This window comes from Mustela erminea, chromosome 16 (genome assembly GCF_009829155.1).
Source record: "Mustela erminea isolate mMusErm1 chromosome 16, mMusErm1.Pri, whole genome shotgun sequence".
Lineage (NCBI taxonomy): Eukaryota > Metazoa > Chordata > Mammalia > Carnivora > Mustelidae > Mustela > Mustela erminea.
In genome coordinates this window covers 23,122,786-23,358,941 of record NC_045629.1, presented here as the reverse complement: position 1 = coordinate 23,358,941, position 236,156 = coordinate 23,122,786, and the positions used below count along the sequence as shown (strand labels likewise).

Sequence of the window (236,156 nt, the reverse complement as noted above, 5' to 3'; positions counted from 1 at the left end):
GATTTCTGGCAGAGAATAAATTCATAAATAAAGAGAAATATGCATATTAACAGAAATATAGGGATAGCTTATTTTTAACTTTTGTAAGTTATTTATCAAAGTAAATTTTATAAATTTTAATTAGGAACAAATTAAATGAAAAAACATGAAACTAGTTATCTTCTTATCCTCATCACCTAGCTCAGTACTGGGAGCTTACTACTGGTTGAATGAATAAATGCATTGATGAATAAATGAATATTTAATTAATGGAAAATCATTACCCAAAAGCTGACTCTTGTATTTTTCCCATATAACATTGTTTTTGTTGATTCAGTTTCTCTACATGTAAATGTATAATGATAATTTGGAATCACCGCATGTTATTAGTACAAATCTGGGAAATCCACTAACACTTCTACAAAAGTCCATTCTCGTGGTTTAAGAAAATACCATGTTTTCAGGAGATTTTGCAAATGACACACTTTTCATTGCCAACAGAGAAACAGTCTTCCCCTTATTTCTCTTTTCTTTTCTTTTGTTCATAAGGCTTTTAGGAAAGAAAAGAGTGATAAAATCATATAGTCTAAGTTCCACTTGGAACATTTTATTAATATGATCCTCTAATTTATTTTGATCTTTCAGAGGCTTAGCAAATATGTAACTTCCATATATTTGTCTTAGAAATAGAACTTTCTCAGATGATTGTATAGTCATTATCAATCTCCACAATAAACAGATGGTAGTTTGAAAAGTTATCAACTTTTCAAAAAATTAATAAAATTGGAAGCAAGATGGATGATTGACCTTCACAAGCAAACTACAAGCCTAGTGCACAAAACACCTGACTTCCACATTTTATGAGACCATGCAATGATGGCTACCATCCCAAACCACAAAGATAAGGAGCAGTATGAAAGTCCCACTAATAGAACAAGGTTTCAGAGAATTCTCTTCCTTCTAGCCATGTCTGGGCTGTTGGCAGTTTGATTCTTTCCTGTGCTACAATATATGTGACTAGATTCTCTCAAACATTGGCATGAAGTCACATTTTATACTCAGTCACTGGGCACCTGGGTGTCTCAGTCAGTTAAGCATCTGCCTTTGGTTCAGGTCATGAGGGTCCTGGGATTGAGCCCCACAGTGGGCTGCCTGTTTAATAGAGATCCTGCTTAGTAGAGATCCTGCTTATCCCTCTCCCTCTGCCTCTCTCCCCCTACTTGTGTTCTTGCTTACTCTGCTCTCTCTCAAATTAATAAATAAATTTTTAAAAAATAATAAACTCGGTTACTAATACTAGTGTCATTACTAGAGTATTCAGATTTTGAACTTGCTGGGAAGGTTTTATTTTCTCTATAGTTAACCTGACACATTTGTAACATCTGATCAATGCAAAATATTAATAAAAGTTATCATAACTTCATCAAGATCAAAAGCTTCTGCACAGCAAAGGAAACAGTCAACAAAATAAAGAGGCAACCCACGGAATGGGAGAAGATATTTGCAAATGACAGTACAGACAAAAGGTTGATATCCAGGATCTATAAAGAACTCCTCAAACTCAACACACACAAAACAGACAATCATATTTTAACAATGTTCATATCTTTAAAAAAGATATGAACAGACACTTCTCCAATGAAGACATACAAATGGCTATCAGACACATGAAAAAATGTTCATCATCACTAGCCATCAGGGAGATTCAAATTAAAACCACATTGAGATATCACCTATACCTGTTAGAATGGCCAAAAGTAGCAAGACAGAAAACAACATGTGTTGGAGAGGATGTGGAGAAAGGGGAACCCTCTTATTCTGTTGGTGGAAATGCAAGTTGGTGCAGCCTCTTTGGAGAACAGTGTGGAGATTCCTCAAGAAATTAAAAATAAAACTTCCCTATGACCCTGCAATTGCATTCCTGGGTATTTACCCCAAAGATACAGATGTAGTGAAAAGAAGGGCCATCTGTACCCCAATGTTTATAGCAGCAATGGCCACGGTCGCCAAACTGTGGAAAGAACCAAGATGCCCTTCAGCAGGCGAATGTATATGTGGTCCATATACACTATGGAGTATTATGCCTCCATCAGAAAGGATGAATACCCAACTTTTGCAGCAACATGGATGGGACTGGAAGAGATTATGCTGAGTGAAATAAATCAAGCAGAGAGAGTTAATTATCATATGGTTTCACTTATTTGTAGAGCATAACAAATAACATGGAGGACAAGGGGAGATGGAGAAGAGAAGGGAGTTGAGGGAAATTGGAAGGGGAGGTGAACCATGGGAGACTATGGACTCTGAAAAACAATCTGAGGGTTTTGAAGGGGTGGGGGTGGGAGATTGGGGGAACCAGGTGGTGGGCACTAGAGAGGGCACGGATTGCATGGAGCACTGGGTGTGGTGCAAAAACAATGAATACTGTTATGCTGAAAAGAAATAAAAAATTTAAAAAAAATAAAAATAAAAAAAATAAAAGTTATCATAACTATTTAAAAGGAAAGAAGATGTGCTCTTCTTATCTTTTTCTGTAGGACCTCCATAACTTGGAAAATATACTAGTTAATTCCCATGATAACCTTGCCAAATAGATTGGCACAATTTTCCTCTTTGAAAGAATAAAGAAACCAAAGTTACTATGCCCGAGTAACAGAATTTAGAACTGAAAGAAACTCCAAAAAATTAGCAATCTGAGCTTAATTATATCATGTATCATTTTCATTCCTGCTATATGCCAAGCACTGAACTAGGCAAAGAAAATTGGGGCCCAGCAAAGTTACATGACTTGTCTATGACCATTTGCCTACCTCAAAGCAAAAGTGGTCCTCCAAAGTTTCCACCACTGTTTCTGGACCATACTAGCTTAAGATACAAAAGTAAAATCAGAAAAGTTTTCTCCTCTCTAAGATCTACTCTATCCCACCTAACATGCTGGTGACCTTGCCAGTACCTCCAATATGATATGCAAAACTTGTTACTCTTAAAATATAGTTTTAAAGCTTTTCTTCTCAGATATATTAACCTGCAATGGGTAAGGAAGTATATCAAATATTCTCTTTGGAGAAAAAGAATGCAGACTCAAGATCAAGATGAACATATTTGTCAGCCTAAGGGAAACTCCTGGATACTTGATTTCTTTGTTTTTCTCCCAACTGTAAAACAGAAATAATAAAACAAGGATGTTGTAAGGTTAAAAATATTGCATTTCTAAAAAGCTTCATACTTAGGATGAGTCCCATAAATGAGAACTATCATTCTTATTATTTAAATATCACACTCCAGTTTTAGCAGGGAGTTGTTCTGTCGTTGGAATGCAAAATTTCTTTCCATTATTCCATTGGTCTGAGACAAGGAAATGGTCCAACCAGTCTTTAATCTTTCTAATAAATTGTACTCCCAAGCTCAATGGAAATTCCTTTAGCTAGCTTAAGTGGTTCATCCTCTAATTGCCTGGCTAAAGCTCTACACATATTATCCAAATATGTAACTCTCCAGTGAAAACACCACTGCACCCATAATCAGTTCCATTTCCCATCCCCATATTTTGGCCTTTCCTGTTAACCTCTCTAGTTTTCTTCTCAAGTAGATACAGCAGAAAGCAACCAAGCATTTTGTAGGCGTGGTGCATAGTGGAAAGAATATGAGCATCAGAGACAGACAAGGTTACAATGGCAGTTCCTCCACTGCAGAATTTCAACCCAGATAGGTGAACCCAGGCAGGTATCTTGGTTTCCTGAGTCTGAGTCTCAGTTTTCCTCCTTTACAAAATGGAGATGATAATATATAGTTGACAATGTTGTCAGGATTGATGAGACTATACATGCAAACCCTCAAGCACAAAGGAAAATCTCAGGGAAATAGAAACTATCATTATTTTGAAAAAAGTGTTTTGTCTGTCCCTTCTAAGGTTAAACTGTTGGATCTCATAACTTGGTCAGTTCAAGCTATTTTATAAAGTAAATCAGCAATAGGATCTTATTTTTTGAGCACAGACAACCTTAATACTTTCCTTCGCCCTATGTTTAAATGGACCCTAATCAGATTAATTTTAGAAAATAATGAGCATCAGGTAAATGAATATATACAGTCTCACTTTCAGAAGGACAAGTTTCAATATAAAGAATGCAAAGTGATCTTTTTCCTTCTATTATCCCATTCAATTGAGACCGTAAGTACTCTTATCAATTACAGATATGACATGAATTTTATTAGCCGCTGCTATTCTGCTCTCCCTCTTTAAACTGATTCAAATGGGATGAATATTTTCCTGAAAAACTGTAGTGATTCACCTGGGCCTGCACTTTCTAAAAAACAGAAGAATAAAATAAATTCATTGTTGTAATTACTATTTTTCAGTTTTGAGATAGTGAAATTCATAGTCTTACACTGGAACTCTAAGCTCTAGTTTTATAACACTAGAAAGTAATTATGAACATAATTAAATTTCACAAAAGCAAGCTTAATTAGGATGTAGAAGTCTTGACTGTGACAGAATTTCAGGGTTGATCCCAGCTTCAGAAGGCATCTAACCTCTCTCTTTCCTTAACAAAAAAAAAAAAAAAAAGTCCAGAAGGACTTTTGATCAATACACGTAAAAGATTCTCTCACTTGCCTCTCCAAAAGACAAATTCTTCCTTGGGGAAAATTCTTCACTCCTTTAAGTAAATTCTCTCCACCAGCTAATAAACTAACAAAAGTACTACATCCCCCTTTTGCAGGTAATCAATTTCAAAACCGAGACAAATAGGAGGAGTGAGGCACATTGATACATAACAACTGTCTCATGGAAAAAGTCAATAGAGGAAAATATCAGGTTTCCCTACTTTCTAATTAGAATTACTCACAGAAAACATTATGTTTTCTTGCCTACCTGAAGGCCACTTCTGACCAAAAGGATTGAAGTAAGCCTGGGTGGGTAGTTTTTAATGGATTTCTGTTGAAAGTTTTTTGATAAAACATGGTGCTGGGGTAAAACTTTAGGATCTGGAAAGGTTATTCTGGAGATCATCCACCCTGGGTAATGTGGTATCTAGAGACCCGATAAGGTTAATCCAAATTATCCGGGAGATTACCCCTGAGACAGCAAACGGTTCCATAAACATCACCATTGCTATCCCAAGCGGAGAAATGATATGCTTCACTTTTGTTAGCATTTTCAAGGAGACTAAACCTGAAAATGTCAGTGAAATGAAGACTTGAGTTTATAGGCAAAGCTGTCCCTGGACCTCTGAATTATGAGGCTAGACTTCCAGTAGCTGTCAAGTTATAGGTCAGGCCCTTCTAGGTCAACTTTCACCTCTTTCACAAAACCCATGATGAAATTTCAAAGGCTTTCATGGGAAGTTTTATTAACTTAAGTTAGTTTGAAAGAAAAAGGTAGGCAGGGCAAAATGTGAGAACCCATTATCTTTGTTCATTGTTTTCTGTCGTTTTTGCTGCAATGCTTGTAGGATCACACACGGATAATCAATTATTCTGGGCACACAGTGGGAAGGCAGGGTGAAAAGGCTAAAAGGATTCTTAAAACATTTAGGACAGCTGGCATACAATATTCAAAAACTAAAAAAAGTAACTTATTTTTCCTTTCACGTTTTTAATACTTTTAACTTCCAAGTTATTCAAAATGAAGTTGAAGTGGTTTAAATTTTTTCAGAATTACCACTCATGTTATAAAAGTATGGGAGTGGGGATAAAATACAGATCATAAGCTAAAATCTGTTATTACCTGGCGCATAGTAGGTGCTCAATAAATATTTGTTGGCAAATTCTGTTAAATTTCTGCATTGAAAACAAAACCAAAGAGTTAGTCTGTGTTAGGACTGACGTGTGTAAATTGTGTTATTTCCATACTCAGGTGATTATTTATACATACAAATAGTTGTTTGGAAAATGAGAAGTTTAAAATATATCCAGATATATAAACATAAAAAGATTTTTTTATATGGAGAAAAAAAGAATCACTATGTTGGTGTCATTTAGTGATTTTTGTTTACCTTTCAGTCAATTTCCCTAATTCTAGTTCTAATTTGGGGATTTGGTTCCATGAAGTCCAAAATCGTGGTTGCTCGCTATCATTCATCCTAAACAAAGACCTAACTAAGCCATCTGTGTCTTTACAACTCCACAACCATCAGCCACAACATGCCTTTCCTGTCAGGACCACTGCCATAGTCTCCTAAATGAGAACTCTGGATTCTTGCTGGTCCCTCTAAAATCAGGTCCATTTTTATCGAGGACTTTTGTTTTGTTTTGTTTAAATTCAAGTAGCCAACATACAGTACTAATTAGAGGGTTTTTTTAATACACACATCTGGCTGCATCCCTTTCCGTTGTGCGGGACATGTCAATAGTTATTTATTCACAACCTGTCACAGAGACCACATGGCCTCACATTCATAAAAAGCCACAGATTGAAAGTTTGGCCCTACCTCCAAATGAGGATCTATATATAGTCACAGAGACATAGTGCCAGGATTGAGAGAAGATAGCTCATCATACAACTTTAAAATGGTGTCCTTTTACCAACTCATACCATCTGAGGTATACTTTACACTGATCTTTGGTAAATTCTGTAACTTTCTTGTGAATATAATGCTTATACTGAATTGCATTTTTTATATTTTGAGAGTATAAATATTATAGCCCTAATTATTAGGGGGCTTTGGGGGGCTTTTTTTTTTTTAAGCATTTCTTCATTTCTTTCCATCTACTAGAATCCAAGGCCTAAGCTTCTCTCAATATCTGAGGGGTCCCTTCCCAGGGAACTTGGGATAACATGGGTACTTAATATGGCCCACAAGGCCCTAATTGCTCTGGGCTCCTGTCTAACTTAATTCTATAGCCTCATTATTTCACGACACTCCTTCTTGCCTCTGAACTCTGGCAATTCTCACCTTCTTTGGGCTCTCCAGAACCCAGTCCATGCTCCCTCCTGCCAAAAACTTTTGCATATAGATGCCCCATCTGCAATAATCTCCTTCCTTAACTCCCTGACTCCTCTTCAGTGTTATTCTCTGTTCATCCTTCAGATCTCAGCTCAAGGGCCACCGCCTCCAGGAAGACTTCTTTGGCTTCTCCTAATATACAATTATATATTCTCCAATACCATGTTATTACCCCAATTATAATTATGCTTCTATCTACATGACTCTTAAATTAATATCTGTCTCTCCACCAGACGTTATAAGAGAAGAAATATCTTTTCATCAGGAGCGGGAGGGGGCAGCAATGTGTGTATGCACACATACTTTCTTCACCCAGCACAGTTGGCTGACATTTATTAGAAGCTTAAAATACATTTGTTTAATAAACGAATTTTTTTATTATTCCATGCTGTCTCTTAAAAAGAATCTGAACACTCAGATTGTTTTGTGAGATTAAGAGTTTCTTATGGTTTGCTGGGAGGAGGATGGCTATGGAGAGGGTAGTTGGGTGATGGACATTGAGAAGGATATATAATATGGTGAGTGCTGTGAAATGTGTAAGCCTGATGACTCACAGACCTGTACCCCTGGGGAAAATAACACATTATATGTTAATAAAAAATTAATAATAATAATAAATCTGAACAGATATTAATTATAATCTATGTTTTAAAAAGTGATTATATCCAAAGCCTAATTTATCTAAAATAAACAAAAAACTTCGCAAAAAAAAATAGGTATTATATGAAAACAGTTTGAAACCCATTCAAAAAAATCTCTTTTGCTAGTGACTTTCAGTCTAAAATATAAAACTTTAGGGGCGCCTGGGTGGCTCAGTGGGTTAAGCTGCTGCCTTCGGCTCAGGTCATGATCTCAGGGTCCTGAGATCGAGTCCCGCATCGGGCTCTCTGCTCAGCAGGGAGCCTGCTTCCTTCTCTCTCTCTCTCTCTGCCTGCCTCTCAGTGTACTTGTAATTTCTCTCTGTCAAATAAATAAATAAAATCTTTAAAAAAAAAAAAAAAACAAAAACTTTAACCTCAGGTGCACTAAACAACTAGAAGAAAACAGCACCAGAGATTTAAGAGACTGTGTGGGATTTTATGCCACAAACAAAATGGACTGAGCCAAAACATTCAGTTGACTCAGTTCTCCATGCCTGTTTAAGCATCTGAGTCACGTGGAGGAAAAGGGGAAACATCTATCACTGCTTCTCAGCCATCTAGACATCCCCCAATGAATCACATCAGAGATGTGCTTTGGTTCTACTCCCATCTCACTTATTCATTCATACAGATAGAGGCTAAAGAGAAAAAGTTTCTCCTATACCACAATCAATCATATTGTGTCAGTAAAATGGATAAGTAAAAAAATTATTATATAAATAATATAATTGTGTAATATGTACATCATTATAATATATACATAATACATACACTATAAAAATTTAACTTTCTAAATGTAAAGGAAAAGAACATTTTGAGTATAAAGGAAATAAGAACACTTTGATTGTGGTCACAGGAAAACCTCCCATGCTGATGGAAAAGCCATTAAAGATCAGTAGTTGAAGAACTAACATGTGTACAGTGCTTACTAAAGGCTAGGCCCCCATCTAAATTCCTTTACGTATTTTAACTTACTGAATTCTCACAACAGTCTTACAAAATAACTATTTATTAAATATTCTGATATTTCAAACCCACTTTATACATAAAGAAACTGATGCACAGAGAGGTTAAGTAACTTGCCCAAGATCGCACAAACTAGGGAGCAGAAAAACAAGGATTAAAACCCAGGCTGTATGGCTCCAGATTCTACCCTCCTAAAAACATTATACTGGCTCTCAGTAGTTGTCAGTCATGGACTCCACAATCCTAAATTCACATATCCCTCTAAAACATCCAATATTGTAGTTTTTTCTCCACAAACACTAACTTTTTGAAGCTGCATATAGTCATTTTTCTCAGCATTAGAACTACTATTTAAGATCTGGAAGAAAAACATCTGAGGGAGAGAAGAAAGTTAAAAGAGAGGAAGCTAGAATCAACCCCTCCAGTTTTGTATCATAATCATAATCATAACTAACATTTTTTGGACATTGTGCTAAGTGTTCTAAGAAATTGTTTCATTTAAATGACACATAACACACACAGATCAATGGAATAGAATAGCAAGGCTGGAAATAAATCCATATATATATAGCAAATTAATTTATAACAAAGAAGAAAGGACAGTCATCAATAAATGTTGTCGGGAAAACTGGAGAGCCACATGCAAAAGAATGAAAGCAAACTACTATCTTACACCATAAATAAAAACTAACTCAAAATTGATCAAAGATTTAATCTTAAACATGAAAACATAAAAATCCTACCAAAAAATATAGGCAGTAAGCTCCTTGATACTGATCTTGGCAATGATTTTTTAGATTTGAAATCAAAAGCAAAGCAATAAAAGTAAAAATAAACTAAAAAGTTCTGCACACTAAAGGAAACCACCAACAAACTGAAAGAGCAACCACTAAATGGGAGAAAATATGTGCAAATCATATATCTGATATGGAGTTAATGTCTGAAATACATAAAGAACTCATACAAATCAATAGCAAAAAACCAGTCCAATTTAAAAATGAACAGAAGAGGGGTGCCTGGGTGGCTCAATTGGTTAAGCAGCTGGGTTGGTGGTTAAGCAGCTGCCTTTGGCTCAGGTCATCATTCCAGGGTCCTGGGATCGAGCCCCGCATCGGGCTGCCTGCTCAGCAGAGAGCCTGCTTATCTCTCTCTCTCTCTCTCTCTGCCTGCTGCTCTGCTTACTTGTGCTCCCCATCTCTCTGTCAAATAAATAAATAAATAAATCTTAAAAAAAAAAAAAAAAAAAAGAAAAAGAATGAACAGAAGATCTGAATAGGTCTTTTTCCAGAGAAGACATCCAGATAGCTGACAGGTACATAAAAAGTGCTTAACATCACTCATCATCAGAGAAATGTAAGTCAAAACTACAGTGAGATGTCACCTCACACAAGTTAGAATGGCTATCATCAAAAAGATAAGAAATAACAACTATTGGCAAGGATGTGGAGAAAAGGGAACCCTTGTGTACTTTTGATGGGAATGTAAATTAGAGCAGCCACTGTAGAAAACAGTATGGAGTTTCCTCAAAAAGTTAAAAACAAAATACCATAAGATCCAACAATTCCACTTCTGGGTATTTAACTGAAGAAAATGAAAACAGTAATTTGAAAAGACCTATGCACCGCCATGTTCGTTGCAACATTATTTACCATAGCCAAGATATGGAAACAGCTCAGTGTTCATTGTTAGATGAATGGATAAAGGAGGTGTGTTATATACATACAATGAAATATTACTCAGCCACAAAAAAGAATGTTAAATCTTGCCATTTGCAACAACTTGGATAGAACTTAAGGACATTATGTTTGGTGAAATAAGTTGGACAAGAAAAAGAAAAATCTCACTTGATCCCACTTATGAGTGGAATCTAAAAAAAAAATCCAAAAAACAAAAACAAATAAATGAGTTCATGAATACAGAAAATAGATTGGTAGTTGTAAGAACTGGAGGTGGTGGGGTAAGTGAAGTTGTTGAAGAGGGTTAAAAAGTACAGACTTCCAGTTATTAAAAAAATAAATAATAAATAAACAAATAAATAGGGAATACAATGTACAACATGGTATAGTTAACAATACCATACCATACATTTGCAAGTTGCTTAGACTGTGTATCTTAAGCATTCTCATCAGAAGAAAAATGTGGTAACTCTGTGTGGTGATAGATGTTAACTAGACTTATGATGGTGATCATTTTGCTATAAGCGCAAATATCAAGCCACTATATTGTACACCTGAAGTTAATATAATGTTATATGTCAATTAGATCTAAATTTAATTCATTCATTCATTCATTAAATTGGTAGCCCTATGAGGTAGCTCTATGAGGTAACACTACTTAGTTCCATTTTATAGTTGAAGAAAACTGGGGATCAAGGTATTTGAACACTTTCACAACGTCACACAGCCAAGACCAGAGCCCACAACAAAAGAACCGTTATGTGATCTTCTGATGTTCTAGATTCTACAAAGTCCCCAAAGTCTTATCTGAGTCCAGAACTCAGATATTTATGCACAAACAGCATAAAATGGGTAAAAACAAAGCAGAGTTGAGTTGTAGGGATGAGGGACATAGACTAACTCATTTCCAAAATGTAGGAGAAGGAAAAGGAGAAAACCAAATTATTAGTTTATGTAGAGAAGAAAATATTGCAAATTAAGTTTAGGGAAGGTTTGTGAGGGCTTTTAAAGAATTAAAGATATGATAGTAAAAATTCAAATAATAAATACTTGTGTAAATGTACTTATACATTTATATCATAAACTAAGGTTTGTAAGGGTTTTTAAAGAAGTTAGAGATACGACAGTAAAAATTCAAATAACAAATATTTGTATTAAAAAAGGATTTGGCAATAAAAATTATAATAATAGCAACAATTATGGTAATGCTTACTAAATATCAGACATTATTCTAAGGTCTTACATTTATCAACTTATTTAATCCTCAAAATCACCCCAGAAGATAAATACTGTTACTATTCACATTTTACAGATGAGGCAGCTAAGGCACATAGTGTTTAATTAACTTAACCAATCATACAAAGGCAACTCAGGCAGTTTAAGACAGAACCCAAGCTATATTTACTTCTAAGGTATTCATAGTGGGAGGCCGCATTTATCTGTTATATTAGATGTATGTGTGACTTCATATGCCAAATCCAGGTTACATGCAATCATTTTCATTGTGCTTTTTTAAATAGTATTTCAAGTCTGTATATTTCTCTTTTAAAGGTGAGATTATTCTAATTTTCTGGGAAAGTACACTTTAATATGAAATTTAGTAAAGAATAAATAGCAAACCATGGGCATGCATCCTAACTTTAGTGATTGTTAAAATCCCTGTTATCTATTTTAATCTATAATTTCTTCAGTCTCTATTCTTCCTTCCTTCCTTTTTTCCTTTCTTAGTCCAAAATTCATTAGGCAGACTTCATTAGCACAGTAACAGTGGCCTGCAGGACAATGATATCAAAGCTGTGGAGAAAAGGCAGGCTGAGCAGCTCAGTAATGGCACCTGGTAAAGATGATGTTGGAGCCATGTGGTGAAGAAGCCTGGTTATAGCAGGTAACAACAGCCCACGTGAAGATAGTGTTGGAACAGGGCAGCAGGCGTGGTCTGACAAGATCAGTAGTTGGCTATATAAAAAGGATCAAGCAAATGAGTAAATACATTGGTGATAATGAGAACTAGGTTTCTCAATTACTGAGAAGAACCCCAAGGTACTGGAGTTATTAATATGAACTTATATTCTCAGAATGTATAAATACAGATGCAATGGGATGTGTGTACTTGTGTGTATTACTAAGCTCTGACCTAAGAACAACATCCCAGTTGCAATGAACACATTGAGCAACCTGATCTTGGTTTGTAAATTTCACTTTACACTAAAAGAAGTAGGGCTTCTTGGGGGAATGGCTGAATCCAGGGCCAGGCAAGAAGAGTACAAGGTCAGGCTAAAACATTTTTTGACCCCAAGAAGTAAGGAAATGCTTAAACAATGGGGAAAACATGTCAAAAGGACACAGAAGCCAGCTTAAAGGAGCAACTTAAGGTCAAGTCCAGGCCGATTCAAATGTCAAAATAATAATGACAATTGCAGATTATAAACTATGAATAAAATAGGAATCAATAAGTCTACACTGATATAAGTAAGTAAATGAATAAATAAATGGAGAGAAAAGAAAACTCTGCTTATAACAATAGCTAATAAATGTGGAAGAAATCAGAGAATTAGAAAAAGCACCACTTAGGGGCGCCTGGGTGGCTCAGTTGGGTTGAGCCTCTGCCTTCGGCTCAGTTCGTGATCTCAGGGTCCTGGGATTGAGCCTGGCATCGGGCTCTCTGCTCAGCAGTGAGCCTGCTTCCCCCTCTCTCTGCCTGCCTCTCTGCCTGCTTGTGATCTCTCTCTCTCTGTGTCAAATAAATAAATAAAATCTTTAAAAAAAAAAAAAAGAAAGAAAGAAAGAAAGAAAGAAAAAGCACCACTTAGAAACTATCATACTGATAATTCAAGCATGATAAATCAATGGACAGTAAAACTTGCGGGTGAAAGTGAGGAGACGAATATATATTTGTATGGTTTCAAAGTATTTCCATTAAAAACACTTACTTAAATACAAAAAAAAAAAAAAAAAAAAAGCAACTTCACTATGGAGACTCCTCAAGCAATCAAGTGGTCAGAATTTACACCACCAATGAGGGGACAAATCAACATCTAGTGCCATCCAATTGGAATGGAGCATCACTTCTGTAACATTTTTACCAAAAACTGCATAACCTTATCATAAGGAAAAATTTCAAAAACAGAAGCAGAGGGACAGCCTACAAAATGACTGATCTGTGATCTGAAAAGGATATGAAAATGAAAGGAAGACTAAGGGACTGTTCCAGATTGAAAGACCCTAGGAAGACATGACAGTTGGTTGCAGGGTGTGATCCCGGAGCCTTACACTATAGAAGATACCAGCGGGACAATGGTAAAACCTCAATGGAGGTTGTAAATGAAGAATATACAAGAGTTTTTTTGTGCTATTCCTGCAATTTTTCTGTAAGTTTGATGTTACTGCTAAATAAGTTGTTTCCTAAAATCTCAAATAGATAATAATGTTGAATATGACACAGCTTAAGACTAAATTATAATTTGTACATAAATAGAAAGTTCATAGAAATCTGATTAAGTACTTCAATAGGCAGAAACTTGTATTTTTAATTATATCCTTATTAAAAGCCAAGACATCACCCAGTCCTTTTATACAGTTGGAATATAAGGCCCAGAAAATAAAGAAAAATTGAATGCCATGATTTCATCAGATTCACAGAATATTATCCATAGGTAATGTTTTCTTTTAAAAACATGAGGTTATTCTCTGTTTTGAAATTATTAAAGCGAAAGCCCAGATTCACAGTGCAAATAACACCTCAAGTAATTTCCATAAAGGATAGACAAAATGATACACATTTTTCAGCAACTGACTTACCCCAAGCTCTATGAATTTAGATTCGAAATTTTTTATTCACATAAAAGGCATTTATTCTTTCATTAGAAATGACTACTCCTTTAACACTTGTTTCCTCAAATTTCCTAGGGACTAAAAGAGTGTATAGATCAACTTCTAAATAGATTTGAGAAACAAATGAATTACACAGATACTGTAGTAAACATTTCTCCTTAACCTTCATTCCAGTCCAAAGAATTACTGTTAATCAAGCTTACTGTTAATCAAGCTTAATCTCTTATCCCTTTCCCAGTAGTTTCTTCAAGGATGCATAAGGCTCTCATGGGACTTGGGAGTACCAAAGTGAATCTTCTCTCCTGGATCAAGCTTATCTGCTAACAGCCATGTTATGACCACAAGTAGGAGCCTAAGAATGGAGCAAAAGCTATGAATGACAAAGTAGAGACATAAAAGAATCTCAGTGTCCAATAACAGTGTTTATCTACTGAATTAACTAACCCTGTAAGCTGTTTTACTTCAGGATTTTCTATTATAGAAAATAACAAATATTTTTATATTCAATTTAACTTGATATAGGTTTTCTGTTGCAGCCCAAAGTATTTTAATACATATACATCAATGGAAAAAGCATAAGATCAGAGAAAATCTCCTACAAAGAGGATAAATCTTAAAATATGCACTAAAATAAAAGAAAATATCAGCCATAGGCCTCAAATTACTTAAGAGTTTCCACATCTCAACCGGTTTCCGGAAGGGTACAGTACTGCGTAGGTGGATTTTGTAAGCAAGAGTACAGAGGTCCATAGAAGATAAAGGAGGGGTATGAAGAGAACTAAACCAGCCAACAAAATTCAAAAGCTTTTTTGTTATGGGGAAATCTCCAAGTTTCTTACTTAGATAAAACATCAACAACATATTCTGCCTCAAGGTTTGCTCACAAGTTATGGTAACTCAATGCTTAACATTCCAAAACATGGGTAAGTCAAGCCCAGGAGATCAGAGAGGTGAGTACAGCAAATAGTCCCATCAAGGTCACTGTGGAGAGCCGTTAACGTAAGTTGCTTGTTAAAAATGTGTGCTCCTAAGACCAACCGAGGGACCACATTCAAAGCACCAACCCCAGTAGCCATGTTTGACCTTTAGGGATGACATACACAAAATGCTGAGTTGGAGAATAGTCAGATGGAATGGAGAGATGAGATGATAGCTGACAGATAATGTTAAATGGGTTCTTACTCAACCAAAGCTATCAGGTTTCTCTGAAATGGCATGTGACTTCACTGGGGTATCAGTTTACTTAGGTACTTGCCATAGGTCTGGAAAGAGATTCCATGTAGGGGGATTGCCATCTGCTGGTGGCTCTCTTCTTAGGGACAGATAACCTTGAAATTTGGGGACTGTGCCTTACTTAACCCAGAACACAAATGATCATTCAGCAAGTAATAGTTTCTTTTTCATTGCTAAAATTAGACTGCCTTGTTAGTTAGACAGATACAAAATTCTGAAGTTGAGCAAGGTATTTCAAAAAACAAAAGAGAAAAAAACAATAGACAACAAATGCAATTTTGTCTCTGCTACACTAACAGTTTTTGTCCAAGTGGTACACTAAAATCTTGCAGATAAATTTGTCTTCATGTTTAACCAAGTATTAACAAATTTTTATAAAATGAATGGTGACTCCTATGCTTGGAAAATTAGAAACATAGTACAGTGACTTATCTGACCATATATTTAAAGACCAAGTCTTAAAATCTCCTAAGAGTCCTAATCTCCCAGGGAATATATTTTCCATGTGGCATATAAAAAGAAAAGAGAAACACTAGCTTCCAAGCACAAATCTGCAGAGTCAGCCTCCAAAATAGAGGTTAAAATTCCTATTTTCTTAGTGAAATTCCTTGGAAGCATACTGCTTTATATTGTAAATACAGTTGTACAGGCAAAACTCAGTCCTTCGGGATACAGAATATGGGTTTTAGACTATGAAATTTCCCTCACTATCTGTCCAACATAACCCCAAGTCATGTAAGTGTAAGAAATATGGAATTGGGTCATATTATTTCACCCACATTTTATTCTTCAAAGCAACACTTTTCTCTTTAACAGTATTGCACAACCTCTATATCAGGAAACAGCCCTTCAGAACAGACAAGTTTATGCCATTTTTCTTTAATGTTTAGCAACAGTACAAAAATCAAAATAAAAGTATAAATAACCTCAAAGCAGAAAGAAATCGTGTCACAGGCCACAACAGAGATAAATCTCGAGGATGTTGTGGCGAGGGAAATAAGCCAATCACAAAAAGACAAATACTGCATGATCCCACTTATATGAGATATCTAAAAAGTAGTCAAATTCATAAGAACAGAAAGTAGAAAGGTGGTTGCAAAGGGCTTGGAGGGAAAGGGAATTAGTTTTCAATGGATACAGAGTTTCAGTTTTGCAAGATGAACAAGTTCTGGAGATCTGCTTCACAACATGAATATAATTAACCCACCCGAATTGTATGCTTAAAATGGTTAAGACGGTAAATTTTATGTTACATGTTTTACTTTATCACAATTGAAAAAAAGATAAGCGAACATAGTAGACACTGTAAATATGATCTATAAATGAAGGTTAAGGGGTTTGCCATCACAGTATTTAGTCTAGCAAGACGGAGAATACACAGTTGCTTAATCACATGGATTTGAAAATGTCTCCGAAAGAGCAAACCCTTGACCCGTTTTCTCTACCTCTGCAGAGGACATAATGATGACACGCGCTAAAACCAGAGAACAGCTGCAGAACATAGTGGAAAGAATAACCAAATTTTGAGTAAGAAATTCCACTCTACTTCTAACTCTGTGGCCTTGGACAAATTAAGTATCAGAGAAAGAACACTGTAACTTGGAGGAAACGTGGACTTTGGAAAAAGAAGTGACTGCTTTTGACTTCCAGTTTTGCTTTGTTTCTGTTCACTGAATATATGAATTTGAGCCAATTACTTAGAGTCCTAGAGCCTCAGTTTTCTCACCTGTAATTTTGGGGGTCTGGGTATCTATCTGACAGGGTTGTTATGAGGCTGTGAAGCTGAATTAACAATGACAAAAATGCACTTGGCATGCCTAGAGAATTGTGGGTATTCCGTCAGTATTCACTCCCTGAGTGTCCTGTGGTATGTTTTCTTTTCTATAAAATGGAGGTCGATGATAAGTGCCTAACAAAATAACATCATAAAATACCTGATATGTACTCTTTCTTTGCCTTCTCCGAGCTTCAACTTTGCCATCTATAAAATATTGCGCTAATACTACATAAAAGGGTTATGAGAACAAAGAGAGATAATAAATATACAATTGTTCCATAGTGAACATGGCACTTAGTAAGTACTGAACAAATCTGTTATTATTATTATTATTATTATTGTTCAACAATCATCTCTCGAGGAATATTTTCTATAATCATGCCTGGTCCTAAATCAGCTGGTCTTTTCAGCATTCTTTTAGTCTTCTCTAAAGGAACCAATATTTTTGTGGAACTGTTAGCATCAAACCACTGAACTTTTTTCTCACCAGTAATCTCAAGTTTTCAAGCTTTGACTAGGAAGGCAGATTTTGTGAGGGATCATGAACATGTAAACAAGAGATACTAGTTAAAAACCTCAAGACATTTCATTCAACATCAACATTAGTTGATTATTGTTTTCATCACCTTCACATTAGCTGCTTCTAATTAGTTTAATGTTGAAATAGAGAAACAAAAAGAGAGAATATGCATCCTTCATGGCCTGGAGACCCTAAGAGAACTGTTTCTCTCTTAATTTATAGGAGCCACGAAATCCCAGGGTAACAATAATTCAGTTGGTGTTTTTGTTGCCTCCAAACTGTTATTGAGACCAGCACAACCAGGATTTGACTAATTGTGAAGTTTGCTAAATTTATTTCTCTTGTTCCATTCCTTCATTTTCGGTCTGTTACAAAAAACCTTGTACCTTTGAGCCCCCTTGCAAGGGCTCAGGCTCAATGACCTGCCTCCAGGGCAGCCTTCTATTTTATACCCCACTTCCAAAAGATTTCTCTGTCCTCTGTCTCATCTCTTCAGCATCCTGCTCTGAACACTGAGACTCTGACAAAGTCACAATAATACGATAGCATGTGTTTATATGGTTTCCTACTTCAAAGTTTCTCATTTAAATTCTTACAAATCCCTGGGGTGCCTAGGTGGCTCAGTTGGATAAGCATCCAACTCTTGGTTTCGGCTCAGGTCATGATCTCAGGGTCCTGGGACTGAGCCCCACCTCAGGCTCTGTGCTCAGCATGGAATCAGCTTGTCCCTCTCCCTCTGCTCCTACCATTACTCTCACTCACTCTCTTTGTCTCTGTCTCTCCCCCAAGTAAATAAATGAATAAAAAAAATTTTTTTAAATAAATAAATTCTTACAAATCCTTGTTGAGAACTATGTCTTAACCCCCAAAAGCTATAGTAAGTCATTTATTCACCAAACGATTATTGAGCACTTGCTATTTTCTATGTAATAAACTTGGTACTAACATTATGTACATAAGTGAAATATGTATGCAGTTCAAGAAGCCCACAGTCTAGTAGAGGAAACAAATAAGTGTGCAAATAATTGTAATAAAACTAAATGAGTGGTATCAGAGGTATATACAAGAAGCTATAACAGTAGGTAGTTGGAGGATAATCTTAAATAACCTGTTCCAGATCACACAGCTGTGAGTGGTAGAATCAGGATTTGAACCCAAGTATTCTAACCCAGGCTCCAGAGCCTGTGGGCTTAACCACTATGCAGTAGTGGGAATAGTCTCTAATGAGGCCTATTATTTTGAAATAAAAATCACTAAATAATTTAGAAAATGTACCTGCTTAATTTCATAAAAGAAAACCTTAAAATAAGATGTTAAACCAGTAAGGGAAAAAACATGACACATATTAAGATATCAACTGATCTTTCCTGTATCCCCACTGCCTAACATATTAGTACCTGACATATTAGATATTTTAGATATTAGATATTTAATTAGATATTAGATATTCAATAAATATTTAGTTTTTAAACAATGAAATAATATTTATAAAACCAAATGTACATTTACCTATAACCCAGCAATTCTTGACCACATTATTTACTTAAGGGATACAAAACATATGTCCATAGAAATACTGGTACAAAAATATTTGCAGCAACATTATTTGTAATAATTAAGAACTGGGGAAAAAACCAACTATCCATCAATATTTGGCTTATAATGGTTTAAAAAAACTGTGGTATATTTATTTAGTAATGGAATACTACTAAGAAATAAAAGAGACTACCAAGATGGGCAACAACACTGGTGAATATCTCAAAAACAGTGTGTTGGATAAAAGAAGCCATTACCAAAAAGGTAATGTACTTCTATTTATATGAAGTTCTATAATGGGCAAACTAATCTGATGTGAAGGGAAAAAAAGAACAGTGGTTACCTTTGGGAGGGGACATGGATTAACTGGAAAGGGACTTGAGGGAAACTTCTAGTCTGATAATGCTCCATATCTAAAAGGGGTTTAGGTGACACGGGTGTATTCATGTGTCAAAATTCAGCAAATGCCCCTTAAGATTTCTGTATTTTTGTGTGAAAATTTTACCTGGAACAAGCTAAACAAATATTGAACTCTACTTATCTATTACCATACTGAAATGGTTAAGGGGAAGCATCCTGATGTCTATCTTTTACTTTTTAATGCACCAAACAATAAGATGGATAGATATGACAGGACAAATATAGCAAAATGTTAGTGGTAGAGTCTGTGTGGTGGGTATACAGGTATTCACTGTAAAATTCTTTCAACTTTTTTGTATGTTTAAAGTTTTCCATAATAAAAATATTTTCTTTGAATAAGGATAGAATGAAGCAAAATAAACTAAAACCTTAGAGTTGAAAAGTTTTTGAGATCATCTATTCTAAAATTACATTTAGTGCAAGAATCTCCTCTTCAACCTCCCAAAACACGTGAGTTATGCCAGCTCCAGTTAACATATGGGTAGTGCATGGGAGCTTGCTACAACGCAAGGTAGACTACTGCATCTCTGAACATGGCTAAAGTAGGTAACTTACATTTAGACTATACCTAAGCAGGGCATGCAGGAGGGAGAACATCATTTTCTATAAGAAGTAAAATCCAAAGAAGTAGACACCTGGGATTTTGTGTAGTATCACTCCTCTTCCCAGATCTTTACTCTGTTGGCTGACTGCTTGTGTGCCCATGTCAACTTAATTAACCTATCTGGACTACAGGTTTTTATGTCATTCATTCATTCATTCATTCATTCATTCAGTAAATAATTATTGAGCCCACATTATATATCTTAAAACCCTAATACCTGAATGCTTTAAGGCAAATAGGCAAACTGGATGATGCTGAGATCCTTGTCCATTCTAAAGCCGAATGGTTCTGGATGAATTAACAAGAATTAGCTAATTGCTCTGTTCCATGTGTCTGATCAATTAAAAAAGAAGAGAAAACTTACCTTTTTCTTAGTAGAGGAGTTATATTAGAATGATATGTAACTGTCTTGTTTCTTTTCCCTTTGAAAATAAAGACTAGCTTATCCATTTAAAATTTCTTATATAAATGTCATTTTTAAGAAAGGTCATTTTCCAAGATATGGCCTCTTTTCTAGAAGATTATCTTTGAGCTGCCTCTCCCAATTGGAAGAAGCAAGACTCTTCCTGACTAGGCCATAGCTCCTCCTTGTGGTTGACAGATGTAAGACCCTTAAATTCCAACTGCAGAAACCGTTAATAAAAATTTGATGTGATCATATTAGGATTAACTCTGAGGTGAAAAATACCAGTATGATTTTGTCTTTACTCCATTTCCATAGATGCTCGCTCACTCATTCATCTTATTAACTAGCTCAGCTCAATGAGTGTTATTTGAGAGAAAATCCAGAGTAGTATTTTCAGTCTTGGGATCTTTCTTGAATCTGTGCTGGTTTAAAGTAGCATCTATGTTCTAGTAACTCAAATCTAGTTCTCAACAATAAATTCAGTGTGTTTGCTTTAATCCATGCTAAATCCATACTCTAGCATGGTAAATTATAGACTCTCCATCACTGGGTAACAGGTCCTACCCTACTAACATAATTCTTATCAATGGCTTAAATAATACGTAAAAGGATTTTATCAAATTGTGAATAATTCTAAGATGGAAGACGAGTTAAAATAACAGGTAACCAAATTAATCCAAAAAACAGTTGATAAGCTGAAAAGATCAGACAAAACTAACAAGATAGATTTTTAAGTGAAAACTCTATCTCAAAAATTTTTAAATAAAATATAATTGGGACAAAATATAAGGTCTTGTATTAAAATTTCTTCAGAAAATGAATTGCAACAGGATGCAAAAATCATAATTAGCAGCATCATATGTAAAAATTAATCACCAGTGGGAGCTGTCTATTCAAAAGATAATATGAATTTGGAGTACATTAAAATAGAATATGATGTAGCAGTGAAAATCAATGGGCAGAAACAACATAATTGTATCTCACAAACATAACAGTAAGTTGCAAAAGAATATGTATGTTTTTTATAAAGTTTCAAAATTTTTAACTGCAAAATAATGCCATATGTTGCTTAGGAATATATGAGCATATAATTTTAAAAAAGAGAAAACACATGGTTATTTTGGGTAAGTGAGTTCATTTGAGGGAGGTACACCTGGAGTTTCAACTATGACTTGATAATATGCCATTACCTTTAATTTGGTGGTGAATCTATGGATATCCATTGCATTATTCTTTACATCTCTTTGTAGGTCTTAGGTATTATATAATATTTCTTGTGTTTTAGACTGCATTTAAAGAAAGAAGGTAATTAAAGTCCTCTGTACTATACTAATGAGACCATATATTGACTTCTATGCTTTTTCAGGACACTAAGTGTCCCTGAAAAGATAAAGAAAAAAAAGAAGGAAGTATAGTGAGGGGGAAAGGTACTGTGAAGGTATTCAAATCAAAGCCATAGTGAAAATCATTTTTAAAAACTTGTTTTTTTATTTTTTTTATTTATTCCTATAGCTTTGTAATGTATCTTGAAATCTGGAACTATGATACTTCCAGCTCTATTTTTCTTTCTCAAGATTGCCTTGGCTCTTTGAAGTCTTTTGTGGTTCCATACAAATTTTAACATTATTTGTTCTAGTTTTGTGGAAAATAATATTTTGATAGAGCTTGCACCAAATCTATAGGTTGTTTTGGGTGGTATAGACATTTTAACAATATTAATTCTTCCAATCCAAGAGCATGGAATATCTTTCCATTTATTTGTGTCATCTTAAATTTCTTTCATCAGAGTTTTATAGTTGTCATTGTACAGGTCTTTTCACTTCTTTTGTTTATTCTCTGGTATTTTATTATATTTGGTACAACTGTAAATGGAATTGTTTTCTTAATTTCTCTTTCTGCTACTTCATCATTAGCGTATATAAATACAACCAATTTCTGGCTACTAATTTTATCTCCTGCAACTTTACTGAATTCATTTATTACCTCTAGTAGCTTTTTGGTGGAATCTTCAGGATTTTCTATGTCTAGTAACTTGTCGTCTGCAAATAGTAACAAAAATAGTTGTATTTTTTTAAACATAAAATGGCCTGACCCTGGATATTCTGATATAATGGTCTAAGGTAGGTCCTAGACACATTTTTAAGAACCCTTGCTTCTATTGCACAACCAGAGTTGAGAACAGTGGGCTGGAGTTTGAGGATTATGCCTTCTACAAGACACTTCACATGTCTCACAATTTTTTTACTAATACATCTCAAACCGGAGAGTAACATCTACATATATTTTACATTTTCTTAATTTTTTTTAAGATTGTATTTATTTATTTGACAGAGAGAGAGGGAACACAAGGAGAGGGAGTGGGAGGGAGAAGCATACTTCCTCTGAGCAGGGATCCCGATGCAGGGCTCGATCTCAGGACCCTAGGATCATGACCAGAGCCGAAGGCAGACACTTAACGACTGAACCACCCAAGCACCCCTTACCTTTTATTTCTTTTTTTTTTAAAGATTTTATTTATTTATTTATTTGACAGACAGAGATCACAAGTAGGCAGAGAGGGAGGCAGAGAGAAAGAGGAGGAGCAGGCTCCCTGCTGAGCAGAGAGCCTGATGTGGGACTCAATCCCAGGACCCCAGGATCATGACCTGAGCCAAAGGCAGAGGCTTTAACCCACTGAGCCACCCAGGTGCCCCCCTTACCTTTTATTTCTGATACTTAAGATGTTTTTGGGAAATAACTTGTCCTGTATTATATTAAATTTGAAAATTAATGAGGATCTGACAGAAATCTCGAAACTAATAAATAAACAATAATTTCAATGCAAGCCAAGACATGTCTGTCTCAGTCATTGCTGAGACACTGTTATTTGCCCATTTGCCTGAATTTCATGAAGGTTATAGAAAATAATTGCTATAAATTATAATACTGAGAAATACAACTAATTCAAATTGGTAAAATTCTAAACATTCTTTCCACCATCTCTAAATAGAGGTAAGCTCAATATTTGGGCGTGGGAAGGAATCCTCTATTAATTAGTTACACCTCTCCCCTGAATCTACAAAAGCTTCAGGGAAATTATACAAAGGTGCTTGAAGGAAGACATGACAAACCAATGAGAATTTTTCTATTAAGATTTTTTTTTAAGATTTTATTTATTTATTTATTTGACAGAGATCGCAAGTAGGCAGAGAGGCAGGCAGAGAGAGAGAGGAGGAAGCAGGCTCTCCGAGGAGCAGAAAGCCCGATGCGGGACTCGAGCCCAGAACCCTGGGATCATGACCTGAGCCGAAGGCAGAGGCTTTTAACCCACTGAGCCACCCAGGCGCCCTTTATTAAGATTTTTATTTTAATTCCAGTATAGTTAACATACAGTGTTATATTAGTTTCAAGTATATAATATAGTGATGTAACAAGTCTATACATTAACTAGTGGTCATCATGATGAGTGCATTCCTTAATCCCCATCACCTATTACACCCATCCCCCCACTCACCTCTCCTCTGGTAACCATCAATTTGTTCTTTATAGTTAAGAGTCTATTTCATGGGGACACCTGGCTGGCTTAGTTGGTTAAGTATCTGCCTTCTATTCAGGTCATGATCCCAGGGTCCTGGGATCCATTTCCACATCATGCTCCGTGCTCAGTGGGGAGTCGGCTTCTCTCCCTACCTTTGTCTGCCACTTCCCTGCTTGTGCTCTCTCTCTGTGTCAAATAAATAAAATCTTAAAAAAAAAAAGAGAGAGAGAGAGAGATCCTTTCCTGGTTTGTCTCCCTCTCTTATTTTTCCTTTGTTCGTTTGCTTCTAAAATTCCACATACGAGTGAAACCATATGGTATTTGTTGTTCTCTGACTGACTTATTTAGTTTAGCATTATACTCTCTAGCTCCAACCATGTTGTTGCAAATGGCAAGTTTTCATAATTTTAAGGTCTAATAATATTCCTTTCTATGTATATATATATACCACATCTTCTTTATCCATTCATCTAACCAATGAGAAGCTTTTTACACATTATTGCAAAAGGATTAGTATGGTTCTGAGATTAGAATGATTTTATTCACTCATTTCATAAATATGTAATGAGCAAGCTCTAAGTGTCTGGCCCTGAGCCAGGCACTGGGGATATAGCTGTTTTTAAAGACAGATATTGGTTTCCCCTCATAGGGCTTAACATTCTGGTAGAGAAGGTGGTGGACAGTAAACAAGTAAATAATAACAAAGCCTGGGAAGTGCTATTAAGTTTGTGAGCAGTTCCACTACTTACCAATTCTGTGATCCCAAGCAAGTTATTAACCTATCTCTAAATTTCATTTCTAAAACAGAGAAAAGAGTATACTTTGATCACAGGTTATTTTGAGAACTAAATGAATTAACTGTCTAGCACATACTAACATTTAATAGACGTTAGTAATATTAATGTGAATTCACAGCATTCCAAATTTTTATATTTTTTTAATGTTAAAAACTGCTACAACTAAATTTCCTTTCAGCTCATTCTCTCCTCAACATAATTCCTTTTTAATATCCTATAAGTAAAGATTTCCCCCCCTCAATTAACTTTGGTCTATGTTGTGGGAATTCAGGGCCTTTCATCCTTTTTTACAAATCTTTTCTTCCACTCTAATAATTATTCATGCCTATCTTTGCTAAGTACTTTCCATTTCTCTTTTCTTTCACTTATACCCTTTAAAAGGAAGAAAAAATTCAATGTCCAGGTCTAATGAATGCCCAAACCCTGTTGTTTGTGGAAATTTGAAGACCAAGAAGGTTTGAAAACTGTAGGTCAGTATGTCCTCATCTAGTCTGGAACAATAATGCAAATGTGATACTCTATAAGAATGAGCTCATAGAAGAGTGGGGCAATGTATTCATTTATAGAAAGGAAATTGCACTCAGGATACCTGCTTTCTAGATCAGTGAATAGATGACTATCAAGCTAAAGTAAACCTCTTAAAAGTTAATTTTTATGTGTAAGTCAAGCTGTGCAGAATGACCCTGAGATGGAATTAGGTTTATGGGATGGGAACCAAGAAGTGCATTTACAGCTGCTCAGACACAGGAGAAAAACTGCTTCTAGGATCATAACAGGTGAAAAGAATTTCAATCATCCCTGCCAGGAGTCAGTAGGATGCAGCAGGAAAACACCTGAACTCCAAGCATAGAACAAATATTTACTAGTTGTGAGGTTTTAGGCAAGGGGGTAACCTAAGTTTGTTCATCACCAGTAAAATGGAAAAGGTGATAACAATATTTATAGTATGAACTACTTTGAAAATTAAAGGAGATAATGATTAATATGTAGCATCCTGGGTCTAAACATTTATGACAACCAAACATGGGTTTTATCATTGACAGAGAAAGAAGTATGACTGATTTGGCCAATCAGCACAGATTGCTATGGGAGTAAAAATGCAGAGCCTTCCTGAAAGGTGATTTAAATAGAGAGAGAGAGAGCAGGCTTATAACATGGAGATGAGATGAATGAAAAGAAGTCATTGCAAATAAGACATGATATAGTTCCTGATAAAGGGAAAATGAGAAAGGAGGCACCTGGGTGGCCCAGTCGGTTAAGCATCAGTTTCTTGATTTCAGCTCAGGTCATGATCTCAGGGTCCTGGGATGGAGCCCCACTTCTGGTTCTGCACTCAGTGGGGAGTCTACTTAAGAATTCCCTCCCTTTGCCTTTGTCCTTCCCCCCTCACTCACTTGCACACTTTCTCTCTTTCTCTAAATAAATCTTTGAAAAAGGGGGGAAATAAAAAGGAATCAAAGGATACTTTAATCAAGTTAATGGCCCAGTGTAAATATTTTAAATATAAATACTAGCTCAACAAACATACTTTCCTTCCTTCTAGCAGGGTATCTGGAGCAGCAAGAATTTGAAATGTTCAAACCCAAAGAAGTTATATCCTTAAAAATTTTACTTGATAGACACGTAGTTTTCCAAAAACAAGAAGACAAATGAGTGAAGCACAGATTTGGAATTGAAGGATCTGGGTTCAAGTTCAAACTCTGCTATTTGCTAGTTGTACAACCTAAGAGAAGCTACACACTTACTGAGAATTGGAAAAATAATAAGATAATAATTCCACTTTATTCCACTCCGTAAAGTAGTTGTAGGAGATGAAATTACAGAGTGTATATTAGAAGTGTTTTGTAAACTATAATGTCCTATATCAACAGACACTGGATACCTAATTTGTTTATATAAGTATATGAATATATATATATATATAGGTTTAGATGAATTTATATTTAATAAGAGACTTTTGCTATGAATTTTGATGATAATCTTCATTACAGTAAGAGTAAGTGACTTCCTAAGCTCATACAAAGAAATGATTCCAAGTCCTTGAAGATCATGAGTAAACTACTCTATTAATCAGGACTTAGCCAGAACTAGCAGTTGTTTTCATAAATCTTAAGAATGGTGGCTTTTCAGCGGAAGAAATCACAAAGGAAGAAGATCAAGGGATTTCATTATATAAGCACTTAAAACTTCTGTACATGAAATATAAAATTTAAAAGAAAAAATATTTACAATAAATATGACAAAGGGCTAATGTCCTTAATAAACAAAGGCCTCATAAAAATAAATAAGCAAAACAGGAACTCAAAGTAAAACAGGACAAGGACCTTCTACAAATAGGTAAATAAATTCATTTTTTTAAATTAACCTATTTAATCATCAAAGAAATGAAAAATTAAAGCCATAATGTAGAATCACATTTGAGCATAAATTAAGATTCAAATTACAAATAATAGTGTCTTGGTGAGGTGAAATGGAAACTTTCACAGGTTCTTTGGAAACACAAATCAGGAGAATCTTTTTGGGGAAACAGTAAAAACACATTATCAAGAGGCTTAAAAATAATCAGGCCCTTCGTCCAAAAAGTTATACTTCTTAACACAGAACTAGGTCCTAGAGACCCTATAGAAGTTCTTGGAAATTAAAGTATGTAATAACAAACAACAATAATAGTTGTAGCCAGCAGTTACGTCATGCTAATTGTTTTAAATGCCTTATTTATATTTTCCTATTTAAATATAAACCCTATTATCTCCTTTATATCAAATTAAGAAATTGAGCCAGAGAAAGATTAAGTAATTTGCAAAGGTTACACATTTGGTAAGCAGAGGAGCTAGGATTTAGTTCACACTGGGGCAATAAATTCCATTCCTTTTTTAAAACGATGAACCACAACACAAGCATTTGTGATAATATATGACAAAGAAATACCAGATGTGTCATTTTGTGTGTGTGTCATTTATTTTGTTGGTAAAAGTTATTATGGCTTTCCACAGGAGATTTTCTCTTTCTCTTAACAATGAAAGCAGTTTATTTCTTCTAAATGGTTATAACTGAAAATTCTTGGGGAAGTAATAGGTAGAGATGGAAAAAAAAATGCATATAAAAATCTTAGAATGGGAACTCAGACTTTATTCTCATGACTCTTAATGACCCAACAGATAATATAAGTAGGGATAATTTAATCTTCATGGTCATTATATAGTCTATTCTCCTAAGCACGATTTCCTTCCCCTACCCCCACCAATCCTTATACATTAAATCAAATGGTTAGGTATTCAACCCACGGCCCCAAACCCTGGAAGTCCTTGCCCCACTCCCCATATGGTATTCCCACTACTGGCTTTCTCCTTATATATTCATACGCTGCAATAGGGAGACCAATCATACGATATCACTGTGAACTATGGGATGTATGAATTGATAAACCACACATCTAAAATCCAAAGTTCACTTGGAATTTACTTCTTCATTCATTGAAAATTTTTCATTAACATTTATCTTCTTTGAAAATGTAAAGCTCCTCCATAAAATGAACAGTGTACTGTTTGAAATCCTTAAGAGTACTGAACTTAATCAATTTTTTCAACAAGTGCCATGGAACGAAGGGAAAATGCCAATAGCCAAGGTGAAATAAAAACCTAACTTTGTTCAGCCAATTGTTCCTATGTCATATATCATAAAGTATCTTACATAATGTTCAGCACTCATGTTTTATGACATCGTTAATAATGAAAATCTTGTGCAAAAAACATTATAAAAGGTTAAAGTAATTTTATTTATAAATAACGTGTTCACTGGATTTATAAATAGTAAAATAATCACAAAATTCGATATTTTAACAGATATCTAACTATACTAAAAATGGAAAATTCCATTTAAATTCTAGGTTAACTATAAATTAAGCAACTTTTTTATTTGACTTGCTTAAAACCTTTCCTTTCTTGGTATATTTTCATACATATTAATAATATAAAAATGACCTCCTTTTTTCAAATACATACATTAATAAGCAGTGCTGACATTTCTCTGGACTTCGCTTAAACTGCCAGAGACTTTTGCCAAAAGTCTAATTGCAGTGTATGTGGATGCCAAGGAATGAATTTTTTTGCTTTAAAAGAAGTATCTGTAACTACTGAAGTGACGTGTAAAAATACGCTACAGCCTAGCTGTAATGTCTCACAATACACGTAACAGATTTTTTTCAATATCACAAGCTTTCCATCTTTCCTTCCACCCTTCTAACTAAATGAAGGACATATGAAAAATGCTTATACACAATAGCCTCTCAGACATTAGCTCTCCTCTTTCTACCTGGTCTGGAGTCAGGGAGAAGGATGGAAGTTAAATGAGCACTGGATAATCTCGAGTCTCAGTATCTTGTAACCACGCTCACGAGTCTTGACTGACGTTTGTGTTATACTGTTTTTCTTTCCTGCCTATCAGTTTTCCAAGAACTAAATTTTATAACTATTTATGAAAATAAACAACACAAATCATATATATATATACACACATTCACATATATATGTATATAGAGATAGATTTTAATCATGGAATAAATATTCCATCAAAGAGACTTTTATGTTCCACAGAGGCAGTCTCAAATGACTTTCATGGTATCATGTTAAAAACCAGAACACGGTCCATTTTTACAGTAGATTTACTCAATCACAGTTACTAATCAGATTAGCACCGCTTTTATGTCTAACAAATTTTAAAAGTTGGGGGATCATTAGAGAAGCTACATATTATGAGCCTGTAGCCTGTGTTGTATTTACTTGTTAACCTTTAGGGAAAAAATGGTCTTTGAAAAATAGCTTCAAGGAATTCTTTTTCTTTTTAAACTATACTTAGAATAGGATACAAATGCATCAAAAAAATTTATTTATTTTTAATGTTATAAGCATTTTATTTTAAAAGTAGTTAAATCTTTATTAATGTTAATATATTAAACAGCTAAGCTCCATTTCTACATTGCTAGGACAGCAATGTTACCTGAAGAGTTTCATAAATTAGTTGTAAAAGAAAAAGATCTTCTAATATGGACAATGGAAAGTCTAGAAAATCAACCAGACTGAGCTATTACAATTCTTAAAGGAAGTAGCATAAATCAACATAAAGACTTTATGTGGATAAAACAAAGTAAGTTTCCATGCCTCTAAATTTCTCATAATTTAAATATAAGAACCATTTAGGCCATTTTATCTGACTTAAATTAGTCTAAACTGATATCTTTTATCCAAAAATGGGCAAAATTTATGTTATCTACTTATGTCACTGGAAGAAATTTGTTTAACAATGAAAAAAATAGTAGACAAACCAAAAGAAGTCAGTGTTTGATTTGCTAATAGAACAAAAGCAAATAGATCTTTAACAAAGGTCTGACATATCACAAAACTAATTAGTTAAAATTTCATCTCCTGATTTCTATAGTCCACACATTGGAGGATATACCAAGATCCAGTCAAAATTTGGGAAACCAGAGCACAAATTCAACATCTGAGAGTTTATTATACAAATGCCTTGGCCCAACACACAGTTAATAGCTTTTCCTTAGAAAACAAAGACCCAAAATAAGCTGTAATACAACCTCACTTTTGTCAACAAACATTTATCTACAACTCTGAGGTCTCTGACTCTAATTTTTCCTATTAATTATTTATTCTAAATATATACCCTAATTTAAATCCAATTGCAAAATAAATTATAAATATATGTTATACATAAATATATAATTTATAAATATATGTGTATATATGATATCATCAAAAAATAAACTGGACCATTCTGAAGGAAGTATAATTTGCCTTTAAATTTCTTTGTGGTAAATTCCTTTTTCCAGCATAACCTTTGCAGGAGTAGAGGAAAGAGGAAGGAAGTTGGATAGTTAATAGAGCGTGTCCATAGATCCCACAAATGAATGATCAATTTTCAAAGGATTCTTAAGTTTCCAGGTGTCTGGTAGATTTCCCCATGGCTTATCTATTAAAATTCTAGATGACAGCAATGACATTCACAGACATGGCTGTGCAATGTGTTTGGGAGACAGAGAAGTGACTGAACCCCCATCTAAAGAAGCTCTTCAGGGTGGTCCCATGAAAGAACCACAAGAACCTGGTGTTTCCGGGAGCTGAAGAGAGAACTACTAAGCCAGTCTTCAAGGAAATGTCCTTTTTACTAGAATATGAAGATACTTTTTCCAAGATATGATATCTTCTTAGGATTCTGTGAAAGAATTGTATGAGCTTAAAATGTTCTATTATATCCAGGAAAACTTTGAGGGAAGGCATAAAAGGAGGAAATAAACTTCCCAGGCAATTTAGAGAAGAATTCAGGCTAACAAATTATCAAGATATCTGAGCAGGCTACTTAATGAAATCTGGATGAGAAAATCAACCAAGTCCAATTGAGAACTCCAGCAGAAAGAAGAAACCTGAGATATGATCAGTATGGGACTAGAACAAGGTGGGAGGGGAGGGAGGAAGAGCTACAGACTACAATTTATCATTTACGAAATAACTCAAACAGCACAAAGAGAACTTCTAGAAAAATTTTGTCAAAGATCAGGCTACCATGTTTCAAAGAGTCCACACAAAGGAAAATCCAGAGAATCATGATGAATGTGGAACTTCCTTCAGCTCAAAATAAGATATCCTTGTCACTGAAACTATACTAGACCTTGTAACCTTACTTTAAGGATAGAGAAAGCACAGAAATTTTGCAGGACCTCTGTGATATTATTACTCACATTTCTATTAACACTAGTGAGTATTTGTTGCCCTAATGAGCTTTTGTATTTGAGTTACATCTTTCAAGAAGTGCTTTCATTTAAATTAAGCCCACCAATATCTAAGGCCATATACCACAATTCAAGATTATAAAGTAATTTTTACTATGTAATCATAGCTACTCACTAGATGCTATTTTTTGTCCATCCTAATGTTCTAGAGTATAAATATCTGCCCATGGCTCCTCTCTAGAATTTGAAAGAGAATATATAATGTTATCTTTAAATAGTGTTCAATTTCTTTTGGTTCTTAAATATAGTTGGCAAGATGATACAGTCCCCTAAGATTTTCAAATCAACATAGTCCTCATCTGAGTGTTTTTCACATACCGATTTTGGAGGTCTGTCTGAACTGAAGCAGTACGTTTTACTTAAGGAGGCTGTTATGGTGACACCTGGGTGGCTCAGTCAATTAAAGTGTCTGGCACTTGGTTTTGGCTCAGGTCATGATCTCAGTGCCCTGGGATGGAGCCCCGCATCTGGCTCCTGCTCAGCAGGGAATCTACTTGAGGATTCTCTTTCTCCCTTTCCCTCTCTCTCTCCTGCTGCTCATGCTCAGTGTCCTTCTCTCTCTCTCTCTCTCTCAAATAAATAAATAAATCTTTAAAAAAAAAAAAAAAGGTGTTTGTTATGGACTGAATTGTGTCCCTCACCCCAGATTCCTATGTTAAAGTCCTAACCCCCATTACTTTAGACTGTATTTGGAGATAGGACCTTTAAAGAGGTAGTGAAGGTAAAATGAGGTCATATTATTGGGCCCTAATCCAATGAGGTTGGTCTTTATCAGAAGGAGAGATTAGGACCCAGACAACACACACACAGAGACTAAGGGAGGATCCTGTGAGGGCATAGCCAGAAGGCATCACCTGCAAAGCAAGAAGACAGGCCTCAGAAAAAAAAAATATGCCGACACCTTCATGATGGACTTCTAGCCTCGAGAACAGTGAAGAAACAAACTTCTGCTTTTTAAACAACCCACCCTGTGGTATTTTGATATGGCATCCCTAATAAACTACTATGATTGTAATGAAAAAATTTAAAATACGTTTATTGACTAGGAAATAGAAAACTAAGTAAGAAGTGTCCGTCCTGAATAAAGAACAGAGCTATAAAACCTAATGAAGAGAATAGCAAACATAAGCCTCATTTCCCTAAGTTTTAGATTGAAAACAATAACCTTGTGCTAAAAACAACATACAAGTGTTGTGCTAAAAACAACATACAAGTGTTGTGTACTTACTATGTGCCAGGTACCATATTAACTTTTAAAACAATAGAGGAAAAAATTAATCAAGTGTGCTAAAAACAACATACAAGTGTTGTGTACTTACTATGTGCCAGGTACCATATTAACTTTTAAAACAATAGAGGAAAAAATTAATCAAGTGTTTAGATACTCCTTTTCTAAAAGATACAATGGTTGAAAGTAGTCAGTTTTTTCCTAACTGAAAATGGTCTGTTTTGTATTTCCTTAGTCACTATCTCAGAATCATAGTATATTCAGCTCACTTCTCCCAATATTCTCTATGCACTATTCTATCTAACCTAATCCACTTCTAAAGACATTGTGATCTTTTTTCATTAAAAATTTCTCAAAAGACTACAAATTATTTTGGTAATGTATTCAGTGATTCACAACTCCATGGCAAGAAATCCTTGCTATAGAAACTAGATTTACAGTACTTTGAGAATGGAGACTTTATTTTTACTTTGGCTAAAACAGTTCAATGGACAATGTTTATCTTCAGCATTCCAAGTGCTCTTCCTTCAGCACCACCCCCAGCTCCTTTAATAGAAACTCCTCTCCACTTCATCAAGGACTCAAGAGCTCTTGTACCCCCTTTCTTCCCTAAGACCCATCCCCACTTGATCCCCACCCAAAACTTCTCTCAGAGAGAAGTCTCATACAACCACCTAATTGAGATATGAAAATATTTTTTAAAATACTAAGTATAAATACTTTTCCCCAAGAACAAAAATTTTTTCCAACGATTTTTTCTTATCAGAAATTCTAGTCTCCTGCATACCTTTTTCCAGCAACCATGAGCATTTGAGTTCCAGAGTCCATAAGTTACAAGTCATGCCGAGGAGAGATAAGTAAAAAAAAGAAGGGATTAGTGATTTGGATTGGAAAAGCAGAACAGCAATAGTATTCTCATCAGCTCCTCTTCCAGAGATAAAGGAAGCTGAGGAAAAGTAACTTTGGGCCTTGGAATTGCACTTCTACTTCTGTAAGGAGAGAAAACAGTGAGTTATACAGAAAAGCTGGTGGTATGTTTTTATTCACATTGAAGTGAATATCTGTTTAGTTCTGTCAAATGGGTAAAAAATGTTATACAAAGCTTGGTAAGTGTTAAGGTATGTCTCTAAGGTAAGTCTCTCTAAGGTATGCTGTATTTCTGGAACCACAGTAAAAACCGGAGACTGGAGTCAACAATTTGGGGTCATTAAAGTTCAAAAGGCATTCAAACAGGGCATCAGACACACAAAAAATAGCCCTTTAGTATTTGTGCTATCTTCCATAAGGCAAGTGGATATATTTTTACATCTCACTGAAATAGTGATAAAGGTCCTAAAATTTTTCTAAGAAGCTAGCATTTGAGGAGTGTCTGGGAGGCTAAGTTAGTTGAGCGTCCGACTCTTGATTTCAGCTCAGGTCATGATATCAGGATCCTACAGGGGAGCCCACATTGAGCTCCATGCTCAGCAGGGAGTCCCTGTGGGGATTCTCTCTCCCTCTGCCTCACTCCCCTGCTAGTACATGTGCGTACATGCCTGCATTCTCATTATCTCTCTCTCTCTCTCAAATACATAAATAAATCTTAAAAAAAAAAAAAGAAGAAACAAGCTGTTGATTGATGGAAAGTAATTATAAAGTGTCCATTATTTTTAATATGAAATAGTTAAATGTTACTATCTCTATTTCATTTACTATGTTGTTTTAATTTCTTGACTTTAAGATTATTTACAAGAACTTTTTTTTTTAAGATTTTATTTATTTCTTTATTTGACAGAGAGCGAGATCACAAGTAGGCAGAGAAGCAGGCAGAGATGGGGAAGCAGGCTCCCTGCCGAGCAGAGAGCTGGATGTGGGGCTTGATCCCACGACCCTCGGACCATGACCCGAGTGGAAGGCAGAGACCTAACCCACTGAGCCACCCAGGCCCCCTACAAGTACTTTTATAGAATCCTAAAATCTTCAATCTTTCTAACTCTATTTATCTGATAACGCCTTATATCCTTTAACTGTGAATTTTCCTACCAAAGAATTTTTCAGGAACTTGGTCATCAGCCTGTGTATGTGTGTATGTGTGCATGTATGTTGGAGGCACGGTGAGGACTCTGTTCTTTTACATTTTCAGAGTAGATAAAGTCTTAAATTGGGGTGGGGAGCAGGGATGGAAGAAAACAAGCTATAGCTTGTTTGTTGCCAACAACTAGAGCTAACATTACTGCTCAGAACCAAATTTCACTGAGTACTGAAAGTGTCCATTTCACTCTTCTGGGAAGTTATCAAATTAAAATGATTACCTAACCTATATACCTGGTGTCATAATTTGAACCTATTCCCTTTTTCTTTTCTTAATATAAAGTATTATATTATTTATCATTATTAAATTATTATAAAAATATAACCAGTAAATTATATTTCTAAGTTTTGCGGCAAATGTAAGTAAGTATAGTAGTTTGGGGGAAATTAGCAGATTCAAATATTAAGAAAGAATCTTTTATCTTCTACTTGTATTGCTCATGGCCACAAATATTCCTATTCTTCCCAGACCAACTAAAATAGTGTTGACAAGATCTTCTTCTTTGACAGTTAGGATAAATAAACAACACCTATATAATTAAACCACTAAAATTGTACTGATGAAATTTAGAGGATGAAAATAAGGCTGGTTTTAGTAAAAAAATTGTTGCTTGGGAAAAAATTTTAAATATTATGCCATAAAATGAATTAAACTGATTTTTAATTATAATTAAGCTGATTTTAATTATGTGCATTTTCATATATACATATAGATATATATGTATATATGAAGGTGTTTGCTTTCCTTTACACTTAAGTAATGGTTTAGATCTATTTAGGTCTATTAGATTAATGCATCTAGGATCCCCCTTAATAAATACATGCTAATGACATTCTTTGGGAGGGGGTTCGGGAGAGGATGGTGGGGTTATGGATATCGGGGAGGGTATGTGCTATGGTGAGTGCTGTGAAGTGTGTAAACCTGGCAATTCACAGACCTGTACCCCTGGGGCTAATAATACATTATATCTTTATAAAAAAATTAAAAATTTTTAAAAATAATAAATAAATAAACACATGCTAATGACATTCTTCCAAGTGTATGCTATCTGAAGTTTGTATTTCCATAGGGGCCTTGCTAGAAGAAACATGACAAGAAATAGGGTTTTATATGAACCAGCCTTCTTTTTGAAACCTAACAGGTCACTTCAAAGACTCTGGGCTTTCCTTTCCACTTTCCTTCAAATGGAATCATGGAGCCTGACACCTGTTCTGTCTGGGGGTGGGAGGGGCGGCCAGTGTGGCCCTAGAGGAGTAATTAACTAACGGTTGGAGAATGTTAACATTCTCTTTAAAGAAAGGAGAGGAGAAAAAGCTTTGATAAGGACAAAAGTACTTTACATTTGCAAAGAGCTTTACAGCATACAAAGTATCCTCACATCCCTTATTTGATTTGATTTTTAAAACAACAGTATGAGTTCGGTAAAGCAGCTGTTATGTCTATTTTACATGAAAAAATGAAGGCTCAGAGATGTTAAGTGACTTTCCTAAAGTGCTCACATTTTTAAGTATCAGTGATAATTTGAACTCGTCTTTAAATTCCAGGAGCAACACTCTTTTCATCACCACTCAGAGACTGAATACTAGAATATACTAGAATATAGAATACTAGAATGCTAGTGGACAGCTTCCTGGAAGTATGGTCCTGTCTCAGAGAAAGAATGGCAATTCTTCACATGTTATTAAGATACTACAGACTTCTTATTTTTTTTTAAGATTTTATTTATTTATTTATTTGACAGAGATCACAAGTAGGCAGAGAGACAGACAGAGAGAGAGAGGGGGAAGCAGGCTCCCTGCTGAGCAGAGAGCCCGATGCAGAATTCCATCCCAGGATCTTGACCTGAGCCGAAGGCAGAGGCTTTAACCCACTGAGCCACCCAGATACTAAAGACTTCTAAGAGATATGATTCTTTTGCTCAATTTTCCTAAGATGTCACTAAATCTTTTCTTTCAAGGAAGAAACGTGAAACAATCACTTTATCTCAACTAAGACATCTTATCATTAAGCCAGACTCAGAGAGGAGTAAGAAACAAAGCAGGAGGTGTAAGAAACAAAGCAGGAAATTGATTGCTATGCAATACTAAACAAATGGCTCAAGGGGTGAAAGAACAGATCCAGGCTGCTGTTCATGGGGCAGCCAGCTCTCTTTCTTTGCAGCTAGCTTCCTGGTGTATGTCCGTGCCTGTAAGCAGTGTTATGAAATAGTGTGATTTTAATCAGCTTTGACTATACCTTGCTCTAAAGGTTTACTCAGTGCAGTCCTTAGAGGCACATTACCAGTGGGCCCCATTCCAGGGAAGAAGTCTGTTCTTCATCAGCTTTAGAAAGACAGGAGTGCTTTTGTCTCACCATTCCAGAGCTACCAGAAGCACCTAAGACACAGATGGCCAGCCATGGACCTGGCCATGCCAAACTGCAACCACACTGTAAATAGGCCAGTGTAACTCAATTCTCTAGTAATGACTTAGGAGAGGTGTGTCAAAATGCACAGTCTCTAGGATCACTCAATCCCTAGTTACATTTACAGATATCAAGTTAGTACAAACAAAAATCCCAGACCATCAAATGTATTCTGTAGAACACAGCACAAATATTGTCTAATGGTACCAATATGTATGGCCCAGATTTCGTGGATTTCTTCATTATCTCTGAAACCTTCACATCCATTCATTCAATCATTCGTTTACCAAAGTTCCAGACACTGGTTATATGGGGGTAAAGAATCACTGTTTGATTTGGTTATATTACAATAAATAAAAGTGATAATCGGGGCGCCTGGGTAGCTCAGTGGGTTGAGCCACTGCCTTCGGCTCAGGTCATGATCTCAGGGTCCTGGGATCGAGTCCCGCATCGGGCTCTCTGCTCAGCGGGGAGCCTGCTTCCTTCTCTCTCTCTCTCTCTGCCTGCCTCTCTGCCTGCTTGTGATCTCTCTCTGTCAAATAAATAAATAAAATCTTTAAAAAAAAAAAGTGATAATCACTATACTCATGAACATTTTAGTGTAGATAAGAGATAGTCAATAAATGATTAAATTAGCAAACAAACACAACGTAATTATAAAGGTAAAAAAGATGCTACAAAAGAAAAATTAACAAGGCACTATAATAGGAAATAACAGTGCCTGGATGGGAATGATTTTTAGATAGGGTGACCAGGGAAGAATTTTCTGAGGACTTAAGTTCAATTTTGAAAGATGAAAATGAGCTAATCATGTAAAAAATCACATTAAAAAGCACTCCAAGTGTTGCAGGATTATTGGGTACAATGATTAAGAAAGAATTCTTGAGATATTTTATGGTATAAATTAACAAGTTTATTTAAGTAGCACAGGGATAGCATCCATGGGCAGAAAGAGCTGCACTTTTGCTATATGAAGCTGGTGGTTATATGCTCAGTGCTCAAGGGGGAGGGTGTGCACAGTGACTATTAGATTAAAAATATGTGTTTTTATGAACTTCTCATAAAACCACTTTCACAAGATTTCTCTGGTGCTTATCATCTGTTCAATATTAATATCAGTGACATGTACAGGCAGTCATGACACCCTTTAAGAATATAGCAACCAGGGGACACCTGGGTGGCTCAGTTGGTTAAGCAGCTGCCTTCGGCTCAGGTCATGATCCCAGCGTCCTGGGATTGAGTCCCACATCGGGCTCCTTGCTCAGCAGGGAGCCTGCTTCTCCCTCTGCCTCTGCCTGCCACTCTGTCTGCCTGTGCTCGCTTTCTCCCTCTCTCTCTGATAAATAAATAAAAATCTTAAAAAAAAAAAAAAAAAAGAATATAGCAACCAGGGGGACCTGAGTGGCTCAGTCATTAAGCGTCTGCCTTTGGCTCAGGTCATGATCCCAGAGTCCTGGAATCAAAGCCCACATTGGGCAAAAAGCCTGCTTCTCCCTCTCCTATTCTCCCTGCTTGTGTTCCCTCTCTAACTGGCTCTCTCTCTCTGGCAAGTAAATAAATAAAATCTTAAAAAAAAAAAAAAAAAAGGAATATAGCAACCAGCATGTATTTGATCCTTATCAAAACCCCACAGGCTATAGGTCAACATTTTTCTGCTTTTTCTTTAAATTTTTTTTTATTATGTTATGTTACTCACCATAAAGTACATCATTAGTTTTTGATGTAGTGTTCTGTGGCTTATTGTTTGGGTGTAACACCCAGAGCTCCATGCACTATGTCCCCTCCTTAATACCAATCACAGGTATCCCCCCACAACCCTCCCCTCTAAAACCCTCGGTTTGTTTCCCAGAGTCCATAGTCTCTTATAGTTCCTCTCCCTCTCTGATTTTTTCCCCTTAATTTTTCCCTTCCTTCTCCTAATGTCCTCCATGCTATTCCTTATGCTCCACAAGTAAGTGAAACCATACCATAATTGCCTTTCTCTGCTTGACTTCTTTGACTCAGCATAATCTCCTGCAGTCCCGCCCATGTTGATACAGAAGTTGGATATTTATCCTTTCTGATGGCTGTGTAATACTCCATTGTATATATGGATCACATCTTCTTCATCCATTCGTCTGTTGAAGGGCATCTCCACTTCTTCCACAGTTTGGCTATTGTGGACATTGCTGCTATGATCATTGGGGTGCACGTGGCTGTTCTTTTCACTACATCTATGTCTTTGGGGTAAATACTCAGTAGTGCAATTGCTGTGTCATAGGGTAGCTCTATTTTTCACTCTTTGAGGAAATGCCACACTGTTTTCCAAAGTGGCTGTACCAACTTACATTCCCACCACAGTGTAAGAGGTTTCCTCTTTCTCCACATCCTCTCCAACATTTGTTGTTTCTTGCCTTGTCAATTTTTCCTATTCTAACTTGTGTAAGTGGGTATCTCAATGTGGTTTTGAATTTAAATTTCCCTGATGGCTAATGATGTTGATAATTTTTTCATGTGTCTATTAGCCTTTCACATGTCTTCTTTGGGAAGTGTGTGTTCATGTCTTCTGCCCATTTTTTGACTTATTTGTTTTTTCGGTGTTGAGTTTGAGAAGTTCTTTAAAGATCTTGGATACCAGCCCTTTGTCTGTACTGTCATTTGTGAAAATCTTCTCCCATTCCATGGGTTGCCTCTTTGTTTGGTTGACTGCTTCCTTTGCTGTGCAGAAGACTTTTATCTTGATAAAATCCCAAAAGTTTGTTTCTGCTTATGTTTCCCTTGCCTTTGGAGATGCATCTTGAAAGAAGTTGCTATGGCCAGTGTCAAAGAGGTTACTGTTTGTGTTCTTTTCTAGGATTTTTAATGGATTCTTGTCTCATATTAAGGTCTTTCACCCATTTAGGGTTTTCTTTGTATATGGTGTAAGAGAATTGTTAAGTTTCATCCTTCTGTACAGAGCTGTCCAATTTTCCCAGCACTATTTATTGAAGAGACTTTTTTCCACTGGATATTTTTTTCCTGCTTTGTGGAAGATTAGTTGACCATAGAGTTGAGGGTCCATATCTGGGCTCTCTATTCTGTTCCACTGAACTATGTGTCTGTTTTTGTGCCAGTACCATGCTGGCACATGGTGATCACAGCTTTGTAATATAGCTTGAAATCTGGCAATGTGATGTCCCTAGGTTTGTTTTTCTTTTTCAACATTTCCTTGGCAAGCTGGGGTCTTTTCTGGTTCCATACAAATTTTAGGATTGTTTGTTCCAGTTCTTTGAAAAATGCCATTGATATTTTGATCGGGATGGCACTGAAAGTATAGATTGTTCTGGGAACCATAGACATTTTAACAATGTTTATTCTTCTGATCCATGAACATGGAATGTTTTTCCATCATTTTGGGGTTTTCTTCAATTTCTTTCATAAGTATTCAGTAGTTTCTAGAGTATAGATCCTTTACCTCATTGGTTAAGTTTATTCCAAGTTATCTTATGGTTTTTGGTTTTATTATAAATGGAATAGATTCCCTAATTTCTCTTTCAACATTTACATTGTTAGTAACTGTAAAGCAACTGTTAGTAATTGAAAGCAACTGATTTCTGTGCATTGATTTTGTATCGTGCCACATTAATGAATTGCTGTATGAGTTCTAGTAATTTGGGGATGGAGCCTTTTGGGTTTTCCACATAAAGTATCATGTTATCTGCAAAGAGGGAGAATTTGGCTTCTTATTTGCCAGTTTGAATAGTTTTATTTCTTTTTGTTGTCTGATTGCTGTTGCTAGGACTTCTAGTACTAGCTTGAACAATAGTGGCAAGAGTGGGCATCCTTGTTATGTTTTTTTTTTTTTAAGATTTTATTTATTTATTTGACAGAGAGAAATCACAAGTAGGCAGAGAGGCAGGCAGAGAGAGAGGAAGGGAAGCAGGCTCCCCGCTGAGCAGAGAGCCCGATGTGGGACTCAATCCCAGGACCCTGAGATCATGACCTGAGCCGAAGGCAGTGGCTTAACCCACTGAGCCACCCAGGCGTCCCTCCTTGTTATGTTCTAATCTTAAGGGAAAGCCTCTCAGCTTTTCCCCATCAAGAATGATACTCACTGTAGACTTTTCATAGATGGTTTTTATGACATTGAGGAATGTTCCCTCTATCCCTACACTCTGAAGAGTTTTAGTCAGGAAAGGATGCTGTATTTTCTCAAATATTTTTTTCTGCATCAATTGTGAGTACCATATGGTTCTTGTCTCTTTTCTTATTAATGTGTTCTATCACATTGATTTGCAAATATTGAACCACCCTTGTATCCCAGGGATGAATCTCACCTCGTTGTGATGGATAATCCTTTTAATGTACTGTTGCATTCTATTAGCTAAGATCTTGTTGAGAATTTTGGCATCCATATTCATCAGGGATATTGGTCTGTAATTCTCCTTTTTGATGGGGTCTTTACCTGGTTTGGGGATCAAGGTAATGCTGGCCTCATAGAAAGAGTCTGGAAGTTTTCCTTCTGTTTCTATTTTTTTGAAACAGCTTCAGGAGCATAGGTATTATTTCTTCTTTGAATGTTTGGTAGAATTCCCCACGGAATCCTTCAGGCTCTGGACTCCTGTTTTTTGGAAGGGTTTTGATTACTGCTTCAATTTCATTACTGGTTATTGGTCTATTCAGTTTGTCAATTTCTTCCTGTTTTAGTCTTGGTAGTTTATAGGTTTCCAAGAAGGCATCCATTTCTTCCAGGTTGCTTAATTTATTGGCATATAATTGTTGTCAATATTTTCTAACAATTGTTTCTGTTTCCTTGTTGTTAGTCGTGATCTCTCCCCTTTCATTCATAATTTTATTAATTTGGGTCCTTTCTCTTTTCCTTTGGATAAGTCTGGCCAGTGGTTTATCAATCTTATTAATTCTTTCAAAGAACAAGCTTCTAGTTTTGTTGATCTACTCTATTTCTGGGTTTCTAATTCATTGATCTCCACTCTAATTTTAATTTTTTCTCTTCTCCTGCATGGCTTAGGCTTTATTTGTTGTTCTTTCTCGGTTCTTTAAGGTGCAAACTTAGTTTGCATATTTGGAATTTTTTTTTTTTTTTTTTGAGTGACGCTTTGATGGCAATGTATTTCCTCCTTAGGACCACCTTTGCAGTATCCCATAGGTTTTGGACAAACGTATTTTAATTCTCATTGGTTTCCATAAATTGTTTGAGTTCTTCTTTGATTTCCTGGTTGACCCAAACATTCTTTTTTTTTTTTCTTTTTAAAGATTTTATTTATTTATTTATTTGACAGACAGAGATCACAAGTAGGCAGAGAGGCAGCCAGAGAGAGAGGAGGAAGCAGGCTCCCTGCTGAGCAGAGAGCCTGCCATGAGGCTCAATCCCAGGACTCTAGGATCATGACCTGAGCCAAAGGCAGAGGCTTTAACCCACTGAGCCACCCAGGTGCCGCTGACCCAAACATTCTTAAGTAGGATGGTCTTTAACTTCCAAGTGTTTGAATTTCTTCCAATTTTTTTCTTGTGATTGAGTTCCAGTTTCAGAGTATTGTGGCCTGATAATATGTAGGGAATAATCTCAATCTTTTGGTATCAGTTGAGACCTGATTTGTGACCCAATATGTGGTCTATTCTGGAGAATGTTCCATGTGCATTCAAGAAGGATGAGTATTGTGTTAAGGTAGAACATTCTGCATATAGCTATGGGGCCCATCTGGTCCAGTGTGTCATTCAAAGCTCCTCTTTGTTGATTTTCTGCTTAGATGATCTGTCTATTGCTGAAAGTGGAGTGTTGAGGTCTTCTACAATTAATGTATTATTACCAATATGTCTATTTTGGTTAATAGTTGGCTTACATAGTTGGCTGCTCCCATATTGGGGGCATAGATATTTACAATTGTTAGATCTTCTTGTTGGATAGACCCTTTAAAAATGATATAGTGTCCTTCTGTATCTCTACCTACAGTCTTTAACTTAAAATCTAATTTGTCTGATATGAGAATTGCTACCCTAGCTTTCCTTTAAGGTCTGTCAGCCTGAAAGATGGTTCTCTATCCCTTCACTTTCAGTCTGGATGTATCTTTAGGTTCAAAGTGAATCTCCTGTAGACAGCATATGGATGGGCTCTGTCTTTTTATCCACTTTGCAACCCTGTGCAGTTTCATGGGAGCATTTAGGCCATTCACATTGAGAGTGATTATTGAAAGATATGATTTTATTGTCATCATGTTGCCTGTGAAGTCCTTGTTTCTATAGATTGTCTCTGTAAATTTCTGTTCTATATCACTCTTGGGGTCTTTCTCCTTTTCTAGAATCCCCCCTTAATATTTCTTGCAGGGCTCGCTTGGTAGTCATATATTCTTTCAGTTTCTGCCAGTCTTGGAAGCTTCTTGTCTCTCCATCCATTCTGAATGAAAGCCTTGCTGGATAAAGTATCCTTGGTTACATGTCCTTCTCATTTAGTACCCTGAATACATCTTTCCAGCCCTTTCTGGTTTTCCAGGTCTCTGTGGACAGGTCTGATGTTATTCTGATGTTCCTCCCTCTGTACATAAGAAACCTCTTCTGCCTCGCTGCTTTCAAGATTGTTTCCTTGAATCTAAGATTTGTGAATTGTAATATTATATCCTGTGGTGTCAGTATGTTCTTATTGATCATGGGAAGAGTTCTCTCTGCATCTTGGACAAGAATGCTTGTTTCCTTCCCCAAATTATGAAAGTTCTTAGCTAAGATTTGCTCAAATATATCTTCTGGACTTCTCTCTTTCCACCCCCTCAGGGATCCCAGTAATTCTGATATTAGAATGTTCTATTGAGACACTAATCTCTCTCAGTTTGATCCTTTGGGGTTTAATTTGTTTTTCCCATGCTGCCTCACTTTCCTTCTTTTCTATCATCTTATCCTCTAGCTAGCATTCATTCTTCTGCCTTGTTCACCCAGGCAGTGAGAGTATCCAGTTTAGACTATATTTCACTCATAGGATTTTGAAGTTCAGCCTGATTAAATCTCATTCCTGCCCTTAGAGATTCTGTATTGTCATTATATTTTTCTCAAGCCTAGATATCACCTTCATAATTGTTACTCTGAAACCTATTTCTGACGTCTTGGTTATGTCCATATCCATGAGTTCTGTGGCAGAGGCCACAGTCTCTGTTTCTTTCCTTTGTTGGGAGTTCCTCCTCTTAGTCATTCTGTTGAGGGGTGGTTGAGGAAATGTACAGAGTCCAAAGTGTTGACCACAACCCAAGCAAAATACACCTGTTTTATAGGGACCTTAGGGTTGTCAAACTTTTATTCTTCCAGCCTATCTCCAGTGGGAGGGTACTGTTGCACTGTTACTTGGGCAACCCTGCTTGGGCAGAGTTGCCCTGCCCCCTGTTGGGGGGGGTGGGCTTATTGAAAACCAGTTTTGGGGGGTGGGGGGGCTTTTGTTCGCTGGTGGCCTTCCCTGGCAGCTTTCTGAGTCTCTTCCGAAAGTCAAAGCAGATATGACCATATCCAAAACTCTGCCTCAGAACAAAGAGATCTGCTCATCACTGAGCTCTCCAGCCCACATTATCTCCCTTGTCCATGCTGCTAAAATCTGCAGCCTCCTGGGTTGTGTGCCCCACAGCAGCACCCCCAGCCCTTGCTCTCGGGTTTAGGCATGTCTCTGCCCTTTGTGCTTCTGAAACTGCAAATTGCCTCCAGTTTGCACATGTGCCCCTGTAGCTCCAGGCTACAATCTGGGGAGCTGTCCTAAAGTTCTTTCCCTGCCATTACCAGTGAGTCTGTGCCCAGTCCCCAGCATGCGAGACTTTTGCCTTCCTGAGCAAGTTCATGAAGTCTCCCTCCCCCTTCTGTTTATCTTCTGATATCTGCCCACAGAATCACGGCTTCCCGCTTCATACCTCAAGAACAACCACCAGAGATAATGTTTGTAGAGATCCAGATCTCTACATCTCATGGTGATTTTGTGGGTGTTCAGAGTGGTCTGGTAGATATCCAACTCAGTTCAGGGAACTGGTTGAAATAGGGTCCTCTACTCCTCTACCACCTTTTTTCTAATATATGTTTTTTAAGAGACTGATAAATGCACAGCATGGTGGGGAATGCTGATGTGCAGAAACTTATATGTTTTGATCCTCGAAGTCCAACAGCTTGCTTTTCTCCCTAAATCACAGTCAAGAAATGTCTCCAGTCTTTGCCCTTGTGCTTTTTCTTCACTCACCACTATATCTCCAGTGTTTTCTCTTGGTACTGAATTGTCTTGGAATATGAGAGAGCAATCTCAAGGACCCAGGCCAGTGGCTGTCCAAGTTCCCAGGATGCAGGCGAGGAAGCCTTGGCCACCTCTGCCAACCACGTGACTTCCCTGAGGCCTGGTGCACTGTCCTTGTGACCAGAGGTGGCCCCAGGACTCCTCTGAAGGCAGGGCTGGGCTTGGGGGCAGGTTACACAGGAGCTGGGCTTGAAGCATTTCCTGACATTTAGGCTAGCTGGTCCATTATTTTGTTTCTATCCCTCATAATTTCCTCCTGACCAATTTTTGGTCCTTAGATCTTTAAGGTTGTTGGAGGATGAAGGGCCCATCCTCTTGAACTTCTTCAAGCTGACAGGGGTTGTAAAGATGTCCCTGTAACTAAAAAGTTGGTCACTATCTGTCCGTACAAATAACTATTATGGAAGGCCATTGCTGTAGAGTGCAGAGTGGACATTGGAGTGAATTTGTTTTGAGTCATGAGGATTATCTGTCAGCTGGGCAAAGGAGTCAGGAAGTCCTTGCAAGTATCTCAACAATAGGAGAGAACAAAGTAAAAGAGACAACATATTAAAATTAAAACTATAATAAAAATAAGAAGTATGACAAAGAAATCCTTTAGAATAAACTATAGTCCACCTCCCAACCAGAAATTTAACCAATAATTATGTGTTATGTAGGGCCTTTAAAAGCACCAATTTGGTTATTTATATCGGTAAGTAATCCTGTTATTTTTTTATCATAATCTGGAATGTAGACACAACATTCCATTTTAATAATAGCACATGTTCTTCCTTGTGCTGCTGTTAAGATATATAATGCCATTCTTTTTTGTAGAAAGGCTTTACACATTTGAGTTACTTTAGTGTTTAATAATGTAATGCTATTTGAGTCCTTTAAGGCCCCAACTGTGTATTTATCAAGGGCCTCCATATGCCATATGACCTACTGATAGAAGAGAAATCAATGTCAGATAGATGGTCATACCAACATAATATGGATCCTGTCCATCATTATGTTACATATGGAAGATTAGCTGGACTTATGGTAGTCTTAGTGCCAGAGCCATGCATCCAATTATGACCTATAGTACATGTTTCAATCCAGCCTGGTGGAATCCATGACCACAAATTTGGCCCACATTACCACTGTGTTCCATTAGGTGTTAACCATCTGATGTCTGGTTGCCTTGTCCAGTCAGTAGTAAACCAATCAGGTGCCTATAAAATAATGGTATAGTCACAGGCTTCTGCAGGTAGGTATCCCACTTGGTGAGTATCTCTGGTCTATAAATCAAGGATATGTTTTTTCTCTTTCCAACATAAAAAAAAATCCCTTTGGCTTAGTTGTCCTAGTGTAGGATTAAGCCACATATATCCATTCCATATTTGATATAATCTTTCCTGGGTATATTATAGGAAGGACTACATGGCCAGGGAATTTGTTGTCATGAGCCTATCTGTAGGTTGGCATATTCACTTAAAATTTTGATAGTCCGAGGATAAAAAGAAAAAAAGCTTCTTATGTTCTAGAAAGTCTTGTGAAACATTTGCCATAGGCCAGGAAGGAGCATTCCTTTTAGTAACAGAAATATCCCTATATGTGCTGGTATTGGGGTGACTTCATGTTGGGTTTGGTTAAAGGTGGCCACTGTATGCTTGACTAAAGACTCTATTTGTAATTTTACATCAATAAAGGTGGCTCCCAGGACAAATACGGCTAAGGAATAAAACCATTAAGAAGCCTTCTTTATCTGATGTCTAGCCTTAACAATATCCTAATTATAAGAAATTACTCGCTAGTGGGAGATGACGTGTCCTGCCAGATAAGGGCATCCCCAAGTGCATTTTCCCAATCCAATTTTAAGGAAGGTGAGGCCATCCATTATCTCCACATGTTCATAGTTAACCCTATTGCATGGGGTATACACTGACTGTTAAGGAACAATTTTGTTATCCCAGCCACATAGAATTGATCAAGATGACAGCCGGGTTACACAATTGTTGGAGAGTCCATCCCATTGTCCAGCTGCTTAAATAATCATATGTCCATGGGGTACCTTTTATTGATACCCACAGAGATACAAGCAGAATAATCATGTATATATATATATATATATGAGCTATTATAGCAATCTCTCTGAAGTTTATCTCCAGTTGTATAACTTAGGCAAACAACAAATATTTAAAGACAATCTAATCTAGAATCTAAAATCCATTAGATGCATTAATTGAAACATAATTTCTCTCACTCAATTCATCTTTATTTCTAGAGATAGCCAAATCAAGACTAAATTATTTGTAAAATAAGTCCAATTTCAACAAACCTGGCCTAATTATTTATATAAGCTTAGCAAGAATAGTGTTTGATCACTAAAATCACTTAAAATCTGCTTTGCCAGAACTTTTTTCATAAAGAATCTCTAGATTGAACTTTTAATAACCTCTCAAGGTCAGATCCAAGCCAAATATTTGTCAGACTTGCCTGAAAAACCTATGGACTTTGGTATATTTCTCTTCTTGAAGTCCCCCAAATATCCCAAGGTTTCCTGCACCTGCCATGAAGTAACATTCTTTATTTACCTGGTAAGGCTGGTGAGGACTCTGTAAGCAAGGTATCAGATCAATATTCTCAAGGGGTTTTATTGGCTCCATAAAGTCAACCTTAATTCCTTAAAACTGTCTGGTCATACCTGAGTCTATGCACATCTCTCTCAAATATGACATTCCAGTCGAAACCTTGGTAATATAACCAATGTTTCCAATGGTGTTACAAGGAGAACAGATTCTCACTGAACTTATGAAAATAATTATAATTCCCAGGAAAGAAAGGAATACTCATTGACAGTTTCTGAATTCTGGAAGGTATAGGTAGGCAAAATAGACGTTTCAGTTTGTTCACAAATGAATATTTTATTATATTTCTCTAAGTCATGGATATCTTAAGAGAATGTTTCCCTAAAACTAGAAGGGAAAACATTAAAGAACCAGCAATGTTTACAACAAGAGTCATAAAAAACTATAACCATCTTCCTTAATTCTTCAGTCCTATGTTGTTAATTTTTGTTCTGTTTGAATGAAGTTTTCCCATTAGTTCTGGAAATTCTTACCCAGTTCAGCATTATGATTTTACAGATATCAAAAACCTGTATTTGTCAAAAGTCTATTTTATGAATCTTCTTGAAATGAAACACATACTGCAACATATACTGCTGTTGCTAGGACTTCTAGTCCAGAAAAGTGACTATAGATGACCAAAAAAAAAAAAAAAAAAAAAACCACAGAATGGACATGGTTAAAGATCTGATATGAGAATTCATTATAATGAAAGTGACAAGTGACAAAGATATTCTGGTTATTCATGAGAGACTATGCACTCTGAAAAACAATCTGAGGGTTTTGAAGGGGCGGGGGGTGGGAGGTTGGGGGAACCAGGTAGTGGGTATTAGAGAGGGCATGGATTGCATGGAGCACTGGGTGTGGTGCAAAAACAATGAATACTGTTACGCTGAAAATTAAAAAATAAATAAATAAAAATTTAAGAAAAAAGAAATTCTGGTTATTTCTGTGACACACATTTCAGTAATTTAATGAACTTATACCAGGGCATAGTAAAACTTCAGGAATTTCATATATTTTCTAGAAGAGTTAGAGCATTTCCCCTTACAATACAACCTAAGGCTTATCATTATTGGTTTAACAGTGCTTTCCAAGTAACTTAACATACCAAATAAAACAAACCTAATTAGTCAGAAAGATTTCATTTACCATTTAAATCTTGGGAGGTTTGTTAAAAACCTTAGAAAGTTTTAAAGCACATACCTAAATAGGATTACAGATCAATATAAATTTAGTATTTATATTTAACAAAGGTGACAATAAGGGATTCTACAGGAAGTTATTTGGTTACTAGCAAAACTTAGCTCCTTTAACACTAAGACTTTAACTTTCTTAAGTAATCTAAGACCTGATAAAGACAAACCACAAGAACTTTTGTTTTTCCAGGCAAATAAAGAAAAAAACCTTTGTTTATATTTTCTTTACCAAGAGCAGACTATCAATCCAAGAAAACTTTGCCCTTTTTACAAAGAGAAAAGCAGAATTTCTTGTATCAGTGTACTTTTAAAATCCATTAATTTCAACCTCAGTCCTGACCACACATAAAATTATTTTCCAACATTTCCTTAACAATGGGGTCTCTTCTGGCTCCATATAAATTTTAGGATTGTTTGTTCCAGCTCTTTGAAAAAATGCTGGTGGAATTTTGATAAGGGATGGCATTGAAAGTATAGATTGCTCCAGGCAGTATAGACTTTTTAACAATTTTATTCTTCTGATCCATGAGCATGGAATGGTCTTCCATCTTTTTGTGTCTTCAATTTCTTTCATGAGTGTTCTGTAGTTCCTCAAATACAGATCTTTTACCTCTTTGGTTAGGTTTATTCCCAGGTTATCTTATGGTTCTTGGTGTTACAGTAAATGGAATCGATTTTCTAATTTTCCTTTCTGTATTTTCAGTGTTAGTGTATAAAAAAGCAACTGATTTCTGTACATTGATTTTGTATCCTGCCACATTACTGAATTGCTGTATGAGTTCTAGCAGTTTGGAGGTGGAGTCTTTGGGGTTTTCCATATAGAGTTATCATGTCATATGCAAAGAGAGAGAGTTTGACTTCTTCTTTGCCAATTTGAATACCTTTTATTTCTTTTTGTTGTGTGATTGCTGTTGCTAGGACTTCTAGTACTATGTTAAACAACAGTGGTGAGAATGGACATCCTTGTCATGTTCCTGATCTCAAAGGGACGGCTTATACCAGTTTGAATGGCCAAAATTAACAAGACAGTAAACAACAAGTATTGAAGGGGATGTGGAGAAAGGGGAACCCTCTTACACTATTGGTGGGAATGCAAGTTGGTACAGCCACTTTGGAAAACAGTGTGGAGATTTCCTTAAGAAATTAAAAATAGAACTACCCTATGACCCTGCAATTGAACTACTGGGTATTTACCCCAAAGATACAGATGTAGTGAAAAGAAGGGCCATCTGTACCCAAATGTTCATAGCAGCAATAGCCACAGTTGCCAAATTGTGGAAAGAGCCAAGATGCCCTTCAACAGATGAATGGATAAAGAAGATATGGTCCATATATATAATGGAATATTATGCCTCCATCAGAAAGGATGAATACCCAACTTTTTATCAACATGGATGGGACTGGAGGAGATTATGCTAAGTGAAATAAATCAAGCAGAGAGAGTCAATTATCATATGGTTTCACTTACTTGTGGAGCATAAGGAATAACACAGAGGACATTGGGAATTGGAGAGTAGAAGTGAGTTGGGGGAAATCGGAGGGGGAGACAAACCTGAGAGACTGTGGACTCTGAGAAACAAACTGCGGGTTTTGGAGGGGAGGAGGGTGTGGGGTTGGGTGAACTTGGTGGTGGTTATTAAGAAGGGCACGTATTGCATGGAGCACTGGATGTGGTGTATAAACAATGAATCTTGGAATACTGAAAAAAATTGAAAAAATAAACAAAAAGAATATTATTAAATTTTATGGATAATTTTATTCTTCCTCCAATAAAGGCATTTGAAGGTAAAAAATAAATAAATAAATATTTTCCAAAGATTTCCCTTCAAAGCCACCTTTTTAATTCAGATTTCGTCCTAAGCATTTTCTCTCCAGCCTCATTTTAGAAAAATATTGCCTTATTTTTCTCTCAATAAAATGTATTTCCATTACTTATATATTTCTCAAATATCTCCTATTTTCCTACCTACAGATTTGCTTTCCTTATTTTCATCAGTCTTAATTACACTGAGCTAATTTTAACTCTTAGAAACCTAAGCATCAGTGAAAATTAAGTAGTAACCAATTGTGAACTGTTACACCAGAGCCTTTTAGATCTGAAACTCATGAATACATTTCATAATTTCAGTAAAATGTGTTTTTCCATAGTACAATCTTTCAGTAAAGCATAAAGCATATTTATCAGCACACCCAAATATCCTCAGTTTCTCCACAATAAGAAGCCAAAGCAGGTAAACCTACATTCAGTAACCAGTGCTTTAGTATTTTATCTTATTTGGAAAAGACTTAGATATCCAATGCATTCAATTGAATTTGTTAATTTAGCAAAACTTCAAAGTTCAGGTTACTAAAAATTATGGAAGTTATTTAAAAGTTTTGCTGATAAAACTTTTTATTTATTCAACCTATTAACAATTACCCATGAACACTCTTATGAGACAGACAAATTAACCATAATTTAAGTCTTCTTTTTGCTGACAAATTGAAACAGAGATAATGGGAAATTATTTGACTGATCTTTAGTAAACTTTGGAAGAATGAAAGTTTTATAGTAAATGCTGATAAATCTAAAGACATGTATATCTTAATTAAACTAGCAATCTTAAATTAATTTAAATACTGAATATGTTGCACCTTGTACACTAAAAGTCAATCAATTTGTTCCACACTGTCAATTTTTACCAGAGGCACCTGTGAAGAAATGAAGTAGGAAGTTTAAGCCAAGGGAAGCATTGGACCCTTTCATATTGATTCAGGAGATGCTCCAGCTTGAACCTCATAAGGAGGTGACCCAACAGTTTGGGATGCCCTTTGCTCTGTGATAGTGATGGTAGTAGGAATAGGAGTCACCAGTGCCAGAGGCATGGAGGATGGTATAGGAGCCAGTTTTGCAAGTTGTACCTATGGTAATGCAGAAATAGGAGGAAGGAGAACAGGAGGCAGAAGAGTTGATATGCTGCCAGCAAGGCTGGAGGCAAATAAAAGCCAGAGGGCAAAGAAAGAAGACTCCCAGCCCTAAAATTTGTCAGGTCAAACAGATGAAGAGATACATTTTCTTCCCACCAACAAAAAGTAAAAATAGGCAGTCCATGTCAGGGCAGAAAAGACAGAGAACCTTCCCAAAACAAAAGGAATTTTGGTAGATGCTTTGGAATTCTCCTTCAAGTCCCCATTCCAAGGTAGAACTGACCAGACAATTGGCTCCAATTATTATAGCCTTTAACCAGGAAATGAATGAGGGAGAAAATCCCATATGACAAAAGTCAAGCAAAATTCATCCAGTACTCTCTAGATATATTCCAGATCAAACACACAAAAGAAGGAGCAAACAGAGGACACACATGACTCAGCAAAAATAGCAGGAGGCGGGTACAGGATCTTTGCAGCAACCTGTTTACAAGAGAGTTGGACACCCTAGGGGGAGGGGGAGGTTCTATCTTTTATAGCCCAACAACTTGGGCTGCTTTTTCTCTAAATCCAAATTGACTCCAATGTGCTAGGAGATAACCAAAATTCTCCTCTGCTTCTAAACGGTGTCCCATCAGGAATATTGCTGAAAGTTCCTGAGATTCAGAGTGGCAAGAGGCATCCCTCTTTCCTAACCACTCTGACACTTTGTGCTATGTCCCTTCAGTTCCCCCACTGCATTCTAGACTACAATAGGTGCCAGTGAATGGATTGGCCCAAAGATTGGGGTATTATATTTTGGGGTTGTTGATATGTTTGGTGACCAAAAATAATATCCTTTGTAAGCCTCTTTATCTAGTATTAATGGGGTAGAGTACTGGCCTTTGTTAAGAACAGGCAGCTATTTTACATCATATTAACTATCACATATCTAAGAAGTCCTTTCAATCTGAAAGCAGAACCAAAAACACTAAATAGGCCATGGGTAAGGGCAAATGAGAGACATGAAAAATCTTGAAGTATGGAACTCCTACCTAATCCAGACAACTTTCGTATGAGCTTTATCAATGATCCAGTCTCAAAGGAGTGGTCCCCAGTTGGATGAGTACCCCAACTGGGTAAAAGCTCCAACTGGTCCTTTTGGGAAGCACATGGTCAGACATATCTTAGATTTTATGCTCAGCAAGATATCACACTGGGCTTTTCAGGAGGAAGACTTACATAGGGGTTTTAAGATAGGCGATTGTCCTAATGACATATCTGGCCACCCATTACCTTAGAAGAATACAAATATTAAAAGAACAAGAAAAAGAGGGAGATCCTGATTTCTGAACCAACACCATTACAGCCAAGGTGCTGCCATCTGCCTGGGTGGCAGGAATTTGTCCTTCTCCATATTGTAGCCCCAAGAAAGACATTCTTTCCTGAGCACTTGGGCAAGACAAATCTTGAAGGGTTGTACTATTCAGAACATCTCTGAAAAAAAGAGAAAGAACAGGTAAAAAAGACTGGTAGTAAAGAAGACTTGCCAAATTGCACTGATTCTTTTGGATTCACTCCATTGTCCCTGTCTGAGCCACTAAAAATATTGTGGAATTGTTGAGCTCAATGGTCAACAAAGAATTCTTGAGATGTTTTGTGGTGTGGTCTAGTAAGTTTATTTAAGTAGCATAAGAATAGGACCCATGAGCAGAAAGAGCTGCACTTTTTCTGTACAAAGTTGGTGGTTATATGCTTAGTGCTCAAAGGGGAGGGGATGTGCAGGGAGTAATAGATAATAAATGTTCTCCTTGAATTTCCACTCATAAAACAACTTTTGTAAGATTTCTCTGATGTTTATCATTCAGCCTGATATTAACTATCAGTGAGATGTACAGGCAGTCATGAGACCCTTAAAGAATGTAGAAACTAGCATGCATCTGATCCTTATTAAAATTACTCAGGCTATATAGGTCATCCTTCTGGGCTAAAGGTGTACAGTTTTCTGCTTCTATCCCTCATCACAAGCAGATGACCTGAATAAAAAGCATAAAAGACTATGACACCTAAAACCTGAAAGGAGGGTATAGTGAATACAGTATAATAAGGAAAAATAACATTGAAATTAGAAAGGTAAGTTATCATAGGATAGAATATGTAAGACGTGTAGTCCATAACACAAAGTTTTGATTTTATTTATAAATACAAAGGAAAACTAGTCAAGTGTTTTAAGCTAAGAACATAAACCTATTTACATTTCTAAAACCATTTGTTGTCATTAGTATGTAGAAATCGATTGAAAAGAGATAAAACCAAAAAAACACCAGCTGGATTGTTGCTTATGCAAGAAATGATGATATCATTTATGTGAGAAATGATAGTGGTCTAAGAAAAGGGCAGCAGAGATGGAGAAATGTAAACAGATTCAAGATATATTTTGGCAATTACATATACTAGATTTGGCTACCATATAAAAACTCTTATAAAAACTATGATTTTTAGAGAAAGGAATATATTTTATAATTCCTTGTCCTTGTTTGTTATCCATGGGTAACATATCTACCACTTTACTATACCTTATATTTTCCTAATTGTCTCCCAATTTTCATTTAATAACAACAGCAATATACCAGGTGTATGCTAAGACTTTTACATACACAATATCATTTAATTTCATTTAACAATCATCCCAGGGACGCGTGGGTGGCTCAGTTGGTTAAGCAGCTGCCTTCGGCTCAGGTCATGATCCCAGCGTCCTGGGATCGAGTCCCACATCGGGCTCCTTGCTCCGCAGGGAGCCTGCTTCTCCCTCTGACTCTGCCTTCCACTCTGTCTGCCTGTGCTCACTCTCGCTTGCTCTCTCTCTGACAAATAAATAAATAAAATCTTAAAAAAAAAAACAATCATCCCATTTTGGATCAGCAAATGCAGTCCTAAGAGGGAAATATGTTGCAATACAGGCCTACCTCAAGAAGCAAGAAAAGTCTCATACACACAACCTAACCTTGTACCTAAAGGAGCTAGAAAAGGAACAGCAAATAAAACTTTTAATTATAAAGAACTTATAAAACTCAACACCCAAAAAACAAAGAAACCAGTTAAGAAATGGGCAGCAGACATGAATAGGCACTTTTCCAAAAAAGACATCCAGATAGCCAACAGATACATGAAAAAATGCTCAACATCACTCATCAGCAGGGAAATACAAATCAAAACCATGATGAGATACCACCTCACACCTGTCAGAAGGACTAAAATTAACAACAAAGGAAACAGGTGTTATTGAGGACTCAGGGAAAAGGGAACCCTCTTGCACTGTTGGTGGGAATACCAACTGGTGCAGCCATTCTGGAAAAAAGTATGGAGATTCCTCAAAAAGGTAAAAAGAACAACCCTACAACCCAGCAATTGCACTAACGGGTATTTACCCAAAGGATACAAAAATACAGATTTGAAGGGGTACATACACAATATTTATAGCAGCATTATCAACAACAGTCAAATTATGGAAGGAGCTCAAATGTCCATCGACTTATAAATGGATAAAGAAGATGTGATACACACACACGCACAAACACACACACACAAACACACACACAGGAATATTACTCAGCTATCAAAAAAAGAATGAAATCTTGCCATTTTCAGGGAAATGCACGGAGCTACAGTGTATTCAATAGTGAAGCTGAAATTTAAAACCAGAGAACCTAGATCAAAAATCAGGTCTCCCATGCTTAGGTTTAGTACTATAGTATGTGTAGTCCTCCAAGACCCTGGAGTTAGAAATAATATACTACTGAGAGAAAAACAGATGAAGAGATATGCCTGGTTCACAGGTCTAAAGACTCAATATTGTTAAAATGTAAACTCTCCTCATGTTGCCTGGGTGGTTCAATTGAAGCATCTGCCTTCCGCTCAGGTCATGATCCCATCGAGTTCCCTGTTTGTGGGAAGCCTGCCTTTCCTTCTCCCTCTGCTAATCTCCCCCCCAACTCTTGCTCGTTATCTCTCCCTCTCTCAAATAAATAAATAAAATCTTAAAAAAAAAAAAAAAGATGTAAACTCTTCTCAAATTGATCTATATATTCAACACAATCCCGATAAAAATCTCAGCAAGGCTTTCTTACAGAAATTTACAAACAAATTCTAAATCGCATATAACAATGTTAAAGACCTAAAGAAATGCTAGACCTAGAATAGCCAAACAATTCTGGGGGAAAAAGTGATAATAAAGTTGAACTTACACTACCTATTTCAAAAATTATTAGGAAGCTGTAGTACTCAAAACAGCATGGTACTGGCATAAATATAAGATGAATAGATCAAAGGAAAAGAGTACAGTCCCAGAAATAAACCCACATATAGACAAACTGATTTGTGACAAAGGTGCAAAGACAATATTGTGGAGAAAAGCAGTAATTTCAACAAAGGGTGATGGAACAACTGCATATCCATACAGAAAAAAAAAAAAGAATGTGGATCCATATCTTCAATAAAAAAATTAACTCAAAATGGATCATAGATCTAAATGGAAAACCAGAAACTATAAAACTTCTAGAAGAAACATAGAAGGAAATCCCTGGACCTTGAATTAGAACAGAGGTCAGCAAACTTTTTCTGTAAAGGGCCAAATAGTAAATATTTTAAACTTTGGACCAAGAGGGGAAAAATGAAAATACTGTATAGCTCCTTATATAGCAAGAAAGAAAACAAATTTCCACAAATTTTTTGAAGAAATTCAAAATATAACCATGATAACTGAGGGCAATTTTTTGTAGTACTGGTCTACAATATGGATATGAATAAAGATAGAATAAATAATAGAATCTGGGGTGAGGGGATAATACTTCACTTAACTGGATGTCAACTTTAGTGTTTCCTAAGATCAAAACTGATTGCAGAGTGACGACCACAAAATTGGCAGAGTAAGGACCTCCATAAGTTTGGCCCTCCATAAAAGCAACCAAAAATGAGCCCAAAACCTGTCAAAATTAACTTTTTCAGAACTCTGGAAATTTGTAAAAGGCTTATAGCAATCTGGGAAGCATCTAATCAAGAAAAACAGCTAAATCTCAGTAAGAAATTGAGCTTTGTTTTAATTTGGACTAGTCCCATATCCCAGCCCAGTTAGTCTTAAAAAAAATTCACAGCTCACATTCCCAGTTACAGAAGGAATAGAACAAAATTCATTCTCAAGAACTAATATTTTATCTGTGTGGTGGTTCCCTAGAAGACTCCACTCAAAATGCTTGCATGTATTTGATCTCACTTGAATTTGTCCACCAAGAAATATCACCTTACTCCTGTTAGAATAGTTAAAATAAAAAAGAAATAACATGTGTTGGCAAGAAATATGTAGAAAAAAGGAACCCTTGTGCCCTGTTCGTGGGAATGTAAATTGGTACAGCCACTGTGGAAAACAGTATGGAGTTTCCTCAAAAAAATAAAATAGAAATAATTAATGTAATAATCCCACTATTGGATATTTACCCAAAGAAAATGAAGACACTAATCCAAAAAAGTATGTACACTCCTATGTTTATTGCAACATTATGCAAGATACTTCAGCAACCTAATTGTTTATCAATAAATGAATGTGGTGTGTGTGTGTGTGTGTGTGCACGCATATACACATGGAATAAATACACAGCCTAAAAAAAAAAAAGGATGGAATCAGGCCATTTGAGACAAAATGAATAGACCTAGAGGGTATTATTCAAAGTAACATAAGTCAGACTAATAAAGACAAATACCATATAATTTCACTCATATGTGGAATCTAAAAAACAAAGCAAATGAATAAAAAAAAAACAGAAAGCTGAATCAGACCTATAAATAAAGAGAACAAACTGATGGTTGCCAGAGGGAAAGAGAGGATGAGCAAAAGGGAAGTGGTGTAGGAGATATAAGCTCCCAGTTACAGAATGAATAAGTCATGGTAATAACAGGTACAGCATAGGGAATATAGTCACTGATACTGTAGCAGCAATGAATGATAACAGAAGGGAGCCGCATAACACCTAGAGATGTTGAATAACTGTACTGCATTGTGTGTCAAGTATAGTCAAATTTAAAAAGATTATAGGTATATATACCAAAAGAATTACAAGGGAATTAAAATATGTTAGAAAATAACTATTTTACACAAAAGACAGCATTAATGAAGGAACTGAGGGGGGGAAAGAAATATAAAAAACAAACAGTAAAGTGGAAAGTATAAATTTTAACCTTAACAATAATTATATTATATGTAAATAGATGAAGCTCTGCCTTTAAAAGTCAGAAATTGGCAGACTTGATCTTAAAAACATGACTAAGGGGCATCTGGGTGGTTCAGTCATTTAAGTGTCTAACTCTTGATTTCAGCTTAAGCAATGATCTCAGGATTGTGGAACTGAGCCCCAAGTCAGTCTCCACAGTGGGTATAGAGCCTGCTTAAGATTCTCTCTTTCCAACAATTATCATATGGTCTCTCTGATATGAGGAATTTGAGAGGCACAGCAAGGAGGTGTTGGGGGTAGGGAAGGAAAAAATTAAACAAGATGGGATCAGGAGGGAGAGCCTCTTAATCTCACAAAACAAACCGAAGTTTGCTGGCGGGTAGGGAGGGGTAGGGATAGGGTGGTTGTGTTATGGACATTGGGGAGGGTATGTGCTATGGTGATTACTGTGAAATGTGTAAGCCTGATGATTCACAGACCTGCACCCCTGGGGCAAAGAATACATTATATGTTAATAAAAATAATTTTTTAAAAATCTGTTATACCAAAAAAAAAAAAAAAAGATTCTTTCCCTCTCCTTCTGCCTCTCACCCCTCCCTCTCCCTCTCTGAAAACAAAGAAAGAAAGAAAGAAAGAAAGAATATAACTATATAGTGACTACATGACACTTCAATTCCAAAGATAAAAATATGCTAGAAGTAAAATGATGGAAAAATATATACAAATAAATACAAAAATGCAAATTGTCAGCAAAAGAGAACTAAAGCATCTACACTAATATAAGACAAATTAGACTTTAACGCAAGTATTGTTACTTAAGTCAAAGAAAGACATTTATAATGATAAAAGCATGAATCCATCAAGAAGATACAGCAATTATAAATATATATGCATACGTATGCACCCAATAGCCATCCCAAATTACATGAAATAAAACTGCCTGCATTGAAAAAAGAAATAGACAATTTAATAAGAGTTGGAGACCTCAATATCCCACTTTCAAAAATGGATAGAACTACATAGAAAATCAGCAAAGAAATCACAAGTTGAGCAATATAAACGAACTAGACCTAACAAGCATCTATAAAACAGCAGAATACACATTCTCCAATGCACATGGGACATTCTCCAATATAGATAATATGTTGGAACATATAACAAGTCTCAATAAATTTTAAGAAACTGAAATCAAACAAAGCATACTCTCCAACAATACTCTGAGGAAAAATCCAGAGAAGAAAATTTGAGAAATTTACAATATGTGGGAACTAAATGGTGTACTTATTTTATTATTGTTATGTTAGTCACAATACAGTACTTCATTAGTTTTTAATGTAGTGTTCCATGATTCATTGTCTGCTTACCGGTGCTCATTGAAATTCATGCCCTCCTTAATACCCATCACCAGGCCAATCCCTCCCTCCCTCCCCTCCTATCTGAAACCCTCAGCTTGTTTCCCTGAGTCCATAGTCTCTATGGCTCCTCTTCCTCTCTGATTCCACCAGCCCCCTTCATTTTTCCCTTCCTTCTCCTAATGTCTTCAATGTACTTTTAACCAATGAATTAAGAAAGATATCATAAGGGAATTTTAAATACAGTTTGATATGAAAGTATATGAATATGCAAAATGCCGAAATATATGGAATGCACCAATAGCAGTGTTCAGGAGTAACTTTATAGCTATACATGCCTATTTTTTAAAATTTCATCCAATAATCTAATAATAAAAGTTATAGCTAAAATAATAAAATAGAGACTAGAAAAATAGAGAAAATCAATGAAACCTAAAATTGGGTCTATGAAAAGATAAATAATAGGGGCACCTGGGTGGCTCAGTGGATTAAAGCCTCTGCTTTCGGCTCAGGTCATGATCCCAGGTTCCTGAGATGGAGCCCCGCATCGGGCTCTCTGCTCAGCAGGGAGCCTGCTTCCTCCTCTCTCTCTGCCTGCCTCTCTGCCTACTTGTGATCTCTGTCTGTCAAATAAATAAATAAAATCTTAAAAAAAAAAAAAGAAAAGAAAAGATAAATAATATTGGCAGACTTTTAACAAAGGGAAAAAGAGAAAAGACTCAAAATACTACAATTATGAATACAATGAGAAACATTCCTACTAACCACATAGAGATATAAAGGATTATTGGAGAATATAATGAATACCAACAAATTAGAAAAATAAAATGGAAAAATTCCTAGAAAGACACAAACTACCAAAACTAACTCAAGAAGAAATGAAAAATCTGAATTCACATATAACAAGTAAAGAAATCACAAAATTTCACAAAATATTCCACTAATATCTATGAATTATCAGAAAGATAAATTAAGAAATCAAAAAGAATAAACTACCTAGGGGCGCCTGGGTGGCTCAGTGGGTTAAGCCATACTGCCTTCGGCTCAGGTCATGATCTCAGGGTCCTGGGATCAAGCCCTGCATCGGGCTCTCTGCTCAGCAGGGAGCCTGCTTCCTTCTCTCTCTTTCTGCCTGCTTGTGATCTCTCTCTGTCAAATAAATAAATAAAAATCTAATAAAAAAAAAGAATAAACTACCTAGGAATTAATTTAACCAATGATATAAAAGACCTATACACTAAAAACTATAAGACAGTAATGAAAAAAATTGATGACACAAGTAAATGGAAAGATATTCTATGCTTTTGGAATAGAAAAAGTAATATGTTTAAGTGTCCATACTACCCAAAGCAGGCCAGTTTCAAAGCAATCTGTATCAATATTCCAATGGCTTTTTCACAGAATTAGAACAAATAATTCTAAAATTTATATGGAACCACAAAAGATCACAAATAACTAAAGCAATCTTGAGAAAGAACAAAGCCAAAAGTATTGTACTTTTGATTTTGTATTTTTGATTTTGAACTATACTACAAAGCCATAGTTATCAAAACAGTATGACATTGGCATAAAAACAAACACACACATCAATGAAACAAAAATAGAGAGCTCAGAATCAAATGAACACATATATGGATAATTAATTTACCACCAAGAAACCAAGAACATAAAATGGAGAACGGACAGTCTCTCCAATAAATGGTGTTCGGAAAACTGCACAGCAACATGCAAAAGAATGAAACTAAACTATCTTAAATCATACATTAAAAAAAAAAAACTCAAAATGGGTTAAAGACTTGAATATAAGACCTGAAACCATAAAATTCCCAGAATAAAAGACAAGCAGTAAGCTCCTTGACATTGATTTTAGTGATATTTTCGTGAATCTGATTCCAAAGCCAGGGAAACAAAAGCAAAAATAAACAAATGGAATTACATCAAACCAAAAAGCTTTTGTACACAAAAGAAACCATTATCAAAAAAAGAAAAGAAAATTAAACCTCAAGTAAGTAAGAGAAAACAAATAATTAAGAGTGGATCACAACAAAAGCAAGACAAACAAAAGAGGAAAGTCAATGAAATATAAACTAGTTCTTTGAAAATTCTGATAAAATTTAAAAGAAATTCCAGTTTAAAGAAAAAACTCAATTAGTATCAAAAGAAGGAAAATCATGAAGATTCTACAGACACTTAGAATAAGAGAAAGAAATTTAGTCAAAATTTAGACAAATTGTCAAAATTGGTTATAGAAGAAACAGATATTCTAAATAGATGCCATATCAATTAGAGAAATTGATTTAGAATTAAACCGTTCTCACAAATAAAATTTCAGGCCCAGATGGCTTCACTTATTCAAGGGAATTATTATTATTTCAAATATTTAAGAGACAAATAATATCAGTTCTTTAGAAAGAACTTGGAAAATAAAGGAGGAAAGACCTCTTTTCAACTGATTTTATGAGACAATTCTGAGAGGCAATGACATTATAAGAAAAGAAAATTTAAGATTAATATTTTTCATGTACATAGAGGCAGAAATCTTAATAAAATGTAAGCAAATAAAATCCAGTCATACCTAAAAAATATAATACGTTATGACCAAGTGGGATTTTCCCAAGAATACAAAGTTGGTATAACATGTGAAAAAAAATCAATGAAATTCACATATTAACAGAATAAAGGAGAAAAGACATCTGAGCATCTCAATAAATATAGAAAATGCATTTTATAAACCTCAGTAACCATTCATAATTTTCAAATCTCAGAAAACTGGGATGAGAAGGAAACTTCCTCAACTTGATAAAAGGTATCTACTAAATCTGCCTCTACCGTCATATTTAATAATGACAGTATTTTCCCTCTGAAGATCAGGAACAATGCAAAGATATTGGCTCTAACAACTTCTATTCAACATTCAGTTTGAAGTGTTACTAATGAAATAATGCAAAAAAAAAAAAAAAAGATACAAAAGGCATACAGTTTGAAAAGGAAAAGGTGAAATATCTTAATTTGCAAAATAAATTATTGTGGACATAAAAATGCTAAGAAATCAATGAAGAAAAAGCCATTTGAATTAACATGTGAATTTAGCAAGTTTATAGGATACATGATCAATGTTTAAAAATCGGTTGTACTTATATATCTTAGCATGAACAATTAGAGAAATTGAGAAAATAATGCCACTTGATTAGCATGAAAATTAAATATTTAAGGATAAATTTAATAAAATGTGTAGACTGAATTTATAAAATATTGCTGAGAAAAACCGCAGACCTATACAGATGAGGAAATATTAGGAAACTCAATAGGGTTAAGATATAAATCATCTCTTCCTAAACTGATCCAAAAGATTCAATGCAATCTTTTTTTTTTTTTTTTTTTTTTTTGGATCGTATCTTTTTTTTTTTTTTTTTAAGATTTTATTTATTTATTTGACAGAGAGAAATGACAAGTAGACGGAGAGGCAGGCAGAGAGAGAGGAAGGGAAGCAGGCTCCCCGCTGAGCAGAGAGCCCGATATGGGACTCGATCCCAGGACCCTGAGATCATGACCTGAGCCGAAGGCAGCGGCTTAACCCACTGAGCCACCCAGGCGCCCCTCAATGCAATCTTAATTAAAATCCTAGGAGGCTTCTTTGTAAAGGGGGCCTCTTTGTAAAGGCTGACAGGTTAATTATAATATTTTACACGGAACATTAAAAGATCCAGAACAATGAAACAAATAGTGCTGGAACAACTGGAAAGCCATATGAGAAAAAAAATGAAAATCAATTCTTACCTCACACTACACACAAAAATTACCTGAAATGGCTCATAGACTTAATATGAAAATTATAGAGCTTCTAGAAGAAAACACAGGAGAAATCTTTGAGACTTTGGGATAGGAAAATATTGACTTGCTTTGGTCAATAAAATGTGAATGGATATGAAGTGGCAGATTTAAGTGTCAGGGTATGATATAACGTGTTCCTCTTCCATGTAATCATGAAAGCATCTGTCAAAATGGAATCTCTGTCAACTTATGCAGAGATCCTTTGTGGACATGTAGCATGAATGAGACTTAAATCTTTGCTATGTTAAGCCACTGATAATTTGGGCATTCTTTGCTACTGAAGAATTCCCTAGCCCAGTCTATAATAAATGTTTTGGAAACACAGTTCATATGCTATTTTTCTTAGAAATGTAAGGTCTTATTGGAAGGTTTAATCTAGAAAACTGGCAAATTATCAATTGAGAACTTCAATCAAGCATGGAGGTATGACCTCAATAAACAAATGTGCTATTAAAGGTGACTTGTGTCTATTCTTTGGGCAAAGAAAAATAATTAGAAAGTTATTATTCAAAGATGCCAAGAAAAAGGTATGAAATAATGTCTAATACACCACTACTCTAGATTTTAAATCTCCATACTTCTATTCTACATAAAGATGACTCTGTACTAACAGCCAAGCTCTGCTTTCTTACTAAACCTAACAAAGATTACAAAGAAATGATGAGTCCATTGCAACCAACTGGTTTAAAGTCTAATTAAATAGCTTGACTTCATGCTGGACATTGATTCCAAATATTACAATGACACACTCATTTTGTCCATTCATTGTCTTTGTATGTAGGAAATAAGTCAGTGTTTTGACTCTGAATACTTCCTCTTTTTAACTGAGAAATGGAAGTTAGAAATGGTATGCCAACATTTCACCATGAAGCTATCAATTTCCTTCCCAGAGTCTGATCCACATACATTCCAAAAAATTAACATACAAGATGTAATCCAAGAATTTCTTCTTTTTCCCAAAATGTACAAGTTGAGTCCATTTTACAACAATCAGGATCATCCAATTTTGCATGTGGTGTTTGTTAAGTGCTGCGCTAAAAGAAAACTCAGCCTGGAGGGAAGAAGAAAAAAAGCTGAGTTGCTCTATGGCCATAGCCAGTAGATTGCACTCAGTTAACTTCTTTCTGGCATAATTCATCATGGACAGATCCAATTTGTTAACGCATGTTTTCTGGCTGAATTAGGCCATAGCCCTGTTGCCCTGGCATGCCCTGTATCTGTAGACATGCCAAATAATACTCCTTTTTCAGTTGGGCAACCCAAATTAAAACCCCTCAAAGACATTTATAAACTGTTTGCCTCACCATATCTATTGGCTAGATTTGTTTATAACCTTAGGGAACATTTTTGAGCACTCAGTAATCACAATACTGGGGCCTTCCACAAAGTAACAAGACCTCTCTTATAGTAATTACTATGTAGGTTTATCACAAAAATACATTTGCCTTGGGGCACTTGGGTGGCTCGTTCAGTTAAGCTTCTGCCTTCAGCTCAGGTCATGATCCCAAGGTCCTGGGAAAGAGCCCTGAGTTGGGCTCCCTGCTCAGTGAGGAATCAGTTTCTTCTCCTGCCCCTGCCTGCCCCTGGCTCTGCTCCCCACCCTCATGCTTGCATGCAGGCTCTCTCTCAAATAAATAAAATCTTTAAAAAAAAAATTATCTTACATGCATAAATAACCTTTATTTTAATATTACCATGATCTATTAATTTCCTATCAAACCTATGGATATAGCATTAAGAAAATACTATCAATTCTCAAAACTATTATTTAACTGGAACCAACAATTCTTTAAAATTCTTTAAACTTTCATACCAAACTATCCCCCTTATAACCTGGTTATAAATGGAAAAAATTGAAAAATTTTTCAAGTCTTAAAAAGTTAAGGCTTATAATTCATAAATTAGAAATCAAAGGACTAATTGTTCTGCTCACCTTCTCACAAGATCTCTTTTATTTTTTAAATATTTGTATGAATAAAAAAAGAGTGGCCATAGTATTTCAGTATGATGTTATGTCCAGAAGACATCACAATTCAGAATATTTGCCATACATCAAATGAAACCTTACACAGCATATGTTTTTAAACTCTTTTCAGTGTCATAAATGTTATAGGGTTCCTGGCTTGTTCGCTTAAACACTTCATGGTATTTTATGCTACATCAGATTGCCAAGAAATCTGCTCCCCACTATCCCTGCTTATTATTAAACTGGGCCATTCAAAATCCTTTCAGGGTCAACACAAGTTGAAATCTGAATCATTAGGTTCCTTTATCATGGGATATTATCCCAAGCAAAAAGAGATTAACCTCATTTCCTTTGTGTTCTCTTTCACAACTCTTTTGTTCGATATTAGCAAAATCTACACAGACAGCAAACATGCCTTAAGTATTTACGAAGTTCCAGTTATCATGCTAAACTCTATAAATACAAAAGCTATTAAAACACAGTCCTGGTCTCAAGTTGCTTATAGTCTAATAGAGAGGGGCGCCTAGGTGGCTCAGTTGATTGAGAGACAGCCTTCAGCTCAAGTCATGATCCTGGAGTCCCAGGATCAAGTCCTTCTCAGCCGGGTGGGTGTCTGCTTTTCCCTCTGACCCTCCCTGCTCTCATACTCTCTCTTTCTCTCTCTCTCTCATTCTTTCGTTCTCTCATTCTCTCTCTCTCAAATAAATAAATAAAATATTTAAAAATAAAAAAATAAAAGGTCTTGCAAAAATCTGTCAATATCCAAAATTACTTTTTTGCCAGGTATAAAAGTTTCATGCTACAGCAGGATTGGACCCTCTGCTTTACCCAAATCTCAGAAAAATAGGGCTTGATAAGTTTGAGTGGGTTCTCTGAAGGTCTACACACAGGATACCATTAGTGGACACAACCAAGGAACATTTTAGATACTACTAGCTTACTATTAATAGCCATAGGCCACATTTTCTTTTGAGGTCATCTAACCTTCTTCATTTATAGACTGTCATACAGAAACCAGATTAACTAAAACAGTCACTTGATCTTCATATAGCAAGAATATTTTTTGAAGTATATCAGCAACTTTCCTCTTTCAGATATCCTAAATCATCTACCTTTCTTGAAAACTGGGGTGGTACTAAGATTGTTACAACATTAAAATAGAAATAAAATTTAATAATCACTTGGACCACAAAATAGAATTTTCAAGTCAATGAGGATAAGAAATAGTCCTGAAAGTAAGGCTTTGTATGAGAGAAAAGGATTTTCTAAATTCCTTTATGTTCCTGTGTAACAAATGAAGACACAGATCTGACTGACTTGATCACATATTTTTCTAGAAAAGATGTCCATCCACTCTCACCACTTTTATTCAACATAGTACTGAAAGTCCCAGCCACAGCAATTAGACAACAAAAAGAAATAAAAGACACCCAAATTGGTAAGAAGAAGTAAGCGTTTCACTATCAGCAAGTGACATGAAACTATATGTAGAAAACCCTAAAGAGTCAACCAAATAAACTATTAAAACTAATCAATGAATTCAGTAAAGTTGCGGGATAGAAAATCAAAGTACATAAATCTATGGCACTATTATGAAGCAGCAGAAAGTGAAATTAAGAAAACAATCCTATTTACAATTGCACCAAAAAGCAAAATGCAATAAACTAACCAAAGAAATGTAAGACTTATACTCTGAAAACTATAAAATATTGATTAAAGAAATTCAAGACAATTCAAAGAAATGGAAAGACATGCTAATATATTGGATGATAAATATGATTAACATGTCTACACTACTCAAAACAATCTACAGATTGAATGCAATCCCTATCAAAATACCAACAACATTCTAGTTCAAGACTAGACAAACAATCCTAAAATTTATATGGAACCACAAAAGACCCAAATAGTCAAAGCAATCTTGAAAAGTAAAAATAAAACCTAGAGGTATCACAATTCCAGACATCAAGATATACTAGAAAGCTGTGGTAATCAAAACAGTTTGGCACTGGCATAAAGACAGACACATAGATAAATAAAACACAATAGAAAACCCATAAATAAACCCACAAGTATAAGGTCAATTAATCTTCAACAAAGAGGAAAGAATATGCAATGGGAAAAAGATAGTCTCTTCAACAAATGGTGTTGGGAAAACTGGACAGCTACATGCCAAAGAATGAAACCAGACTACTTTCTTACACCATATACAAAAGTAAATTCAAAATGGATTAAAGACATAAATATGTGACCTGAAATCATAACAATCTTAGAAGACAGTACAGACAATAATCTCTGACACCAGCTGCAGCAACATTTCTCTAGCTATGTCTCCTGAGGCAAGGGAAATAAAAGCAAAAATAAACATCAAAATAAAAAACTTCCATACAGCGAAGGAAACAAGAAAACCCAAAGCAACCTACTGAATGGGAGCAAACATTTGCAAATGACATACCCATTATTTAGTGTCTAAAATGTATAAAGAACTTATACAACTCAATACCTAAAAAACAACCCAATTAAAAATGGTCAGATTTTTAATGGCTCCTGGGTGGCTCAGTGGGTTAGGCCACTGTCTTCGGCTCAGGTCATGATCTCAGGGTTCTGGGATTGAGTCCCGCATCGGGCTCTCTGCTCAAGAGGGAGCCTGCTTCCCTCTCTCTCTCTCTCTGCCTGCCTCTCTGCCTACTTGAGATCTCTGTCTGTAAAATAAATAAATAAAATCTTTTAAAAAGAAATGGTCAGAAGACATAAACAGACATTTCTCCAAAGACATACAAATGGCCAACAGACACGTGAGAAGATACTCAACATCACACATCATTGGGAAAACACAAATCAAAAACACAATGAGCTATCATCTCACATTTGTCAGAATGGCTAAAATCAAAGCCACAAGAAACAACAAGTATTGGTGAAGATGTGGAGTAAAAAGAACTCTTGCACTATTGTTGGGAATGCAAACTAGTACAGTCCCTGAGGAAAACAGTACAGACATTCCCCAAATAGATAAAAATAGAACTACCCCATGATCCAGTAATCACACCACCAAAACTTACAAAAACGCTAATTCAAAGGGATACATGCATCCTTATACTTACTGCAACATTATTTTCAATAGCCAAATTATGGAAGCAGCCCACACATCCATCAACATATGAATGGATAAGGAAGATCTAATATATGTATATATATATACACATACACACACACACATATGCAATCAAATATCATAAAAAAGAATGTCATAAAAAAAAAGAATGAAATCTTGCAATTTGTAATGCATGGATAGAGCTAGACAGTATAATGCTAAGTGAAATAAGTCAGAAAAAGACACCACATGATCTCATTCATATGTGGAATTTAAGAAATAAAACAAACAAGCAGAGGGGAAAATAAGAGAGAGAGGCAAATCAAGAAACACTGTTACCCCAGAGAATAAACTGATGGTTACCAGAGGGGAGGTGGGTGAAGGGATGGGTTAAATAGGTAAGGGGATTAAGGAGTGCACTTGTGATGAGCACTGGGTCATGTATGGAATCATTAAATCACTACATTCGTTTCACACCTGAAACTAATAAAACGCTGCATGTTAACTAACTGGAATTAAAATAAAAACTGGTCAAAATGGTAAATTTTATGTTATGGATATTATATACTATAATAAAAAAGAAGATAGTAACTATTAAACATTAAAACAATGCTTCATATGGTGCTTTGTAACAATGTACTCTACAAAGTGAAGTCTCCAAGGAATACATGCTGTATAAATTACAGATCTTACTTATCAATAAGAATTTTCAACAGAAACAGGCTAAACTGTTAATGAGTAAAAAAGTAAAACAGTTAAACATTTTAAAATAAAGATCAGTAACAATTTCCTCATCAGAAGCCTTAGCAATTTACAAACTAGTTTGGGGGCAGTATACATTTTGTTCTTACTTAGAAGTACATTGAATAAGAACAGATAAAAATACATTATTCTAACAGAATTTGAAATAGTTATAGAATGATACTTGCTATAGATATACTAGTTTCACAACTGAATAAGGATTTTTTAAAACTGTATTCACTCTGTAACAAGCACCTTAACAACTGAATATTAAAACACATTACTTGAAAGTAAAGATATGAAATAATATGATGAAAACAAGCAAGCTAGAACACTAAATCCTCTAAAGAGTTAAAATAAGCTGTAGTCTGTGAACGGTCACCCTCTAGAACCATGTCTTCATAAATTTGATTCATTTATAGAGTGTTTTTGATGATAGGCAATTCTTTGTTGAAAGTTAAGTGCTCTTTTATATGAATAAATAAAGAAGGCTTTGGTTTGAACTAATACATTATTTTGACAAATGTTTATTGGAAACCCAGTTATAGGTTCATAAATCAGGGTTCTTTGTGGTCCATCAGGTGAGCTCACCAATGCCACCAGATGTCATGGTGCATACCAACAGGGTAATTAAAACAACTCCATGGAATGCTGTCCTTCTGCACAATGACTGTAGTCAAAACTGAAAATGCTTTTTCAAGATGTCATGACCATACCTTAAAGGGAAAAAAAAAAACCACATTTGTTTTCTATTTACTTCTAGATTAAAATGACAAGGTCAAAGGGTGCCTGGATGGCTGAGTCAGTTAAACATCTGACTCTTCATTTTGGCTCAGGTCATGGTCTCAGGGTTGTGAGATAAGCGCCATATTGGGCTCTTCACTGAGTGTGGGGGCAAGAAAACTGCTTGAGATTTTCTCTCTCCCTCTCCTTTTGCCCGTCCCTACCTCTCTCCCTTTCTATAAATAAACAGATAGATAGATACGTAGATAAAATGACAAGATCTAGAATGATACATGATCTGTCAGTTGATTTTCAAAATTCTTCACTAGAAAAAAGGAAAAAAATTCATCTGCATGTATCCCATGTCTAAACTATGTCCGTAGTAGAATTGCTTTTTTTTCTTCTTTTCCTTCCCTTCCTTGTCTTCCATCCCTCTTTTAAACACGTGTTATTGGGGCGCCTGGGTGGCTCAGTGGTTTGGGCTGCTGCCTTCGGCTCGGGTCATGATCTCAGGGTCCTGGGATCGAGACCCGCATCGGGCTCTCTGCTCCGCAGGAAGCCTGCTTCCCTCTCTCTCTCTCTCTCTCTCTCTCTCTCTGCCTGCCTCTCTGCCTACTTGTGATCTCTGTCTGTCAAATAAATAAATAAAATCTTTTAATAAATAAATAAATAAACATGTGTTATTTCCTGAAGAAGTGATTCCCATTAATAAGGCCCACTATACAAGGGCCAAGATAGCACAATTCAGCTATATAATGCATGGACCTGAGCTGTATGAAAAATTCCATGATAAAAGTTTACATTCTTCATAGTCAAAAAGAAAACAGTTGGCAAAACAATTCTGACAAAAGCACCAACTCATTTCAACTGAAAATTTAAAAGACTTTTAACTCTAAAGATTTCTCAATGTCCCTATATAGGCCAAATTTACCAACCATGAACAGGGAAGGGAATAAGGTATATAACGACAACACACATTTGTATATTATAACCAAGAGTAAGACATTTTATTGACATTAGATTGTCTATACCTAGTGAAGGATGCCAAAAAGTCTGATCTGAGTCACTAGCATGATAAATAAAATAAAACATAAGAATTCTGTCTCTTAATATCACAAATTTGTTATAATTATCTCTAAGCATCTTAAATCTTGCCTTGTCTCTTAATGACTCAAATTTGCTTTCTACGTAGGGTAAAGTATTTCTTCCTTTATAAAGAGAATGATATATACAATAAAAAGATAACTGAGTATTTTCTGGGATGGAAATAGAAATTTTATGCTTTCTTTGGACTACCTGGGTGGCTCAATTCGTTAGGTGTCATCTGCCTTCAATTCAGGTCACAGTCCCAGGGTCTTGAGATCAAGTTGGGCATCAGGCTCACTGCTCAGCAGGGAATCTCTTCTCCCTCTCTCTTGGCGCCTCTCCCTGCTTGAGCTCTCTCTCTCAAATAAATAAATAAAATCTTAATGAAAAAAAGGGAAATGTTATGCTTTCCCATACAATAGAGCTAAAAAGGGCTTCTGCTCTTGGTTTACACATTACTACTTAGCAGTACAAAATAAAGGGTCTCTGCCTGTCCCAAATAATCACAAGTAAGTAATCCAGGCCAGCACATCAGAGATTTGCCTCTAGACCAGCCAGACAACTCCACATGAAGTACCAATTGAATAAGACCACAAATGCAGAACTCTATTTTATCTACAACTGCACTGCCCAAGTCTGCCAGCTTGACTATTGCTAATAATATAAACAAGGAGGTGAGTGACAACTTAAAATGCTAGCTGTTAAGCTACTCCAAACTTAAACCCAAGAAACCATGTCACCAAGACTAACTTAAAAAGGTCAATGTTTAAATACAATTACTTTGTTGAAAGACAAAAAATGTTACAAATGATAATGATACAAAAATTGTATCATAGGGGGGTGCCTGGGTGGCTCAGTAGGTTAAAGCCTCTGCCTTCGCCTCGGGTCATGATCCCAGGTTCCTGGGATCGAGCCCCGCATCGGGCTCTCTGCTCAGCAGGGAGCCTTCTTCCTCCTCTCTCTCTGCCTGCCTCTCTGCCTACTTGTGATCTCTGTCTGTCAAATAAATAAATAAAAAATCTTAAAAAAAAAATTATATCATAGGAAAAATGTTTAGAAAAAACTAAACTGGGAGCTGAGTCTCTAAGCATCCCAGATATGAAGTTATCTGGACAGCTTCTTATAAAAAAAAAGAGTTCTATTTAAGTGGGTGCCTGAACAGCCCTGAACTCCCATAACGAATTAAGAGGCTTTCTTATTGGCTTGAGTTGAATGAATCTTCATAATATCAGGTTAATGGACAGTTGTCAAGAGCAACAGACTGCTATGAAAGTGCATAACAGCACAAAGAGCTCCACTAACTCACTCCCAGTCAAACTGGACAGAATTACTAAAAAGCAAGCAACTAAAGCCTCTGGAAATGGCCCTATGTGTAAACAGCAAATGAAGAAACATATATTCAACAAAACCTAAGAAACTGCCTATAAGTGAGAGTCTGTGGTTTTGAATCAAGACCATTTCTTCCACCCCACACCCATAACAGTGAGGCACACACTCCACTCAAGACTGCTGCAGCTAGGAACACATGGTTCCTTCTTTCCCCAGTTTTCTCCCAGAGGGAGGAACTTTCTTCTAAAGCTAGCAAGATTTCAGTGTTTCTCATCTTATCCCCAGCTGCCTATAGCTGGAGATAAAGCCCAGGTAAGTGTGGTCAAGAGGTGAGAGCTCCCTTCTTCCACCAAACTTCCACTTGTGGAACTGAGACTCCTACAGCAGGGAGTCACCAGTAGAAAAGTTTGCCATTGTTCCCACTTCTAGCTCCAGAGTCGTAGCCCAGAGATTTTGCCTAAGGAAGAAGCAACCATAAAACAGATAGCTCCTGATCTCTCCACAAAGAAATTGATTTCATTTGTAGCAGAGCTTGGAGAAGTTTAACCTAAGAGCACTCTCTCAAGAATAGTGGAGGCTGTAGTAAAAGGCAATTGGAAGGAGATTTGTATATGTAATAAAGAAACGGCTTGGACTGTGGGCTGGTCAGCAGTTTAGAGAACTGGAGAATAAGACAGCTGGGAGGAGCCCTCCTGGGGTCAGAACAAATACCACACTGATCTCAGAAACTATTCTGTCCAGAGAGCCACAGTTTGATTGGATTCATTTGTAGAGGAATTTATGCCCTAGAACATTTTTTGAGAAAAAAAGACAACCAGGCAGCAATTACTGGAGTTTTAACAGCTGAATATGGTCAGGCAAAGAGTGGTAAAGGGCCCTACCGCTGCTGCTATCAACCCAAAGTGACTGTGGGCACACCTAAAAGTTGTGCCTCCCTGAGGAGCAACATCAGATTCTTAACCTTGGTGGGAGGGAGGAGGGTGGGGGAAGCAGGGAATAGATTGCACTAAAATGATCCAGGCAATCACTAAACAAATATACAAGCAGGTATCAATAACAAGCCCCAGAATGAGGGTACCAATGCCCCGAGTTACTAAAATATATTATGTAAATTGTCCATAAAATTACCATATTGATAATTAAAGATAATAATCAAAATAAGAATAATATTATTATGAATAATAATATTAAATTATCCTTGAATAAGAATAATCTTATTATCTTAATTATTCTAACAGTAATCAAAAATTAAGAAGCATGCAAAGAGACAGAAAAGTATGACACATACTCCCGAAAAAATAAAAGCAGGCAACAGAAACTTCCTGTGACAGCAACAAGAGGTGTGATTTAACAGAAAAATATTTCAAAGTAGTCATTATAAATATGTCCACAGAAATAAAGAACCCATGTTTAAAGAAGTAAAGGAAGGTATATTGACACTGTTGTACCAAATAGAAAAATCAAAAAAGAGATAGAAATTGTTTTTTAAAAGAACCAAATGGAAATTCTGGAGTTAATGCAATAACTGAAATAAAAAATTTACTAGAAGGGCATCAACAGTAGTTTTGAACTGGCAGAAGAAAAAATTGGCAAACTTGAAGACAGATTGATGGATATTATGTAAACTAAAGAACATAGAGGAAAAAGAATGCAGAAAAATAAACAGCCTCAGAGAAAGATGAGACACCATTAAATACAACAATATGCAGACAAAGACAGTATCAGGAGAAAAGAAAGAAAAGATCCATACAAGTGGATTTATCCCAGGAATTCAAGGTTGGTTTAGCATCTGAAACTCAATTAATGTAAAACACCATATCAACAGAACAAAAAACAAGTCACCAATAATCATTTCAATCACAAAATCATCTCAAAAGAATTTGAAAAAAATCCACCTTCCATTCATGATAAAAAACATTAAACAAACCAGGCATAGAAGGGGATTTCTTCAACTTGATAAGATCATCTGTGAAAACCCACAGCTAACATCATAATTTATGGTAAAAGACTGAAAGCTTTCACCCTAAGATGAAGAACAAAACAAAGATGTCTGTTCTCATCACTTCTAATTCAACATTGTACTGTAACTTTTAGCCAAGAGAATTAAATATGAAAAAGAAATAAAAGATATCCAGATTGGAAGGAAATAGGTAAAATAATCTCTACTTGCGGATGATATGACCTTATATATAGAAAATCCTAAGGTACCACTGAAAACTAGTAGAATAAGTGAGCTTAACAAGTTTGTAAGATACAAGATCAATACACAAAAATTAGTTGTATTTCTATACACTGGCAATAAAAGAGTCTGAAAATGAAATCAAAACAATTTCATTCAAAACAGTATCAAGAAAAATAAAACACTTAGGAATAAATTTAACAAAAACAGTGTAAAATTCATACTCTAAAAACTATAAAACCCTGTTGAAAGAAATTAAGGAAGATCAAAGTAAATGAGAAAACATTCCACATTCATGGACTGAAAGACTTAACACTGTTAAGATAGTATTACTCCCAGGGAAAAAAAAAAAAAGATAACATTACTCTCCTAAATAATCTATAGATTTAACATAATCCCTATCAGAATCCCAGCCAACTTCTTTGTATAAATTAACAAACTGATTCTAAAATTTATATGAAATTGCTAAGGATCCAGAATAGTCAAAACAATCCTGAAAAAGAAGAAAGGACTTTTTCTCTCACAGGAAAGGACTCACACTTCTCAATTTCAAAACACACTCCCAGTTTCAAAACTTACTACAAAGTAACAGTAATCATCACAGTGTGGGCCTGGCACAAGGACAGACATATAGACCAAGAGAAAAGAGCTGACAGTCCAGGAATAACCCCATATTTCTGTGGCCAACTGATTTTCAACAAGGGTGCCAAGACCAGTCAATGGGGAAAGAATAGTCTTTTCAAAAAACAGTGCTGGGACAACTGGATGCAAAAGCATGAAGCTAGATTCTTCCCACTATATACAAGAACTAATTCATAATGGATTAAAGACCTAAATAAAGGAACAAAAACTATGAAACTCTTGGGAGGAAACATAGGGGCAAATATTCATGACCTTGGATTTCACAAAAGATTCTTAGACATTTTGCCAAAAATATGAATAGCAAAATAAAAATTGATAATTTATGCATCTTCAAAATTAAAACTCTTGTGCTTCAAAGAACAGCATCAAGAAAGTGAAAAAAATAACCCATGGGATGGGAATAAATATTTGTAAATCATGTATTTGATAAGGGACTTGAATCTACAATGTATAAAGAACACTCACAGATCAGTAAAAAAAGATAACCCAACTAAAAAAGTGAACAGAACTTCTGAATAGACATTTCTCCAAATGTACAGATGGCCATTAATAAATTTATGAAAAGATGCCTGACATCATTAGTCATCAGGGAAATACAAATCAAAACCGTAAGATACCATTTCTTACCCACTAGGTGGCTAGAATCAAAAATTCAGATAACAAGTATTTATGAAGATGTGGAGAAATTGGAACCCCCATATACTACTGATAAGAATATAAAATGGTGCAGCCACTTTGGTGAAGAATGACAGTTCTTCAAACAATTAAACATAACATTACCATATGACCCAGCAATTTCACCTGCAGGTATATACTCAAAAGAAACGAAAACATGTGCACACAGAAACTTGTGCAATGGTTACAGAAGCATTATTTATAATAGCAAAATAGTGGAAACAACCCAAACGTCCATTAATGAACAACCAGATAAACAAAATATGATATTTTCATATAATGGAATATTATTCTGCATTAAAAAAGGAAGTACTAATATATGCTACAACATAAATAAACTTTGAAAACACTGTTAAGTGAAAGAAGCCAGTCACAAGCCACATACTATATAATTTCATTCATATGAAAATCCAGAATAGGGAAATCAACAGACAGAAAGTAGATGAGTGGTTGTTTAGGGCTGGGAGCAGTGGAAAAGAAGAGAGTGGAGGGTTGTATTAGCGTTTTCCAGAGAAACAAAATCAATAGGATATATGTATATATGAAGAAACAGATTTATTTTAAGAAATTAACTCATACAATGTAGAGGCTGAAAAGGCCAAACCTTCAGGGTGCCTAGCAGGCTGAAGACCCAGGATAAACTGATGATGTAGTTCAAGTCTGAAGACCAGAAGTCCTTCCTGCTTAGAGGAAATCAGCCTTTTGTATGCAAGCCTCAAAACATGGGTGGATGAGGCCCACCCATTAGATATAGAGGACTATCTACTCAAAGTCCATATATTTAGAAATTAATATCATCCAAAAACACCTTAATAGAAATATCCATAATAGTGTTTCAACCCAATAGCGGGGCACCTGGGTGGCTCAGTGGGTTAAAGCCTCTACCTTTAGCTCGGGTCAAGTTCCCGGAGTCCTGGGATGGAGCCCCGCATCAGGCTCTCTGCTTGGTGGGAAGCCTGATTCCTCCTCTCTCTCTGCCTGCTTGTGATCTCTGTCAAATGAATAAATTAAAAAAAAAATATGTTCCAACACATTTCGGGGCCCTGTGTGTGGCCCAACCATTTCAACATACAAATTAACCATCACAGGATTGATAGATAAAAGTACAGGGTTTCTTTTTGAAATGATAAAAATATTCTAAAATTGATTGTGGTAACGGTTGAACATGTTATGAGTATACTAAAGGCACTGAACTATACACATTTTAATAGGTAAGTTGTATGCAAATTACACTGCAATAAAACTTTGTTCCATAAAGACAGACTACCACAATAATCTTAATATACTTGGAAAATGCAAACAAATTATTTTATCCACAACTTTTTGAAAAGGATTTTTTAATCCAAAGATTACCACAAAAACACAAATCACTCTCTGAAGGTGACTGTTAAATAAGCAACAGATATTTACCAAGCCCTTTCTCAGCACAGTGCTAAACACATATACAGCACTGAGAAGTAAACCCTGATAGTTTGATTCATTGCCCTCCAAAGGAATCAGAGGATTTTCCTAGTGCTCTGTGGAATGAAATACACTCTATTCCTGTTTTCAGGGAATCAGAAAAAGTAACATACTACACTGCTATTGCAAACTCTATGCAAAGTCCTCTGAGGGTCACAGAAATATAATCCCTAATCTATGCAAATTTATAGTCTACTTAGCAAGACATACTACTAGACAAGAAACAAAAACTATAAGGAAAACTAATGTTTAATCTTAAAACAACCATAGCTAAGAGATTCTGTGGTCCATAAAACAATTAAGAGAAATAGTACTTACCCATAGTTATTTAATGAAATCCTACCATTCATATAAATGTATTGTGATAGGCATGATGGCTTCAAGGTTACATCACGGAGTTTGGAGTGCTGGCCACACAGGCCGTCAGGGCCCATGGTCTCAATGCAGTCCCTGCAGTCCATGGCATCTGGAAATTGTGCTCCTACTGATGGCAAGCAGGTGAAAGGACTGGAGAGGAAGGCTGAAGAGCAGGGACTGGACCCATATAATTTGCTAGACCCAAAGGCAGCTTCAGGCACCAAGGAAGTCCCTAATTTAGTCCCATCTATCACCAAATAAATGGGCTGCATCCACGAAGAGTACACAGTGCCATCATCTGCTTGTGGCTGCACAAAGGTGAGATCTAACAATGCCTTAGCTGTGGAACCCATCACAAGCTGATGCCCCCACAAGTTGGCCCACTGAACCTTTGCACTAACTTACTCAAAATGTAAAGTTTCTTCTTTCCAGTAAAGACCCTTGGCTCCTTCTCCCATTAAAAAAAAAAAAAAAAATGCATGTTCATATGTATACACATACATGAACATATTATGCATATTCCCAAAGGCCAAATAGTGATTTGCAATTTAAGCCTTAATCCTGATCTCATTAATAACTAGTTGTATTTAGCCATATCTATAGATCATATTATCTACATATAAGGAACCATACATACCACACAAGAAAAAAGTAATGAAAAACTAAGATGTTATATGCAAAAGGGTTAAACTTTTTTGTGATATAATTCCAGGTTTTTAATGTGAGTATTCCTATTTTGTACATGTGGAAGCAATTTTACAAAGATATAATGACATCAAAACCAAGTTCAAAATATACTCCATATTGGTAGAAGAATGTCAAAAACAGAAAATTTCAAGAATGGTTACAATCTATAAAACATCATCATATATAGTATTTCACTGATTTTTCAAAATAGCCCAAGAAGATAGTTGTTATTGCATAAATTCTCATTCTACATATGCAGAAACTGAGACTTACAGAGATTAAATGATTTATCAGAGTCACATAGGTAATAATGTCAAGGCAAGGAATCAAACTCAAGTCTTTGGGCTTTCAAATCAAAATTTCTGCAATACAATGAAAATCAATTGCTGATTCAAGACAAAATGTCAAGATACTCAGAAAGATGTCTATGATTCTATAGCTATTATCAAAATTAATTTTTTAAAAGTAATAACAGCCACAATAAAGGCAGCTTTCAAGTTCTATACTAGGTCAGGCACACAGAAAATGTACAACACTGCAGACTACATCTTTTGATTTTTCTCTAATCCTTGTCTACCATCAAAGCAACACATCTAGAAGAAAAAAACTACAAGTCCCCTATACCATGTGGATCTTTATGTTCTACCAATTGAGGTTGAGTATAAACTTAATCCACTAAGTTTATAATATTTTTTAAAAGTACTTAGGTCTTAATTTCATAAAATAAAAGTGTCTTAAAACAATAAATAACACTTAAGTGTAGAACTATCTCCATAACAAACTAAACCTATTATCAAAATGTAGTCTCTTTGGGAAACCACAAACGGTTCCTGTTAACCTCAAAGACTGCTAGGTATATGCGCAAATGCCCACTTAGAGAAGTTCAAATTTAAATTACCATGATCACGAAATGGGTTTTAGCGCTGCATTTTACATGTCCAACCCCCGCAATCATAAGGACAAGCTTTGGTTTATATTACAATTGAGAATGAGTCTCAAGATATTGTACAGGAAATTAATGTTTGGCTTTGGTATTCTCATGGCTTGTAGGAATATTGTAGCTGATAGCATAAACCAGGGAACCTATTAAGCAGCACACCCAGTTTGTCCGTGGTTCCACTGCCCTCTAGTGGCTATTTTGAAACTAGTTATTAACAGCATTAAGCCTTCGAAAAGTCAGCAAGTGCTTCTCAAAGCCTGTAGGCAGAGTAACAACATCTACAACATTTGGGAACTTATTTGTACAGATTTCAAGCCCCACCTAAGTTCTAGTTCAAAAAACTGTAGATGGTGCCCAGAAATCCGTTTTAATCATCCTGCAGGTGATTCTGGATGTGCGGTTAAGTTTGAGAACCACTAGACTAAGGGAAGCATTTTATTCATATCTGAAGTAGACGTGAATGCAGATAGGTGCAAGTGATGATTAATTTTGTGTGTCAACTTGACTGAATGAAGGCATATCAAGATAGCTATTAAAACATTATTTCTTGGGACGCCTGGGTGGCTCAGTTGGTTAAGCGGCTGCCTTCAGCTCAGGTCATGATCCCAGCGTCCTAGGATCGAGTCCCACATCGGGCTCCTTGCTTGGCGGGGAGCCTGTTTCTCCCTCTGCCTCTGCTGCCACTCTGCCTGCCTGTGCTCGCTCTCTCTCTCTGGCAAATAAATAAAATCTTAAAAAAAAAAAAAAAATTATTTCTTGGTGTGTTTATGAGGATGTTTCTTGACGAGATTAGATTTTGCATTGGTGAATTGAGTAAAGCAAATGCCCTCCCCAATGCCGGTGGGTATCATCCAATCTATTGGGCCTAATAGAATAAAAACGCAGAGTAAGGGCAAATTTGTTTATTCTACTTGAGCTAAGACATCCATCTTTTCTTACCCTTAGACATTGGCACCTCTGATTTTAAGCTTTCAAATTCAGATCAGTAATTACATTAGCCACCAAATTCTCAGGCCTTCAGACTTGGACTGAATTACACTGCGGGTGTTAATAGTTCTCTGGCTTGCGACAGTACATCACAGGACTTTTCAACCTCCATAACCACGTGAGCCAATTCCTATAATAAATCCCCTCTTAGATGTATAAGAATCCTAATACAGTATATGTGAGTATTCTTTTATGAGTATTGCTCATAATTATTCTTACGCTTTTTCCAAATTTCAAAAGGCCTTTTATATGCACCAAATACTCTAAGAAAAGATTACATTTATTCGGAGAGACTTAAAATTGCTATAAAGCCATGACTGAATGATACAGAAAACCAAAAAATAAAATGAATAAAAGTAAATTCACTAAATATGAAGTTCATTTTAAAAGCTTGCTGACTAACCAAAACATCCTACTAGTATCCACCTATTGGTTCCTTATCTGTAAAATCAGTGGGAAAATGTTTGTTCAGTGAATGAATGTTCAATCCAGGTTTGTGTGGGGAATTTAATACTTAAGTTCTTCAATAATTGTGTATTATTTTCTACCCATTTTTCCATTACATAAATTGCTACTTCCCATTTTATATACTTATATATACATATGCGTGTGTCTGTGTGTGTGTGTGTGTGTATAAAATTATTCAAACTCTCAGTGACAGAACCTTAGCCACATCCTGAGCTAAGACCAAAAACTACTTAAGCCAGATTTTTTAAAAATTGTGTTTTGGGTAATTCATAATAATTTTTAAATCCTGTATAACTTAGCATCAGCTCTAGGCTGCTGATGGTCACTTAATCTGATCATCAGCATGATTCTACAGAAAGTAAACTAGACTTAAGGTCAGAAAATATGAGATTTGATCTTTTGGCAAGTAACTTGCCAAATGCATGGTTTGCCCAACTAAAGAGTAGTGGAAAAAAATAATATCTATATTGCTGGGGTTTTGTGAGGGTCAAGGAAGTAAGAATAAGGGAAGATTAAATGCTAAATAAAAGAAATTCACACATCATGTTTAAGCAAATACCCAGAAAGAATGGTGTATATTACAGAGTATTGAAACTGTAATTGATGAAAAAAAGCACAAAGCCCTTACAAATAACCACTCTAAACTCTGGACAAAATATAGGAAAAAAATACCTGACAGCACTTGAGAGGGAAAAAGCAGGCAGACATTGAAGAGGTCAAGATTTTTAAGAAAGAATGGTACTGAGTGAGGATAGACCCCAATCAACATACTGGGTACAAAAACACAGAAAACCTACAATCTTAGTGGTTAAGGCCCAGAAGACAGAGTATGGAGTGGCCACAGCAGGTGAAAAGTGAGGGTGAAAATCTGAGGAGAGAGAGAGACAAAAGAGAGCAAGCCTTATTCCATATTAACTCTTCCTAATTCTCTGACTGACACCGAGAGGCAGAATCCAAGGAGCACACTGAAGGCTGAGCAAATAAAGCCTTTTCAAAGTTCAAAGTTCAAGTTAGCAGTCTGTTAAAAGAAAAAAATATATATTCTTCTCGATAACAAACAGGATCAAGAGAGGTCTAAATACACCTTTCATAACTTCCTGGAAATAAGAAAATTAATAGACATATGAAGAAACAGGAAAATGTGGCCTCTGTTCAAGAGAAAAGGCAACCAATGGAGATCAAACTTGAGATGATGCAGATATTGAAATTAACACACAAGGATTTTTAAACACTTATTAAATTATTTACTTAAATGTATTAAATTATTATTAAAATACTTATTGCCATTAAAATAAAGGATATAAAGGAAAATATGCTCAAAATGAATAAAAAGGATACAAATCTTAGCTGAGAAATAAAAACTATTAAAAAAACATGGAAATTCTAGAACATAAACATAAGATCTCTGGAATTTTTAAAAAGCCATTAGATGAGCTTAATAGTAGATTGAAGATGAAGGAAAAAGTCAATGAACTTGAAGACAAATCCAATAATTATTGAAGAACAAAAAAATAAATTGGAAAAAAATGAATGCGCTCCTCAGAGATGTATGGGATAACATCAATAAGTCTAACATATATGTTAACGGAATCCAAGAAGAGAGGTAAAATGCTAGCAAGAATATGTGAAGAATAATAGCTGAAAACTCTCTAAAAGTGGTGAAAGACTAAAATTTATATGTTCAAGAAGATCAGAGAACCCTAATTAGGAAAATACAAAGAGAAACTACAAACATAAACATAGTAGTCAAACTATTGCAAATAAAACAGTAAAGGTAAAAGTCTAAAAACAGCCAGAGAAAAATAACAAATTACAAACAAGAGATAATGACTTCAATGATCACTAACTTCTCATCAGAAATAATGGAGGCCAGAAATTAGTGGAATGATCTTTAAAATGCATAAAGGGGGAAAAAACAGTCAACCCAGAACTTTATATTCAGCAAAAATATCTTATAAGAGTAAAAAATAAAGACATGTTCAGATAAAAGAAAAAAATCTCATCAACAAACCTAAACTACAGAAAATGCTAAGATTTTCTATGCCAAAGGGAAGTGGTAACACATAAACATTTAAATCTTCAGAATGGAATGAAAGCACTTTCATTTTAAGACTTTCATTTTGTCCTTTATAACTCAAAGATTCTGACTGAAGTGCTACTAAGTGAGCCTAACTTCTTTTCCCATCTTCACTCTCTCAACCATATATATATATACATACCACCAAACCTGCAGAGACAGAGAGATATGTAATAAGGGGGCCACACTACAAGGATCTGTTGCCCAAAGTAAACAGCAGATTCCCTAGTTCCTGCAAGGTTTTTCAGTGCTGCCTAACTTTCTCAAAGAGTAGCACAAGAGATAACTTATTCAGTTTATATATTCATAAATATAACCCTTCTGTTATCCAATAATTTGTTTCATTTACTATAAAATGAAAATCACAAACAGTAAACATTCTGGTAGATGGTGAGTTTCTATAAATGCTTCAGTATGTAAACTTTTCAAGGAACAGAACTCTATTATACACTTGTTTTGTAACCACAACAGTACCTAGCAGAGAGCTGAGCAGAGTTAGTGCTTAACATTTACTTATTGTTTTCAAATAGCATTGATAGTTGAAATGCATTGTATCTAGTAAGTTTATCCTTCACATTAAAAGCTACATAGCAGTTTTACATTAAGTTATAAGATTAAATATAGAAATGGAATTGTTTCCTCCTGGTTTAGAGAAAGCTATCATTTGAGGATTCATTCATTAAGACACTACCCAAGGGGAAAAAAGGGTAAGAAACTTAAAAAAATGCAAATTTGATGGGAAAACTTCATTATTTCCAGGAATTCAGCCTAATCCACTTGTCCTTACTATTACTCTAGGACCGAAATTTACTACTTAGCATAAGGAATAATGCAGAAAACCATTAATATATTATTTAGGTACCTAAAGTCCTTTCCCTATTTTTCAATCAGGTTATTTTAGTTTTGTTATTGTTAAATTATAATTCTTTCTGTGTTCTGGATAATAACCCCTTATCAGATACAGACATTTCCTCAAAGAAGATATACAAATGGCTAACATCATTACCATCATTAGTGATGCTTAACATCACTAATAGAGAAATGCGAATTAAAACTACCATGAAATATAACCTCACACCCATTAGGACAGCCTTTATCAAAAATACAAAATATAGAAAGTTTTGGTGAGGATGTGGAGAAACTGGAACACTTGTGTACTATTAGTGGTATTGTAAAATGGTGCAGCCACTATCAAAAACAGTATGGAGTTTCCTCAAAAGATTAAAAATAATTTACTATATGATTGGGCAATCCTCATTTTGAGTATACCACCAAAAGAGAGGAAAGCAGGATCTCAGAGAAATATTTGCAAACCCATGTTCACAATGGCATTATTCACAATAGCCAGGTGGTGGAAGCAATTCAGTGATAGATAAAAATGTGGCAAATATATACAATAGAGTATTGCTCAGGCTTTACAAAAAGGAAATCCTTGGGCGCCTGGGTGGCTCAGTGGGTTAAGCCGCTGCCTTCGGCTCAGGTCATGATCTCAGGGTCCTGGGATCGAGTCCCGCATTGGGCTCTTTGCTCAGCAGGGAGCCTGCTTCCCTCTCTCTCTTTCTGCCTGCCTCTCTGACTACTTGTGATTTCTCTCTGTCAAATAAATAAATAAAATCTTTAAAATATATATATAAAATAAAAAAAGGAAATCCTGTCATGTGCCACAAAATGATTAAACCTGAGGGCAATATGCTAAGTGAAATTAGTCAGTCATGAAAAACAAATATTCTATGATTCCCCTTACATAAGTTATGTAAAGTAATCAAATTTATAGAAACAGAAACAGAACTGTGGTTCCCAGAGGCGGGAGAGGAGGAAACAGAAAGTTATTCAGTAGGAATAGAGTCTCAGTTTTGCAAGATGAAAAAGTTATAGAGATGCACAAGGTGAATGCTAGTTAATGCTGTAACAGTACACTTAAAAATGGTAAACTTAACCAGTCAGTTAAGCATCTGCCTTCAGCTAAGGTCATGGTCCCAGGATCCCAGGATGGAGTCCCACATCAAGCTCACTGCTCAGCAGGGAGTCTGCTTCTCCCTCTGCCTGCTGCTCTCTGACAAATAAATAAAATCTTTACCTCCCCCAAATATAGTAAACTTGATGTTTTGCTTTTTCCCCCTTTCCTTCTTTTCCCTTTTCTTTACTCAATCTGCCCACAACTCAAAATATATGCACTGAATCAACAAAATAGAGGAAAGAAAAATGAGCATTCTGCTCTTCTCCCTTCACAGTTCTCCACAACAAGCATTAGTTTTAGTTCAGAAACAATGAGGGAATGTAGAAGGGCGTGTATTGGAATGAGCACTGAGTATTATACGCAACTAATAAATTGCTGAACACTAAAAAACTTACAATGTAATATATGCTGGCTAACTGAAAATAATAATAAAAAAAGAAAAAAAAAGAAACAATGAGGGAAAAGTCGAAGGGAAGCTCAATTCTAGGCTTCTAATTTGGGGGAACCAGAACATTTCTTCCAATTCAGGCTCAAGCTGGCAACTCTACTAGGTAAGATGGAAATGTATTTGAGTACCCAAGATCTTTAAAACCAAATGAGAAATTAATTTAAATAATAAAATACTACAATGCTCTCTCACAGTCATAGTTAATGTACTGAAAATGATCGCAAATTAAAAGTAAAATAAAAAATAAATGGGCAAAAATAACACATACAATAACATTTTCTTTATTAACCAATGAAACAAAGAAGTAAGAAAACATATCTCACAAATTAATAGCTAGTCCATTATAAAATACTTCATTCTACAATCTTCTTGAGCCGTTTTTCCATCAATTTCATCAGGTTTTGTTTCTTCTTTTCTGTTTGGGTGCAAAGTCCCATAATAAACAATAAGAAAAATAATTCCAAGGACAAGACTAAGAACTATAGTGATACTGATAGGCATAAAATAGTCTGAATTAAAAACAGAGACTGGGGAAACCCAGAACACAACCAATATCCCCACTGTGGCCAGTACCCTTACAATATAGTAGCAAAACATTGGACATCTCGTATTCTGTCCCTTAATATTAAAAAAAGTAAAAATAAGAATGAATCCAACAACAACTCTATATAAAAATTCCATACTTACAGAAGCACAAAACTGAGTTTGCTTTTTAAATGCCCACAATAACCCTAAAAACCAAAGAAATAACAATAGAAATAATGCAATCTTAACATTTAAGAATAAAAGAAGTACAATACTCAGCATCCAAGATAATAATGTAAATAACTTGTAAAAGAGGTAAGTGAATTTGGGACAGGATCCTTTAAGAAGATTTTTATCAGACAAGGATTTTCTTAAAGCTACTTGATAATCAAGAGTTGACCAAGAAATAGCACAGCAAGAGACCATAATGGCTGCATCTACAAAACAAAAAATAAAAAACAGATATACTGTTATAGGAATAATAACAACAAAATTAAATTACTGTATGCCATATATGCTTTATCTGAACACCCACAAACACATCAGGTACTTTATATACTGATCTCATCTACTCCTTTGAAATAGATATTAATATTCCCATATTACATTTGAAAGAAATGATGCTTAGAAAATACACATATTACTTAAGTCATACAACCAGCAAGTTGCAGAAAGCTGAGATTTGAAGCTAACTCTGCCTGATTTCAAAGTTGGTGTACTTAAATGCTATATTAAGACTGCTTTGTAAGATTTTAAATAAATTCACTGTACAAATTTTATTGAGCAACTGGTATAATGGAAACTGCACACTCTGGAAGTCCTCTAAGAGACTACAGTTACAGTCCGAGCTTTGCCAGTCTCTTTGGCTTTGACCTTGAACATATATTTAATTCACCAAGAAACAGCATAATGGGAGTAAGAAGGAAGGGAGAAGGGAGGGAGGTTAAATAGAAAATTTTCATGAAAGTATAATTTCCCATTTTTTAGATGATGAATCAAATAAATAAATATATTCTAAAACTTACAAATTTCTATAGACTTGACATCTTTACCCCTTCTTTTCCCCAACAAATAACAGAAGTTCATTACTGCTTTGAAAAGGATGACACTAGCTAGCCCACTGTCAGAGCTGGGAACTTTTATAAAACTGAAAGCAAAGGCATTAGAGGATTAAAAAGAATTTAAAGCAGAACACAGAATGCTATTCCTTCCCATTTAGTCTCATTGGAGGTCTATATCTTGGGATAAAAAGGCAGACTTTAAGAAATTGACCTACTGAAAAAGTTTATGATGATTTTAAATGCCTTTGTCTACTCTCCTGGTTTTAGCATATCCCACTCTGGACTATACAATTAGCTGGACTTTTTTCTTTCTTCTTTAATTCAAATATTTTTTTTAATTTTTTAAAGATTTTATTTATTTATTTGACAGAGAGAGAGAGATCACAAGTAGGCAGAGCAGCAGGCAGAGAAAGGGGGAAGCAGGCCCCCTGCTGAGCAGAGAGTCCGATGCAGGGCTCAATCCCAGGCCCCTGAGATCATGAGCTGAGCTGAAGGCAGAGTGCTTAACCCACTGAGCCACCCAGGCACCCCTAATTCAAATATATTTTACTTAAAGCTCTGCTTTCTGCTAAATTGTCCTATGCCTTTTTTCTTTTTTTTTCTATGCCTTTTTTCTAATTAGTTTTTAACTTCTACCAAAATAACACATAAATACGTAAAAACTGAATAAACAAAAACAAATTATTACATATATAAAATTTAAAAGTCACTAAGCTCCACTTCTCTTCACCTCTCTGTCATAACCCCCAGAAGAAATTGCTAAAACTCTTCTAGTTTTTCTTCTGACATTTACTGTTGTATTTTTAAATAAAACAAATACTTTAAAACAAAACAAAACAAAAATAAAGAAAAATACTTTATCTGCTTTACACACTACTTCTTGATTTCCTCTTTGGAAAGAAGAAAATTTAGCACATACGTAAGTACACACCTTTCTTGCATTTTCCTCTCCCTCCACCCGCCCAACAGAGTAACATCACAATTTTTGGTAAAAGTCAGTATTTGGTGTTTATCTTATTACAACTACATATGCACTGGTTTGTTTGTTTTACTGCTCAGCCAAGTATTACACTGGTATATTTCCTTTCTTTTAAAACTGTTCACTTTTCCTTTACTTGGTTTTTCCTAAGCTTATATTTCTTAGGAAAATCTTCAAATTCATTAATTAGTAAAACTCCCCTATATACACATTTATTAGTTTATTCCTTTTCTTTCTTTCCTTTTTTTTTTTAAGAATAGCATCCTATTGATCTAAGGTAGCTGTTCTCAAGGCTTGCTTCCCGCCTTCCCAGAACTTCTGTTCACTTCTCTTTGGTGTTAAATTCCTGTTTCCTGTTCTCAAGTCTTCCTTGCTTTATTCTCATGTTTGATCAAGCATTCTCCAGATATTCCCGAGAGAAGTTACACCTAAGGAAAAATTTTTGAGACCATATGTCTCAAAATGTCTTTATTCTACCCTCACATTTGATACACAGTCTTGCTAGAAACAGAATTGAAAGTTTAAAAATGTGGAGCACCTGGGTGGCTCAGTCACATCTGACTCTTGATTTCAGTTCAGGTCAAGATCTCAGGGTCCTGGGATCAAGCCCTCAATCAGGCTCTGTGCTCAGCATGGAGTCTGCTTGTCCTTCTCCCTCTGCTCCTCCCCCAATGTGCTCTCTCTCCACTCTCCCTCTCAGATAGATAGATAGATAGATAGAAGACAGATAAAATCTTTAAAAAAAAAAAAAAGTTAAAAATTGGTTTCAGGGTGCCTGGGTGGCTCAGTCTGTTGAGCATTTGCCTTCCACTTGGGTCAGGGGTTCTGGGATTGAGCTCCACATCAGCATCCCTGCTCAGCAAGGAGAGTGAGTGCATAGCTTCTCCCTTTCCTCTCCCTCTACCCTTCTACTCCCCACCCCATTCATGCACTAATAAATAAAAATCTTTAAAAATTCTTTAAAAATGTTTTCCATTGAAACTTTGAAGTTGTTGCTCTATCTATAAGCTCTTAGTTTCAAGTATTACAGTTAAGAATTTCAATGCCAACCAGTTTCTCTCACATCTTATAGAATGTTATCTTTATCCTTGCTTCTCTGGATGTTATAATGATAGGCTCGGTATGGCCATTTTTATTTACCCTTTCAATCTAATAACCCACTTCCTTCAGTCACTGTGGTTTATTTGGTGGTTTTGCTAGAAATCACAATATGCATATTTAGTATGTCAAAGTTTAAATATTAATGTTTTACTTCATAGAAAGGTTTATAACAAAAGTAATGAGGTTTAAATTTCAGGGACTCACACTTACCCAGGTTCCTTTCAAGCCTAGGAAAACCCTAGCAATGTATTTACTCTGTCATATATTTTCTTTTTTTTTTTTTTTTTTTAAAGATTTTATTTATTCATTAGACACAGAGAGATCACAAGTAGGCAGAGAGGCAGGCAGAGAGAGAGAGAGAGAGGAGGAAGCAGGCTCCCCGTGGAGCAGAGAACCCGATGCGGGACTCGATCCCAGGACCCTGAGATCATGACCTGAGCCGAAGGCAGCGGCTTAACCCACTGAGCCACCCAGGCGCCCCTCTGTCATATATTTTTATAAGATTTGGGAAAATAAGGCATTTTTAACTGTAGTTGATTAAATGCCCTGTCTCTACTCCTACTTTCTCTTATATTTTCTTTTGGTGTATTGAAGTGTGGTCATTTTGGAGATCTAAGGGAAATTGAGTTGAGAATACATTTAGATTAGATTAGAAGGATATGTTTATAAGATCTGTTAAATAATTAAGATCTTACTAAGTGACAGAGCTAAGATTCTCAGGCAGTTTGCCTGATATTAACACTTGACTATATTGCCACCAATGGGCCTCTGATTACTTAACATTAAGGTATAATGGTCTATCTATACTTATCCAGTTGACACTATTAGTTTGACACTATTTCCCATTTCTTACTAATCTACCTGTTCTACTATATTTTTCTGATCATTTAGCTAACCTAACATTAAGTCACACTCTATCCAAACTGAATTCCTTGTCTTTACCAAACCATATCTTTGTTTATGTATTACTCTCAGTCTAAAATGACCTTGTCGAATTATACATATACAGATTATTTTCTTCTTTCTGAGTTTGACATTACTGACACCAGTGAAGAAAACCTAAGACTACCAATATTTACTAAACGAGACATCAATAATAAACTAGTACTGTCACTTCAAACAGTATTGAAAATTAGTTATTTCATCAAAAAAATGTGATATATTCTGAACTTATACCACATTACTAATGAAACTGCCAGTGTTTTTCCAAACTTAGCAATCCAAAAAATATACATGATATGATTAATAATTTGTGAAGCTAAAAGAAGCTTTTCCAAGTTAAAATAAAAAACTTTCAATCAAATATGCTAGAAAACAGAATTTTTCTATTCCCTCTAAAAAAATTGTATTATAAAATTATCAAAAGTCAATCAGTATGCAACCAAAAAAATCAGAATTATTAAAACAATAAAGATATATTACTTTTCTTCCTCTTGTGAAATTTTTCAGCTTTTTTTATATATGTAATTTACTGTAATTTATTTTTTTTAATGTTTACTTTCATACCTTTTATGGACTGAACTGTATTCCCCCAAAATGCATATGATGAAGCCCAAAACCCCAATGTGACTCCATTTTGAAATAGTGTCTTAAAGAGGTAATTAAGGTTAAGTAAGGTCAAAAGGGCAGGGCCCAAGTATGATAGGACTGGTATCCTTATAAGAAGAGGAGGAGACACCAGAGATCGTTCTCCATACACAGAGAAAAGAACATGTACGCAAACAGCAATAAGATGGCCATGTGCAACCCAAAGAGAGAGCCCTCACCAAAAACCAACTCTGCTGACACCTTGATCTTAGACTTCCAATCTCCAGAACTTTAAGAAAATCTATTTCTAATGGTTATGCTGTAGAATTCTGTTATGGCAGTCTACACAGACTAACACAATACTTAATTTTTTATATTATATTCTTTTTCTTAAATAAGGTCTCTCTAAATGTTTAAGTTTTACACTTCAAAAAAACCAGATCCACCTTTGCTTTACCTTTTTTCTGGACTATACAAGGAATTCAAAACACTTTAACTCCATTATCTTCTACCAGACTTACATGTTATCACTATCTTATACTTTCCTTCTATCTTTTTTTTAACCATATGATGTTTTATTTTACAGTCAATCTTCATTTAGATTTACCCACATATTTACTATTTTCTTTCTTCTTTATTCCTTCTTGCATTTTGGAACACTTCTGTTCTATATGAAGTACATTCTTTGGAATTTCCTTTAGTAGTGATATGCTAAGGCATGGATTTCTTTCTACTTAGTTGCTTGTAAGATGAAGGGCTTCCTCAATCTGTGGGCAGTTGACTCTCATCATTTCTGAATTTTTTTCAGCCATTAACTTCTCAAAATTACCGCTGTTCCATTTTTTCTCTCCTCTCCTCTCCTTCACAGACTCTGCTCACATGTATATTAGACCTTGCATCCCACCTTCCATGTTTCTTAATATCTTTTTCATATATTCCATCTCCTTGTCTCTATATAGTATAATCTGAAAATTTCTTCTGATCTAGCATTGAATCACTGTCTATACAGCTATGTCTTATCTGCTAAGTAAATTTCAATTCTTAAATTTCATCATTCTCATAAATTGTACTCTTGTTTTTCAAATACACAAATCATTTTTTATAGTTTCCTATTCCATATTTTTAAGTTCATCACTTACCTCTTTTGACATAGGATGCAGATACTTTGTAAAACTGTTAAATTCCAATATCTAAGAACTTAATAAGCTTTTTTTTCTGCTGTTCTTACTCATGATGCTTTTGTGTGTGTGTGTGTGTGTGTGTGTGTGTGTGTGCTATAAATTACTGTAAACCATTCATTTTCCTTGGAAAACTATCTGTGAAAATTATTTGAGGCCTGAGAGAAAATGAATTCCTCCAGGGAGGATTTATACTTATTTGTGCAAGATGGCTAGGGTCACTGTCAGTCTAGGACCACTCTAAACTATATTCATACCTTAGCTTTCATTAGTTTGTTTTCAGTTTTGTTTTGTTTTGGGGACTAAAAATGAGAATTTTGATTGCAAAATTGTTATACTGTTAAGTTTCCCTGCGCTACTCAATAGCAAGGCAATATTTCTTGCCTGTGTCCTGAAAGTAGATAATGAGGTAGGTAACTTCACACCTTTGCCCTGAGGAGGATGCCTTTTGGAGTACCAGTTTTACAGATTAGATCTTTTTATCAGATGTCCCTCCCTTATGAGGACTGAGCTTTGTCTTCAGTCCACACACTGGAAGCTATCAAAACTGAATCTGCTACTTACAGTTTTGGTAAAAAACAAAACAAAACAAAACAAAACAAAAAACCTCCAGGTTTAAACGCCTTCAGAGTCTTACTTAATCCTGCTGTGTTCCCACTTTCATGTGTATGAAGACTTTTGAAAATATCCAATTGTTTTACATATTTTCAGAGAGAGGATTAATTCAAATAATTTAGGCTTTCAGTGGTAGAGTTTATTTAAATAATCTGTTTTCCATCTGCTTTCCATCTTCTAAACATTTGTTGATACTTAATTGCTATTCTATTCTACATTCTCTTTGTCCCTATGGGTTTATACCATCTTTACTCCTTTACTCTCCTTTTTAGTATAATTTCAGGAGAGTGCAAAGATAAAAGAATATGTTCAGTCTTCTGAAGTACTTCTATATATAACCTGATTTTTTTCACATTTTACTCTTCTTGATTATCAAAACAATATATGAGTAGCAGAGAATTTTTTAATTTAGAAAAGTTTAAAGAAGATGAAATAAAACCTTTCCTAATCCTATTACCCAGAAGCAGCCACAGTTGACATTTTTGCATATTTTGTCCCAGATTCTTTATATAATAATTTCTCTGTATCCTTAAAAGTAGGATAGAAAATTTGGCAATGAAGAGCTTTGCATTGTGGGAACTCTTTCCTTTCTCTCTCCTGGCCATTTTGGCAACTGCTTTGGATGGGGCTGTCCTGCATCTAAGGCAAAAAGATGGCGGCTGCAAAGAAGATGAAAAAGTTGCTGGAGTCAATAAACTCAACATTCCAACTCACTATGAAAAGTGGAGAGTACATGCTGGGGTACAAGTGGACTCTGAAAATGATCAGACATGGCAAAGCGAAACTGGTCATCCTCACCAACAACTGCCTAGCCTTGAGGAAATCTAAAATAGAATACTACTCCATGTTGTCCACAACTGTTGTCCAATACTACAGTGGCAATAATACTGAATTGTGCACAGCATGTGGAAATACTATAGGGTCTGACACTAGCTTTCACTGACCTAGGTGATTCTGGTATCATTAGAAGCATGCCAGAATAGACATAGTAGTAGTAAATTATGCAAAATTTTTCTTTAATAAAACTGACTAGGGGCGCCTGGGTGGCTCAGTGGGTTGAGCCGCTGCCTTCGGCTCAGGTCATGATCTCAGGGTCCTGGGATCGAGTCCCGCATCGGGCTCTCTGCTCAGCAGGGAGCCTGCTTCCTCCTCTCTCTCTCTGCCTGCCTCTCTGCCTACTTGTGATCTCTCTCTGTCAAATAAATAAATAATAAAATCTTTTTTTAAAAAAATAAATAAAAAAAATTAAAAAATAAAACTGACCAAAGTTTGTTTTAAGAAAAAAAAAGTATAATAGAAAATTTCATAAACTTTTTGCCTCAACTTTATTTTAGAATTACTTTCCTATGATATTAAAAGTTATCTATAAATGCTATTTCTTTTTTTTAAAAAGATTTTATTTATTTATTGGACAGAGAGAGATTACAAGTAGACAGAGAGGAAGGCAGAGAGAAAGAGAGAGAGAGGGAAGCAGGCTCCCTGCTGAGCAGAGAGCCCCATGTGGGACTCGATCCCAGGACCCTGAGATCATGACCTGAGGCGAAGGTAGCGGCTTAACCCACTGAGCCACCCAGGCGCCCTATAAATGCTATTTCTAATGGCTACATCATTTTTATACTAACAGTCTATAATTCGATTTCTCATTTTTTGCTATTTTTTTAAAATTTATTTTAGCCTAACAGTATTCATTGTTTTTGCACCACACATTTTTTGCTATTTTTAACTGACACTTCAACTTCTTACTTCAAGAAGAAACTAAAGGACAAGGACAGAACCTTAACATAACTACAGCTGTTACTGGATCCCATTGCTGGTCTGGATGCTATATACTACTTGAAATCATCAGAAAATCTAACATAATATAGGCTGTAGTTCTAAATATTGAACTTCTAGCTTAGGAACTGTATGATAAAGGACTATTAAGTCTAAACCCACAAATTCCTTGAATCACAAGGAAAAAACATCCCATAAGTAGGTTCTCTTTGATATATGACTAACAATCAAAGTAAAGGTAAAAATATTAGAAGGGACTAAAGTTTTATGGGAAATGAGAAACAGAAAGACTGAGGGAATGAACTGATCTCACAGGTGACTCTAGCATAGAAGGAACTCCAGGGAAAATGATAATCTGTTCCTCTGAGCTGAATCCAAGTGTATATAGAACCAGAGTCATTAATGAAAACTGGGGCTATTTAGCAAGTGGGTTTTTTTTTAACATCTCAAATTAGATACGTAAAAAGGTTTAATGAAAACATTAATTGTCCTTTAAAAAATGAACATTTTACCCTAATGAGGAAATCTGCTATAGAAGAGCAATATATTGACTACTTACAAAATTTTCATTGTTTTGTGGCATTTGGACTTTCACCCAGTGATTCCAATTCTGGGAATTTACCCTATGGATATACTTCACACATGTAAAATGATTCCTGAATAAGATTACTCACTGCAGCATTTTTTTACAATAGCAAAATATTAGAAACAACCTAAATTAATATAAATATTGGGCTTGTTAAATAAATCATCCATAATTTGTAATACTATGCAGATAATAAAAATGAATGAGGGAGTTCCTTCTGGACTGATACAGATAGATCTCGAAGACATACTGTTAAGTGCAAAAAGCAAACACAACTTTTATGTTACCATTTCTGTAAAAGAAAAAAGAAGAAAAAAGAATATAGGCTTTTTAAAAATTTTTCTGAAAGAAGCATCAAAAAACTGACAATAATAATTTCCTTTCTTGGCAGACAAAAGAAGTAATGGGAAGAAGGGAGAAGGAGACAATATATCTTCATATACTTTTTGATATTTCCACAGTATACTTTTTTTAAAAAAATGAATAATTCTTAAAATAAAGAAACTATAAGAAAATTTCTAAAACCTCTCAAAGAGTTATGTAGTTGAGGGGTGCCTGGGTAGCTCAGTCACTTAAGCATCTAACTCTTAATTTCAACTCAGGTCAGGATCTCAGGGTTTTAAGATCGAGCCCCACATTGGGCTTTGTGCTGAGCATGGAGCCTGCTTAAAGGTTCTCTTTCTCCCTCTCCCTTTCCACCCCCACCCCACACAAAAATTAAAAAAAAAAAAAATCCTCAGAGGATCCATTTAACACAGGGTGTTAGAAAAGACTTACACTGACTGAAATTTGCTTGACCATGTTCCAGAAAGATGTAGAGCTGCAAAACAAATTGTGGGCAGCCTTCCAGGTAGGTCTCAAATAGTCTGAGCATGCTCAAATCAGTCATTCTATCTATAACCTCTTTATGTGGATCAATTTGTTCTTCTATAAAGTTATCAGTTTTGCTGATATTTTTGAAAGCCACGTGATAACCCTTTTTCAAGGCAAACCAATACCTGTAAACACAAATATTCACCTTCAGTAAAATATTCATTATAACATGTATGTTAATATATATAATAATTCTGGAAAAAGTAATGTACTTAAGTACAGAATATTCTGGGGCGCATGGATGGCTCAGTTGGTTAAGTGCCTGACTTCATTCAACTCCGGTCATGATCTTAGGGTCCTGGGATCAAACCCCACAGCAGGCTCCTCACTCAGAAAGGAATCTGCTTGTTCCTCTGCCCCTCCCCCCCACTCATGCACCCACATACATGGTTTCTCTAATAAAAAAATAAAATTATTTTTAAAATAGTACAGAATTTTCCCACAAACTTTCTCCACTATAAATTTCTTTCAACTCTGAATATCTCATGATGGCTTTATTGCAATTCAAACTCCATAAACTTTGGGGCACATGGGTTGCTCCATCGGTTCAGTGGCTGCCTTTGGCTCAGGTCATGATGCTGGGGTCCTGAGATCAAGCCCCACATTAAGCACCCTGCTCAGCACAGTCTGCTTCTCCCTCTCCCTCTTACTCTGATCCTCCTCCCTGCTCATACATGTGCTTTCCCTCTCAAATGAATTAAAAAGAAAACTTAAAAAAAAAAAAAAAAAAACCATGGGCGCCTGGGTGGCTCAGTTGGTTGAGCAACTGCCTTCGGCTCAGGTCACGGTCCCGGAGTCCCGGGATCAAGTCCCGCATCAGGCTCCCAGCTCCATGGGGAGTCTGCTTCTCCCTCTGACCTTCTCGCTTCTCATGCTCTCTCTCACTGTCTCTCTCTCAAATAAATAAATAAAAATCTTTAAAAAAAAACCATAAACTTTAATTGCATATTTGATAGGCATTGTATGCTAACACTGTTGAGCATACATGATTTCAATTCATATTCATAGTAATTATGTGAGAAGAATAAGTATTATTCCAATTTCACAGATGAGAAAACTAAGAATGAGAATGGTAGAGTGACTAGCTAAAAGTAAAGATCAGACCAAGACTCCAAACCTGATCCTATGATTCCTAGTCTTAACCACTACTTTCTGAAAGACAAACAGCAATTTTCAATTCATGAAATTTTTTTTTAATGTACTTCACGGGGATCACAAGTAGGCAGAGAAGGAGGCAGAGAGTGGGGAGAAGCAGGCTCCCTGCCGAGCAGAGAGTCTGATGCGGGGCTCAATCCCAGGACCCTGGGATAATGACCTGAGCAGAAGGCAGAGGCTTTAACCCACTGAGCCACCCAGCTGTCCCCAATTCACGCAATTTATCTTAACTACAAGACAGATACATGCTCTTAAAAATGTCAAAAGTTGAAGATGAGACTGAACCTAGCAAACAATTACCCGATATCTGCAAGGTGCTAGGTTCTTTGACCATTACCATCCTAGAAAATATGTAATTTCTCAAAGGCTTTTAAAACACCCTTACTCAGGCTCTTTTTTTTTTTAAAGAATTTTAAAATGAACATGAATTAAGAACATACAAGTAAAACTATTAATAAAACATATTGTGATATTTAAGAAATTTGGGTCTAGCAAAAAGGCAAACAGGCTTCTAGCCCAAAGTTTACTGAAACTCTTTACTCCTCAGTTTCCTCATCTATAAAATAATGGCAGTCATATATATCTTGTTTCAGTAGGCCCCTTCTGTCACTGTTTCCCATTTCGTTAAATGGTACTAACATTTACCATATTGCTCAGACCAAAAACATGGAAAAAATTTACAACTTTTTTTTCTCATACCCTAAAAAGCAATTCCTCAGCAGGTTCTCTTGGTTCTGATTCTATCTTCAAATATATTCAAATCTGAGATGTGTTGATGAGAGGAGCAAGATGGAGGGGGAGTAAGAGACCTAAATTTCATCTGGTCCCAGAAATTCAGCCAGATAATTATCAAACCATTCTGAATGCCTAGGAACACAACAGGAGATCAAAAAAATAGCAGTAATTTTATGGACAGAAAAGCAAACACTTTCTGGAAGGTGGGATGTGTGGAGAAGTGAATCTAAGGTGATATACAGGAAGCCAGACTGCTGGGGGGGTGGGGGAGCCTCTGTCAGCTGGCTACCAGCAAGTGATAGAGCTGTGGGAGCACAAAACCAGAACTTTTAGAAGTCTGCTCTGCTGAGGGATGTTGCTCTAGTGGCTAAGTGGGGGGATTGAAATCCTTGCAAGGACAGTGTAGTCTCAGGACCTCTGGGTTACAGAAAGCCTGAGGGTGCCTGAGTGCAGAAGAGCTCCCAGATAACTGAGCAGGGAAGCTGGCTGTAAAGACTGAGCCAAGAAGTGGGTTCTCAGCTCGGCATTGCCATAAATCATGATCCACAGCACAGTCGGGCCACTGCTCTTCAAGCAGAGACCCAAAAAGTGGCAGATCCAGTCAGACTCCCCTTTCTTTCCCGGGAGGAGTGGCATGGGAGGGCACTGCAGGAATCTGCTGGGTTTGGAGACTCCAAATGGGGTCATGTGCCAGAGACAGAAATTCTCAGTCACAGGCCAGGTAAGCACAGAGTATGCCAGAGACCAGGGAGACAAGAGTGACTGACTACTTTTCTCTGAGGGCTCGCTGAGGAGTGGGGCCCTGAGCTTTCAACTCTTCTGGAGACAGAGACTGGGAGGCCACCATTTTCATTCTTGTCCTCTAAAGCTGTACAGAGAGCTCTCAGGGGGAAAAAAAGCTACTAAGGCAAACCCAAGCAGATTACTTAGGCTGGCCCCTGGCAAGGGTGGTGCCATTCCCCCTGGGGCAAAGACATTTGAGAATCACTGCAACAGGCCCCTCCTCCAAAAGATCAGCAAGAACATCCAGCCAAGACCAAGTGTATCAATGAGAACTGCAAAACTCCAGCGCTAGAGGAATACAACACATAGATTTCATGGCTTTTTTCCCATGATTCTTTAGTCTTTCAAAGTTAATTTTTTTTTAATTTTATTTTATTCTTTTCTATTTTTTTAATTTTTCTTTTCTTTTTCAATCAACATCTTATCAATTTCTTTTTAAAAATATTTTTAAATTATCATTTTTGCAGTCAAATTCTATTCTCTCATTGTATTTAACTTTGTGTGTGTGTGTGTATACATATATATAACATATACATATACATATACAAACATATATATTTTTTCCTTTAAAATTTTGGGATGCAGTTTCTTCTCACAGACCAAAGTAAACTCAAAATCTAGTGTGTAGCTTTGTTCTATTCAAGAGCCTGATCATATTCTTTTTATTTTTTTTCCTTTCCTTTCTGGTCTCTTCTGATTTGGTTAGTGTATCATTATTTTTTTCTGGGGTTGTTGTTACTCTTTTAGCATTTTGTTCTCTCATTCACCTATTTTTCTCTGGACAAAATGACAAAATGGAAAAACTCACCTCAAAAAAAAAAAAGAAGAACAAGAGGCAGTACCAACTGCCAGGGACCAAATCAATACAGACACTAGTAAGATGATGGAACTAGAGTTTGGAATGACAATTATAAAGATACTAGCTGGACTTGATAAAAGCATACATGACACTAGAGAATCCCTTTCTGCATAAGTCAAACCAAAAAGGCTATTAGTGAGGTCCAATAAAAAATGGAGGCTCTAACTGCTAGGATAAATGAAGTAGAAGAGAGAATCAGTAATATAAAAGACCAAATGATGGAGAATAAAGAAACTGAGAAAAAGAGAGACAAATAACTACTGGACCACAAGGGGAGAATTCAAGAGTAAGTGATACCATAAGACAAAACAATATTAGAACTGGGATCCCAGAAGAAGAAAGAGAGAGAGGGGCATAAGGTATATTGGAACATATTATGGTGGATAACTTCCCTAATTTGGGGAAGGAAACAGGCATCAAAATCCAGGATGCACAGAGAACCACCCCCCTCAAAATCAATAAAAATAGGTCAACATCCCAACATCTAAGAGTAAAACTTAAAAATTTCAGAGACAAAGAGAAAATCCTAAAAGCAGCTTGGGACAAGGGATCTGTAACCTACAATGGGAGAAACATTAGATTAGCAGCAGACCTGTCCAGAGAGACCTGGAAGGCCAGAAAGGACTGGTATGATATATTCACGGCACTAAATGAGAAAGATATGAAGCCAAGAATACTACATCCAGCTAAGCGGTCATTAAAATAGAAGGAGAGATAAAAAGCTTCCAGGAAAAACAAAAATGAAAAGAATTTGCTATCACCAAACAGGCCTAGAAGAAATATTGAAGGGGGTCCTCTAAGCAAAGAAAGTCTTAAAGTAACATAGACCATTGTCTATGTCTAAAAGTAACATAGACAATATACAGTAACAGTCACCTTACAGGCAATATGATGGCACTAAATTCATATCTTTCCATAGTTACCCTGAATGTAAATGGGCTAAGTGCCCCAATCAAAAGACACAGGTTATCAAATTGAACTTAAAAAAATCACACTCATCAATATGTTGTCTACAAGGGATTTATTTTAGATCCAAAGACACCTCCAGATTTAAAGTGAAGGGATGGAAAACCATTTACTAAGGGCATCAAAATAAAGCCAGGGTGGCAATCCTTTTATCAGACAAATTAGATTTTAAACCAAAGACTATAATAAGAGATTAGGAAGGACACTATATCAGACTTAAAGGGTCTATCCAACAAGATCTAACAATTTTTTTAAATTTTTTTAAAGATTTTATTTATTTATTTGACAGAGAGAGAGATCACAAGTAGGCAGAGAGGCAGGCAGAGGGGGACAGGGAAGCAGGCTCCCTGGCAAGCAGAGAGCCCGATGCAGGCTTCAATCCCAGGACCCTAAGACCATGACCCGAGCTGAAGGCAGAGGCCTAATCCACTGAGCCACCCAGGTGCCCTATTTATTTTTTTAATTTCTTTTCAGTGTTCCAGAATTCATTGTTTATGCACCACACCCAGTGCTCCATGCAATACGTGTCCTCCATAATACCCACCACAAGGCTCACCAAACCTCCCATCCCCCACCCCTCCAAAACCCTCAGATTGTTTTTTAGAGTCCATAGTCTCTCGTGGTTCATCTCCCCCTCCAATTTCCCCCAACTCCCTTCCCCTCTCCATCTCTCCATGTCCTCCGTGTTATTCCTTATGCTCCAAAAATAAGCAAAACCATATGATAACTGACTCTCTCTGCTTGACTTATTTCACTCAGCATAATCTCTTCCAGTCAAGATCTAACAATTTTAAATATTTATGCCCCTAACATGGGAGCAGCCAATAATATAACTCAATAATAACAAAATCAAAGAAATACATTGACAATAATATGGAAATAGTAGGGAATGTTAACACCTCCCCCCCTCACTGAAATAGACAGATTAGCTAAGCAAAAGATCAACAAGGAAATAAGGGCCTTAAATTACACATTGAACCAGATGGACTTCACAGATATATTCAGAACATTCCACCCCAAAGTAAGAGAATACATGTTCTTCTCTAGTGCACATGGAATATTCTGCAGAACAGATCACATCCTGGGTCACAAATCAGGTCCCAACCAGTATCCAAAGACAGGAATCATTCCCTGCATATTTTCATACAATGCTTTGAAACTAGAACCCAATCACAAGAGGAAAGTTGGAAAGAACTCAAATGCATGGAGGCTAAAGAGAATCCTGCTAAAGAATGAATGGGTCAACCAGGAAATTAAAGAATTTTAAAAATTCATGGAAAGAAATGAAAATGAAAACACAGTGCTCACTTCGGCAGCACATATACTAAAATTGGAACGAAAATGAAAACACAACTCTTCAAAATCATTGGGATGCAGCAAAGGCAGTCCTAAGAAGAAAGTATAGAGCAATGAAAGCCTTTCTAAATAAACAAGAAAGGTCTCAAACACACAATGTAACCCTACAACTAAAGGAGCTAGAGAAATAACAGCAAATACAGCCTAAATCCAGCAGGTGAGGAGAAATAGTAAAGATCAGAGCAGAAATCAATGAAATAGAAACCAAAAGAACAGTAGAACAGATCAACGAGGGAGCTCATTCTTGAAAGAATTAATATGATTGATAAATCCCTGGCCAGACTTATCAAAAAGAAATGAGAGATGACCCAAATTAATAAAATCATAAATGAAAGAGGAGAGATCACAACCAACACCGAAGAAATACAATTATAAGAACATATTATGAGCAACTATATGCCAACAAATTAAACAATCTGGAAGAAATGGATGCATCCCTAGAGATGTATAAACTACCAAAACTGAACCAGGAAGAAATTAAAAACCTGAACAGACCCATAATCAGCAAGGAAATTGAAGCAGTAATCAAAAACCCCCAACAACTAGAGCGCAGGGCCAGATGGTTTCCCATGGAATTCTACCAAACATTTAAAGAAGAATTACCTATCCTCCTGAAATTGTTCCAAAAAATAGAAATGGAAGGAAAACTTCCAAACTCATTTTATGAGGCCAGCGTTGCCTTGATCCCAAAACCAAATGAAGACCCCATCAAAAAGGAGAATTACAGACAAATATCCCTGGTGAACATGGATGCAAAAATTCTCACCAAAACACTAGCCAATGCATCCAACAGTACATTAAAAGAATTATTCACCATGAGGGGCGCATGGGTGGCTCAGTGGGTGAAGCCTCTGCCTTCGGCTCAGGTTATGATCTCAGGGTCCTGGAATCGAGCCCCGCATCGGGCTCGCTGCTCAGCAAGGAGCCTGCATCCCCCTCTCTCTCTCTGCCTGCCTCTCTGCCTACTTGTGATCTCTCTGTCAAATAAATAAAATCTTAAAAAAAAAAAATTATTCACCATGACCAGGTGGGATTTATCCCTGCACTGCAAGGTTGGATCAACATCTATAAATCAAAGTGCTACAGTACATTAATAAAAGAAAGAACAAGAACCATATGATACTCTCAATAGATCCAGAAAAAGCATTTGACAAAGTACAGTATCCTCTCTTGATTAAAACTCTCCACAGTGTAAGGATAGAAGGTACATACCTCAATATCATAAAAGCTATCTATGAAAAATCCACAGTGAATATCATTCTTAATAGGGAAAAACTGAGAGCTTTCCCCCAAAAGTCAGGAACACAGCAAGGCTGTCCACTGTCACCACTGCTATTCAACATAGAACTAGAAGTCCTAGTCTCAGCAATCAGACAACAAAAAGAAATAAAAGGCATCTGAGTTGGCAAAGAAGTCAAACTCTCACTCTTCGCAGATGATATGATACTTTATGTGGAAAACCCAAAAGACTCCATTCCATATCTGCTAGAACTCATACAGGAATTCAGTAGTGTGTTAAGATATAAATCAATGCACAGAAATCAGTTGCATTTCTACACACCATCAACGAGACTGAAGAAGAGAAACTAAGGAGTCAATCCCATTTACAACTGCATCCAAAACCATAAGATATCTAGGAATAAATCTAACCAAAGAGGCAAAGAACCTGTGCTCAGAAAACTGTAGAATACTCATGAAAAAAATTGAGGAGGGCACAGAAATCGAAAAAACGTTCCAGGCTCATGGAGTAGGAAAAAAAATATTGTGAATATGTCTATGCTACCTAGAGTAATCTGCACATTTAGTGTGCAATACCTATCAAAATACCATCAATTTTTTCAAAGAAATTGAACAAATAATCCTAAAATTTGTAATAAGAAAAGACCCCAAATAGCCAGAGTAATGTTGAAGAAGAAAAGCAAAGCTGCCGACATCACAATTCCAGACTTAAAGCTCTATTACAAAGCAGTAATCAACAAGGTAGTATGGTTCTAGCACAAAAACAGACACATAGATCAATGGAACAGAGTAGAGAGCTATACCCCTGAAACAAATAATACGTTGTATGTTAATAAAAAATACACACACACATACACACACACACACACACATACATACATTTACATCCAAATATGAACGCATTATATATCATCACCTCCACTGCCTCAATCCTAATTTAAGCAGCCAACGATCTCTGGTCTAGATTACTTCAATAGCTTTATAACTGGTCTCTGATTTTACTCCTGCTCCTTATGCTTCCTATTCTGTACATAGCATCTAGACTGAACCTGTTAAACATAATTCAAACGTCACATTTGAATCCCGTAAAACTTAGAATAAAACCCAAAGTCCTTACCATATTTTTTTAAGATTTTATTTATTTATTTGACAGAGATCACAAGTAGGCAGAGAAGCAGGCAGAGAGAGGGGGGAAGCAGGCTCCCCGCCAAGCGGAGAGCCTGATGCGGGGCTTGATCCCAGGACCCCGGGATCATGCCCTTAGCCAAAGGCAGAGGCTTTAACCCACTGAGCCACCCAGACTCCCCCTTACCATATTTTAAAAGGCCCTTCATAATATGCCTCATACACATTTTACCCCCACTACCTTTCCATTCTATTTTTCTCACACTTCCAATATACCCTTCTTGCTGTTTTTCCCCAACTTAAAGGCTTTTGTCTTTGCTACTCCCTCTGCCTGGAACTCTTCTGGGTCTGATGTGGTAGATGCCAATCCAGGAAGTTCTGCACATGCATGGTACCATCTCCCATGAACACCCATGGGACATCATGCCTGATCTCTACTTCTACAGAGATTCTGAAGAAACTGAAAGAAAAAGAACAGGCTGCTGCTAAAAAGGCTGTAACCAAGGAGGAATTTCAGGGTGAATGGACTGCTTCAGCTCCTGAGTTCACCATCACTCAACCTGAAGTAAATGACTGGTCTAAAGGCATGCAGATGCCCTTGGTGCCAATTTAGAAGTTCCCTACTGAAGACTGAAATGCCCAGCCAGCCACTGAAGACTGGTCTGCAGCTCCCAATGCTCAGGCCACTGAATGGGTAGGAACAACCACTGAGTGGTGTTAAGCTGCTCTTCCACAAACTCTTAAACAAAATGGAAATAAGGCTGACATAAATTAAACAGCTTCTTTTAAAAATGAAAATTTAAGGGGCATCTGTCAGTTGAGCATCTAACTCTTGATTTAAGCCAGGTCATGATCTCAGAGTCCACATGGGGCTCTACGATCAGCGCACTCACTGTCTGCTTGTCCCTCTCCATCCTCACCGCCCCCCAACTGGTATATGCATGGTCTCTCTTGCTCTCTCTCAAATAAATGGGTAATCTTTAAAAAAATAGAAAATTTAAAACAGAAAATTTATAAATTTACTTCTTAACTTCATTCAGGTCTCTACTCAAATGCCACTTTCTCACAGAAGTCTTTCCAGATCACACCACCTAAAGTAGTACTACTCTCCATCATATTCTCTTTATCCTGTGTTTTTTTTTTATCTCCATTTGACATATTTATCTTTACCTCCTTACAAAAATGAAATCTACATGAAAGCAGGGAATTTGTTTTGTTCATTGTTATATTCTAATCAACTAGAACAATAGCTGGTATATAGTAGGTTCTCAAAAAAATATTACTGAATGAATTAGTAAATGAAAGCTCATATTTCTTCCATAAAGAGACAGTATATAGAAAAGAACTTTGAAAAGTTGGAAGTAAAACACAAATATAAGATATTCCTATTGTAAACAAGATACACATATATGGATATACGAAGATTCATCATGTAGCAAACAAGTACATTTCTAGGGTAAGTGGGCAGGGGAATGGGGTAACTGAGTGATTAACTGGGTATTAAGGAGGGCACATAATAAAATGAGCACTGGATGTTGATTGCAACTGATGAATCACTAAATTCTACCCTGGGAACTAATAATACAGTATATGTTTAAAGATGTTATTTTTATTTATTGGACAGACAGAGATCACAAGTATGCAGAGAGGCAGCTGGTGGGGGCTGGGGGGAAGCAGGCTCCCAGCCAAGCAGAGAGCCCGATGTGGGGCTCGATCCCAGAACCCTGGGATCATGACCGGAGCCAAAGGCAGAGGCTTTAACCCACTGAGCCACCCAGGTGCTCCTATAGCATATGTTTAAATTGAATCTAAATAAATTGAATTTAAATAAATTTTTTAAGAAGAAGTAGATTTTTATCACAGTTTTAAATAACATGGTCTATTATATTTATTGTGGGTTAGATGCCAAAGCAGAAAGTCTACAAAAATGATGAAGGTGTGATCTCCACTTCAATGACCTTACAGCCTAATAGGAAAGTCAAGCCTGTAAAGTATCAGCGGCAACACAAGGCAGAAGAAATAACTAAATAGAAATATAAATACTGTGTTGTAAAAGTACAGAAGAGAAAAATGATGAACACTCCCTAGGAGTTATACCTGAGATTTACAGGGAAAGTTGTGTTTGAGTCTTTTCTGAGTATCAGGCACAACAGGCAGCTCCCACATATATATTATACATATATATTATATAATACATAATACAATACGAGATTTCTCTTCCTAAAGTATTTTATAAACCTTTCACAAATATTAACAGGTACATACCCACAGCACAGAGTGAGAGAAGTAGCAAAGCACAGTGGCTAGGAGTACAAATTCTAATAAAGCCAGAATGCCTGAGTTCAAACCTCAGCTCCATTACTTCCTAGCTTAACCTCTCTGCTTCTGAGTGTCCTCATCTGAAAAATGGAAGCATTCATCATATCCACCTCAATGAACTGCAGTGAGGAAAGTTAATACATGTAAAATGCTTAGACCAGTAACTGGTACATGTTAAGTATCATACAGATGACTGTTAAAACAAAAAAACAGAGGTGTTTACAGATGTTCACATCAACATTTCCAGTAACTTTAGGGAGTAATTTTTCCAATTCTGTAGCAATTAATGGAAAATCTATACAAAGTTCTGCTTATCTAAAGGATAACTTCATGGGAAAGGGGAGTATGAATATAATTGTTTAGTCAATAAGATATTGTTTCAGTTTTATGGAACAAATGATTAAGAAGCCAAAGGAAAAAAAACAAAGGGAGCATTTTTATATTTTGTCACAACATATTCTTTTATTGAGATTTTTAAAAAAGCACCAGCTTCTTCCACTATTAATGGATTACTTTATATTAGGCTAATCCTCCTACTGATGACAGTGATAAATCCTAAACAAAATATATAAGAAAACAAAGCACAGAAGAGGAACCAAAAGTAGGAAGAAACCAGAGGGCATTCAACCCTTAAGAAAAGGGCATCATACTGTATAAGGTACACATTTATCTGTCTTTCCTCTGAAAATATCCCATAGCCCAAAGGGCACAAAGCAGATACAGCTCAAGCAGAAAATAAAAATATTACTGGCCCAAAGAATCAAAGGACTGGGTCTGAATCTGCCAGAATGTTTAGAAATTAAAAGGGGGGGAAACTCTCTGGAAAGAGGAAGCCACACAGTAGAGAACCCCCAAATCTGCCTATACTCTCCTCGGATATATGGTTGACCCCTTACTATGTCTGTGTGGAATGAGACTCCAAGAACTGATGAAAAATGGCCAGAAAGAACCAAGCAAAGATTTCAGCAGCTGTCTACCACAATGAAGAGTCTAGAGTTTGAGTTCCACCAAATTAGAGGGGTTTGGTAGATACTTCAGGCATTCCACTGAAACCCCAAAAGAGACATGCTTTAGGAGTAAAGACCATATTTCATGTTTCAGAGATTTTTCCTTAAACTAAGGACAAAATCAAAATACACCTTCCCTAACAAAACCTAAACCAAGCCTCTGTAACACAACAAGGTAATTTGCCATCTGCTTTTTCTTCAATGGAAGATAACAGAAAACAGTCTCTACAAAGTCTCAATCACAATGTCTTCTACACAATGAAAAATAATTTGACAAGCAAATAAACAGGGAAATGTGACTTATACAGAGGAAAATCAGTTAACAGTTAATAGAAGCATACAACAGATGACTCAGATGTTGAAATTAGAAAACTAAAGCACAGAGGTAAAAAAACTGGGGAAAAAAATTCACAGAATCTTGGTAACAAAGATGTACACAAGTCCCAAAAGAAAGGGATGATGGAGCAAAAAAAAAAAAAAAAAAAAAAAAAAAAAAATTACTCGACAAAATACTAGCCAAAAATATTTTCTAAATTTGAGCAAAAACAACATATAAATCCAAAAGTTTCAAAGAACCCAAACAGTAAAAATATAAACAAAATCATACATAGGCCCATCATACTCAAACTGTTGAATATCGAGTATAAAAAGAAAATCTCAAAAACAGAGAAAAAAGATAAACTCCATCCTGGGAAACAAAAAGAATGTTAACTGACTTCTCATCAGAAACAACAAAAGCCAGAAGATAACTGTATCAGTAGTCACACAGAATGTAAATGAATTGATTCAACACATTAACTGAACTAGACTGTCAAATTGGAAAGAAAATCAAGATAAACTTTTCGTGCTTTGCAAGATCTCTCTTTAAACTTTGTTTTTGATCAAATTTCAAACAGTTTGAAAGGAAATTACAAAAAAATAGTTGGTATAGTTATAGTAATATCTCAGACAAAAGAGACTTCAAATCAAGAAATATTACCAGGGTTAAGGAGGGTCATGTCATAACGATGTTAAGAATCGATTCTTCATGAAGACATCTGCATGTACCTAATAATGGAGCTTTAAGATAATTAAGCAAAATTTGTCCAAAATAAAAGGAGAGGGACGCCTGAGTGGCTCAGTTGGCTGGGTGACTGCCTTCAGCTCAGATCATGATCCTGGAAACCCCGGATCGAGTCCCCATCAGGCTTCCTGTTCAGCTGGAAGTCTGCTTCTCCCTCTTCTTGGGCTCTCTCTCTCATTCTCTCCCTCTCAAATAAATAAATAAACTCTTAAATAAGTAAGTAAATAAATTAATAAATAAAATGGAGAAAAAGACAAATCTTAGTTGAGGATCTTAACACTTATCTCTCAGTAACCGAAAGAAAAACAAGGCCAAAAAATATACAAGGCTATAGAAGATTTTAATAACATTATATTTTAATCATCCTAATTTACATGTATAGAACACTACATTGAACAACGGCAAATTATAAAATCTTTTCAAATGCACATGGAATATTCACCAAGTTAGACTATATGCTGGACAAATCTCAATAAATTTAATCTCAATAAATTTACAAATCTCAATAAATTTAAGAAGGATGTAATCATAAAAATTATGTTCTCTGATCAAAACAAAATTAAATGAGAGATCATCAACAATTAGATATCTATGAAAATCCCCAAATATTTAGAATTTGCAGTAAAAGGTCCAGACCCTAAAATTTCATCAATACTGCAACCTAAGAAATTTGAACATTACTAAAAGACCTCTCTCTAAAGAGTTTCAGATAGAAAATAGGTAAGAAAGAGGGTTCAACTGTTTAATGTCCATTTAAGAAACTCTACAAAGAAGAAAGTAGGGATCTGTGGGAGAAGGAGACTCATTCCCATTATAATCTATTTTATACAATTTGAACTTTTTTTACAATGTAAAAGAGCAAAAATAACATCCATATTTTAAATAATTCAAATGTCTTTCATATACCCATCAAAAGGAAAGTTTCCTTTGGCAAAGAAAAAGGTTTTATCACAAATCATACATAAAATGGAAATGCAAAAGTGTCATCTAATTTATATTCTCGAAAAAGAAATGTTCTTCTCCACAGACCCCTGAGCAGTAACAGCATACTTAGTAACAACAGGCACTTATATCTAATAAATAATTCATGTTGATATTCCTTGTCTTTCATCTACCAACAGAAACTCAATTTAGCTAACCTATAGGGAAATGAATCCATAATTTCTCAAGATTTCTATACTTAGTCTGCACAACCCCTGCAATAATTTGGCCCATTTCTACTGTTTTAAGTTTTGCTTCTTTCTCAGTATTTGTCTCAGTATTCTGCCACTTCCTAAACTTACAAAGATAAAGAAAAGGAAAGACAAAAAAGGGAGTGTCTTTATTTATCTACCTGACATTTTTCACTATTAGCAAACCTAATTCAATTTTCTCTTCTTCCTTTTGTCTAATTATTTGAACAGGCAAAATATTCACATGATTCAAAAATCAAAAAGTTATTCATTGAAAAAATTTCGTCCCACTCTTCTGACCCAACTACCTAGTTTTCATCCTCCCCTGTGATCACAAGAATTCACTGTTAGTAGTTTCAAGTGCCCCTCTAGAGTTCGTTTATGCATATGCAAGTAAGGCTATAAACAAGAATATAAGCTTCTCACCACCTTCTTTTACACAGATTGCAACATATCATACCTTCTGTCTGTACCTTTTCTTTTCACCTAAAAATACTTCTTAGTTTCTTCAACAAATGGTGTTGGGATAACTGAATAGCAACATGCAAAAGAATGAAAACAGACCACCTTCTCACACCATACACAAAAACAAATTCAAAATGGATTAAAGATATAAATGTGAGACAGGAATCTATCAAAATTCTAGAGGAGAACACAAGCAGTAACTGCTTTGACATCAGCCAGAGCAACCTCTTTCCAGATGTCTCCAGAGGTAAGGGAAACAAAAGCAAAAATAGACTATTCAGACTTCATCGATAGAAAGTTTCTGCACAGCGAAGAAAACTAGCAACTAAAACTAAAACTATGAAATGGGAGAAGATATTTACAAATAACATATCTGATAAAGGGTTAGTATCCAAAATATATAAGGAACTTACCAAATTCAACATGTTCAAATTCAACAAAATACCAAATTCACAAAAAACAAATAATACAGTTTAAAAATGGGCAAAAGACATGAACAGACATTTTTGCAAAGACATCCATGTCTAACAGACACATGAAAAGATGCTCAACCTCACTTACCATCAGGGAAATCAAAACTACAATGAGGTATCACCTCATTGTATCACACAAGTTAGAATAGCTAAAATTAATAACACAGGAAACAGGTGTTGATGAGGATGAAGAAAGAGGAACCCTCTTACACTGTTGGTGGGAATGCAAACTGGTGCAGCCACTCTGGAAAACAATATGGAGGTTCCTCAAAAAAGGAACTTCTTACAACCCTGCAATTGCACTATTAGGTATTTACCCAAAGGATACAAAAACACTGATTCGAAGGGACACATGCACCCCGATGTCTACAGGAGCACTATCAACAATAGCCAAATTAGGGAAAGAGCTCAAATTCCCAACAACTGAAGAATGGGTAAAGATGTGGCATGAGAGCATGCCCCCACACACAGTGGATATTAGTCATCAAAAAGAATGAAATCTTGTCATTTGCAACAACATGGATAGAGCTAGAGTATTATGCTAAGTGAAATAAGTCAGTCAATGGAAGACAAATACCTTATTATTTCACTCACCTGTGGCGTTTAAGGAACAAAACAAATGAATGTACAGAGGAAAAAAAGAGAGCAAACCAAGAAAGATACACTTAACTATAGAGAACAAACTGATGGTTACTGGAGGAGAGGTGGTCAAGGAGAGGATGGGTTAAACAGGTGATGGGTATTAAGCAGTGCACTTGTGATGAGCACTGGGTGTTGTATATAAATGATGAGTCACTAAATTCTACACCTGAAACTAATATTACATCATATGTTAACTAGCTGAAATTTAAATAAAAACTTGGACAGAAAAAAAAAATACATCTCAGAGATCTTTCCATTTCAGTACATAAAGTCCTTAACATTCTTTGTAATAGCTGTGTATATGCTATTGCGTTGGATGTACCATAAACTCTATGAGCAGACATTTAAACTGTTTCCATTTTCTCACTTTTACAAAAAAAAAAAAAAAAGCCATGACTGAAAAACTGTGTACATATGTTATTTTACATATATGCAAGTATGATAAATTCCCAGAAGAGGAACCTCTGGTCTGAAAATATATGCATTTGACATATAATCAAACTACCTTCCACGGGGATTGTACCAATCTATACTACCATCAACAAAGCATGAGAGACCTGCTTTCCAATGCCTTTCCAAAAGAGTATATTATCACCTGGATTTTTGTCAGTCTGGCAAATGATATTACATCAGTAAAATTTTAATTTTAATTTTTAATTTTAATTTTTTTAAAATTATGAACAAGGCTTAGTTTCTTTCACACAATTTAAGAACCACTTGTATTTCCTTTATGCACTACTTTATTCTCTTCCCACTTTTCTATTGAAAATTCCCTTTTTTTAATTCTATTTCTAATATGTTTCTTTTACTTTTGACTTCAGAAGCTCTTTAAATATTAGACTAGCCTTTGCTGGGTATAAGTTGCAAATGTCCCTGTTAAGGTTGTTTTGCTTTTTGTTTTGCTTTTGTTTTTGTTTACTTGGGGAATTTCTGATTTTGTTTATTGACATGCATTTTTATAGGTCAAATCTATAATTTTTATAGTTTATGGGTTTTGAGTTATGGTTAGAAACTCTTTCCTGATCCCATGGTTATAAAGGAATTCCCCCCATGTTTTCTTATAGTACTTTTGTTTTTTCGTATTAAATATTTGATTCAGTTGAACTTATTTTAGTGTCTGGTATCTTACCTGGAAGTATAATCCATAAAGTGCAATCTTAAATTAGCCCAACTCTAAAGTTAATCAAAACTTTACTATTCTTATGTTACATATACTTGCTATTATTTCCGCTTACTTCCATGCTGGTGTATTTCTACAATCTGTGGTCTTTATATGGCATACAGACAAAAAATTCTTTTCTTATTCTTGTGGTTTGGATTTAAAGGAGTGAGGGAGTAGGGCTACTCTGGAAACAAAAGTCTTCCAATTTATCCTTTTAAATGTTCTGTCTAGAAGTAATCAGAACACATACTTTGTCACTTTAAGACTGGGAGGCTGAAGACAAAAACTGCAACATTTTAAAGTTTTCCCAATACCCAACTCTATGTTTCTATCAAGCTACTACTAAAGATTTCACCTTCATCACAGAATAGGCTTAACCCTTTTCAAGATCATGTACTATGCTAGGGTATGTGCTTAGCCTGACTTTCACATGAAGATCCAATTACAATTTACACAGGCTTTTTTTCCCCCAAAACTACCCAGTTGTTCCAACAGAACTAACTTACAGAGCAAAAAATCATTAAGAATGTAGAATCTCTATAAGACACTACCAACTACATTTACTAAACTTCATTTATAGAATACTACAACAATCAACCAAAGAACACATATATTTCAAGTACATATGAAATTATAAAGATGGACCATATGTTGAGGTATAAGACAAACCAAAATAAATTACAAGAGATTGAAATTGAAATGTTAAAAGTATATTAGCTGTCATAACAGACTTAATTAGAAATCAATATTAAAATATCTATAAAAAGACCTGAAGACCTTAAAATTTTTTTTTAAATACAGCCTAACATTTGGGTATAAGATGAAATCACAAGAAAAGCAAAAAACCGTATTTTGAACTGATAGATAATGTCATATGTGTTTTTACATAACATACTGAAGTGTCTGGAATATAGCTAATTCAAAGATTTGGAAAATTTTTATAACTTAAATGCTTTTATTAGGAAAGAAGAAAGGGTTAATAGTAATAGGTTTTCATAGAAATGAACTAGAGAGAGAAAAAAAACAAAGCCCTCAGTATATAGAAAGAAGAAAATAATAAAGACAAAAGCAAAAATCAATGAAATAAATAAGAGACAAGGAATTAAAAAAAAAAAATAACAACGCCAAAATTTGGTTCTCTGAAAAGACATCAATTGATAAACCTCAAACAAGACTGCTGAAGAGCAGGGAGGAGAAAGAGGGTTAGAGAACACAAAATGTCAATATCAGGAATAGAAAAGGTTACATCACTAAAGATCCTATAGAGATCAAAACTACAATAAGGGGGGGCGCCTGGGTGGCTCAGTGGGTTAAAGCCTCTGCCTTCGGCTCGGGTCATGATCTCAGGGTCCTGGGATCGAGCCCCGCATCGGGCTTTCTGCTCAGCAGGCAGCCTGCCTCCCCCTCTCTCTCTGCCTGCCTCTCTGTCTACTTGTGATTTCTGTCTGTCAAATAAATAAATTTTAAAAAAACCTTAAGAAAAAAAAAACTACAATAAGGGACTATCAGAAACAACTTTATACCAATAAACTGAACAACTCTAATGAAATGAAAAAATTTCCTGAAATATACAACTTACTAATACTGACAAAAAAATCAAATAGAAAATCTGAATGGATCTGTATCAATGATGTCTAATTTATTCTCAAAAATCTACACACAATAACTCCATCTAACACATTTTTTTCAAACAATTGTGGAAGAAATAATACTAGCCTTATACAAACTCCTTCAGAAAATAAAGAAGGAATACTTTTCAACCTGTTTTGAGGCTAGAAAAAAACTAATCTAAAACCTGCCGACACTATTAAAAGAAAATTGTAAAATAATATCCCTTTGAGCATGGACACCAAGTTTCTTAAAAAAATATTTGCAGGGGCACCTGGGTGGCTCAGTGGGTTAAGCCTCTGCCTTCAGCTCAGGTCATGATACCAGGGTCCTGGGATCGAGCCCTGCATTGGGTTCTCTGCTCAGCAGGGAGCCTGCTTCCTCCTCTCTCTCTGCCTGCCTCTCTGCCTACTTGTAATCTCTATCAAATAAATAAATAAATCTTTTAAAAATATATTTGCAAATGGGAATTCAGCAATGTATTAAAAAAAATCATGATCAGTTAGAGTCTGTACCAGGAATGCAATTGGTATAATAGTCTTAAGTCAATCAATGAAAAGTGAATTAATGAAATACCATACAATCATCTCAATAGATACAAGAAAAATATCTGACAAAATTAAACATCAATATATTTTTAAAATGAACCCTCAAGAATATTAAAAGAGAATGAAATCTCTTTAATCTGATAAAGGGCAGCTACAGAAACCCTAGAGGACACCATCGAACTTAGTGGTAAAACATTCAACATTTTATCCCTGAGATCAGGAACAAACCAAAAATATCACTGTCATCACATCTATTCAACAATTTATGGGAAGAACCAGACAGAGAGAATGACACAAGACAAAAAAAATAAAAGGAATAAATATATTTAAAAAGGAAATCAAACTAATCCTATCTGAATGACATGATGAACAACAGAAAATACCAGAAAACAAAAGACTAATAGACTGAGTTTAGCAAGGTCTCAAGAGTCAAATTAGGAAAAAATCAACTGTATTTCTACTCAATGGTAAGAAATAATTGAAAAAAAATGAAATTATAAAGACATTATCAATTACAGTAGCTGGAAAACTGATTCAAACTTCATGTGGAAATACAAAGACCCTAATATAGCCAAAACAATTTTGAAAAAGAACATAATACATGAATTCAAGACCCAAGTCTACATTTCCTAGAAGAAATCCAGTTTCAATTTAAAGATACATACAGAGGCACCTGGGTGGCTTAGTCATTAAGTGTCTGCCTTCAGCTCAGGTCATGATCCCAGGGTCCTGAGATCCAGCCCCACTTCAGGCTCCCTGCTCAGTGGGAAGCCTGCTTGTCCCTCTCCCACTCCCCATTTGTTTTCTCTCTCTTGCTGTCTATCGCTGTCAAATAAATACATTAAATCTTTTTTTTAAAAAAAGATACATACAGATTGAAAGTAAAGATATGTCAATGTCGGGGACTGCCTCTGGCCGGGGAAGTCCCCGCCATTACAAGAAGGTGCTTGGCTCACTGCTAGCAAAGTACGCTGCAAGTATACAATGAACTTTCTGGTGAAGCCCGCCTAAAGGAGGACATAGTTATTGGCTGTATCAAATTTAATCAGCATAGTAACAGGACTCTCATTGGCTCTCCCCATTGCTTGACCCCTTATTGGTCACCCTGCTGTATATAAGCTAAGGAAGTTGATTAAATAAAGGGAAATGAAGCATTAACACCATACCAGGCTCATTGTCGTCCTTGCGGGCCGAGGGCGACAAATGGTGCTGAGACCCGGGAAATATTAAGAAAAATAGAAAAACCTTGCAAGGGAGAAGTCCGCAGGTAAGCGGGGAAGGGACCACGATCAAAGTGGTGGGAATCTTGTACAAGACCGCAATAAGAAGCGGGGCGGCCTTAGAGCCGGGATTTAACAAGTCCGCAATAAGAAGCGGGGCGGCCTTAGAGCCGGGATTTAGTGAATCCACAATAAGAAGCGGGGCGGCCTTAGAGCCGGGATTTAATAAGTCCGCAATAAGAAGCGGGGCGGCCTTAGAGCCGGGATTAAGCAGCGAGTATACACGGAACAGACATTAGGTTGGGATTCTAATTATGGGTTCTGGACTGTCAAAGTCGAGGTTAGAGGGTTCCCTAAAGGACCTTCTAAAGGCCAATGGCACGCCATTAAAAACGAAAACTGCTAGGACAGTCTTGAATACAGTTGAGACAGTGGCGCCTTCGTTTCTGGACGAGGGCTTGCTAAATATCCCCCAATGGGATCAGTTAGGTGAGGATTTTAAGAAGAGGGATAAAAATAAACCATTGCCGCCGGGAACGTTAGTTATATGGACTCTAGTCAGAGGGTGCCTGGGAGGATATAAGCCGAAATGTGATTCAGTTATTCAGGAGGGCGCTGAGGCACTCAAGGAAGTTAAAGAAGAACGCTCATCTCGTGCTTCGGAAAGGAGTAGTTCTAGCGAAGGGGAAGAAGAAATGTCAGGGGAGGAGCTAGAGTGGAAGTTCAAATTAAAACCAGACCCTCCCTGTTCAGCAGTGACCCCTAGTGCTCCGCTTCCTTACAATCCCCTGGCGGGGGAGATAACATGTAAATGTCATCCCTCTGCTAATGAGGACTGGAAGACCGCATGGAGGGGGGCCAATAGCAGCTCGATTTTCCCAGTTCTAGAGGACCAAAATCATCAACGGTATCACCAGCCCTTGGAATTTAAATTAGTTAAACAATTAAAGGAAGCGGTCATGCAGTATGGCCCTCAGGCAGCATTTACTATTTCTCTAGTGGAGTCCATAGCAGGCATGAATTTAATCCCCGAAGACTGGGGAAATTTAGCAAGGGCAGCCCTCTCTGGAGGGCAATATTTGGTCTGGAAGACAGCATGGCAAGAGCATTCCCAGGATGTTGCACGGCCATACACTGGTAAACATGACCAACTGCAATACAACCCTGCCGTATACATGCAGTATACATGCAGATTGCGGCTGCCGCTACCAAAGCATGGAAAACCCTCCAGGGCAGTGGGGACTTGCAGGGTCAACTATCTAAGGTGATACAAGGACCAAATGAAGCATATGCTGATTTTGTTGCAAGATTGATGCAAACAGCTGGGAGAGTATTTGGGGATGTTGACACAGCCATGCCTCTAATTAAACAACTGGCCTATGAGCAAGCCAATAAATGGTGTAAAGAGGCCCTTAGGCCATGGAAGGCTAAAGATTTAAGCACCTACATTAAGGTATGCAGGGATATTAATGACAGTGTTATTCAAGGACAAGTACTTGCTTCAGCCATTACTCAAGGCCTTCAGGGCATTCAGCTATCCCAACGTAAGGGCGCTAAAGGAAATTCTGGGGAATGCTACAAATGTGGAGCTCAGGGGCACTTTAAGCGAGAATGTCCTGACAGCAAGGGTCCCCCAACAGTAAAGCAACCTGGCATATGTCCTAGGTGTGGCAAGGGTACACACTGGGTGAATGAATGTCGCTCAGTAAAAGATATTCAAGGTAATCCACTACCCCCAAGGAATTCAAAAAACAGGAAATGGGGCCCATCACCCCAGGGCCCTCAAATGTATGGGGTGCTTCAACAGGTAGCCCGCACGCATTACCCGCCGAGGAGCCAAGGCGGGCTACAAAAGGAAGCACCGGATTGGACATCCGCGCCACCACCAGACTTGTACTAACCCCCGAGATGGGAACCCAGGTGGTGGAATCGGATTTTAAGGGCCCACTGCCTGTGAATACTGTAGGCCTATTATTAGGGCGTAGCTCCACAGCCCCTGCTGGATTAATAGTACACCCCAGAGTAATTGATGCTGATTATACAGGAATAGTCAAAATACTAGTGTCTTCCCCTCGTGGCATTACAGTTATCAATCCAGGTGATAAAATAGCACAAATTATAGTGTTACCAAGCTGTCATAAACTATTCCCCAACACAGAAAAATCCCGTGGACAGAGGGGTTTTGGCTCCACTGGCCCGCCCCTCGCATGTCTACAATCCTCAAGGACAGGCCATCGTGGAACGTGCCCACTTAACCATCAAACAAACTCTTTTAAAACAAAAAGGGGGAATAGGGGACACGTTCCGGTCCCCTAAAGACAAACTAAATACAATTCTATTTATTTTAAATTTTTTGATGCTTGATAAAAACGGTCAAGCAGCAGCTGAAAGACATTCAGCCCGTATGGATTCTTCCCCCAAGCCCTTAGTTCTTTGGAAGGATATCCTTACAGGACAATGGAAAGGCCCGGATCCTGTATTAATCTGGAGCAGAGGCTCCGTTTGTGTTTTCCCACAGGACAAAGAAGTGCCGATTTGGATTCCAGAGAGATTGGTCCGGAAGGCCCCTGAGAACGAGGATGAGGACAGAGGAAGCCGTGATCCTCCTACTGTCGTGGGGGACTCTGATATTCCTAATTCCCCCGACGGCGACACGTGAATTATGGGCTATTCTGAAGGCTTGGTCCTATCCTTTACCTTTAACTAATTCTTCCTTTATCTTCCCCCAGTTCTTTACTAGCTGATGTACTGAGTGTTGGTTCTATTGTTCCTTTTTCTGCGCTGTTACCCCTGTAAAATTCTCTCAATTTAATAAGGCCAGCAATTCCTCCCAACAGCTCTCTTAGTATTTGCAGGGTACTTGGTCTGACGATTTTCAAAATTTCACATGAATCCTTCTGGCTGAGATAACTTGAGTAAATAGTATGCGTGTGCAACCAGCTTCCCTTCCAGAGCTATTTCAAACATTCAGCAATATGTTCCAGTTCACCAAAAATGGGCTGATACAATTGGTCATCTTGTCCTCCTCCTTATTGGCATTCTGCTTCTATTCAGAAACGTTCACCAGTGGAGAACATAGCAGCGAGAGCAGAGCCGAGCTATAGCACAAGCCCCTATGTCAGTAGAGGCTGGGACATCTCCCCAGATATGGCTAAGCATGCTAGATCGGTAGTCAAAGACGGGTAAGATCAGTAGAGAAACATACCAACCTAAGACAGGACAGAGATCATCGATATCTTGTGTCTGATGACGGGTAAGGATGTTTTCTGCTACTGACGACCTAAGACAGGCACGATCTCTGCCATAAAACAAAAAAGGGGGAGATGTCGGGGACTGCCTCTGGCCGGGGAAGTCCCCGCCATTACAAGAAGGTGCTTGGCTCACTGCTAGCAAAGTACGCTGCAAGTATACAATGAACTTTCTGGTGAAGCCCGCCTAAAGGAGGACATAGTTATTGGCTGTATCAAATTTAATCAGCATAGTAACAGGACTCTCATTGGCTCTCCCCATTGCTTGACCCCTTATTGGTCACCCTGCTGTATATAAGCTAAGGAAGTTGATTAAATAAAGGGAAATGAAGCATTAACACCATACCAGGCTCATTGTCGTCCTTGCGGGCCGAGGGCGACATGTCAAGAGAATGAGAAGACGTGCTACAGACTGGGAGAAAATATTTGTAAAAGACATGTGATAAATGACTGTTATCCAAAATATATAAAGAACACTTCAACTCAATTAAAAAAAAGAATGACCTGATGAAATAAACAGGCAAAAGACCTGAACATACACTTCACCTAAGAAAATATACACATAGCAAGCAAGTATAAAAAAAGATGCTCCACATCATATGTCATTAGGGAAATGCAAATAAAATGAGATACCACTATACACCTATAAGAATGGCTAAAATCCAGAATACTACAACAAATGCTGACAAGAATGTGGAGCAATATGAATTCTCAATCACTGCTGATGGGAGTGTAAAATGGTACAACCACTTTGGGAGACAGTTTGGCATTTTCACACTCTTAACATATGATTCAGGATTCAGCAACCACGCTTCTCTGTATTTATCATATTAGTGAAGATTTATGTCCAAATAAAGCCTACACATGGATATTCACAGTAACTTTATTCATAATCCCAAAACTTGGAAAGAACTAAGATATCCTTCAGTAGGTGGTAAATGGATAAATAACTTGTAATACGTCCACACAAAGGAATATTATTTAGTGCTAAAAGAAATAAGCTATCATGCCATGAAAGGACACAGAAGAATGTTAAAATCTTGCTATTAAGTGACAGAAGCCAATCTGAAAAGGCTACATAGGCTATGATTCTAACTGTATTGTGTCTGGGAAAAAACAAGACTACAAAGACAATAAAAAGATCAGTAGTTGCCAGGGGTTAGGGTCAGTAGGGATGAAGACACAAAGCCCAAAGGATTTTTAGGGCAGTGAAACTATTATATATGATATTGTATGGTAGATATATGTCATTGTACATTTGTCAAAACCCCCAAAATGTACAACTCCAACAATAAACTAATATAAACTATTGTCTTTGGGTGATGATGATGTGACAATATAAGTTCATCAATTGTAACACATGTACCATTCCTGTGAGAAATGTTGCTAGTATGGAAAGCTGTTGGTAGTGGGAGGACAGTTAAGGATATATGAGAACCGTATTTTCTGCTCAATTCTTCTGTGAACCTAAAACTGCTCTAAAAAATAAAGTCTACTTGAAAGAGGAGAAAAGCATACATGACTTCCAAGAGTATTACAAAGCTACAGTAATCAAGGCAGCATGGTTTCTCTCTTCAAAATGACAGGGTTATCTATGTTAAAAAAAAAAAAATCCTAAGGAGTCTACAAAAAAGCTACTAGAACTAGTAAGTTCTACAAAAAAGCTACTAGATTTAGTAAGTGAACTTATCAAAGTCATAGGATAAAATCAATATAAAAAACAAGTATAAAGAACAAAAGTCATGATCATTTCAAAAGGTGCAGAAAAAGCATGCAACAAAGTACAACATCCATTCATGATAAAAACTCTAACAAAGTGGGCATAGAGGGAACACACCTCAACATAATGAAAACTATATATGATAAACCCAAAGCTAACATCACACTCAACAGTAAAAAACTGAAAGCTTTTCCTCTAAGATCAGGAACAAGACAAGACAACTACTCTCATTCACTTTTATTCCACATATTATTAGAAATCCTAGCTACAGCAATCAGACAAGAAAAAAGAAGTAAAGGTCATCAAGATTGGTTAAAAAAAAAAAAAGTAAAACTGTCACTATTTGCAGATGACATGACATTATATACAAAACCCTAAAACTCCACCAAAATATTTTAGAACCAATGAATTCAGTAAAGTTGCAGCATACAAAATCAACATACAGAAATGTGTTGCATTTCTACACACTAACAACAAACTAGCAGGAAGAGTAATTTTTCAAAAATCCCATTTAAAATCACATCAAACAGAATAAAATACCTTAATAAAATTTAGCCAAAGAGATGAACTTAACCTGTACTCTAAAAACTGTAAGATATTGAAGAAAACACAATGGAAAGATACTCTATGCTTTTGGACTGGAAGAACAAATATTGTTAAAATGTCCACATTACCCAAGCAATCTAAAGATTAAATGTAAACCCTATCAAAATACCAACAATATTTTTCACAGAACTAAAACAAATAATCTTAAAATTTGTATGGAAACCACCAAGGCTCCTGAAGAGCCAAAGCATTCTTAAGAAAAAACAAAGTTGGAGGTACCACAATTTAAAAAAAACAAAAACCACACACACATACACAAAACAATAGAACAGATCAATGCAACCAGGAGTTGATTCTTTGAAAGAATTAACAAAATTGATAAATGCATAGCCAGACTTATCAAAAAGAAAAGGTAAATGATCTAAAGAAATAAAATCACAAATGAAAGAGGAGAGATCACAACCAACATCACAGAAATACATAACAGAATTTTATGAGCAATTATATGCTAAAAAACTGGGCAATCTGGAAGAAACAGATAAATTCCTAGAAACATATAAACTACTGAAACTGAAACAGGAAAAAATAGAAAATTTGAATAGACCCATAACCAGCAAAGAAATTGAATCAGCAATCAAAAACTTCCCAAAAAACAAGAGTCCAGGGCTGGATGGCTTCCCAGGGGAATTCTACCACACATTTAAGAATTAATGCCTACTCTTTTCAAGCTGTTCCAAAAGCTAAAAGTGGAAGGAAAACTTCCAAATTCATCCTCTGAGGCCAGCACTACCTTGATTCCAAGACCAGACAAAGACTCCACTAAAAAGGAGAATTACAGACCAGTATCCTGGATGAACATGGATCCAGAAACTCTCAACAGGATACTAGCTAATTGAATCAAACAGCACATTAAAAGGATTATGATCATGATCAAGGGGGATTTATTCCTGGGCTGCAGGGGTGGTTCAATATCCACAAATCAATTAACATATCACACCTCATTAATAAAGGAAAGGATAAGAACCACTGATACTCTCTCAATGGACTCAGAAAAAACATCTGACAAAATACAGCGTCCTTTCTTGATAAAAACCCTCAAAAAAGTAGAGATAGAAGGAACATACCTCAACATCATTAAAGCCATATATGAAAGACCCACAGGTATGGGCACCTGGGTGGTTCACTCAGCTGGGTGTATGCCTTCAGCTCAGGTCATGATCCTGGGGTCTGAGAACTGAGTTCCACATGGGGCTCCTGGCTCAGCAGGGAGTCTGCTTCTCCCTCAGCCCTTCCCCCTGGCTCATGCTCTTTCTCTTTCATTCTCTCTCTCTCTCGCAAATAGATAAATAAAATATTTTTAAGAAAAAAGAAAAGGAATAAAGGAGGAAAGGAAGGAAGAAAGGGAAAAAGAAAGACAGACCCACAGCTAATACCATTCTCAATGAGGAAAAACTTAAGAGCTTTTTTCCTAAGGTCAGGAACATGACAGGGATGTCCACTCTCAACACTGTTGTTCAGTATTGCACTGGAAGTGCAATAAAACTTTCACTCTTTACAGATGACATGATACTCTACACAGAAGACCCAAAAGAATCCAACAAAAAATTGCTAGGACTGATATAGGAATTCAGCAAAGTTGCAGGATATAAAATCAATGTACAAAAGTCTGTCACATTTCCATACACCAATAATGAATCAACAGAAAGAGAAATCGAAGAATCAATCCCAATTACAATTGCACCAAAAACCAGAAGATAGCTAGGAATAAACCTAACCAAAAGAGTAAAAGATCTGTATGCTGAAAACTACAGAATACTTAGGGAAAAAACTGAAGACACAAACAAATGGAAAAACATTCTATGCTCCTGAAATGGAAGAACAAATATTGTTAAAATGTCTTTACTACTGAAAGCAATCTATACATTCAATGTAATCCTGATCAAAATAACACCACCAACACTTTTCACAGAACCTTAAGAAACAAAAATAAAATTTCTTTGGAACCAGAAAAGACTGCATATCACTAAAGTAATATTGAAAAAGAAAAGCAAAGTGGGAAGCATCAAAATTCCAGACTTCCATCTGTATTCCAAAGCTGTAATCATCAAGACAGTATGTTACTAGCAAAGCAGGAGGCATCACAATTCCAGACCTCAAGCTATATTACAAAACTGTGATCATCAAGAGGGTATAGTACAGGCATAAAAACAGACACATAGATCAATGGAACAGAGTAGAGACCTACTCTGGAGCGTCAACTTTATGGACCCTCAACTTTATGGTCAACTAATCATGGACAAAGCGGGAAAGAATGTCCGGTGGAGAAAAGACAGTCTTTTCAACAAATGGTATTAGGAAAACTGGACAGCTACATGCAAAAGAAAGAAACCGGACTACCTCCTTACACCATATACAAAAGTAAATTCAAAATGGATGAAAGACCTAAATATAAGACAGGAAACCATCAAAATCCTAGAGGAGAACACAGGCACCAACCTCTATGACCCTGACTACAGCAATTTCTTCCTAGCACCTATCTGGAGCCAAGGGAAACAAAAGCAAAAATGAGCTATTGAGACCTCATCAAGATAAAAAGTGTCTGCACAATGAAGGAAACAATCAACAAAACTACAAGGAAATCAACATAATGAGAGAAGAGATCTGCAAATGACTTATCTGACAATGGGCCAACATCTAGAATATATGAAGAATTCATCAAAGTCAACACCCAAAAAATAAACAATCTAGTTGAGAAATGGGCAGAAGACATGAACAAACATTTCTCCAAAGAAGACACACAAATCCCCAACAGACACATAAAAAAATGCTCAACATCACTTATCAGTAGGGAAATACAAATCAAAATCACAATGAGATACCATCTCACACTGGTCAGAAAGGCTAAAATTAGTAACTCAGGAAACAACAGATGTTGGCAAGGATGCAGGGAAAGTACTTTCTGCACTGTTGGTGGGAATGCAAACTGTTGCAGCTACTCTGGAAAACAGAAGGTTCCTCAATAAGGTAAAAATGGGAGGAGTCAAGATGGCGGAGAAGTAGCAGGCTGAGACTACATCAGGTAGCAGGAGATCAGCTAGATAGCTTATCAAACCATTCCGAATACCTACAAATCCAACAGGAGAGTGAAGAGAAGAAGAGCAGCAATTTTAGAAACAGAAAATTGACTACTTTCTGAAAGGTAGGACTGGTGGAGAAGTGAATCCAAAGCGATGGGAAGATAGACTGCAGTGGGAGGGGCCGGCTCCCAGCAAGTGGCAGAGCAACGGAGCACAGAATCAGGACTTTTAAAAGTCTACTCCACTGAGGGACATCGCTCTAGAAGCTATACCAGGGTGAAGCCCACGCAGGGACAGCGTATCCCCAGGTCCCACGGGGTCACAGAAAAATCAGGGGTGTCTGAGTGTCGCAGAGCTTGCAGGTATTAGAGTGGGGAAGCCGACTACAGAGACAGAGCCGAGGAGTTAGCTCTCAAGTCCCGGCTACCTTGAACTGTAATCCATAGCACAGGCCACTGCTCTGTGGGTGGGGTCCCCACAAGATCCGGGAAGACCCCTGGGGAAGAGCTCAGGGATCTGCAGGGTTTAGAGACTCCAGGCGAAGCTGTGTGCCAGAGACAGAGATGCTTGGTCACAGGCTGGGTGAGCTTGAAGCACAGCCAGAGGCCAGGGAGATGAGAGTGACTGAGCACTTTTCTCTGAGGGCGCACGAAGGAGTGGGGCCCAAGCTCTCCGCTCCTTCAGGCCAGATATTGGGAGGCCGCCATTTTCATTCCCGTCCTCCGGAACTCTATGGAAAGCACTCAGGGAACAAAAGCTCCCAAAAAACGAACCTGAGCGGATTACTTACCCCGGCCCCTGGTAAGGGTGGTGCAATTGTGCCTGGGGCAAAGACACTTGAGAATCACTACAACAGGCCCCTCCTGCAGAAGATCAACAAGAAATCCAGCCAAGACCAAGTTCACTTACCAAGGAGAACAGCGGAATTCCAGAGGAGGAGAAAGCAAAGCATGGAATTCATGGCTCTCTCCCCATGAATTTTTAGTCTTGCAAAGTTAATTAATTTTTTTAATTTTATTTTTTCTTCTGCTAATTTTTTTAACTTTTACCCTTTCCTCTTTTAACATTTTTTAACTAGCGTATCTTAATACGTTTCATAAAATAAAATCTTTTTTAAACCTTCATTTTTATAGTCATATTTTATCCTTCATTGTATCTAACTTTATCTTTTATTTATACATAGGGTTTTTTCTTCTAAAAAATTTGAAGTACAACTTCTTCTACTAGATCAAAATACACCCTAAATCTAGCACCGGGCTTGTTCTAGTCTCTAGCACGAGCAAATTCTCCCCATTTTCTTTTTCTTTATTCTCCAAACCAACTTACCTTATGAACTCCTTTTTTAGAAATTTAAAAAAAAAATTTTTCATCTTTATGGTCATACTCTATCCCTTCATTGTGTTTATCCTTATATATGTTTTTCATTCTTTAAAATCTTGGGAGGTAGTTTCTTCTAAGAGACCAAAATACTCCCCAAATTAAGAGGGTTACCCTGTTCTAGTCACCAGTCTACTATATATATTTTTTTTCTTTGTTTTTTTTTTTTAATTTTTTTTTCTGAACTTCTTCTTACTCCCTTTCTCCCCCCCACAATTTGGGGTCTCTTCTGATTTGGCTAAAGCACATTTTCTGGGGTCCTTGACACTCTTTTAGTATTTTATTTGCTCCTTCATATACTCTTATCTGGACAAAATGACATGGCGGGAAAACTCACCACAAAAAAAAAGAACAAGAGGCAGTACTGAATGCTAGGGACTTAATAAATACAGACATTGGTAATATGTCAGACCTAGAGTTCAGAATGATGATTCTCAAGGTTCTAGCCGGGCTCAAAAAAGGCATGGAAGATAATAGAGAAATCCCATCCAGAGAAATAAAAGCCCCTTCTGGAGAAATAAAAAAATAAATAAAAAAAATAAAATCTAACCAACTTGAAATCAAAAAAGCTATTAATGAGGTGCAATAAAAAAATGGAGGACCTTACTGCTAGGATAAATGAGGCAGAAGAAAGAATTAGTGATATAGAAGACCAAATGACAGAGAATAAAAAAGCTGAGCAAAAGAGAGACAAACAACTACTGGACCACGAGGGGAGAATTCGAGAAGTAAGTGATACCATAAGACAAAACAACATTAGAATAATTGGGATTCTAGAAGAAGAAGAAAGAGAGAGGGGAGCAGAAGATATACGGAGAGAATTATTTTAGAGAATTTCCCTAATACGGCAAAGGGAACAAGTATCAAAATCCAAGAGGTGCAGAAAACCCCCCTCAAAATCAGTAAGAATAGGTCCACACCCCATCACCTAATAGTAAAATTTACAAGTCTTAGCAACAAAGAGAAAATCCAGAAGAGCCCAGAATAAGAAGTCTGTAAAATACAATGGTAAAAATATTGGATTGGCAGTGGACTTATCCACAGAGACCTGGCAGGCCAGAAAGAACTGGCATGATATATTCAGAGCACTAAATGAGAAAACATGCAGCCAAGAATACTATATCCAGCTAGGCTGTCACTGAAAATAGAAGGAGAGATAAAAAGCTTCCAGGACAAACAAAAACTGAAAAAGTATTTGTAAACACCAAACCAGCTCTACAGGAAATATTGAAAGGGGCCCTCTAAGCAAAGAGAGAGCCTAAAAGTAGTAGATCAGAAAGGAACGGAGACAATATACAGTAACTGCCACCTTACAGGCAACACAATGGCACTAAATTCATACATTTCCATAGTTACGCTGAATGTAAATGGGCTAAATGCCCCAATCAAAAGACACAGGGTATCAGTATGGGTAAAAAAAAAAAAAAAAAAAAAAAAAACCATCAATGTGCTGCCTACAAGAAACTCATTTTAGACCCAAAGACACCTCCAGATTTAAAGCAAGGGGGTGGAAAACGTTTACCATGCTAATGGACATCAGAAGAAAGCTGGGGTGACAATCCTTATATCAGATCAATTAGATTTTAAGCCAAAGACTATAATAAGAGATGAGGAAGGACACTATATCATACTCAAAGGGTCTGTCAAGAAGATCTAATAATTTTAAATATCTATGCCCCTAACATGGGAGCAGCCAACTATATAAACCAATTAATAACAAAATCAAAGAAACATATCTACAATAATACAATAGGGGAATTTAACACTCCCCTCACTGAAATGGACAGGTCATCCAAGCAAAAGATCAACAAGGAAATAAAGGCCTTAAATGACATACTGGACCAGATGGACATCACAGATATATTCAGAACATTCCATCCCAAAACAACAAAATACACATTCTTCTCTAGTGCACATGGAACATTCTCCAGAATAGATCACATCCTGGGTCACAAATCAGGTCTCAACCAGTACCAAAACACTGGGATAATTCCCTGCATATTGTCAGACCACAATGCGCCAAAGCTAGAACTCAATCACAAAGGAAATTTGGAAAGAACCCAAATACATGGAGACTAAACAGCATCCTTCTAAAGAATGAATGGGTCAACCAGGAAATTAAAGAAGAATTGAGAAAATTCATGGAAACAAATGATAATGAAAACACAACGGTTCAAAATCTGTGGGACCAGCAAAGGTAGTCCTGAGAGGAAAATGTATAGCGATACAAGCCTTTCTCAAGAAACAAGAAAGATCTCAAATACACAACCTAAACCTACACCTAAAGGAGCTGGAGAAAGAACAACAAAGGAAGCCAAAACCCAGCAGAAGAAGAGAAATCATAAAGATCAGAGCAGAAAACAATGAAATAGAAATTTTAAAAACACAAACAAACAATAGAGCAAATCAAAGAAACTAGGAGCTGGTTCTTTGAAAGAATTAATAAGATTGATAAACCCCTGGCCAGACTTTATCAAAAAGAAAAGAGAAAGGACCCAAATTAATAAAATCATGAATGAAAGAGGAGAGATCACAACCAACACCAAAGAAATACAAACAATTATAAGAACATATTATGAGCCACTCTACGCCAACAAATTTGACAATCTGGAAGAAATGGATGCATTCCTAGAGACATATAAACTACCACAACTGAACCAGGAAGAAATAGAAAACCTGAACAGACCCATAACCAGTAAGGAGCTTGAAACAGTCATCAAAAATCTCCAAACAAACAAAAGCCCAGGACCAGACAGCTTCCCAGGGGAATTCTACCAAACATTTAAAGAAGAATTAATTCCATTCTCCTGAAACTGTTCCAAAAAATAGAAATGAAAGGAAAACTTCCAAACTCATTTTATGAGGCCAGCATCACCTTGATCCCAAAACCAGACCAGGATCCCATCAAAAAAGAAAATTACAGACCAATACCCTTGATGAACACAGATGTGAAAATTCTCACCAAAATACTAGCCAATAGGATCCAACAGTACATTAAAAAGATTATTCACCACAACCAAGTGGGATTTATTCCAGGGCTGCAAGGTTGGTTCAACATCCGCAAATCAATCAATGTGATACAACACATTAATGAAAGAACAAAAACCATATGACACTCTCAATAGATGCTGAAAAAGCATCTGACAAAGTACAGCATCCCTTCCTGATCGAAACTCTTCAAAGTGTAGGGATAGAGGACATACCTCAATATTATCAAAGCCATCTATGAAAAACCCACCTCAAATATCATTCTCAATGGAGAAAAACTGAGAGCTTTTCTACTAATGTCAGGAACACAGCAGGGATGTCCATTATCACCACTGCTATTCAACATAGTACTAGAAGTCCTAGCCTCAGCAATCAGACAACAAAAAGAAATTAAATGCATCCAAATCGCCACAGAAGAAGTCAAACTATCACTCTTCACAGATGATATGATATTACATGTGGAAAACCCAAAAGACTCCACTCCAAATTTGCTAGAACTTGTACAAAAATTCAGTAAAGTGTCAGGATATAAAATCAATGCACAGAAATCAGTTGCATTTCTTTACACCAACAACAAGACAGAAGAAAGAGAAATTAAGGAGTCAGTCCCATTTATAATTGCACCCAAACCATAAGATACTGAGGAATAAACCTTACCAAAGAGGCAAACAATCTATGCTCAGAGAACTATAAAGTATTCATGAAAGAAATGGAGGAAGACACAAAGAAATGGAAAAATGTTCCATGCTCCTGGATTGGAAGAACAAATATTGTGAAAATGTCTATGTTACCTAAAGCAATCTACACATTTAATGCAATCCCTATCAAAATCCCATCCATTTTTTTCCAAGAAATGGAACAAACAATCCTAAAATTTGTATGGAACTGGAAAAGACCTCGAATAGCCAAAGGAATATTGAAAAAGAAAGCCAAAGTTGGTGGCATCACAATTCCAGACTTCAAGCTCTATTACAAAGCTGTCATCATCAAGACAGTATGGTACTGGCACTAAAACAGATACATAGATCAAGGGAACATAATAGAAAGCCCAGATATAGACCCTCAACTCTATGGTCAACTAATCTTTGAAAAAGCAGGAAAGAATGTCCAATGGAAAAAAGACAGCCTCTTCAATAAATGGTGTTGGGAAAATTGGATAGCCACATGCAGAAAAATGAAATTGGACCATTTCCTTATATCACACACAAAAATAGATTCAAAATGGATGAAGGACCTCAATGTGAGAAAGGAATCTGTCAAAATCCTTGAGGAGAACACAAGCAGCAACCTCTTTGACCTCAGCCGCAGCAACGTCTTCCTAGGAACATCGCCAAAGGAAAGGGAAGCGAGGGCAAAAATGAACTACTGGGACTTCAAGATCAAAAGCTTTTGCACATCAATGGAAATGGTTAACAAAACTAAAAGACAACTGACAGAATGGGAGAAGATATTTGCAAATGACATATCAGATAAAGAGCTGGTATCCAAAATCTATAAAGAGCTTATGAAACTCAACACCCAAAGAACAAATAATCCAATCAAGAAATGGGCAGAGGACATAAACAGACATTTCTGCAAAGAAGACATCCAGATGGCCAACGGACACATGAAAAAGTGCTCCACATCACTCGGCATCAGGGAAATACAAATCAAAACCACAATGAGATACCACCTCACACCAGTCAGAATGGCTAAAATTAACAAGTCAAGAAATGACAGATGCTGGCGAGGATGCGGAGAAAGGGGAACCCTCCTACACTGCTGGTGGGAATGCATGCTGGTGCAACCACTCTGGAAAACAGCATGGAGGTTCCTCAAAAAGTTGAAAATAGAGCTACCTTACAACCTAGCAATTGCACTACTGGGTATTTACCCTAAAGATACAAACGTAGTGATCCGAAGGGGCATGTGCACCCGAATGGTTATAGCAGCAATGTCCACAATAGCCAAACTATGGAAAGAACCTAAATGTCCATCAACAGATGAATGGATAAAGAAGACGTGGTATATACACACAATGGAATACTATGCAGCCATCAAAAGAAATGAAACCTTGCCATTTGCGACAATGTGGATGGAACTAGAGGGTATCATGCTTAGCGAAATAAGTCAATTGGAGAAAGACAACTATCATATGATCTCCCTGATATAAGGAAGTGGAGATGCAACACGGGGGGTTAAGGGGGTAGGAGAAGAATGAATGAAACAAGATGGGATTGGGAGGGAGACAAGCCATAAGTGACTCTTAATCTCACAAAACAAACTGAAGGTTGCTGGGGGGAGCGGGTTGGGAAGAAGGGGGTGAGGTTATGGACACTGGGAAGGGTATGTGCTATGGTGAGTGCTGTGAAGTGTGTAAACCTGGCAATTCACAGCCCTGTAGCTCTGGGGCTAATAATACATTATATGTTTATTTTAAAAAATTAAAATTAAAAAAAAAGAAAGAAAAGAAAAGGTAAAAATGGAACTACCCTACCACCCACCAATTGCACCACTAGTTATTTACCCAAAGGATACAAAAATGCTGATTCAAAGGGGCACACGCACCCCAATGTTTATAGCAGCACTATCAACAATAGCCAAATTAGGGAAAGAGCCCAAATGTCCATTGACTGATGAGTGGATAAAGATGATGTGGCGTGCACATGCATACACACACACACACACACACACACACACACACACACACAGGATTATTACTCTGTCATCAAAAAGAATGAAATCTTTCCATTTGCAGTGCATGGATGGAACTAGAATTTATTATGCAAAGCAAAGTAAGTCAGAGAAAGACAAATATTTTATGATTTCACTCACATTTGGAATTTAAGAAACCAAAGAGATGAACATCGGGAAGGGAAGGAAAAATAAGATTAAAATAGAGAGGAAGGGAAACTATAAATGACTCCTAACTATAAAGAATAAACTGAGGGTTGCTGAAGGGGAAGTGAGTGAGGGAATGGGTTATATGGGTGATGCGTATTAAGATGGCAATTCTGTGATGGGCGCTAGATGTTACATATAAGTGATGAATCACTAACTTCTACTCCTGTAACCAATACTACATTATTTGTTAAACAATCTGAATTTAAATCAAAAAATAATAAAATTAAATTAAAATTAAAAAGTAAAATAAAACCCAGAGGTTGGATGGAATAACATTTTGGCCACAATGAAAGTACTAGTGAAATAAAAAGAGTTATGAAAATTATTCACAGAATGTACCAGTACCACACACCACACAGAGTCCAAAGATAAAAATTCAAAACACCTAACATGAAACACTCATATTAGATAATGTGAAATTTAACTTACATTTGCTTGGAGTCCCACAAGGAAATGTAGTACAGAAAACATTAGAAAAGATAATGGCTGAGAATTGTGCAAAACTGATGGAAGATAATAATCCACAGAATTAAGAAGGCCAGCAAATCCCAAGCAAAAAAAAAAAAAGAAAAAAGAAAAAAAAATCTATACCTAGATATATTGGAACCTGTATATAAACCCCAAAAGATAAAATACTTTTTAAAGAATAGCAGTGGGTACCTGGGTGACTCAGTTGGTTAAGCATCTGCCTTCAGTTCATGTCATGATCCCAGGATCCAGGCCAAGTCCCACACTGGGCTCCCTGTCATTAGGGAGTCTTCTTCTCCCTCTACCCTTCCCTCTTGCTCATGATCTCTCACTCTCTCTCTCTCTAATAATCTTTTTTTTTAAAAAAAAATTTTTTAATTTTGTTAAAAAACAAAAGAACAGCAGTAAAACTGGTATCTAATTCCTGAAGCGCAACAACAGAAACCAAGAGACTTATATGCAGATACTATAATATGCAGAGACAAAATAACTACATATTAGAATTCTATAGTCACTAAAATATCTCTAGGACGCCTGGGTGGCTCAGTTGGTTAAGCAGCTGCCTTCGGCTCAGGTCATGATTCCAGCGTCCTGGGATCGAGTCCCACATCGGGCTCCTTGCTCCGCAGGGAGCCTGCTTCTCCCTCTGACTCTGCCTGCCTCTCTGTCTGCCTGTGCTTGCTCTTGCTCACTGTTTCTCTGACAAATTAATTAATTAATTAATTAATTAAAAAAATAAATAAAATATCTCTGAAGAAAGATGGTAGTTAAAATAGCCCAAATTCAAAATCGAATTGTAACAAAAAAAATTATCCATCTAATATTTGTCTTTATTTTTCTCTTTATTACATATATATTGCTTTTAACAGAATTAAATGCCTTAAGATAATAATGAAAAGGTCAAATGAAATTAGACATATGGAAAATCAAAGAATTCTCAGGACTTATTTAGATTCCTAATTTAACTATAAAATAACAAGATGAACAAGATTATTCTTTTTTTTAAGATTTTATTTATCTGTCAGAGAGAGAGGAAGAAAAAGAGAGAACACAAGCAGGGGGAGCAGCAAGCAGAGGCAGAAGCAGGCTCCCTGCTGAGCAAGGAGCCCGACATAGGACTCAATCCCAGGACTCTGGGATCATAAGCTGAGCTGAAGGCAGATGCTTAACAATTAAGCCATTCAGGTGTCCTCAAACAAGATGATTCTTAAAGTTATTTTTAGTTCTGCATATGATTCTGTACCTAACTAACCATATGGCTACTGCAATTATTACAATAAAAATTTCATATCATGAAATCAGTGGTAAAAGAAACTTAAAAAATTAAGTGATCTAACACAGTTGCATGTGATAAACTATATTTATATAATCAGGATTGGAATACAAAATAGAAGATAAAAGATTCATAAGACACAGACATGAGTCATCTCCCCACAAAAAGTGAGTACATACCAGAAAAAGTAACTTAATTTGAAGGGGCACGTGCACCCCAATGTTTATAGCAGCAATGTCCACAATAGCCAAACTATATAAAGATCACTTAAAAAATTAAGTGATCTAACACAGTTGCATGTGATAAACTATATTTATATAATCAGGATTGGAATACAAAATAGAAGATAAAAGATTCATAAGACACAGTCATGAGTCATCTCCCCACAAAAAGTGAGTACATACCAGAAAAAGTAACTTAATTTGAAGGGGCATGTGCACCCCAATGTTTATAGCAGCAATGTCCACAATAGCCAAACTATATAAAGAGACCAAATGTCCATCAACAGATGTATAAAGAAAGAAGATGTATGTGTGTATATACACACACATACACACATACACACACGTACACACCTGTATAGATACAGATATAGATATATACAAATATTACTCAGCCACCAAAAAAATTAAATCTTGCCATTTGCAGCAACGTGGCTGGTACCAGACAGTATTATGCCAAGCAAAATAAGTCAATCAGAGAAAGACAATAATCATATGACCTCACTCATATTTGAAATTTAAGAGAAAAAAAAAAGGGATTGTGGGAGGATAGGAGGGAAGAATAAAACAAAACAAAGTCATAGAGGGAGACAAACCATAAGAGGCTCTTAACCATAGGAAGCAAACTGAGGGTTGCTGGAGGGAAGGGGGCTGAGGGAATAGGGTAACAGGGTGATGGACATAAGGACACATGATGTAATGAGCACTGGGTATTATGTAAGACTGATGAATCACTGAACTCTACCTCTGAAAACTAATAATACACTATATATTAATTGAATTGAAATTTAAGAAAACATCCCTTAAGATTTTGAGAGAGAGAACACACACGTGTGCGTGCACACACACATGCTCATGTGTGCACATACACAAGCAGGGGAAGGCGGCAAGGAGACGGGAGAGCAGTAGACGCCATGCTGAACCAAGCCTGATGCAGGACTGGATCCCACAACACTGAGATCATGAGTGGAACCGAAATCAAAAGCTGAATGCTTAACCAACTGAGACACCCAGGTATCCCAAGGTAAATTAAAACATTCTATTAATGAACCTAGAAAATTCTAACAGTAGCAATGACTCATATAACCACTGATAGTGAGGAGCAAGTGACCTTTGTGCTACATGCAAGTAGGGGAACTTTGTACATTTGACTACCCAAACACAGAAAGGTAGTTTCTTTTTACATAAAAGAAAAATAATGTTAATGATCAAAAGTGTATGCTCACCTTGTAAAAACTCCTCCTTGCAAGCAATGAAGTAGAAGAAAACAGTGCTGACTTTCTTGGCCTGCTTTCTTTAAATCAGCCTTGAACCAAGAGTAACTAAAACACTGCACCACAAGTGTTCCAAAGAGCATAAAGCTTACTGTTAAAATACCAAAAACATTTCGTCCTTCATAGAAAAACCTGACAGATACCCAAATGTCCACAATTAAATCAGTTATATAGATTATAATGCCAAGAACTGAAAACATAAAGTGCAATTTAGTGTATTTCATTATGAATCACTAGAGCTCTTGGTTATCTATTTTCTTCTCTTATTAAAAAAAATAATAATAATAGTGCATCTGTTAGTATAGCACTGAATTTTAATTTCTACTCCTTAAATTTATTCAAAAGAATAAATATTATGAAATTGAAACACTAAAACCAAAGTGAGTAATTTTCTTTTCTAAATCTCCTATCCAGGTCCAATGTTACAAGGCTTTATTCAATCTTCTGTTTTTCAGTGATCTTCATTACAGATGACAACACCTAAAATGAAATATATATAAAAGATTCTAAAAATCTGGACTGTAATATTAAAAACCCTAGGCCATGATTTTATCAAACCCCTATTTTCCTAGAAATAATAAATTATGACTCTATATGGTTCTTATAATAGTTTGGGAAAGAAAAGCCTCAGAAATATACTTATTAGTTGAAAACTTCCTGACTACTTACCTTTTAAAAACCATAACCTACTAACAAAAATATTTATCACAGGTCCATCTACAGTGGCAAAAAATTAGAAACAATCTAACTGTGTCAACATAAGAATCAGTAAATAATGGTAGATTCACAAAATGGAATACTACAAAGCTACTAAAAAACAAATAACAAAGGTGATAGCTGTGAAAATTCTTAATATAGTTTTTAAATTTTAATTCCAGTTAACATACAGTGTGAAATTAGTTTCAGGTGTACAATATAGTGATTCAGCAACTCCATACAATACTCAGTGCTCATCACAGTGCACTTCTCAATCCCCATTACCTATTTCACCCACCCACCAGCCACCTTCCCTCCAATAACCATCAGTGTGTTCTCTATATTAAGTTAATATGCTTTTGATTCAGCAATTCCATCTAAAAATCAAGCCTAGGGAAAATGTCACAAATGTGCACAAATATATATACTATTTGCAAAACCTTCTTTATAATAGTCAAAGGTTGAAAACTGTGTAAATGACAAATGAGATCTAGTTCAATAAATTATGGTACACCAGAGTAAAGAATACACCACATAACCTTTAAAAAGAATGAAGAAGTTTTGTATAAACTGGCCTCAGAAGATCTCCCAAGACATATAAAGTGGAAAAAAAAATGCCAGAAAGATAAATATAGCATTTATGGGTTTTTAATTCTATACAGAGAGAGGAAGGAAGTTGGGAGTGGAAAGCAAATGCAACTTCAATCCTATAATTAATTATTCTTTTATATTGTTGGAATTTTTTATAAAAGACATGTACCCATATATTACTTACATAATCTCTTAAAATAAAAACAATAGTAAATGATACTTTTAAAAAATTCCAATGACTGGACAAATGTTAGCTAACAATTACTTAGCCATTGTGCCAGGTATTAAACTAAACCTTATACATAGAAACCCCCACTTAAATCTTACATCTCAAAATTTGGAGACAGGTATTATTACTATTGTGACCCCTATTTTATAAATGTGGGCTGAATCCAATCTACAGACAAGATCTGTCTGACGTGGCAGCTGCTCCCATACTTCCGGGGGTACTTGTGTCTGGGTCCTTTGTACCTGCCAGTGGTGCTTTCTGGTAGAGGCATGGAATTGATGGCTGCAGCCTCTGGGCTGGGATAAACCTCTCGGTGGATGCAGGGGCACCAAGCCAGAGCTATGGGCAGTGTAGTAGTAGCAAATGGACTGACCATTACTGCTGCAGGATTTGCAGGCTGTTATGTTTTGCAAGCCATGAAGCATATAGAGCTTCAAGCAAAACAAGTTTTCAAAGTCTACCAAAATCTACCTTCAGTGGCAGCTATTACAGAAGTGGGTTTGAACACAAAGTGCCCAAACAAGAGGCAGCATTAACAGCAGGTGTAAGCTCTACTACCAATAATGGAAAAGAGATGCTCTTCTACAAATTGTGTTTTTTAATCACCCTAAAAGGGAGGACCTCCTTATACAGCAGGAAAAATCAATGAAGCTAAAGATATAATACAAGGTCAAGACAAAAAGTGAAGTAAAAGTGCAATGAATTTTAAGTTCTTACTAGTTTATGTTTAGAAGTACTAGCTTTTTATAATAAAATGTCTCAAAGCTAAAAAAAAAAGTTCTATTCAACAATGTTTTTTTAACTTTCCTAATTGCCAATGTTTCATGTAAAACACAGATTTTTCACTGCTATCAAAAAATTGAAAGATGTGTTACAATAGACTGACCTTTCTTCATGAGCTGTGGATGCCCTAGATGGGGCATGTTCTCTCAAGTTCACCACAGTAGCCCACCACCCCTTTTCAGTCATTTCAGCAGCTGGGTCTCAATGACAATAAAGCTACCTACTAGCTGTGTCCTCAAACATGTTCTTTTACCTCCCTATGCCTTATTTTCTTTCACTTGAAATATGGAAAAAATAATGGCATATAGTTCATAGGGTTGTGGTGAAGACTAAGAAAGAGGACATATATAATACATATAAATTTCTAGGAAAGTACTTGGCAAACAGAACTCAATAAATGTTGGTTACCATTATTACCTTGCCTGCCTGAACCCTATAAGCATCTGAGTTTGCAAACTTTGACTTCACATTAAAGAATGTTAAGTTTAAAAAAAAAATACTATGGCATGATTGCAAAGCTTTGAAAATACAAAAAAAATATATGACTGGAGGAATAAAAAAATGTTAACAGTAGTTTTACCTGGGGAATTAATAGTATTATAAATGAATTTTTTTCCTCTTCTTATTCTTTTCTATATGTATGAACTGAATGTTTTCCCTCCAAAGTTCTTACAAAATACTAACCACCAATGTGACTGTACTTAGAGATGGGCCTCTAAGGAGGTAATTGAGATTAAAAGGAGTAATAAGGACAGGGCTCCAATCCAATAGGGCTGATGTCCTTATAAAAAGAAGAGACAAGGGATGCCTGGGTGGCTCAGTTGGTTGGACGACTGCCTTCGGCTCAGGTCATGATCCCGGAGTTCCGGGATCAAGTCCCACATCGGGCTCTCAGCTCCATGGGGAGTCTGCTTCTCCCTCTGACCTTCTCCTCGCTCATGCTCTCTCTCACTGTCTCTCTCTCAAATAAATAAATAAAATCTTTAAAAAAAAAAAAAGAAGAGACAACAGAGACCTCCCCCCTACACACACTCCACTCCCATACCCACACAGGAAAGGCCACATGAGTATGCAGCTAAGAAGCAATCATATGCAACTCAAAGTGAGAGGCCTCACTAGAACCAACCCTGCTGGCACCTTGATACTGGACTACTAGTCTCCAGAACTGTGAAAAAATAAATGTCTGTTGTTTAAGTCACAAAGTCTGTAGTTATTCTGTTACGGCAGCCCAAGTAGACTAACACCCTACATGATCTATAAAGAATGCTTATCACTTTAAAAACCAGGAGGTGAAAATGTTACTGAAAACACACACCAGCTAATACTTAGTGTTCTTGTCATTTTACCACTTACAAGTTTTTGTTTAAAGTTTTCAAAATAAAACTAAAAGGTATTTCACTCTTCATAATGAAAAAAAAAATCACTATCACTAGTTTCCCTGACAAGAATGCTATGGCCAATGGGATGGAAAACAGTAATTTTAAAATCTGAGTTTTCCCAAAAGAGCAGGCCATGAATTTCCATGTGTTAAGTTTCTTATCTTAAAATGAAAGACATAAGTATGGAGTTTAGAAGGATGAGACTTAATCAGAAGGTTCTGTTCAACTGAAAATACTTACTTAGAACCTACCATGTGCTGTTCTAGGCTTTGGGGATATAGCAAATGACAAAAGAAACAAACAAAAAAAAAAATCCCTGCCCTTGTGTAATTTACATCTGAACAGAGAAAGAACGTCAATTAACAATAAAAATAATATTATTATTTATTAAATAAATAAATGAATTGAATATTATATTGGAAGGTGATAAGTGCTATGGAAAAAATACAAACCTTGGTGTTGGAAGTAGAGACGGGCACATCATGAGTTGCATTTTTAATTAGAATGGTCAGGACAGAGAGTACCTGGGTGGATTGGTCAGTTAAGTGTCTGGCTCCTGATCTCAGCTCAGGTCTTGAATGGTCAGGACAGGCCTCCCAGAGAAGATGGCATATAAGCAGTGAAATTAGTCATGTGAATATCATGTGGAAAAGTGTTCCAGGTGCAAAGAACAGCTAGTTTGAAAATCTAATGTATCAGACTTCAAATATGTCCTCCAGAAACAAAAGTTCCACAAAATATTGGCAAATTCCTTACCACGGTTATACTGGATGTGTTTAATGTGCATCCAGTCCTGCTCTAATATTCTAAAAAATGTAACTTCTTAAGCTTCACTATGTAGGGAGGAACAGCACATCACATATATAATGGAAAAATAGTAATAACAGTAGCTATCATCGTTCAGTATCTACTCAGTGTGTGAAGTACTATACATACATTTACTTTAATACTCACAAATCTCTTTGGGAAGGGTATTATTGGCCAAAACACTGAGACTTAGATATGTTGGGTATTTAGATGAGTTATCTCTAATGAGTAAATCATTTTAATGTAGATAATTTCCTTAACATTACAGATTTTAATACCTAAGCACTCCACATGTACATTTCTTAACCACTTTCCCCACAAAGAGAATTTCCTTTACCCAGCTATGGATATAGAAAATACTAGCAGTTTTGAAATAAATTTTACAAGACAAGAAAAATACTTTCTAAGAAACATAGAAACTCCATTATTAGCAAAACATTTTCAACAGACTAATGTGACATGGCAATGTCTCTATTCCTAATTTAATCAGGCAGAACATAATGCCAATCAAAAAGAAAACTACAAAGCAAGAAAATAAATACAGCAGCTCTCATAAAGAAAGCCTACACCTCCTTCAATAACCACATAGTGACTTAACTTGTATGAAGGCTAGTTCCTCTCTATCCCTACAGTTAAACACTTTTTCCAATTATTACCTTAGGAGAAATAATACCACCTATAAAATTTGACTTTACAGAGAATTCATGACACTTGCTGACTTAATAGGACAGTTTCAATCCAATTTCATTCAGAGGTCAACTCAGCTATGTGGCTAACCGGCTGCCAGCCAAATGACCTTTGCTCACTGTACATAATCTCTTTGTCATAAGGCATATGTTTGAAGAAGTAAAAACTAGCAAACTTTCATTTGTCAACAAAATTCAACATATATAAAATGGAGACTTACTTGTCAAATATAAAAAGCCTTCTTTAACTCAAAGTCTCTCCTGGAAAATCTTCATCATGGGAATCTTTTATTTCTTGTTCACTGAAAACAAGTACCATTAAAGGGCGTGTAAACCTTTCAGCACGAATACTAAAATGAAACTGAAGTCATCTGTTAGTCATATGTGGGATTTTTTCATCTAGTGATAAGAGAGTTTGTATCATTGCAACTACAGTACACCCCTTTATCATTGTCACATTGGGAGAAGGAATAACATGGCTCCTCTCACAGGCTGACTAGGTTACAAGGTTTAACTGTATTCAAAATTTAAGTTTTAAGAAAATACAATTTACCTCACAGAATATCCAAGTAGACAACAAGTGTTTGAAAAGGAAGGAGAGAGATTCTTACATTTGAAGTACTCTGATAAAGAATTCACAAAGTATTTTTTTAACTTAGTCTTACCTTTTTCAAACTGTATACCTTAAAACCTGTGTCCCAAAAACACGATTGTTGGTTTCCCAAAATAAATACTACAGTTGTTCTATTTCCAAGCCTTTTCTCAAGATTATTTACTGTCTAGAATGCCTTTCCTACCTCCATCTACCTGATGAGGTTATATCAAGTCCTTTAAGGATCAGCTCAAAACCCTACCACCTTTAAGCTTTCCCAATCTTCCCAATTAATTTGACTCACTCTCTTCCTCCTTGCAATCCTATCACTTCAACTATACTTCTCTAGGATTTACTCAGATATTCTTTAAAATAAGATAATGTATGTCTCCTTCCTGGTAATAAGCCTCTAGAAAGCCAACTATAATTTTAACACCCACCCCATATGTCTATAATAATACTATGCATACTGTAGGTAGATGATAAATAATTATAAATGTAACTGAACAGAATATAAAATCTTTGGGTTTTTTTGTTTTGTTTTGTTTTTTGGTGGGCAGGAAAGCAAAGTGTATTGAGTTTTATTGGGTACAATGCTCCCAAAGAGGGCAAGGACCCCGGAAGATTGCCCAAAATAATTCTTATTTCTTGGACAAGAGCTTAAACTTCAAGTCACATACTAAACATATCCACAAAGACAATTTTGTAGTAGCAACCTAGAACTCTCTTCTAAGTTCAACCCATATTTACCCAAAGTCTACTACAGATTTCTTTACCAGGATATCCCACAATCATCCCAATTTTAATTTGTCTAAACAAAGTTAACTACCCAAATTCTACTCCCCCTCTTCAGCTGGTAGGTCCTTGTATGACTCAACTGAGGTCACTAGAGTTTTAAATTATTTGTTAAGTCCATTTGGCAGATGGAAGACCTTGGCAATGAGTTAAAAGAAACAGAGATGGAATCCACAAGGGAAACTCTATTTTAAAACAAAAAGCCAAGGGATAAAAAAATGGAACTGCCCACCAGTCCCAGAAATTGCTGTTCCACCCTCTTCTCAAAGGTTTGTTGAATTTCCAGCACCAGGTTTTTCAAAAGAGAAAATGGAGATAGCTTCCTGACTGAATAGCCATTAAGAGACTACAAATAAATAAAACTGGGGAGTTGAAAGTAACTGATGTGAGGAATTTTGATGGTTCTTCAAACATTTTTTTAAAGGGCATATTGCCCTTTCAGCAAAGGTTTTTGAAACACTTTTTCATTACAAGTACATCTTTGAGACACAAGGCAAAGAAATTTGTCACCCATAAAACAGGTGTGTCTTTCAAGAAATCCAGAATATTAAACTAACGATTTGTAAAACAAATACTGTAAAATAGTAGTCTCTTCTTCAGAAACACCTGCAAAAAAAGTGTTAAAATATGTTTCCTAAATTTTATAACCACAAGCATCTAATGTGTCATTCTCCTACGTGCTTTGAAAAAGACAAGTAGGGACAGCGGATATGGGACAAAGGTATGTATCTCTTTCGCGGTAGCTTACGTACAACTATCATGAAATGGATTGTAGAATCTGCGCATTTCCTTTTAGGCAAATCGTAACTCAATTTTTATTAATAGGAAGGGGTGGTTTAATACTGGGATAGTCCAAGCTTAGCAGATTAGAAAAAGGCTCCTCATTAGCGAAAATGGGACAAAACTCAAGGCCGAGCTAGGTCTCTGGGCAGGAACACAGCACAAGGAGAGAGGCCCAAGCTCCCTGAATCTAACGAGAGGGGGCCAAGTGTTGGGGCAAGACAGCCAGGAACACGGCTTCAGACCCTGAGCTGGGTTCACACAGCTGGCACCCCGCCAAGTCTCCGAATCCCCGTTTCATTTGCAGAACAAACATTAAAAGTGTCTTCTTCCTCGTGTCCTTAGGAGAATTAAATGAGATAGTGTTTAGAAAAAGGACTTAGCATGGCAGTGAGCACTAAGTAAATACTAGTTGCCCCTATTTATCATAAAAAGCAAACAGGTTTCTTACCTCACACACAAAACACACACACATCGCCATTGCCTGAAAATAAGAAGCCCTCCTTCCAAGAATTTAGTGCTCCGCAACGAACCCCAAATCGGCCTGCCCTGTGCTCCACAAGACTTCCCAGGTTAAAATGTCTCTCGTCCACTGGGATGAACGCCACAAATTGCTGTGAAGTCACCTCGTTGTGACAGGAAATGGCGCGCGGCCAGTAGAACGCAACCTCGCCTCGAGACGCCTCACGCCTCGCGCCCTGGACTGCGCTCCCGCCTCCGCCTACGGAGCCCCGGCGGCGTCAGGTGACCTCTGGCCCCGCCCCCCCGCGCAGCAGGCGATTTCCCCTCCTCCTGCTCGCGCTTCCTCGCGCTACTGCTGGCCCCGCCCCACCTCCTCTCCCGCATCCGCCTAGTCGCGGCTTCCGTGTTCAAGTCGTTGCGCCGCCGCGGCCTGCAGCCCCGGTCATGTCGGCCGTTTTGCAGCGCATCGAGCGGCTCTCCAGCCGGGTGGTGCGCGTCCTGGGCTGTAACCCGGGACCCATGACCCTGCAGGGCACCAACACCTACTTGGTAGGGATCGGCACCAGGTAAACGTCCCTATTCCTCTCTAACAAACGTCCCGGCCTGCGGGACGCCCAGAGCTGGGGCTGGGACGACTGCTCGGCGAAGGCGGCCCTGCAACCTGGAGCTCAGTGTCCAGTCCCGTCCAGGCAGCCGCACCGAGGACCACCTTCCGACGCCCCCATTCCAGGCCTCCCCCAAATCGCTGCAATACCGGCTGGTAACCTACCTCAGAAATGACTAATGAGGGTGAAATAGTGAGAAAAATCAAAACTACCAGTTTTTGAAACCCAATGGGCTTTGCCTAATGTTAAATGTTTAAGCTGTTGAGTGTTTTAAACTGTGTTTAAGCTGTTGAGAAATTAGGATCGCCTGGAGTTAGAAATCCAAGAAAGCATTTACTTTGCTCACCTTCTGACTTTTCACTAGTGTTTTGCTCAAGAGTCTTAACTTGCCCTTCACAAAAATGGTTAATTGTGCTGAGGCCTTTTTCTTAACTAAGCGGCAGAGGGCAGGATTTTCATGCTTCCAAATTGCTGGAGTCTGAAACACCAAGGAGCCCCGTAGTTCTTGGGAAAGAGGAGCAGACTAATTTTGGTTTTCGTTACTATTGTGTAACCTCATTTAAGTTACTTTGCATATGGAATAACCTATATGTATTTCTAAGATTCTTCTTTTGTTCAGCTGCATTATTTTAGTGTAATTTTGCCTAAGTGGTGAGTAAGATACGGTGTACTTCACAAATGTGCATGAACAAAATTTTATATGCTTCGTCTTTAGTATACCCTAGGTAATACAAAATAAAAATAAAATACAGTTCCCCTTAAGCGTAGAATTTAATTGTATATTTCAAGATGTGTTAAAATTAACATAACTGATTTCTAAAAAACAGTTTAGTCGTAATTGGAGTTTCCACTTGAAGTATCTGCTGGATTTGCCTTTTTCCAGTAAATCAGAATTTTAGATGGAGCAGAATGAAGGAACTAGAAGTACTGAAGTCAGACAGGCAGAAGTTAGGTTCAGAAGAAACAATGTAGGGTCCAGTAGGTACAGGAGCTTAGGCTGCCTCCAGAATCTAGGACGATAGAGAATTCAGCGGAAAAACCTACTTTAGAGTGGAGTCTGTCTTGTCTGGGACTCCCTCACCCCAGAAGTCCATAGGCATTCTCTTCTCTCTTCAGTGTGTCATGTTAAACTAGTTGTAACATCAGTACCTATTCTAAAAATTGACCATAGTCAAAATTGCCCTAAAAAGTCTCTTAGGAGGCACTGTGTTAGAGATCATGTACAATCACAAGAAGTTTGGTGCAGCCTGCTTTTTCTTCCAGCAATAAAGCAGATGGCTGGTTCTGTTTGAAAACCAGATGAAGAAGTTGGCTTGCATTTAGGGGCCATGTTGTATGAAAAATACATACTGTTATCTTTAAACACTAGAACCACATTCAGTGTAGCAAAGTGCTTGCGCTAAAAAGAGACATAAAGAACCTGAAAGTAACTGAGAGAAGACATTCATGGTCTCCCACTTTACACTGCTTCCACTACTACTCACATAAAGTCATGGGGTGGAATGGCCAGTGGAATCACTCATATGTGATACATATATGGATGAATCCATATAGTCGCGCTAGAATAAGTTAGTGTGTAGATAATGCTACTCTACTGTATAAAGTAGAAGTCAGATGGCAAGCAATGAATACTAACTGGGTTCAAGTAAGAGGTTCAGATATTGGTATCCACCTGTCTGCACAAAACTGTTCTAAGATCACAGGTGGCTCCTACATCACCGAATCCAATGGCATTTTTCCATTCCCATTTTATTTGAACTTCAGTATCTTTTGACACTGTTGACCATTCCCTCCTTGATTTGCTAATGCCACATTCTCCTGGTTTCCTTTTACCTCTCTGGCTGTTCTTTCTCAATCTCCTTCATGGAATCCACCTCTTTACCAGATCTTTAAGTGTGTGAGTTCCTTAAGATGTAATCTCAGTCTCTCCTATTCTCATCTATATTCCCTACCTAGGTGATCTTACCAACTTCCTTCGTGTCAAATGAATTGCCCTAAATGAATTTAGGGAATACCAAATGAATTTCCAAATGAAATTCATTTGGATTTCAAATTAATTTTCCCTAAAGCATTACTAAACCTAGTGTGATGCCTAGTGTATAGGTACTCAGTACCATTTGAATGGATAAATAAAAGATCTTCTGAAGCGTATTTCCATGTTTCTCTTCTGCTCAAGAAACTCTAAAAGCTGCAGTTTTAACCTTTATTACCAAAACTGTAACTCCCTGGAGGGCAAATAGTTTATCTTTTAATAGGGAAAGGCAATCTAATGTAGTAATTAGAGTTAAGACTCTGTACTCTTGTCACCTAAATCCAAACCCTAGCTTATGACTTCAGACAAGGCAGTTGATTCTCTAAGCTTCAGGTTCTTTATCTGTACACTGAGAATTGAATAGCATCCACCTCAAAGGATATTATGAAGATTCAGTGAAATTTATATTAAAAATCTAATCAAAAGCACTTAACAAATCCTAGCATATGGAAAGCATACTATTATGTTAGCTACTACTATCACTTCTTCCATCATAGCATCCAGACAACACTAGGTTCATGGTAGGTGCTCAGAAAATACCTAATGATTTGCATCTTATAATGAACATAACAGTATCTTATACATGGTAATCATTCATTAGAATTTGAACTAAACTTATTCAACATATATATATTGAGTGCTTACTTTGTGGCCAGGACTATTCTAGATTACTAGGGGTACATCAACAAATAATAATTCATTCATAGTAACTCAGACCTGATTTTATCATCTCTTCTCTTCCTCCTCTACCAGAATCAGGGGTTCTTAATTGGAACTCTATGGTCCTAAAAACGATATAGTTCAGGGAGTCTCACCTCAGCGAGGCGGGATGGGAGGGAGCTGAATTATGCCCTTATTAAAATACCTCAAACTGAAAATTAGCCTTTATTCAATTATAAATATGGACAACAAACCATAGTAGTAGTAGCAGTACCTATGATTTTTTTCTCTAATATTTTCATTGCATATTATAGTCATGATAGATATCTCAAAATTGCATGTGTATTCATCTCCATTTAGAAATTATGATCATTGGGGCACCTGGGTAGCTCAATGGTTAAGCGTCTGCTGGGCTCCCTGCTTAGCTCAGCGGGGAGTCTATTTCTCCCTCTTCCTCTGCCTGCTGCTCTGCCTACTTGTGCGTGCATGCACACGCACTCCTCTCTTTCTCAACAATAAATATAATATTTTTTAAAAAGAAAAGAAAAGAAGTTATGATTATTCTAAGCTTTGATGCTGATCTTGTTACTTTATATGGTAGTAAAGAAGCACATGTAACACTATAGCATAATGTTTTTAATTTTGATAACTATTTCAATAGAATTGATTTATTTTGTAATCTTACATGTTTTATTTTATACACTCCAAAAAAATTATTCTGAGACTAGTCCATAGCCCACACTGCCAAAGGGGCCCAAAACATCAAAAAGGTTAAGAACACATTACCTAAAGTTGTCCATCAAAACCTACTGAAGTATTCCCCATATCCAAAGAAAATGGGCATTGCAGTTAGAAAGGTGTGGGTTCAAATATATCCTGTGCTGGAAGTCGTTAAGTCTAGGCAAGTTACGGTATTACATATATGTCTGACATGTCAAGGCCTCAGTTTCCTCATCTGTACAATGAGAGTAAAATTTTGGGATTGTTTTGATGATTAAATAAAATGAAAGATAGCCACTACCTTATTTATTCATCCAACAAACATTTACTATCAAGTACATGCCACCATCTAGATCCTGGCAAAATCAGACCAGATTCCTCCCCTCATGGAACTTAAATTTGTAAGCTGTGAGAAGGTGTGGAGATAGGCAAAATTAATAAACAAGTAAATATATAATATGTCACATGGTAATAAGTGCTATGAAGAAAAAGCAAGGAAAGATGGCTGGCAGCGTCATAAAAATTCATCATAACCCAAACCATATTTATCTCAAATTTGCTCCCTCCAGTGTTTATAGTCTTAATTAATCACATACCAGTCATCTTACCTAGAAACCTCAAAATCATTTTTTCCCTTTCCTTCCAGATCCAGTTGTTTAAAAAAAAATCCTGTTGATTGTGCCTCCTAAATGTTTTTTAACCACCACCTCCATATATTTCCACTGCCTACAGAACCTCATAATGTATTTGTGGGCCAGTATATCCATCTAGTTTCCCTTTCTCCAGAAGGGGCAGTTATAATTCTATGTACTTGTAAAGTAGAGCCATTGGTCTATGGAACTTAAGGTGTAGATAAAAGCCTGTGGATCACAGGCCATTGTCCCCACCTCCACCCCAACCCCTCCCCCATTGGAGGAGAGTTTGGTTTTTTTGGCTGTGCATCTCAGGGAACAGGGTTAGGGAAACAAACCATCCAATATAAAATAGCCATTCAGATACTTCAGGCCATATTTACCCCATTTGAATGTTCTGCAGAATGTTGTTTATCTGTCCCTGTTACTGTTTGTTCTCATAGCTTCCTCTTCCCACTTTCCACTAGAATGCAAACAGGATTTTTTGTCTTGCAAGAAAGGCATGGCACATAGTAGACAATTTATAGTTAATAATGTATTAATGAGTGAATGACTGAGACTTTTCATCAAGACTAACCTTCTCTCCCCCAACCTGAATTAGGGAGGTACTATTGTGAAGCAGCATGAATTAAAAATTTATGAGTTGGTTCTTGAGGAGGAAGATGTCCTGCTTATATATATATATATATATTATATTTATATACATATTTATATATATTATTTACATATATGTAAAATCAGGAAAATTTTATAGAGAAAGACCATCATCCCATGAAATGGTGAGGAAGGGCAAACAGAATAAAGAAGGTTCAGAACCACAAGCAGAAAAATATAACTGATAGGGTTGTTTAGGTAAAGAAATAAAGCAACTCAGACATCTCCCCATGCTTCCCTATTCCTTTCATTTTCATGTGGAAGGAAGCCAATGTAAAACTTTAATGATAAGTTTTGCATGTAGTGCAGAAGACTAGGTTTCTTGAGGAATACCTCTGAATCTAATTCTTTCATATCTATGAGACGTCTGAATATGTTGTAAAAGATCTCAAAGGCAGAGTGGATAAAAGCACATATTCTGGAGACAGAATACCCAGGTTTGAATGCTCGCTTTGCCATTTATTTGCAGAGTAACCTTGGGCAAGTTATATAATAAAATACCTCCTTTAAATAGTTGTGATGAATAACACAATTGTTAAAGTATGTAAGGTCTTTGGAGTAGTGCCATATTTAAGTGGTATGTAAGTATTCAATATTATTGTGCCTTGAACTTGCCAAGTTCAGACTTATATGGAGCTTTAAGATTTTTTCAGAGAACTTTTCTTACAGTGAGATTACAATAGTTAGGGCAAAATGTCATATAGCTGGTTTTCAAGCAGGTTGAAAGCCAAGCAATTTAAGCAGTTTCTTAAATGTAATAGGAATTATCTGTGTGAGAAATGTGCTTCTATTAATTCTGTGTTCCAATTGTGTGATTACTGTCCATTTAATTTTCAGGAGAATCCTCATTGACACTGGAGAACCAGCAATTCCAGAATATATCAGCTGTTTAAAGCAGGCTCTGACTGAATTTAACACAACAATCCAGGAAATCATAGTGACTCATTGGCACCGTGATCATACTGGAGGCATAGGAGATATTTGTAAAAGCATCGATAATGGTAAACAGAAAACATTAATTAAGCTCTTTGAGAAAAACTATGTTTTCAGAATAATTTATTTCTGTTACAGAACTAAGTAAGCCAGTCAGTCATTTACTGAATACCTCATATACTTAATGGTACTTCTAGAAATTAATATACTTTTGATACTGCCCCCCATTTTAACAAAAGAGGAAAGGAAAAGTCCTATTTTCTATTTCAAAACTCTAATCCCTCTTAATTTTCCCCTTTTCCCAGGGGAAAGGTTAGTGGATTTTGTATGTAGTAGTAATAATGACAGTTGCTGCTTCAGAGTTAATAATAAGTAACCACTCTTGAGCATTTACTATGTGCCAAGCACTGTGATAAAACACTACATGGGTCTGTGAGGTAGCTTCTATTACTGTCCACACTCTAAACATGATCTCAGGTCTTCTATAACTTTAAGGCAATTACTATGATACACGAAAATCCTGGGGAAAGATCATTGTATTGACAGTTCTCCATCCCTGACAGTTCTGACACTTTACCATCTTGGTCCTTTTACCCCCATCTCACAATCACACACATCAATTCCTTCCTTCCTTCCTTTAACAGATTCAAATGACCATTCTTGCCCAGGCCCTGTTCTTGGTGCAAGGGGTGTGGCAGTGCACAAAACAAAGACTCTGCTCTCCTGAAGCTTGCATTTTAGTAGGGAAGGTAAATGGTAAATAAATAATAGGTCAGAGGTGATAGGTGCTATGAAGAAAAATAAAGCTAAGTGAAGAAAAAGGGGAGAGAAAATAAAGTGACAGAAGGCAGTAGCTTGTATCTAAGGTGGCTAGGGAGAGGGAGAAAGCTATACAGGTATCTGAGAGGAGCCTATGCCAGACTGAAGACATTGCAGGAGCAGAGCTACTGGAATTGGGGTATACTTGGCAAGTTCAGGGCAGATGAAGGACAGGAGGGTCAGGAACATTCATTCACAGAAGGGACATACATACACATTCATCTTGTGTTTTTAAATATTTTTAAATGTCTTCTTTTTAGGACTTGAGACTACAATTAGGACACCAAGGTGTTACCAACCAAAGCACCCTAGATCACCAGGCTGCCCATTAAAAAAAATGCTTTAACCTCACTTTGTTATCCTCTAGCCTCCTTTCGTACAATCCTAGAGGACTGTATGCCACAAGAAATCATCTTTCAGTCTAACTTCTCCTCACCTTTCTCTTGTCTATCTACCCATTACATTTTGTGAATTAAAAAAAACTATGCTAGACAACTATCATATGATCTCCCTGATATGAGGAAGTGGAGATGCAACATGGGGGGTTAAGGGGGTAGGAGAAGAATAAATGAAACAAGATGGGATTGGGAGGGAGACAAACCATAAGTGACTCTTTTTTTTTTTTAATATTTTATTTATTTATTTGTCAGAGAGAGAGAGAGCATGCTAGCACAGAGAGACAGAGTGGTAGGCAGAGGCAGAGGGAGAAGAAGGCTCCCTGCGGAGCAAGGAGCCTGATGTGGGACTCGATCCCAGGATGCTAGGATCATGACCTATGCCAAAGGCAGCTGCTTAACCAACTGAGCCACCCAGGCGTCCCATAAGTGACTCTTAATCTCACAAAACAAACTGAGGGTTGCTAGGGGGAGGGGGGGTGGGAGAAGGGGGGTAGGGTTATGGACACTGGGGAGGGTATGTGCTATGGTGAGTGCTGTGAAGTGTGTAAACCTGGTGATTCACAGACCTGTACCCCTGGGGATAAAAATATATGTTTATAAAAAATTAAAATTTTAAAAAAAAACTATGCTGAAGGTTCTTGACTAGCTTTGGCCAAATTTTTTGGCATGAGTTTTAATTTAATGTTAAATTAAATATTAATGTTAAACATTTTAAATGTTTATGGCCTACTTTTTCTCCTTCATAAATCAACTTTATTGACCTTGAATTTGTATACATAAAATTTAGCCATTTTAAGAATATAGTTTGATAAACATCTTTGTGACCAATCTAGTCAACAGAAAGAATACTCTCATGACCCCAAAAAGAGGTCTCCTCCTGCCTGTCTGCAATGATTCCCCCTCTAGCAACCACTGATCTGCTTTATTTCACTATAGATTAATTTTGCCTATTCTAAAATGCCACATAATGGAAGCATACAGAATCACTATCTGGCTTCTTTCACACAGCGTCATGTTTTTGAGATCACCTATGTTTCAGTATCAATAGGTTTTTCCATTATTGCCAAGTGGTAATCCATGGGAGGACTATACCAGGATTTGTTTATCCATTCATCTGTTAATGGACACCTAAGCTCTATCTTTAAATTAAAAATTAGGAGTACATGAGTGGTTCAGTTGGTTAAGCATCTAACTCTTGATTTCAGCTCAGGTCATGATCTCAGGATCATGAGATCCAGCCCTGTGTTAGGCTCCATGCTCAGTGAAGAATCTGCTTGAGATTCTCTCCTCCTCCCGCGGCCTCTACCCCTGCATGTGCACACGCACATGCACACTCACTGTCTCTCTCTCAAAAATAAAAAAGAATCTTTTTTAAAATTTTTAAATCATTTTTTGCTCCATACAAAATAATGAATATTTGCATAATAGATTATGATTTAAAGAAGATAAAGGCGATTTTCCTCGTAGCCACTAAAATTTTAATACTTTGAAAACTAGCTCATCAACTTTCATTCTGAACTGTATTGAAGCTAGACCAGCTGGATGTAGACCTTGAGTTGCCCAGCACTGAAACAGTTCAGAGGTACCTTTCAGAATCTCCCCTCAAGAGTCCATGTATTTCTTCATTCTCTAAACCCTTAATTGCTAGCATTCTTGTTCCATTTTGTTCTATTATTTTCTTTGCTCCATATCATTTTACTACTTCAGTTAATTATTAGTATGGCAGAAATTTGTCAGCTGCTTTATGATGCTAACAACCTGTGGTTTTACTGGCAACACCGAAATTACAAATGTCATTTCTAAGATTCCTTTGAAAAGATACAGCAACCTTGCTTTCAAACATTTAAGATACAATCAGTGTATAATTCTAGAACTCCCAGTAGTTGGCAGGAAGCCACAATTTTACTAGACATGAGAACTATATAGCCCCAGGCTGCCCCAGTGTTTTGGCTTCTTTTTGAGTAAATCTTATAAAATATATTTTGTGACCTGATAAATATGTGATTTATTTTGCAGCTGAAGTTGGGTTTTTGCCATATATTTCCCATCCCGGTCTTAAGAGTCAACAGTTTGCTTCTATGCCTCTCAGTTAGATTGTTTTTTCATTAGAAAGTATTGTAATATCATGTGTTTGCATCAGCTTCCATAATTAGCATTAACAATGATGTTATAACCCATTATTCAAATCTTTAACAAGAAAGATTTTCTACTGTTAAAATAATCATATGATAGGGGCGCCTGGGTGGCTCAGTGGGTTAAGCCGCTGCCTTCGGCTCAGGTCATGATCTCAGGGTCCTGGGATCGAGTCCCGCATCGGGCTCTCTGCTCAGCAGGGAGCCTGCTTCCTCCTCTCTCTCTCTCTGCCTGCCTCTATGCCTACTTGTGATCTTTCTCTGTCAAATAAATAAATAAAATCTTTAAAAAAAAAAATAATCATATGATAGAGACAGAAAGTATATAAGTGATTGCCAGGGGCTGGTAGGAGGAGTGAATAGGGAGTGACTACAGTTGGGTAAAGGGGTTTTTTGAGGGATTTTGAAAATGTTATAAAATTAGATAGTGGTGATAGTTATACAGCTCTTTGGATATATTTTAAAAACACTGAATTGTACTCTTTGAAAGGATGAATTTTATAATATTGTGTTATATCTCCATAAGCTTTTCTTAAATATAACAATTATTATATGATTGCTTTCAGCATGCCCTTCTCCATCCTGCCTAGACAGATTGTTATTGTGAGTAGGATGTGTGTGTTTTCATGTTTGTACATAACTTTAAAAACTGACACAAAGTTATTTCATAGTATGACATTTGTTTTGTAATTTCGAGATAATGGTGAGTTTTTTGGAAGGATTGTGTGCCAGAGGTCTCGCATAACTAGAAATATAATACCTCTCCTTCTTTCCTGAAAGACAAAATTATACGGATTAAAAATAAACACATACCGAAAAACCTCCCCATCTCACTCCAGAATGAAGACAGCCTTATTATGTAATGCCATTTCCCAGAATAGCATATTATTTTTTGCTTCAGCCTCTAAGATATAAAATAATAGAGTTTGGGCTGGAGAGAGTAGGTCTAGTCCCAGTGTGTTTTATTTTTATTATATTTGCAATATTTCTATCTCCTTATCTCCTATACTAGCCTGACTTCTGTGCCTTATCAGTTTTTCTCTGAATGTCTTTTTCTCCCAAGTTTCGTTGCTGTCACCTTAGTTCTAATACATTCTTCCAGCTGGGTTATTAACAAGTCATCCCCTCCTGGTCTTTCTGATCTCTCACCCTCCAGTCCCACCTAGAGCTGCCATATTGATCAGTTAACACTATTTGGTTTTCTTTCTAAAGAGAGTACAGTGGCACATATATGGTAGAGTTTAAATTCCTCTTTTCTGTGAAAGGCAATTTAAGGCCTTCCATGATCTGAGCTCATCTAATCTCCATGTCTTTATCTCCATGTCTTAGCCAGTGTTTTGCATTAGACAAGTTGGTAGCATACATTGTTGCACATCTGCCATGCTCATTGTCATTTCTATGCTTTTCCTAATACTTTTCCCTTGCCTATAAATCATTCTCTGTACCTTTTCCCAAATCATTCATCTTGCAAGCCACATTTCAAGTTCTGTCATATTTGTGAACTTTTTCCTAATTGTTTTCCTTTCTCTAAACTATTGCTTTTATTAGCTGAATTGCCCATTCAGCATTCATTAAATGGTACTGAGTATAGTTCTCTAATTATTTCTTATCTGTAAGTTTTATTTCCCCAACTGTGATCGTTTTTAAGCACTTCAATGTCACAGTGCTTGTAATCACTATATATAGTATACTTGGCACCCAGCTGTTGATTGGTTAATTGATTTCTTTGTGTCAGTGAGAGGTAGTATGGGTTAAATTTATTTTAATGATGTAATATCTCAGTCCTGGGTTTGGGGCTTTCTTTCAGCAATTACAGAAAGAACACCATGTTATCATCATTTTGTTACTAAGTACTGCCATGATGCCATGACTTCTTTTGCTATATGCTAAGACTAGACAGAAAAACATTCCTCAATTCTGTATTGCTGCCTCTTCAACACCCATCTTGATATCAAAGCTAGCCAAGATTATGAAGAACTACTTTCAAACTTTCATAAAAAATAAGAGTGATTAGAAAATCACAAAGGCTATTATGTAGACCTAGAAGTGCATGAGAGAATAAAAAGCTCTTTTGTTGAGGTAGAAAAAAATGGTTCAAATCCCAGAGATAGGCTGCTATAATCCATCCCATTTTCTCTTGTCTCTTAATGTTAATATTTTTTGCAGTCATTCACAGTTAGCTCTATGAAAAGTTGATCTCTTATTTTTTTTTGTTTTCATTGAAGAATTTAAAGAGCATACTTTTAATGAAATCAGATATGAAACATGAAATGATAAAAGTGCAAAATCGAACGATTAGGAAGACTGCAGACTTAGAGAAAAACAAAATCATGAATTAAGCAACAGTGTTACAAAAGGAAGGAGTTTGAAACAAGAAAGAATAAAAATGGCTGAAATAAATTAATGGGGTAGAGAAAGAGCTTAAGAAATTACTGCAAAAACCAAATACAGGAAAAACATTAGGAAAGAAAGTTCATCTCTTAAAAGGCTGAATTATCATTTAGAGTATGACTTAATATATTTCATATGTTTTGTTACTAGACACTGCATATTGCATTAAAAAACTCCCACGGAATCCTCCGAGAGAAGAAATTATAGGAGATGGAAAGCAACAGTATGTTTATCTGCGAGATGGAGATGTGATAAAAACTGAAGGTGCCACTCTCAGGTCAGTAAATGTCCTTTAATCAGGGAAGGGGGAGGGTTATGTATGTGTCTTACAAAAAGGAAATAAAGGAAGATTTCTGAATTTTTGCTTATATGAGTGAGGAATATCCCGGGAAGGATATAGAAGATCTGATAACATTGTTAGGTTACTCTGGGAAGAAACACCAGGTTGCTTGAGAAATAGGAGAAGAGAAAGAGTTTTCATTTTATCCACCCTTTTTAAGTTATTTGTTTCAGTTACATGATTACCAGTTTTTTAATAAAATTTAAATTAAGAAATAGATTAGTATTTCCTGCTGGGAATGGTTTAGGGTTCTACTCATCAATTAAATTCAGGACTTCCTTATGCTCTCAATTTCAAAAGATGACCCATACCTAAAGTAAATACATTTTAGGTCAGCCCCATAATCCCCCATGACCTAAATCAGGTCGAAAAGTTGTTTCATACTCAGTAATTTAAAACTGAACTACTTGGGGTTCTCCTTTGTCCCCCACAGTCTACTTGCTTTCTGACTTCAGAACACCTACTGCTCTCAACACTTAAGATTTTATTTTTTCTTCTAAGACAGAAGCTGGCTCAGTTCCTCTTTATCACTCCCCCTTTCCCCACCCACCACATCTTATCGTGTTAGATTTTACCTTAAAAATATTTGCCCATGCAGTCCCTTTTTCTTCATGTCCACTGCCACTACTTCTTATTTAGTATTCCTGTCTCCAGGCTCCCCTTTCCAAACTACCCTTCATACCCAATGTGACTTGAAACCTTGAGTAATTCTTAGTGCATATGAGATCATGTTTATTCTCCTTACCATGTCACTATCTAGCCCCAAACCACTTTTCTAATCTAAGTTCCTACCACTGCCATTGCAAATACAATTAACCATATCCAGATACCTGGACACATTATGTATGTTCATGCCTTTGCTCATGCCTTCGCCTTTACCAGGTATGCATCACTGCTTTCCCCCTACTTGTCTCCCTCATAAATACTTACTGGTCATTCTTCAGACTTCAGTTCGCAAGTTACTTATTTCAGGAACCCTTTCTGGGCAGAATTAACTGCTCCCTCCTCTGACTTTTTTTTTTTTTTTTTTGAGAGACAGAGCGAGTGAGCAAGAGAGAGGACAAGCCATGGGGAGAGGCAGAGGGGGAGGGAGAAGCAGACTCCCTGGTGAGCAGGGAGCCTGATGCAGGGCTTGATCCCAGGATCCCAGGATCATGACCTGAGCCGAAGGCAGATGCTTAACCAACTGAGCCACCCAGGCGCCCCTTTCCTCTCTTACTTTCATATAACTTACATTATTTTATCATAGCACTGATTAAGTTTTATTGTAATTTTTGTATAAGTAGGTATCTCCATAAAAGGTCATCAACCCCTTAGGTTCACAGTATTAGTTAATGCCAGTCACTATAGCAAACCGACCCCCAAATATATAATGGTTCATACATGAAATAAGTTTTCTTCTCAGTCATATAACGTCCAGGAAGGATTCCTGATTATCAAGTGGCCCCCATGCAGGAATATTTCAGATACCTTCCATCTTGTGATTCCACCATCCTCAAGAGTTGGTTTCAAGGTTGCTTTGTTCACCTCACTCAGTCCAGTGGGTGGCAGAGAAGAAGCATGGAAGGGATCTTTCATGGGAGGCTTTCACAGACCAGACCTTCTGTTACATTGGCTATAAATTCAGTCATAGGCCACTCCTGGCTATAGGGAAGCTGGGAAATAAGGTCTAACTTCATGCCCAGGAGAAAGAGGAAGGAGGTTTGATGATAAACTAGCTATTCTCTGATACACAGCAGAAGCCAGATTCATCTTCAGATCCTCAGTCCCTGGCATATGGAAATACAGAATATTTATCTAACAGGTAATAACTATCTACAAAGAGGGCAGTGGATAAGTATAAGTAAGTGAATGAGAAAGAGAAAATAACTGGGTATCCATGCCCCCTTTCAAGCCAGTGTTCCCTTTTTCCTAATATGCCTTTGATTTGTAAATTTAATTTATAAACCCAACTAATTTCTGGGCAATTTTCTTAAAATGTTCTTGTTGGAAATATGGTAGTGTCTCCTGTAATTTGTTCATGATAACCAAAAGATAATAAACATTACATTACAAGAGAGTATTCTTGACAATACTGATTTTCCCCCACCACACATTAAAGACCTATCTCAAAGTCTTGGGAATCACAGTACTGGTTTATTAATTATCACAGAATCATGGATATTAGATCTATACCTAATTTGCAGATTAAGAACATTTGGCCCTTGGTAGTTAATTACCACCCAGCTGCCATAAACAGACCATATATTGTAAGGTTTTAAGAGAGAGACACAGCAGGGAGAAGAGGCAGAGAGAGGGGGAGAAGGACAAGCAGTCTCCCCACTAAGCAGGAATCCCAATGTGAGGCTCGATCCCAGGATCCCGGGATCATGACCTGAGCCAAAGACAGATGCTTAACTGACTGAGCCACCCAAACTCCCCTACTTTAAGCTTTTTTTTTTTTTTTTTAAGATTTCATTCATTTATTTGACAGAGAGATGGTGAGAGAGGGAACACAAGCAGAGAGAGTGGGAGAGGGAGTAGCATGCTACTCACTGGGTAGAGAACCCAGTGTGGGGCTCGATCCCAGGACCCTGGGATCATGACCTGAGCTGAAGGCAGATGCTTAACGACTGAGCCATATAGGTGCCCCCTATTTTAAGCTTTTTATTAACATATACAAAAAGAAAAGTGTGTATATCATCCATGTGCAACATGGTATATTGTTATAAACTGAACAAATCATATGAGCAGCTTTCAGATCAAGAAACAACAAGGGTGCCTGGGTGTCTCAGTTGGTTAAGCATCCAACTCTTAGTTTCAGCTCAGGTCATGATCTCAGAGCCATGAGCTTGAGCCCTACCTCAGGATCTGCACTCAGTGTGGGGTCTGCTTAAGGCTCTCTCTCCTCTTCCCTCTGCCCCTCCCCACTCTGTCTCTGTTTCTGTGTGTGTGTCTTTCTAAAATAAATCTTTTAAAAAATAATTTAGTAAATAACGTTTTCACAAAAATAAATTATAATTATGCTAGAATCTGAATAAAACATTTCATTTGCTGATGACGATGCTTCCTATTTCCATTTTTATCAAGTAAGTAAAACCCAATTGTTTTAAATATTAACAAGCAAAAGTTCATCATTAAGCAAAAGTTCCATAAACAGAAGGTAAAATCTACTTAAGTTCTCAAGTATTTGATGTCCAGTTGATCTGGTCTGCTTGCCAATTTGGGGGGGGGGGGGATACATTAGAGATGGGGACAATACCCACCAAGAACCCTTTGGTTAAAAAGTAGGAAGCAGGTTTTTCAGTAGGATTTGATTCTGAATATAACCTTCAAGAATTTTCTAGTGACCTGAGTTCCATTTCTCAAAGAAAAGCCAGTCTGACAGCTTTTGTTGACTGTTCTAAATCTCCTAAGAGAGCCATCTTTATAAAGTCTACTCTATCACAGAAGTGGCAGAACTAGATAAATTGCCACCTGATGAATGGGAAGGCCACAGCTGCAGTTCCTCTGATCTTTAGCAAAGCACCTCTGATGTCATCTCCTTTTTTCCTCCTGCCTATGTGAAGTGAATTTTAACACCGTTTTTATGCAGATTAAAGCATTAGCTACCCAGGTGACTGGAGAATTAGAATTTCTGATCCCCTAATTTAAGAAATCTGTTGCCTTGGTTATCAAAGAAAACCATTACTGAGTTCTGGAGTAGGGGGTAGAGGGACAAATAGAGGGTGCACTCCGAACCCATCAAAGAATAAGACAGTCTGCAGACTCTGAAAAAGGGTGGTTCTCCAAGTGAGTTTCTGTAGATTAAAAAAGATTGGGGGTCTGTTTGTAAACGCATCGTATGTATTGTATTGTATGTAAACGCATTGTCTGTTCGTAAGATTGTCCATAAGATACAAGCACACCCACACTTACATATTCTTATAGTCGTGTAAATATGCCTCTTGGAATTATTTTCATGTAATATTGAATACTTTCATCAATAGGTTTAATCAAAAAAAAAAAAAAAAGTCTCCATATCACAGTTTACTTTCCCTGTCCCAGACCTGGAGCCAACCACGTCTGCAAGAAGCCCTGGTTTCTTTGAGTGGGAAATGGTATTTCAGTTCCATCCAGAACTAAGTGTCAGGCATGCTCAAGACTAGTGGAGTGTCATTACTTCAGGGCTTTTCATAGAGTTAAGGAAAAAAATGAAATGATGAATTCATAATGATTCCTCAATTCAGATGAGAAACAACCCCCAAAACCTTAATTTCCTCATTTATGTATTTTTTTTCTTTATCCCACAGTAAGAACCTTGGTTTTCAACATCAGTTTATTATTTATATTGTCATACAGTAAACACAAAACAGTTTCAGAAACACAGTAACCAGTAACACTGCCAACAATAAACCTACTAAGTAAAATTCAAAATATCTTTCCATTTCTTTTAACCTTAAGATACATTCTATTTAAGATGTATAATCTTAGTATTTCAGAATTATTTGAATTAATAGTAGCATGACTGTGCTATCTTTCCAGTATATGGTAAGATTGATTTCTTTCATATTTATAGTTTTAGTTTTATGTTTAGAATATATATTTACATAGCTCAGAAGTTAAAACTAATAAAAAAAGTTACTATCAGATAAGTCTTGCTTGCATATCTGTTCCCTACAACCCACCTGCCTACCCCCATAGGCAGCTGTAATTCATTAGTTTTTTATCTATCTTCCGTTTCTTTTTACAAAAATAGGGAAATATATACATATACCTTTTTATTTCCCCAGCCTTTCTTGGACAAAAGAGCAACTGTAAACATTCTTTCATGCTTTATTTTTTAAGAGAAAAGCCCTGGTTAGCATTTTTTTTTTTTAAGATTTTATTTATTTATTTATTTATTTATTTATTTATTTCACAGAGAGAAAGAGATCACAAGAAGGCAGAGAGAGGGGGGAAGTAGGCTCCCCACCGAGCAGAGAGCCCGATGCGGGGCCCAATCCCAGGACCCTGAGACCATGACCCGAGCCAAAGGCAGAGGCGTAACCCACTGAGCCACCCAGGCACCCCTCTGGTTAGCATTTAATGAACCTCCTCCCCCATGGCTTGAGGACCCAGCTCCTACACACACCCATGGATTTTCTGCTCGCTCTTCTGCTTTCCTGTCTTCAGGATGACAGGCTGTTTGGGGAGCTTTCCCTTTCCCAGAACCACACTACATCAGCGACAGGAGCAGCTTCCATCTTGTTTTTGGTAGCATTTACCTGAGTCTCCTCACTGGGCAAGGTTCCCGGTTTATCAAAGTTGACAGCTGGGCTCTTGTTGGGCTCTGGTTCCTCTTTAAGTGGTCCTGTCTCAGACCAGCTTTTCCAAAGTAACCTGGATGATGGGTGTTGAAACTGATGCTGTGGTGACACATGCCACCAGCATTACCCCCGCAGATGCTGGCCAGTGGGGCTGCGGCCGTGGCTCACGTGGCCCCAAGTTTCCGGATCTTCTCAGTCTGGATGGCTGTGTGGCTAAAAGGTGGTTGGTGATAAGGCCAAAAAGAGGCGGGTACCAGGAGAACTTGCCTGACTGCAAAGGGTCTATAGCCCTGGCAGAGTCAAGGATCTGCTTTGTGGCACATTCAGCAAAACTGATGTCAGGGACTGGCCCAGGGCCATGCAGCCTCCTCAGGGTGGCTGCAGAGCACAGGGCCTGTGGACCTGAGATCTGAACCCCAGGCCAAACACAGCCCCAGGCTCCAGGACCCACACCAACCTCCCTGCCCTGAGGCCTGCCTTGTGTGGCCTGGAACACTGGACTAACTAAGGTCAGGGGGTAGGTAGTTGGGTTGCAACATAGGTACAGCTTGCAGCCTGCTCCAGCAGTAAAGCAGAGGCATGAAAAGAACCACACTTTTTTCCTCTTGACAATATATCCTGCAGATTACTCCATATCAGTTCACAGAGATCTTCATCCTTTTTTTTTTTTTTTTCTAATGACTGTTGCATTGTATTCCATGGTGTGGTTGTACCACAATGTGTCCATAGTGTCTGTCCAATGGTTGGGTATCTAGGTTGTTCCTAATATTTTGTTTTTATAAATAATATAATGAATAACTTGTATATATTTTTTGTACTTGTGAACGTGTAATCTCAGGGTAAATTTCTAGCCGTGGGAGCAGTGGGTCAAAGGGTTATGTAATTTTGCTAGAAATGCCAAATTCCCCTCCATATGTGTTACACTATACATTTTGTTCTCCCAACAGCAACTTAGGAAAGTGCTTTTTTCTCAAAGTCTCACCACAAAGTATATTGTAAAATAAACATCTATGCAAAGGAAATTGAAAAAAACAAAATTTTTTTAATAATAAAAGCACTGTCTCTGAGTAGTGGAATGATTGTGACTTCTTATCTCCTTTAAGTAGTTTCCTTTCTATTTTCAACATTTGCTGTAATTGGTGCATGCTTATTATTTATAATATTTTTTAAAAAGGGAGAAGTATTAAATTTATACTTCAGAGTGGGAAATCTGATTTAAAGCAGAGAATTTTCTGACGATAATTTTCAGTGGGCCACAAGAGAAAAGGGAGCTTTTTACCCAGTTTGACACCACTTGTGTCTTATCCAGAGATAAGGCTGGAGAATAATTTCTTCTAAGCCTAAGAGTTTCTAATTGCTGCTATTTCTTCGTTTTCTTTTAACCAGGGTTATACACACACCTGGCCACACTGATGATCATATGGCTCTACTTTTAGAAGAGGAGAATGCTATCTTTTCTGGAGATTGCATCCTAGGGGAAGGAACAACTGTATTTGAAGACCTCTATGATTATATGAACTCCCTAAAAGAGCTATTAAAGATCAAAGCTAATATCATATATCCAGGTGGGTAGTTGCTTAAATCTAGCAAACCACTTGTGTGAAATGATGAAGAAGGTTCATTTTTATTTGTCTATGTGTGTGTTTTATATGTTTTCAGAGTTAGAAGAGATACCCATAAAGCAATTCTTTTTATGCTTTATTATGCCGCTAAGTCTTAACTAGCCATGCAATTAAAAAAGCTGGAGAGTTGGGGTACCTGGGTGGCTCAGTCGATTGGGTGACTGACTCTTGTCTTCGGCTCATGGCTCAGGTCATAATCTCAGGGTCGTGCAGTCCAGCCCCGCATCCAGCCATCCATCGGGCTCTGGGCTCAGTGGGGAATGGGCTTGAGATTCTCTCCTTCCACCTCCATCCCTCCCCCAGCCCCTGCACTCACATGCTCCCTCTCTATCTAAATTAAGTAACTAAAATCTTTTTTAAAAAGGCTGAGAGTTACATTAATTACCTTATAAAGATACAAGGTTTATTTTTTAATACCCTTAAAGCTATTAATAGAACTGTTAAACAAAAGAAGTAAATTTATCTTTTGGTATCTTCACTTTTGTTAATTATTAGATTTCTGTCCCAGGCCACATTTTAGCCATGAACTCTGAGCTTCAGTTTCTTTAACTCACACTACTGAAATATCTGTAGCTTCTGTGTCAACTCTAAAACTATATTAATTTCACTTCTCCAGAAAAAGAAACCTGTTTTAGTGTCTCAGCTGTCCCGCACTGCTCTGCAGCATGAATCTCCCTTCCATCCTAAAAGTGGAGAAAGATAATAAGACTCAACAAGAGGGCCCAGAAGGAAGAAGAAACTAGGTTACCTAATTTTTTAAGTCCTTCTAACTTGTTCCTAACCAGAGTCACAGAAAGATCTGTAAATAGAGTATCGTCAGTACCCTTATATTCTCTCATGAGTTTCTCTTGCCGAGAGAATCGGAAACATGGGCATTTGAATTTGTATTATGACACAAGAGGAATGGAAGCTGACAGCTGTTTTTAAAGAGAAGAGAGTATATGTTTCACTCACACTGAATGAAGCAAAGCTAATGAGAGGCTACCTAGTAATGGTTCTTAGAGTGTTTGCTTTAATGAATCCTTAAACCGGATTCCTGACACAGTGGGAGCTTATATGTAGATTGTGTCCTGTAGCCACAGCCACCATATATGAGAGCCTGGCCAGTGCTGTGCAGGGACCTAGACTGTGTTGTCTTCACAAAAACCCAGTGACGGGTGCCTGGGTGGCTCAGCTGATTTAGTGTCTGCCTTCGGCTCAGGTCATGACCCCAGGGTCCTGGAATCGAACCCCACACTGGGCTCCCTGCTTGGCGGGAAGGCTGCTTCTCCCTCTCCGGCTCCCCCTGCTTGTGTTCCCACTCTCGCTGTGTCTCTCTCTATCAAATATATACATAAAAAACTTTAAAAACAAAACAAAACAAAAAACAAAAACCCAGTGAAGCAGGTAGCTTTACTTCACTTTACTGCCCAGCTGAAGAAACAAGCTCAGGGATTCAGATCCTCATGGCCCCATACAAGTAAATGATTGTCAATATTCTAACCAAAGCCCATGCTCTTTACTTGATAACAGGTGAGTCCGCCTCTGAATATTTTGTTCTCAAAAATTTTAAATACCCCTCTTGCAGACTCGTGTCATAAATTCATTTGTACTGTCTTAAAGAGCAACTAGATTTTAATATAACTTAATCTGGGTTGTCGACATTTCTGAATTACTAGCTTATACGTAAGATTCTTAAAGTTCTACTGCGGTTCTTGTGAATTTTTAATAGATCTTAGTCACATAACGCTACTTTTTACATTCCCCTTTTCAATCTCTTACATTAAGTGTGACACAGTGGTTAAGAGCATAGAGTGATTGATTAAGAGCTCTCAAGTCAGCCCTTCAGCTCCATCTCTTCTTCAATGTGTACCTGTGTGCAAGTTATCTGCCACCCCCCCATATCTCAGCTTCTGCTATAAATATAAAGAAGGGATAATAATAGTTGCTACCTCATCAGACTCTTCTAAGAATATTATATATTAAACCTTTCGAAAAGTGCCTGGCAAATAATGAGCACTCTATAAATGTTACCGATCATTACTCTTGTGGATGCTGTTTTTATTGTTAAATGTTTATTTTTTATTTTTAATATATATAATAATATTCCATACAGATTTTGATATAATTATCTGTTTTTTTGGCATTGAGTATAATTTTTAAATCTTCTATCTGTATGGTTTTCTAGGTAATTCCTATTTGTTAATATACTTAGTGTGCTTTTTCAGTACATCATATGAATTATGGTTAAATAGAACAAATTAACTTCATTTGTACTTGATATTTTTTATCTGGTTGAAATAATTTTTATAATTCTAATTCAGGACATGGCCCAGTAATCTGTAACGCTGAAGCTAAAATTCTAGAATACATTTCTCACAGAAATATCCGAGAACAGCAAATTCTTACATTGTTTCGTGACAATTTTGAAAAATCATTTACAGTAATGGAGCTTGTAAAAAACATTTACAAGGTAATTTTCATTTATCTTATTTGTACATAGCAATGGTTTTATTAGAATAATCTTTATAATAGACTATAGATATGGTAAACTTAACACAATCCAGAACAGAATAAGTCTATTAATTTTATAAGTAGTGCTGCTTGTATAAATTCGAGATCAACAATCTCAACTTTCTAGAACACAGAAGTTAAACAAATAGAAACGGACCTGGGGAACCCAAAAGAAACATTCCAAGCTATCATTAAACCTTACATCATCTTGTAGGAGAGACTATTACCAACACCCTAATGATTAAGTTTTGTAATGATTTATGTATTATTGTAGCCATCTTGATAATTGGTGTCCTAGCCCATAGCAAGTGAGAAGGGTGATCTGCTAGTGACATACTAGGTTAATAGCAGTAGAAAGTAGTAGCAATGCCTAACGAGAGAGAAGGAGGAGAAAGTACATATAAAAGAACATGACTAGAATAACTTACAATGTAGAGAAAAAAGTGCTCTCACTTCAGTGGCCTCTGACTACATATATAACAGCACTGTGAGGCAATCAATTAGTATAATTCCATTTTCAGCAAAGATTACCTGGGTTTAAAAATTGCCAGTACTGGAGCACCTGGCTGGCTCAGGCAGAAGAGTGTGCTGACTCTTGATCTCAGGGTCATGAGTTCAAGCGCCATGTTGGGTTCAGAGATTACTAAAAAATAAATAAATAAACTAAAAAAAAAAAAAAAAAAAACCTCCCACTACAAAAAACACCTCCCACTACTACAAACTGTATAGCCATAAGATACATGAGAGTGAAAAGTACCTGGGGACAATTATAATTAGTAAAGAAATTTAATGTTCCATTGGCCCAAGTGATCAAAAAACAATCATATACTCAGTGTGCTTAGGTTAAAACGGCTAAAGATTAAAAAAATGCCATTGGCAAAAGGGTAATATAAATATTTAAATTCTGTGAAAGAGCTCCTTTCCTCATAATAATAGAATATAGCCACACTAGACTATACATTGGTACATTGGGATTTTTATTCCTAACTTAAGTACAGACAACAGAACTCTGGAATCACTCTCCCAGATGAGTCATCAAGCAATTGTCCATCCCTTCAAAATGATGATTCTGCATTTAGAGGTGTAGTCACTGTATTCACTGTAAAAATGTGTCACATACCTGTTATACATGGCATAGGTATTCTAGAGAGATTTATTCATTCAATATTTACTGGATGCCTTTTGTATGCCACACAGTAGACTAGGTACTGAGACACAAAGATGACGTACATCCCTACCCCAAAGGACTCATAGTTTAATGAAAACAGACATGTTCAACAGATGCTTATAATACCGACTTAATCATTTTTGAGCACCTTATTGTGTGGTAGACTCTGTACTCATTGGTTTACACTTACAAATGTACTTTGAGGCCCTTAACTCATATGCCTTGAATTTTTAATACATAAAGATACAATTATTCCAATGTAATAGACTTTAAAAAAGTGTGAGCTAAGTAACTTCCAAAGGCACACAACTAACAGATAGCACATACTCAAAAGTGAGATGTCAGATACTCAAGTCTTGTTTTTTCTATCATACCAGGCTTCCTATAAGACTTTTACACAGTATATCAGAGCATAAAAGAAAGAGGAATAAATTTCACCTGATGGAAGATGCAGGGTATCGAGGCTTGTCTGGAAAAGCTTTAAAAACTTAGTTATTTAACCAGTTTTGAAGAACCATTTCCAAGCATTTTCCAAGCCAGAGTACAGGAGGAAGTCATTGTAGACAGAAGGAAAAACATGCTTTGCAAGTAATAAAAGAGAATTGTATATGTATATTGTATATGTTTGAAAACCCACAAAGAGGGGCTCCTGGGTGGCTCAGTGGGTTAAGCCGCTGCCTTCAGCTCAGGTCATGATCTTAGGGTCCTGGGATCAAGTCCCACATCAGGCTCTCTGCTCAGCAGGGAGCCTGCTTCCCTCTCTCGCTCTGCCTGCCTCTCCATCTACTTGTGATTTCTCTCTGTCAAATAAATAAATAAAATCTTTAAAAAAAAAAAAGAAAAGAAAAAAGAAAACCCACAAAGAGATTGCATATGACTGGAGCACAGAATGCACATGTGGATGGGCAGGAAAGGAGTCTCAGGAAATGAAGCAAGAAAGACAGACATGATCAGATCATGGTAGCCTTGACTGCCATCCTAAAAAATATGGGCATTAGCCAATAACCTGGGCATGACCACTGAAGGATCTTAGGGAGAGGAGTCACATAATTAGATCTAGAAGATCACAGTGATGGATATAGTATATGGTAATGGAGCTTAAGAGAGGGCTTGGTTTTGGAAGTTTATATTTGGGGAACAATAATGTGTGATGTTGCTGTGTTAAGTTGGTTGAGTAAGAAGTGAGTCAACAATACAACTCAATGTAAGTAAACATGAAGTTTAAGAGAAGTCTAAGGAAGTTTCCAGATGAAAACTAAAGGATGACAGAGATAGGATAACCAAGGGAAATGTACAAGGATATTATCATGTAACATAATAAGTAAACCATAGGGCCAATTGTCCATAGTACCATCAAAACTCTAGAATAATTTTTACAGCTATTGATTTATTCATTCATAAAATACGGAGTTCCCACTATGTGCTAAGCATTGCTAAGCACTGGGTATATAGTAATGAACAAAACCAATGCTGATACTGTCCTTATAGATCTTACAGTCTATTTTATGTATAGGTATATAGATAAAAATAGAGTGGCCTAAAGCAAGACATATACAAAGTAAAATCACTTTGATTATTCCTATATAAAAATGTATTTAAGTTAAAGTTTTCCTTTTCTTCCATGTTTTAATAATTTCAACAAGATTAACTCATTCTTTTATAAAAAAAGAAATGTCTTCTTTCACCCTCATTTTTTCTTTTAGAATATTCCTGAGCATTTACATAAAATGGCTGAACATAATGTCTCACTTCATTTGAAAAAATTAGAAAAAGAAGGAAAAATTTGTAAGTATATTTCCAAATTTCAATTATTTTATTACCAGCTTTTAATATATATATATATATATATATATATATATATATATATATATATATATATGTTTTTTTTTTTTTTACAAACTAGTTTGCTTTTAGGAAAAATAATGCCCACCAGAGTCCTTCCTTGAATGTCACTGTAAGAAGGAGAAAAAAGCACTATGAAGGGTTAGTAGTGAAAGGCCAGTGGACCACAAATTGGAAGCTAAAGCTCCCACAGGAATTAGAATTTTGCTTAGGGGTTGCAGTTCTTACCCACCACAACTACAATCAAAGGCATGTAACGGGAAGATAGCCTCTTTTCTCCCTACCACAAGACCACAAAGAATTTCACATGCAGAAGATTTGGGAACAGCCAAACATTTTAGCAGTAGTAAAGGTAATAAACTCAAAAATATTAAAGCAGTAATTCTATAAGTGTTTACTAGTGTTAGATTAATTCAGCAAATTAACAATCTTTATAGAAGTTTAATCCTTAAAATCAAGAAGCTTGAAACTTGAATTTTCTGTAGAAGCTTCAGCAGTGCTTTTATATGTACAAAAAAAACCACCTTTATATTAAGCAACAAAATTGTTTTAGGAATTTCTAGCCACAAAATAACTTAAAATCCATTGCTTATCTTTTGTTAAATTTTTACTCTCTAATTTTCTTTCCACAGCTAGCAACACGGATCCTGACAAGAAATGGAAAGCTAATCTTTAGTTTCAGATTAATGAAAGCTTTTTGTTTTTATTTTTAGAGAATGGTATGTTTTCTCAACTAGTTATTTACAATGAATATAGAGTATAGAACATTGAAAATAACCCTAGATATACTTTATAATATGTTACTTCTTCTGAAATATATATTACATTTTACATATATAATATAAGTTATTTATCTAATCCAAGTGTTATAGCATTTTACCAAAAACTCAGAATCCAACAGTTTATCCAAGTTCAGCAGATTTATGGTTACTTTAAAAATCATAAAATTTATTTAGGTTAAACTGGGTATTATTCTTGGAGATACATTATCTATTACAAATGGCTAATAATAGTGTTTTTTCCAGCTGCTTCAGTTAACAGAACAGATTTCTATATAATCCTTCTTTATTTCTATCTGTAGATAATAGCTTTGTTTTCATGTTTCTATCAATTGTATTATGATTTGGCTTTAGTTCTATAGCTCTGTATCCTGTGTATTTTTTATAATGTATCTCACAAATGATTCATAAACATCAACTTATGGTAATTAAAAAATATTAAATTCCTAATTAAAAGCATTATATGATAGTTATTTCCATAACCCATAGTATAACTAACTTAGTTTCCAAGTTTAGATTTTAGTGTATAGACAGTCATCATATATATGAATTATATACCAAAAGTTTGTTGTTTTTTTTTTTAACTAGAAGATTTGCAAGAGAGGGCTTTTTTTATACAAGTAGTATTCTTAAATATAGTGGTTAGGTTCTCAGGGTAGCCAGCAAGGCTTATTTAACCCATAAGGTTGCCAAACTACTATACTAAAATGAGCTCAGAATCCTGAGAATGTCCTTTATTTTAATTCTTTACTAAAGCTAAAACTTTAACATTTTTTTTAAACTTTCTTTGGCATCCTCACCTTTTTCTGCCCCTTTTCCCATGATCCCTAGCTTTGTCATACTATATGTAACACTTGTTTTCATGCCTTAGAGACCTGTTTTATTCCTAAAACCCATTTCGTGTTACAAAATAACTGTGAACTCCACAACAACAGAAATAATTCCATTCTGAAATGGGCAAAGGACTTAAATAGACATTTCTCCAAATAATATATACAGATGGCCAGTAAGCACATGAAAATATGTTCAATGTCACGAATCATTAGGGAAATGCAAATTAAGACCACAATGAGATACCACTTCACTCACTTAATAGGTTGGCTATTATAATAAAAAATAATAAAAGTGTTGGGGACAATCTGGAGAAAATGGAATGCTTGTGCACTACTGGTGGGAATATAAAATGGTATAGCTGCTATGGAAAACATTATGGTGCTTCCTCATAAATTAAACATATGATACAGCAATTCCACTTATGGTATATACCCAAAAGAATTGAAAACAAGGACTGGAACAGACATTTGCACACCCAGGTTCATGGCAGTGTTACTCACAATAGCCAAAGGTGGAAGAAACCCAAGTGTCCGTTGAAGGATGAATGGATAAATAAAATGGTGTCTATACAGACAATGGAATATTATTCAGCCTTAAAAAGGAAGGAGATTCTGACATGTGCTGCAATATGGATAAAACTTGAAGACATTATTCTAAGTGATATAAGCCAGTACAAAAGGACAAATACTATATTCTCATTTGAGGTACCTAGAGTAGTCAGATTCATAGAGACAAAAAGTATAATGGTGGATGCCAGGGACTAGGAGAGAGGGAGAAATGGGCAGTTAGTGTTTAGTGGACAAGGAACTGCAATTTGAGAAGATGAAAAAAGTTCTAGAAATGGATGCTACTCATGATTACCCACAAAAACAATGTGAATGTACTTAATGCCACTGAAAAGTATACTTTAAAATAGTTAAAACAATAAATTAAAAAAATAACTAAGTAGAGGCGCCTGGGTGGCTCAGTGGGTTAAGCCTCTGCCTTCGGCTCAGGTCATGTCATGGTCTCAGGGTCCTGGGATCTAGTCCTGCATCGGGCTCTCTGCTCAGCAGGGAGCCTGCTTCCCCCTCTCTCTCTGCTTCTCTGCCTACTTGTGGTCTCTGTCTGTCAAATAAATAAATAAAATCTAAAAAATAAAAAAATAAAAAAAAACTAAGTATTTTCCCCAATACCACCCAAAAAAAACAGATCAGTATTCCCATTTCCTAAGTATAGTGTATATCAGCAAAATTTAGATAAGAAATCTGATTATGTATGTAAATGTTGAGATACCTCTTAATCTGCATCTCCTCCATTCTTTCCTATCTCTGACTACACCAGTTGATCAAACCAGAAAAACCCAGTAGTTATTTTTGACATGCCCCCATTCCTCATCTCATCCAATTCTTCAAGTACTTCTTGACTGTTCCAGCTCTAGAATTTTTTGTCTCTACCTCTTATTCCACCAGTGCTTCTTAGTCCAGGCAGTCATCTTCTCTTTCATTGACAACTGCAAAATTCCGTAACTCTGGTCTCCCTACTTCTGTTCTTGCAAGGAGTTAGGGGACAGGGAAGAGAAGGGCATTCTGAACTGAAGAAGTCTGCACAAAGCCATGTAATCATTGTCTTTTTAAGGAACCATGGCACAACTGCAATTGGAGCTACTGGATGAGGGATGATAATGGAAGGCCCTTAAATTTCCTGGTTTTTGAAAGAGTCTAGGCAACTGACCTTTAACAAAAACAATGGCACCCACTGAGTATCTGCTTTGCGCTGGGTACTGGATCAGGCACTGGGGACACATTGGGGAACAAAAGAGATTCTCTACCCTCAAAAGCAGTCATGGAAATGCACAGTCACAATATGGAATACCATTAAATTTGGTTGAGTTATAGAAAGCTTAGAGGAGCCTGAGCTCAGTCTTCAAAGATGAGTAAAGTGGTATCCAGATCCAGGTAAAGAAGTTAGAGATATTTAGGAGATGAGAATTATTATTCCAGTTAGAAGAAATAGTATATGCACGTAAACAGAGAGATGGCAGAATGTCACACAGTTGGGGAACTAAGTTCTATAGCTAGAGTAGATCATTTTTGTGGCTTGAGGTCTTAGAAACAGGCAGCAGCTCAGGAACACAGAAATTTCACAGGAATTAATGTACTGTCATCCAGCCATGCTTCACAAAGGCTGGAGCATGCATAATTAAGGAATTAAGAGGCTAAGCACAGTCCAGAGCAGTTCTAGTCTTACTTTGTTCCCTCCTCAAAAGCAAGAGTTTGTCCCCAACCAATATGGTAATTTCATCTCTTCGTTTCTCTCATATCAGCCAATTAATTTATCCTCCACTTAATATACCCTGTAGTTTTGGATTACTCACAGCTTCTGCTTGCACATTTTCTGTTTACTCAAGAGTTACATTCTCCTTGTCATCACCTCTGCCTTCTCTCTGTGTATCTTCAACTTCTCTTTTGCAACAACTGAATAGCCCTCCATGGGTCTCAGACTCAGACTCATAGAAAAGGACCTGCTTGATGTAATTAATCTTCACTGTCCCTGTTTAAAAGAGCTTTCCTGACATTGTGTCTTATATTATTGACCAGCCTTTATGGTAACTATGCTAGACCAATCATCTGGGACTAAAAGGGAACCCATTCAACAGTAGATGGGGTAAGGATTCTGAGATTGGGCCTTTTCGGTCAGTGGGAGAAGCCAAAAAGCAGCAGAAGGAGTCTCAAAAGTAATAGAAAACAGGGTAACAGATATGAGAAATATTTATGAAAAGGGGGAGGGCACCTGGGTGGCTCAAGTGGGTTAAGCCTCTGCCTTTGGCTCAGGTCATGATCCCAGGGTCCTGGGATGGAGCCCCACATCAGGCTCTCTGCTCAACAGGGAGCCTGCTTCTCCCTCTCTCTCAGCCTGCCTCTCTGCCTACTTCTGCCTACTTGTGATTTCTCTGTCAAATAAATAAAAATCTTAATTTTATGAAAAGGAACAGCACTTAGAAACTACTAGATCTTGAAGGATGGGGATCAAGTAGAAAGGGAGAAGTCTAGTAGAGCTTTCGTTTCTGGCTTGGACAGCTGAGTAGATGCTGACCTGATGATCAAGATAAAAAAAAAATAAAGGAAATGGAGTAGGTAGAATGGGTAAGGAAGCAAAGCTGCATTCTACTGCAGATGAATTTGAAGTACCAACGAACATCCAAAGGTAGATTCCTAGAAGGCACTTTGATCTATGGAGCTGGGGCTAATAGGTACAATATATTTTGCTGCAGCTGACAGAAACTTACTTTCAACTAGCTTAAGCAAAGTTCATTGACACATGTAACCAACCTAAGAAGGATAAGGGTAGAGCCAGCCTTGTGAACAAGAACGAAGATTTGGATCCCATCAATACAACCCAAACCTCTCATTCCTATTTCCTTTTTCACATGTCAGACCCCAAAGCAGATTGGCTTCATCACATGGTAAAGGACACGGCTACAGGCAGCTCTGGACTCAGAGCCTAACCACTCCATAAGCAGTAGGCAAAACTGGTTCTTTCAGCTTCAGTTTGGAAAACCCTAGGGGAAGGACTCAATGATTTACACTGGCTCGTTATCCAGTCCTTGGGTCAGTCTCTGTGATCTACAGAACATGACCGTACTACATTTAGCCCAGCTTTGGTGACATGTCTACCCCTGTGGCCAGAATGAGTGAGAACTGTTCTCAGATAAAGAAGAGTCACAGGAAGATTCTGGAGCAATATTGATTCCTTACTGAATAGATTTCCTTTCCTTCCAAAGTATATAAAACAGTTCTCTGCAGTAGCTCACAGAATGACTGGACCAACTTCATGCAAACCGATTCTTTTCTGTGTGTTTCTGTGAGATTTTTTGTGTGTGTTTTTAAGTTATCTGGGAGTGTTTTCATACCTCCAGATTGTCACTTCAAGAAAAAGTCACAAAAATTGGCTAGTAGCAGGGAAACTAAAATCCTAGAGAAAATGAGAAAAGATTCAAATGCAGATGTTTCTTAATTCTGCCAGTACTATACATTGGTGTCCCCTCCCTTGCAAGTCCCTCCTTGCTTACCAGAGCATGGATCAGCATGAAACTTCCTACCAATTTCCAGGAATTGTTGGAGCAGGAAAATGTACCATAATCAGGCTTTTCCCCCAATCCACTGTGGGGGGGGGGGGGTGCTGTTGAAAGGACACTTTGTTTTGAAAAATAAAAGTTCAATATTTGAAATATTGATTGTGAAAGTCTTAGCTCCAGCTGCCTTGGTGCTGGGCCTTCTGAAACATTTGGAATTAAAATGGAGAATGGAGGAGGGATAGATATAAGTGTATTTACTTGTGTATGCAGAAAGTATCTCTGGAAAGATACCAAAACTATAAGAAAGCTTGATCAAGGATAGGATAATCACTAGGACAGAGGTGTTTTAGCAGCCAAAAAAAAAAAGGTCAATAGTATTAAAGGAAGACTTTTTTTATGTGCTGTTTATGCTTATTTTACTCGTTATTGGATTTTATGACACTAAATTCTCAAAAATATTATCATATTGTTACTGCATATTACCAATTTTACCCTGAAAGATTGCTCATAAATGTTAATATTCTGATTCCTCCACAAATCCACATTAAAATCCATTAACATTATAGGCAGTTTCAAAAAACATTAAGCATTATTCTTTGAAAATGTAATTCTATTTAGTACTATTTATGGCAGACTTACCACATGTTTATTGCTACTCCTTTCCAAGAGCCAATAAAAAAATACATATTAAGTGTACAGAGTTATAGATTTTTAAAAAACACACACTAAAAGGTACAAACCGGAGAAGATGGAGTGCAAGAGGGGATTGCACAGATTATAGCCAAATTTTGAAAAACAGCAAACAGAGCAAGGGCAGTGATACAACGATAGTCTAAAATTACTGTAGGAAGGAAGAAAGCCAATTCACCGTGACAACCCCTTGAGAGGTTAGGGCCTAGAGGCACCAGGTGCTGCAGAAGATGGGGGCAGTTCTCTGTTCTAAAAGTGGGATTGCTGAAAGCTTCTATGTGCAACATACCTGAGTGCTACACAGCCAGGCAACTGCTACCCCAGGAAAGAAACCAAAATGTATTCTTGGAAGTGAAAGGCAGGGAAAAAAAAAAGTGAAAAAAAACAGTAAACGTCTATCCCCTTTCCTTACCTGTCCTCAGAACAGTGGCTTCCAAGCAGATGGCTGCGAGGTGGAAGATTGAGAATTTCCTCTCTAGGGAAAGTGAATGGTACAGACTAAAAATTCTTAACATACATTTATATATAGGTTCTACAACAGAATGGCCCATCTCCCTACAGTGAAGCCTACCGTCTGACAAACCCTTCCATTCACCCACCCACACATACATAGTTTCCAGTCAGTATCTCTCAATATAAACAGAAATCCAAAGTACATCAGAAATGAAAGAACAAAATAAGCAAGTATAGGGAGAAAAAGACAGTGTAAGAAAAAATATTTAATTATTAGTATTCTTAGATGAGGAAAAGTATTATAATTTGTAAAACAAGAAACAACAGGATACTATGAAAAACAGTTCTATGAAAAAACTTCGGAAAGTAAAAAATATAACCGAAATAAACAAATTTGGGGAAACAAAGTTGAGAAAGTCTTTGGAAAACAAAACAAACATAGAAAACAGAAGGGAAAAGATAGAAGACTTTAGGAGGAAACGAGGAGGTATAATATTAAAGTATTAGGGGTTCCAGTAAAAAACTCAAAATAGTCAGAAATTATCAAAATGAAATACGAAAATTTCTTAGAACTGAAGGACCTTAGTCTCCGCTGAGAGAGTCTACTTAAAACAATCCACACTAAGTCATAACATTATAAAATGTCAGACCATCGGGATAAAGAGGAGATCTTAAGAGATTCTGGGTTGTGGGTATGGTGGTAGGATTGAGGGTGTGGAATCACTTAGAGCCTGATGAAAACAGCACTGCCTTTTACAGTGTGTATTAAGGCATAATGCCTTCAAAAATCTGGGGGAGGAAATTATTTGCCCGATAAGTTTATAACGAACCAATTTTTGGTGTGAAAGCAAGGACTCAAAATGTATTATCTGTATGCCCCTTTAGGGAACTACTGGATAATGTACTCCAGAAGAACAAAAACAGAAAGGTATACAATTGAAATAGTAAATCCAACGTAGGAAAATGTCAAAAATAAGTTCAAAGACAAAGGTGTGCCTAAAACCTGCTCTAAATTGGAGCAGGAGGAAGTGGGGGCTCCGAGAGAGAGATTTCCAGAGGGGAAAATGGAACTGACAGGTTCGCTGGTATGTTTGAGCCTTTGGGTGGTCATACAACAGCCCTAGTTGACCAACTGAAACAATGACCAGTTAATAGAAAACTACACTGGTGAGGAAAACATGAGGCAATCATTGGATTCCAAAAAACAAAAGCTACGCAAGGAAGGAATAATTATGAAATAGTATCTGTCACTGCAATTTTACAAAGGCAATAATAAGGTAAGCACTGCCTAAAAATTATGGTCTAGGGTAATAGAAGAAAGGAAATGGGAGATTGAGAATGCTAAATCATCAGCTCAGATAACAGAAAGTCAATAAAGTCTAAAATTAACAAATCAGGAAATAGAAGTATAAGCATTTTACTAATGCCAGAAAAAGAATCTCAAAAACAGAAAGAGATTGGGAAATAGTTTTCCTGTTAGTGCTATTTAATTTTTAAATTAAGTAAATGGTTTGATATAAACTAAACATTTTAATGTCAAAATCCTGATACTATGCAATGGGTGAGTTCCAACTCTTTTAGTCCAGTGAAACAGGCACTTTTGTCATAGAATTTTCTCCTGCAAAAATTATCAGCAGTTGGAAATAATGAGATTCGTGCTTATTTAGTGTTCTCATAGCCCTAAGGATAAGAATCTTGAAGTTCATATTCCTTAGTGGATATAAATGTCAAGCATAAAGTTTTCCCTAAGAGGAAATCCTGCCCCTAGTATCCTGGAGAACCTGGAGAATTAATGTTGAACTGGAGTCATAGACATCCGTGACCTTTAAAGTTTCACTGCAGTATGAAAATCATCTAAAGATAACTAGACCTGAAGTCACCCGGAATCCAGCAGAGTGCTATTTATAACTCTGTGGTAGATCCCAACGTTGTATTCCAGCCCTAATATAGTACAGTATTCAAGATCTATCATAGTTCGAGTTTCTCCTATTGAGATCTAAACTGAATTTAGGATTCGGTAACTAGCCCATGTAAAGAAGAAAAGACTCTGCCTCTATCTCTCAGAGACTTCAGCTAACTCTCTATATTGTCCGTTAAGTTTCTTACGACAAAATTTGCAGGAAAGCTAATACTGATATGACAGACTCCCTCACTTATGTTCACTAGTGTTTTTAAGAACTTCGGGGTGGCTAATGACCCTGAAAAAGTACTCTTCTGAAGAAAACAGTATTTTTTTCAAATCATAGGCTTTCAAATATAAGTTAGGCTGCAGCAAGCTGGACATGTATATGACCTTATTTATATAAGGTATATACTATATACATGTATATGACCTTACTTTGTGCATGAGTGTATTTTTTTAACGAATTTATTTATTTACTTGACAGAGAGCAAGAGAAGGAACAGAAACGGGGAGTGGGAATGGGAGAAGCAGGCTTCCCACTTATGTGGCCCGACTCTGGGCTCGATCCCAAGACTCCAGGATCATGACCCAAGCCAAAGACAGATGCTTAACGACAAAGCCACCCGGGCACCCCTGTGTGTGAGTATATTAATACTGTGCTATCTTTGGCACTGAAGTGTTTGGAGGAAAGTGCATCTCAACCAAAAGACCAGCCAATTAGTTTTTCCCATGTTTGTTGCTATGATTCCCTAAGATTTTAACCCACTGAGTATCTACTTCCTCCCTTTAGGTTGAGCCTGACAGATACACTAGAGGCAAATGAAGCATGAAACATGAAAAGCTTTTTCCCAGGGTTGAAGAAAACTTTTCACTCACAGAAGTTCTCTGGTTTTGCACCACGGAAGTCTTCCCAGCATACTTTGTGGAAGTAGCTAATCCAGCCTCCTTCCTCTAAATCAGTTTTCAAAAATGGTAAAAATGTCTGTCACAAATGATAGATCTCAAAATTCTGCATCTAAACCTGAAACCTCCAGGAATACTATCAGCAGTCCATTCTCCCAGCACAAAATGTACTCTTGGACCACTTGTGTCCCTATTAGCTGGGACACTTGAATATTTCAAATGCATATTTCTGGGCCCTAAGCAGATTTACTGAACCAGAATTTCTGAAGAGGACTAAGGAACACAATTTTTTCTATCAACCCTGATGAATTGTTTTCCCAGATCAAGAGAATTCTAATTTAGTATTGTGTTGTTGGTTTTTATTTGTTAAAGGTTAGTGTGAGATACATACAAAATCTCTGAGTTTGTTTGGGTTTTTTGTTTGTTTTTTTGTTTGTTTTAGAGCTATTGAGGACATTGCCTATTTTATTATTCAATGTTCTTTGGTATCCATGGAATGAAATCCCTTTCTGATTCCAGAGCTAGATAAAAGGTTTTCTCTCCTGTGAACTGATATGTTTCTTTTATTAGACTAGTATTTGTCAAATTTGGCTAATCATCAAAATCACCCAGGGAAATTTTTAAAAATACACAGCTTCCCAGACCCCTTGTAAAATCCATTCATGTGACGCTAATAATTAACCATGTTTCAAAAACTGTACATGGGATGGTATGTAGATAATTCACAATGATCACTTTTTGCTTTGACTTCCTGGAAGCTAGACTTAAAACAATTTTTTCTTGGAATTCAGTTGTTTTTTTTTAAGATTTATTTATTTATTTGAGAGAGGGAAGGGGCAGAGGAAGAGCAAGAATCCCATGCAGGCTCCCTGCTACGTGTGGAGCCCAACTCGGGGGCTCAATCCCATTACCCTGAGATCATGATCTGAGCTGAAATCAGGAGCTGGAGGCTTCATTGACTGAGCCACCCAGGCACCCCAGAATTCAGTTCTTTAATATAATTATTCTCCTTTTTCTTTCCCCATTTTATTATTTGTCTGTTTCGGTATTTTTTAATGAATTTCAATTTCAGGGGAAATAATTCATAATAATACTATCCTTTGGACCAGCACATTCCTTGCAAGAGCATTTAAGCCTAAAATAAATCAATTATTAGGATTACAGAGTGAAAAAATCTGGTGGGCTGAAAAGTTTCATCATTCAGATTTTATGGAGACTTCACAGGAAATTGTTGTTTGAGAAACGCTCTGAAAATCATTGCTATTAAAAGCCATATACATAATTAAGCTTCTGATCCCCTTTGAGCACCTTTGCTACGGGTACTCCCAAGACTATATAACATTGTTCTTTCTTTTCATTCACCACCTCAAGGATCTAATCCATTTTAGTGGTGTTAACCATTGCCATAATGTTGAACAATTTCCAGATGCATGCTTGAGCTTGAGTCATTCACCAAAGCCCCAGGCCTAAATCCTTGGCTAACTGCATAAACTCTTCACCTGGCTCCCAAAGACCACGCATCAATGCGAAGAAACTCACTACCATCCACAATTTCACATTCCTGATTACCGTCCTCTCCCAACTCACCCTTTGGGTAAATAGCATCACCAAAACCGTTCTTCCACACCCAGGCTGAATTAGTCCTTGGCCACTCATTTCTTTTAATCCCCACTCCACTTAGCAGAGCAGTATTTGTGTCCTAATTTGAGGATGTAGATGCAATCTGAAAATCAAAGAAAATGTCAGTGGTTATGAGTAATGCTCAGGAGAAGCAATAAATAATAGGGATAAATGTGCCTCGTTTCACAGGGACAAAACTAAACATTCATCATAGACAGTCTCAGGGACAGAGCCCTTTCTCTTTTCCCCAGCCTAGTGCTCATGCCCCAAATCAAAATAAACTACTAACGGATTTCCCCATATGTCACCTACTCCTGTTTCCATTCATTGCAGGAGTAGCGGTACTGGTGATGGTTTAGTAGTAGTATTTTCCAGTCAATTCCTCCTCTGCAGAGAGTAACAGGGGAATAACAGTACCTAACTCAAGGAGTCATTATGATTGTTAAATATCCATAGTGTTTAGCAGAGTCCTTGGTACCCAATAAGTATTAGTTGCTATTACTTTTCCTGTTATTGTTAACAGAATATATTCACCTATTTTTGATTATTTCACTTTGATTTATACCAGTTAAGCCCCACAAAACACCTAATCTACTCTTTGGTAAAATCTTGCAGAAGATTGTGAGATTTTTATAAGATAAAATGCACATTGTTCATCTTGGGAATTAAAATCTGATGGTTGTAAAATCTTAAGTTATTTTGCTGAGCCTCCGTTTCCTTACTTTAAATAGGAATAACATTAGGTTCCAGGTTGATATGAGGTTAAAACTAATGTATATCGGGGCGCCTGGATGGCTCAGTGGGTTAAAGCCTCTGCCTTCGGCTCAGGTCATGATCCCAGGGTCCTGGGATCGAGCCCTGCATCGGGTTCTCTGTTCGGTGGGGAGCTTGCTTCCTCCTCTCTCTCTCTCTGCCTGCCTCTCTGCCTACTTGTGATCTTTGTCTGTCAAATAAATAAATAAAATTAAAAAAAAAAAAACTAATGTATATCAACAACACCTGGGAGGCTGCAACGGTCTGTATACATTTTAGTTGTTTTCATCTGTGCTATAGGCTTTGCCTTAGGGCGTACAGGCTGACGAAAACAAGGAAACAGGGCCAAAGAATCCTTGGCCACCACCCCAGGACCTTGATTCTACTAGGCACTGAGCCATATACCGTTTTTGATGACTCCAAAATATCGACTCAGTTCAACTAGTCACAAATTCCCTGAGGCATCAGGCCTAATGTTAGAAGCCATTTAGGAAAGCACTTTGCACAGACAGATGCTTTCCTTAGTTCCTTCTCCTCAGGTGAAAGTGATCTACTGGGCAGCCTCCCTGCCAGATGTAATGGCCCAATTATCTCAGGAAGCGGCCCTCACATCCGCTGCTGTGTTCTGCATGTGTTACCCTTCCCAGGAACCACTTACTACCATCTTCCTGTCTGTTCTTGAGAACTAGGACCCTCTCGAAAGCACAACAAATTCCAACTACAGGCCCCCTCTTCTATCTGTGTCTGCTGAGATTATTTCAGAAATCTTCTTGCTGTGCATCTCCATAGTCCTTGGCCATTGCCTCAAGTACAAGTCACTCCCTTCTATTACTTTCATTCACTCATGTTCATGCTGCTACTGGATTTTTCCACCCTGATCCAACCACTTCCTCCTGTTCCTTGACCTCCAGAATCATGTTCTCTGGAGCACCTGTGGTGGTTCATGTTCTTCTTTGCCCAACACCCCTTCCTCCACACCTTCCAGTAATAAGCGCACCCACCCTAGCCACAGGGTGACCAAAAATTGACCCAGAAATGATCATGCTACTAAGCCAGACTAGTCTGGGTATCTCCTTGGGATTATTTTGACAGAACTTCCAAGTGACCATGTTCTCTGCCATGTAAGTAAATTCCAATTATAACAGGGAAAGAACAAAGCAAGCTGAAAAAAAATATAGAAAAAAGGAGATGTGTTGAGAGTCCTGATGAAGTCAAATTCCTGGTTCTAGTTTCTAAGATCCACAATGCACTCCAATTCCCGAAGATTTTTTTCCAGTCTGTTAACTTTTAGCCCAATATATCTAATTTTCAGTCACTTGCAACTAAAAGAATTATAACTAATATAAACCATCTCATTATAAATAAACTCCACTCATCTTCACCTGTTAGACCAAAAATTCTCTTCACCAGTTGCTTTGACTGTATCATAGCCCTCTCCTCAAACCACCAATCTCCTTCAGCTCTCTTAGGACCTTCCTTTTCAACTACAGAGCCACCCTACTCCTTAAAAAAACCCCGCTCCTTCAGCCATCTTTCCCTCTACACTTATTGCCTTTAGTCTCCCCATTCATTCATTCATTCCTTCAGAAAAGGAATCTGGCTCCCAGTCCTCCTTGCACTGCTTCTCCTGATCTCATCACCCATGTGGGAGAACCTCCACTCTCAGATCCATGACCACCTTGTCTCTACTGACCTTTACTCCTTCCTTTCCGTGTGAAAACTGGTGTCCCCTCCTACGTAAATGGAATTCTCTACGTATGTTCTGGTGGATCCCAAACCACAGAGACCTCAGTCCCTTCCCACGTCTTCCCATTGCCCCAGTGTCTTCAACCTCTCCCTCTCCTCCCTCCTTCTTGTCGTCTAAACATGCGTAACTCCCACATCATTCAAAAGCAAACACAAACCCTACCTGGATCCTTTATTCCTCTTGAGTTACATACCTTGCTCTCTCTTCCTCATCAAAGCTAAACTTCTTGGAAGCATGTCCACTCTTGTTTCCCAAGCTTCACTTTGCACCACTCTCTGAAACTGATCTCCCTTCTCCCAGAGAAGCTTTGACTGAGGCCCCTGATGTGTTAAATAAGGCAAAATTAAATAAAGTGAAATAAGTTATAGGTTAAAGGCGAGAAAGTCTACCTTGGGCCCCTTAAGCTTCTAGAGGCAGAAGATTACAGTCCTAACCCTAGCGGGACACAGGGTGCTTTAGATGGCTCACAGACTTTCATAACCATTACCAGCCAGCTCTCCCTCAACCCCCTCCAAGTGTGATGTGTCATCTCCTGCCAATCTTTCCTACTAATAACAACACAGCATTATGAATTTTGTTTATTATTTCCACAGCAGTAAAAATTATACTCAAGGAAAATATATAATTTCCAACTATTAATGGAGTGAATTTGCTTCCTCATAGAAATATAATTTCTTACTTACATCTGAATACAACTTTATATTTTAAATATTTACTGTAAATCATATAACAATGGCATGTAAACAGATCAATGACCTGCTTTTAAAAAAAAAAAAAAGTGCTATGTTTCCATCAGGGCAGGACTATCCTCTGGAATGATTAAGGTTGATAGTCATTTCTCCCTACAAGTTCAACCTTTTCCTGCTAAGTGAAGCTTCTGGAGGAGCACTTACATGAAACAAGAAAGGGTTTGGCAAACAGATTACCAGCCCCATGACTTGGGGCAAATTATTTAACCTCTCTGAGCCTCAGTTTCCCTGTTAAAATTAAAATAATAACACCTATTTCATAGGGTTTTCATGAAGACTAAATGCTTTAACCCATGTGAAAGCAAAATACCTGTAACGTAGTAGGCATGCAACAAATAGGTCCTCATCCTTTATCCTTCTGGCATCTAGGAGAGGTGGAAATGCAACAGTCCCACTTCATCCTCGCTTCTATCGGTCCCAGAGTGGGACATACCTGAGCAACCAATCTGCTTGAAACAAGCCTTCAGAAACCCAAGGATCTTGGTAAGACAAAGTTCCCCACTACCATGACCCACTCTGAGAGGATTCAATGCTGGTCACCGCTCCTTACAAACTGCTTAAGAGGCCAATTCTACAAAGAAAGTTGAAATTAGAACAGATTCCCTGCTTTCCCCTAAAAGACCATGAGAATAATTCCACCATATACTGAAACACTCTCCACCTTGGTACCCTCCAGAAGCAAACCTCCAGAGTCATCCATTGTCACCATCTTCTCTTTCCCCACATGATTCTGCTCATCCCTTTGCTGACTTAAACTAAAAGCCATGCCCCTCGCCCCTAAACCCTTCTACTTTATCCCCTGGGACCCCAGCTGTGTCAACTGCCAAATCCTCTGCACGTTCCATTGCTTTCTGTATGTTTTCTTCACCCTCTTATGCAGAAACCCGGCTACAGCTCTGACTGAAAACTGAAACCTGCTTTCCTTAGTGCCTTGTCAAGAGGTGGCTGTTTCTTCCCTCCCGCTCCTCACATACCACCAGGGGTGGAGTGGGTGTTTTTCATGATCCTTATGGCTGATGACAGTTTTCCTCCCTCGCTCAAAAACCCCAGCTCTTCTGGAAGCCCATGCCCTCCAACTATACCACCCACATCCCCCTGTGGTAATCATCTGCTAAACTCTCTGACTCCTCTTCATTTATGTCAGACGTTAGCACCTGGCTCATTCCCTGGCTCCCTTCCCATTCTACTCCTCCAGTCATTCTTGGTGACTGAACATCCATGTAAATAGTGTGTCAAGCATCCTAGCCTCCTGGTGCCTTGACAATGCATTCCTTCTCCATCTACCTCAGTACTCCCTCCCTCCATCATGCCTTTGCCATCTCCTGGCCAATGACTGCACAACATCTGAACTCACTCCCAGCATCCAATTCCCTGACTACTTCCTTCTTAACCAACTAGTTCCACTCCAGCCATCTTCAACCCCATGGGCGCCCCCCACTCAGAGGCCCTAGCACTGTTTCTCTGCATCTGTCAGAGAACTGGCAAGGACTAGAGGCATGTTCAGATGGGTTTATTTGGAGAGGGTTTGACAAAGTGCCACTTCACGGAGGAGTGGGCAGGTAGAGGGAATGAACAAGAGATAGGGAAGCTTCTGATGACTGGGGGTGTGGAAAGCCATTACCACCAACAGCCTGAAGAGGCCAGGGAGAGAATGAGCTCACTGAGCCCAGGGAGAGCCAAACAGTGAGAGAAAGGTTACATGACAAGGGCTGATCACAGAAAAACACAGGCACTCCAGAAACAATAAAGCAACAAGGAATCAGGGACAATAAATCCCCAAAACTCTCCTCTGCCTTTTTGACCAGTGCCTTCCCTTGGCCAAAGTTTACTAGAAGTCAGAGGGCAAGAAAGCCTCAGGGATGCAGTCTGCAAACGTTTGCCTTTCACAGCAGGAAAGGGTGGACTGCGGGCTGGAAAGTGATACAGGATGGGACACAACCACCCCTCACAGTGTTCACTTCATTAGCTCTGCCCTTATCTGCAAATATCCTCAACATCCTCGTCCTTCTGCCACACAGGCCTTGCAAAACCCAGCTTTCTGCCTTCTCCACACCTGGATCCAAGCAGGGGGTGTGGCTGCAGACAAGTCTCACTTTGAATTTATGTCCACAAGTCTCAAGGAGCCTCTGCTGTCTGATTATGTTCCCCCAATCCATTCACCCTCCCATAGTTTAACACCATTCTCTCTGCAAACCTCGTCCCCACTCCTGATGACTTCATTTCATATTTTACTGAGAAAACAGAAGCGATCAGAAGTTGCACAAAATACAACTAAATTATCATAGACTCAAATGCAAAAACTAAAACTGTAAGGTTCTTAGAAAAAACAAGCAAACCTCTGTCATCTTGCGTTAAATAAATTCTTTTTAAGATTTTATTTATTTATTGGAGAAAGAGAGTGGAGTAAGAGGGAGACCACAAGCAGGGGTGGGGCAGCAAAGGCAGAGGAAGAAGCAGGCTCCCCACTGAGCAGATAGCCCATGCCATCCCTGGACTCTGAGATCTCAACCCAAGCAGGAGGCAAACATTTAACTGCTTAACCGACTGAGCCACCCGGGGCCCATAAGCAATGATATCTTAGTACACAAAGAGCAAATGATAAAAGAGAACACAGATCAATTGGGCTTCACCAAAATTAAAAACTTTCGTGCTTCAAAGAACACCATCAAGAAAACAGAAAGACAAACACACTAGAAGAAAATGTTTTCAAATCAGGTTATCTGAAAAGGGACTCGTATCTAGAATATATCTTAAAAACTCATAACTGAATGAATTAAAAAATATTAATAACCCAGAATATAGCAAAGGATTTAAAGAGACATTTCTCCAAAGATATACAAATGGCTAGCAAGCGCATGAAATGGCTAAGAATCAACAGCATTAGTAGGGAAATGCACGTCTAAGACATAATAAGAAGCAACCTTAAGCCACTGGGATGGATAAAATTACTCGATAGAAAATAACAAATAGTGGCAAGGTTGAGTAGAGACTAGAACCCCCAGACATTGCTAGTGGGATGGTAAAATGGTGCAGCGCCTTTGGAAATCAGTCTGACAGTTTCTCAAAAAGTAAAACATATAGTTGCCATGTGACCAGCAACTCTAGGTGGATACCCAAAACAAAAGTCCCTATAAAACCTACACGCTAATGCTCACAGCAGCATTACTCACAATCACCAAAAGGGAGAAACAAACCGAATGTCTGTGAACTGATAAATGGATAAATAATATGTGATATATCCATACACTATTGTTTTGCCCATAAAAAGAAACGAAATACTGATACATGCTACACCGCGGCTGATCCTCAAAACCCTCATTTATCTTAAGTAAAAGAAGCCAGTCAGAAAAGACCACAGTTCTATGTATGTGGAATGTCAGAATAGGCAAATCTAGAGAGGCACTAAGATGAGCGGTTGCCAAGGACTGCCAAGTCCATGAGGGAAAATGGAAAGTGAGTGGTAACATGTACAAGATTTTTTTGGAGGGTGATAAAAAAGCTCTAAAGTTAGAATATGGGGATGGCTGCACAACTTTGTTAATGTTCTAAAAACCACCAAATTGTACACTTGAAATAGGTGAACTATGTGATAAAAATTATAAAAATTTTAAAAATTTAACTTAAAATTTTAAAATGTGTATTCAAAAAATACATTTGAGGGGCTCCTGGGTGGCTCGTCCTTAAGCCTCTGCCTTCAGCTCAGGTCATGATCCCAGGATCCTGGGATTGAGCCCCGCATCAGGCTCCCTGCTTGGTGGGAAGCCTGCTTCTCCCTCTCCCACTCTGCCTGCTTGTGTTCCCTCCGTTGCCGTGTCTCTCTCTGTCAAATAAACAAATAAAATCTTTACCAAAAAAAAAAATATATATATATATATACAGTTGAATCCTAAGAGACAAATGCCTAGATCAGTCATAGAAGTCAGCAAAGGTTTCAAAGAGATCACACATGAATGAGATTTGACGGCTCTCCTCCTGAGGCTGTGGCAGTGGTAAGGGGGAAAAGGAATAGAATTACCTGAGTGTGATAATAGTTTGGATATGGAAGGCTGCTGAAAGGTATCAATCCAGGATGACTGTGGTTTCTGGATTTGGCAAACAGGTAAAGAGTGGTGCGATTTAAGAGAAAGAACACAAAGGAGTCTTGGTTTGGGTAGAAAGATGAAAGAGGAAGATCTGTCTTTTCCACAAACCTTTTGTACCATCTCTCTAGATTACTAAGAAATGTTAATAAGTATCAGGCAGGTAAACCCAAACAAATTCTGATTGTCTTCAGTGAGAGGCAGGGAGGGATGGGGATGTAGGTGGGACTGAACAGGAACTGTTAATTAAAAAAAAAAAAAAAGAAAAAGAAAAAAACAAAAACTAGTTCAAGCTTTCAACAAGTGTTTTTTTTAAGTCCCCAACAGTGTTTAAAATAACTCTGGGGGCACCTGGGTGGCTTAGTGGGTTAGGCCAATGCCTTTGGCTCAGGTCATGATCCCACGGTCCTGGGATCGAACCTGGCATCGGGCTCTCTCTGCTCAGCGAGTAGCCAGCTTCCTCCTCTCTCTCTCTGCCTCTCTGCCTACTTGCGATCTGTCAAATAAATAAAATCTTAAAATAAAATAAAATAAAATAAAATAACTCTGAAGTTAATATTTAAGACACTAAAACTGAAGAAGTCACCTTACCCTTGTGTAGTGAGACGGTAGTCCCATGTTTTGATTACCGTGGTGGTGGCTGTGGCTTACAAGAAGTGACAATCTATATGAAAGCAAGCACTGACACCCAAGCCCAGAGAGCCCAGGAGGGCGGGAAGACAATGCTTTCGGCCATGCACGCCACAGCACGTGGCCATTCTCGACCCGCCGCGGACTCAGCCTGTTAGCTCAGCGCAGAAAGCTCGCGCCTCAAACGACTGCCAACCTCCATCCTGGAGCCGAGCAGTGGGCGTGCCGCTCTGATTCCTTACCCAGGAGAGGCCGTGGGCCGACGGCCTCCGGTCCCCAGGCGGCGCTGTGGGCTCGCAGGGGCGACCCCGGCACGAGCGAGCGCCGTCTCCCCGGTGCGCATGCTCACCCCCGCTGTGGGCTTGCTTGCCATTTTTTTTTTTTTTTTTTTTTTTTTCCGGGCGGCCCCGGCGGCTGCGTACTGGCTGTGGGATGGGAAGTGAAGCCCCAGCGAGCGGCAGCGGCAGGGCTGTGAGGAGCAGCCAGGGGGAGGCGGCGGCGGCAGCTAGTCGGTGAGCAGCTGGAAAGAGCGGAGCCGGGGAGGAGCACCTGCAGGCACGGGCGGTGGCTTCACCATGGCGATTCGCAAGAAAAGCACTAAGAGCCCCCCGGTCCTGAGCCACGAATTCATCCTGCAGAATCACGCGGACATCGTCTCCTGTGTGGCGATGGTCTTCCTTCTGGGGCTCATGTTCGAGGTGAGTCCGTCCCGCGCCCCAACCGCCCCGTCGCTCCCTCCTCGGGCTGCCAGCCTTGGCCCCTCGGCCCAGGACCGCGGGGGACCGGACGGGGAGGGGGAGGTACCGGCCCCCCGGACCCCGAGGTGGAGGCCTGCCCTGCCCTGCCCTGCCGTGCCCCGCGCCGGCTTCGGGCTGCCGAGCCCCGGCAGGCCTGGCCGCCGCCCGCAGGACCCGGGGGCCGCCGCGTCGCCCCCTTAGCGGCCGCGCACACCCCGCCCCCGCCCCCGTCCCCTCCCGTCGGCCTCGCCGCGCAGTTCCTGGTTCCCGCGAAGGGTTACGTGGCAGCCGGCGAGGGGCCGGCGGGCGGCGGGGGCGGCCCCTGCGCTGCCGAGCTGGCTCCGGGCGGGCGGGTAGTCGGCCCTGGGGGCCGAGTGCGTCCGGCGGGCGAGGGCTGGAGATGAGTGGAGGCCAGGCCTGGCGGTGGGCCGGGGGGGCGGGGGGCGCCTGTGGGACCGAGTCAGGGATGAACGCGAAACCGACGGAACCGGGCGTCCGCTCCCTCTTTGAAGGGCGGTGGCCCGGGGCAGCGAGTGATCGCCACGAGTTCGGCACACTGAGGCACACCCGATTGTTTTCATTCTTCTCTCCCGAACTGGTATTATTGCCACTTGCCGAACTTTTTGCCGTGCTTTTGCTTTTCCCTTGAACAAGGTCTGATCCGTATATCTCGCTTCTGAACAGCAGTGCCAAGAAGCCGAGTGATTCTCTTTCTGTTTCGTGAAGTATGAGAGGATGGAAATGTCAGGAGTGTGTAAATTCTCTTCCCACATATCTAGTATTTTGATGACTTATTTAACAGCTGTTGAATGTGGGTAATAAACTTTGCAAGGTGAACGTGTATATAACATCCTACGGTTTTCTTTCCCTCACTCCTCAGTACACACGCCCATTCCTTATCTTCTTGAACTTCTAAATTTCTCTGTATAGATGCTCTGCCCCATTAAATACACTAATTATTTTACTTGTGAATTGTTTGTCTCTCTCCTCCTGGAATATAACCTCAGTGAGGGCAGAAACTGAGGTTTTATTACGCTGTTCCCAGTGCCCAGAATAGCACCTGGGACATAGTAGGCGCTTAAAAAGTATTTGATGGATGAATGATATTAAAAATTCGTGAGAAAAACTAGTAGAATGAGACTGCCAGTGACAGCTGAATACGGTTTTTTATGACTAAGATGAATAAAATTTTTAAGTGGCGTCCACGTGGGTTTTATAAATGTTATTAGATAACTTAAAATTTTAGTTTACTTGTGCTTCTCTTCTGATAGGCTTTTCTGGATCTACACAGATGTTTTTATTCCTGACAGTGCCATTTATTCTGCTGAGCCCCCTGCTAAGGGGGCAGTAGGTATGATGGAACTGAAGGTAGAAGAAGGAAACTAACATACGTCCCACGCTTTTAAGCTGGCCCTGTGCTACTTACCTATCAGGTGACCCAAGTCTAAGCCTCAGTTTTTCAACCTAAGGAAATAACAGCACCTGTGGTATTCTCACAGCCATTGTTAGGTTATAAGGATCAGATAATATGGTGTGACTGCCGCTCATGGTTGTTTAAAGTACTATATGAGCGTATCATATTAAAAGTGCAATTCTAAACATTTGTACTCACTTTCTGAATTTTGTTTCTATATACTTTCTATTTTGATATTAGAAGTAATACCTTTGTATGTACAGTATATTCAACAATTTTATAAAACTTGTCATAACCCATCTCCATACGGTAAGAATTCTGACTCTAAAAATCTAATCTAAGAATAATATTACCTGCAGGGTATATTTACAATGCTTTGAGTGAAATGGAATATTAATCAGAAATCCCAACACTTAGAAATGGTATAACTTTGCTTTTTTGTAAAAGATTTCACAGTCTCTTACTACATTTCTAGGGAAGTTCACCACCTATACTTTGCCTCACATATCAGTGATTTTTTTTTTTTTTTTTAAGATTTTATTTCTTTAAGTTGGGGAGGGGGTGGCCGCAGGGAGGAGCAGAGGGAGAAGGCAAGCTGACTTTCTGCTGAACGTGGAGCCTTCCAAGGGGCTCAGTCTCACAACCCTGAGATCTTGACATGAGCCAAAATCAAAGGACTAAATGACGGAGCCACCCAGCCGCCCCATGTCAGTGATTTTTTTTATAATAGAGAGTGGATTTTTATTTCTGTGTAAATCTACAAAATTTATAAATCTAAATAGACACAACAAAGATTTAAATAGAAGCTTTTAGTTCAAAAGAGAATGTAAGATATGGAAGAGGGAAGTTTGTGCAAGTTGTATTTGTTTCTTACCACATGTTAAAGTTTTAGGATTTGAGTGCATGTTATATACATATCAGGAAAAATTGACAAAGTTAGTTTGGCTGTTTGAGTTTTAAAATAATTGCTGCTGAATCTCAAAATTAGCAGAACTATAGAATTACAGTATTTGTGTTTGAATAATAGAGAAGTTGATGTTTTTGCAGTAGAACTTCTTAGGCTTTTGTGTAAATATATTGAGGAAATGTCGGAGGATTTATGGAGAAATTGATGGAGTGATAACAGATACTGTATTACTAACTAAAATGAAAAATCAATATAAATATACTGTAGAAGCATAGACGTTATAGCTGAAGGGGCCGGGTTCAAGTTAGGGGTAATAGTTTTGGCTCCGCAGCTTGCTCCCTGGGTGACCTAGGGCAGATCATTTAACTTCTCAGAACTTGTTTCCTTTCTGTAAAACAGGGCTCATTGGGTTACTCGGAGAATTAAATTAACTAATGTGTATCATGGCTTTAGTTCAGTGCTTGGTTTACAGGAGCCATGCCATAAATAGTAGCTATTATTATTCATTAGATATTTATCAAAGTTGAAAATAGAAGACAGCATTTTTCGGTGAAAAAAGTGAAAGAGATTCTATGGAAAAAGGTTGATTTTTTTAAAAAAAAAAAAAGGTAGTCTGTTTTGGAAAAATCTAAGTTTGATTTCCAAGAAACTTCATGTTATCAAAAATTGGTTGTAAATTTTGAAATCATGGTTTTAATTACAGTCAGTATCTGTCCACATAATACAAATCATGGTCTTTGGTTAATGGCTTCATATTTGAGTTGGGAAAATTTGAACAGTTGAAAAATAGAAGGGTGCTTGGGAATCCAGGCGAGGATAAGAGGAGTGAGAAGTTAGGGCTTTCCAAGAGGAATATTTTCTTCTGGAAGGGAGCTTCTTTGCAGGAGTCTAGGTGGTTTGTGCTGTGCTGATTTGGGGGAACAAATCTTGGAACCATTTTGGAGGGTTTGGGGTTTTTTTTTTTATTATTATTTTTAAGAATGACTTGTCTTAATGCTCATATTTTCTTTCCATCTCATTTTTTAAGAACATAATTTTATTTAAACTTAAAGTGATGGAGAAGTAGAATGTGATATTCAGAAATTGTCTTTATCTTTTAGGTATATAGTCAATGTAGTAAATCACACCTGCCTCTAATAAGTACAATATAATTTGAACAAGAAAAAAATAGTAAACCCAAACTGGTGACCTCTTAATTAAGGAAACATTAGGATATTCATGATATTACATACAACATAGAATTAGATAATTCCTTAGAGTTTGTGGAGCCTGTTTAAGATGTATCTGAATAAGTTTCTTTCTTTTCTTGTAAGTGGAAAGCAGTGTTAATCAATATCCAAAACTGTCATAAACTCAGTTATTTTTACTTTTGAGTGTATTATATATTTCTGCAGCTTATTTTATTCCAAACTAATTTGTCTTCCTATTAATTGATTGTAATATTAGTTTAAAGTAATGCTGGCTGTAGTGCGAGGCTTAGGGAGGCCTGGAAATGGCTAGTAGCATGATTTTTCTATAAACTTTTGGGGTGTGTAGGTGGTATTTTTCCTCTTGCTGTACTTAATGCCACATGCTAAAGTAGCTGGAGGCCAGATTTTAATTTTATTTGGAAACCTACCATAAAACTATAATCTAATTTTTGTTGCTTTTGGCATTTGATATTAAATGTATCTTTGAAGAATTTCACTTGTCATTTGTAAAGAGCTCCTGAGAAATTTTCTTAGCTACAGTAATGGTGACCTCATATTCTAAACTAGAAACAGGTATATAGAGAAACTGTGTATGTGTTGATACATGTGGAGTCTGAATAAAGATATCAAAAAATGAAGTTTGGTCATCAGTCAGCTTTATTAAAAATAATCACATGAAAGCCGTGTTGCCCTGGAAACTCATGCCATTATTCTGCTCTGATGCATTCATGTGAATGACCCAAATGGTAGTACCAGAACCCTTGCTGGCCTTTTCTATGCAGGTGACCTTTCTGTATCTGCGACGGATAAGCAACTCACTTTAGTGGCCATACAATGGACTTGATCACGTAGGCTTGCGTTGTTTCCAGATTCTGAATTGCAGTATAGCAGAGCTCAGCCACAACCTACATGTCACTTCACCTCCTTCATTCTGCTGCTCATGTGCTGACTGTCCACTTAGTCTAAGCTTTTATGGTGCATTGGCTCCCTCATTGCTTTGCTCTCTCCCTGCAGACTTTAACTACTTGTCCACACTCCCCAGGCCTCAGCTCCCTCTCCCTCTTGGTCTTTTCTCCATATTAGCCCTGTAAATATCCAGCTGTGGATTCAGCCCACCCTCTGCCTTTTCTGTGCTTCTGCATTTGTGGATTGCTAAAGGTTGTCAGAGAAAGTCATACACTTGTGCTGATAGATTATATTACAGATCAAAAGTTTCTAATCTCAGACATTAGTAACACCCAGTGACCTTTTTTACTTTTCCCTGGCCAGCTCCTTTGCTATAGGAATGAAATAAATACTCATCTTTCAAGTCCCTAATTATGCTTAGCAGATGGCTTTGCTTTTTTTTCTCTGCCACGAGAAAAATAAGAATTTACTAGATGTACGTTTCTTCATTTTTCCTGCCTTTTGAATCTGTCTTATCCATTACTGCCTTCTTCCCCATTTAAGAAGAAAACTTCGAGGTTAACTTCTAGCTCTATCCTTACATTTTATTTCCTACCAGATCTTTCTATCCATTACCCCCTTAAATGTTTAATTTCTTCCTTTTCCCTGGCATCTTCCTGATTGCGCCCACATACACTCAGTCTCATAAAAACAACATAAATCTTGATCTGGCATCCATCACTGGATACCACTTTGTTTCTCTTGTGTTCTTCAGTCAGTGGTGTGGTTTTTACTCTCACTGCTTCATAGGAATCACTCAAGCCATGACTGCTGATGGCTTCTTAAAATGTCCAGTCCACTGTACTCTTTTCCTGCCAAGTGTCTTTTGAAATTTCGACTTTATTAACCACACCTTTTTGAAATGTTTCCGTCTTGGCCTTGGGGGCATCAAGCTGTCTTCATTCTCTTTCTGCCTGTCTGATCATTTCTTCTTATTTTGCCACAAGCTTTTTCTCTGCCCACGCCACAGTTGTGATGTTGTCCTACTTCTCTGCAAACACAATGCTGTCTCCATAGATGATTTATGTACCCCACAGTTTCAACTACCTACTATAAGTAGAGACTCCCAAGTCTTTAAGCAAGAATCTCCCTGCAGAGTGCCAGGCTTAGGCTTATCTGCCTCTTTCCACCCAAATATCTCACAGAAATCTAAGTCCATCTAAAACTCAGTTTTTTCTCTTTTCCCCGAAAGCTGCTGCTCCTCCTGTATTCCACATTTTTATTAATAGTATTACTTTTCACCCCATTGTTCAAGATATTACGTATTCTCACATAATCTGTGATTCTTCCCTCTCACTCCCACACCTTACTCTGCCTCAAAAGTATTGTCTCTGTCCCACTACCACTGCCTTAGATCAGGCCTTATTATGTTTCATGTGGCACTTACAGAAGTCTTATATTTGACTTGTGTACTTACTCCAGTTTATGTCTTATGTAGTATTTAATTAACAGAATTGATCAGTCACTTAACATGGGTCAGGCCCCATGCTGTGCTCTAAACATACAGTGAAGAAACAGGCATGGTCCTAGCTCTTATGGAGCTTACTTTCTAATGAGTGTGACAGAAATTAGTGATATTATCACACCGAGAGTATGTGTTTTCTAAAAAAGGAACACAATTGTTAATCTCACAAAAGCTTTCTTGAAAAGGTGTGATCGAACTGAGATCTGAAGGGGGAAGGTTTTCAACAGGGTTTCAGATAGAATCGCATGTGCATAGACCCTGTGATGGGAGGAATCCAGGAGGCAGTGATCTGAGTCAAGAGTGGAGAGGCAGAGGGGAAGGGTGGTGGATTACCGTATGGGCCACATTAAAAATGTTGTTCCTCGGGTGCCTGGGTAGCTCAGTCAGTTGAGCGTCTGACTCTTGATTTTGGCTCAGGTCATGATCTCGGGGTTGCGGGATCGAGCCCTACAGTGGGCTCTGCACTCAGCCAGGAGTCTGCTTGGGATTCTTTCTATCTCTCTCTGCCCCCTATACTCGTGCTCTCTGAGTAAGTGAACAAATAAATAGGTAAGTAAATAAATAAATGAATAAATAAAATCTTTAAAAAAAAAAAAAAAGATTGTATTTTTTATCCTAGGAAGAATGGGAATCCAGAGAAGAATTTTTAGGGTGGAGGTGGGGGATGGATGGGCATGTGGAAAGGTGTTAACATGGTCAGAAGCTGATTCTGGTTGCAGTGTGGAGAATGAATTTGAGGGGGCTTGAAAGATCACCTCGTAGGTGTATCCATGATCTTTCCAAAAAGCACAAATGAACTTCCCCCACCTCCTAATTGTCTAGTTTGTGTCAAAATAAATCTAAAGTATTTAGTCCAACAAACAAGGCCCTTTCTAGCACTTGAGAAGTTTTCTAGGTTTTTCTACTGCTTACTAATGTGAATCCATGCGGGGCCTCTGTTTGCTGCTATTTAACCTTTGTGCTTTTTGTTCTTCTACCCAAGCTGCCCTCACCATCCCTTCTTACGAGCTTAGAGAACTTCTGTTTTCCAAAAAGAAGCAGTTCCACACCATATCCTCCGAGAAGCTTTTCCAGAACATGCCTCATTCCCCACCCCAGGAAAAAAACAAAAACAAAAAAATAATCATTGTTTATCGTGAATACCTGTTGGCTTACAATATTATAGAATATCTGATTCTATAATATTATAGCAATATGTTTACCCATCTTCCTGATCCAACTGAGCTACAGGTGGTCAGGGATTGTATCATTCATCTTTGTTATTCATTCTTGTCTAGCACATTACCTGGTGCCCATAAATACTGAGTAAGCATTCCATTTTTCTGTTCTGACCACTTTACTTTTACCAATAATCAGGTCAGTTAAATATTTATTGACCACTTAACTATCCCAGGTGTGTGAGAGATAAACACACACACACACACCACAGACCCCCACCTTTGAACTATTTTTGTGGTGGTAACCGTGCTTCCTTTTCTTTGTTAATTTGCATTTCAATTTTTTTTTTATAGGAACTTTGTTCGTTGTATAGGTCTAGAGTAGAGACTCTTTTTTTTTTTTTTAAAGATTTTATTTATTTATTTGACAGACAGAGATCACAAGTAGGCAGAGAGGCAGGCAGAGAGAGAGAGGAGGAAGCAGGCTCCCTGCTGAGCAGAGAGCCCGATGCGGGACTCGATCCCAGGACCCTGAGATCATGACCTGAGCCGAAGGCAGCGGCTTAACCCACTGAGCCACCCAGGCGCCCCTAGAGTAGAGACTCTTTGTCAAATTTCTGTTTACTGAAACTAAAGAGTGTCTCCTTTGAATTCTTAAAGTTAGGAATAACACAAACTCACCTAAACTGCAGTACTCCCAGGCTCAACCCCTAGGTGATCAGGAAATCAGTTATGCCTGTCACAGTGCCTCGAGAACTAGGGTGCCCTTGATTCTTATATTTGGGGACAGCACTTAAAATGTTTTTCTCCCTCGATCTGCTATTTGGGATAAGGTCACAAACTGACTTGATCTTTTTTTTTTTTTTCCTTCTTTCTTTCTAGATAACAGCAAAAGCCTCTATCATTTTTGTTACTCTTCAGTACAATGTTACCCTCCCTGCAACAGGTAGGTAGTTTTCTTTCAGGATTTTCTATTTAAGTAGAAGTAAGTTTACTTGAACAAATTTGGAGATTATCATGAATGCTAAATTCGTTGATTTTAATAGATTCCATTCATGATTAGATTGAACATTATTTTAATTTTGTAATGCAAGAAATGATGTATTTTGTTGACTTCACCCTATAGATTATATGAAAATCAGATTTTATGTGTCTGACCTTTATTGTATATTTTGTAAATGAACTTGACTTTCCATGGGAGAACATTTTTTTTTTTGCCTTCTCTTCCCTCTGATCTTTTTCATAAGAAAATTCTAAGAATAGATACTATATATTTGTTTAAAGTGTTATCATTCAATTAAGGTTTCTAAAGATACAATGTTTAAGTTCAGTTTTTCTGACCTGTGAGTTATGTTTTAGACCTGAAGTAAAAGTCCTTTTAAGCCTGTTTTATTTTTGTGTTTTGTTGTGCTCTACCTCTAAATGTCAGTAAGCTCTAGGAATTATAAACTACAATATCAGGCTCTATTTATAAAAGTTTCATTTCTTTTTTTTTTTTTTTTTAATTTTAAGTAGGCTTAAAATTTTAAAACACCCAACATGGGGCTTCACACCCAATGTGGAGCTTGAACTCATGACCCTGAGATCAAGAGTCGCATGCTGTACCAACTGAGCCAGCCAGGCAGCCCTAAAAGTTTTATTTCTAAATTATGCAATGTGAAAGTCAAGTTGTTATTCAGAGTTGATTGTAGTTGAATACAATGATACAGTTAACCAGCATGGATGAGGGTATTTGGTTAATTAAATATTAACATACTCAAGACAAGTATTGGCTCTGTATTTAGAATATAGGACCAGTTATATAACATTGAATTAATTGGGTTTAATTCAGTTACATAGTTGTATACATGCAGTTGGCCCTTAAATAATGCAGAGGGTTAGGGGCTTTGACCCCTGTGCAGTCAAAAATCCACATACAATTTTTTGAGTCCCCAGAACCTTAACTACTAATAGCCTGCTGTTGACTAGAAACCTTACCAATAACATAAACAGTTGATTAGCACATATTTTATGTTAAATGTATGCTATACCTCATTATTATAATTAAAGAGAAAAAAATGTTATTTTTTAAAAAATAAATGTTATTAAAAATCATAAGGACAAGAATATACATTGGCAGTACTATATTTCTTGCAAAAAAATCTGCAGGTAAATGGACCCACGCAGTTCAAACCTGTGCTGTTCAAGGGTCAGTCACATTTGATTTAGTGATTTAGATATCAGATCACTCAAAATCACAAAGTTGTTTTGAAATTTGAATATGTCAGAGAAGAATAATGCTCTTTTTCTCAAATAATTTCCATAAATGTAAAGCTTGAGAACAATTTACAGCAACTCATAAGTATTTGATTAAGATTTGTTTTGAAAAATAGAACAATTTCGAGCATTAAAGACAATTTTAAGTGACAGTTGCCTCTATGTATAGTGCTTGTAGGTCAAAACTCATTTAGACAAAGGTTAAATCGGTTTTTCTATCAGAATCATAATGAAGTGTCTAGTTTGAAAAGAGGTAGAAAATTTCAAAAGTTCTTTAAAAAGACAGACAGATAGGCTAAATATAACTTTGATGTAACCTAATCGCTACCTGGGATAATGGTAATTTTATAGTCTTCCCAAGGATCTGAGTATGGCCTCCCTTTCCCTGTTTTTTGGTCTTTGATGGCTATAACTAACATGTGTCAAGTCTTTTATAAGTAATTCTTGAGGCCTTGGATTTCTGGGTAGTCTTCAATTTTCATTGCTTCTAAGACTCAGGATATCCAAAAACAAATCACCTATAATGTTTCTATAGAACTTATTTATTAGTTAGTGTTCTTTTGTTTGTTTCCATAACTATGTTGTACTTAGTACTGTTCTTATAATCTTATGTATATTTTTGTATATGTGTGTTCTGTCCTTTTTGGCCTTCAGAAGAACAAGCTACTGAATCAACATCCCTTTATTACTATGGTATCAAAGACTTGGCTACAGTTTTCTTCTACATGCTAGTGGCGATAATTATTCATGCCATAATTCAAGAGTATGTGTTGGATGTAAGTATACAATCTTAGAAATCTATACTTGATAAAATACTAGCTCTCCGTACTTATAGTAGTCACATATTAAATATGCCTTATAATATATTCTTAATTACTAATGGTTATTTTTATTTTTAGAAAATTAACAGGCGAATGCACTTCTCCAAAACGAAACACAGCAAGTTTAATGAATCTGGTCAGCTTAGTGCATTCTACCTTTTTTCTTGTATTTGGGGCACATTCATTCTTATATCTGTAAGTATATACTATGCTTAAATTTGCATTCCTTGAAGTATTTGTGTTATATACCCAGAACAGAAAATGATGTCCTGTTTTTAATGCTCATAAGCAAATCCTGAACCTTAGAAAATCCCTCCTCTATTCTGTTCTTATCTGAGATTAGGAATTCTCCTATTGAACTAGTATAAATCAAGTTTCAGCAGTAAGCCTCTCTTTTCATTAGTTTTCATACAGCAGAAATTTTAAACTGTGTTTAATGTTTCAGAAAGTCTCACTCATTTTTAGTCAGCCTGAATGTTTTTATATCCTGTAGTCATTTGCAGATATATCTATATTAGCAAAAAGGGTAAGTCAGTGATAACTTTTCCTGGGTTATGTGAATTGTAATGTTTCTAATCATTTCTTTTAAAAACAGTCCAAGTAGTGTCCAAGCAACTTAAAATACTGTGTGACTTTTCAGTTAAAGCTATCAAATCCTTCAACTGTATCATTCCTTCAACTGTATCATTCTAACTAGTGAGGGGGGAAGGTAGTGTTTACAATAGTATTAACAGTCTCTGAAATTTATATGCACTCTAGAGTTTACATATTTTTGAGTTTGTTAGGACTCATAATTTTTTTTAATCGCCATGTTAGAGATGAATAAACAAGCAAAGTGTGTAATAGTTGGAAATAGATTAAGACTCAATCTTTCCAGGGCTCATGCCATTTTATGTTGCTGCTTTAATGATACTTTAATTTTTTTAAAGATACTTTATAAATATATGTAATTTCTGCTTAAAATCTATTGTATAATTTTCTTAAATATAACAATGATACATTTCAATAGGAAAATATTCTTATTAAAGATAAGTCACTTGAGAGGTTTGTTGGGGTTTTTTGGTTGTGGGTTTTTTTTCATATACCATAATTCTCACTGAATAGATCTGGTTATCTAAGAAAAAGATTTGGATTAGTATGTGGACATCAGCCTATAAAACTTGACAGCACCTTGATCCTCCATCTCCTGTCAGGTGCTACATCTTTCCTGAAACCCTTTTCTGATCACCCAAAACAAAATTCATCTCTCCCGTAGGTGTTGTTGCCTCTGTTATGTACCATTACTGTTTTTTTATTGTTTTATGTTTGTTCGTATACATGTATTTTTTACCCTATTGGATTGAAAGAATTTTGAAGGCCAGCAATTACACTATTTGACTTCATATCCTTCATAGTGATTGTCGTTTTGCTAAAATAAGCAATTCAAGTGAATCAAAGATAACTAAAACAACTAAGAAGTTTTAGCTTCAGTGGGCTCTTTGGAGCCCAATCTGGGAAACTATAAATGTGCAAGAAATGAAAATACTGTCTTATTGTCCAAGAAATTTGCATTATACTCAATAGGCTAATTTTTATATCTTCTTTCTTAGGAAAACTACATCTCAGACCCAACTATCTTGTGGAGGGCTTATCCCCATAACCTGATGACGTAAGTCATTTTAGCAGGCTTTTCTTAGTTATGGACCATGATCATGTCACTTTTGAGCGGAACCCATTCTTGTCATTCTTTTTAAGATTTTGGCAAATTCATACAATAGGTATGTCATTGGCAGTCCCTCTGCCATAAGAACAAAAACTTCTTGTGCACTTACTTTTTTTTTCGTGTATGTGATAATATTTCCGACATGTTCATTAGCTTGAGAAAACTGATTTTAACAATAATCTTAATTTAGTTCCCTTCTCCCTCAACCTTTCTCCTCGTTAGTTCTCCATCTTCTCCATACTTTTGCTCCTCGTCCACGCCCCAGTCTCTTTTTACTCCTTTCATTTCTTCTCTTACACTGTAAACTTCAGGGTAGCGATTGTCTCTTTTTTATCTTCCTAGCTCCCAAGGTTTCAATACAGTCCTGTAAAAAAGCTCAGTGTTGCAAAGACATTCAGCTATGTTACTCATTCTTCAAGCCCACCTCTAGCACAGCTATTCCATATTTTCCCTTGCTGCATTAGCCTATGTTGTCTTTTGCTTTCCTGAATTTGTCATTTCTGTGTATAATATCTTAGGTAATATCTCTACATTGTCTTGGATGTTCTATAATTGTTTCATTTATGTAAGTCTTATATTGTGCCCATGCCCACCAAGACTCTGTGTAACTTGACAGCAAGTAGGAACTGTCTGTTTATATTATATATCCTTCAATGTGCCAGGCCATATGTAGGTGATTGTCAACTAGACAACATTCAATAAATGCACTGTGATGTGGGAATTGGAGAGAAAAGTACGAAGGGAATAACATGACCATGCATACCTTTGTTTTTAAGTCCAACAATAATACCCATGCTGCTGAGTCATTCTGCCTTTTTCAAAATGATATTAATTCAGTGAGCTTTTATGCAATAAACATCATATTTATATAGGACTATCTCTCCTCTCCTCCCACAAAAAATTTATTTCCAATTGGATTTTGGTTTTCAGTTTTAGAAGTCTAGAGGAGAAGGAGAAGGGAGAACAAAGAGAACGCAGGAGGACTGGAGGGATAGAATTCCAGAGACTATTGATTCTAGACTGATGAGCTCAATCTCCTGGGGAACATTCCATGCTGTATTCCTCTTTCTGATCCTGGTTTTCCTCCATTTATTTGGAAGCTCTCTCAGTGTTCCAGCCAAGTAGAGTTACCTTATTTCCCTAAGAAAAAAGTCAACGGATGTTTGCAGTTGTGATTATACCAATTTCAGGTGATTGTTCTTCCAGGCACCTTCACTTTGTGTCCATCTCTTTGCCCTTCCTGCTTTCGTCCTGGTGAAACCTTAAAGGTCTGTAAGGTGATTCCCTCAAAGTCATGCTCCTTATGTCTCTGGTAGCTAGCATGACACATCAGTATTAATTTACTAATAGACTAGGGCGTCTGGTTCCTCCCTGCTAGCGTGCAGGTCAGCAAGGTTCTGCAGATAATGTCTTTGCATCTGTTGTTTAATCTAGAGGAATCAACTGGTGCTGAGAATATTCTAGGGAGATAGGGAAGTGGCTGCTGGGGAGTTGTTAAAGGGGAACAGAGTACTGCCGGGAGACCTGACATGATAACAGAAGGTAGCTACTTTGTACATCCTGATTTCCCACTTTTGTTTTTACTTTATTCTTTAAAAATAAGGTGCTTTAAAAGGTATATGTTTCCTTTCTTTGCAGATTTCAAATGAAGTTTTTCTACATAGCCCAGTTGGCTTACTGGTTTCATGCTTTTCCTGAACTCTACTTCCAGAAAACCAAAAAAGTAAGTTGGGATTTTGTATTTTTACAAGTTGTCCTGCCGTTTTTTTTCTTTTTTTGAAAAGTCACTCTAAAATTGGACATTTTCTCATGTCTCTAACCTCGATTTTTCTTTCCCACCTCAGTTCTTCCCCACTTATTCTCCCACCTCCGCTCTTTCCACAAGGACTAAATATCCTCACATATTTCTTGGGGAAAATCTTTGGTCATATTTTAACTTCGAGTGGAATCTTTTACATTTGACATGTTAATCACTTGTCTTAAAATTGTATTCGTGGTAATTTTAAAATAAAATTTAAACAAATTTAAAATCTGTTATATTAGTATTACAAATAATGTAATATTAGTTGTATGTTACTGATATTCTTACGAGTTGCACAGATGAGACAAAAGGATTAATCAGATTATTCTGCAGCTAACAGTTCTATGTGTTAAGGCCCAGTAAAAATAATGGGCGCCTGGGTGGCTCAGTGGGTTAAGCCGCTGCCTTCGGCTCAGGTCATGATCTCAGGGTCCTGGGATCGAGTTCCGCGTCGGGCTCTCTGCTCAGCAGGGAGCCTGCTTCCTCCCCTCTCTCTCTCTGCCTGCCTCTCTGCCTACTTGTGATCTCTCTCTGTCAAATAAATAAATAAAATCTTTAAAAAAAAAAAAAAAAGGCCCAGTAAAAATAAAATTCAGTATTAAATAAAGTAAGCCATAGTTAAATACTCAGCAGTGAAGCTTTTCCTGAAATGGGTGGAGCATTCTTTTTATTTTAGCATGTGAGAAAAATATCTGTTTGTTTGTTTTAACAAATAACAACTGGAGCAGTGCGCTATCTTTCTTTCCGCTTTACCCTCAGTGCTTCTCAGGTCAGACTCTGTGATACTGCTGAGCACACTTTAGTTTCTTTCTTCAACTCTTTCTTCTCTCAAACCTTTACTACCTCCCTGTAGCTTGAAACTAAATACAGCATCACCTGTGCTCTGCGGTGGTTTCTCTGGTTTATACTACCTCCTCCCTGCTCTCTTTTCCTCTGCTCTCTTTAGGCTTCATTCACACTGATACTCTCTAATTTTATGATCCCAGCACATCTTTTTCTGGAATACTGTTAAATTAATCACACACTATTACTCCCTTTTTGGGGGAGAGATTATTTTTAAAATCCTATACAGGAGTATGGACAAAACAAGTTTTGTCCTGAGTTCACAACTATTGAAGCTGGAGAGGGCTGTGTGGGGGTTCGTTATGCTCTCTCTTTGTTGAATATATATTTACATGTGTCCACATTTAAAGCTCCCTTACTTTTCAGGATAGAAGTGTAACATGATCATTTCCTTTCTGACTTCCCCAAAGCCACACTTATTTGTATATGTACTGCAAGTAGTTAATCCAGAGTATAGCTACCTAATTTATTACTGCATTGTGTCTATGGTTTTGTGCGTCTGTCATCACTGATGCTGTCTGCTATGATTAGAAAACTGCACCAAATAGAGTTCATTTACTATGGCTTGAAAGTTCTTTTTATGTTGATTTCTTTTTCAAGTGGAGTGTTTTTCTAGTTAAGTTGATTATAAGGATTAAGATGATAAAACCTTTGGCTTAGAACGGTGTTAAGATAAGATCCTTAAGCTCACAGTTTCCAGAAGCCCTTCCATATTCAGTAAGCACCTAGTGTGAACCACAGATGTCCTTGAGCTGCACTGCCCAAAACAGAATCCACTAGCCACATTTAAAGTAATTATAATTAAAAACAAAATGTACTTTCTTAGTCACACTTAGTCCTACTGCAAGTACTCATTTAGCCACATGTGGCCATACTGTCTACCATTTTGTATAGCAGAGATAGAGAGCATTTCCATCATTGCAGAAAGTTCTGTCGGGCAGTGTTGCTGAGAACATCATTGTTTCTTAATATCTTACTACTGTGGCTCAAATATTTAAAGCTTTCTCCATGTCCAGACTTATATACCCATAGACATAATACCTCTAGGCTCCATTATTAATCTATATGTCTCTTAGTCATTGACCATGTAAATAAGGAAGGACATTTCAAAGTAATTGCTCATTTTAGTTTTCAAAGTTTTCCTTTCTTTATCAATTCCTGCCAGATGGCATTTCTCCAGAAATGCAATCTAATTTTTATGGAATAATTTGCATAACTTAGAACTTAACTGAAACTATTTTTAACACCTACATATGACAGTCGAAAGTAACTGTTTCAAGTAATTAACATAATTTGAAAGTAACAGCTGCATATGTGTTAAACAGTTTCTTAAAATTTACTCTATGAAAATTATTTTTGGAAGAACACTTTACTGGAAGAAACTAGTACAGTGATTGTTTTTGAACTGATCCTACAGAGAAATGAAGAAAGAAAGAAAGGAACACTGCTGTTAGTAGCAGTTCAAGAGGTGTGTTAGTCACAGATAACTCAGTTTCTTTTAAGGAGAATATTTTAAATACATACAATATGTATGCCTCAATATAAACATTATTCCATTTTGCCCATAAGAAGATTCACAATGTAATTTCTTATCCAGCTTGAATATGTGGAATTTTGGGGAAGTCTCAGTGAAATAGCCAAATGTTTTATTTCTCATATTCAGTTTATTTAGTTTATATACACATATAAATATTTGCATATCCTATGAGTATTTTAAATTAGAAATAATGCTTTTTCCCCTCCCCACTTCATGGAAGGTATATTCACACTCTCCACATGCAGCTTTGTTGTTCATATCTGTCATTCATCACTAGAGCCACTTTTTGAAACCTTTCAGTTTGTCCAGAGTACATCATCATCCCTCTATTGATTCCTTTGCGAGGCCCTCTATAAACACTTGGAAATCACATTGATTGAGGTTTTTTAAGGCTGTGTATCTTACCCAAACATGTATTTCTTATTCAAAATAATCGATATAGATCTCTATTACATAAGAGTTATGAAAAGTTTTAAACATGAGATGGCTCCATCTGTGGTTTAGGAGGAAATCTTTGCCTTATATGTGGGCATATTTATGATATTCAGTTTAAAGTCAAATTTTTTAGTACAGTGTAGTTAAAACATTTTTTTATAAGAATAGAAATTTACTAGGGCGCCTGTGGTGGCTCAGTGGGTTAAGCCTCTGCCTTCAGCTTAGGTCACGATCTCAGGGTCCTGGGATTGAGCCCCGCATCGGGCTCTCTGCTTAGTGGAGTGCCTGCTTCCCCTTCTCTCTCTTCCTGCCTCTCTGCCTACTGTGATCTCTCTCCCTGTCAAATAAATAAATAAAATCTTAAAAAAAAAAAAAGAACAGAAATTTACTGAAGTATATGGCTGATCTTTTTTAATAAAAAGATGTTGGGGTAACAACTGAAAATGTCACTTGAAGTTTTTTATAATTTTAGAACTTGTTTTGATTTAATGTACTATATTTACTAGATTTTCCATGAAAAGTGAGACAATTAGAATTTTAAATCATCATTCCATGATTTCATTCTTGCGTTAATTATTTAAACATTAACATTAAGAATGGGGAGACTGTGATGAAGGGTTGTGTTTTTTTAAGATTTTATTTATTTATCTGAGAGAGAAAGAGCGTGCACAAGCAGGGGGAGGGAGAGGGACAAGCAGACTCTGCACTAAGCATGGAGCCTGATGCAGGGCTCGATCCCAGGACCCTGGGATCATAACCTGAGCTGAAGGCAAATGCTTAACGACTGAGCCACCCAGGCACCCCAGAAGTTATATTCTTTAAAATAGTCTTTCCAGCAGTTATTTCAGCAAATTAGCTACACTGACTTAGACAAGTTTTATAAAATGAGTTTAGTGATCCAATCAGCAATTTAAAAACTTGTAAAGCTTTTTTTGTAAGTATCAGGAGTCCCCTTAGTCCCTTTTCTCCTCAGAAATTTGGAGCATAGATTAACACATCTGAAGAATATGGCAGTATTTCCCATATCAAGTCACATGCCACTTGTTTTAATTTAAAATATTTTATTTAAAATTATAGTTAAAAGTGTTTTTTGCGTACTGTCTACAATCACGTTGTACGTTGCCAGTGATATAAACACCACATCTGGGGAAATGTGTATCACGGGGGCACATGGTGGCTTAGTGGGTTAAGCCTCTGCCTTCAGCTCAGGTCATGATCTTGGGGTCTTGGGATCGAGCCCTGCATCGGGCTCTCTGCTTCCCTCCCTCTCTCTCTGTCTGCCGCTTGTGTTGAACTTCAGCATTTAAGTCTTGACACTGTTCTCCCATTCTCTCTCTCTCTTTTTTTTTTTTTTTTAAGATTTTTTAGTTGAGAGAGCATGAGCTGGGAGGTGGGGCAGAGGAAGAGGGAGAAGCAGACTCCCCACAGAGCAGGGAGCTTGATGTGGGGCTTGATCCCAGGACCCCGAGATCATGACCTGAGCTGAAGGCAGACACTCAACCGACTGAGCCACCTCAGGGCGCCTCTCCCTCTCTCTTGTAAGGAGAAATATTTCATTGGAAGTTTAAAAATTAAGACAGCTTATTTTCAGAGATCCTTTCTCCAATTGGAAGAACCACTGTAAACTTGATATCATATCTTGGGTTTTTTCCCCCAAGAGTCTCAAAACATAGTAGTATATATGGTACTATTTGACTGTCTTATGTTCTCCCTTTCTAACACTTGATCTTTGTACCATTCTTACTAGAGAAGAGTTTTCAATTTCAAAACTACAGTTGTAAAATCTCTACTCTTTATCCAGAGATTTGAGTAAGTAACTCTACTGAAATGTAGAAGAAGAAGTAGAGGGCCAATAAAGGCCTGTGCTCAACTGTACTAGATGCCAGAGATGAGTTTAGTGAGGTTCCAGAGGAATACAGTTCAGTTCATTTAACCTCAATCCTCCATTTAAAAAAATTACAGTTAGCAGCCGTAGTACATCAGTAGTACTAACCAGGCTTAATATAGCCTGATACTGTATATAAGTCAGGCTACTTTGACTGTGTTCCATATATACATGGAAACAGCAAAAAACAAAGTAGAAATGAGATGTGTATGCATTTCATAAATTAACAAGTGTTTATAGAGTTTAACACTGTCAGTTTTTTGTTTTGTTTTGTTTTTAAAGATTTTATTTATTTATTTGTCAGAGAGAGAGGAGCGAGAGTGAGCACTGGCAGACAGAGTGGTAGGCAGAGGCAGAGGGAGAAGCAGGCTCCCGGCTGAGCAAGAAGCCCGATGCGGGACTCGATCCCAGGATGCTGGGATCATGACCTGAGCCGAAGGCAGCCGCTTAACCAACTGAGCCACCCAGGCGTCCCTAACACTGTCAGTTTTTACAGACATTTGTGACTACAACTCAAGATGAAAAGCTAGATTTTACATCATAATTTAGTGTGTGTGTGTGAAATCTGTAATAAAGTTTTTATGAAACAGTGTAATATGCTGTACACAGAAATGGTTCAGCGTGTTTATCTATTATGCATCTCTATTTACAGGAAGATATTCCTCGTCAGCTTGTCTACATTGGTCTTTACCTCTTTCACATTGCCGGAGCTTATCTTTTAAAGTAAGTTGGGGTTTTGCTTGGATGTGTAAATGGACTGGGTAGATAGTGGGTTAGTCTGTTTTAATTGATAATTCATCTTTACATTTTAAATTTGTCCTTTTAACAGCTTGAATCATCTAGGACTTGTTCTTCTGGTGCTACATTATTTTGTTGAATTTCTTTTCCACATTTCCCGCCTGTTTTATTTTAGTGACGAAAAGTATCAGAAAGGGTAAGTTGTTTAGCCATTCTATTTCTTGTGTAATTAAAGTCAAGTCTGTGTTGCCAAGGACTGTGCTATTGCCAAGGTCCATGCTGGGGGCAATTATATCACTCTGTAAGCTATTAGTAGTAGCTTAAAATAAAACTTAAAAACTTTACAATTCAGGTTGGCATTTTATTCTCTAAAATGGGAGTCTCATCTTTGCTGGAGAGATGTTATATTGGAACTTATAATTTTGAAGGCTTTTGGGGTTTCGTTTTCTGTTATAATTGCCCTTTGGTTTAATGCATGTTTTTCTTTTGGAGGAAGAGTAATGGGGAAGTGATAACAGGAATAGGAAAGAAGAAAATGAAATAAAAGATTATATAGCCTTTAAAAAAAAGACTATATAGCCTAAAAGATAACTAAAATATTTCAATGGAAAATTGGACTGGAAACAGAATTGGAATAGTATGACTTGTTAAAAAAAGAAAGTAAAACTAGGCCTATTAAGTGGGAATTGGGTGTCCTGTTTATTAACAGGACAACTTTTGTCCAGCAGTTTTCAGAATTTTTCTGTGCCAGTAGTCATTAATAATAGTTACATTTTTATTTTTTTTATTTTTTTTTTAAGAATTTTATTTATTTATTTGACATAGAGAGATCACAAGTAGGCAGAGAGGCAGGCAGAGAGAGAGGAAGGGAAGCAGGCCCCTGCTGAGCAGAGAGCCCGACGCGGGACTCGATCCCAGGACCCTGAGATCACGACCCGAGCCGAAGGCAGTGGCTTAACCCACTGAGCCACCCAGGCGCCCCAATAGTTACATTTTTAAAAAGGAGATCAGCTAAACGAAGAGTCCATTATTTCTTTACTGGACTTCTAGAATCTTAAAGCTGCTGTGTGATTTATCTCCAAAAGTGTGATATAGTATATAGCAGATCCCAAACATTTTACTTCAGAATCCTTTTTTGCAGAACAATAAGAAATGTTTTTTTTTTTTTTAAAGATTTTATTTTTATTTATTTGACAGAGAGAAATTACAAGTACACTGAGAGGCAGGCAGAGAGAGAGAGAGAAGGAAGCAGGCTCCCTGCTGAGCAGAGAGCCCGATGTGGGACTCGATCCCAGGACCCTGAGATCATGACCTGAGCCGAAGGCAGCGGCTTAACCCACTGAGCCACCCAGGCGCCCCAGAAATGTTTTTTTTTTTAATTATTTTTATTAACATATAATGTATTCCTTGCCCTGGGGGTACAGGTCTTGAATCATCAAGCATACACACTTCACAGCACTCACCATAGCACATTGTTTTAATATGCATTTGCTTAGTAGGAATCTGATTTTTATTAGAATCTATTCCTATCTTTGCAATCTTATGAGTTTGACTTAAGACATTTTCTTACAGGTTTTCTCTGTGGGCAGTTCTATTTGTTTTGGGAAGACTGCTGACTTTAATTCTTTCTGTACTCACGGTTGGCTTTGGCCTTGCAAGAGCAGAGAATCAGAAATTGGATTTCAGTGCTGGGAACTTCAATGTGTTAGCCGTAAGGTACAGCCCATTTTAACATTTTTCTTACTTTGTACTGCTATATAGGATATATTATCCATTTATGATGTAGATCATCTTAAAAAAATAGAGACAGATACAGGGGGGAACACATTCATGTGATTTCAAACCTGCTGCAGTCTCATATGTTTTAATTGAAATGCTAAGGGATTTCTTTGAATTTAGAGATTAACTATTAATGGGATAATTATTTATTAGCATCATCTTGTCACCATTGGGAATTTAGCACCAAGTGAATCCTGTCAGTGCTAGATAGAATACTTCATTCAGTGGCCATTGCTTTGATATACTCTAATGTTTTGTTTATTAACCTTAATATTCTCAGAATTGCTGTCCTGGCATCCATTTGCATTACCCAAGCATTCATGATGTGGAAGTTCATTAATTTTCAGCTTCGGAGGTGGAGGGAACATTCTGCTTTTCAGGCACCAGCTGTGAAGAAGAAACCAACAGTGACTAAAGGCAGGTCTTCTAGAAAAGGAACAGGTTTGTATTCAGTAAGCCGTGGAAAAGCTGAAGTAGAAAACTTTTTTTTTTTTTAATGTTGTGGGGTTTTATTCTAAACTTAAGATTTAAAAAAAATTTTTTTTCATTTGAGATAGCAAGAGAGCACTGTGCACAGGAGCAGGGGAGGGAGCAGAGGGGGAGGGAGAGGGACAAGCAGATGCTGTTCTGAGCGCAGAGCCCAACGCTGGGCTCAGTCCCATGACCCTGAGATCATGACCTGACCTGAAACCAGGAGTCAGACACTCAACTGACTGAACCACTCAAACATCCCTAAATCTTAAAAAGAAAATTTGATTCTGTTTTTAGCAAAATCAGAAGCAAAGTAAAACTTACCATTTGACAGTTTGTTGATTCCCTAGGGTTGGTTATTTCCCAAAAGCTGTCTACTAAATTTCTCTTCTCCCAGGTTTTCCACTAGACCCATGTATATGGGCCGTTTTTGAGTGAATAATTAACCCAGCAATTGGTAGTTTGTGCTTTCAGGCATCTTACTCATATTTTTAAAAAAAGAAAAGGAAAACCTCTTTATAGCCCCTCCCATCTGCCTTTAGTTCCGAGTAGAACAGCTTTTTCTATAACTTTTGATTGCTTGATCCTTCATCTTTGAGTCTACATCTACCACCCTCTTTTCTCCTTCTGGCTTCTGATTGAAAATGCATTGACATTGCAATAATTTTTTCAACTAGTATTTGGTGTTATACTTGGAATTGTAACATAGAGGAGTTCCAGTTTTAAAGATGGCATCAACTCTGGTTTGCTCCTTAGAAGTCTTCATATTTGATAGTTATGCCCTCCAGCCCTGTCCTATTCAGGCTTGTCTCAGCAACTCTTGGGCCTTTGCATTTCATATAAATTTTAGTACATCTTGGTCGTTTTCCACTCTCTGCCCTCCACCCTGCCAAAGAAACTCTTCCTGGGATATTTGATTAGAATTACATTGAATCTGTAGATCATTTTAGGGAGGAATGAACACTTCAGCCTGTGAGTATGGTATATACTTCCATTTACCTAGATTATTTTTAACTTCTTTCAGTGATATTTATTTAATGACCATTTTGTCGGGATCTAGTAAATCACATACCATAGGGTTCACCCTTTAAAGTGTATGTTTCAGTGGTTTTTTAAGTATATTCACAAAGCGTGTGAACCACTAATTCCAGAACATTTTTATCTCCCCAAAAAGAAACCGCATGCCCACTAGCAGTCTTTTCCTATCCCTTCCTTCCCCCTGCCTCTGGCAACCACTAACCTATTTTCTGTCTCTGTCGATTTCCTTTTCTGGACATTTCATATAAATGGAATCGTATAAATTGTGATCTTCTGCAACTGGTTTCTTTCACAGATTATGTTTATCCACTTACTAGCTGATGGGCATTTGGGTTGTTTGCACTTTTTAGCTAATTGAATAATGCTGCTGTAAACATTTATGTACAAATTTTTGTTTGAACATCTGTTTTTGCTCTCTTGGGTATATACCTAGGAATAGAATGGCTAGGACAAATGTTAATTGAATATTTAACATTTGCAGGGGAACCAATAAACTGATTTCCACAGTGGCTGCACCATTTGACATTCATTGTTCTTACAATATTCTTTTGTCCCCTGCAGCATTTGTGGAAAAGACTAATCTTTCTCTATTGAGTTGTCCTGATATCCTTGTTGAAAATCAGTTGATCATCTGCTTACAGGGCAGAATAAATAACTTATTTTCAGTGGGGAGAGGAAATCAGTTGATCAAAATGTAGGAATTTATTTTTGAACTCTCAATTCTGTTCTGTAGATCTATATGCCTCTTCTTATGCCAGTACCACCCTGTCTTGATTAATGTTGCTTTCTAGTTCATTTTGAAATCAGGAAATGTGAGTCTTCCATTTTGTTCTTTTTCATGATTTGGTTATTCTGGGTCCTCTGCACTTCCGTATGAATTTTAGGATCAGCTTGTCAATTTCTGCAAAAGCCAGCTGGGCTTTTGATATGGATTACTTTGAATTTGTCGATTTCCTTGAAAAATAGGAACATGGATGTCTTTCCATTTATTTGGGTCTTCCTTCATTTCTTTTAGTTAAATTTTGTAGTTATCATTGTACAGATCTTTTTTATTCCTAAGTATTTTATTCTTTTTGGTGATATTATAAATAGAATTCTCTTCTTTTCATTTTTGGATGTTTATTGCCAGTATATAGAAATATAATTGATTTTTCCATATTGATCTTTTATCCTGCAATATCACTGAACTTTTTAGGATTTTTTTTCTAAGATTTTTTTTTTATTTATTTGAGAGAGGACGCATGAGAGGAAGAAGGTCAGAGGGAGAAGCAGACTCCATGCTGAGCAGGGAGCCTGATGAGGGTAGATCCTGGGACTCCAGGACCATGACCTGAGCCGAAGGTGGTCACTTAACCAACTGAGCCACCCAGGTACCCCTGAACTTCTTTTTTTTTTTTTTTTTTTAAAGATTTTATTTATTATTTATTTGACAGACAGAGATCACAAGTAGGCAGAGAGGCAGGCAGAGAGAAAGGGAAGCAGGCTCCCCGCTGAGCAGAGAGCCCGATGCGGGGCTCGATCCTAGGACCACCGGGACCGTGACCTGAGCCGAAGGCAAAGGCCCCAACCCACTGAGCCACCCAGGCGCCCCTGAACTTCTTAGGATTATTATTTAGTAGTAGGGTTTTTGTGTGGACTCTTTCGCATTTTCAGTATGCAGGACTATGTCATCTGCAGATGGAAATAGTTTTACTTCTTCCTCTCTAATCTGGATGATTTTTTTAATTAATTTTTTTTATTTATTATTATTGTTTTTTTTTTTAATAAACATATAATGTATTTTTATCCCCAGGGGTACAGCTCTGTGAATCGCCAGGTTTACACACTTCACAGCACTCACCATAGCACATACCCTCCCCAATGTCCATAACCACACCCCCCTCTCCCAACCCCCCTGCCCCCAGCAACCCTCAGTTTGTTTTGTGAGATTAAGAGGCACTTATGGTTTGTCTCCCTCCTGATCCCATCTTGTTTCATTTATTCTTCTCCTTCCCCCCAAACCCCCCCCATGTTGTATCTCCACCTCCTCATATCAGGGAGATCATGTGATAGTTGTCTTTCTCCGATGGACTTATTTCACTAAGCATAATACCCTCTAGTTCCATCCACATCGTCGCAAATGGCAAGATTTCATTTCTTTTGATGGCTGCATAGTATTCCATTGTGTATACATACCACATCTTCTTTATCCATTCATCACTGATGTCACTGATGGACATCACTGATGGACAACAAGGTTCGTTCCATAGTTTGGCTATTGTAGACATTGCTGCTATAAACATTTGGGTGCACGTGCCCCTTCGGATCACTATGTTTGTACCTTTAGGGTAAATACCCAGTAGTGCAATTACTGGGTCATAGGGTAGTTCTATTTTCAACTTTTTGAGGAACCTCCATGCTGTTTTCCAGAGTGCCTACACCAGCTTCCACTCCCACCAACAATGTTTTCTCCACATCCTCACCAGCATCTGTCATTTCCTGACTTGTTAATTTTAGCCGTTCTGACTGGTGTGAGGTGATATCTCATTGTGGTTTTGATTTGTATTTCCCTGATGCTGAGTTATGTGGAGCACTTTTTCATGTGTCTGTTGGCCATCTGGATGTCTTCTTTGCAGAAATGTCTGTTCATGTCCTCTGCCCATTTCTTAATTAGATTATTTGTTCTTTGGGTGTTGAGTTTGATAAGTTCTTTATAGATTTGGGACACTAGTCCTTTATCTGATATGTAGTTTGCAAATATCTTCTCCCATTCTGTCAGTTGTCTTTTGGTTTTGTTAACTGTTTCCTTTGCTGTGCAAAAGCTTTTGATCTTGATGAAGTCCCAGTAGTTCATTTTTGCCCTCGCTTCCCCTGCCTTTGGCGATGTTCCTAGGAAGACGTTGCTGCGGCTGAGGTCGAAGAGGTCGCTACCTGTGTTCTCCTCAAGGATTTTGATGGATTCCTTTCTCACTTTGAGGTCTTTCATCCATTTTGAGTCTATTTTCCTGTGTGGTGTACGGAAATGGTCCAATTTCATTTTTCTGCATGTGGCTGTCCAATTTTCCCAACACCATTTATTGAAGAGGCTGTCTTTTTTCCATTGGACATTCTTTCCTGCTTTTTCAAAGATTAGTTGACCATAGAGTTGAGGGTCTATTTCTGGGCTCTCTATTCTGTTCCATTGATCTATGTGTCTGTTTTTGTGCCAGTACCATGCTGTCTTGATGATGACAGCTTTGTAATAGAGCTTGAAGTCCAAAATTGTGATGCCACCAACTTTGGCTTTCTTTTTCAATATTCCTTTGGCTATTTGAGGTCTTTTCTGGTTCCATATAAATTTTAGGATTATTTGTTCCATTTCTTTGAAAAAAATGGATGGGATTTTGATAGGGATTGCATTAAATGTGTAGATTGCTTTAGGTAGCATAGACATTTTCACAATATTTGTTCTTCCAATCCAGGAGCATGGAACATTTTTCTATTTCTTTGTGTCTTCCTCAATTTCTTTCATGAGTACTTTATAGTTTTCTGAGTATAGATTCTTAGCCTCTTTGGTTAGGTTTATTCCTAGGTATCTTATAGTTTTGGGTGCAATTGTAAATGGGATTGACTCCTTAATGTCTCTTTCTTCTGTCTTGCTGTTGCTATATAGGAATGCAACTGATTTCTGTGCATTGATTTTATATCCTGGCACTTTACCGAATTCCTGTACAAGTTCTCGCAGTTTTGGAGTGGAGCCTTTTGGGTTTTCCACATATTGTATTATATCATCTGCAAAGAGTGATAGTCTGACGACTTCTTTGCCGATTTGGATGCCTTTAATTTCTTTTTGTTGTCTGATTGCTGAGGCTAGGACTTCTAGTACTATGTTGAATAGCAGTGGTGATAATGGACATCCCTGCCATGTTCCTGACCTTAGCGGAAAAACTTTCAGTTTTTCTCCATTGAGAGTGATACTTGCAGTGGGTTTTTCATAGATGGCTTTGATAATATTGAGGTATGTGCCCTCTGCCCCTACACTTTGAAGAGTTTAGATCAGGAAGGGATGCTGTACTTTGTCAAATGCTTTTTCAGCATCTATAGAGAGTATCATATGGTTCTTGTTCTTTCTTTTATTAATGTGTTGTATCACATTGATACAACAGCCAACCTTGCAGCCCTGGAATAAATCCCACTTGGTTGTGGTGAATAATCCTTTTAATGTACTGTTGGATCTTATTGGCTAGTATTTTGGTGAGAATTTTCGCATCTGTGTTCATCAAGGATATTGGTCTGTAGTTCTCTTTTTTGATGGGACCTTGTCTGGTTTTGGGATCAAGGTGATGCTGGCTTCATAAAACGAGTTTGGAAGTTTTCCTTCCATTTCTATTTTTTGGAACAGTTTCAGGAGAATAGGAATTAGTTCTTCTTCAAACATTTGGTAGAATTCCCCTCGGAAGCTTTCTGACCCTGGGCTTTTGTTTGTTTGGAGATTTTTGATGACTGTTTCAATCTCCTTACTGGTTATGGGTCCGTTCAGGTTTTCTATTTCTTCCTGGTTCAGTTGTGGTAGTTTATATGTCTATAGGAATGCACCCATTTCATTCCAGATTGTCAAATTTGTTGGTGTAGAGTTGCTCATAATATGTTCTTATAATTGTGTGTATTTCTTTGGTGTTAGTTATGATCTCTCCTCTTTCATTCATGATTTTATTTATTTGGGTCCTTTATCTTTTCTTTTTGATAAGTCTGGCCAGGGGTTTATCAGTCTTATTAATTCTTTTAAAGAACCAGCTCCTAGTTTCGTTGATTTCTTCTGTTGTTTTTTTTTATTTCTATTTCCTTGATTTCTGCTCTGATCTTTATGATTTCTCTTCTTCTGCTGGGTTTAGGCTTTCTTTGTTGTTCTTTCTCCAGCTCCTTTAGGTGTAGGGTTAGGTTCTGTATTTGAGACCTTTCTTGTTTCTTGAGAAAGGCTTGTATCACTATACATTTTCCTCTCAGGACTACCTTTGCTGGGTCCCACAGATTTTGAACCGTTGTGTTTTCATTATCATTTGTTTCCATGAATTTTCTCAATTCTTCTTTAATTTCCTGGTTGACCCATTCATTCTTTAGAAGGATGCTGTTTAGTCTTCATGTATTTGGGTTCTTTCCAAGTTTCCTCTTGTGATTGAGTTCTAGCTTCAGAGCATTGTGGTCTGAAAATATGCAGGGAATGATCCCAGTGTTTTGGTACCGATTTGTGATCCAGGATGTGATCTGTTCTGGAGAATGTTCCATGTACACTAGAGAAGAATGTGTATTCAGTTGCTTTGAGATGGAATGGAAATCTGAATATATCTGGTCCATCACTTAAGGCTTTTATTTCCTTTTTGCTCTTTTGCTTAGATGATCTGTTCATTTCAGTGAGGGGATGTTAAAGTCCCGTACTGTTATTCTGTATTTGATGTGTTTCTTTGGTTTTATCATTAATTGGTATATGTAGTGGCTGCTCATATGTTAGGGACATAGATATTTAAAATTGTTAGATCTTCTTATTGGACAGACTGACCACTTAAGTATGATAGAGTGTCCTTCCTCATCTCTTATTTTAGTCTTTGGCTTAAAATCTAATTGATCTGATATAAGGATTGCCACCCCAGCTTTCTTCTGATGTCCATTAGCTTGGTAAACTGTTTTACACCCCCTAACTTTAAATCTGGAGGTGTCTTTGGGTCTAAAATGAGTTTCTTGTAGGCAATATATTGGTGGGTTTTGTTTTTTTATCCATTCTGATACCCTTTGTCTTTTGATTGAGGCATTTAGCCCATTAACATTCAGGGTAATTATTGAGAGATATGAATTTAGTGCCATTGTATTGCCTGTAAGGTGACTGTATATTGTATATTGTCTCTGTTCCTTTCTGATCTACTACTTTTAGGCTCTCTCTTTGCTTAGAGGACCCCTTTCAATATTTCCTGTAGAGCTGGTTTGGTGTTTGCAAATTCTTTCAGTTTTTGTTTGTCCTGGAAGCTTTTTATCTCTCCTTCTATTTTCAAGGATAGCCTAGTTGGATATAGTATTCTTGGCTGCATGTTTTTCTCATTTAGTGTTCTGAATATATCATGCCAGTTCTTTCTGGCCTGCCAGGTCTCTGTGGATAAGTCCACTGCCAGTCAAATATTTTTACCATTGTATGTTACAGACTTCTTGTCCCGGGCTGCTTTCAGGATTTTCTCTTTGTCACTAAGACTTGTAAATTTTACTATTAGGTGACGGGGTGTGGACCTATTCTTATTGATTTTGAGGGGGATTCTCTGCACCTCCTGGATTTTGATGCTTGTTCCCTTTGCCATATTAGGGAAATTCTCTCCAATAATTCTCTCCAATATATACCTTCTTCTGCTCCCCTCTCTCAATATATACCTTCTTCTGCTCCCCTCTCTCTTTCTTTTTCTTCTGGAATCCCAATTATTCTAATGTTGTTTCGTCTTACGGTGTCACTTATCTCTCGAATTCTCCGCTCATGGTCCAGTTGCTGTTTGTTACTCTTTTGCTCACCTTCTTTATTCTCTGTCATTTGGTCTTCTATGTCACTAATTCTTTCTTCTGCCTCATTTATCCTAGCAGTGAGAGCCTCCATTTTTTATTGCACCTCATTAATAGCTTTTTTTATTTCAACTTGGTTAGATTTTAATTCTTTTATTTCTCCAGAAAGGGCTTTTACCTCTCCAGAGAGGGTTTCTCTAATATCTTCCATGCCTTTTTCGAGCCCGGCCAGAACCTTGAGAATCGTCATTCTGAACTCTAGGTCTGACATATTACCAATGTCTGTATTGATTCTTTCCCTAGCCTTCGGTACTGCCTCTTGTTCTTTTTTTTGTGGTGAGTTTTTCCGCCTTGTCATTTTGTCCAGATAAGAGTATATGAAGGAGCAAATAAAATACTAATAGGGTGGCAAAGACCCCAGGAAAATCCACTTTAACCAAATAAGAAGAGACCCCAAATCGTGGGGGGAGATAAAGGAGATAAAAAGTAGTTCAGGAAAAAAAAAATTTTTTTAAGAAAACAAATAAAAAATATAAAAAAGAAAAAATATATATATATTAGATAAACTAGTTAAAAAAACATTAAAAAAGAAAAGGGTAAAAGTTAAAAAAGAAAGTTAGCAGAAGAAAAAAAAATTAAATTAACCACAAGACTAAAGAATCATGGGGAGAAAGCCATGACTTCCGTGCTTTGCTTTCTCCTCCTCTGGAATTCTGGTGCTCTCCTTGGTAGGTGAACTTAGTCTTGGCTGCATTGCTTGTTGATCTTCTGGGAGAGGGGCCTGTTGTAGTGATTCTCAAGTGTCTTTGCCTGAGGCGGAATTGCACTGTCCTTACCAGGGGCCAGTCTACGTAATCCGATCAGGTTTGCTTTCAGGAGCTTTTGTCCCCTGAACGCTTTCTGTAGAGTTCCGGAGGATGGGAATGAAAATGGCGGCCTCCCAGTCTCCAGCCGGAGGAGCCGAGAGCTGGGGTCCCCACTCCTCAGTGCGCTCTCACAGTAAAGAGCCTAATCACTCCCGTTTCCCTGGCCTCTGGCCGCGCTCTGAGCTCACCCAGCCTGCGACCAGTTCAAGGTAACCCGGAGCTGAGAGCTCACTCCTTGGCTCTGTCTCTGTAGCCGGTTTCCCCGCTCTAATACCTGTGAGCTCTGCGACACTCACACCTCCGATCCTTCCGTGACCCCGCGTGGGCTTCACCCAGGTTTAGCCTCTGGAGCGATGTCACTCAGTGGAGCAGACTTTTAAAAGTCCTGATTTTGTGCTCCGTTGCTCTGCCACTTGCCGGGTGCTGGCCCCACCCTCCGCAGTCTATCTTCCCGTCGCTTTGGATTCACTTCTCTGCTGGTCCTACCTTTCGGAAAGTGATCGATTTTCTGTTTTTAGAATTGCTATTCTTCTTGTCTTCAATCTCCCGTTGGATTTGTAGGTGTTTGCAATGGTTTAATAATCTATCTAGCTGATCTCCTGCTACCTGATGTAGTCTCAGCCTGCTACTTCTCTGCCATCTTGACTCTTCCCCCACCATCTTGACTCCTCCCCCGCGTAATCTGGATGATTTTTATTTCATTTTCTTGCCAAACAGTCCTGGCTAGAACCTCCAAAACAATGTTGAGTAGAAGCGGAGAGAACAAACATTCCTATCTTGTTCCTGATATTATCAGGAAAGCGTGTAGTCCTTTACCATTACATATGATGTTGCCTGTGGGTTGCCTAAATGCCTTTTTATCAGCTTAAGGAGGTTCCCTTCTATTTCTAATTTATTAGTATTTTTTTCATGAAAGGATGTTAGATTTTGTCACTTGCTTTTTCTGCATCTACTGAAATCATCAAATGGTTTTTGTTCTTCATTTTATTGATATCATGTATTACTATTAATTGGTTTTTGAATGTTAACCCAACAGTGCATTCCTGGGATAAATCTCATTTGGTTATGGCATATAATCCTCTATAGATATTGTTTGATTTGGTTTGTTAGTATTTTATTGAGCATTTCTATATCTATATTCATAAAGGATATTGATGTGTATTTTTTAGTAATGTATTTATTTTCAAATGTAAAACCAGTCTTACATTTCTAGCTTAAATCCAAGTTGATGATAATACATAGCTTTTAGTAGATTGGTGTTTTCAGTATCTTTGTTAGGATTTTTGTACCTGTGTTCATATAAAAGATTGGCCTCTAATTAGCCTGGTTTTGTTTTTGTAATGTTCTTAGCACATCTTGGTGTCAGGGTTATGATAGCTTTATAAATAAAAGTATTGGGCAGTTTTATCCTTTGTGTGAAGTCAACATTCTTTTTTACTTAAATGCTTGAAGAATCTACCAGTGAGGCCATCTAACCTAGAATCTTCTCTGGAGGAGGCTATTTACCTATAGATTTACATTCTTTAATAGATAATAGGATTATTCAGGTTTTTATTCCTTATTGTGTCTCTTTTGGAAAATTGTATTTCTCAAGAATTTTCATTTCATCTAACTTGGCAAATGTATCAGTAAAATTATTCATAATATTCTTTTATTAATTTGTGTAGAATAGTAGTATTTTTTACTTCCTATGTTAGTGATTTATGCCCTTCCCCCACCCCCCCATTAGCCAAAAGCTAACATTTGTGGGCTTTTTTTTTTTTTTTTCTTAGTCATATCATTGATTTCTGTTCATGGTTCTTTGGGCTTGATTTGCTACTTTGCTATTTGTGGTTTACCTTCTTGAGATAGATCTTTACATCATTGATTTTCTGCCCATCTCGTGAATTACTTGCAATTAAAGGCAAGCTTTCCCTTTCAGCAGTGCTTTAATTGAATTTCACAAATTTTGATATCTTTTTCATTATCATTCACTCTAGGATATTATAATTCCAATCTGATTTCTTCTTTGATCCACAGATAGATCATTTATTAATACATTGTTTAATTTACAACTATGTGGACATTTTCTAGTTTTCTTTTTGTTACTGATTTCTAGCTTAATTCTGTTATGGCTAAAGAATATATTCTGAATGATTTCAGTTCTTTGGAATTTGTTGAGTCTTTCATTATGGCTCAGCATGTGTTCAGTTTTGGTAAATGTTCCATTTGGACTTCAAAAGAATGGGTTTTCTGAATTTCTTGGTTATTAGTTGTAATCAGGTCAGATTTGTTAGTTGTATTTTTCAATCTTTTATATCTTTACTGATTTGGTAGAAGGAGTTCTATTTGTTCAGTCAGTTATTGCAGGAGATACTGAACTTTTCCGTGTAGTTTACCAGCTTTTGCTTTAAATATTTTGAAGACGTATAAGTACATCAAAATTTAGGGTTATTATAAATTATGAATTTGTCCTCTTACTGAATGTCTGTCTTCATTTCTAGTAAATTTCTGTATTTACTATAGCTGCACCAACTTTCTTTTGGTAAGATGTTATGGTGCATCTTTTTCTTTATTTTTCTACTTTAAACCTTTCTTTGTCCTTAAATATAAATTTCATCTCTTGTCAGCAGCATATAATTGCATCTAATTATCTGACAATTATTGTCTTTGTTTTTAGGAATATGATTTTCTTTGTCTTTATCCTGTTCTCTGTCATACAGATCTTCCTGAATTTTGCTTGGCTTGACTTCTTTTATCATTTTTGGAAAATTCTTGACCCTAATCTCTTCAAATATTCTTCTACCCCATTCTCTCTCTCCTTTCCTTCTGGAACTCCAATATATGTGTTAAACCCTTTTTACCCTGTCCATGCTTTCTGCATTTTCATACCTTTTTTTCTGAGTTTTAATCTGTTTGTTTTTAATTTTTATTTATTTATTTGACAGAGAGAGAGATCACAAGTAGGCAGAGAAGCAGGCAGCGAGAGAGAAGGAAACAGGCTCCCTGCTGAGCAGAGGCAATGCTCTGCTGGGCTCAATCCCAGGACCCTGAGATCATGACCTGAGCCGAAGGCAGAGGCTTTAACACACTGAGCCACCCAGGCGCCCCCAATCTAAGTATTTTTTTTCTGGTTCACTGATTTCTTCTGTTGCACCTAATCTGCTATGAAATTCATTATTTAAGTCTATTTTCAGTTACTGTATTTTCCAGTTCTAGGATTAAATATTTAGTTCTTGTGAAATTCTCCATCTTTTCATTTATTTTTATTACTCATTTTATGAGTCCCTGTGTGATAACTCCAGATGTGGATCACCTGAGGACCTTTTTCTTTTCTTTTTTCTTCTTTTTCTCTTCAAAGGTAAACACCTTCTTTATGTGAGTTGAAGATAGGAGGGAGGAGGATTTATTTACCTTTTGGACCTTGATTTTCCTCAAATAGAGCTCCAGCTTCTTGCCCTCTAGCACATAGCCCTCTGCTCAGCCACACTGGCCTGGTCTTCAGGCAGTGTACTCAAGAAGCCTGCTCTTATGGAACTGCTGATTGTGGCTTGCTTTTTCCTTCCATTATGTTTCTTCCGAATTTTCTTTGATTCTTTTTTGTTTAAAATCTCTTCCTCCTTAGGTGTCAACTTAGCCCCCTTCTTAAGCCCAGAGGTAGTACATAGTGGAACTCATACCATAGTCAGGATGGCCTGCTGTCAATGAGCATGGTACCGTTCCTCACCAGGGTCTTGGTGTGGACTGCTCATTCACTGTTGGGTACTTTGTAGATAATATCAGTAATTCCTGTTTGCTTCTTCCAACACTCAGAGCCCCACGAGAAGTTCCCCACATCCAGCCTCAAGGCAGTGTACTTCTTATTACCTCCCCAGATTGGAACTGTGTGTATGGGGCAGAGCATCCCAGTTCAACCTTCTGCTTCTTGCGGAAGGGCTTCCTCTTGCCCCCGGTCTTGCAAGTTGTACCAGTTGTCCCAGCAGATGCCCATCACTTGGTGCTGGCTGAAAAGAGTGAAGATCTATTCCTAATATATTTTTTTCTCTCAGTTTTTAGTACCTTGGTCTTGCTTTCTGGGATGCCTGGTAGTTTTTTAATTGAATACTGGGTGTTTTATGTAAAAATGGGTATAGGTTTTAGTCGAGTTTATAGAAGCTCTGGATTGAATATGTGTAGATCATTCTGTCCTGTCAAAGCTGATCTGTTTCCAGATTACCCTCATTCCTAGAACATCAGCCATTTGTATAGTCTGTCTTCTCTGACAGACTCTGGATTCATATTTTTTCTTCTGTCATTATGAGACCAACCAAGTCTCTGTTTAGTTTTGCATTTGCATAGGAGTTGCTTTCTGTTTGATTCCTCTGAGTCTTGCTTTGTGCATGCACATTCAGTAATAGGCAGATGCCTTAAGGGAGAAATACAGAGCTGCCTTCGGTTTTTGTTTTTGGGTTTTTTTTCCCTTTAGACAGCCATTTTTGTATTCCAAATTTAATGGACATTTTTGGAGAGAGGGTTAGTCTAATAATAGTTACAGATCAGTTGATAGATACCTCCATCATAACTTGAAGAAGGCAACCATAGTATACTCATAAACATTAAAGTTATCCTAAACACTGACTTTATATCTTGTAAGGAAACATATCCCTAAGAACTTTGTTTACAGACAAATGTGAAAGGTTCTTTATTGCTACCAAAAGTACTGCTCTTAAGACTATTCTAAAATTCTTGTCATTTCTTTTTGGAATTTTCTCTTTTCTCTATCACTTTTTTCTGCTTTCAGTACTAATTGCTTTATGTTTTATTGAGATACAATTGACAGTTACTTTTTTAAAAATTTGCTACTTTTAGGGGAACCTGGGTGGCTCAGTTGGTTAAGCATCTGGCTGTGGGTTTCAGCTTAAGTCATGATCGTATGGTTGTGGGATCAAGGCCCATGTCGGCTCTGTGCTCAGTGCAAAGTCTGCTTCAGTTTCTCTCTCCCTCTCCCTTTCGCTCATACTCTTTCTCTCAAATAATTAAATCTTAAAAAAAAAAATTGCTACTGAACATGTGTTTAACATGTTACTGGGTTGGGTTTTTTTTGTTTTGTTTTGTTTTTATTATTATCAGGCTTTATGATTGGTTAAATACTGGTAAAGATTTATTACTGTGAAATAAGTTTTACCTGAGGGCATCCAGATCTTTATTGGGTTTTTAAATTTTCTTTTCTGAAGGTACTTTTGTGTATAAAGATGATTTTATTTGCATTTCTTTATAAAAGAGAGTAATACTGGGGCGCCTGGGTGGCTCAGTCGGTTAAGCATCTGCCTTCGGCTCAGGTCATGATCCCAGGGTCCTGGGATCAAGCCCTGCATCTGGCTCCTTGCTCAGAGGGGAGCCTGCTTCTCCCGCTCCCCCTGCTTGTGCTCTCTGTCTCTTTCAAATAAATGAATAAAATCTTTATTTTTAAATAAAGAGAGAGTAATACTGATTCTTTTCTCTTTTCAGAAAATGGTGTAAATGGAACAGTAACTTCAAATGGAGCAGACTCTCCCCGTAATAGAAAAGAGAAATCTTCATAATGAATTATAATCTAACTGATTAATGTCCCCAAAGAAATACGCTTTTTACTATATCTTTCAGCACTAGAGATTTTTTCTGTCCTTAAAAATACAGTTTGTGCTCTTTGATTCTTGCTATTGTACTGTTTCATGCATTTTTTTAAAGGGCATTTGAGGGAAGGTTGATTACTATGAGTGAGAAAAATATTTAGCTTAGACTAAGCTACCTGCCTTCAGAATAGTTTAGGGACCACCACCATATTTTATTTTGTTTTTTATCTTTGAACGTTTTTCTAATGATTTGGAGAGATAACTATTTACAGAAATTCTACATATCAGTGATAAAATTTCTTGCTCTCACCAATTTTTTATATTAGCAAGATGGCCTCTTCCAGCAAGGTCATATTTTTTTAAGTTATCTTTCAGGGTAATATGGAAATACTATAAAGTTGGAAGTCAAACTTTAATATGTTTTCAGTGTTCTCTAATTTTTAGGAATTTTTGTAGTCTTTACACCTGGGAAAAAAGATTTGTAAATTCACTAAAATAATTGTGTGCTTTATATTATAGGTAATGGTTGTTAATGTTACATCCCCATTTTAAAAAAAAATAGTATTGGTTACAATGTGTGGAGATTATTGCCATATATAGTGAATCAAAATACATGAACATAAAAGTACCTGTGAAGTAAAATCTTTCTTGTGCATTTTCAACACTTGTGAGCTGAAAATCAGAAAATTAAATATTTACTATAAAGAACCAAATCTGACTATAGCCCTTTTTGATATGTTTATTAATAATGATTCTTAATGGGGCTTGTTATAAGATCAATATGCACAGCATCTTAGAAAAATATTGTTTAACCTGCAAACCCTTTTTAAAAATAATGCCTATTTGATTTATATCTATAAAGAGAATGTTGGGTAATTATATTGGGAGAAACTGCATTAATCTTAAACTGAAAATTCAGTTGGCTAATCTTAGAAAAGACAGTGCTTTATGTTATAACTATAGCTTTGGTCCCACCTTTAATTGAGAAGCATTTATCTGTATAAAACATATTTTTGGATAAATATATATATATATTTGTATCTCTACAGAAAGGCTCTAAAAAACATTTGAGTAAAACATTTGGTTCCCTTTTCTATAATTATCCTTAAAAATTCTTATAGCTATATTTGGTTTTTTGTTGTCTTCACAGTACCTATACTGCTCCTTTTGGTGTTCGCATCTTGTTCTCCATTTCTCACTTTTGTCACCAGCTCATGTTTGTGCCATTTTTAGTATAAAAGTTGCAGGCTTGTTAGGTCTGCAGTTTAGTAAGTTGCCATGCTGCTAGAAAGTTGTGCTTTCTATTTCCAGCTGTTGACTTCCTGGAAAAAGTAGTAGCTCTCTGTAGCATCATGGAGTTTCAGTGGAACCAAATTTTTGCCATTAAAAACTGGCATTATATTGAACTATACATTGAGAAATAAATCAAAATAAAATTTTTACTTTCACAAGCTGTATCCTGAACGTTCTCTTTATTGTTAGCAAGTTTTTATGCTATCTTAGACGATATAATCTCATTAAAATGTACCATGTTTAAAGAGTATACCCTCGATAAACATTTAGAATAGCCTTTGCCAAAGAAGTGTTCTGCAAAAAAAGAGTATTAGTTTCATATAATATCTGAGAGCTACTGAGGGGGAAAACATGGTTAATCACCAAATGCATAGACTACTGAGTTAAATTTAAAAGGTGTTTCTTTACTATAGGACTGTTCAACCCTTTATATGCAAATAAGCTTCCTGATCCACTAAGAATGTTTACAGTAGGGATGTAATGTGCGGTATTTTTTGGGCTGTGGAAACTTCTTTATATGGAATTACTTAACAGCGTCATGATCTACACCATACCATACCATAGGTTTAGGAAAAGGAAAGAAAAAAGCCCTTTGTAGGTAGCTAAAATTTGATAGGCATGCATATAGTCCCAAGTAAAATTGTTAATTGTATAAACTCTAGATCCCCTCGCCCCAAATGCTCTCAGGAAAGTCTTTACTGGCCTCCAGATCGTGCAGTGTGTCACTGTCACCCAGTCTAAGGTCAGCTTTGAAGCCTGATGGCAAGCATGCAGGACCGTGACCCAGGACAGCTGTCAAATTCATTGAGTAACCTTGAACTAGTTGTTTTGCCATTTTGGGATTCAGTCTTTGCCTCTGTAAAAAGCCTTTTTGCTTGCCTTTTAGAGTATGGTTGTGGGTGGTCCAGGTGGACTATTTTGGAACAAAAGTATTAAGAGCATTCTTCTAAAATTCAGAAATTCTACACAGTCAAAATCAGAGCTAATCCTGAAGCAAAGCTTGTATAGATGAAGAAACGGGAAAGATGAATTTTTTGTTGCACATTTTGTTAGCAATAACCATTGACACCTTGTGTCTGCAAGGTGTTTCTAAATGTTTTCACTGAAAACTAGTTCTACTGCCTGTCTACATATGGACAAAAATATAAAATTGTTTTTAAGAAGTGATAATGAAATTGATCACCTGTTTGTACTTTTTTTCTCAATGTTATTCAAAGCATTGCCATTCATTTCTTCTTAACTCTCTTATAAGCACCAAATTTTAATATATAAGTAATTTGGGGGGAAATACCATCAAGAACTTCCCTCCAGAACAAAACAATGATATTCATGCCTCCAAACAACCGCATTTGAAGTCTACCAAATTAAAAACAAAAAGCCCACACACAAAGTAGCAAAAATAACATTCTAGGAGTTCCATGCATTTAGCAGCCTTTGCTTATGCTGTCTAATCATCCTTCAGCTGACTTTTTAAGTAAGTAACACCCTACCTCATCAAAATATACTTTTCCATTTGCATTTTTTAAATTAAAAATAATGATTAAAAAAGAAAACTTGAATTCACAACTGCCTTACTCATTTCAGTGTCATGTACAGCATATGAAGGTCAGGAGGGCCATTTGCAGCACACATGATTAGAGAATACTGGTCTTCAAGGTTCATTTTCCTTACAAACTGTAAAATACTAGCAATTCCAAGTGTGGCAGAAGAGGTGACATCTGAGAATCCTACCAGACAACGCAGGTGCTTAAGCTGTTCGTGGAATGACAGGGCTTCTGTCAAATTGACACAGTTATGCTGTGTAATGTTATTTCCCATCCTGTTAGAGTACTTTCACTGAGAGGTCAAGAATCAGTCTGAGAAATTCCCATGTGGAATCTTCTGGAAATGCAGAGAATGGAACTGCTGTCAGATCATTAATCACATAATCAAATTCTCTCCCTTCTTTGGCATATGTCTTCAGCACTGAAATGCAGTCTTCTATTAGGACCGGAGAGCAGTCTCCTTTAAGATTGTCTCAGGCATCGCCACATGTTTTTCACACGTATGTCTTACATCCATTGACCACCATTTGGTCAATCTCTACCATAGTAACCATCTTTGGTTTCAGTTTGACAATTTCACGTAATATGCCCCCATCTCCGTCCCCTAGAATCAGTGTGTCTTTGCCGCTGTAGTCTTTTTCACTGCCCATGATGGCCTGGGTATACCCAAATCACTCCACGAGATTAACTTCACCACCAAGGATGAGAATATTTCCAAATTACTTCGAGTGCAGAATTTCAACATTCTGATAAGGTGAATCTTCATCATACACCACTTCATCTACGTCATCCTCAACTAGGCAACAATTAGCAGTGGGCCAGTATCTGTCCATGGTCCCTCTAACTATGGGTGGTAATTGCTTCCCCTACCCGATTCTGTCCTCAGTTCTTACACTCTTTCTTCTACTTTGTTCAAAAGATATGTCAGCTTCTTGGCCTGGTGAATCACCATCATAACTCTGAAAGTCCAACACCACCAATCCATGTGGGTAAACTTTCAAATTGGCAAAGCTGCCCTTGTTGTCTATGTGGGCCGCTAAATAACCGTGGTCCTGCCAGCTGTGTAGACTGTCATTCCTTGCTCCTGGAAAATGGACCCAGAGGCCTTTTAGAATGGTCTCACCATCAGCTGTGATGCTGAGCATGAAGTTGAGCATGCTATGCCATGCCGCTGCCATACTGAGGTGAGGCCCTGTGCTGTGCCTGGGCAGGTGGCCGCGGGAGACTGGGAGGCTGCAGGACATGCCAGGCTGCAGCCCGTGGGGAGTGCCCACCTGTTTACATTTTTAAAGGAGTGGCTTCAGAAGTAATCCTGGGGGAATTTCTAGGGTAAAGCTTAAACAGATTGTTCTCTCCAGAGATCAACTTTGTTGTGCTAGCTGATTCAGTTAAGAGTCATCGACTATAAAAATTTCAGCACAAGACAGGTTTAGGAATTTCAAAGCAGACATTAACAAGTATTAGTCGGGAAAATGAAACACTAGTAACCCAGGTCACGAAGAGAGTGAATGCAGCTGGGCAAAGTCTCTAGGTGCTTTAGAAACCCTGGGCATACAGCTCAGTCCATTAAGATGCAATGAGGCAAGCAGATAAGTTCATAATAATAGTGCTGTTGATCTGGTTAGTGAGCACTTTTTTAAAGCTATTAGCCATCTACAAAAAGCGGTGGACCACCATGGCTTCGCTCTGTCTTGTGAAGACAGCAGAGAGCCTCATACTTCCAGATAGACTAGTCCTGGGTTTAAGCATGATTTGCTTTACGAAAAGCTCTACTAGGTATCTATATGCCACACATTTAACAGCTTTATCCAATACCATTAGGGCGAAGGCTAAGCCAATTTGTCTAGCCTAACTATTTTTAGTGAAAACACTGTGTTTGCTTAAGGCTGAAATCAAACATTTCAGGTGTCCTGAAAACAAGCACATCAGAAAAAAAATATTAAGAGGTTTAGGTCCATCACATAGTCTAAATCATGACTATGCGTAACTCTGAGGGTAAAGGAGTGAAAGCAAAAAGCATATTCTCTTTTGAAGATTCAACCAATTCAAGTGATTTCTTGATTTCTGTTGTTGATTTCTGTTAACATTAATGGGCACAAAATGGTAAGACTAGCAGACCAGGGTCCAAATCTTGGCTCCTCTACTGATAATTCTCTGTAATCTAATGTCTGTGACTCAGTTTCCTGAGATACGTAATAGCACCTATCCCACAAGGTAGTTCTACAAACTGAGATAACGCACATAAATTGTGCATAGCCCCATTTCTAATGCTCACTAAATGTTACCTGTCAGCTCCTAAGGTTGTGACAAACACAGGGAAGTAATGGCTAATAGTGTTAGGTAATTTCAGTTGACTACTTCTCCATATATGATCCATTATACAAGATATTGAACATTCATGCTCTATCTAAGGCAAGTACAGTGTTCCATGGTTGTTATCTTGAGTAGGCAGGCCAATAAACTTCCATGAAATGTTCAAGCCAACATTATAGCCATTTGATCCTTGCAAGACTGCAAACATGCTTATCTAGCACAAAAGTTCATAAATCAAACATCCAAGTCTATACTGAATCATTTTTACTTAGGTGATCCAATAATTATAAAAGCAACAAATAGTATGTATAGTTTCTAAATAATGATTTTTAAAAATCCGATACCTAGGGTTTATGATACCGTAGTTTCATTTAGTTGGTGTATACAACATCTAGAGAATTTTAAGTTGCTTGGAATTCCCTTACCTTTTAATAGGAAGAATCAAACTCCATCAGATGAATGAGAATATTTACCTAGGATAAGAAAAGTATGTATTACAAGCAATGTTTATCAATATACTTGAACTAATCTTATAAAATGTCCTACGAATCCAGTTCTGTAAATGGACTGGAAGGATGGCTGTCAGAGTGTGTGTGGGATATACACAAAAGTGTGGATAATGCATGAAATAGACTAAAATCTAAAGACCAAGTTCCTTTTTCTGTTGTCTACTTGCTGATTGACTTCTAAACTAATCCCTTTTTCCTTCATCAAATATGAGAAACTATAATAAAACCTTTTTATGAGAACGATTAGAGAATAATTTTTTAAATTCAATTTTACCAGGCTAATTTAGGTTAGTAGTGACCTCTTGACCAATTAGAATGGTCCTTATCTCTTTCTTGCTGATTTCATTCACAACAAACAAAACAATAAGATGCAGGTCATTTGTTACATAGATCGGAAAGGGAAAATGTCTATACTATACATAATAAGTACATGAAGAATGAAAAATTAAGTGTAGTTTTTAAAAGTGAATTCCATGGCTAAAATTAACAACACAGGAAACAACAGATGTTGGCAAGGATGGGGAGAAAGAGGAGCCCTCTTGCCTTTTTGGTGGGAATGCAAACTGGTGCAGCCACTCTGCAAAACAGTATGGAGGTTCCTCAAAAAGTTAAAAAAAGAAGTATCCCATGAGCCAGCAATTGCACAACTAGATATATACCCAAAAGGTACACAAATACTGATTTGAAGGGATACGTGCACCCCGATGTTACAACCCAACATTATCAACAATAGCCAAATCATGGTACCAGCCCAAATGTCCATCGACTGATGAATAAAAGAAGATGTGGTATATAAACACAACAGAATATTACTCAGCCATCAAAAAGAATGAAATCTTGCCATTTGCAATGACTTAGGTGGAGCTACAGTGTATTGTGCTAAACAAAATAAATCACTGAAAGAAAAATATCACACGATTTCACTCAACTGTGGAATTTAAGAAACAATAGAGATGAACCTATGGGAAGGGGGAGAGTAGAGAAAGAGAAGGAAACAAGCCATAAGACTCTCTTAACAATAGAGAACACACTGAGGGTTTATGGAAGGAGGTGGGTGGGGGACAGGCTAAATGGGTGGCAGGGATTAAAGAAAACACTTGTCATGATGAACACTGGGTGTTGTATGTAAGTGATGAATCACTGAATTCTACTCCTGAAATGAATATTGAGCTGTATATTAGAATTTAAATAAAACTTTAAAGAAAAAAAGAAGGTAAATTCCATTCTGTAGGATTAAGGTCTAGAAAACTACTAGGAGTGTTAGAAGACTGGTAATATACCTAAATCCTAATACACGTGGGAAGCTTTGAAAAACTTGAAAGAAAATAAGCAAGGCTTGGGGTGCCTGTGTGGCATATAGTTAGTTGAGCGACTGGCTCTTGGATTTGGCTCAGGTCTATGACCTCAGGGTGGAGGAATCAAACCCCACTTCAGGCTCTGCACTCGGTATGGGGTCTGCTGAAGACTCTCTCTCCCTCTCCCTCTGCCTCTCCCCACCACCCCACCACTCACCCCACCCCGCACACACTCAACTTTCTCTCAAATAAATAAATAAGTCTGAAGAAGAAAGAAGAAGCAGAAGCAGAAGCAGCAGCAGCAAAGCTTGGCTCAAACTTATCTTCAGAAGAACTAACATAACTGCACTCAGTGAGTAGAAAGCCCCTGTTCACATCTACAAGTCATTTCTCTGTTGATATTATGATACCCTGGGGCAACTCTGCTACCGCCCAGACACAACGGTACTGCAGAGTGAGATGGAGATAGGGAGACAGTCATTCAGCAAGAATTCTCTTCCTGCAAAGAAATACTCCACAGTGATTCTCATTGAAATTTATGGAGCCCATCTCTAAACACTGGCCATTATACAGACAGTGCAGGCTCATCTCCTCTATGCTTCTAATATAGAGCATCTTAATTTTGTATAGCCTGTGGGGTGTTGTTGTTGTTGTTGTTGTTGTTTTAATGAACACTGAAACAATAAAGAATTTCGAAAGCAAAGCCATCTTGTGGACCGTAGCTTTAGGTTTAAGTAATCACTGCTTTCCTTGTTTTACTGTATTTTGATGAGAGCCAACATTCTGATTACAGTCCAGCATCTCTGGTCCGGCAGGCGGTACCAATCACACCCCATTATATATGGATGCAGAGTAAGTGCCCGTTAGGGGCTGCGGCAATCACCACCCTAATTTTCCGCTCACGCTCCATCCACGTCAGCGCTCTTGTCTCCAGAGGTAAGAGCAGCTGTACTCTCTGTACTCATTAACCCAGCCGCCCTTGACATTTGTTCCTTTTTTTTTTTTTAAACCTAATGTCGCAAATTCTCTGTGAAAGAAAAGACTCTCCGCCTGTGATTTTTTTTTTTTTTGCATTGATTATTTCAGCTGTTTTTCGGGATCTGCCTTTGCATCTAAAAAAGTACTCTTGTATTTCACACATTGAGGTTCAAAATTCTGAACAGAAGACCTGCCTGTGACCGTGATTTGATGCAATAGGATGGCCCGTGGCGGGCACTGAGGGGAATGGTGGCCCAGAGAGCTTCACTCATTGATCTGAATTTGGCTTGAAAAGCGTTTGACATTTGTTTCTTCTTGATGTTACCAACTGCCTAAAAACCTGAAGCAAACAATTATGTAGGATATTTTAGCCTTAGTGATTTTCATTTCCCAGAAGCTTAGTTTTGATGGGTTCCTACCCTGCTCTGACTCTCTTTTAGCTCTGCAAATGTCTGTTTTTGAGAGACTAGCTTATATTAATTACACTGTGTATGTTGCCTGTATGCAGCAGGGTTCTGGTGGCTAGGGTCTTGCATCTGAAATGGAAGAAATGGGGAAAAGATGTTTGAATTTTTATATCCTCATATAGCAAAGGAACGGCCTCTCCTACCTCAGTCCCATAAACACCCTCCCAAAGCTCATTATTTATCCTCCACAATCTTTTTTTCTATACATAAGGCACAATAATATTGCACCTTATTGATTCCAAAATGTACTCACCCCAAACTTTAGCATCTCTGGTTTAAGAGTGGGGTTTTTCAATCAGTGGCCTGTCAGTTTCTAGCATTTTTCTTAGGGTACAGAAAATAAGGGTTTAAGAAACCTGGTGAATCCTTCGATTGTATGAAATTCAGTAAAAATTGGTAGCCTCTACTGAAGTCTTACCACGTCCCAATTATTATTTTAAGTGCTCTCCCATCTCATTTTGGCCCTCCACAGAAACCCTATGAACAGGGACCGTTCTTCGCCCCGATTTATAGAAACTGCATCAAGGAAAGATGAAGTGACATAGTAAGCCACAAAGCCAGGCTTTGAACACAGGTGTGTCTGATCATGCGCCTGTTCGCCGCTAGGTCTCACCACACACCTTCTCCTCCAGCCAAGCCTGCCCTCGGAAGAGGATCATTTGATTTGATCTCCACTGTTCTTCCTTCCGAGGAGTTTTGCAAAGATAAAGTTCTAAATATAGAACACTCATCATGTAAAGTCAAATAGTGTAGGAATTATTTTAATTTATTTAATAACACTAATAGACTTTTTTCTGGATATTACAGGGATACGAAAATTCCTAGAACACAGTCCCTGCCGTCAAGGATTCACAGTCTAATGTGAGGGGCAGATATCCCAGACCATAGTATCAACCATGGGGAGAGTTCTAGAGCAGGGGTGAGTACCGGGGACCTCCAGTATGAGGTACCTCAGGTATAATGCTAAACTTGAGCCAGACTCTCTGGTTGCTGAGAGAAGGATCCCCTGAGGAACTGACCTTGAGACTGAGTTTTGAATCATGAGAATTGACGTCGGGCTTCACACACAGTGTCAGAGGATGAATGAATGAGTGAGCGAATGATTCAATCAATCACTGAAAAAAGAAATCAACTATGGCTTGGAAGAAACTGAGCCTGCAACTTGGGGACAAGGATGTGTAAAGAACAGTCAACGAAAGACAGCCTCGACTCCCATGTAGACAGCAGGTGCAGGACGCCTCCCAGCTCAGGGGAAGAGGTTGTGAGGCAGTTTTGCAGGCCCAGACCACCCCCTACCATGGCCTGCAGAAGATCCTATTGAAAAAGTGCAGGTGAGGGTGGTGGGGGGTGCCAGTACCTTGCCTCCAGCCCTCCCCTCACTGGGCACTGGGTGCGGGCATCCCAGGACTGCTGTGCATGAGGCCCCAACGCGGCGCAGGTTGGGCAGACATTCTGAGAAAAAGACACCTTTTTTTCAGGTCCTGGTTTCAGCTTTAAGTACTAATATGTCAGCTTTTATGAGTGCAAGTGGTTTTTTTTTTTTTTTAAGATTTCATTTATTTAGGGGCGCCTGGGTGGCTCAGGTGGTTAAGCTACTGCCTTCAGCTCAGGTCATGATCCCAGAGTCCTGGGATCAATCCCCTGTGTCGGGCTCCTTGCTCAGCAGGAAGCCTTCTTCTCCCTCTCCCTCTGCCTGCTACTTCACCTGCTTGTGCGCTCTCTCTCTCTCTGTCAAATAAATAAATTAAATTTTTAAATATTTTATTTATTTAATTTATTTATTTGAGAGAGGCAGTGCAAGTAGGGGGTGGGGAGGACTGCAGGGAGGGACAGAGCGAGAGGGAGAAGCAGACTCTCCACTTAGCAGGGAGCCTGATGCTGGGCTGGATCGCAGGACCCCGGGACCATGACCTGAGCTGAAAGCAGACGCTTACCCAACTGAGCCACCCAGGAGTCCTGCAAGTGATTTTTTATGACCTACAAGGCCTCCCTGAGATCATCTCCATGGCAGGAAAAAAAAAAAAGGGCTCACGGAGTGGAGTTTGAAGGAACAATGAAACAGATAAAATGAAGTCTCTTCATGTTTCCACCCTACCAAACCCAATTCATTGAATGAAGAGATTACGAGACCGTGACCTGAGCCGAAGGCAGAGGCTTTAACCCATGGAGCCACCCAGGTGCCCCTTGCAAGCTCTGATTTAAATCAGAGTAGAGAGCTACCCGAAATCAGCTACAAGGGGTCTGCTCTCTGGCTCTCGAACAATCAGCTGAAAATAATTCACAGCCCCCTCCTCTTTTAAGCCAGTGTTACTGGAACTACAACCCAGGGACCAGTTCCTGTTCCATTCTGCAAATTGTCTGTAACCCAGCCTGCAGTGAGGTAAGCACAGAAACAAAGTGAGCATTTAGAACTTTTATGGCAATTTGGCAGAATAGTTTTATGTCTGCTGAATTGAAAGAAAGAAAGAGAGAGAGAGAAGGAGGGAGAAAGGGAGGGAAGGAGGAAGGAAGGAAGGAAGGAAAGAAGGCAAAAAAGAAAGAAAGAAGGAATTGAGCTTGTGTTCTGTATGCCTTTGGAGGTTTTTTAAATTGAATTTTCTGTTTATTTTATTTTATTTTTGTAAAATGGATTTAAGACAAAGCCAGTCCTTTCACACAGGTGTTCTGAGACTCCTTGTTCAGCGCCGCTCAGGGGGCCTCAAGGGCACTCCACTCACAAGAACAAGCAGCTCAATGCACGACAGCTCTCGAAAGATCCAGAAACACTACCAACAAGTCAGGACCCACCCTGTAGACTTTCTCATTCAAAACAGACCTCTTGGCCAGATTGCTGGCACCTTTCCAGATTTCTGCCAGAAGGAAGCACAGATAAGGAAGCTACACTCCCCTCAAAAAACCAGATTGATCCAGAAAGATGCCACCTCATTTCTCATAAAGCCCACAAAAATGTGAGCTGGCCAAACAGAGGCACAGAGACTGTTACCAGTGATGTCTTCAGAGCAAAATGTCACTTCTCTTCTTCTGACTTTAAAGGAGGTAGAAGAGTCTTGAGTCCCGATAGTCACAGAGCCTGTGACAGAAATCCCCCAATGGCCACAACCATATCATCAGTTAAATAAAATCAGGTATGACGGGTACAAAACCAGCCCATTAGGGTTGCCACATTCTGCTATACCGTTGTTCCTGTAGCGACTAAAAGAGGCGAGGTCTGCTGTGAGACTGATTTTAGCCATCGAGATGCCACAACATCCCCAATGGGATGCTTTTTTACAGCTCGGGTCTAAGGATACACTCATTGAGCCAGTCCTTCGGCAATCACAGACAATTGAGACTAATGTGTCCTTAGCAAACATCGCCAGGCTCCCGTTATTTGTATTCTTAGCTGTACTCAGATGTCTTTAGTTGGTGTCTTTCATTAGACTAAATGAGTTGGAGTTTTACAAGCAGAAAAAAATATCTTCCCATATCTTCTGTAATTTTCCCACATGTCTATTACGTTCTGTGCCTAGTAGGCTCTGAGTAAATGTTGACTAACCCGTTAATAAAATGATGTAAATCAAACAGCAGGTTTCCTTTTTTTTTTCACTTTCAGCGCATTTCTTTTCTTTGTTGGTGTACTGTTTTATTCAAAGCTCCACGAATTTGATTTAAATTTTTAGAAATAGAGGAACAGAGAAAAAAATAATGCAAACTTAGGTCATTTGGATCCTGTGTACTCACCTATCACACCCCACTGCAGAACTTGGGAACTGTGTATCCATGCCTAATTAGCTCCGGTAAAATCCAAGCTACCTCACCCATTGAGGAAGCTTTCAACTGATGTGACTTCTTGAAGGGAAATTAAGAAACAGAGACCTAAAGTGCTTTTCTTTTCTTTTCTGTTCCCTTTTCTTACCTCTTCTTGAATTTCCCAAAAATTATGTAAAAGGCTCAGATGGAAACTGAATGTGCTCTTTCTTGTAGTGGTGAAGTCAGCCACAACATCCCATGAACAAGGGCCTAGAGGTGAGGGAACCTGGAAGACATGAGGGTGGCAAGGCCAAGGAAGAGAGAGCCTAAGCCCAATCTATGAAAGCAAACCTCAGGCTGTCACTGTAGATACAGGCTCCATTAGGAGAATCAGCAGCACCTAGGGCATAGAAATTCTGTTGCATTCTTCCCTCATCATCTCTTTATCTCCTTCTTTCCTGCATTCACTCATTCCATCCCCAACTTTGCATAGCCAACCCACTTCCCTTCTCATAGAGAAAAGAGAGGAACTTGCTTGACTGGGGGTGGTGGGGGTGGGAAGTGGCCCAAATTATATTTTGAAAGGAGGGTTCCATTTTCGTATGTTTCCCCATAGCCTCTCTGATTTCCCTGCAAGTGGAGCCAACAATTCCTTTGAGAAAGACCCAAAACTTTTCAAATACAGTAAGTCTCAAACTCCCCAGATAAGATTGCATCTATGCTAACTAAACCCTTTGAGAATTACAAGCTGTGTGGTTTTTTTTTTAAAGATTTTATTCATTTATTTGACAGACAGAGATCACAAGTAGGCAGAGAGAAAGGAGGGGAAGTAGGCTCCCTGCTGAGCAGAGAGCCCGATGCAGGGCTTGATCCCAGGACCCTGAGATCATGACCTGAGCCAAAGGCAGAGGCTTAACTCACTGAGCCACCCAGGCACCCCACAAGCTGTGTTTTTGAATCTTATTACAGACTTTTTCAGAAAAGACCTATTTGATTATGCCACTGTAAGGCCATCTGGTAATAATATTGTTCACATAGAACAATACCGTTCATATAGAAACATTATTGTTCATAGGACAATTGTGTTCTATGTGAGCACAAGCCATAATAGAGAAGGTAAAGATAGAGAAAGAACTGCAAAAAATATGATCAAATAAGCAGAGGCCTGAGTCTCTAGAATCTTGTCCTTTTTCAAATGACCTTAAGAAAGCTGAAAATTAGGCAACAGGGGGAAATAAAAGAGAAAAAACGCTTTGCCTGTTCCTTCCTATTTCCTTTGTTTGGTTTTCTGAGAAATGTGTTTTGTAGCATAATTTTGGCATATTTGCTATTGGCAGAAGCTCATAGAATAATTCCTTCATTAGTGTGCACAGTTTGGTTCAACAATTCATTTTGAAGTCAGAACTTCACTACCTGTAAAGGAATCACATAGGCTATATTAGGATATTTCCTAGGATTTCAGAATGGGATTTTGTTTTTTTTTAATCAAGACACAAAGGGAAGGAAGGACACAGAGAAAGAAACCTGGGGGAAAAAATTAAGAGCCAGCTCTGAAAGGGAACAAACCATTTAATTCCTGCTAAGGTGAAGCCCAGTTACTTGCACAGCAATGTGT

The 236,156-nt window shown here is 37.3% G+C and overlaps 3 protein-coding genes and 4 pseudogenes across 13 annotated transcripts; 4 read left to right on the top strand and 3 right to left on the bottom strand.

Moving 5' to 3' along the window:
• Positions 1-85,728: 85,728 nt before the first annotated feature.
• XKR9 (XK related 9) lies at positions 85,729-186,406 on the bottom strand. Of its 6 annotated transcripts, XM_032315565.1 has the most exons (7): positions 181,072-181,657; positions 180,164-180,324; positions 178,377-178,512; positions 140,055-140,135; positions 134,615-135,142; positions 95,595-95,815; positions 85,729-86,434 (listed from the first exon to the last, which is right to left on the bottom strand). In XM_032315565.1, exons 5-7 carry the CDS (start codon positions 134,884-134,886, stop codon positions 85,806-85,808), a joined length of 1,122 nt encoding a protein of 373 aa, XP_032171456.1. In that variant the 5' UTR covers positions 134,887-135,142; positions 140,055-140,135; positions 178,377-178,512; positions 180,164-180,324; positions 181,072-181,657; the 3' UTR covers positions 85,729-85,805. The 6 variants fall into 6 exon arrangements, with proteins under 6 accessions (XP_032171456.1, XP_032171453.1, XP_032171457.1 ...); XM_032315562.1 differs by lacking the exons at positions 180,164-180,324; positions 181,072-181,657 and adding an exon at positions 186,329-186,406; XM_032315566.1 differs by lacking the exon at positions 180,164-180,324.
• On the top strand, positions 93,111-93,441 carry LOC116574776 (annotated as a pseudogene).
• Positions 136,496-136,864, top strand: LOC116574775 (annotated as a pseudogene).
• Positions 142,817-176,415, top strand: LACTB2 (lactamase beta 2). Of its 5 annotated transcripts, XR_004279479.1 has the most exons (8): positions 142,817-143,028; positions 148,603-148,766; positions 154,589-154,715; positions 161,432-161,610; positions 163,971-164,119; positions 167,032-167,113; positions 167,232-167,522; positions 167,803-168,399. XR_004279479.1 is itself a non-coding variant. In XM_032315572.1 (7 exons), coding segments are annotated over exons 1-7 (825 nt in total). In that variant the 5' UTR covers positions 142,817-142,906; the 3' UTR covers positions 176,373-176,415. The 5 variants fall into 5 exon arrangements, 4 of the variants coding, with proteins under 4 accessions (XP_032171463.1, XP_032171459.1, XP_032171462.1 ...); XM_032315572.1 differs by lacking the exons at positions 167,232-167,522; positions 167,803-168,399 and adding an exon at positions 176,371-176,415; XM_032315568.1 differs by lacking the exon at positions 167,232-167,522.
• A 374-nt stretch (positions 186,407-186,780) lies between the features above and the next one.
• On the top strand, positions 186,781-223,870 carry TRAM1 (translocation associated membrane protein 1). Of its 2 annotated transcripts, none has more exons than XM_032315561.1 (11): positions 186,781-187,065; positions 195,065-195,128; positions 197,096-197,214; positions 197,338-197,454; positions 198,849-198,907; positions 200,600-200,684; positions 206,115-206,185; positions 206,292-206,396; positions 207,773-207,916; positions 208,260-208,420; positions 222,310-223,870. In XM_032315561.1, exons 1-11 carry the CDS (start codon positions 186,943-186,945, stop codon positions 222,381-222,383), a joined length of 1,122 nt encoding a protein of 373 aa, XP_032171452.1. In that variant the 5' UTR covers positions 186,781-186,942; the 3' UTR covers positions 222,384-223,870. The 2 variants fall into 2 exon arrangements, with proteins under 2 accessions (XP_032171452.1, XP_032171451.1); XM_032315560.1 differs by having other exon boundaries at positions 186,783-187,065; positions 197,093-197,214.
• Positions 219,981-220,892, bottom strand: LOC116574774 (annotated as a pseudogene).
• A 1,096-nt stretch (positions 223,871-224,966) lies between the features above and the next one.
• LOC116574770 lies at positions 224,967-226,629 on the bottom strand (annotated as a pseudogene).
• Positions 226,630-236,156: the final 9,527 nt, after the last annotated feature.

Excerpts from the sequence above, each read along its gene's own strand:
- XKR9 (XM_032315562.1), bottom strand. The coding sequence starts at position 134,886 with ATGAAATACACTAAATTGCACTTTATGTTTTCAGTTCTTGGCATTATA. Across the intron at positions 95,816-134,614 it reads CAAGGAGGAGTTTTTACAAG|GTATTGGTTTGCCTTGAAAA; the intron begins GTGAGCATACAC and ends TTGTGTTTACAG. Across the intron at positions 86,435-95,594 it reads TCAAGCAAATTTCAGTCAGT|ATGCAGCCATTATGGTCTCT; the intron begins GTAAGTCTTTTC and ends TTTGTTTTGTAG.
- LACTB2 (XM_032315568.1), top strand. The coding sequence starts at position 142,907 with ATGTCGGCCGTTTTGCAGCGCATCGAGCGGCTCTCCAGCCGGGTGGTG. Across the intron at positions 161,611-163,970 it reads AGCTAATATCATATATCCAG|GACATGGCCCAGTAATCTGT; the intron begins GTGGGTAGTTGC and ends ATTCTAATTCAG. Across the intron at positions 167,114-167,802 it reads AGAAAAAGAAGGAAAAATTT|CTAGCAACACGGATCCTGAC; the intron begins GTAAGTATATTT and ends TTCTTTCCACAG.
- TRAM1 (XM_032315560.1), top strand. The coding sequence starts at position 186,943 with ATGGCGATTCGCAAGAAAAGCACTAAGAGCCCCCCGGTCCTGAGCCAC. Across the intron at positions 195,129-197,092 it reads TGTTACCCTCCCTGCAACAG|AAGAACAAGCTACTGAATCA; the intron begins GTAGGTAGTTTT and ends TTTGGCCTTCAG. Across the intron at positions 197,215-197,337 it reads TTCAAGAGTATGTGTTGGAT|AAAATTAACAGGCGAATGCA; the intron begins GTAAGTATACAA and ends TTTTATTTTTAG.